This window comes from Watersipora subatra, chromosome 2 (assembly GCF_963576615.1).
Source record: "Watersipora subatra chromosome 2, tzWatSuba1.1, whole genome shotgun sequence".
Lineage (NCBI taxonomy): Eukaryota > Metazoa > Bryozoa > Gymnolaemata > Cheilostomatida > Watersiporidae > Watersipora > Watersipora subatra.
Window position 1 is genome coordinate 76,319,438 of NC_088709.1, and position 242,917 is coordinate 76,562,354.

Genomic DNA, 242,917 nt, shown 5'->3' on the forward strand with positions numbered 1-242,917 from the left:
CCTCCAGCCAATGTAGATGCGTATCAAAATCCGTTGCAATGACGAAAATATCATCCAGATATAGCAGCAGCGTTCTCCAGTGGAGGCCATGTAGGACGCATTCCATGAGTCTTTGGAAGGTGGCGGGGGCGGACGTCAATCCGAAAGGCAACATCTTCTACTTCAACAGCCCGGACCGTGTCGAGAAGGCTGACTTTTCCCGCGCCTCTGCATCCAGGAGCACCTGCCAGTACCCGCTCACCAGATCGAGCGTGCTAAAATAGCGACTGCCAGACAGGGCGTCCAGGCTGTCGTCGAACTTGGATAGCGGGTAGGCACCCTGCTCCATGACGGCGTTGAGACGCCGGTACTTAAAACAGAAGCGCAATTTCCCTTCCTTCTTCAAGACCAACACTACGGGGAGCTTCAAGCTCCTCCGGCGAGCTCGATGAGTCCTCTGCTGATCAGGTCCTTGGCCTGCCTCTCGGCCTCTGCCTCTTTTTCTGGTCCAAGTCTGTGAGAGGGTTGTCGGATTGGCCGAGTACCCTCCTTAAGTGGAATAGAATGTTCCACCTCCGAGGTCTTTTCCACGTCGTCATCACCTGTACTAAATACGGTGGCATACCGATGCAGCAAGGTTGCCAACCTGAACGTTTGTCCCCAGTCCTCACAGTTCAGCCGGGCCGACTTGAACAATTCCTCAAGGTGAGCCGGCACTTCACTGATTGAAGTCGAACCGCTTTCACACAGTAAGGAATCATCCTCTTCGACCTGTGGGGCCTCCACTCCCGTGTACGTGCCGATTGTGGTTCTGGACCGGAAAGTCAGCGGCCGCTCCATAGTTTTCATGCAGCGGGTGATGACTTGTCCCTTGGGTCTTGGCTGGTTCATGCTACTGGCCATGGGAGGTTCGTCGGGAAATCCCTCGATTAGTCCCATGGGGCAATAATTCCGTGTGGTGATGCGACAGTGTATCGCCATCTCTGTCCGGGCGGGAACCACTAACCCGCTTATCACCTGCACTTTGCTCTGTAGCAACTGCCCATGCCGGTCTGTGCAGACCAGCTGTCTGCAATCTACCCGAACCACCGGTTGTTCAAACTCGAGAGCGCATTGATGAGTCACGAAGAACGGCATTCCGAGGATGGCATCCTCGCTCAGTCGGCTCACTACAAAAAACCTCCTCCGTCTTCACATCCCTCAAGCGGATAGTTAGATGGATTATTCCGTAGAAGGGAAGCCGTGTTCCGTCAGCCAATAGTTCGTGGCTGTCACTCTCCTCGAGTCGGTCCTGCACGGTTCCTGGCAATCGATCAAATACCTGTTTATTGATCAGATTGGTGGTGCATCCGGTGTCCAGAAGGAACTGGATGGGCCACCCCTCCACTTTTCCTGAGAGGAAATGGCTGGTGGAGTGCGATTGGCTGAGGGCTTGCGCCCTAGTTGTGTCCTCTAGGACATCCTCCGTGAGGCCTGGAAGGCTTCCTTTCCGTGGTGGGGCGAGGTCAGTACCTCGGGCCATACCACGCCCGGAGCAATTCTGCTGCTCCCGTGATTGCCACCACCAAGGCGAAGAAGGGGTCGGCCCTGCTGCTTTTAAGGCAGGCTTCCGACTGTCTGGTCCAGTGGGGATGGTTTTCAGTGTGTGGGGCGGAGGGGATTTGGGGGTCACCCTCCGACGCTTCGAGTTACATCCCTGCCGTAGGGGCGTAGACAATATCCGGGACAAGGGGCTGTCCAGACTAATCTCACCCAAGGACTGGTAGTAATTCCGTGTCACCACAGGTCCTTCCTGTACACGATTTCTCCTTGGCCTATTCCTTGCTGGTTGAGACCAGCCATCAGCCGTCGTCAAGTCCTGCAAAATCCTAGTATATTTCCGTGTTTGCTTGGCCTTGGCACAGCCAGTAATCGGAGATACTGCTGTGGTTGTCTTTCGTTTCTCAAAGTTGCTTTGGTGTGACGAGGGCAGTTCTTTCCTACATGCCCCGATTGGCCACATTCCCAGAAAAGAGTAGCTGGCTGGCTCCTTTTCTCAGCTGGGGCATGCACCTGCTCCTGGAGCCGCTCCACCTCGTCCATAAGAGTTTGGACCAGCCGGGCTAGTCGTCCTATGACATCGGTCTCGGCCGAGTTCACCTGGTCAGAGGTTCCTCCCTCCAGGACTCGCACCGAAGATCCGGTGGGCCTACGCTCGCCTCCCTGAATTTGGAAATGGTCTTTTCCGGCTCGTACAGCATCTGCCAGCCTGGGCGTAGATACGGCCAACAGATGTCTCTGCAGGGCAGGGTCCCTTAGCGAGCTGCAGAAAGTCTCCATAGCCATGCTATTTCGGTGGCGATTCGGCAGGTCCCTGTACGCAATTCGCACCAGCCTCTCCACCTCCATAGCATGCTCCTGCAGTGTCGTCCCTTCCTCTCGCCTAAGGGCATTGAATTGGCTCAGCGCTTGCTTAGCGAATAGTCCGAACCTTGCCTGGAGAGCATTAAAAATCGCCTCCTGGTCCTCGGCTCGTCCACAGTTTTCAGCCTGGTCACCCAACGCTTCCCGGAGGTGCAATAGAGTTGCTCCTTCCGTTCACTGGTTGGCGTCAGCTACTTCTGTGAAGCGAGCAATAAAGTATTTCACATCTCTTTTCTCAGTATACTGGGAAGTCCTGAAGCGCGGCGCTGGTTCCTGAGCTCTCAGCATCAGCAACACCAGTACCTTGACTAGTCGGTCAGATCCTGGGTCAGCGCTCCTGGATCTCTTGTTAGCCATGTCTGGCTCCTAGTAGGTTTCTGCTCCTCTCCTAAAGCAGTGCCTCTACTGTGTCCGCGGCTGCTGGCTCCTTTCTGGGTTTCTTCCTGTAGAAAGTTCTTCCAGTAGAAGTACATCACTTTTAAGCAAGTCCCACCGGATCTCTTAGTAGGTTTCTGCTCCTGGAGCAGTGCATCTATCGGATCCGATTGGCAGGCTGTCCGCAGCTCTTCCTGGGTTTCTTCCAGTAGGAGGTTCTTCCAGTAGGCGATTGCTGCCTCCTCAGATAAGTCTCTTTAGTAAGTTTCTGCTCCCGGAGCAGTGCATCTACTAATCCTGTAGGGCTTTCCACAGCTCTCTCACTCTCTGGGTTTCTTCCAGTAGGAAGTTCTTCCAGTAGGAGTAGTGTTGCCATTTTTTAGGCAGCCCTAGTTTATCCAAAGTCCAGTAATCCAATGCAAGTCCTGTAATAGAGTTCTTGGGATCGTTACCCATCCCACTTCTGACACCAGTGTAAAAGTTTTGTGTGACCTTCACTTTCCTCCACTAGTGCAAGACTCGTGCATGAGTACAATACATATATTTTTGCGTAGTTCATCAAGGTGTACAAGAATCAAATAACAGGCAATGAACAGGCCCAGAACAGCTCTGCTCTCTACTGCAAATGTTTGTGCTTATTTATCTGCTAAACCCGCCCTTGTTCTGCTTGGTTAGACCTGGCACGGCTCGGCTCAGTCCAGCTTGGTTCGGTACCCAGTTGGTACGGCTTTGGCTTGGCTGTGGCTTGACTCAGCTTGGCTTGTCTGTACATCGGCTTGGCTTGGCTAAATGTAAGGGGACGCCATCCACCACAATATTCTACTATCTCTACATCTCTACAATATATAAACTCAGCCATGATTGTTATGGGACAATAGGAAAATTCAATGTTTCATAAACGGGATGTTGCTAACCGCTAGAATATATTACAGTTTATTTACACTTTTGCCCTTATTCATTGCTGACTACAAAATATTCAATATTTTGTTCCGAGTCAGCATTCCTGAATTCTTTGTATTTACAGTCCCATGATGATTTAATGTCTAAGCACAAAATCATCAGTATTGCTGAGTTTAGTCTACGAAGCAAACAGGAAGAGAAGAGAACATGTTCAGTACACAAAGGACAAGTCTTATCCTTTGGCTGTCGAAAGTGTTCAGATATTCTCTGTGAAGACTGCATTGATGAAGAAGGTGCCTGTTCAGGTGAGTGACCATCATATGTGTCTCATAATATTCACAGCTGTCAATCATTAAATGATTGACAGCTGTGAAGCACTGCGCATCATGGAAACATAGTGTATATTTATGATGACAAAGGAATCAGTGTCATTAGCTCTCCATGTACAGATTATTTTTATGATTACTCAGATTCTAAGCACCATACTATATTTTCCCGATGATATTATGCACTAGCCCTCTCTTTTTATTGGTATGTTGAGGGGCACGACTGAGGCTAATTAACTTCAAGCATTGCGTGATCTCGCAAGAGTGCAATCTATATATAGTCCTAGGGCCATGCCACTGCTGGCCACGCCACTGTCTTTACCGCCATGGGTGGTTAACAACCAGGTATGTTGTTAGTCATTTCTGTTTTGTTTAATTTTGTTGTAGAAATCAATTGAATTAAATCAATCGTTGGGGTTGACTCACTGTGTTATGATAGGATTTGGGCGTTTTTAGATACTCGAGTTAACAAGAGGGAATGAGAGGATTAATAACACGAGCTAACTAGCCACACAATCCCGTATAACAAAGATTATTATTTGCACTCGCTTGGAGCAAGATTTTTATACGTTTAATTATCTTATTTCCTAAAACATTATTAATATTAGTTTTTAATAGCAGAGGCACGTAATTGTATGATTGTTACATGCTTGAAGTTATTATTAAAAGCTTAGTAAAACGAAAGTATACAGGGATTCAGCATACCTGTTTTGAAGAAAGTGCGCGGCGAGTTGGTCACTCCTTTTTGGATGTCCACAACCCGCCACCACAAGCATGGGTTTTTGTTTGTTGATTCAATCAGCAGCAGGATCCACGTCTGCTCACCAGGAATCCAAGAGAGAAGAAGCACGCCACGTGGAATCTGATCTCCCTAAGCTCCAGAAAGAGTAGACGGGATCACTTCTGTTTACAGTCAAAGGAGGGACGGTTATCAGGAATTTATCCCACTAAAAGAGAACTTGGGCTATAGTTCATGACGCAGACTTGCTGGCATGACTCGATTGGCTAAGGAAAAATCGTGCCACCCTTAGGCTAATTCAAACGGCAATTGCTATGCAATACGATAGGCGCCTTTACCGCAGTACAGCGCAAGCCATGAGAATCAATCCGGCGCCAGACGTCGAGAGTTATCCAAAGTAAGATGACAACTCCAAAGTCTCAATTGGTAAATAAAAACTACCGAAACTGGATATAACAACTGCACTCTGGGATTGTTCAAAATAGAAAAGCCTCTTGTAAATAACTTAATTTGCCTATAAGCTACTATCACACACAAAGTGATTAATTGAAGTTTCATGAGCAAGAAATATTTTTTCCTGCTCTTTCGCAATTTTCTATTGCTCCATGTCTCTTCGCCAATCTATGTCCCTCTTTCACTTAATTTTTCTCTGTAACTTCACATTTCTCCATTTTTGGGTCTTCTGATCACTTCATGTCTCTCTTTTACTCTCTACCTTTCTCTCTGTTACTGTACACTTCACTTTCACTCCATGTCGCTCTCTCTCTCTCTTACCACACCTTTCTCTATTACCCAAATTATCTCATATTTACTTTTATAGGCTCCCGACATACATCTGCTCCACTTAAGAAACTTTATAGTGAAGCAAAGGAAAGGATAGAATTACTGAAAGACAAAGTTGAAGAGAAGAAAAGCACTCTATTATTTCTCAGCAAAGAGAGTGATCGTGTTCTGACTGATTATGGTGAGGAAACAGAACGGATGAGGAAATTGATACATAAAACTAGGGATGAGCAGGTGATGAAATGTATGAGTTATTATTTAGAGCTAGAGATGAGCAGGTGATGAAATGTATGAGTTATTAGTTAGAGCTAGGGATGAGCAGGTGATAAAATGTGTGAGTTATAACTTAGAGCTAGAGATGAGCAGGTGATGAAATGTATGAGTTATAACTTAGAGCTAGAGATGAGCAGGTGATGAAATGTCTGAGCTATTACATAGAGCTAGAGATGAACAGGTGATGAAATGTATGAGCTATTAGTTAAAGCTAGGGATGAGCAGTTGATGAAATGTATGAGCTATTACTTAGAGCTAGAGATGCGCAGGTGATAAAATGTATGAGTTATTACTTAGAGCTAGAGATGAGGAAGTGATGAAATGTATGAGTTATTACTTAGAGCTAGAGATGAGCAGGCGATGAAATGCATGAGTTATTACTTAGAGCTAGGGATGAGCAGGTGATTAAATGTATGAGTTATAACTTAGAGCTAGGGATGAGCAGTTGATGAAATGTCTGAGTTATTACTTAGAACTAGATATGAGCAGGTGATGAAATGTATGAGTTAGAACTTAGAGCTAGGGATGAGCAGGTGATGAAATGTATGAGCTATTGCTTAGAGCTAGAGATGAGGAGGTGATGAAATAAATGAATGAAGAAAGCTGTATAAGTAGCATTCGGTAGGTTTTTTTCTGTAATTTTATTTTTTATTGTTTTGCTTTGTTATTATGGACGTGCGCCAATGCATAAGTGTCTATGCTCAAGGAATGGAACTAGCACATACTAGAAGTCAATCAGCTGCCTTACAATCACAACATTTCAGTCACCAACATAAGATTTGTGTTACCGAAATGGTTTTTTGATCACTTTGTTCATTATTCAGGTCTACTTATGATTTGACAACTGAGAGATTAAAGCCAGAAATATCAGTATAATTACCTAAAAAACTAATGTCCGCTTTACGAGCACTCTGTAAAAAAGCAGGAGTAGGTAACTCTGAAAACGTGTACATAGTTAATTACAACAATTTCTACGTTACTTTCAACTCGTATAGCCTCTCTTTCCAGTTTCCTGCTCAATTAGTGATCATGAAATATTCTTATCATAGTAAGGAAAAACAACTCTAGTCAGATGAAACTGGATTATTTTCAGTTAGTCTTGACACCCCTTACCAGTAAATAAGGATACAACTATTAAATGTATGAACTAACCTCCATGCATCGTACTGAATCAAAGGTCATTTAATGAAGGTGATGAAATTAAACAAGACTCCAGTTGGTTTTATGTGCATCTAGTGATGAACATGTTGACAAAATTGAAAGTAAAAGACTTGTGTTGCTGAAATGGGTTTTGTTTTGATGAGCTTACTCATTATTCAGTTCTACGCATGATTTGATACCAAAGATTAAAGCCGGAAATATCAATATAATTGTCTAAAATAACAAATGGTCTAGCCACTCCTTACCAGTAAATAAAAATAAATGTATTAAATGTATGAATTAACTTCCATGCATCGTCCTGAATCATATGTCATTTAATGAAGGTGATAAATTTGAACAAGACCCTAGTTGGTCTTATGTGCATCAAGTGATGAAAATGTCGATAAAATTGCTTATAAATGGTTGCTTTCAAATGCTAAATTTTAGTCTTTCAGTGCACAGAACACTTTTTATTTTGAAGAGAAAAATAATAAACTGAACTTATTACAAATAATATTATAGCAATTTGATTCTAATGTACAGGCTACTGCTGGTTTGCATGCACATTACAAAAATGTAAATTTAGTCTCTGCTGGCAGTAAAAATAGAATCTCAAAAACACAACTCAACAACAACAGCAACAACCTACCTAACAAAATTTGTAAGTGATGTTCATAACAGCTAAAAATTTGGCCTTTTTGGACTAAATCTAAGCATTAGGTTGTCATCTAACATCTCTTCAAGTGTCCTTCACAAGTTTTATGAGCTTTATGCAACATTAGAAAATATAGATATAAAATAAAAATATGTTTTCAAATTTATAAAAAAATGAAATAAAGATTTTCAACGAATTGCAAATCAGGACACAGGCTATAATATCATTGTAGGTTAATTGCAAGCAATAGAAATCAACTGGTAGAAATATTTCTTGGTTTCTCAATGCATATTTATTAAAATTCCTTCACAAGTAAGGTAGTATTTGCTGATGTTTTGAGGAGGGAGCAGGTAACAAACGCTGTTAACTCAAGTACAACAGATGGAGTTGTCTCTACATGTCTATCCTTTTAACCAGTTAAATATTTTAATGGTTTTTTTAGTTAAAAGAGATCAATACTCTGTATGAAAACTTAGAAGAAGAGTTCAATGAAAAAAGACAAGAGACGGAGGGTATAATTGTTAATTTTAAAGACAATGTTGTCGAGTCGGAGTTGTCCCACTTGAACACTATATCACAGAGAATACTTGTCAGTCTGAAACAAGATCATCTGGTATGTATTGAAGAAATCAAGGCTTTTCTGGTATTGTGAGTAGTTAGTATGGTTCAGAGAGCATTCAGTTATTTTCTTGTACACAGGTTGATGTCATACGGAATAATATGCAGGCAGAGTTGGAGTTAAACAATAGGCTTGCAAAGGAGTTACCTACTCTACGCATAACTGAAGCTACTGGACTGACTATTAATGGTTAGTTAATAGAGGTTCTCTGTTGGCCAGTCTGTATTGGTTAGTTTGTATTGGTACGTCTGTATTTGTAGATCTGTAGTTAAAGACAGGTTTACATCAGTTGCTATAGAGAAAACATGTCATGTGTGCCATTTACATCTGCAGAAATGATTCACTAACTTTGTCTGGTCTGTTATTCATATTACTCCTGACAGCAAGTTTAAATACCAATCAGTGTTATATTTCTTAAATTTGTAGTGTAAGGTTTTTCGTAGTCTGGAAGTTTGGATAATGTGATAGCTATGTTGATATCGGGTAGTGTCATAGTAATAGTTATGTTAATATAGAGTTACTGTCATAGTAATAGTTATGTTAATATAGAGTTACTGTCATAGTAATAGTTATGTTAATATAGAGTTACTGTCATAGTAATAGTTATGTTGATATAGAGGTACTGTCATAGTAATAGTTATGTTGATATAGAGGTACTGTCATAGTAATAGTTATGTTGGTATAGAGGTACTGTCATAGTAATAGTTATGTTGATATAGAGATACTGTCATAGTAATTATTATGTTGATATAGAGGTGCTGTTATAGTAATAGTTATGTTGATATAGAAATACTGTCATAGTAATAGTTATGTTGGTATAGAGGTACTGTCATAGTAATAGCTATGTTAATATAGAGTTACTGTCATAGTAATAGCTGTGTTGGTATAGAAGTACTATTATAGTAACAGTTATGTTAGTATAGAGGTACTGTAATAGTAATAGTTATGTTGTTATAGAGATACTGTCTTAGTAATAGCTATGTTGGTGTAGAGGTACTGTCACAGTAATAGCTATTTTGGTGTAGAGGTACTATTATAGTAATAGTTATGTTGGTATAGAGGTACTGTCACAGTAATAGTTATGCTGATATAGAGGTACTGTAATAGTCCCACGGCCAAACACGAGCAAAGCGATTGTTTAGGAGATTTATGATAAATGCACATGTGCACACAACTCCTGAAAATTTATCTATTAACGGCCGTGACCAAACCCTTGTCCTGAAATCTCTTCAACAAATTTAACTATTTTTGTGTAGAGTCGTTCAAGTATAATAATGGTACAAAACACATGTAAACCTATTAAAATAATTATGTTACCAAGTCTTTGAAAGGTTACCGCAATATCCTAAAACCAACCCATCTGATCGGATGATACATAAATAGATAGATTAATTTGGCCTAAAATCGAAATAGAAACTTGAGAGGCATTTTTTAATCAAAATTAAGACCGGCCAACGAAACGCCAATAAGGCCGTGCGACAGATGATATAACCATTAAGTCGCCCAAATTTCACGAGAAAAACGTACACATTTCACCAGTCTATGGCATTGTTCAATTGCCGAAGGTTTCTGTAATTAACTTAGAAGTACTGAAAAGTGATCGTTTCTTCTTTGCCGATTTTGTTATTCGAATTAATTATTTGATTTTATAAAATAATTTTTATAATATTTAATTATAAGAATAATCATTAGAATTTACAACATGGAAGTATATAATTATTGCATTGTCTAATTTCCGAAGATTTCTTTAATTAACGTAGACTGTTTAAGGCATAGACCGATTTACAGGTACGAAAATGTGGTACACAGTTTATCAGCCTGTTTTTTGTTTAATTACCGAAGGTTTCATTAAATTATCTAGAACGTTAGCCAGATTTCTATACATCTTATCTACAAGCTAGGGTCAAACTACAATGCCCCTTTGTGACAAAAATATTTCTTTATTTTACTCCAGTTTGCAGAAAACTTCCAGACGCGTTAATGCTAATGCTTGCTTTCTGTTACAGATTGCTGTCAAAACCATTCTACATTCAACACACCCAACTTTCAACTTTCCAACACAACTTTCAAACTGTGTATATTACATGGCAGCTTGCCGTTTTACTTTTAATATTGCATTTCAGAAATTTAATAAACATATTTCAGTATTGCTGTTGTTAGTTAAATTACGTACAGTAGGTTAGGCCTACAGCTTGAATAAATATTTATTTTATTGCTGTAAAACAATAGAGGCTAAGGCTAAATGATAATTATGACATCACATTGTGGGAACCACAACCAAGTGTTTTTGTATTGCAGGACATACTTTTGACACACTGTTTTTCATATTCTATTATTCTTTGTGTATTGAATATAGGCTCATTCGAAAGCCAAGACTCTGATGTACTGAAATATATGGTAAAAGTACTTATGTTATTGATGTGCTCTAAGGGATCTTTTATAATGTATGTCTCTCATATTCCATGCGTTTGATGGCAAACATTAGAGAAGGTTAATATCAAGCATTTTCAGGCGATTGTTGACACAAAACTTCTTCTCCTTCCTGTTTTCGAAATCAATTGGCGTAAAGTTGGCTTTGCGAGCTTGAGCTGTCACTCCCTCAGTTACGAGTTGATTGTTTGTTTTAGAGAGAAAAAAGTTTATTGACGCAGAGACAAGTAAAATAGACTGCAATACGCAAATCAGTAAATCAAAAACCATAGAAAAAGATGGTGATAAAAGGCCAGGTATGATGTCATATCCTTCATCCAGCATTACCAACATATACCATCATAAATTTCATTCTGATAGCCAGCATGCTGCCGGTACACTTGTGCCTATGTCCTTCCACAGGTAAGGAGGACCTCTCCTTCCTGTTTTCGAAATCAATTAGCGTAAAGTTGGCTTTGCGAGCTTGAGCTGTTACTTCCTCAGTTACGAGTTGATTGTTTGTTTTAGAGAGAAAAAAGGTGATTGACGCAGCGACAAGTAAAATTGATTGCAATACGCAAATCAGTAAATCAAAAACCATAGAAAAAGATGGTGATAAAAGGCCAGGTATGATGTCATATCCTTCATCCAGCATTACCAACATATACCATCATAAATTTCATTCTGATAGCCAGCATGCTGCCGGTACACTTGTGCCTATGTCCTTCCACAGGTAAGGAGGACCAGGATGGTCTTTCCAAATCTCATCAAAAGTTTTACAATATAATAAGCCCTGTGCAAAAAAAAACCTACAATTTGGCATACACTCAACCTGCTCATGCCGTTGGAACTGCTGGTGTTGCTGAAGACATTGATGCTGTTTCTCCGACTGCTACACCGACGACTAGCAAGATTGCGTGCTCTTGCTGTGGGTCTATGATGGAGATTTCCTCAAGACATTGTATAGAGTGTGGAGGACTGCTCAAACCATTACATGGAGACCAGCCTGAAGGTGGGACCATGATCAGTCGTAAAACCCGTTTCAGGCTCCCAGGCTACGGAGACTGTGGAACAATCGAAATAAGATATGTGATTCCTGGAGGAGTACAAGGGGTACGTAGGCTAACATATGTAATCTATAGAGGAGAAATTATAGTAGTACATAGACTAAGATATGTAATCCATAGAGGAGTATAGTAGTACATAGACTAACATATGTAATCCATAGAGGAGTATAGTAGTACATAGACTAAGATATGTAATCCATAGAAGAGTATAGTAGTACATAGACTAAGATATGTAATCCATAGAAGATTAAAGTAGTACATAGACTAAGATATGTATTCCATAGAGTAGTATAGTAGTACATAGACTAAGATATGTAATCCATAGAGTAGTATAGTAGTACATAGACTAAGATATGTAATCCATAGAGGAGTATAGTAGTACATAGACTAAGATATGTATTCCATAGAGGAGTATAGTAGTACATAGACTAAGATATGTAATCCATAGAGGAGTATAGTAGTACATAGACTAAGATATGTAAGATATGGGATTCGTTTCATGCCGGTTATAAAAAGCATCTCTACTATTTATCGGTGGTTGTTGTGATTGTAGCAATATAACATTGAAAAGCAATATAACATTTGCTTTACAGAAAAAAGTACTTTGCAGTGCTTTATAATGTTGCATAACATATTATAGCGTTGTGTGATCTAATGCAAGCTGAATGATAGCTTTGTTCACCATTCAGTTTGTTTGTTATTACAATTATAACAGCAAGGATCACTGTTTAATATAGAGTAATATGATATAATATAGTGGCAAATAATATAATATAACATGGCGTAAAATGATTTACTAGAACATATAAGTCAATATAATATATCAAAATTCGATATAATATAAAGTAATTTATCATAACATAATATGTTATAATATATTTTAATATAGTCCATAACAATATAACAAATTAGGATATCAGCTAATATAATGTACATGTAACATAATCTAGGACAATATAACATGTAGATAGATTCCTAATTAACATCAATTACAATACTTGCATTAATCTAGCTACTAATGCAAGTATTAGTAACTACTATGTTACACGCAAACGTGGATCGTAAACATAATGACTCGCGAAAGAAAAGAATATTGCCTTCAGGCTTACAAACAAACTTCACACACCCGTCTCATCATACGATCACACACCCGTCTCATCATACGATCACACACCCGTCTCATCATACGATCACACACCCGTCTCATCATACGATCACACACCCGTCTCATCATACGATCACACACCCATCTCATCATACGATCACACACCCGTCTCATCATACGATCACACACCCGTCTCATCATACGATCACACACCTGTCTCATCATACGATCACACACCCGTCTCATCATACGATCACACACCCGTCTCATCATACGATCACACACCCGTCTCATCATACGATCACACACCCGTCTCATCATACGATCACACACCCGTCTCATCATACGATCACACACCCGTCTCATCATACGATCACACACCCGTCTCATCATACGATCACACACCCGTCTCATCGTACGATCACACACCCGTCTCATCGTACGATCACACACCCGTCTCATCATACGATCACACACCCATCTCATCATACGATCACACACCCGTCTCATCATACGATCACACACCCGTCTCATCATACGATCACACACCCGTCTCATCATACGATCACACACCCGTCTCATCATACGATCACACACCCGTCTTATCATACGATCACACACCCGTCTCATCATACGATCACACACCCGTCTCATCATACGATCACACACCCGTCTCATCATACGATCACACACCCGTCTCATCATACGATCACACACCCGTCTCATCATACGATCACACACCCGTCTCATCATATGATCACACACCCGTCTCATCATACGATCACACACCCGTCTCATCATACGATCACACACCCGTCTCATCATACGATCAAACACCAGTTTCATCATACGATCACACACCCGTCTCATCATATGATCACTCACCCGTCTCATCATATGATCACACACCCGTCTCATCGAATGATCACACACCCGTCTCATCATATGATCACACACCCGTCTCATCATATGATCACACACCCGGCTCATCATATGATCACACACCCGTCTCATCATATGATCACACACCCGTCTCATCATATGATCACACACCCGTCTCATCATATGATCACACACCCGTCTCATCATATGATCACACACCCGTCTCATCATATGATTTTTTTCATCAGAAATGTAAAATAATTAGCTTCAATTTTTAACCACTCTTGTCTTTTTCTGAAGCATCTGAAGTGTTCAGAAGAAAACAAGATGATGAAGGAGAGTAAATTCATTGCGGATTCTGTAGGTGTCTATTAGTACGATATATATATCATATTATATATATATAATTATATATATCATATTTTATTTATATATAATTATATATATATTTTTTTTATATATAAATCTAAGTTTTTGTCATTGGTCTGTCCAGCTACAGCTGTTAAAATTTAGGGATGAAAAGTACACTTCTTTCTGGATTTGAACACAGGATTTTTGCTAAGACAAGTTAGTAGACAAATTAGTAGACAAATTAGTAGACAAGCTAGTAGACAAGCTAGTAGACAAGCTAGTAGACAAGCTAGTAGACAAGCTAGTAGACAAGCTAGTAGACAAGCTAGTAGACAAGCTAGTAGACAAGCTAGTAGACAAGCTAGTAGACAAGCTAGTAGACAAGCTAGTAGACAAGCTAGTAGACAAGCTAGTAGACAAATTAGTAGACAAGCTAGTAGACAAGCTAGTAGACAAGCTAGTAGACAAGCTAGTAGACAAGCTAGTAGACAAATTAGTAGACAAGCTAGTAGACAAATTAGTAGACAAGCTAGTAGACAAATTAGTAGACAAATTAGTGGACAAGCTAGTAGACAAGCTAGTAGACAAGCTAGTAGACAAGCTAGTAGACAAGCTAGTAGACAAGCTAGTAGACAAATTAGTAGACAAATTAGTAGACAAGCTAGTAGACAAATTAGTAGACAAGCTAGTAGACAAGCTAGTAGACAAGCTAGTAGACAAGCTAGTAGACAAGCTAGTAGACAAGCTAGTAGACAAGCTAGTAGACAAGCTAGTAGACAAGCTAGTAGACAAGCTAGTAGACAAGCTAGTAGACAAGCTAGTAGACAAGCTAGTAGACAAGCTAGTAGACAAGCTAGTAGACAAGCTAGTAGACAAGCTAGTAGACAAGCTAGTAGACAAGCTAGTAGACAAGCTAGTAGACAAGCTAGTAGACAAGCTAGTAGACAAGCTAGTAGACAAGCTAGTAGACAAGCTAGTAGACAAGCTAGTAGACAAGCTAGTAGACAAGCTAGTAGACAAGCTAGTAGACAAGCTAGTAGACAAGCTAGTAGACAAGCTAGTAGACAAGCTAGTAGACAAGCTAGTAGACAAGCTAGTAGACAAGCTAGTAGACAAGCTAGTAGACAAGCTAGTAGACAAGCTAGTAGACAAGCTAGTAGACAAGCTAGTAGACAAGCTAGTAGACAAGCTAGTAGACAAGCTAGTAGACAAGCTAGTAGACAAGCTAGTAGACAAGCTAGTAGACAAGCTAGTAGACAAGCTAGTAGACAAGCTAGTAGACAAGCTAGTAGACAAGCTAGTAGACAAGCTAGTAGACAAGCTAGTAGACAAGCTAGTAGACAAGCTAGTAGACAAGCTAGTAGACAAGCTAGTAGACAAGCTAGTAGACAAGCTAGTAGACAAGCTAGTAGACAAGCTAGTAGACAAGCTAGTAGACAAGCTAGTAGACAAGCTAGTAGACAAGCTAGTAGACAAGCTAGTAGACAAGCTAGTAGACAAGCTAGTAGACAAGCTAGTAGACAAGCTAGTAGACAAGCTAGTAGACAAGCTAGTAGACAAGCTAGTAGACAAGCTAGTAGACAAGCTAGTAGACAAGCTAGTAGACAAGCTAGTAGACAAGCTAGTAGACAAGCTAGTAGACAAGCTAGTAGACAAGCTAGTAGACAAGCTAGTAGACAAGCTAGTAGACAAGCTAGTAGACAAGCTAGTAGACAAGCTAGTAGACAAGCTAGTAGACAAGCTAGTAGACAAGCTAGTAGACAAGCTAGTAGACAAGCTAGTAGACAAGCTAGTAGACAAGCTAGTAGACAAGCTAGTAGACAAGCTAGTAGACAAGCTAGTAGACAAGCTAGTAGACAAGCTAGTAGACAAGCTAGTAGACAAGCTAGTAGACAAGCTAGTAGACAAGCTAGTAGACAAGCTAGTAGACAAGCTAGTAGACAAGCTAGTAGACAAGCTAGTAGACAAGCTAGTAGACAAGCTAGTAGACAAGCTAGTAGACAAGCTAGTAGACAAGCTAGTAGACAAGCTAGTAGACAAGCTAGTAGACAAGCTAGTAGACAAGCTAGTAGACAAGCTAGTAGACAAGCTAGTAGACAAGCTAGTAGACAAGCTAGTAGACAAGCTAGTAGACAAGCTAGTAGACAAGCTAGTAGACAAGCTAGTAGACAAGCTAGTAGACAAGCTAGTAGACAAGCTAGTAGACAAGCTAGTAGACAAGCTAGTAGACAAGCTAGTAGACAAGCTAGTAGACAAGCTAGTAGACAAGCTAGTAGACAAGCTAGTAGACAAGCTAGTAGACAAGCTAGTAGACAAGCTAGTAGACAAGCTAGTAGACAAGCTAGTAGACAAGCTAGTAGACAAGCTAGTAGACAAGCTAGTAGACAAGCTAGTAGACAAGCTAGTAGACAAGCTAGTAGACAAGCTAGTAGACAAGCTAGTAGACAAGCTAGTAGACAAGCTAGTAGACAAGCTAGTAGACAAGCTCGCCTAACAAGTTAGTAGACAAGCTCGCCTAACAAGTTAGTAGACAAGCTCGCCTAACAAGTTAGTAGACAAGCTCGCCTAACAAGTTAGTAGACAAGCTCGCCTAACAAGTTAGTAGACAAGCTCGCCTAACAAGTTAGTAGACAAGCTCGCCTAACAAGTTAGTAGACAAGCTCGCCTAACAAGTTAGTAGACAAGCTCGCCTAACAAGTTAGTAGACAAGCTCGCCTAACAAGTTAGTAGACAAGCTCGCCTAACAAGTTAGTAGACAAGCTCGCCTAACAAGTTAGTAGACAAGCTCGCCTAACACGTTAGTAGACAAGCTCGCCTAACACGTTAGTAGACAAGCTCGCCTAACACGTTAGTAGACAAGCTCGCCTAACACGTTAGTAGACAAGCTCGCCTAACACGTTAGTAGACAAGCTCGCCTAACACGTTAGTAGACAAGCTCGCCTAACACGTTAGTAGACAAGCTCGCCTAACAAGTTAGTAGACAAGCTCGCCTAACAAGTTAGTAGACAAGCTCGCCTAACAAGTTAGTAGACAAGCTCGCCTAACAAGTTAGTAGACAAGCTCGCCTAACAAGTTAGTAGACAAGCTCGCCTAACAAGTTAGTAGACAAGCTCGCCTAACAAGTTAGTAGACAAGCTCGCCTAACAAGTTAGTAGACAAGCTCGCCTAACAAGTTAGTAGACAAGCTCGCCTAACAAGTTAGTAGACAAGCTCGCCTAACAAGTTAGTAGACAAGCTCGCCTAACAAGTTAGTAGACAAGCTCGCCTAACAAGTTAGTAGACAAGCTCGCCTAACAAGTTAGTAGACAAGCTCGCCTAACAAGTTAGTAGACAAGCTCGCCTAACAAGTTAGTAGACAAGCTCGCCTAACAAGTTAGTAGACAAGCTCGCCTAACAAGTTAGTAGACAAGCTCGCCTAACAAGTTAGTAGACAAGCTCGCCTAACAAGTTAGTAGACAAGCTCGCCTAACAAGTTAGTAGACAAGCTCGCCTAACAAGTTAGTAGACAAGCTCGCCTAACAAGTTAGTAGACAAGCTCGCCTAACAAGTTAGTAGACAAGCTCGCCTAACAAGTTAGTAGACAAGCTCGCCTAACAAGTTAGTAGACAAGCTCGCCTAACAAGTTAGTAGACAAGCTCGCCTAACAAGTTAGTAGACAAGCTCGCCTAACAAGTTAGTAGACAAGCTCGCCTAACAAGTTAGTAGACAAGCTCGCCTAACAAGTTAGTAGACAAGCTCGCCTAACAAGTTAGTAGACAAGCTCGCCTAACAAGTTAGTAGACAAGCTCGCCTAACAAGTTAGTAGACAAGCTCGCCTAACAAGTTAGTAGACAAGCTCGCCTAACAAGTTAGTAGACAAGCTCGCCTAACAAGTTAGTAGACAAGCTCGCCTAACAAGTTAGTAGACAAGCTCGCCTAACAAGTTAGTAGACAAGCTCGCCTAACAAGTTAGTAGACAAGCTCGCCTAACAAGTTAGTAGACAAGCTCGCCTAACAAGTTAGTAGACAAGCTCGCCTAACAAGTTAGTAGACAAGCTCGCCTAACAAGTTAGTAGACAAGCTCGCCTAACAAGTTAGTAGACAAGCTCGCCTAACAAGTTAGTAGACAAGCTCGCCTAACAAGTTAGTAGACAAGCTCGCCTAACAAGTTAGTAGACAAGCTCGCCTAACAAGTTAGTAGACAAGCTCGCCTAACAAGTTAGTAGACAAGCTCGCCTAACAAGTTAGTAGACAAGCTCGCCTAACAAGTTAGTAGACAAGCTCGCCTAACAAGTTAGTAGACAAGCTCGCCTAACAAGTTAGTAGACAAGCTCGCCTAACAAGTTAGTAGACAAGCTCGCCTAACAAGTTAGTAGACAAGCTCGCCTAACAAGTTAGTAGACAAGCTCGCCTAACAAGTTAGTAGACAAGCTCGCCTAACAAGTTAGTAGACAAGCTCGCCTAACAAGTTAGTAGACAAGCTCGCCTAACAAGTTAGTAGACAAGCTCGCCTAACAAGTTAGTAGACAAGCTCGCCTAACAAGTTAGTAGACAAGCTCGCCTAACAAGTTAGTAGACAAGCTCGCCTAACAAGTTAGTAGACAAGCTCGCCTAACAAGTTAGTAGACAAGCTCGCCTAACAAGTTAGTAGACAAGCTCGCCTAACAAGTTAGTAGACAAGCTAGTAGACAATTTGATCGATGTAATCGTAGCAAAACAGACTTTATTTAGCCGTTACTTGCTAATTATCTCACATTTACTTTTAAACACCTTTAAAGCTTAGTTTTTTCCTAATTTATTTTTTAAAAACACTTATTTTATGACATAAAACTTAAAAGTTACAGTGGTTTAAAAAGCTTGAAAACCTTCACTCATTTTATTTTTTCTTACAATTTATTTGAACTGCACAAAACACTTTTCTCACGATATGATATTTAGAAGTTAGAATGGTAAATGTTGTATATGTTCAATAAACGTAAGTTTTCTGTGAAAAGACTTTTGTATTACTCGAGCAACGCCAGTCATTCAGCAGTATATATAATATTATATATATATGAACTGCTCAATATATATACTAGCTGTGCTACCGGCGTTGCCCAGGTGTTAAAAATCAGCTTATATACAATGAGAGGTAATGATAGTTGCCTGCCATTTGCTATTAGCCTGGCACAATGCCAATGTATAATTTGAGTAAGCTTACTAATAAGAGCTATGGCTTCTACTGACGCTACGTCATGACTTTGTGTCGTGACCGAAAGTGTAGCATATTTGCTCCCATATACCGACATATATTGCCTAGCAAATCTGTCAAGTTCGTGCGGCCTAATTAGTAAGGCGTCAGACTGATGAACAAGAGGTTCTGCGGTCAAATCTTCTGCGATACAGAGTCTTTATTTCAAGGTTTCAATAGCTATAGCTGAAATGACACACACACACACACACACCAACTTTTAGAAATATAGCATATTGAAAAGTTTAATGGTAGGAAAGTTAGTTTAAAAGTATAGTGTTGCGCAGGGCTGAGAAGTCGTTGGAGTGTGTATTAACATATTGATCTGGCTGTCTGCCCATCTAACCTATAGCCACTACCAGTAATATGACATAAATGGTGTTGATTTGGTCATTTGTAGCCCGAGCACTATCATCCTGGTCAGGCTTATCAAGGAACACGTCGCAATGCTTTCCTGCCTGACAATAGACAAGGACAAAGAGCTGAACGACTTCTAAGAAAGGCTTTCGAGAGACGGCTGGTCTTTACTATAGGCAGATCAGTCACCACAGGGCAAGAAAACTCTCTAGTTTGGAATGGAATTCACCATAAGACTCGACCAAGTGGAGGTCCATCCAATTATGGGTACCCCGACCCTGAATACATGGATAGACTCATAGAGGAGTTGCGAGCTAAGGGTATTACTGACTGATTACTTACTGTACTTTTTAATAAAACAGTAATACTGATACACAAAACAATACTTACTGAAAACCAACCATCCACTAATTTTATGTGATTTTCATGTCATTCCAACAATTCTATCTATACGCAGGCACAACTCGGGGTGTAGATTTGAAGACCAAGAGGAAATGCACTCATTTATACAAATCTTTTTAGGAATGTTTCATACTTCATATAACATACAGTGAAAAAACAATTTTTGATAAGATTGGTAGCAGATTTTAAACTGTAGCAATAAAACAAGTGAATTAAATTTAATTTTCACATGTATACAGCATGTTTGCGGCTAGCCGACACATAGTTGGCTGCAGCCAGGGCTATTACGAATCCCATGAGTGACTCAGCAAAACTGGCAAGCCCAGTTACCTTGCAAGTCTTCTTGATAACAACTGTGAAGTAATCCACAACTATGATTAAATATATATATATATGATTAAATATATATATATGATTAAATATTTATATATGATTAAATATATATATATATGCTTCAATATAGTTTTAAGAAGAAACTGAGGCTACCTTGTATAAAGCATACATGGCTGGCGCTGCCATAAGACTTAACTTATTGCAACATTTGGATGGGGTGTAAATAGTTGGGGACAATTTATTAGGTATTATCTAGCCTGTCTTGACAAACTGTTGTTTTGCTCGCCCCTCAACGGGGACAACTCCACAAAAACAAGTTTGTCAAGGCAGGCTAGTTATTATCATACGCATCGCTTGCTGTTCACATTAGGGTCACCGACCTAACACGTGGAGCATACAAACAAGGTTTAGTCTTGCCTCTGATTGGACATCCAAGATACTTTGTTTGGGATTGGTCAATATTTCTGTATCGGTCGTGTGATGCAAGTACATGTATTGTCAAACTGATAAGCAAAGTCTGTTCGCTCCACCCCTTTTGTAAGTTTGTTCGGGTAGTTTCAAACAATAGGCAGGAATCGATTGACTTCCGTGTCTCGAGTAATGAAAAGGGGCATATCAGCAGCTTTCTCCATAGATTACTTAACCTGCCAGGTCATGGCATCTTCTGTCTTCTGTCCTATCTGTATGGACTGCCTAAACAATCCAAGGACGCTGCCGTGCTCTCACCAGTTCTGTGAGGAGTGTGTGAATCAGTTGGTGTCTAGGTGCAAGTCACATCTCTGTCCCACGTGTAGAGTTCCTTTTAGAGAGGCAGAAGGCAAGCAGCCTCGAGGTGGGACAATGACTACAACAAGATCACACAACTCCCTGCCAGGGTATGAAGGATACGGCTGCATCACCATACAGTATAATATACCACCTGGTATACAAGGGGTAAGTAATCCTATGCACGAATATGGCAAGAATAATGGACGTATCGCATTCGTATTCATGAAAGCTGTTTTCAGATCAATTGAAGGTACATTGCTGTGGGGTTGTAGCTAAATATAGCTCTCTAACTGTATATGTAAGTTGTAGCTCCATATAACGATATGATTTTAGTTGATTCAGTGCATTAAACTAATTACATAACACAATTTACAATGGCAAAACTAGAATGGGTACAATGTTAACACAGAGCGATAATGTGTCCAAGGTTAGCAATGAGTCAAACTTGTCTATTGCTGCGCTACGGCTCATTCCGCACTGGCTATCCAATGGTAGTCATATGGTCTAGAACTCCTGACCTGGAAACAACAAGTCGGGTTTAATTCTTATAAAAGACCAATAGTGGTAACATGAATGGTATCCTCTCTGAAACTGAGCATGTCAACAGTCGTCGAGGATACCTTGCGACTGGTATGCAACACGCTCCACCAAAATCACAGGGCTAATGCTTGTACAAAGTCGGGAAGCCTCTGCTTGTAGTAAGCTAAGCCGACACTCAATCCTCAAGGGATTGCCCATACGCAAACGACAGCCGCGTCAGGCAGCTAGTCTCACAGGACAGGTGGCCATTAGGAATATTGTACAGTACATTGATTGTCTGGGGATTTCCCTTCGGCTGACAAACGCTTAGCCAATCAGAGGACTATCATTGCCGCACTTGCAGTCAGTGGCGGATGCAAACGTTGAAGAGGTATTTTAGTCGCTAGTCCGGTATTTCTGTAGCTTGTAGACTGGCTGTTTGTTTACAGTCAACCGGCCAGTCCTTTATAGATAGCTGATGATTAACATTATGATAATCCTAGTAAGGGAAGGCCAAACTACCAACCCCTTACAGGTAGGAATTTAACCTGTGGAAGACTTTAAAGGTTGACTTGCAACAAAATTCACATTACAGTTATTTGGTATCAAAAGGTTCACCAAGTCTTACTCTGTTGTGTTGTAGGAGCAAAATATGTGGGAATGTGATTACAAGTTCTTAAAAGCTAAAAACGAACAGTTAATCGCCGATATCACAAAACCGCCATAGATTGGAATCTCTTTCCAAAACAGCTCAAATGGGACGTAGTTGTACAAGATGGCTTCTGTTTACACTTTCATGCAACCTCATTCGTCGAAATAAATTCACAAATATACTTCACGCATTCAATAAAACCATGTCTATTGTTCTTACGCGTCTATTTTATCGTCATTGTAATGCTGTCACTTTCAGCACTAATTCGTTTAAATTTTTAACCTTAGCTCGCAGGAGTACATATCATTGTCTCATAAACATGGCGAGCCTGCTGGTCACCTGTAATAATCGAAAAATGCTGCAGAAATTATTCGCGAAGTATGGGTCACATGATCAGATTACGACTAGATGATTAGACCAAGCCGAAACAAAACTGTAAAATAGCGAACATCTATGTTTGATACGTGTCTCCGGTAAAACCCGAAGTGCTTGTCATAAACTAGTGCTACGAGAAGTTTTATATTGAGCCTTTTATTGGCCTTTCAATTTACGTGAGAACATCACGTGACAACAATAACCAAATCTCATGACTACGTCAGAAAAATGAACTGATTCCAATCTATGGCGGCTTTTCGTTTTGATTACAAGCTCTTTTAAGAGCTTGTAATCACATTTCCACATATTTTGCACCACAACACAACAGAGTAAAACAGTGAATCTTTTGATACCAAATAACTGTAATGTGAATTTTGTTGCAAGTCAACCTTTAACTGTAGCTCCAAGATCTGATTGTTTAACTTTTCAACTTGCACTTATTTATTCTTGACCTTGGACCCAAGGTCAATACGTATAACCTCCTTCTATAACCTATAACCTCCTTCTCCCTATAACTTTAACCCGTCTAATTAAGACCTTTTTTAACCTAATTCGACAAGCAAGCCTAAACGTTGCTGTTCTCGTAATAGCAGATTAATTAGCAGATTAAGGGAAGTTGTCTCATCCCTCACCCTCTGTTCGAAGGGGTTGCAACTTTAATTTTGCTTCTAGTATGAAGGGAACCACACATACCACTTTTTTCACACATGGAATGCCGAACTGAGAGAAATCGATCACCGTATCTTTTTCATGCCTGAAAGAGAAGTTGTCTTCTCTTGTGTGAAGGTTTTCGGAAAACAAAATAACGGCATTTTTGTTATTTTAACGTAATAAGCACACCGACAACCAAATTTGAATATCGAGCGATTTTTTTGTTGAACTCGAATGGCGAAATAGGAATCGTATGGCGAGGACGAAAAGTCGTCATGTTCACTTGGAAAGCAACAAGTGGTGTAACACTGTTATTGTAACCTGAGGGTGTACTGTATAACAAGTGGTGTAACACTGTTATTGTAACCTGAGGGTGCACTGTATAACAAGTGGTGTAACACTGTTATCGTAACCTGAGGGTGCACTGTATAACAAGTGGTGTAACACTGTTATCGTAACCTGAGGGTGCACTGTATAACAAGTGGTGTAACACTGTTATTGTAACCTGAGGGTGCACTGTATAACAAGTGGTGTAACACTGTTATTGTAACCTGAGGGTGCACTGTATAACAAGTGGTGTAACACTGTTATTGTAACCTGAGGGTGCACTGTATAACAAGTGGTGTAACACTGTTATTGTAACCTGAGGGTGCACTGTATAACAAGTGGTGTAACACTGTTATTGTAACCTGAGGGTGCACTGTATAACAAGTGGTGTAACACTGTTATTGTAACCTGAGGGTGCACTGTATAACAAGTGGTGTAACACTGTTATTGTAACCTGAGGGTGCACTGTATAACAAGTGGTGTAACACTGTTATTGTAACCTGAGGGTGCACTGTATAACAAGTGGTGTAACACTGTTATTGTAACCTGAGGGTGCACTGTATAACAAGTGGTGTAACACTGTTATCGTAACCTGAGGGTGCACTGTATAACAAGTGGTGTAACACTGTTATTGTAACCTGAGGGTGCACTGTATAACAAGTGGTGTAACACTGTTATTGTAACCTGAGGGTGCACTGTATAACAAGTGGTGTAACACTGTTATCGTAACCTGAGGGTGCACTGTATAACAAGTGGTGTAACACTGTTATTGTAACCTGAGGGTGCACTGTATAACAAGTGGTGTAACACTGTTATCGTAACCTGAGGGTGCACTGTATAACAAGTGGTGTAACACTGTTATCGTAACCTGAGGGTGCACTGTATAACAAGTGGTGTAACACTGTTATTGTAACCTGAGGGTGCACTGTATAACAAGTGGTGTAACACTGTTATTGTAACCTGAGGGTGCACTGTATAACAAGTGGTGTAACACTGTTATTGTAACCTGAGGGTGCACTGTATAACAAGTGGTGTAACACTGTTATCGTAACCTGAGGGTGCACTGTATAACAAGTGGTGTAACACTGTTATTGTAACCTGAGGGTGCACTGTATAACAAGTGGTGTAACACTGTTATTGTAACCTGAGGGTGCACTGTATAACAAGTGGTGTAACACTGTTATTGTAACCTGAGGGTGCACTGTATAACAAGTGGTGTAACACTGTTATTGTAACCTGAGGGTGCACTGTATAACAAGTGGTGTAACACTGTTATCGTAACCTGAGGGTGCACTGTATAACAAAAGGGTTTGAAAGTAGATCGGCATGGCATCTGTGCCATTGTTATAATCATTGTTATATTCCAAGTTGTGCAGAACTGTACGATAGTGTTAGTCAGATGGATTTTGTTATATTTAGCTGAAGTTGTATTATGTTTTATGTATTATATTTTGTGTGTCATATATTATGGCATTCAACATTCCAGCATTCCTAAGATGCACTTTACGATTGGGATGATGTGTCGAGAAGCACACAATCCTCTTATACCCTGATTGATTAAGGAAACTATCTCCCTCTCTCCTACCTTCTGTTGAATAGAGTCAACCGTGTTCATTAGAATGCATTGCTACTGGAGACAAATATTGCTAGAAACAAGATCAGCACATAATGGTCATCCACTCTGGCAAGCCTTGCAGGTGCTAGATTAACTGGCTATCCCGACGACAATGCAACATAGCATCTGCAAGAATTAAGAATGAGCGTTGCTACAGAATACATACTTTGATGGCTGTAACATGGGACACACTCATCTCGCTTTTCTCAAACTTTCACCATTTCTGAGTAGCATTACAACCTGCCCAAGCACTCGCTGTTACGTGTCAAATCCTGAATAACTCACTGAAAATGATAAGCTTGGAGATAAAGCCTTCCCAGAACTGATTTCATCATTAGTGTTGTACACTCGGTATAAGGTTGGTCCGAAGGACTTTGCACAGCAATTGTAATAGTTTCTTCGAGAGTACGGTTGACGAGAAAACGTGAAATGAGGACAGTTTCGCAGTTTCTTGTTGTCACTTTTTCAAGTTTTAGCTTGTATTTTTGTGTGAAACTTCCTGGTAATGAAGAAGCTTTAAAATACCCAACATATAGCAGTCAAGGACTACTGCTCATTACACATCTTCTGACTAAAAACTATTGGTCAAGGGCTATTTTGATATCTATTCCACTATAGCTTCCTTCACACCCAGTCCCAGAAGCATCAGGCATCAAAGTTTAGTTGGTAGATGCTAATTATACTGCATCACTCCGTCATGCAAACCTGACCAGTACAAGTAGAGTAGGCAGGTTCCCGTGACCAAAGGGAACCAGTACAAGAAGAGTAGGCAGGTTCCCATGACCAAAGTGAACTAGTACAAGAAGAGTAGGCTGGTTTCCATGGCCAAAGTGAACCAGTACCAGAAGAGTAGGCAGGTTTCCATGGCCAAAGTGAACCAGTACAAGAAGAGTAGGCAGGTTCCCATGGCCAAAGTGAACCAGTACAAGAAGAGTAGGCAGGTTTCCATGGCCATAGTGAACCAGTACAAGAAGAGTAGGCAGGTTCCTATGACCAAAGTGAACCAGTACAAGAAGAGTAGGCAGATTCCCATGGCCAAAGTGAACCAGTACAAGAAGAGTAAGTAGCTTCCCAGGGCTAAAGTGAACCAGTACAAGTAGAGTAAGCAGGTTCCCATGACCAAAGTGAACCAGTACAAGAAGAGTGGGCAGGTTCCCATAGCCAAAGTGAACCAGTACAAGAAGAGTAGGCAGGTTACCATGGCCAAAGTGAACCAGTACAAGTAGAGTAGGCAGGTTCCCATGTCCAAAGTGAACCAGTACAAGAAGAGTAGGCAGGTTACTATGGCCAAAGTGAACCAGTACAAGAAGAGTAGGCAGGTTCTCATGGCCAAAGTGAACCAGTACAAGAAGAGTAAGTAGGTTCCCAGGGCTAAAGTGAACCAGTACAAGTAGAGTAAGCAGGTTCCCATGACCAAAGTGAACCAGTACAAGAAGAGTGGGCAGGTTCCCATAGCCAAAGTGAACCAGTACAAGAAGAGTAGGCAGGTTACCATGGCCAAAGTGAACCAGTACAAGAAGAGTAAGTAGGTTCCCAGGGCTAAAGTGAACCAGTACAAGTAGAGTAAGCAGGTTCCCATGACCAAAGTGAACCAGTACAAGAAGAGTGGGCAGGTTCCCATAGCCAAAGTGAACCAGTACAAGAAGAGTAGGCAGGTTACCATGGCCAAAGTGAACCAGTACAAGTAGAGTAGGCAGGTTCCCATGTCCAAAGTGAACCAGTACAAGAAGAGTAGGCAGGTTACTATGGCCAAAGTGAACCAGTACAAGAAGAGTAGGCAGGTTCCCATGACCAAAGTGAACTAGTACAAGAAGAGTAAGCAGGTTCCCATGACCAAAGTGAACCAGTACAAGATGAGTAGGCAGGTTCCCATGACCAAAGTGAACCAGTACAAAATGAGTAGGCAGGTTCCCATGACCAAAGTGAACCAGTACAAGAAGAGTAGGCAGGTTCCCATGGCCAAAGTGAACCTGTACAAGAAGAGTTGGCAGGTTCCCATGACCAAAGTGAACCAGTACAAGAAGAGTAGGCAGGTTCCCATGGCCAAAGTGAACCTGTACAAGAAGAGTTGGCAGGTTCCCATGACCAAAGTGTACCAGTACAAGTAGAGTAGGCAGGTTACCATGACCAAAGTGAACCAGTACAAGTAGAGTAAGCAGGTTCCCATGACCAAAGTGAACCAGTACAAGTAGAGTAAGCAGGTTCCCATGACCAAAGTGAACTAGTACAAGTAGAGTAGGCAGGTTCCCATAGCCAAAGTGAACCAGTACAAAATGAGTAGGCAGGTTCCCATGACCAAAGTGAACCAGTACAAGAAGAGTAGGCAGGTTCCCATGGCCAAAGTGAACCTGTACAAGAAGAGTTGGCAGGTTCCCATGACCAAAGTGTACCAGTACAAGTAGAGTAGGCAGGTTACCATGACCAAAGTGAACCAGTACAAGTAGAGTAAGCAGGTTCCCATGACCAAAGTGAACCAGTACAAGTAGAGTAAGCAGGTTCCCATGACCAAAGTGAACTAGTACAAGTAGAGTAGGCAGGTTCCCATAGCCAAAGTGAACCAGTACAAGAAGAGTAGGCAGGTTTCCATAGCCAAAGTGAACCAGCACCAAAATTGTCTCTCACCGCTCCTGCTCAAGTCACAACAGCCTCCATTCCCCTTATTATTGTCTTCTTGCTCAACAGTATATGTCAGCATATGACTGTACTGAGAGTATTTGGATTACAGTAATCTCTCCCCTCTTGTATGTCGGGTTTTTTCTGGCCTTCATTTGACCTTCACACTGTCAGTCTCATCAATAAGACAAGAATGGAAAGCACACAGTCTATTGAAACAAAATTCTTCTAGCAATGAGCTGGTTGATAAAGTGATAAAAATATAATTTCTAGTAAGAATAGTTCAAGCTTTCTAACTATTGAATGGAATGAGACCCCTACTCCTTCATAGCCAATCTTTAGTAATCATAGACCCTAAATCAAGTGAAAGCGATAAGAAGAAAGTTGTCTATACAAATCAATAATACCACAGTTACTGTACAGTCGTTAGATTATAAAGCTAAACTTAGTCTTTCCTTTTTCAAGGGCCAAAAGGGTGTGTGGCACAATTAGGCTATTATCATGTATTTTACTGTTGGTACAACGTAAAATCTCTATAACGTAAACGTTCTCATAACGGACTATTTACATTGTACGAGTGTCCACTAACTGTATACCTATTGTATCATGTAGTATGTAACAAACATTCACTTAGGCTTACTTATAAACTATGAGTTATCCTCTATATGCCTCGGCAACAATATGTAACCAGAACGATAGTTATATTTGTCTCTTTAGTGATATTTACTCTATCAAAAACTTTTGCTATAATGCAAGCATTTGAATATCTTAGCCTATAAACCTTGACTTATAAACCACTGAGCCACAGTTCTTAACTGACGTACCGACATGCGCACTTATCCACTGTCAATAGACCTCGGCTCAGCTAACATACACCCTTGTGTAGCCTAATAGTGACTACTAGAGACTACCATGATTCCCCTGAAACTGTGAGTGGTGTATGGATTGAGGCGTTCAGATTCCAGCTGCGTAGAGAAACCCGGGGCATTCAGCTACTTACCTTACTCCTAGTGACTCTGCTATGAGGGTTGGTTTCAATGACTTCCTATCGATTTGACCATTGATGGGTTTGACTAAATCATCTGCAGGTCTTCAGTGTTTGTGTGAGGTGATTTCTCATCACTCACTATCCATCGGCATATTCTATCACAACAAGTAAAAATTATACGATCTGCTTTCAAATTATTTTTTTTGAGAAATCTTTTTTCATTTGTATCTTTAAGAGATCTTTGTATCTTTGATGTATACTAAGTATATATCTGTAATTTATGAAAATATTTCCCATTGTCTCTGAAACTTTGGCTCCATGCCACATACATTAAAGAGGTTGTCTGCTCTTTGAGAATATTTTTTCTGATTTACCTAAAGATTCTCCTTTCACATCCTCCTGTAAAGGCTCTTCCCTCAATTTGTTTAAAGGTTGGCTTGCAACAAAATTCACATTACAGTTATTTGATATGAAAGGATTCACCATGTCTTACTCTGTTGTGTTGTAGGTGCAAAATATGTGGAAATGTGATTACAAGCTCTTAAAAGCTCAAAAACGAACGGAAAATCGCAGCAACAAGAGACCGCCGTAGTTTGGATTCTCTTTCCAAAACGGCTCAAATGTGACGTAGATGTGAGAGATGGTTTCTGTTTACACTGTCATGCAACCATAATCGTCGAAATGTTTTCACAAGTATACTTCACGCATTCAATAAAACCATGTCTATTGTTCTTACGCGTCTGTTTTATCGTCATCGTAATGCTGTCACTTTCAGCAGTGATATCCTATAACTTACCGTAAAAATTTGTTCAATTTTTTAGCCTTAGTTTGAAGGAGTACATATCATTGTGTGATAATCATGACGAGCCTGTTGGTCGCTTGTGATAATCGAAAAGTGCTGCAGAAATTATTTGCGAAGTATTGGGTCACATGATTAGATTACGACTTGACGATTGAATAATGCCGAAACAAAACTGTAAAGTAGCGAGCATCTATATTTGATACAGGGTCTCCAGTAAAACCTGAAGTGTTTGTCATAAACTAGTGCTACGATAAGTTTTATATTGCGCTTTTTATTGGCCTTTCAATTCATGTGAGAACATCACGTGACAAGACAATAACTAAATTTCATGGTTCTGTCATCGAAATAAAGAGATTCCAATCTACGGCGGCTTTTCGTTTTTGAGCTTTTAACAGCTTGTAATCACATATCCACATACAGTGAAACTCGGATAACTTGCCCTCGGATAGCTCGAACACATGGTTAACTCGAACGGGTTTGTTTGTTCCGTTCCCACGCAATGATAACTTGCTTTAAATAATTCGACCATAACTTGGTTAACTCGAACAGTTTTTTTGCCCAACGGCTACGAGACGGTTGTTATCACTTTAGAATATCACTTTATTGCAAGCCATAGAAATAAACAACAACTTTTAGTAGTTCTTAGGCGTCATTATTACCACTATCGGCAAAATGTTTTCGTTAACGACTTTTCTATAGGTTTGCAAAAAATCAAATTTTACCAAACTTTCGCTTGGGGATTGCCCTCCGCAAGCAAGGAGAAGCGAGGTAACCTTCAGATAAGCTTTAAGAAAAATCGGCAAAGCTGGTTTTTGTTCAAATGCTCAAAAGAAAAATATGTCTTTTTTTCTGAGAGTTTCAACCGCGATCAGGTTTTGCCTATTTTAATCTGAAAACATCCTGGCAGTTACATCACCTAAAACAAACAAACGAATCTCAAGTAATAAAAGGAAAATATTTATAATTTCTAATAAAAATTGTTAAAACATTACATGAGAGGTCCCTTAACTTGCAACAAGCAATCAATGCTTTTGATTTATATATAGTTTGTATATGTACTGATAAATACAATAATACACGCACTTGTGACAGCGTTCTCATAACTTGAACGCTCTGATAACTCGAGCACTTCCTCTCGGTCCCGTGAAGGTCGAGTTAGCCGAGTTTCACTGTATTTGGCACCTACAACACAACAGAGTAAGACATGGTGAATCTTTTGATACCAAATAACTGCAATGTGAATTTTATTGCAAGTCAACCTTTAAGACTTACACCACAATCGCAAAAGCCTTGTAGTTCATAGATGTAACCTGTAACCATAGTACATAATTTCAATAGTTCTAGCTCTATGCAGTTGCAGGATAAAATAACATACATTGCGTGACAACTCCGCATTGATACACAAATGGCATTCTATAGCTATAATACTGCTAAGAATTGGTATGTTGAAATGTCTTGCAAAAGACAGTCTGTCATGTAACCTCTACATATGATATATGTTGATATCTAGTAACCCTTTACATATGATATATGTTGATATCTAGCAACCCTTTACATATGATATATGTTGATATCTAGTAACACTTTACATATGATATATGTTGATATCTAGTAACCCTTTACATATGATATATATTGATATCTAGTAACACTTTACATATGATTTATGTTGATAACTAGTAACACTTTACATTTTGTACATATGATATATGTTGATAGCTAGTAACACTTTACATATGATACATGTTGATATCTAGTAACACTTCACATATGATACATGTTGATATCTAGTAACCCTTCACATATGATACATGTTGATATCTAGTAACACTTTACATATGATATATGTTGATATCTAGTAACCCTTTACATATGATATATGTTGATATCTAGTAACCCTTCACATATGATACATGTTGATATCTAGTAACACTTTACATATGATATATGTTGATATCTAGTAACACTTTACATATGATATATGTTGATATCTAGTAACACTTCACATATGATATATGTTGATATCTAGTAACCCTTTACATATGATATATGTTGATATCTAGTAACCCTTTACATATGATATATGTTGATAACTAGTAACACTTTACATATGATATATGTTGATATCTAGTAACCCTTTACATATGATATATGTTGATATCTAGTAACCCTTTACATATGATATATGTTGATATCTAGTAACTCTTTACATAATTATGATATATGTTGATATCTAGTAACACTTTACATATGATATATGTTGATAACTAGTAACCCTTTACATATGATATATGTTGATATCTAGTAACCCTTTACTTATGATATATGTTGATAACTATTAACCCTTTACATATGATATATGTCGATATCTAGTAACCCTTTACATATGATATATGTCGATATCTAGCAACCTTTCACTTATGATATATGTTGATATCTAGTAACCCTTTACATATGATATATGTTGATATCTAGTAACCCTTTACATATAATATATGTTGATATCTAGTAACCCTTTACATATGATATATGTTGATAACTATTTCATGAAAGCGCATTCTTCCTGCTTTAGCATTCTTGTAAAATATTGTAAAGCTTCATGTCTATATGATATACTAAAACTAAACAAGCAGATGAAATGAGAGAGAAATTCTCTCCTTTATAACAGTTTCTGTTTTGCAGCCTGAACACCCACATCCAGGGATACACTTCGCTGGTACGAGTCGAGTGGCTTACCTTCCCGATACTGACAAAGGACGAAAGGTTGAAAACCTTTTGCGCAAAGCTTTTGACAGGCGACTAATATTCTGCGTGGGACAATCAATTACAACTGGCATAGACAACAGTGTAGTCTGGAATGATATCCACCATAAGACAAACACTCATGGTGGGTCCTCAAGCTATGGATATCCTGATGCCGAGTACTTGGACAGAGTGATTGATGACTTGAAAGCTAAGGGAATAAGCTATTGATAAATAGAGTTCACTTATGCATGTCAGATGTCATTCTTACTGCTTTTATCTCAACATAAAACCTTTGATTAGTTTTTTAATTATTATTATACACTTCAGATTTTTAATAATATACATGTATGTTAAATGTTTCAAAGATATTTCATCTTTTAAATGACTATTTTCTCTGTCATTGGTTCAACGGCCATTGGCCATGAATATTGACTTTAACCGCCAAGTCACAAGATCACTACAATGTCCGTAATGCTGACCGATGCAGTGCCTCTGACAGGCCATCATAGTTTTCCAATGTGCTGACATTCATGTGCATTTTACACCCTAATCAATGTTTACCCTATACCTCTACCACCATTTCTCTTACAATTTAGATATCCAGTATGCTTGTAGACCTCAAGCAACTGATAGAAATAATCCTAACTCCTTGTGTGATGATCATTACTCCATTGATGACTAGTGTAAATGTACTATAGTACGTATTTGTTACCAAACCAATGTCACATGAAATTACCGTATGCTACAGAACCTAAATTGGTAACTTTCCTTGTAATACTAAAAGTGCATTAATTCACTAGTAAACGCAAGGCACCAAAACTACAATATAATCCTTCTGTAAGGCTATGAAACAGATTTTGAAATATTTAAATGAAAAACTTCATGAGAAATGCCAGCACCTTTTATTTCTTGAGCAACTCAGAGAATCATTGAAAAACCATTGACATGAAATATTTTACATTTAGTAACAGTTTATATGACAAATCATCAAATAATTCCAAGCTACAACATGAGTGTAGAAAACTAAGGAAATTTTGGTCTAAAAAAGTAATCGAATGAAGTTGCTTTCTCATGTTATCATCAGTCCTGAGTAGACATAACTGTGTGAAAGAGCCACGGGCTAATTACCCGGATATAGACAAACATCCTGTGAAGCCATGGACCTATCAGGTAGTCTGTTTCATATGTCCTGATGGCAGCAATTATTTCCGATGCACAATATTCAGGGGTCATTCCTGCCTGCAGGGTGGATTTCAGCTCTGCAATTCAAACAATAACAATAGTTCCAACATTGCAAGAGTAGACCTTCACCTGACTGAGCAGGCAAGCTGCCTGACAAGCATTACCAAACTTTATGGGTCAACGATGCTCCCCTGACAGCTCATTTATATTTCTATGTGATTTACATCACATAAACTTGAAGTTGTCTCCTCTACTTCATTTAAAACAACCGCTGCATGTCAATGCTAATTTGCTTCACTACGACCAACTTATGACTACCAAATGTTTTTGTAAAAAAGGGGTGAATCCTTTAAACCATAAATGATGCATTGACAGCAAAAAAAAGCGAGTTTACTTAGTGAGTGTACATAAATCTACAACGTGTTATATTCTTATATTCAACAAGCCATTGTAGAATGAGATAGAAAGGAAAGAACGATCAGATACTAAAACCTTGCGCCGATGTCTACGGTTGGGAATTTGACCCATAGACATCGGCCTTTATTTTAACTACTCAGAGATTGTAAGCAGCAGCTCTAGTAGTTTGTCTCTCGGCTCAAGTTTGGTCTTTCAGGTGTTTGCATATTATTTAGAAGTTACAACCAGAAATTGGCTATGTGCTGACTAGTAGAACAACTAAAGGGTGACAGATCACTCGAGTGATCATTTTATGGTATTTGGCTATGTGCTGACTAGTAGAACTAAAGGGTGACAGATCACTCAAGTGATCATTCTATGGTATCTGTAGGAAGTAGACTCTCTAGTGGCTATTTCCATTTAATTTGATACCTTTGCTGCCCTCCGAGTCAGCAGCCTACCATATAGAATTAATAACTCCTATAGCGTACAAATTATAACATATAAATTATGAACAATTAAAAATAAGCTTCTTCAGGCATGAGGTAGCCAACCTACAGTTTGTTCAACCTTTCTTCCAAAGTCATTGATACTACAGTAATATACATTTGCAACTGCTAACTGGAGGAGCCATTCAGAGCAGGACTTGCATCACCAATGGTAGGAATGAATATTTAATCGCATGAACTACTTGTGTTTTCAAAGCAAGGAACGACAACTATTGTACCAAGGTCAGACAACGAACAGTTTTTAAATACAAAAGAAGGGCTATTGTGGAACATTCTGTACATGCTCCATAACAAATATGCTTGCAATATGCAATATTTAGGCTAGGAAAATACAATAGAAACTCTTTGTCTACCAGACAGCATCACGAGAAAGATGCTGACTAACCAAAAGTGTTATATGTCTGTATATCTAGAGGTCAGCTAAAGAATAACTATACAGGTGAATAACATAACAAACGTTTTACCTCAGCTAATCACAAATTAAAAGTACATAGAGATAAAAAACAAACCAGTGCATGCTAATCTCACAGCCACCAAAAAAGGCTCTGTGAACTCCCCTATATTACATGTATATTCCAGATTAGTACTTCTGAAAAGCCTTAGTTCACTCACCCTGTAGACGCTGTCCGCTGAGGGGGCTACCCTCTCCACTGAGTGTGGCCTGCGCGAAGGGGGTTGTTACATAGCTTGGGCTCACCACCAGCACGTCTATATCGTGCCTCTTATTTTCACTCCTCAGGCTATCACAGAATGCTTGGAGAGCGTGCTTTGATGCTCCATCTATTAGGAAAAAAATGTCTGGTTCCATCTTTCTAAGGCCACACAAAGCTTTCCACTGGAGTACATATAATATATTACTTCTCCAGAATAGAACTGCATTAAATTGTTTCAAGTGTAAAAAGGAACGCGTAACTCTTGAGTATATGTAGGACAGCACAACTCCAAAGAACTGAAAAGTCCCTGAGTATATGTAGGACAGCACAACTCCAAAGAACTGAAAAGTCCCCGAGTATATGTAGGACAGCACAACTCCAAAGAACTGAAAAGTCCCTGAGTATATGTAAGACAACAGAACTTTCGAACTCCTCAACATACAACGTTTATCCGATCTACAGGCTCTTTCACAAGCTAAACCCATTGTAAGTTAGAGCAAATATTCCTATAAAATTATATAGTATTCTGCTCCATCTATTTAATAATAATTACTTCAATTTATATATAGTCATGCCCTGACATACAAGTGCCTCAACATATAAGTGCCCCGACATACAAGTGCCTCAACATTCAAGTGCCTCAACATTCAAGTGCCTCAACATACAAGAAAGTCAAAATAGAAACAGACTTTTAAGCAAGTTTCTTCCTTGAGATACGAGTACCCTTTGATATATGAGCACATGAGCTGATTCTCGATGGTCACTACATGGTCATGTGTGCGAGAAGCTGTTTTCAAAAACAGCATCACTGGGTCTTTCTCCTCGAATAAAATTGAAAAAAGCTGTTAAAAAGTTGGCTAAAAGTTATAGTGAATGTGATACAAAAAGAGCCAAATCGACAAATAACAAAAAATTAAGACGACAAAATTGAAGTAAGTTGAGTAAAAGATTAAAACTTAACTTTATGTGTGTGTTTAATAAGCAAAATTCATTTAAGTTAAACTAAAATTTTCTGCTATGTAGCATCACGAAAGTATATTGTACCGAATGAGTTGCCGTCAAGTCTCTAACAAGCCATCCTTAGCCACTATGTCTGTCTCAAAAGTAAAAACTCCATAGAGCGGCGTACATAAAACATTACATTTTGTTGCATATTTTAACAAATAGGTATGTGTTATTTTGTTAGCGTACTGAATTAGAAAAAGTAAAAACACATTTTTCAACCGTAATATAATATAATGGTTTAAGTGATTTTCATAGTATGGTGATGGATCAGCTTGTATTTAGTTATTTTATAGTAGTAATAGTGCCTTGAGACACGAGTAAATTGACATACGAGATCAATCTCAGATCACACTTAGCTCATATGTTGAAATATGACTGCGTTAAAACAAATGATTAAATAAAATTATGCGAAATGCAAAAAACTAAATCAAATGAAGTAAACTAAACTAAAAATCAATTAATAAAGTGATTTTGTTATTCCATCATTAAATTAGAAACAGATGTGTAGTGGAAGGTAGATGATGAAGGAGATGGAAAGGATGAGGGTAGAGATAATGACAGATATTCAGAGCTTAGGTTAGCTGACCATTAAATCATCATATCATATTTATTAGTTTTATATTCAAGATATTCACAATTTATATTTCATTATCAAGGTCAGCCATTCTGCTTGAACTGGTTCTAGTCTTCCTTTTCCTTGCACTACGTTTGCATCAAATGATAATTACTTAATGAAGTTGTCTGCTCATGTCTTTCTACAATTCCGGCTTTAATTCCAGAGAAAACGATGCCTTCTCCCTACTAGCACTCGTGCTAGTCTACCTTAAATCTATGATTTTACAACTAAAAAGGAGAATGAAAAAGACTGCTTTATATCAAATCTCAGCACACGAAGCTAATTTATCCTAAAATTTATGTCATATACCAAGGAGAGTATGTTGGAGCTAAAATCTTTATAAAAATATAATGTACATGTATTTTGGTTAACGTTTCAAAGGCTCAAAGTGCTTCAGGTAATTGTGTACAACTAACCATACACATAGCATGAACTATTAACCATACACATAGCATGAACTACTAACCATACACATAGCATGAACTACTAACCATACACATAGCACGAACTAATAACCATACACATAGCATGAACAACTAACCATACACATAGCATGAACAACTAACCATACACATAGCATGAACTAATAACCATACACATAGCACGAACTAATAACCATACACATAGCATGGACTAATAACCATACACATAGCACGAACTAATAACCATACACATAGCATGGACTGATAACCATACACATAGCATGAACTACTAACCATACACATAGCATGAACTACTAACCATACACATAGCATGAACTAATAACCATACACATAGCATGAACTACTAACCATACACATAGCATGAACTACTAACCATACACATAGCATGAACTACTAACCATACACATAGCATGAACTACTAACCATACACATAGCATGAAAATAGATAAAATAAAGCCTGTGAATAAAGAAAGCTTTCACTGTTACTCCACCTTAGAGTATCACACATACCTAGACCTTAGTGCACCCTAAAGACACGCAGACCAGTCTAGGCTTGCCTATGCATCTAGAGGAAGTTATATATAATATGCTGCATTAGTTATTCTAACCATGACTAGTCAAAATTTAATCAGCTTAATTTACCTATTTTTATTGCTTTTGATTTTTAGGTTTCTCCAATTTGTTCATTTCTAACTACGAGCTATGTTGTTTTGAAAAAAGTCGGACAAGGTGTATCGAATCAAAGATTTGTCCAAATTAAACTTGATATGTTGTAAAGCTCATATGCTTAGATGACTGTCAGTAGGTGGTCGACTATGAACAGCAGGTAAAAGACAGTTTAGACAGCAGGTAAGACAGTCTAGACAGCAGGTAGAAGACAGTCTAGACAGCAGGTAGAAGACAGTCTAGACAGCAGGTAAAATACAGTCTAGACAGCAGGTAGAACACAGTCTAGACAGCAGGTAGAACACGGTCTATACAGAAGGTAGATGACTGACTAGACAGCAGGTAGAACACGGTCTAGACAGCAGGTAAAACAACGGTCTAGACAGCAGGTAAAACACAGTCTAAACAGCAGGTAGAACACAGTCTAAACAGCAGGTAGAACACAGTCTAGACAGCAAGTAAAACACAGTCTAGACTACAGGTAGAAAACAGTCTAGACAGCAGGTAGAACACAGTCTAAACAGCAGGTAGAACAACCTGACAGTTTTAGAATAAGAACTTGTACATGGAGACTACATTTTTCTACAAGATGAAAAGGCAAACACAGAGATGCATCAGCTAATCAGTGAGATTCCTTTAAACAAACTTGTGGCCCAAAGTCTAATAGAATAGTTAGAATGACCTCTTGAACTTGGCAGCAGGAGGACAGAGATGAGTTACAGTCAAACATGGATAACTCAAACTTCACGGGACCGAGCAAAAGTGTTTGAGTTATCAGAGTGTTCAAGTTATCAGAGCACTGTCACAAGTGCATGTATTTAACAGAAGATAAACGTACATATACAAAATATGTATAAAGCGAAATCATAGATTGCTTGTTGCAAGTTATAGGGCCTCTCATGTAAAGTTTCAAAAGTATTTATCAGGAAGTATAAATATTTTTCTATCACTTGAGATTTGTTTGTTGTTTTAGGTGATGTACTGCCATGACGTTTTCAGATTAAAATTGGCAAAACTTGATCGCCGTTAAAACACTCAGAAAAAAGACCCATCATTTTCCTCTGAGTGTTTTAACAGAGATCAATTTTGCCAATTTTAATTTTAAAACATCCTGGCAGTCACATCACCTAAAACTACAAACAAATCTCAGCTGATAGAAAAATATTTAAATTTTCAGATAATTTTTAAAACTTCACACGAGTACACATTTACGACCAATGCAAAAACGCATGCTTTACATCTGATCAGTTGTTTCATTTAAAAAACTTATCAAGTGTAGTCTGTGAAAAGATGTTTTGTTGAGAAAAATCAACAGTGTAACTGAGTGTAGATATAGCTTTTAAGCAGTTATTATAGTCCTTGACCTCTCTCGTATCTATAAAACGTCTGAGGACATCTAAAGCGTTGTTTGCATCAGCCATGGTAGGTGGATTAGGTTCAACAATCTCAGCCTCATCTTCTCCATCAGAATCATCCAGAGTACCCCAAGATGTCACAGACTGCACAATTTCCGCATCACTCAAATGCTCAGCAACAGTGACGTCTGCATCAACCGCTAAAAGCTCATCTGCAAAACTAAACTCTATTTTAAGGGAAAGTAACACTACGTTTAAAACATTTGTTAGGCACTATTGACGGTCATAAATGTAGCCCTTTATTGGGTCGAATTCATGATAATTTAACAGCATAGGCTATTTCAAGATTACCTACTTGATGTCACATTTGATGTAGGATCTATGGTATGTAGTAGCAGATTTAGATTTCTCACAGTGTCACCTTCTTCATTATCATCAACAGTTGAAGTCACATCTGTTTGATCAAGGTTGGTATGACCAAGCCCGTGGTGAAAACAGCGAGCTATGGTTTCTTTCGTGACACAGTGCCATGCTTTGTGCACCCAGCGTATAGCTTGTAAAACATTAATAGATGCATCTGGCTTCTTTCCATGAGTGTCAATGTAATCAACGGTAAATTGCAAAACTTGCTGACGATAGTAAGATTTGAAATTTCGAATAATTCCTTGGTCCATAGGTTGCAGCACACTTGCGGTATTGGGTGGTGTGAATAAAAGCCTGATTGACATAAGCCTATTCATAGTTGGGTGTGATGGACAGTTGTCAATGATGAGAAGCACTTTTCTGTTTTTTCTGGTCATCCGCCGATCAAAATCTCTTAACCATGCTTGAAAGATGTCACTCACCATCCAAGCCTTCTTGTTGTGGTAATACTGACATGGAAGGTTAGTAACATTTTTGAAACAGCTGGGCTTCCCAAACTTTCCTATTACAATAGGAACTTCCTTCTCGGTGCTCGACATGTTAGCACAAAGTGCCACAGTCAGTCTTTTTTTTGACAGCTTCCCTCCACTACACTTCTCCCCTTTAAAGTGCAACGTTTTGTCAACCATGAGCTTGTAAAACAACCCGGTTTCGTCCATATTGAATATGTCATCATAAGTATACGTTTGAAGTAATGGAGTTAGCACCTCTTCCTTCCATTTTTCCACCTCTCCAACATTAACTGCAGCTGACTCTCCAACAACTCTCTGACCGCCAATAGAATGCCTTTTCTTCCACCTGTCGATCCAACCGCGAGAAACAATAGTATCTTTCCCTAAATCCTGTAAAAACTTATTAGCCTTTTCTAATAAAATTGGCCCATCGATTGGTACGCCTTTACCACGCATTTGTCTAAACCAAGTCAATAACACACCATCCAAATCATCGTGCGACGTTGAACGATCTCTTAACCTTGATGAACTTTGGTCACATAACGATCTTATTCTTTCTTTCTGTTTAATCCATGTTGACACTGTACTTCTTGGAAGATTTTCTCTTTTTGATATTGCAGATGACTTTTGTCCTGCTTCAATTTGCTCGATTATTTTAAGTTTTTCAAAAGGTTTCCACGCTTTTCCTTGTTTTCGTGAGGCCATTGCAAAGCGGATGTTTGGTATAGCGGACGCCGGGCCACGAATATATTTTTGACATTTTTTCTTTATATATCCACGTAATTATAATCACTCTTACAATATGCATTTTGCTTGTTGTGTCGATCTTTATTAAATTTTTATCGCTAATACTTTTTAACGTTTTTAGTTTGGCCGTAACTTAGCCGACGCGTTAGCGACCCCATTAATCAGGTTTTATACGGTTTCTTAATCAGTTCCATTATGCGGTACGGGGGAAATATATATACACTATACACATATAGAGAGCGCTTTCCTCGCTAGGAAGGCAGAGTAGTCGTAGCTCCATGACTAATGTAAATTCCTTCGGATTAAAACCAACTTCGGTTTGTTTTAAGTTGGTTCCTTTGGCACAAAAACTGTTCGAATTATCAATGTTAAGTTCGAGTTATCTATAGCAATTTACCATTACGTGGGAACGGACCAAAGAAACCGTTCAAATTAACCATGTTTTCGAGCTATCCGTGGCCGAGTTATCCATGTTTGACTGTATTAGGCGTCCTACTGGGAAAAGAATGGCCGTTAGACTTACATGATGAATACCCTGGCACAGCCATTCTTCCCTGCACAGAGCTGACAGCGACTATAGTACCACCTCCTTTCTCAATCATGTTGGGAAGAATTCCTTAAAATTATATGATAATATTTGTATCAACGTATAATCATGAGGAAGACTGAAATCTAGTCTTGTTTTTCCAGTCTATATAGAGGTGAGAAGAGATTATAGTGTTTCTCCTTATCTGTATAGCCCACAGTTAAAGGAGGTGGGATGAGATAATATTTACAACTAGTTATGGTAATAGCTTCATTATGTTTAAACTTATACTGAAACCAGTTATGGAAATGCCTCCCATGGTATGTAGAATTGCCTCCCATGGTATGCCCATCTTGCAGTAGACTGTTGAAATGCTGATGACTAGGAATTTTATTTGCTGACTACGCAATACTTATATATGGGCAGAAAGAGAAAATAAAAAAAACTTGGACATGCTTCAATATTTTAGTGCAGCTAAAAATAAGTGGCTGTGCATTCATTGTTTCTGTATTATTTATATATTCATTGTTTCTGTATTATTTATATATTCATTGTTTCTGTATTATTTATATATTCATTGTTTCTGTATTATTTATATATTCATTGTTTCTGTATTATTTATATATTCATTGTTTCTGTATTATTTATATATTCATTGCTTCTGTATTATTTATATATTCATTGTTTCTGTAATATTTATATATTCATTGTTTCTGTAATATTTTTACATATTTAACAAATACGAGAGCACGTTGATTTTACAGCTATAGCAGTAGAACATACCTAGCCTTGAAATCTTTAACAGTAAAAAAACGATTTAAAATGGATTACAAAGACTCCACAATCATAGGGGCCTATATATATTAGATGTAAAAGCTCTGATCAAAGTAACAAGGATATGATAATCTGTTTTTATTCATGTAATGAGTGAGACTACTCAGATAAACCATGCTTCCAACCTGACAAGGTGACAGTTCATGTGTGTCATTGACCTGTGCAACAGTTCAATGACACATGTGCCAAATACAAATTATTTTACATTATTTTACAAAAAAATTACTGAGAATTTATAGTCAAGATATCTGTCTAACATATCCTTAGTAATAGCTATCTGTCTAACATACCCTTTGTAATAGCTATCTGACTAACATACCCTTAGTAATAGCTATCTGTCCAACATACCATTAGTAATAGCTATCTGTCCGACATACCCTTAGTAATAGCTATCTGTCTAACATACCCTTAGTAATTGCTATCTGTCTAACATATCCTTAGTAATAGCTATCTGTCTAACATACCCTTAGTAATAGCTATCTGTCCAATATACCCTTAGTAATAGCTATCTGTCCAATATACCCTTAGTAATAGCTATCTGTCTAAGATACCCTTAGTAATAGCTATCTGTCCAACATACCCTTAGTAATAGCTATCTGTCTAACATACCCTTAGTAATAGCTATCTGTCCAACATACCCTTAGTAATAGCTATCTGTCTAACATACCCTTAGTACTCGCTATCTGTCCAATATACCCTTAGTAATAGCTATCTGTCTAACATACCCTTAGTAATAGCTATCTGTCTAACATACCATTAGTAATTGCTATCTGTCTAACATATCCTTAGTAATTGTTATCTGTCCAATATACCCTTAGTAATAGCTATCTGTCTAACATACCCTTAGTAATTGCTATCTGTCTAACATACCCTTAGTAATAGCTATCTGTCCAACATATCCTTAGTAATTGCTATCTGTCTAACATACCCTTAGTAATAGCTATCTGTCCAACATATCCTTAGTAATAGCTATCTGTCCAATATACCCTTAGTAATAGCTATCTCTCCAACTTACCCTTAGTCACAGCTATCTGTCCAAAGTAGTTAATGTTCATAACTTTCTTAAAGGTGTCGAGCTCAAGATCTGCAACCTTGGCCTTGCATCCGATTCCAGCATTGTTGATAAGAATGTCCACCCTTCCGAATAAGGAAATAATGCGCTGACATGCCTTTGGGATAGAATCATGGTCTTCTAGGTCAAGGAAAACTGGAGTTACGCTGTTAGCCGCAGCCTGTCAATAATATTATATGATGATTGAACCCTAGAGGAGATCAGAAGTGAGGTGCATGGATTACTTATTACTGCTATATGTAATGGAGCCAGATGAACAGAGTAGTGTACAAAGGAGGTGTACGGAGTAGGTGTACAGAGTAGGTGTTCAGAGTAGGTGTACAGAGTAGGTGTACAGAGTAGGTGTACAGAGTAGGTGTACAGAGTAGGTGTACAGAGTAGGTGTACAGAGTAGGTGTACAGAGTAGGTGTACAGAGAAGGTGTACCAAGAAAGTACCATAAAACTAGCCAGCAGATTGAACAGAAACTAAGGGTATGATGACTTGGCACAGGAATAAGACTGGGATAGCTCTCACTAATCAAAACTTGTCACTAAATGTAGCCTTGGAGGCTAAATACAGCAATCATCTTTGTTGATATGATCCACTCACCATCACTCTATTACGTTCTCATTTGCAACTGTAAACCAATACATATGTATCCAATGATTGCCTCCAAGGCTATGGTATGCCAAACTTACTTTATAAGTCCTAATTAGCTCCAATTTCAGATTATCAAGTTTTTCCATATTTCTGGCAACCAGTATAACTCTGCAGCCACGCTCCACACACTTGTGAGCTAGTGCTAAAACAGAAGAGCCACCGTAAACAATATCAATAATTACATGTAAACCTTCGTGGGAGGCCAGTGAAAGAATCTGCCAGCGGCTCTTTGGCTCATTTAATCATCTAAGCCAGGGGTGTCAAACTCAATTGTAAAAGGGGCCAAAATTCAAAACATACTTTAGGTCGCAGGCCGAACAGGATAAACATTTATTTAACACACTAAAACTAAATGTTTTTGGAACATAAATACGAATAAAAACAGACAGGAATATTATTCTGAAACAAACTTAAACCTTGAAGGTTGACTTGCAACAAAATTCACATTACAGTTATATGGTATCTTAAGATTCACCATGTCTTACTCTGCTGTGTTGTAGGTGCAAAATATGTGGAAATGTGATTTCAAGCTCTTAAAAGCTCAAAAATGAACAATTAAAGTGGTTGTAGGCTGGAATCCCATATTTTGATGACATATTCAACTCGACAGGGTTATTTTTTTAACACGTAATGTTATCACGTGAAATCAAATGCCAATTAAAAGCTCAATATAAAACATCTCGTAGCACTAGTTTATGACAAACACTTCGGGCTCTACCAGAAAGCCCCTATTAAATATAGATGCTCACTACTTGAAAGTTTCGTTTCAGCTCGATCTAATCATCTTGTCGTAATCTGATCATGTGACCCATATTCCCCGCTATATGGTGCGAACAATTTCTGCAGCATCTGTAGACTATCACAGGTGACCAACAGACTCCTCGTGTTTATCAGAGGATGATATGCACCCACTCGAGCTAAGGTTAAAAAATTAAACTGATTTTTAGGTTATGTTTTGAGATATCAGTGCTCAAATCGACAGCATTACAATGATAATGAAATAGACTTATAAGGACAATAAACATGGTTTCATTGAATACGTGAAGTATATTTGTGAAAATATTTCGACGAATGAGGTTGCATTAACGTGTAAACAGAAACACATTGTGTTCAACTACGTCACATTTGAGCCGTTTTGAGAGGGATTCCAACCTATGGCCGTTTTCATGATGGCTGCGATCAGCTGTTCGTTTTCGAGCTTGTAATAGCTTTTGAGAGCTTGTAATCACATTTCTACATATTTTGGACCTACAACACAGCAGACTAAAACAAGGTGAATCTTTTGATACCAAATAACTGTAATAAGAATTTTGTTGAAAAGTCAACCTTTAACCCTTTGACAGGGGAAACGACCGGAATGTCGTTTATCGGTTGCGTGGGGAAACGACATTTATGTCTATTTCGGTAGACATTTATAAAGCTGTCGCCTAGTAACGTTAAATAAAGGATATGAACACTAGCAATTCTTAAATATTATCGGCAAGATATTAATCTATGAACTTCTATTTGAAACGATTATCTGAGAGGCGTCGTTTTGTGCTATAAGCTAAAGAAATACGAATTCGTGGCACTTTCGAAAAAATAGATGTTGGAAAATCCAGTCAAATCGCAGCACGGCGTTCCAAACGAAAAAGTAAAGATTTATTTGATCCTGCGATCGTTATTGATCTTTTGTCAGAGCAATATGATGATTTAAACAATGGAAGTGATGTTAACTCTGAAGATTTTGAATATACCGAGAAAAGTGATGGTTACGGCAGCTCGGACGATGATGATATTATATCCACTCAAGCCGTTGTAAATAGGAGTACAGTGTGTGGTAGAAGCAGCTCCATATCAAGGAATAACCGTGCTAATAGCTCTAATATACAGGATTCTAATATTGAGAGACTAGAAGATGAAGTAACTGCAACCACATCGACTTCAAGTCAATGGAAAACGGTTACTGACTTGGATAATGACAAGCCTCCATCACTCCACGATTTCTCTGCTCACACTGGGCCAAACTTCATACCACCTGCTGATACTTTACCGATGGAATATTTTGATTATTTTTTTCTTCCTGTCAATCAAGGTGGAAGTAGTTTGTGGGACCGGCGAGAAGACGCTTTGGAATGGTCAGGTCAAAACATTACCAACTGTAGTGGTGGAATACAATGATGGGATGGGTGGTGTTGACGTATAGCTGATCAAATGACCAACGTTTATGCTGCTGAGCAAAGAACAATGAAATGCTGGAAGAAAATATTTTTCCATCTCCCGGACAGAACAATGACAAATGCATATATTATGTATAAGCTAAATCCCAACATCGCAAAGCCAATGGGGCATTATAACTTTATTGTAGAGGTAATTGAAGGCCTGCTCGGTGGTTACCAAGAGAGTCGACAGCATGTTGGTAGGCCAAGCCTGGGTGCCATGCAGTCAAGATTTACAGCTAGACATTTTTGTGAGACAATTCCAGATAAGAAACGTGAAGCCTGTGCTGTTTGTAGCAAGAGCAGGGTTAGCGGCTACAAAGGAACACGAATAACTACATGGTGTAAAAGCTGTGGCGTTAGACGCTGCCGTAAGGAATGCTTTCAAACATTCCACGCATAGACAATTGTACTTTGTTGTATTTTTTTGGTAGCAGTACATTAGTAAATAGATGTTATGCAAATTTTAGGTACATATGTAAATACATTTCAGTTCGAGCTATGTATATTCATAAAATACAAGATTTCTTGAATTTTCGAAAATAAATTACACGAGTTTCGGTTGTTTTTGGGGGGCTTATACCCGGTCAAAAGGTTAAACTACTTCTATTTATTTTTTGCTCTTCAGAAAAATGTATTGTTAAAAAAATTCAAATTTCTTTGCTCCTATGTCAATGTATATAAAAAATAAACTTAAATATCCCAAAAAGATTTGACTCTCCTTAAGAATATCTCCTATCAAAATTATACAAGTTAGAAATATGAACACGCTAAAAAACATGGAAATATACATAAAATGTGTGCTGTTCAGCAATAACAATTTAAATCATTCAGTTTTCTTTGCTCATATGACTTTGATCTGATTATATAATCTGACCGAAACAACAAATTCATTTACGTTCAGTGTAATGTCCTGTGTTGTGGAGACTCCCAAAATAGACAGCAGCGCTCACCAGTTTAACTGCTATAGACCTTTCAAGCATCAACAACCCTCAAAGTATGAGTAAATGCAATCAATTGTAAGCATCAAAATCTACATAAATATATTGTTTATGGTTCATGGTAGGCAAAACTTTGTCTTTATTCAACGAACGATATAATACTCATGACACTACAAATTTCTGTAAGGGACATAGACAGAACAAGCGCTATCACTTCTTTATTGCAATAGCTCTTGTTCTGTCAATGTGTCCATGGCAGAAATCTTCCACAACTGATTCTGTATCTATTTCAACATCTTTATATTCGTGTAATATTAGAAGATTATTTAGACAGCTGCCCCATGGTGCTCCTCATCAATGTTTTCATTCGCTTCAATGCAGAAAAGGATCACTCACTCACTGCATTAGTGGCAGGTGAAACTAATACTAGATTAGTGAGCCTCTCTACTTCGTCGCTAGTTGGGGAAATGGAGCGATGAAGCAAGCAATGAACTAATTTACTAGCAGCTAGCGCTGTAGCGTTAGTTGCTAGTTGTTGGAAATTCCAAATGAATGCGCTTAGTCTGCAATTCTTAGTACTTAACCGCCAAAAATCATTGAAAAGTTGGGGCGGCTCAGCCGCCCAGTCACTCCAGAGAACCCGGGCCTGTCAGCGCCTCATATCAATGGGCCATGGATAGCAATAATGTAAAATGATTTTGCAAACCAGATAAGATTACAAGGCGGGCCGGATGTGGCCCGCGGACCGTGAGTTTGACACCTGTGATCTAAGCTATGACATAGATGGCTAGCAGGTGAATCAGAACAATTCTCTTGTTACATCATGAATCTCTGCCAGAGCTGCACAACATGTGGCCTGAGGGCTGCATGTGGCCCTTGGGGTCACCTGAGGGCTGCATGTGGCCCTTAGGGCCACCTGAGGGCTGCCCGCCTGAGGGCAGCCCACCTGAGGGCCCGCATGTGGCCCTGAGGGCCACATGCGGCCCACAGGCTCACATGCGGTCCACGGCTCACATGTGGCCTTAAGGGCCACATGCGGCCCTTGACCACCTTCAGAAAATTTTTTGTAATATGTGAAATATGTACTGCTCGATTAAAGAGGACCCCTTTAACAAGATGTCAACAGAGTACATGTACCCTTTAAATCAATATTGAGACTAACATTTTATACAAGCAATAACAGTTTTAGCAATGAGCACTTTTTGATGGATAGAGGCACATCAAATTGGAGGTTTCCCCATATTATAATTTCTCTGTCATCAGTATTCAGGTTTTAGATAGGTAAAAGGGGAAGTATTGGTCCAAAACTCATACGGAATGCCGAGTAAATTCTGTTTTATATCAGTGTCACGCATGGTTGAAGCACGTAGGAAAGTTGATCGAAAAGATCAGATATTTAACAATGAATGGAAATACAAATATTTTGTGAAGCGAAATGCAGAAAAAGCCATTTGTGTGATCTATAGCGACACAATATATATTATCAAAGGGTATAACATACGCCGTACACGTATACGCCATACACCACAAAAAATTGGAGTGAGACAGTTACCATTTCAGCATGACGAATTTGCAAAGGAGGTGCATACAGTGGATGTCAAAGTATTATGCATATCATACATGCCTAGTAAAAGGAATATTTGTTAATTTGTTGTCATGTAACGAAAGTATTTGTTATAACTGCTAATTGGGGAATATAGGAACATACAGTAGAATAGGCTGGGCTACAAATATACATAATTTCATTCGAAGGTATCCGGAATTACTTTCAATTTCCAAACCGTGCGATATAACTTGAACCTTTCTCTTGTAGGTTCTTACAGCATTTGTGGAAGAATTTTGGGCAGAAAGAAAATAAGCACTTGAAAGTATATTTCTCTCAAGATATACGGTAACTAGAAGGATTGAGTCATTGAGTGATGACATTGAACACAGTCAAATGGTTGCATCTAATTTTGTTTACTTTAGCATCGGCCTGGATGAAAGTACAGATAACTCCGACATGTCTCATCTTGTTATTATGGTGAGAGGGGCTGATGAAAATTTCAATGTAACAGAGAATTATTTTACACTGGCAAGCCTCTATGCCACGACAACCAGCAGATATGTGTTTGAGAGTCTGTTGAAACGTCTAGCCAAGGTTAATTTATAGATGTGTGTACAGATGGAATGCCTCCAATGACTGGCACACAGAGTGACCTGATCGGTCTTTACTTGAAACCAATGTTAGGAGAGATTCCACCATTTATTCATCTTTGCATATCATACCAAGACAATCTGGCAACTCAAACTTTGACGATGGACCATGTAATGAATCTAGTTGTGTCAACTTGACATTGATTTGCTAGTCTTCTAAATGAGATCGACTCATTCACCAAAATTAAAGTGCGGGAACATAGAGAGTTTTTTGATGTGAAATGGATAAACGACTTATTTTTCCTAGCAGACATCATTGAGCAGGTGTCAACATTAAACAAGCAGCTTCAGGGAAAACAGCAGCACATTTCTTTACTCTGGCAGCATGTCACCACACTCAAAAGTAAACACCAGCTGTAGAGGAGACAACTCAAAAATGGACCCTGTCTAAAATTTTATAAGCCTTCAAGAGCGAATGCAGAAAACAATCTTGTTGATCTTGCTCCGTATCTTTAAATAGTCAAAGGTCTTTATGATGAGGTTGTTAGACGGCTTCCTCAATTCAACAATTCAAGGAACTCAATACAACTCTTCTCTGATACCTTCAATGGTGACCCAGAACATGCACCAGTTGACTTACAGCTTCAACTTATAGAACTCCACTGAGATGACCCTCTCAAGCAACACCATGAATGTCACAAACTTATCGAGTTTTGCCATGATTTCTTGCCTCAGGCCACATATTCCAGTATATGTAAACATGTTTTTAGAATGGTTAGTCTATTTTGCTCAACATATCTCTGTGAGCAGTTTTTCGGTGAAATGAAACACACAAGAACAAATATCGCACTTGCCTTACAGATAGGCCCCTGATGCAACAACGCAGAGTTGCATCAGGGGCCTATCAGCAACAAAACCTGACATTGAACGAGTTGTGAGAAAAAAGAAGTATGTAGTAGGTTTCTCACTGAAATCTGTAAATAGCCCCAGATACAGATTTCTAGTGCAAGAATATGGCACTTCTCCAAATAAAACAGGCCATTTTATTTTTTGTTGAATATTTTTTGTTTGCTATTTTTTGTATACACATGGTGATGTGTATATTGTATGCCCACTTGTTTCTTTGACACAGTATCTCATACATACATCCATGCATACATACATAATATAAATACTAACCCCAAACAAACATGCTATCTTTAGTGGTATATTTCTCTTATTTACTTGCTCTGAAATTATTCTGCAGCTAATTCACAACGCTTGGGCCTTTAGAATCAACTCAATGTTTCATGTGGGCATCATTCTGAAAATGTTGAACACTCCCGTCCTAAGCTGTGACAGGACTTGCAGGTGAATTAGAACAACACTGTATTTACATAAAGCATCTCCTAATATGCACTTCTGATTCTTTTTGCTGCTGAGTCTGTCCTATGATGGTTATTTCTCAAAGAACAAGCCTAATAGAGATTTTTCATGAGTTAGAAGGGTTCATAGTTAGAACTATGAAGACTTCAAACCTGCGAGAATTATTCAATTTGCTGTGAAGTTTGCATGTCGTAATTTCTAAACTCGCCATTAATATCAGTTTGTTCACAAATAACTGAATTTAACAAAAAATTAAATTGAAACCAAAATTATAAAAATGCAGTATTCTGTGGCTTTCAAATATGAGTAAACTCAAAGTGAGTCAACCGATAGCAAAAGAAACTATCAGAATAGTGATTTGTTAGTTTGCAATCCTACTCTGGCTGTAGTCAAGCAATTAACAAAAAATTGAAAAAAATTGTCTTTGTCCGGCTAAAATCTTCTCTGAATGTTTAAAAAAATGACTCCTACAAAAGATGCGTTCCACGTATTGAAACGCAGAGAATATTTTCCACTATAAATATATTACTATTATCATCGATAAAGTGTAAGGGCTGTTTCAAAAGAGAGAGTTAACACTGTCCCATAATCTATTCATTAATGTCAGTTTTTTCATATTTAAATTGTCAGCGAAGATATGAAAATCCAGATTGAAGGTATAACATTGAGCATCACTCAATGGATAGAGGTAAAAAGAGAGTGCATGCATGGCTATGTATGTTCAACTTAAAGAACTGCAATGGTCACGAGCATGTAAAAGGTTGAATTTAGCCTACGATGAGCACCACCTAGGATTGGGCACCCGTTTCTCATGTGGTGGTACAGGAAATGCATGAAAGCCAGGCTTCCAAGCCAGTATCACACAAGAACATCTGCTGATTCAGCATGGTTAAAAAACTAAAACCTGGCATATTTAGTGTTATTTACTATTATGCAGCAGCGGAGATAAACCAACACTACCGAATGTCTGCTGCTTTGACCATAGCATCCAGCGAAAACTACCAAAGGTTAAACTCCTGAGAATAGGTTGACTCCTATCCTCCTGGAAAAAGGTACCTGTTGCCAACCTAATTGTTTCTATCTGAACGTTAGCCATTATTGTTTATTAGGCTAAATTTGTTATCGCCCACCAAGTTGAATCTTAATGATCGACTAGAGCTGGGTAGAAGCGTATTTAAGACAAGATCCAAACTTGGAAATGCAACAGACAGTTACAGATCTAAATATTGAGTTGTCTATCGATGTAGTACAGTGCGACTGAATACACCGCAATCACAGCTGCATAGATCTTACCGAGACCTCACCTCATGATGAGAAAGAAAAACATTACTAACATACCCTCTCCAATTCCAGAGCTAGCACCAGTAATCACCACGACCTTTCCTCCTATCAATCGTTTCTTCCTGAGAAGGCGTCTGAGGATTACTATTCCAGTGAAAGCAACAAGAATGACAGTCAATCTGACCTGGTTAAGAGTTTTTGGAATGTAGGCTTCCAGGTAGTCCTGTCAGATGAAAATACAATGTAACCCGGTATATCTTTGTGTAAAAGCTAATGGCAAAAGAGCAAAACATTCGCATGTGTGTTTCTTTGATCACCTCCAGAAGTGACAGACAAAACTTGTGTACTCTGGCAGTCCGAGGAAACCAGTGTACTCTGACAGTCCAAGGAAACCTGTGCACTTTGACAGTCAGAAGAAACCTGTGTACTCTGACAGTCAGAGGAAACCTGTGCACCCAGACAGTCAGAAGAAACTTGAGTACTCTGACAGTCAGACGAAACTTGTGTACTCTGACAGTCAGAGGAAACCTGTGCACCCAGACAGTCAGACGAAACTTGTGTACTCTGGCAGTCCGAGGAAACCTATGTACTCTGACAGTCCAAGCAAACCTGTGCACTCTGACAGTCAGAAGAAACCTATGTACCCTGACAGTCAGGGGAAACCTGTGTACTCTGACAGTTCCCTTAGTTTTTTTAAAGGTGGTTTAACATCAATATTGTAAATTGTTATATGCAAACTACATAAGCATGTTGTTTTACTTACCATCATGCGATCTCCTTCACCTGGGCTAGTATATAGATATCACTTAGCGAGGCCAGAAGTACAGCCTGAAACAATATATCTTTCCGAAATAACGTAGGATGCTTGTAACAACATTGCGCATAACGCTCAATATAGTTTACAATAGAAAAGACAACTGATATGAAGAAAAATATAAAGCTGCTTTGTTATTAATGTAACAACATCTGTCATAAGTTCTTCTGTAATTGATTTTGCAACAACTGTCATAGGCTAATCTGCTACTGGTTTGGTAGTGTAACAATCTCGGCACAATTGTGATAGCAATTATTAGTTCTTTGTCAGCAATGAACAAACAGTAGTGAGTTATGGACTGCATCTACATTAGTAAAGCTATAATGAAGGTAAAAAGAAACTTACAAGATGTGGTCCAAAGTTATGAGTCCGTCTCATTTTAATGTATATTTAGTCATCAAGTTAAACTTTTTTTAAACTAATGAACCATGAATTGAACCAGGCCAATGCATAAGGTGCACAGCGATTAGACTGGAAAGAGTATTATATAGAATTTGAAAAGCAGTGAAAAGAACATCAGGTAAATGACACAGCATGGATAATGCTTTAGTGGTTATAGCATACATTTAAAATCAGATTTTTGAACTTTTTCAGTTATAATCAGATATTGTTTTCTCTTCACATGTTTTTATTATTATTATTATTTGAACGATTGAAGTTATTTTGCTCAATTTTAACTTATTGTTTTGCATCAGAATCAATAATAATAGTGGCAGCTTTCGTCAATGAAAGCTGGGTTTGCCAGCTTGGGTCAATTGGGTCTGCCATTTTTGATAAATAATAAATTTAACTGTGCCATCTAAGACATCTAAAAGCGGTAACAGTTCCCAGTTGTTCATCTTCTCTTTTGATCATCTGACGCTAGCAGATCTAAAAAGAGCTGGGCAAAGAGTTTGAACCGCTGTTTACGCAAGCGTGTAACTTTCATTAGCCATTTGCAACCTTTTTCACAATTATTATTGTTTTAGAATTTTGTTAGTTGAATATGTAAGGTGTTGGTTGTAGAAATAAAGATGCAATTCTAGAAGAAGCAGTTCAATCCTGTAAAACCACATGTTATAATGTTAAAGATTACCACTTGTGCGGTCAATACTTGTGCTATGCGAAAACTATAAAATATTCAAGTGTGAATATCAGTAGGGATATTACCTAGGATGAACATATTGAAACAGTGAGTAAAAAAGCATCTAGGATACTTGGATTGATAAAATATTTCCTCTTTCAAGCTGCCTCCAAATTAAAGTATGTATCATATCTCTCCTTAAGTAGACTGTTACTGGAATATGCGATGGCAGTTTGGGATCCATACAGAGTAAAGCACATAGATATGCATGAAAGAATTCAGCTGAAGGATATCAGGTTGATTGAAAATGCCAAAGAGAGATGTTTCAGTAACGGCAGCAAGAGAAGGGTTAAATCTAAATTTGCTAAAACACCAAAGATTTAGTGACCGTAGAAAGATGCTTTTCAAAATTCTTAAAGACAATGATAAGTTCCCAAGTCTAAATTATTCATATGACCAAGTTATTGAGACCGTTACCACTAAACAAACAAGATCTGGTACAAAAGCTTTTGCATGTAACACTGATTATTATCTTTTCAGTTTCTTACCACGCACTGCTAGGGAGTTTAGACTAAATTAACGCCTCATTTGGAAATTTTGCATACAGCTTGTTCATGCCTTTTATATTCCTACTAAACTGAACTAATGTACTGTTTTATTGTAAGACATTTTAGCAAAGACCATCAAGAAGATAATCTCCTCCCCATCAAAGGGGGTCTGGAGGATAAACAAAGAAAAGGAGATGAGAAATTATCTGATTGGAAATGATGATAAACTCTAGTTATTTTGGTCGTGTCGGAAAAAGGTTGGCTGAGATGTACGCTTGTAATCATTTCTAAGTTCTTTTGGTGGCTTTCTGGTGGGCAAATTGACATCTTTTCTTATGAATTACTTCCACCAAAGGTTTCTAATCTGATTGTGGATGGGCCAATGACGATTGCTCTCCTTGGTGGTCCTTCAATGTACCAGGCGTTTTTGTTGCAGTATTGCGTATATCACCTGTAGTTTATGCATTGCTTCCAACCTGCATTTGCAAATATTTTTATGCTGCGCAGTTTTCTTTGAGAATACACAAGAGATGTAGCAGAATTGTGTAAAAATTATGAAAAAGAATTTTGACCACTAAAGAAAATGGACAAGTCCTGATTAGATGTAGGTGGCGCTGAGAAGGGCCGAAGAGAGGATGAGAGTACGGGCCAAAACTACATTAACGAATCAATTTGGGTTCATGTACACAACTAAAGGATTCAAACTATGATATAATTCAACGATTAACAGAGACTAAGGTGCTTGCTAGAATTAGGGTTGAGTGTAACATTACTCATTTTAAGCCGTATATACTACCACCTGTGGTTTCTGTTGTAGACGATGAAGAAAGAGAGAATCAAATGATAACCAGCTAGAACGGGCCGATGATGATAACATACCAACCAATAGTGAAAGTCCAGTAAACACCGAGACGTAACATACCCGGAAATCAGACGGCCTGAATGAGAGCGTAAAACTCCACAGAAATTTAAAGACTATGATATGAAAAGATAAACGACCGCATTAAGACCACGGAAAGAAACCGGACAGAAACAACATCACGCATGGACCATTATACATGTGTTAACAATCGACTACTGACAATAAACTAATTCAGAAATAGCAACACAATATTATAGTTTACCACATGACATATTCACAGCGAATTAAGAAAGATGGGAAGGGATGTTGCGTAGTGATACTATTACATTTTACACTGCACATTAACATGTTATGTAACCAGGTTGCTGACCTGGATTAATACTTCATTCCTTTTACCTCGTGGACATCGCAGAGTACAAACCTGCATTTCTTATGTAATAATAAACTAAACTAGCAGAAACCTAATCTGTCTGATCCTATTAGTAAATGATAATTACTAACTGACGGACACAACATAACACATCTTCTTTAGTAACTTGGACAGCTTAGACCAGAAGGTTGCGATGGTATATACTGTTGTATTATGGTGTAAACTTTCTCGAGAGTCTTTCTGTTTTTGCTCTCTTTGTACAGAGTAATAAACTTGACCATTTATTGTTTTGCTATTTTATCAGCTTTAATCTAACGTATTCTGCCTTAATATAAAACGGTGGCCCGAGCAGAGCAGCTAAAAACTTCAGAAACTTGTTGTTCGATAAAGATAAAACAATTTTATCTTTATTTGACTATTTCATAGCTCATATTGCTCAAATTTGAAATGGCTAGAATATTCAAGCCAGCTAGGGAGTTCGATTTTGACCCAGCTAGCTGGCTCAAGTAGTTTGGCCAGTGGAATAGATAAAGATCCATATCAATGTTAAAAGTTGACTTGCAACAAAATTCACATTACTGTTATTTGATATGAAAAGATTCACCATGTCTTACTCTGTTGTGTTGTAGGTGCAAAATATGTGAAAATGTGATTACAAGGTCTTAAAAGCTCAAAAACGAATTGAAAATCGCAGCCACACGAGACCGCCATAGTTTGGATTCTCTTTCTAAAACGGCTCAAACGCGACATAGTTGTGGGAGATGGTTTCTGTTTACACTTTCATGCAACCTTATTCGTCAAAATATTTTCACAAATATACTTTACACATTCAATAAAACCATGTCTATTGTTCTTACGCGTCTGTTTTATCGTCATTGTAATGCTGTCACTTTTAGCAGTAATATCTTATCGTAAAGATTTGTTTAACTTTTTAGCCCTAGCTTGAAGGAATACATATCATTGTCTGATAAACATGACAAGCCAGTTGGTCACTTGGGATATCGAAAAGTTCTGCAAAAACTATTTGCGAAGGATTGGGTCACATGATCAGATTACAACTTGCCAATTAGACCAAATTGAAACAAAACTGTAAAGTAGCAAGCATCTATATTTGATACGGGGTCTTCGGTAAAACCCGAAGTGTTTGTCATAAACTAGTGCTACGATAAGTTTTATATTGAGCTTTTTACTGGCCTTTCAATTCACGTGAGAACACCACGTGACAAGATAATAACCAAATTTCATAGCTACGTCAGAGAAATAAAGAGATTCCAATCTACGGCGGCTTTTCGTTTTTGAGCTTTCAAGAGCTTTTAATCACATTTCCACATATTTGGCACCTACAACACAACAGAGTAAGACATGGTGAATCTTTTGATACCAAATAATTGTAATGTGAATTTTGTTGCAAGTCAACCTTTAAAGAAAGAAGACAATGAACTACAGATCGACAGTTTTCTGCACTGTCTAGGCAGTGGAAGTGAGAGTATTTTGAATGGTTTTGGACTCTCTAGTGGCAATCTAAAAGAATACGATAAGGGAATTGATGCATTTGGCAGTTATTTTTCATCACTTCATCACGCAAAATAAGTTATATACGAGAGGGCCAGATTTTTTCAATGTCACCAAGCTAGTGGTGAACCAGTAGAACAATACATGTGGGCCTTGAATGATAGCATGAACAATTGTGACTTTTTAAAAAGGTCTGAGAAAACATGTGATTGTATTGTGGTTGGTATTACGAACATAGCCTTTTGCCGAGAAATGCAGAAGATGGATGTCCAAGATCTAACTGCTAAAGTAGTCATAAGAATTGCTAGAAAGTCCAAGCAGATAGACAAAAACATTAAGGAGTTTTCTGAAGGTGTTAGGATGACGATGACTGAGAAGACAGTTGACAGTATCCAGAAGGGGCAATAAGGAAAGCTTCACTGCAGATTTGGGATGAAATCAAGTTAGTACTAGTTCTAAAGGCAACAGTCGAAATGTAGTGGCACATGTTTTGCCAAAATTTCAAAATGTAAAAAATGCCATCAGATGATGCACTACAAGAGAATGTCCCAGAATAAAGGTGACATACATCAAGTGGAAAAAGATTTAGAAAATGTATCTTGGTCACATTGAAACAAATGAACCAGATTAAATATAGACCAAGACTGTTTCTATAGGTGAACTGGGATTATCTGTACAATTTGAATTAGATTCTGGAGCAGATGCTGCAGGCTGGCCTGTTTTCTACTATGTCAATACAAACCATTGTATGTATGTATATAACTCGTATATAACTAGCTACTCAAGATAGTTGACGCACCCACATTACCTTCTAGAATTTGCTAAAGCCCTGCTCTCTAAAGTATAAATACGCACAAAAATCTGTATGTATGGTTACATTGATTCTTGTGGACATTTCATACAAGACAAACTACAAACCTCTCTGAATCATTTTATAAGCATTAGCTAGCTAGCAAATGTCTACATTGCACCAGCATTTACAGTGCACCAGCAAACATCCTCAATAAGTGGTAGAAGTAGGCTATCTCCCACCTTGCGCCAAGTTAGCTTGTTTTCTTAGAGCCCTCTCTGCACCAGCAAAAAAGCTGTATCTTCCTGACCATTTCTGGTTTTCAGGGCTCAAAAGTGGTAAGCTTTTTCTTTGAAAACCAGTAGAAAAATCGGAGTTGCGGTTCCATCGACAAGATTAAATAACTTCTTTTAGCTTGCTAAAAAAAAATTCCATTTCATGATGTATTAAATTTATTTTCAAGTGTACAACAACATAATTAATATTGATACGCTTTTGCCTCCTCTCTGCTCTACTTGCAACGTGTAACAGCTCAAGTCACGTTACTCTAAATGTATGTACGTACTGTGTAATAGATAAAATTTTATTTCTCTTTGCAATGGCCATTAAACGTACAAGTGTGGGAGAAGGACGAGAGATGCAACAGAAGCAACAGATGCATCAGAAGTCAAAAGATTTTTAGGTAAAGCAAACCATCTTGCTAGATTCGTGCCACATTAGCTGAGAAACTAAGAGAGGCAGCAAAAGAACCTGAGGATGACAGGAATTTCACATTTGAAGAGGAAGAGCGGAAAGTGTTCAATAATCTGAACAAAGCTATAAATAAAAACATACTATGATACTATAACACAAATAAGGCTGCAGTCATAAAGTGCGACGCAAGTACCAAAAAACCCAATGCAGTACTAACCCAAGGAAGAACACCTATCAGTTTCACATCCAGGACCCTGACAGAAACATAAGAGAAGTGTCATCTATGGGAGCTGGAGTGCCTCGCGGTAATTTTTGCATGCATCAAGTTTGATCAATATAAATACATATATATAATAGAAAAAAATATTAAGAAAGTAAACTTTTGGTAATAGCGGTACAAATTTGCTTCGTGTGATGCACTCATTAGACGCGATTGGACTAAAATGAAAAGTTGTACTGAAATGCTAGAAATGGGCTCGATGTTTTAATCATGTGATTTTGTGCTGAGTGTAACCGAGAAGATGACTCCTAGCATGCCTGCAATTAAAAGACAACTCCTTTCTTTTATTCAATGCGCTTAAATATGGTTTGCATATTAAGAAGTATTTTTCTAGTAAACATAGTTGGCATCGTTTTGTTTGTATATGGTTGTGCTTGAGCTAATATTTCCATGTTTTATTGTATGCTGAACTACTGTCTTTCAACTTCCAAATGTGCTTGCTCAGTTTTGCGTGGTGCTGTTTGTTTTTGTGATTAAAGGAGGCTTAATGATTGCTATATATATATATTTATATACATATATACCATCAAACCTAGCATCCAAGTAATTGGAAGCTATATATATATTTATATATATGTAAAATGGAACGATATATATATAATATATATACATATGCGGCAGGAAGGATCTGCGAATATTCTCTGACCACAGACTATTGGAATTTATATTTCAGACTAGTGGAATGCCCGACGTTGCACAGGTATTAAAAATCAGTTAATCAGCTTATAAAAAATGAGAGGTAATGTAATTGCCGGCCACTTGCCATTAGCCTGGCACTTTACGAATAGCTAATTTGAGTAAGCTTGCTAATAAAAGCTAACTGCTTGCTCTCACGGGAGAGCAAGCATAAACTTATGTTGCGCCGTAACGAATAGCGGTAGTGTATTTTTATCCACATAGTAACATATATCGCCCAAAGAATCCATCAATTTCGCGCAGCTAAATTAAAAAGACATTTGCCTGGCAAATGGGAGGTTCCAAGATCAAATCTTCTTTCTTTTTCTTTCTAATATTTTCATAGCTATAGCTTGACAAACTGAACTACACTCAGACTTTGAGATATTATAAAAAAATGGATAAATTCCCCCTGAGATTTCAAAAGACATTACTATCATTACAGAAATAAGGGTTTGAAATACTGTACAGGATGAATTTATTCGCGGAGTTATATTTCGCGAAAATTGTCTTTTCATGCATATTCGCGGAGGAATTTATTCGCGGCTGAAAACTGCCACTCTCTAGGAAAAGTTAACTCTATTGCGGCTAGTAATAGAGTTATTCCTACGCATGCGCACACCGTGTGTTCTGGTTTATATTTAGCTTACAACTGCGAAGCGATCATGCTAAGCTATGGTAAACAATTTTTGCTGCGTTCAGAGGTCTTTACGAATATTCATCGCTTTGGAGGCATTTGATAAGCCAACAACTTGTGGTAAGTAATGAGTTTTTCACATTTACTAAATTAGTTGAATTTTACTTTAGTTCTTCGGTAAAACGCAATAATTATTTTTTCCATCCCTACCGCTTCATTATTTCTTTTAGTGTGAGAGAGATTTTTCATAATACACCGAAGAACAATGATTGCAAGGGTGGTAGATGTCATTCTTAGAAGATCACAAATCATTTGGAGAGGTCTGGAAATTGAGGTTGAAGTGACCGCAGCTACTTACGAGAAGAATATACCTGTTTTTAAAAAAAGGAACAAAAACGCCTTTACGAGCACAAATATTTGGTCAACCGGCAGAACTTTGCAATAGTAAGCCACGAGGAGAGTTCTGATGATAACTTCCTAACCAGCCATGTAGTAGCGAGAGAATCGCCTTCAACATTTACCCAAGACAGTGACGGAGCTGCTATTACCAAAATAACTAGTCAGAAAGCACTATTACACGCTAGTGTTCACATATCAAGAGTACCAGTTTATTTTTATTGCTAGACAACCGCCGTATGGACTAAACTGTTTATATTTACTCCATTCATCGTTTGTAAAACTTTATTTGTATTTGAAGTATTTTATTTGTACACTCAAGTTTGTAATAAATTTTAATATATCTATACATGAAATAAATATATAATTTAATCATGTTTGCTGCAGCGATATCAAGGAATTGTTGTCGATGAAGGGGTCTAGGTTGACTGGTTGCTTCTCTGCCAATATTCCTGCCTTGATGAATATTACTACTTGTCTCTAGTTTTCGTAATCGGAGAAGGTTGTTTCATTCGCAATCTGCAGTAAACACAAAAAAGAAAAATGTTAATGAGTGTTAAGGAAGTACAAAAACAGTAGCTGAAGTATTTAATGAAAGCGATCAGCTTTTAAACAAAAAAATTAACTAATGCAGTTGATTATGGAAAAACGTATCTGCACTGCAAATCAAATACATACCATAATGTCCAGATCAGAATCATGATCATCCTAAACTTCGGTATTCGAGATTGATGGAGTTGATTTTAATGTAAAAAGACTAGGAGTGCTTTTTTGGGATGCTGAAGCCATGCCGAATAACTTGTGAAAACCTTGAATATTTTTGTAAAGTTTGACGCAATAGCAATAAAGCTCGAAGCCTGGCGATGATTTTAAAGAATTTTTGGAATTCGGCTACGTTTCGCACTTCTGCCTAGCGGCTATTTTTGCGATGACGCCATTCTGCATATCTTGTGACAACCTTGAATAATTTTGTAAATAAATGTGATGCATTGACAATGGTGTTAGCTCAAAGCTCAGGCAAGGATTTTAAAAATGTTTTGGAACTCAATTACGTTTAGTATTTATATTAAAAACTAGGCTAGCGACTAGTTTTCAATTTGATGCAGTAGTTATTCTCTCTTGTGATTAAAAATAGAACTAACTATTCATGGAATTTAATAATTCCCGGAATTGACTGTTCGCGAAATCGCGAATATTTATGACCAACGAATATTTTCATCCTGTAGGGTAGAATACAAACCTGGGAAAGAGTAGATAGTAGCAGATATGCTATCCAAGGCCCTTGCAAAGGAGAGAATTCCTGCTCAACACAAGTCAAAGATTGAGATATCCATGGCAGACATCGATGATGGTAAGCCAACCGAGTTTACAAATATGTCAGATGAAAGATAACTTATAATCAAAACATATGGACCAGAGGATGAGGGATACTGCATGCTAAGGAAGGTGGTGAGAGGAACTAGATAGTAGAAATAGATAGTAGGACCAGATAGTAGAAAGGTCATAAATAATAAAGGTAATAAATACCATAAATTAATCAGATGCTTTCAGCTTCAGGGAACCTGGAAAGGGATAGTTCGGTCTACAAAGGCTCGTCAAACCGGAAAACATGATCAAAGAATATTCAAAGGCACTGCATGGCGCACACCAGGGCGCAGATAGTATAATGATAAGAGCTTGAGACATTATTTACTGGCTAAAGATGCTTGAAGATCTCCGGAAGATAGCTGAACAGTGCATAGCATGCCAGATGAACAAACCTGCCAACAAGAAAGAGCCTATTATGTCACATGAAAGACCCTCCCAACAGTTTATGAAAGTAGGAATAGATGTCATGTACTATAGGAGCACACCTCATTTCTTACTCGTTGACTACATGCCAAACTTCATAAAAGTTATGAAATTGTGTGTTGAAGCCGCAAGCGTGATCGTAGGAGGATGCAAAGAAGTGTTCGTTTGACATGGCATACCACAAACTTTACAAAGGGACAATGCTGCCAAATATGTCAGCACAGTGATGATGTGGTATGTTCAAACCTTCCACTCTTGAGATAAGAGTGGAGATTTGAACATACCACATCAGCACTGCGATTGAAGAATTTCTATTTCATATGACAAGAGAACAAGAGAGATGCAACAGCTCAAACGCAGACAGCCAGTTTCGCTACTTCAGGACAATGATAGAATTACAAAGAGGAGACTAGCACAGATATTGGAGCGAGTATCCAACAAGTCATGAATGGTTCAGAATGACCAAGGCAACATCGTAAAGAGGATTAGAGTAGACACAAACGTCCCACAAGAGCTGAAAAGGAGGAAGAAAGTGAATAACAAAGATAACTGGTCAGAATAAAAGACAGAATCAGATGACCCACCAGAGGAAATGGCCATCACAAGCAGGAGTGGATGTACTGTAAGACCCCCATACCTTGCAGAATTCCAATATTACTAGATGCAGAATTCAGGGGGGTAGACATACTCATATTCACCTGCTCAACAGTTCGGTATAACTGGGTTATTCTAATGAGTCAAGTAATATTGTTCCAACATAATACGTTACTTTTCCAGTTGCGATTCTGAAATAAAGATGGCCACACTATTAACTCTTATTAATCATTAATCTAAATACATAGCTCTTATTACTCATTTTCACACATGTAACATTTTCATATTTGTGAAATAGGAGATGAAGAATGTTGAATAACAATCCAAAAATATTTTATGTTTACAATATTATATTTGCGTAGAAGTAATGCGCCAATATTTTCTATTCGTGTTATTATTACACTGAAAGTTTCCTGTCTCTCTCTTCCGGTTACAAATTTAATAAAGTTCCATTTCTTCTCGCTGCGTGTTCCCCTTTTTTCGATCTGTACTTACGAGCAACCAACAATGAGCACACAAACATCAGGTTATGGGCCAAGGAGGGCAATTTTCGGCGGTAATAGTGACTCCTACAACATATGGGAGACAAGATTCATCAACTACCTATACACCATAGACAAAAAGCGGGTTAAGGCCATCGAGCCAAAAAAGAGAATGAAGAAGACGACACGGACTTCGCCAGCAGGAACCGAAGAGCATACGCCGAACTTGCTCAGGTACTAGACGAGAAATCGCTGGAACTAATAATGAATGAAAATAATAATAATGGCAGAGCTGCCCTGGCCACACTCCGACGACACTACGTAAGCACTGAAACACCACGTGTACTAACTCTATATGATGAACTGACTACACTAAGAATGACTGAGACTGAACACATTACTGACTACATTATTAGGGCCGAAAGAGCATCGACTGGACTCAAAACAGCCGGCGAGACAATCTCTGACAACTTATTAATAGCTATGATTTTAAATGGACTACCAGACTCATTCAAACCATTCGTAGTCGTACACACTCAACTGAACAAACACAAATCTCTGTCGGACTTTAAAGCAGCACTACACAACTTTGCCAATACAGACAATCTACGACCTACTACTACTGCTGCCATGAAGACAACAACATCTCATACTAGAAGACATCAACCTCATCATCCACCATGCAGACCTACATCAAACAACAACAACAAAATGTGTTTGGCCTGCGGAAACACTACTCACACAACAAAAGACTGCTACTTCAAGACTAAACTGAACTACAACTACTGCCACCAAAAAGGGCACAATGCTAAAGTTTGCTTCAAAAAGAAGCGGGACAACTCCAAACCTACTACTGAACACAAAACAGCTACTGCACAATTCCATCAACCTGACTTCACATTCATGACTAAGACCTGCACTGCTACTGACAAGACCACTCACATGACAGACAAACTACTGGTCGACTGTGGTGCAACCTCACACATTGTCAACGATCCTGACAAATTCATCACATTTGACACCAACTTTGTACCAAACAAACACTACCTCGAACTAGCCGATGGACGAAGGAGCAACCAACTGGCTACTGCACGAGGAGTGGCTGTGTTCACAGTCACTGACAACCACAGTACTGAACGACAGATCAAACTCACAGACACCCTACTTGCTCCGACATTTCCTACTAATCTCTTTTCTGTACGGACAGCAACTGACTCGGGCGCCAAGATCACATTCACATCTAAACACTCCGAACTCATTTCACACGGCGTACACTTCAACATCATCACAGAAGGACAGCTATACTACCTACATCAACCCACAACAACTACTACCCCCAGCCCTACCAAACCTCCAACTGGACATGCTACGAAGACGGGCACTTACATTACCATGACACTACAAGACTGGCATATCTGACTAGGATACATGAACTACGAGGACATACGTAAACTCGAGACTGTAACGACTGGAATGACAATTACACAGAAGGACTCTACACCACCCACATGCACGACCTGCACACAAAACAAGATAACTAGACAACCAAAATCACAAGACACACGGACAATACTAGCCACAACGCCACTAGAGAGGATTCACACTGATATATGCGGACCCATACAACCACAATCACGCGAAGGACACCGCTATGTCATCAATTACATCGACAAATATTGCAGCATGATATTTACATACTTCATAAGGAACAAAGACAACACTGCTCTAACACTACAAATATTTCTGGCTGACATTGCACCAATACGACAAGTAAAGGAGATCCACACTGACAATGGCACAGAGTACCTGAGCAAAAGTTTCTAGGACATTCTACTAGCAAGAGGAATAAAACACACTACATCTACTCCATACACACCTTACCAAAAGGTAAAGTTGAACGTTCATGGAGAACGTTTATGGAGAACACTCATGGAAATGGCCAGATGTCTCAACACTGACGCAGGATTACCAAAGAACTATTGGACTTACGCTGTTAGACACTCTCAATACCTTAGAAACAGAGCATACCAGCGCAGAACCAACAGCACAGCTTATCAACTGTTCACTGACAAGCAACCAGACATGAGAAACGTACATCGTTTCGGATCACAATGCGCATTCTACATCGAAGGTCACAAATCTAAACTGAACAATCGAGGCCAACTTGGCACCTACCTAGGTGTAAACCTGCGTAATAAAGGACTCTACGTAATGAACAATCTAAACCACAGCGTTGACACAAGAAACATTATTGTACACGACACTGCAACCAACCCTGACTATGACTATGAAACTACTGAGCCTTACTACAGTACTGAAACACAGACTGACTTAACTGAGGCCACACACGGTTCAACTGAGCCACAGACTGACTTAACTGAGGCCACACACGGTTCAACTGAGCCACAGACTAACTCAACTGAGACCACACACGGTTCAACTAAGCCACAGACTGACTCAACTGAGTCAACTCACGGTTCAACTGAATCATTTCCACTCACTACACCATCTCTGCCACAATCTATACCACAAGGCAGACCCAAGTGAGTAACTCGACCACCCAGCTACCTAGCTGATTACCACACCAAGACAGCAACTGTGGAATACGCCTACAGCACAACGCAGCAGATACCCACTACATACAATGAAGCAATAAACTCGGAGGACTCGGATGAATGGCGTACTGCTATGGACAAAGAAATATCAACACTTCTCAACAACAACACATGGGAACTCACCACCTTACCAGATGACAAGACGGCAATAGGAGGAAAATGAGTATACACACTCAAACAATCCAAGGACCAGAACAACAACCAATACAAAGCGCAACATGTAGCAAAGGGGTATTCTCAAATACATGGACTAGACTACGAAGACACCTTCTCACCAACTACTCGCTTTACCTCAATCAGAATACTTCTACAGGAAGCTAGCAACAACAGACTATTCCTGCACCAAATAGATTTCAAAGGAGCCTACCTGAATGCAGACATCGACAAAGAGATCTACATCCAACAACCCCCAGGATATGAACAGACACAACAAGACAGTAAGAAACCTGTATGCCCACTTCACAAGTCACTATATGGACTTAAACAGAGTGGTAAAACTGGCACAACACACTGACTGACTATCTGGAAACACCAAACAAACTTGACCCATGTATCTACATCTACACAAAACCAGACAAGCGACTCATTATTTTATTTTAGGTAGATGACATAATCATTGCAAGTGACAATCAGGACAAAATAGCACAGGTAAAGGAAAAGCTAAACTCACGATTCAAAATGGACGACCGAGGACCCTTACAATGGTTTCTGGGAATTGACTTCACTAGACACTCAGATGGTATTTATCAGATGAGCCAAGAAAGATATGCAAGATCTATCCTACAAAGATTCAACATGGGAGACTAAGCCAGCAGATACACCAGCTGCAATGGGACTTCAACTTACCAACCCGACCGACGAGGAACATAACGCTTTCCTAGACACAAATTCCCCTACAGACAAGCCATAGAAAGTCTGATATACTTGATGACTGCAACACGTCCCGATATAAGTTGGGTAGTATCTAAACTGTCACAATTTCTGGAACGCCCTGGACCTGCACACACTACAGCTGTTAAACGGGTTTTCAGATACATCAAAGGAACTCTCACACACAACATTCATTTCACCAAGACAACTGAAACGCTAACAGGATATACGGACTTGGACTGGGCTGGAGACATCAACGACAGACGATCAACAACCGGATATGTATTCGACCTCGGAAGCGCACCTATCAGCTGGAAGACAAGAAAACAGCACACAGTAGCACCATTTTCTTGTGAAGCAGAATACTTGGCACTAGCTGAAGCAACTAAAGAAACATGATTTCTAGGAGTTTATGTGCATCACTAGGTATCGGACAATCGGCACAGACAACACTCTACACCGACAACCAAGGAGCCATCGCACTCACAAAGGACGGTGCTAAACACTCGAGAACAAAACACAGATGTACGCTATCATTTAGTAAAGGAACAGACGAATATCACCTACAAATATATTGCGACCCAGTGTAATCCAGCGAACTCTATGACCAAACCAGTACCCCGACACAAAATACAGATGCTCAATACACCAACGCTACCCTCACCGACATAATGGCCACAATAATATATGTTGGATTGAGGGGGGGCGTTGAATAACAATCCGAAATTTTAATTGTTTACAATATTATATTTGCGTAGAAGTAATGCGCCAATATTTTCTATTCGTGTTATCATTACACTGAAAGTTTCCTGTCTCTCTCTTCCGGTTACAAATTTAATAAAGTTCCATTTCTTCTGGCTGCGTGTTCCCCTTTTTCCGATCTGTACTTACGAGCAACCAACAATGAGCACACAAACAACAAAGAAGAAGTCCAACAACTACAAACTGTTATAATACAACGTAATGCTCCTAGAATTGAGTCTCCTGTAGGATCATTCTTGATTGTGAGCATGAGCTCAGTTTTAGATGCCCTGAGAGCTGGTGTCAGTCATTTTACATTTTATCTTGAAGCTTTCAGAAGAGAAAGTAGATTGCCGGCGTGCTCTGCTCTTATATACAATCGGTGACAATGCTGCTGGAGTAGTAGAAAATAGTGATGAATATATAACAGACCAGTCACTCAACACTATATTAGATATTCTCGAACAGTATTGTATGGGTGACAGAAACATTGTGCATGAGCATTACAAATTTAATGTACGAAATCAACTACCTAATGAGCCATTTGATGCTCTCTGTGCCGACTTACGTTCATTGGCAAACAAATGTGCTTACAACTACCGTCCTGTGACATCAGGTGGGTCGAGTTGCTCCACTAGATGAAATGCTGAGAGATCGGATAGTACTACCTATCGTAGATGATGGCGTAAGAAAGAAACTGATTTCTCAGGGCAAAAGTTTAACACTAGCTGAAGCAATCAGGGTTTGCAGAAGCAATGAGGTTACGTCGGCAGTAATGCAATCGGTGGCAAAAAGCGCAAGTCCTAGGGCAATAGATGCAGCAGTAAACTTAAGCATAGTTGGTTAATACCAAAGTTAATTCAACACCAGTGGCATTTAAACTTGACACAGAAGCAGCAGTGATGGCCATCCCTGTGTCTTTAAAGCAATGTGTGGCGACAATACAGTATACTGATAAAACACTTAAAGATGCTGAGAATTGAAACCTCAAAGTTTTCGGCTGTTCAGAAGCAATCATTTTAGAGAGGTCAGTGCTGTAAAAGAGTGTATATTGTGCACAAGCTAGTGACACCACTGCTTGGCAAACCAGCCATCTCAAACTTAATACTTTTGAATTGTATAGACAGTGTTAATATGGAGACCGACTGGATATCCGAGTTTCTAAAACTGTTTCAGGGCTTCGGTATTATGGACACGGAAGCAAAAATTGTCTTACATGAATCAGTAACACCATCTGCAGAGCGTGCCTCACAGAGTTGCTGCTGCAAGGAGAGAACCTCTTTTGGAGAAACTACAAAGGATGGAGTCTTTGGGAGTCATCGAAAAGATAGAAGAACCTACAGACTGGTGCACCATGTGTATCGTAGGACCAAAGAAAAACGAAAAATTGCTTTTATGCATTAATTTTACAAGGCGGAATAAAGCAGTGAAACGGGCGTTTCATTCATTGCCTAATGCTCAAGAAACGTTGAGTGAACAGGGAAGCTCTACGATATTCAGCAAATTAGACGCAAACTGTGGTTACTGGCAGATGAAGCTACATTCTGAAGCACAGAAGTTAACTTCGTTTATCAAACCTTTTGGAAAGTTCACATGTAAATGACTGCCATTCGGCATCAGTTCAGTGCCAGAAAGTTTTCAGCGCGAGATGCAAAAGATATTGCAAGGCATAGAGGGTATAGTTTGTCAAATGGATGACATCCTAGTGCATGGTTTGGAACAGTGTCAACATGATACGAGATTGCGAGAAGTTCTACAGAGACTTCAAAAAGCAGGAATAACTATAAATGACTCCAAATGTGAGTTCAATAAGAAGAGAGTAGCATTACTAGGTCACGTCATTGATGAATCCGGCATACATGAAGATCCTGAAAAGTTTAGAGCAATTATGAACTTTTCGACGTCTGCGAGAACAAAAACACTGGAGGTTCTTTGGTATAGTCAATGATCTGGGGAATTTCTCACTTCTTCTTGCTATGAAAACCAATCACTTGCAATAGTTAATTGGCAAGAATGCAGATTGGATGTGGGGCTTTGAATATGCCAAGCAGTTTGCTGAACTCAAGGCCATTCTAGATTCAACCCCGGTTTTAACCCCATACAGTGTGACAGCGGAAACAATTATTAGCGCAGGTACCTCTGCATATGGTATAGGAGCGGCAATGTTACAGAGTGTGAAAGAGGAGTGAAAACCAGTGGCGTATGCTTCCAAAGCCTTGACAGCTGCTGAGAAGAGATACGCACAAATAGAAAAGGAAGCGCTGACGATTTGCTGGGTGTGTGACAAGTTTCACTATTATGTAGCAAGGAAAGGCATAACGATTGAGACAGATCACAGACCATTGCTAACAAGTCTTGGGAAGAGAGAATTGGCTAAACTCCCAATTAGAGTCCAGAGGTTTAGGCTGAAGATGATAAACTATACCTATAAAGTGATCTACACCCTGGGAACAAATTATTGTTAGCAGATGCCCTGTCTGTATCTCCTGTACAGGAGTTGAAGGAACCCAGTATAGAGGAGTTGAGGGACTCCGGCCTAGTCTTAGAGTTGATGGACTCTCTGGAAATTTCTTCAGGAAGGCTGGATAGAATCAAAGCAACCACGCTAGAAGATGAAATTGGTCAAATGTTGCCACACTAAAACAAAAAGTGTGGCCAAATGTAGACATAATCACAAAGCAGGGTATCAGTTTGTCCAAATAAAGCCTGCCCCAGAGAGGCTCAAAATACTGTAATGCCAAATACTATTGTAAGGAAAACCAGATCAGGTAGGATTTCTAAACCAGTTAAGAAACTTGATTCAAAAAATGTACTATGGGTATTGTGCATGTTTTAGATGAAGACTTTTGTAATCGGTAATTCTATTGTTCGACGATTGTTGGATCCTGAATGGGAGATAGTCAGCCTAAATGGAGCAGACTGGTATGATTTAATAACTTATGTATTCGAACAGAGTGGTCGATTCAAAAACTTTATTGTGTACATACATATTGGACGTGTACGTTTTTCGGAACTGGTTGAGAAATTTGGGCATACAGAGAGCCATATGAGGAGTCGTAGGATTCTATCGGCTGTGACATCAATATTTGAAGATTGGGTGCATTACTTTACACCCTAAAGGATACATCCTTTGATTTGCACAATATATCTCATGTGTTTCACACATTACAATAGACATCGGGGAGTCATCTTAAATTCTATATTGAGAAATTTTTGTCATACCTTAACAAGAAAGATTAAGGGTGTATGTTGGTGGTAGAAAACCGGGACATTGTAGACTTTAATGAGTAACACTATGGTTACTCTTTACCTACACAGAAAAGTATATATACCAGATGATGTGGAAGGTATGTGTTTAGGGATGAGTTTCTAATGGATGGTTTACATCCAAGCACTAGGATTAGAGATGATTGGAATATAGAAATACATCACCCTATTGAAATCAATCGACAAAAACTTGGTAGCCACACGCAAAATCGACGTATGTCGGCTTAATTGATGTGTAGGCATCAACAGTCTTCTGTGATTATAGTGTGTAGGCACTAATAAACTTGTATATAGGGTATATAGTTGTGTGTTACGATTCAAAAGAAAGAGAAAAAGAAAAAAGAGAGAGAAATAATGCAGGGTTGTATTTGTTTGTGTTTGTTATATGATATTGTTTGTCAGCGTGTTAATAGCAATAGCTAGTCAGTTTATAGTATATAGAACTTTTGCCTATCTGCACATAAAGACATAAGATACTGCTGCGGGTTATTTGTTTTGGTTTGTTGCAGGTGTGGTGGCACCTGTGGAGGAAGAAACAGCTTAGAAGGAGGATGTAGTATAGTCTATATGTTGCCAACTGGAAGTGGAGCCTCTTGTGACTGAGGATAGTCTCGCTCTCTTATGCGAGTGCTCATGCTGACTAGTGTTTCCTGTTTGCATAATTACTGTAAGGTGTTAATGCAGAAATAAACCACGGCAGTCTGCCGGATACACGCCCTGAAACCTGATCAAGTTTCTGAAACATGGTGGCAGCTTAGGTGATAATCCACTGCAATCGCCTTATGCGTCGTCAATATGGCAAGTTCGTTGCCTCCGCCAGCTGAGTTAGACCTCAAAGTACCCGATTTGGCCGCTACTTGGCGCCGATGGCGCCGGACATTCGAGAATTACTTGGTTGCTTTAGGGAAGGTTGGTAGCACTGAGAAAGACGAGGCTGGGAAAGTTGCTATTTTCTTGCACTGTGATGGTGAAGACGTACATGAAGTGTACACGCAGACTATGTTCTTGGAGGAAGAGGAGAGTAAGAGTAAAGTCATAAACGATGTTCTAGCAAAATTTGAAACGTATTGTAACCCTAGTAAGAACAACATACAGTCAAACATGGATAACTCGAACTTCAAGGGACCGAGCAAAAGTGTTCGAATTATCAGAGCGTTCAAGTTATCAGAGCACTGTCACAAGTACATATATTTACTTATTTATTAGTAGATACATGTACATATACAAACTATAATATAAATCAAAAGCACAAATGGCTTGTTTCAAATTAAATGCTTCTAATGTAAAGTTTAAAACGTTTTCATGAAAAAGTATAGAGATTTTTCTATCACTTGAGATTGGTTTGTTGTTTGAGGTGATGTTATTGCCAGGACGTTTTTCAGATTGACATTGGCAAAACTTGATCGTTGTTGAAATGCTCAAAAGAAAAGACATTTTTTTCTTTTGGGGTTTTACCCACGATCAATTTTGCCGTTTTTTCTTGAAGTTTATGCAGATTACCTTACTTTACCTGGGATTCGTTAAGAGCAACACTCCGAGGCAGTTCAATTAGAAGTTTTACGAGGTTTTACGGTACATTCTATATCACTCACGCTTTTTTAATAGATACTTATTGAATGTACACACGTATTCTGTGTTTAGGTCAAACGATGAATAGTTTTTTGTAGCTCAGACAACGTATACGTTTAATTACAACATTTTTTAGGACGTTTTAAACATTCAACATTCCGACGTTGATTCAACACGGAATCAGCGTCGGAAAACAATTCATCATGGGTTAGCCGAGTCACGCACTCAAGGATTTTCGCCACGCACATACAAAACAACATGCGATTTTTGTTTTGTATGTGCGTGAAATTCTTGCGCGCGTGACCCGGCTAGCCCGTGCTATTCATCGTATCGCAGTATAAATCAAATTTCACCAAACTTTTAGAAAAGTCGTTGACAAAAATATTTTGCCGATGGTGGTAATAACGACGCTTATGAGTTACGAAAAGATGAAGTTTACCTCTATGGCTTTGAATAAAGTGATTTTCTAAAGCGAAAACAACCGTTTCGGTAGCTGTTGGGCAAAAAAACAGTTCGAATTAACAGTGTTGAGTTCGAGTTATCTATAGCAATTTATCATTGCGTGGGAACGGACCAAAGGAAATGTTCGAATTAACCATGTGTTCGAGCTATCCGTGGACGAGTTATCCATGTTTGACTGTATATTATAATAGAAGACAATTTTTTGAAGCTAAACAAAATGAGGGTGAATCATTTGATATTTTTTGGTTTAGGAGATATGCAGATTTTTGTGATTTTGGTAATCAATTAGAACTGAACACGAGAGATAGAATACTTTTTGGTATGCATGATTCTAGATTAGCTAAACGTTTGATGGAAAAGCCAGACGATGAATTAACATTAGAGAATGTAGTAAAGTGGTGCAGCTCAGCTGAGTTGAGCAAAGCTAGTCGTATGTTAGAATCCACACATATTGCAGAGGCTACTGCAGCTCACCCCATTAAACCTGGTCAACCCCAACGGTTCAAACCTAAACGACAAGGTGACAAATATCAGAAATGTGGATACGCGAAGCATTCACAAGGTAAAACATGTCCAGCAAAAGAGAGTTCCTGTCACAAATGTGGTAAAGTTGGACACTTCCAAAGGTGCTGCAGGTCTAAGGCAGTTCAGGAAGTGGAAGAACCCGAGTTTGAGGCTGACGAACTCTTCTTTGCTTCTGTTGAAGATGAATCTAAATCTAGTCCGTGGTATGCAAAACTGAGAATTAACAACAGTGACATTACATTCAAAATCGACTCCGGAGCAGATATGACGCTCATGACTGATGATACATACCAAAAGCTGCAGCCAGTGCCTGAACTGACACCTACCAAAGCTGTTCTCAACAGTGTGTCTGGCACCATTGAGTGTAGAGGGACGTTCATGGCAAAAACCCTAACCAAGGGCAAACTGTATAAGTTCAAGGTTTATGTAGCAAAATGTACTAACAATTTATTATCTAGAACCTTGTCTGAGATGATGCAGTTAGTAAAGTTGAACATTCATGAGGTGCGCGGGCAAAGGGATCAACATGAAAGGTTGCATGAAAGGGTCGGCTGTGAAAATCCGGCTAAAACCAGGAGTGAAACCGTTTAAAGTGACAACTGCTCGCAGGATACCCATACCATTGATGGAGGCTGTGCATGAAGAATTGCAAAGAATGCAGCAAATTGGTGTCATTGAGCGAGTAACAGAACCCACTGATTGGTGCTCACCTATAGCGGTTGTACCAAAAGAAACCAGACAAGGTCGAGAGAAGGTCAGAATATGCGTTGATCTCAGAGAGCTTAACAGAGCCATCAAGCAGGAGCACTATACTCCCCCTACTGTAGATGACATTATAACAAAAATGGAAGGAGGTAAAGTGTTCTCTAGTTTGGATGCAGCCTCAGGCTACTATCAGATGAGACTGGATGGTGAAAGTCAGTGGCTTACTACATTTATTGGACCGAAAGGAAGATACTGTTTCACACGAGTCCCCTTTGGAATAAGCTCAGCCAGCGAGATATTCCAGGCCAAAATCAATGAATTCTTAGAAAGCATAGATGGAGTGGTTGCCTATCAGGATGACATTATTGTCACAGAACGTGACCGGGAAGAACACAATCGGCGTTTGAATATTGTCCTTCGACGGCTGAGAGACAATGGGGTGGAGCTAAATAAGGAGAAATGCATGTTTGGAGTGGAAAAATTGAAATTTCTGAGACATGTGTTCAGATCAGAGGGCATGAGCGTGGATAGTAGCAAAGTTGAAGCTATCATGAACATGAAGCCACCAGAAGATGTTACGGGGTTCAGATCGATGATTGGTATGATAAATTACTTGGGCAGATTCATCCCTAACCTTGCCAAAACCATGAGACCGATGTCAGACTTATTGAAATAGGATGTGGTATGGCAGTGGGCCCTGGAACAGCAAAGTGCCCTGAAAGAGGTATGAGAGCAACTCCTAACAGCTCCTACTCTGGCATTTTACAGCCCAGATAAAGATACTACAGTAGCCGCTGATGCTAGCAGCTATGGACTTGGTGCCGTCATTCTACAGAAAGACAATGAAGGTAATGACAAACCTATCGCATTTGCATCTAGAGTCCTTACATCAGCAGAGTGCAGATACTCGCAGATAGAGAAGGAATGCTTGGCAAGTGTATGGGCATGTGAGAAGTTTGATCGGTACCTGCGGGGCTTGGACAGTTTTCATTTGGTAACAGACCACAAGCCACTGGTGCCTCTCTTCAATGGTTGTGATCTCAATGCTGTCCCTATTAGATGCCAGAGACTGTTAATGAGGCTTATGAGATACAATCCACAGGCACAGCATGTTCCTGGAAAGCGTCTGTTAATAGCTGACTGTTTATCACGACACCCAGTTCAAAGATGTGAGGATAAGAATGATAGGGAAGTAGACCACTATGTGGATGAACTGTTAGAAACTTCACCTGTGTCAGCATTGCTCATTGATAGAATCAGAACGGCATCGGCAATTGAAGACACCATTGTACGGGCTATGAAATTTACTACTGAAGGATGGCCCAGGTATTTAAAGATGAATCTGAAGCGCTCATTGACTTTTACAGGAATAGAGCTCACCTATCTGTGGCAGACGGACTCTTACTGCATAATGCATGCATTGTAATTCCCACTGATCTGAGAGAGGAGGTATTGCATGTGATTCACCAGGGCCACATGGGCGTAAACAAACGTAAGCTCAGAGCTGGCATAGCTGTTTGGTGGCTACAAATTAACAAGGATATTGAAGGCAAGATAGCCAGATGTGAATTGTGTCAGAAAACTCAACCGGCTCAGGTAAACGAGCCTATCAAGCAAACCCCGTTGCCTGAGGGACCATGGAGAGTTGTTGGAACTGACCTGCTAGTACACAATGAAATTACATATGTCGTCGTAACAGATTACTTCTCGAGATACATAGAACTGGTGCACCTGACAGAGACCACAAGTGAAGCCCTAATTAACAGGCTTAAAGGAGTATTCTCTCGGTGGGGTGTGCCTGAAGAGATAGTCAATGACAATGGTCCACAGTATAGCAGCAAAGCCTTCCGCGAATTTGCTAACAAGTATGGTTTCGTGCACTTTACTTTGTCACCGAAATACCCTCAATCAAATGGACTAGCAGAGAGTAGTGTAAGGACTGTCAAACGCATATTAGATCAGGCGGATCCTTTACTAGCCCTCATGGTATATAGAGCCACTCCTATTGAGGCTACAGGTGTCTCGCCAGCTGAGCTCATGATTGGGCGTTCTATCAGAACTACAATGTCGTCGCTACCACAGAACATGATGCCACCCAATATGACAGAAGAGGATGTGCGTGAACGAGATGCCCAATATAAGGAAAGGACAGCCAATAGATACAATCAAGGCTCTCGTCCGTTGCTTCCGCTAAACCCAGGTGATCAAGTTAGGAGAGATGACATTGAACAAACCTGGTCGGAGCCTTTGACAGTGACAGGAGAGGCTAATGACCCTCGTTCATACATTGTAGAGCGCCAGGAGGGCCAAAAGTATAGGCACAATAGAAGGCATTTGCAGTGGATACCAAAGGCAGATACTGATGATTTGACACCAGGAATTGATAATGATACAGGCAGCCAGGTTTTAGATTCACCTAGTATGGCAACGCTTGTAGTCGGCCCAAAGCCCCCACCAGTCACCCGTTATGGCCGCAAGGTCATAGCGCCCACTAGGTTGATAGAGAAAATGTAAAGCAGCTTTTATTGGAAGGTTTTCCAAAATTTGGCACTGATCCTTGTTGTTTTTAGTTTTATGCTTTTAGTTTGTATTTTGCCATGTGCCTTATTTTCCTAATATGGACAATCAGTCTTAGGAACCTTGTTCCTTTATATCATATACTTTACAGTTATGTTTACAATATCTATATAGGTTATGGTTTTCAAAAGGGAAAGATGTTTCCTGTTTGCATAATTATTGTAAGGTGTTAATGCGGAAATAAACCACAACAGTCTGCCGGATACACGCCCTGAAACCTGATCAAGTTTCTGAAACAACTAGAAGTGTCCTCTGAACTTAGATCTATACTTATTAAGGTAGTTATAGGCATATTTTACAATTTACTTTTATAAATCATTAATCTAGATACATCACCCTTACTACTCATTTTCCTACAAACAGGTCTAACCAGACCACTGTAAATATGTTCGTAGTTGTGAAATCACACAGAATACTTTGCATACGATTTTATTCTGCAGCACCCAGAACCATTACACATAGCATGCTCCTAACCTAAACATTGTAACACTCCTAACATAAAACTTGTAAGTAGGGGATGTTGACCTGACGACCTATAGCTAACCTTTGTGATTTAGTTAACCTTCAGGCAACTGACATCCTATTCTGACCACCAGAGATAAAAGAGGCTTCCGGTAGAAATCCATGACGATAACTGAAGCCGAATCTCGATCATCGCTCTAATCCGCAGCAACTGATTAAGTAATTTTAGATCAATCAATATTAGGTTTTTAAACTACCAGCTTATTTTTATTGAAAACCTAGAGAATAATTTGATCGAGCTAAATTATTATCTTGGTATACTGAAATTGCTAAGTAATCACCAACTGATTTAATAATTATATTTCCGCTGGTTCCAAGGTTGAGACGAACATGCACCATCGGAAAGCTTTCAGTCGCTTAGCTGCTGCGACGTTGTTCGGATGCACATATTACACATGGTGCACACATTGTATAAAATGAATTCTTTTTAAAATGTCATGCAATTGACAACGTTGTTTTACACAGAAGCTCTGTATATTATACGTATCACACTATTAGCAATGAAACGCGGAGAGGCGTGTTCCCTTAGTGCATTTTGACAAAGTAAAAACGTCAGTTCCTAATCCTAGACTCTAGATGAGTAAACCAGTTAGGTATACATACGTACAGTGAAACATGGATAACTCGCCCTCGGATATAGCGAACACATGGTTAACTCGACTGGATTTGCTTGGTCCGTTCCCACGCAATGATAAATGGCTCTATATAACTCGAATTCAACACTGTTATAACGAACTGTTTTTTGCCCAACAGCTACCGAAACGGTTGCTATCGCTTTAGAAAATCACTTTATTCCAAGCCATAGAGGTAAACCTCAACATTTCGTAATTCATAAGCGTCGTTATTACCTCCATCGGCAAAATATTTTTGTCAACGACTGTTCTAAAGGTTTAGTGAAATTTGATTTATACTGCTATACGATGAATAGCGCGGACTGGCCCGGCCACGGGCGCAAGGATTTTCGCCACGCACATACAAAACAAAAATCGCATGTTGTTTTGTATGTGCGTGGCGAAAATCCTTGAGTGCGTGACCCGGCTAGCCCGTGACGAATATTTTTCCGAAGTTGATTCCGTGTTGAATCAACGTCGGAATGTTGAATGTTTAAAACGTCTTAAAATTTGTTTTTGTTAAACGTATACGTTTTCTTAGCTAAAAAACTATTCATCGTTTGACCTAAACACAGAATACGTGTGTACATTCAATAAGTATCCATTCAAAAAGCGTGAGTGATATACAATGTACTGTTAAACCTCGTAAAACTTTTAATTGAACTGCCTCGGAGTGTTGCTCTTAACGAATCCCAGGCAAAGTAAGGTAATCTTTCCATAAACTTCAAGAAAGATCGGCAAAATTGATCGTGGGTAAAACGCTCAAAAGAAAAAGATGTCTTTTCTTTGAGCATTTCAGCAACGATCAAGTTTTGCCAATGTCAATCTAAAAAACGTCCTGGCAATAACATCACCTCAAACAACAAACCAATCTCAAGTGATAGAAAAATCTCTATACTTTTTGATAAAAACGTTTTAAACTTTACATTAGAAGCATTTAATTTGAAACAAGCCATTTGTGCTTTTGATTTATATTATAGTTTGTATATGTTCATGTATCTACTAATAAATAAGTGAATACATGGACTTGTGACAGTGCTCTGATAACTTGAACACTCTGATAATTCGAACACTTTTGCTCGGTCCCTTGAAGGTTGAGTTATCCGAGTTTCACTGTATATTATCGCTGGATAACGTTCAGCTCTATGTTTACGTTTATTAAAAATGGTTGTTGGGTTTTAATCTCGAACATTGTTATCGACGTGGGGTTACCCATAGAGCTATCTTCCCTAGAGTAATAATAGTGCCTTCAACAACACGAGCGTTTTCGGTGCCAACAAGAAGCGTTTAGGCCACGCCCCTTTTTTGTGCTAGTCAATCGTAGTGATTGACTAGATTAATAAGAATGGTTAGACAAGAATCATGAATTTCCACCGTTAAGATATTAATTAATGCTCATATTAAAGAAATGATGATTATAGTTTATTACTCTAATATAATTATGCTGATTATTTAATAGCAATTCAATACCTACATGACTTGCAAAGGCACTGAATAGATAGTGTTAAGTAAGTGAGTTAATGCAATCAGTTACTCATAGATAAGATAGATAGTCATACTGGGGTGGAATTACATTGGTGTGCTGGAAAACTACTCGACTGCCATCAACTGAAAGTATTGACATTGTATGGTGATAGAGTGATTCATTGACAGTTGACACCACTGTCCACAAACAGCCCTTGCATGTAATATTAGATTTCAATACATATCAATAAAATACATAGACTAGCTTGAAGCAAAGATGTCCACTAGTTAGTGGACATCCTTGCTTGATGTAAGCAAGCAAAAAGTTTGAAAGTTAGACTAGCAAACGTCGTTATATGTTAAATAAAAATAAATTATACTTAATTATACTAAATTATAATTATATAAAAATAAAATAGACTTTTTATTACTTTATTAAATAATTTTGTATTGTAATTATAGCTAAACAGATTATATTTAGCCATTACTACTTGCTAATTATTTCACATTTAGATTTAAACACAGTTGCAGTTTCATTTTTTTTTCCTAATTTATTTCAACAAAAAACTTCATTCATGATATGAAATTTAAAAGTTGTAGTTGTTTGAAAAATCTTGAAAACTTTTACAGTTGTTTTCTTTTTCCTCTTAATTCATTTGAACTGCTTAAAAATATTTTCTCATGATATGAAGTTTAAAAGTTAGAATGGTAAATGTTATATAAAAATAAATTTTCTGTCCAAAGACTTTTTTATTACTCGGTCAACGCCGGGTAGTACAGCTCATAGTTGATTGCAGACGATTAGCTTCCCATCACACTAATGTAATACCATCCCAGTATGACTATCTATCTTATCTATGAGTAACTGATTGCATTAACTCTCTTACTCAACACTATCGATTCAGTGCCTTTGCAAGTCATGTAGGTATGAAATTGCTTTAAATAATAAGCATATATTAAAGTAATAAACTATAATCATCATTTCTTTAATATGAGCATTAATTTCTATCTTAACGGTGGAAATTCATGATCCTTGTCTCACCATTCTTATTAATCTAGTCAATCACTACGATTGACTAGCACAAAAAGGGGCGCGGCCTAAACGCTTCTTGTTGGCACCGGAAACACTAGTGTTGTTATGACTCGAAGGGGAGATAACTCTATGGGGTTACCTATATTTTTCTCTATAGCTTGCAATTTATCGTCTCTTTTAAAAAAAAACAACTCCAAATCAATTGTAAAGGTTTTCGATAATATACTACTTTTTCCGAGTTTTATAGGAAAAGATAATCAAGGTTACTGGTCAGGCAGTAAGAGCAACAAATGTTGGTATGCTAATACGATTAACGAATAGTGTAGCTGCCTGCTGGTGCAATTGCTTAGACTGTTGCTGCAACTGGCTAAATTGCTGGTGTGAAGGATTTGCTAGTGTGAGCGACTTGCTGATGCGCAATGGAATTATTGCTGACACGAGATACTTGGAGATAGTCTCTTATGAAACGCTGTTGTTTTGTTTAGGTTTATGTGTGCATTGCTGATACAAGATACAACAGTGGCTTTACATCGACTTGAATAGTTCAAGCACAATAACTAGAAGAAAAGTAAAGGTCTAGCTCACCTGATTATATATACGAAATCTAAACAGTAAGAATGTGGGTACATGTATATATATATATATATATATATATATATATATATATATATATATAAGTACAAAGATGAAAAAAGATTTTAGCAACAGTTTATTACTTAAAGTTTCATGATGCAAAATGATGTTAAGTTTGCACCAATCTTCAGATAAAAAATTGCATGACACAAACACAAAACCAAGAATACACTAAGAACAACCAAATGAAGAGTTACCTGTATAAGTACAAAGACGGAAAAAGATTTTAGCAACAGTTTATGACTAAAAGTTTCATACTGCATGCAGTAATCATCAGATGCTAATGTGAAGTGCTTGTGTATAATACTTGGTCAAATCAAGTATAAAAGCCTAACTATTAAATTGGTTAATTGGTGAGCTTAGCCTTAGATAGGTAAAATTTGGTGACGTGTCTACAGGATGTTACTATATCACTTCTCTGATTCAGAGTAGCCATGTGAGGTTGGAAAATTATAAAGTACTTCTCAGTTAAGCATAGATTGCACTTCGAAACACCATTCTGACAGGCCTTAGCTCTTGTTATTACTTTCCAATCAATACTAAAATCTTTTCCCTCGTCTTTTAATTGCCATATATATCTGCTTAATTCGGTGGTCTTTCTCTTGTCACTAATACCGAAGGATGTTTTGTGGTTGTTGAATCTGTCCTTAAATTGCCTCTCTGTCAATCCGATGTATGTTTGACTGCTTCTGCCGTCTGTGTCAACTGTTGCCTGGTAAATAATAGAACTCGTGAGACACTGACCATTTAAAGGGCATTCGTTACGATTTCGGCAATTGCATTTTCTGCTGCTTTCGTCTGTCGTAAAGTTCGCTAGCAATTTGTTGTTGTGCTTGTCTATAATTGATTTTAAATTAGGCATACAGCTGTAGCTAACTTTCACAGTATTTCGGTTAAAGATTTTGTTTAACTTATTGTTCTTAGGAAATAATCTTTTGATTAGCAGTAGGAATTGCCTTCCGATGTTAGTGGCAACATTTTCGCTATATGGAGGGTTATACCATAATACGTCACGTTTCCGACTATTCCTACTGTCAGTGGTATTAGTATTGTCCTGCTCGTATCTCAGCTGGTAGTCATAGCCGCTTCTTGATAGTGATTCCTGGAAAGGCTCAATTTCTCTATTAAAAGTGGCCTTGCCGGACGATATTGTGCACAGTCTCTTGTTAATTGATTTTGGGATGTTATGTATAATGGCTGGAGGGTGGTTAGATTTCCTATGCACATATTGCACAGCATTACTTGGCTTTCTATAAGGCGCGTGTTCTCCGTTGTTCAGGTTCAGTGTAGTATCCAAGTAGTTTACTATTTTCAAGTTGGCCTCTATTGTTACTCTAAGACCGTGACTCGTGAATATAGAGCATATATCCTTCTTAATGTTCTCGATTTTCCTTGGACTGGCCTTAATCGCTGCCAACCCGTCATCTCTGTACAACCCAAAACTGCCGCATTTAATTTTTTCTTTAATTTTGCTAAGTAAGTATAAGCCAATTAACTCACAACTTTCAGCTCCATCGAAGCTTCCCATTGTTATGTCAAATGGCTCATCTGTCTTTTTCCTCCACGGTTCATTATCGTGTGTCAGGATGGATTTCTTAGCATGAAATATAATGTTATATTATATTTCATGTTATATTTCATGCTAAGAAATCCATCCTGATACACGATAATGAACCGTGGAGGAAAAAGAGAAGTACTGAGATTGAGAATTAACTGAGAAGTACTTTATAATTTTCCAACCTCACATGGCTACTCTGAATCAGAGAAGTGATATAGTAACATCCTGTAGACACGTCACCAAATTTTACCTATCTAAGGCTAAGCTCACCAATTAACCAATTTAATAGTTAGGCTTTTATACTTGATTTGACCAAGTATTATACACAAGCACTTCACATTAGCATCTGATGATTACTGCATGCAGTATGAAACTTTTAGTCATAAACTGTTGCTAAAATCTTTTTCCGTCTTTGTACTTATACAGGTAACTCTTCATTTTGTTGTTCTTAGTGTATTCTTGGTTTTGTGTTTGTGTCATGCAATTTTTTATCTGAAGATTGGTGCAAACTTAACATCATTTTGCATCATGAAACTTTAAGTAATAAACTGTTGCTAAAATCTTTTTCCATCTTTGTACTTATACAGGCTCGGTGGACCACTTTGAGCACTATATCAGTGAAGTCTCAACCATTATCTGTATATATATATATATATATATATATATATATATATATAATTATATATAAATGAATAGATGAAGTGGAAGAAGAGAAAGTGAAGAGAAATCGGTTAGCAACTATGTAACTGTATAGAAACTATATAACTGAGTAGTTGAAGTGAATAAATGTCGTCTATATACATGTATATGACTTGGTACGTGGTAGAAACACATGAAATTTTTTACATTTACTTGTTTTGAGCAAGCGGCTCTTGTTGCAGTGTCCTTTACAACTGATTGCAAGAGACAATAAAAGACGGTTATTATCTTTTATTTAATTAGTAGTTAAAGTTTCATTAAAAATAGTTTTTCTGTTTTCTTATAATTGTTCTCAAAACGAGATTAGGTTTATATTATTTTTTGACCTCAGGATGTTTTTTATTGTTTAAGAGTGAGTACTGTTCCCTAAATATTGTAACTTTTCATGCAATTTTTCTTGGGCCTTTTTGCTAGTTTATTGCATCATGATAGTTAGTTGTTGCAAAATATTTGTTTATTGTGACGTATGGGAAAATTTCACAAAGTCAGCCATCAACAGAGCGACTTGGTTAGTCAGTTAAAACAATCACTGTCAAGATCTAGCCGACCTGCTTATGCAACAAGGATAGACGACTCCCATACTGCTACACTTGTTAGACACTTGCTTGTATTTTGCTCCTGAGAGATAGATCAATATATTCAATAAAATCATTTATCAATTGGAGAAATATTATTACTTTCTGATCAGTTATTAAATAATTGATCGTGCAATCTGTTAGTTTACGCCGAGCAAAAGTGATTTGGTTTCAGCTCCTTTCCGTTGATTTCATCAGGTTTTATCATAGAAAGCAATGAGTTCAGCGCACTCTGTTGGTTTCAGCATGTTTTATCATAGAAAGCATTGAGTTCAGCGCACTCTGTTGGTTTCAGCAGGTTTTATCATAAAAAGCAATGAGTTCAGCGCACTCTGTTGGTTTCAGCATGTTTTATCATAGAAGGCATTGAGTTCAGCGCACTCTGTTTCTGTTGGTTTCAGCAGGGCCAATTCAAGTCAAACTCAAAAATTTAACTTACTGATTCCAAACGTGAGCATTGCTTTCACCCAACTCCAAACAATTTGGCTGCCGTGGCTCTATTGTCGGGTGTCCAATATCTTTTCGTTATTGTCACTCTATTTCCTTTGCCTCCTTTTTGGCCTCTATCTCTGTAGTCTTTCCTTCACTTTCTATGTCCATTTTTGCCGCTTCCAGGTTCCGTAAGTGCTTTCAATTTCTTCTCAACAGCGTCCACATTTCCTATTTATACCTGATGTAAATCAGGAAGGTCACAACCAATTACCACCACATCCCAATACTTATGGTCCTACTTTTTAACATAACACTCGTTACATAACCATTCAAGTCACTTCTTTTTTGTGTCTCAATGTATCTGTCTCTTCTTACTGTGCCAGTCCTCACAGTATAGAAAAAACTTCTATACGTTCAACTAAAGTTTAAACATATTGAGGTGTAAGATAGACTGGGTTAGAGGCCTTCTAGTAACTTAGAGCATATTAGTTCGCGGGAATCATTATAACTTAAGTTACAGTAACTGTTGTTTGATTTAAATAAAACATTCAAACAGTAACGCATATATCTTGGACTTCCAATGTAAGAAAGTAGTCATATACAAAGCTACCCAATATTTTCACCTATAACATCCTTTTCTACACTGGATGAGGTATAGATGTATTTATTCTTCATCAAGATTATAACTCTTTATTTAGGTCTGTTTTTCGACTAAATTTAGATAATCCATGCTTAATTCTTTCAAGGTCAGTTGCGTATCAGAAGCTCAAAAGTTACAATCCCAAAGAACCTATTTATTCATTCACACACCATGAGAAAAAACAACAAATATTGTCCATAAGGAAATACTCTCTAAGATTCCCATTTTTAAATATTTTAATTGTCATGTCATTAGAAGCTATGATTTTTCAGACAGATATAATTATTAATTGTATTAAAAATTATTGTAGAATATGATGTAATTGATGAATAAAGTTGTAAAGCAAATCCCGTGTGAATTTCATTTTATATAATTGATCCAGGTAATGCAAGGCATTGCTGCTTTGTTAATGAAATAGACTTAAGCTGTAAAAGTAAGATATAGCACTGAGTGTTCAATAAGTCAGATATAACCTTCGTATATTTTAGTGCAATCAGTAAGCATATCAAAGGTTAGTGCTGTGTCACCATATATGAATCCATACATAGCTAATTATAAAATGGAGACTAAATTATTATGTTTGTGAAGTGTAAACCTCAATTATTCACCACAATGTCAGCCCTGTCTGACCTTCAAAAACCATGATGTCACCTTTTTCTGACTTTTAAAAACCATAATGTCCCTCGTTTGACCTTCAGAAACCTAGATGTCCCCTGTTTAATCTGCAGAGACCATGATGTCACACCTGTTTGTTCTAGAAAGACTGAGGCTTTGTACTGTTTGACTTACAGAGACTCCCACTCGTGCATGCATTTTAAATGGTGCTATAGTCAAATATTGTCAAGCTTTCCTGTAATATAATTTGCTTGAGATTTCTTAAATTTAGGAGATTGAAACATCTGCTATGATTTCATGCTCACATGTACTTTCGTAATCAAACCGGTGATGATGTCCTAGCAGTACTAATGTATATTTAATTTGCATTTAGTTTTGAAGGAAACCAATGCTTGATAAATAGATGACTCAATTTAGGCATTCACCCTTCTTGGACAATGGTACAGTTTAGATGATATTGTATCAATGCTAACATTACATGCTTGATCTAGAATCTAGATAATAACTATAATGTGTCACAATAACTATTATTCAGATGAAACCGACTATTATCCAGATGAAACAAGTTATTATTCTGATGTAACCAACTATTATTCAGATGAAACCAACTATTATCCAGATGAAATCATTATCCTGATGAAACTAACTATCATCCAGATAAAACCAACAATCATCCAGAAGCAACCAACTATCATCCAGAAGCAACTAACTATTATCTAGACAAGACAGCCCATTATCTAGATAAAACAGATCATTGTCCAGATGAACCCAAATATTATCCAGATAAAACCAACTATTTTCCAGGTAAAACCAGCTATTATCCAGATAAAACCAACTATTATCTAGATGAGACCAACTATTATCCAGATGAAACCAACTATTTTCCAGATGAAACCAACTATTATCCAGGTAAAACATACTATTATCTAGATGAAACCTGCATAAATAAGCCACTTTTGAGGATTTGAGTGCAATTCTCTAGTAGTGCTAAAGTTTTATACAATTATCACAGTGAATATCATATAACATAGGTTGCGACAAAAACACATGTAAAGTTGTTCCAGATTTTTTGACCATGGATGTTGTCTTCAACACAGGTCGCAATAGATGACATACTTGATTACCTGTTCTGTTTTGTGACTGGTGAATGAAGAAAACATTTCCGTACTGAGTGCTGATCATTATGAGAAGAGCAATTCTCAGAAAATTTTGAGTTTTTATGGAGTCGTTATATGATCGCAATACAGCTATTGCGTATCGTAAAGTTGTAGAAAAATGTCTATATAATTACCCAATAGTCAATAGCTTGGGCAAATATTGCAATACAAAGCATAACATTTAAAGCTACTCTGTAATGCATTGATTCTTTAGCTCAGCTAGAACTCGGTCTAGGTAATCAGGATCAGGATAGCCATAACGCTCAGGACCACCATCCATATTCGTCTTATGATGAATATCATTCCAGACTATAGTGTTGTCACGGCCAGAGCTTAGAGACCGCCCAACAGTAAATATGAGCCGTCGATCAAAAGCTTTCGCCAGGAGCTTTTCCACAAGTCGCCCTTTCTCATTGTCAGGGAGGTAAGCTACACGAGACTCACCAGAGTAAGCTTTGCCAGGGTTCGGATGCTCCTGCTACAAGTATGTACCAACTAAGAATCATTCAGCTATTGAAGGATAAAGTCAGGTGTAGGTGTTAAAACACTCCTGAGATCCAATAAGAGATAATATTGATAGAATATAAAAAGCTGTTAGTTACTAGCGATTGTTACACGGTGACGCCGTTTTTGAAATTCACTCAGTTTCAAAAAAAACAATGCCTAGTCTAGCATGTTTTTGAACACCTCAGGCCATGAACATGTCTGTATTTTGCTTTAACCAAAAGTTTTCTGGCTTTGGATGTCTTACAAAAAATTGGATCTTGAGAATCACAGGGATCAGATGAGAAAATCTTAGCACCAAACTTGCTAACCGACTCATGCGATTACCTTTACTATTTGATCAGCTGATGATAAATAAATATAATGCTTTCAATGTAACTTTTTTACACCGTCTTGGATAAGAGACGTTTGGGTGAGATGAAACACACAAGCAACTCCTCCCTCCCCACCCCCCCGCTATTGTGTTTTGCAGTAATAGAAAAGTAATGTACAGTAATGATAGAAATTGCTACAAAAACAGTAGAGTGTCCATTTCTTTATCACTAGAATGTTCATGCGAAATTTAGCGTACTTTATAGTTTTACCTACTCCCATAAGGAGTTATCTACTCCCCTAATATGCCGTGTAAAGTGTAAAGTAATGTACAAATGTTTAAAATAGTTCACTTTCAAGTTTGGAACATGAAAATTACTCACACTATTTTTTAGGACAAACATCTCTGTAAAATTCAAATAGATGGCTTTTCAAGTCAATAAATAAAGTCCAAAAAGCTTTTGAACTGAATAGGCTTATCTAAACCTGAGAACAATCAAACAACCTTGTATAGTTTGAGTCTAAAATTAAGTCTACTAGTTTTAGTAATTCTCTCATACCTAATGTTACTATTTACTAGTGCTGCACGATATCTTTGCATGTACATTCGATTATTTGGTCTCAAAATATATCGAATATCGAACGTTAGAGTTGTCTTCTTTCGATATATAGCGTTAGGCTTTAGCATGAACGATATGAGATATGATATGGTTAATATTGGTTGAAAAACAGGAGTTGTTACCTCGTTACAATAAATAGAATAGACAGCTCCATTTTTGCAACATAAAACAATCCGATATTTCAATAAAATATCGGCTTTGATATTCATATCGACTTGAAAACTGACCAATTCTAAAATCGTCCACTGAAATATATCGTCATATCAAATTATATCGTATTATCGTACAGCACTACTATTTACTACCATCCCTAATGTTACTAATTACTACCGACCTTACTGTTACTAATTACTACCATCCCTACTGTTACTACTACCATCTCTACTGTTACTAATTACTACCATCCCTACTGTTACTCACTACTACCATCTCTACTGTGACTAATTACTACCATCCCCACTGTTACTCACTACTACCATCTCTACTGTTACTAATTACTACCATCCCTACTTTTACTCACTACTACCATCTCTACTGTTACTAATTACTACCATCCCTACTTTTACTCACTACTACCATCTCTACTGTTGCTAATTACTACCATCCCTACTTTTACTCACTACTACCATCTCTACTGTTACTAATTACTACCATCCCCACTGTTACTTACTACTACCAACCTTACTGTTACTAATTACTACCATCCCTTGGGTTACTCACTACTACCATACCTACTGTTACTCACTACTACCATATCTACTCTTATTGACAACTACTGTAACATGTTCATTATGCCCACTTTTTTTACTCACCCCTTGTGTACCAGATGGTATCGTATACTGTATGGTGATGCAGCCACAATCCTCATACCCAGGTAAGGAGTTGGGCATTACTGTTGTAGTCATTGTCCCACCTCGAGGCTGTTTGCCCTCTGGTTCTCTAAAAGGAACTCTACATGTGGGACAGAGATATGACTTGCACATGGACACCAACTGCTTCACACACTCCTCACAGAACTGGTGAGAGCATGGCAGCATCTTGGGTTTGGTAAGGCGATCCATACAGATAGGACAGTCATTTCCTTGAGATTGCTCATCAACACATTTTGTGGTGACTACATGTGATGGATTTGTGATACTCGATGCTCTTGCAGGTTTTCCTGAAAATACATTGGATACAATTGGCAAACACTTTAAAGTTTGTAGCCTGTACACTACGTGTAGTTACTAGTATTATGCCATCATTCAAGTACTACAGCCTATTGTTTGAGTGACTTACTCATCTTCTATTGTTCAATCTTTGCCCAGTTATTGTCACACTTGTGAGCTAATCAGATACAGACTGAGATCTGCTGGAGCGATTTTATTCAACTAGCAGTAGACCAATGACTCACAAGTACATACTGTATATCTACCTGTACCTCAATCTCAACAATTCCTTTGTCAATACTCTAAAGATAGACAACTTCAAACATGCAAAATATGATATGAACCAATCTTTATCAAGTGTACTCTAGAAAATTACAATTTTACAGAAATACTTCAAATGATCAGTCAGTCATGGTAGTCATAATGTATACCCCGTACCTCTTCTCTGTGACTGATTATGCAAACCCAATCTAAACGTTTTTATGGACAAATATGTCTGTATCAGTATGGAGCATGCAATATATCTTCTTCAAAAACAATGCACATGTGCCTGTATACAGAACGGACAATGAACGTATAATATACAATAAACGGACAGCTAAATGGGTGATACGAGTCATTACGTATCTGGGTTAAAATCTGTATAGCGCATAGTGACTAGCAACTCTGCTATGTTGTAACGTCATAGCGCAATGTCACTGAAGCGTGCTCTCATGGCTCTATTAGTACTGTAGGTGTAGCAACACTGATGCTACCTTAATAAAATTAGCTATTGGCAATGTGCCAGGCTAATGGCAAGTGGCAAGCAACTACATTACTTGCCGCTTCTTAAAAGCTGTGGAACACAAGGGCATTTGGCGAGTGTATGTATAAATTTCAAGGGTAGTCATGTGTTGTGTGGTCTGTCGCTCATTTTTCCCGTTATTGCGATAAATCCACTTCACACAGGATTTGAACTCGAATCCTCCAGGCCTGCACAAATGCTTGTCTAACCGCAAGGCTAAGTGTCTACATTGTTATACTGTGGAATAACTGTGGTCGTACCTATTTCGACAGCCAATCTTTAATGCCAATTGATTAACATAAAATGCTTTGCGCTTCAGCTACCACACTTAAAAATCACGATTGCGTTAGAGATTATTACAAGTAAGCTTATCATTATTATTAAGCTGGCTTCAGACATGACTCTTATTATAGAAAACATTGAGACCAGTTCAAGTCAAGTTACTAGCTTAAGTTACTCAAATTCATGGGTGATTATTTTATTACTGCGCATTCATCTAGTGTATGTATATAAATGTCATAACGTATGACCCCTGTACAACAATAAAAGAAAGCATAGCCATGCATTTTTAAGTATTGAACACATGACTAGTCTTCTCTGATCAGTAAAATATACCTTGACCAGTAACATATACCTTGACCAGTAACATATACCTTGACCAGTAACATATACCTTTAGCAGTAACATATACTTTTAGCAGTAACATATACCTTTAGCAGTAAAATATACCTTTAGCAGTAACATATACCTTTAGCAGTAACATATACTTTAGCAGTAACATATACCATTAGCAGTAACATATACCTTTAGCAGTAACATATACCTTTAGCAGTAACATATACTTTTAGCAGTAACATATACTTTTAGCAGTAACATATACTTTTAGCAGTAACATATACCTTGACCCGTAACATATACCTTGACCAGTAACATATACCTTTAGCAGTAACATATACTTTTAGCAGTAACATATCCCTTTAGCAGTAACATATACCTTTAGCAGTAACATATACTTTTAGCAGTAACATATACTTTTAGCAGTAACATATACCTTTAGCAGTAACATATACCTTTAGCAGTAACATATACTTTTAGCAGTAACATATACTTTTAGCAGTAACATATACCTTGACCAGTAACATATACCTTGACCAGTAACATATACCTTTAGCAGTAACATATACTTTTAGCAGTAACATATACCTTTAGCAGTAACATATACTTTTAGCAGTAACATATACTTTTAGCAGTAACATATACCTTTAGCAGTAACATACACCTTTAGCAGTAACATATATGTACCTTATAACACAGCCTTTGTAACATGACTTAACACATATTCAAGCTTTAGCTTATTTCCTAATTCCTAACACTTTTCTTAGCCATAATTTATACTCGTTGTGTCTAATTGGATTATCTCTCTAAATTATAAAATATGTTTTTGGACCTTTAGGAATGACAGGATATAATAAAATAGCTACTAAAAAATTATACCTATGTGATTTTATTCACAAAACATAAATGGTATTAAAATTGAATGTCAGAGAATCTTTCATTATTACTGCTCTACCTTAGTAATTTGCAGATTCCTTTTTTGAGTTAAAAGGGAAAACTTTGTTTGAATTTAAAATTGAAGATTTACTGTTATTTACTATTAGTCCAGCCATGATACTTACCTTTAGTGTGTTTTTGAGTGGTCTTTGCTCTGACAGAACCCGCCATTTTTCTGGATTTCGATTCTGTACTCTTTACAGTTTTCTTCTTTGGTGTATCTGATTGGTTTGATTTAGGCGGACACGGTGGGGAAAAAATTCCTTGTACGACTTCCTGCAACATACTTTCAACTCTTCACCTGTCTGAGCAAAAATGGAAATACCATAAAACTTCAATTTGAACACCGTTGCGCTGGTTTTTCAACCCTTTCCTTAGGCGGCGCTCGATTAAAGGTGGCGTTCAAATAAAGGGGGATTAAATAGAAGTTTAATAGTATATGGATATGTTCATTCAAACACGCCACTTGCCTGCATCTGCGTGAAAATGTCACTCACTTGTTTGTTGGCATGATCTTTAAGGCTATCCAAACGACCTCTAAAACTAGCTATACGGAGCTCCTTCATTTTCTGCTGACTATCTTGCTCAGCCATTGAACTGTAAGGTAGCTTTCGTCCTATCAACAAAATGAGTTCTGTGAAGCACATCTTCACAGTTAGCAGCCGACAACAGCACTAGGTCTAGCGTATGACTCAGCACAGATGTGTACCAATTGGATTTATAGTTAGTAGCACAACTCAGATGTGTACCAGTTGAATTTATAGTTAGTAGCACAACTCAGATGTGTACCAGTTGGATTTATAGTTCGTAGTATGATTCAGATGTGTGCCAGTTAGATTAATAGTGAGTAGTATGATTCACATGTGTACCAGTTGGATTAATAGTGATTAGTATGACTCAGATGTGTACCAGTTAGATTCATAACTAGTCATATGACTCAGATGTGTACCAGTTAGATTAATAGTTAGTAGTATGACTCAGATGTGTACCAGTTAGATTAATAGTTAGTAGTATGACTCAGATGTGTGCTACTTGGATTCATAGTGAGTAGTATGATTCATATGTGTACCAGTTAGATTCATAGTTATTAGTTTGACTCAGATTTGTGCCAGTCAGATTCATAGTTAGTAGTACAACTCAGATGTGTGCCAGTTAGATTATCGGTAATTCTAATCTAGTTTCTAGATACAAGATCATTTCTAAACATAAACAAGCTTTGATTTTTTTGTGTTGTAAACTATAGATAAATGTCACCCTACATGAAAATAAAATTTGTAAAAAGATTACATTTCTTTTTAAAGGAGATGGTTTTGTGATTACAATACGAACTTGATAGAGACTTCCAAAAAGGTTTTTTTCATCCTCGCTGAAGCACTTTTAAATTTAGTTTTGACCGTTTCTGACTCAAACCCTGCCGAACTTCTAGGGTTTTGGGCTGCTACAAAGTATTGATGTATTGAATTGTATGCAAAGCTTGGAAGTATTCATGTTCAGCCAACTGACGTTTGTAAGTGTAAAACCAAAGCATGTATGTTAGTGAATTGCTATATGAAGACAGTTAGCTGTGATTTAGCTCTTGTACAACCTTTAATAATAATATGATATCTACTGGCTCTCTATGTTTACAAACTTGTAATATTCTCAGTACTGGCTGTAAATTTTAAAGACTCATTGATGTACATGTATGTACATAATTTTCTCATGGAAAGGTTTTGTTGCATATTGAAAAGATTTTTCAAGGCAGTTTTGTCTACTCAAGCACCATTAATAAAAGGGCTGTATTGCTACGTTTCAATCAAACCTTACAATTGTTTGTTTGTCTCACAAAGATTAATTATTCAACTCTGTGATTTGCTAACAAGGAGAGTGGAAATCTGAAAGTGTCACCCAAGAGCAGCTAAGAATGGATTTGTCACTCATGATGCTAAGAACAGGTTTGTCTACAAGTGTCACTCATGATGCTAAAAACAGGTTTGTATACAAGTGTCACTCATGATGCTAAAAACAGGTTTGTATACAAGTGTCACCCATGATGCTAAAAACAAGTTTGTATACAAGTGTCACTCATGATGCTAAAAACAGGTTTGTCTACAAGTGTCACTCATGATGCTACAAACAGGTTTCTCTACAAGTGACACTCATGATGCTAAGAACAGGTTTGTCTACAAGTGTCACTCATGATGCTAAAAACAGGTTTGTCTACAAGTGTCACTCATGATGCTAAAAACAGGTTTGTATACAAGTGTCACCCATGATGCTAAAAACAAGTTTGTATACAAGTGTCACTCATGATGCTAAAAACAGGTTTGTCTACAAGTGTCACTCATGATGCTACAAACAGGTTTCTCTACAAGTGACACTCATGATGCTAAGAACAGGTTTGTCTACAAGTGTCACTCATGATGCTAAAAACAGGTTTGTCTACAAGTGTCACTCATGATGCTAAAAACAGGTTTGTCTACAAGTGTCACTCATGATGCTACAAACAGGTTTCTCTACAAGTGACACTCATGATGCTAAGAACAGGTTTGTCTACAAGTGTCACTCATGATGCTAAAAACAGGTTTGTCTACAAGTGTCACTTCTGATGCTAAAAACAGGTTTGTATACAAGTGTCACTCATGATGCTAAAAACAGGTTTGTCTACAAGTGTCACTCATGATGCTACAAACAGGTTTCTCTACAAGTGACACTCATGATGCTAAGAACAGGTTTGTCTACAAGTGTCACTCATGATGCTAAAAACAGGTTTGTCTACAAGTGTCACTCCTGATGCTAAAAACAGGTTTGTATACAAGTGTCACTCATGATGCTAAAAACAGGTTTGTATACAAGTGTCACTCATGATGCTAAAAACAGGTTTGTCTACAAGTGTCACTCATGATGCTAAAAACAGGTTTGTCTACAAGTGTCACTCATGATGCTAAAAACAGGTTTGTCTACAAGTGTCACTCATGATGCTACAAACAGGTTTCTCTACAAGTGACACTCCTGATGCTAAGAACAGGTTTGTCTACAAGTGTCACTCATGATGCTAAAAACAGGTTTGTCTACAAGTGTCACTCCTGATGCTAAAAACAGGTTTGTATACAAGTGTCACTCATGATGCTAAAAACAGGTTTGTATACAAGTGTCACTCATGATGCTAAAAACAGGTTTGTTTACAAGTGTCACTCATGATTCTAAGAACAGGTTTGTCTACAAGTGTCACTCATGATGCTAAAAAAGATTTGTACACAAGTGTCACTTATGATGCTAAGAACAGGTTTGTCTACAAATGTCACTCATGATGCTACAAACACGTTTTTCTACAAGTGTCACATTTGAGAGAACAAACAGGTGGATTTAATCTTATCACTGAATATACATGGGACAGGTATGCTTACTTGAACTATTTCATGCATTGCACTAAAAAATTAAAACAGTAAAACAAGACTACAAACTCGAGAATGTCAGAGAGTTGACAGTTGTAAAAGAATTGAGGATAAATAAGCTGCCAATATTTAAGATTCAAACAAAGTAGCGACGGAACCATAAACTCAGTACGCCACAACAGCAAGTTAGCTATATGAGATATCTTACCTCCAGTTAAGAAAGCTGAAATCTGACTTACTGGCAGTCACTTCCTCGCACTCTTCTGTCAGGTCACTTTTCTTATTACAGACTAGCTTTAAGCTAGTTATTAGCGTAAAAGCTACTTTCTGAACGATTAAAAGCCGCAGGCATTAAAGAAAGAAGGTCTATAACAATGAAAAATAACAACGAGTGAACACCGTTGGAAATAATATGGTTGCTTCGGAAAAGAGTTTGTTGACAGGGCGTTGGGGCACTTTACTGCTATCTGGTTTGCTGGTATCATAGTATCTCTTTTTTGTAATAATTTTGTTTTATTTAATAAATGGCAGCCACGGTGTTAGCTTACTCAGACTCTGAGAAGAAGGCAACTTTGACTAAAACATGAAACAGTAAACTCACAATCTGTGAAAAGGGTTAATTAGGAATTATTCTATTAAACTCAATTACAAAAAACGGTTATTTGATGAGGAAAGGTAGATGTCTCATCTCAGCAATAGATGGACTCCCATTTAGTATAATTGAAGTTGTGTCCTCAGATTAATGAGAAAACCCTACAAGTAAAGACTTATAAAATACAAAATTAATGATTACTTTATAAAGATAAGTATAACAAAGAGTTTGCTCCTGTCTGTTTGCTTATGAGCTTTTCAGTTTTTCGCAAACTAAAATTTTCTGAAACTACTAAGCGTAAAGTACCGGGATAACTAATTTCTTTCTAGATATTTATTTCAAAAAACATTAAATAACTCGCTCTTTAAAATAATAATTTGTTAGATCTCCATAAAAGATTTTTAGGTGGCTCGGTCAAGAGGCATTGCTGCTATCCTATTGCTAGCAGATGCACTCCCGAATTTTTGTGGTCCAAACCTTTATAATTTTTGCCAAACTATAGCTAATTTTAATTTGTTCTTAAATTTGTAAGCATAATTTTTCAGTGTAACAATATTATAATAATATTTAATAATAGTGCAACCGAAAATTTTAAAGTTATTGTTCTACTGCATGATTTTAACAAAGATGTTTTACTTTTTTAGTTTAAATTACCTTTAAATCAATGTATCACAATGTATACATATGATTTTTTTTCTATTGTTGAAGTTTGTTGTTCTAAGACGAAAGTATTGTAGATACTTAGTCTGAGAGGTACAGATTACAAAATAGAACGCAAAACATTGATGGAAAGTCATGCAACTATAGAGTATTAACAACTCTTATGACAAAATATATATGCGTGAACAAACATTTTATAAAAATTAACATTCTGTATTTGTAGTTTACATACATAAATACCAGATCTTCGAAGGACAAAAAGCAACATTTTAGTGTCAACTATAACAACTACTAAGAAGGTTACGAGCATACAATCATTTCAATTATTACAAAACTATTTTTTTACGATGTCTATAATACAGTCAAAAAATCTTGTTTTATTCATCCACTCTGCAAACAGCTTATTCTTAAAAAACCAGCGTGACATATCAGCTAATCTATAAGAAGTCAGAGTGATATTTCAGCTAATCTACAAAGAGTCAGCATGATATATCAATTAATCTATAAGTCAGCATGATATATCAACTAAGAAGAAAGTCTGATAGCCAATAAAATGTCTCCTGATTTGCTCTACAGGTAAACCAAAAGCTGCACATACTTGGTTGAAGCTAAAATTCGAGCAAATTTCTTCCTTGTTTAAAACATCCATTTGTCCAATCAGGAAACAGCCGGTCCACATTACACCACATAGAGAAGAGAACAGTGTGCTTCTCAGGTATTTAATGGTTATCAAGGTCAAGCATGAGCAGTTGAACACGATTATAGGTTAAGCAGTCTGTGAAAGATTCTTCAATAAATTAACCTAATGTTAGTATGAATTGTTAGTTTATAGATCATCTAAAGTGATTGATCAACAGGTGATAGCATGTCTTTCATTCGAAATGTCAATCAAGTCATTGATAAATGATTATCCAAAAGTCCATAGTAGATGTAATTTGATATATCAGGTGAACATCTAAGAGTATCCATCCAGTTGAACAGTCGAGATGAAACCCGGTGATGACCAAATGCTCAAAGATGATACCATAAAGACGATTGGACCCACTCATTAATCTCCTCCATAATCTCCTCCAGCTTCTCCTCCCTAATAGCTGTTAGAAAATAAAACAAGTGGGTTCGGGTGTGCTTAGATTTCTAGAATTTCAGTTGCCCTATCAGAAGGAACAAATGCTCCCTTCTAATCGTTGAAAATGTATCTACATGTACATGTATCTCCTTCTTAGATGCCAAAATAAAGGTTGTTGCCTGACTGACACGGCAACGGCAGCAAAAAAAGGGTAGATAATTCTTTTTGTGAGATGTGTAACATCATAATGCGATAATTTAATGCAATAATTGGTGTGCCATATATATTTTACCTAGCACATTACTATTCATTAAACAACCAAACTCGGTATTTGTGAGGCTACGAGTCAGTGAAGTACTTTGACATTATTTGGGAAGGATTTTAATCACAGACATTAGTTCTGGATACCATCAGACCAATACTTGGAATGTTTTACAATTTACTTTTCAAGCCCAAGTCACTAACCCAACACCGGTTTGCCTACCGAGTCTTTGAGAACCAACAATCATTAAACTATATCTGTTACTGCTCGGTCAAGGTCAAGGTTAAATCACACCTACATGTATGTTTTTACACTTATTTTAATGTGTGTGTTAAAATGAAGCCATTATCAAATTTTTCATTTTATGTACCTATTTTATCGAACCATGTTGATTATGTTGCCAATTGTTAGCATACATCACTATATTGTACACAGCTCTGATACCTATTCTCTCATTTTATATTCAGGGTAAAAATAACATCTAACAAAGACCTGTTGCCAGCTATCATACGCATGGCTTCCATCCAAATAGATTTGTTTCCCAATTGTTACCTGAGGCTGAAGGACCTGATACTTGATGATACTTACCTCTACCAAATTTGATCTCGGTATCTATGAGAAGTCTGATGTTATGCTAATATCTTATTGCCAGCCATCGGAAGCAATTTCCAAAAGCTATTTGAGAACTAAAAATTAACTGAGTACCAGTAGCAGGTGACAACAAGTGATAGCAGGTGCGCTATCTTGTACTTCATGACAACTGCTACGAGGCTGCAAATGTGTTAAGTCTAAAGATTGAGTGTTCTCCCTTTTCCTAGTTGTAGTGGCTATGTATATGTTGTATACATGGGCAATCATAGGAGATTTACAGTTGTAGTGGCTATGTATATGTTGTATACATGGGCAATCATAGGAGATTTACAGTAGTTTTGCCTTAATTGGGTTCTTGGTAAATGAGTTGGGTTCGCCTCACTGGTCTGAGGTATCTGGATACATAATTAAAAACTTGCCTGAGGTCTTTGTAAACATCCGGTAGTTAATATTTACAGACATCTGTGGTATAATAAACATGTTCTGTTAAGGCTAAAAGTGTTTTTATTACATTCATCTCTTAGTCATCCTCGATGATTATAGCACTATTTGTGTATTGATGTCTATTGATGTACTATTGGTGTCAAGTAGTGAATAAATCCAAATGTATGGACATGCCTTTACTTTGAGCTAAATGGTAGAATTCATAAAGAAAACAATGTACGGTTATTCGTCAATTCAACTGTAAAACAATGCCTCTGAGTATACCGAAGTGAAGGACTCCAGATTAGAGGAGGCGAGGAAACGCACAGCCAATGACAGCCAGGATGTTGAGCTCACTCAAGCTATCCAGGCACGGTGTCCTTTTAACTACTTTCTATTGATAACTAAACTATAATTAAGGAAAAAGTGAAAATCTAAGTCTGTTTGGTTTTACAAACCGAAAAGCTGGCTGGAACAACAGCTTTGTTCAAGTCCCGACGCAAGATCCCTGCATACTGTGTTTGTTCATTTTGATGGCCATCATTGATGGAATTGAAAAATCATATCTTGAAATAGTGCTGAAAATACAAGCATACACTCAAGGTATATTCTGCTCTCTCAAAGGATCAGTTCAAATAGTATTAAAATCAATAGACACTGAGCAGCTATTTACTGAGTTGAAGCCATGATCTGGAATCGCATACTTCCAAACCATTTTGCACATGTAGCAATTGAGTGACTCGCTTAAGTTTATGGAGGTGAGTGTTCAAAATTGAACGGATATCGATGCATTTCATTGGTCTAAAAGTTGACCCATTTTGTATAGTTAGAGTCTGAGTTGGTATAAAGTCTTTCCAAAAACAAAAGAACATTTCCAGTTAAAAACGGACGAGAAGCCAACTCCAACACTCTTAGCAGGAACGAAACTCAGATAAGTAGTCCTGATGTAAGTGCACCTTTAGCTATCCAATTATCATAAATAAATCAATTGTCATTCATCTAGCAATGAAGGAGCTAATGCCATAATGACGATCATTGACAAAAGAGGGTCGTATTCCTGTCTACTAACTTGGTAAGCAGTATTACTACACTAATATGTATCGTTATACATGCTACGGCCATATCTGATAGTATCCACAGTCCTTATCTGATAGTATCCACAGTCCATATCTGATAGTAGCCACAGTCCATATCTGATAGTATCCACAGTCCTTAATCAATGCTATCATATTTTGCTTAAATTGATCAACCCAAACCTGGCCACACAAATATAGGGTGCTGTTTGACTCATCGATATAAATATAGGGTGCTGTTTGACTGTTCGATATAAATATAGGGTGCTGTTTGACTCATCGATATAAATATAGAGTGCTGTTTGACTCATCGATATAAATATAGGGTGCTGTTTGACTCATCGATATAAATATAAGGTGCTGTTTGACTCATCGATATAAATATAGGGTGCTGTTTGACTCATCGATATAAATATAGGGTGCTGTGTGACTCATCGATATAAATATAGGGTGCTGTTTGACTCATCGATATAAATATAGGGTGCTGTTTGACTCATCGATATAAATATAGGGTGCTGTTTAACTCATCGATATAAATATAGGGTGCTGTTTGACTCATCGATATAAATATAGAGTGCTGTTTGACTCATCGATATAAATATAGGGTGCTGTTTAACTCATCGATATAAATATAGGGTGCTGTTTGACTCATCGATATAAATATAGAGTGCTGTTTGAGTCATCGATATAAATATAGGGTGCTGTTTGACTCATCGATATAAATATAGAGTGCTGTTTGAGTCATCGATATAAATATAGGGTGCTGTTTGACTCATCGATATAAATATAGGGTGCTGTTTGACTCATCGATATAAATATAGAGTGCTGTTTGAGTCATCGATATAAATATAGGTCGCTGTGTAAAACCTTTTTAGATTCACTACCTGAATTTGGGCTTCACGTTCCCACTTTCAAATAACTGTTCAAGTTTCTAAGAATCTAAATAATTTACGCTATGGCATTTTTTGACCAACACTTGCGCAATAAATGACATTCATCTATTTAAGAGAATCAGACTTGAGCACTTATTGCCACTGGTGCTAACTTAAAACTTTCTGAGCTCATTTACAAAGTCATGCAGTAGATAAGAGAAGACGTCTACCATATCATGTGCGTTAAGCAACACATGTCTACCGAGCATGTGTTGCTTAACGCTCTTGCCTGAATGTCATTAGTTACTGCTCAATATATTAGTCATGATAGATAGAACTAACAAAGTGTTGAACGACGCCAAATAAAATACATGATCCTAATCTATCGGAACCATTCATACTGTGCTAAAAGGGCAGCAACTTTGAGCTGAAACCATATTTGCTCACCTCTACCGCATCTACATCTATATATTCGCACAATAGCCCTAAGATGCCCACCAACAACCATCGATTATTTTGCCAGTTCCTGTAACATTCTATCTAACAACAGGCCTATCTGTTAAATGACAAAAAAAGATGGTTCTAAAAAGGTTTTCTACCGCGTGTTCCGTAATGAAAAGTACATAGGTGTTTTAGTATCATTTATTTTTCACTCACAACAAACAATAGCTAAAAAAGATAAAACTACAGCTAGCCAAGCCAGACGATATCACAGCGGAATTGAGAAATAAATCTCAACTCTTTTGCACCGTATCATGGATTGTACTTGCAACAGCAATGAATAAATAGAAACAAACATTTTAAAGCAAAGTTAGCAGACTATTTAAAAGTATTCGATAAAAAAGAGCTGCCAGGTCTGAGTAGGGTGCTACATCTATCAAATGCTGAGAAAACGAAGAGTGAGCGTGTTTTCGGACTCCCTATGCATAGGGATATGCATGGGGATATGCATAGAGGTTATGTATACCCTTGGCAATTATAGAACAATTACAGTAGCACTAATTCTGATTGGTGTATATGATTGGACATGGCAAATCGAGTCATAGAGGCCTCATTGGCTTTAAATGCAACTCACTCGGTATATTATCAAAACCCTTAAAATCTTTTTAATTAATTCGTTCATAGGTCTTTTTCTAATCGATAGAGTCAAGCTGTTCATAAGCTGGAAATGGCACAACTCCGTGTGTATAGATACACCGAGGACCCAACTGTTGTTTGTAAGGGCTGATAAGAGTTTTGAAAGGGTTTGGAACGAAAGCACCCAAATCCAGCTTTCATAAAGACAGAACTTTCTCAAACTTTTCAAGCATAAAACTAGTCAGCAATACCTCTGGCTTTCAAATCATCGATAAGTCTAGTGAGGTAGTCTGAGTCGGGATACCCATAGTTGGATGGGCCTCCTCTCATGCTCGTCTTATGATGGATGTCATTCCATACTACGCAGTCGTCTTGCCCAGTTGTGACTGATTGTCCAACAGTGAAAACAAGTCTTTGATCAAAAGCTTTTTTCAAAAGCTTTGCGGCTTTGCGTCCCTTGACATTATCTGGCAGAAAGGCTTTACGATTTGTTCCCTGATACCGCTTTCCCGGATGAGGGTGCTCAGGCTGCAAAAATGAAATTAATTGGTAACCTGTCACAGCCTTAAGCAAAATGCAGGTCTTTCTAAAACTAACCATACGATGAAGCCGTCTGATATTGTGAAAAGTAACCCAATGAATATCAATTACAAAAAGTTAACTACTCACTCCTTGTACACCTCCTGGAATGTCATAAGTGATGACTATGCTTCCATGTTTTTCATACCCTGGAAGGGAAAGGGGGGATCTGGTAGTGCTCATTCGTCCTCCTTTTGGCTGTTTTCCTTCAGCCGTTCTGAATGGTTTCCTGCATGTTGGGCACTGATTAGTCTTGGTAGTTTCAATCAACTGTTTGATGCAGCCTTTACAGAACCTGTGAGTGCATGGCAGAGTCTCATAATCCTTTAGCTCATCCAGGCAAATGGGACACTCATTCCTGCTAAGCATAGACTTTGTGACAGAAGAACTGGCTCTGGTAGTCGCCTTATATTGACTGCCTCCAGTAGCACCGGCCACTGATGATCTTTTTGCCGAGATAGATGTAGAGCGATGCCTGTCAGAGCGTACTTGATGCACTGGGGAGAGTTCGTAGGACGAATCATTAGCCGACCCTGTGGTATTGCTGTACCCATAATCCCCATAGGTCTTGTCTAAGGGTGATGTCGGTGAATAACGGTGATTAGCTGTTGCAGAAGATGAGTTGATGGTAACCCTAGCAGCTGCCCCTGGGTAAGCAGCAGCACCTGAAATCTATAATAAAGAACAAAATTTAACTTAATATATTAATTTAGATTGTCATTACAGGAATTTTAATGAAAACAACACAGTGACTTTACCTCCAACGGTTGGGGCCGACTAAAGACGTTAGCTTTTCTTTCCATGAACAAGTTGTACATAGCGTTGTAGAGATCGATCACAAAACCAGCATCATTAACAACAAAGCGGATATGCTGCAGACGAGCCCTGGGGTGTAAGGATGAGAACTTTTCCAAAGCAGTCCAGTAGCATTCAGCGCAGGTACTGATGGGAACACCCATGATACCTGCAATAATATAAGACCGTAAGATATAGTCCAGTAGCAGTCACTGCAGGTACCGATATGAACACCCATGATACCTGCAATAATATAAGACCATAAGATATAGTCCAGTAGCAGTCACTGCAGGTACCGATATGAACACCCATGATAACTGTCATAATATAAGACCGTAAGATATAGTCCAGTAGCAGTCACTGCAGGTACCAATGTGAACACCCATGATATATGTAATAATATAAGACCATAAGATGTAAGGTCTAAAGTTATATTGTAAGTTATGAGCTGTAGACTCGAATACAAACGTCATTATATACACAATTGGAAAGGGAATGTTGTGGGAATGCTGTAAACTATGTTAATACGTTAACAAAAAATCCCACATAACATCGTAGAATTACTTGAAAACTTTCTGCTCCAGTTACTGCATTCAAACTGGAACTCATTTCATCTATTTAAACTATAACTGCCACGAACAATATTGGTCTCGCAAACGACACAATCGACACAACAAGCTCCGCCCATAAATATGTAAATTCTAATATAAAATTCTCTAAATTCAGCCTTTAAAATATTCTAAGGCTTTTTTGAAAGGAAGATAAGCTATTTAACAATGCTTGTAGCTTGTTACAGGGTGTTTAATAGGCTGAACTCCGAGAAAAATCAGCTCAAACAAGCGCGATAAGCTAGCTTGTGATAAAATCGCATTTTTCAACAATCACATATTTATGGGCGGAGCTTGTTGTGTCGATTGTGTCGTTTGCAAGACCGATATTGAAATGCCGTAAAAAAATCTTCATGACTTTGAAAGTTAGTGAACCAATCTTTATTTTGAGCACAAATTCGGAATCAGAGTGTCTGATTTACCTGGAAAAAACAAAAACAGCTGTTCGTGGCAGTTATGGTTTAAGTTACTCAAGTTTCCAGTTCATCCTTCCCACGCGTTAGACAAGATAGACATATTACAGCCTGTAAACCAATAAGTGCAACTAAGTGTGACCAATCATTAAAGTAATTAACATTCAAGCTCCTCGAACATGTCACAATGCTGAGCAAGACTAACATGGCCAAAATGATTTACTAACTCACCTGCACAAATAGCAGGAAAAGCCACAGTTTTGCATTTTAACTTTTCAACCTCATTGAGGGTATTGCTGATAGTCTTCACTAAAAGTGGACTGACATCTCGACCTTTCTCAGGTGATGGGGCTATCGCATGGATGACATAGGACACACCATTGCGCGCTAAATCGCCATCAGCCCTGTCAAAGTGATTTTGTTAGATTAGAAGTGACACAACTACTGTTACATCTGCCACTATATTGCATAGATGAGGAAATCTACTTTGGTAAATGAACCAATCAGCGTATCACAAGCGTGAATAACAAGTGGAACCCATTCATTTGTAATGGCAGGAGAGGGAGGGCACTCACAGCTAACCAATGTCATATTTAAAGTGTAAATATAGACCACACTACAAGTTGTCTTCCTTTCTCTATCTTTACACTAAAGAGAACTGTATCTTTACACTAAAAACTTTACACTTGCATTTGAGCCTGAACAACAATGAGAAGGTGATGCGAGAAAGCTTGTCATGAGACACTGATTGTAGAACATTTCCCTGACTAGATTAATTCTCTCAAATTTATATCGCGTTAGCAATTGATGTATTACATTTTTCAGGGTAATAAAATTCGCAGAACAATGATTCACCAAGTTCAACTTCAACCAAAAAATAGTCTATCACTGATTTTCACAAGTCTGAAACAAAAGAATAATACAAAAAACTTACAGTTGACCCCAAGTCTCTCCTTCTCTGAAAATTCCCCGTCTGTCAACAAATTCGTTTCCTTGAGTTTGAAATCTTTGACCACAGGCTAATGCTATCGCTCTACTAACACCATCTGCAAAAGAGCAACCAGATTATCAACAAGCAAAATAAAATGTCCTATGGTTTTTAGACACACTTAGAGGCAATGAAATGGTCACATATAAAACTATTTATTGTGGTTGTGGTTATTTACGCTTGATAAATTGATAGTCTTGATGTTGCTTTGCAATTGTCTTCTATTACCTAGAACAGAAATGCTCAATTGCACACGGGTACATATGACAGAAAACAAAGCAAGTCAAACAACACAAACAAAGTAAAAAAACAAGCGCATAACATTTTTTCCTCTCAAAGAAAAGTGTCATGTACGATTCTGGCAGGCCAGTCTGTGATTCATAATCTTTAAGATAAGCAGGGATCATCGTGTTCAACAAGAACATCAGACAGTTGGAGATAAGTCAGGTATCAATGCAGCTTGGGCGAGAGTTTCCGATAGGGTGTCTGGAGTGGCGGAGTTAACATCAGTCTGATACAATACTAGCGGGGTTCTGAATTGGGGTTTAGTTAGCATGGTTAGAACTGTCAATATTAGGCAATGGGTCTGTTGTGGTGTAAGGTATTGTGTTTCCCGGGCATAATTGGTGCTGGCGTCTCCCGACAAATGAGAAGTCTACCATGGTGTAAGGTGCCATGTCCCTCTAGCGTAACTGGTCCTGGTGTTTCCAGACACATAGTTGGCCTTCAGCAGCAGTTTGTACTCAATCCATATATTGTCCAATGGCTTGCACTATGGTACCTGGCAACTACCTGGTTGAGTTGGTCTGGCATGATAGGTATCACATCTGAGCCCCTAGGGTGTACCTGGTAATTTTACATTGGCTAAGATGCTAAGATGATACACTTGGCTAAAAGTTTTATCTTTTTCGGTCTTCCTGCAGACATACGTAAAGGTCACCGGTAGTGTGGAGAGATGGTCTAAGTGAAACATTTTTTATTGCTCACTGCGAGTGTAATGACAAGAATGTGGCAGGCGTGACATAGCAGTGCATTGGCATGATCTCCGGAGCACTTGTATTTGATGTCATAGTTGTAGGCAGTCAGAACAGCTACCCACCTCTGCATCCTCATGGCGGTTATTAGTGAGACCCCTGTCTTGGGTCTTAGGATGGTTTTAGGGGTTCATGGTCTGTTAAAAAGTTGGAATGTCTACCATACAAGTATATGTGAAATTTGGTGACCCATTTGCCTCCCTGTCGATCTGGGCATGATTAGTTTCATTAAAAATCAGCGTAGGGGATGCAAATGCAACTGGTCTCTCTTGACCATCAGGAAAGATATGTGAAAGAACCACTCTCGGACCATAAGCTGAAGAGTCACAAGCAAGAAGAAGAGTTTTGTTAGTGTCACAGGGTGTTAGTACTCAATCTGTAGAGAGCATCAGCTTGACTTTCTGAGATGCCTCTTCACAGGTAGGTGACCATTTTCAGGGTGTTTGTTTGACTATCAGTCGGTGCAATGATGTATGTGAGAAATCAGGTCAGGAAGAAACTTCTAATACAAGTTGACAAGTCCAATGAAGGAGCGTGGCTCTCCGATATTTGATAGTGCTTCTCGCGCTGCTGAAACCTCACCAGTGGTTAAGTGCAGGCCATCCTTATCTATGCATTGTCTCAAATAGATTACAGATGGTTGTAGGAGTGCACATTTGTCTTCGTTCAGGCAGAGGCCGTGCTCATGTAGAGCGCTTACCATCACATGCAGTATTTCAAGGTGATCATCTTGAGACATGCCTGTGATAAATATGTCATATTGATAGCACAATGCCCATGGCAAGTTCTGTAATAACCCTTCCAAGGCTCTTTATTGAATGGCATGAGTAATCCCATATGAGAGAAGATTATACTAGAATAGCCTTTTATGAGTAGTGATAGTCGCAAAATGTTTTGATTCCTCAACTAGCTTGATTTGGGAAAATGCACGTAAAAGATCCAGTTTTGAAAACAGAGTTCCCTCGTTCAAAGCCTTCTGAAAGCCTTCGATAGATACCATAGGGTATGAGTCTACTCAAGAAATTTCAATGTGACACTCAATCCCAGCTGGGAATAGAATGTCACCATGAAATCACCACAGCAACAGATGGCTCATGGGTTTTATGACAGGCACTACTGGACTCGCCCATTTCCTTTGTTTAACAGGTGAGATGACAATGTCTTTCAAAGGATTGTTTATCTCTCTTTCAACCTGTTCTGGCAAAAGGTACATCCATAGATACTTTGGACCAATGACGCCAACACGTCTTGATCAGTGCTGACATGATGGGTTGACTATTTGATGGTCCTCCAGTCCAATTGGAAGTGTTGCAGCCACTCACGGCCAAAGAAGAGGACTTCTTCCCGGTCCAACACAAAGATACATGTCATCTTCTAATGCTCGCCATATGTGACTGTCGTCTTTAGCATACCACAAAGTACAATACCGGCAGAGATTCCATAGGGCTTATATAAAGTGGGAGTTTTGTCTAAGGGTATGTTAGGACACAACTGGCGGTATGCTGAGATCGGCATTGTTGATATACTTGAGCCTGTGCTAAATTCCATCTCCAGAGGTTGGCCATTAACGTATATGGTCAGCATGATGGGAAAATATCTGGAGTGATTGCTTAAAATGAGTTATTTGTGCTATCTCTAGTCTTCATTGGTTACTGCATGCGTTTTTTTGTGCTCCCATTTTGAGTCGAGTGCGCATTTTGGTGTTTTTTCTCATACATACTGCCTGTAAATAGCCTTTGATACCATAGTTGTAGCACTAATTTTGGAGGTGAGGACAAAGTTTGCAGACATGTTCAATACTGTCACGTGACCGGCATAGCTTAGGTGCTGTGAGGCTGCCATGTGACTATATATGTTTTGCTACGTCCTCTCATTCATGTCCTTTTCAGTTTGCTCCATTCCATGTGCCAACCCGACAACACATGTCAAAGTGAGAACGGCTTCATCTAGTAGTTTCTTTAAGACCGCATCAGATCCTATGCCAGGATCAGTCACACAAGACCCGCTCCATGTAAGCTGCGCCAAAGTTACAATGCTCCGACATCAGCTTTAATTGAGCCGCATAATCGTAAACAGATTCACTGAGCTGCCATTGACATTAGAGAAATCTATAAGTTATCTCAAGGAGAGCTGGCGATAAGTATTCTGTTATTAGCATAGATATCTGTGCAAAAGTAATGCCTTTAGGTTCACTCAGAGTCATGGGGTCGTGCAATATCTTGTACATTTTCAGTCCAATCAAGCTAAGGAAAATGGCTGTCTTCATATCTCCATCAATGTTGTTTGCATCGGCGTACGTTTCAAATCTTTCAAGATAATTAGTAAATGTCTCATGTGTTTCATCAAAGGTTTTGAATGGACTAGTAGAACGCAGGTTTAAAATTTCTAAGATGATCGCAATTTGTTAAGAATGATACTTGTAAAACTCAAATTGCATCAGACATGTGAAAATAGTCAAACACACTAACCAAGATGATGAATAATGAAATATAAAACCAAACTTGATAATGAAAAAAAAAAAATCAACAATAGCGCTGTGCAAATAAATTAGACACTATTAGACTCAATATTGCAAATGCTTTTCAGAAATCTTAATAACATCCCTTGTAAAAAATATATACGCCTCTGAAGATTTTAAAACGTGGTTTGGTGCCAAAAAATAGCTGAGATGAGTAATGGCTTCGGGTTTTATCTGATTGCGCTCAAATGCACAGAGTTGGCCTAGATGAAGAAATTCAGATCCTGCCTTTCAGTTGAATAGCTCTGAGGTGATGAACCGTCAAGTACAACGGAATTTGTAAATCTGTCTAGGAACGATTAACTAGCTACTAATACTGACTTACATTGATGTGATAAGTCCATGGAAGAGGAGCTGACGACAGCATCAAACTTCATCTTGGTCAGGTCTCCTTCCACGATAGACACCAGAGTTCCATTGGAGAGTTTAATGTCTGCCTGTCGTTTCTCAGTCACAGTCTGAGCAGGGTTTGTCTTTTTATAGTCATAGATGTAGCTAAATAAGAAGCACAAATTGAGATCGGGAATAAAACTCAGCAGATTGAGCATTATTAGTGACTTTAGCATGCTCACCTTTCTAGTGTGTGGATATCTCTATCCATGTTAGCGAGTGATCCGATAATTCTGATATCTTCATTAGTAACAAGACGAGCGATAAACCCAAGACTGGGATCTTGTAAATCATCTATTAGTGCTTTAGAAAGTTTCTCTTTGTCTCCATCATATTCAAGCTGCAGAAAAAGTTCAACAGCACATTGATAAGTGCAAAGAGGAGATGTGCTCTTGATGGGAACTGTACAGAAAACGCAACATGTCATGGAAGGGGATAGTAAGCATATGCTATGAGAGGTAGTAGTGAGTACATGATATGCTATGAGAGGTAGTAGTGAGTATATGATATGTTATGAGAGGTAGTAGTAAGTATATGATATGTTATGAGAAGTAGTAGTGAGTATATGATATGTTATGAGAGGTAGTAGTGAGTATATGATATGTTATGAGAGGTAGTAGTGAGTATATGATATGTTATGAGAGGCAGTAGTAAGTATATGATATGTTATAAGAAGTAGTAGTAAGGATATGATATGTTATGAGAAGTAGTAGTGAGTATATGATATGTTATAAGAAGTAGTAGTGAGCATATGATATGTTATGAGAGGTAGTAGTAAGCATATGATATGTTATGAGAGGTAGTAGTAAGCATATGATATGTTATGAGAGGTAGTAGTGAGTATATGATGTGTAATGAGAGGTAGTAGTGAGTATATGAAATGTTATGAGAGGTAGTAATGAGTATACGATATGCTATGAGAGGTAGTAGTAAGTATATGGTGTTATGAGAGGTAGTAGTGAATATATGATATGTTATAAGAAGTAGTAGTGAGCATATGATATGTTATGAGAGGTAGTAGTAAGCATATGATATGTTATGAGAGGTAGTAGTAAGCATATGATATGTTATGAGAGGTAGTAGTGAGTATATGATGTGTTATGAGAGGTAGTAGTGAGTATATGATATGCTATGAGAGGTAGTAGTGAGTATATGATATGTTATAAGAAGTAGTAGTGAATATATGATATGTTATGAGAAGTAGTAGTGAGTATATGATATGTTATGAAAAGTAGTAGTGAGTATAAGATATGTTATAAGAAGTAGTAGTGAGCATAAGATATGTTATGGGAAATAGTAGTAAGCATATGATATGTTATGAGAGGTAGTAGTAAGCATATGGTATGTTATGAGAGGTAGTAGTGAGTATATGATGTGTTATGAGAGGTAGTAGTGAGTATATGATATGCTATGAGAGGTAGTAGTGAGTATATGATATGTTAAGAGAGGTAGTAGTGAGTATATGATATGTTATGAGAGGTAGTGGTGAGTATATGATATGTTATGAGAGGTAGTAGTGAGTATATGATATGTTATGAGAGGTAGTAGTGAGTATATGATATGTTATGAGAAGTAGTAGTAAGCATATGAAATGTTATGAGAGGTAGTAGTGAGTATATGATATGTTATGAGAGGCAGTAGTGAATATATGATGTGTTAAGAGAGGTAGTAGTGAGTATATGATATGTTATGAGAGATAGTAGTGAGTATATGATATGTTATGAGAGGTAGTAGTGAGTATATGATATGTTATGAGAGGTAGTAGTGAGTATATGATATGTTATAAGAAGTAGTAGTAAGTATATGATATGTTATGAGAGGTAGTAGAGAGTATATGATATGTTATGAGAGGTAGTAGTGAGTATGTGATATGTTATGAGAGGTAGTAGTGAGCATATGATATGTTATGAGAAGTAGTAATGACAATATGATATATTATGAGAGGTAGTAGTGAGTATATGATATGTTATGAAAAGTAGTAGTGAGTATATAATGTGTTATGAGAGGTAGTAGTAAGTATATGGTGTTATGAGAGGTAGTAGTGAGTATATGATATGTTATGAGAAGTAGTAGTGAGTATATGATATGTTATGAGAGGTAGTAGTGGGTATATGATATGCTATGAGAGATAGTAGTGAGTATATGATATGTTATGAAAAGTAGTAGTGAGTATATGATATGTTATAAGAAGTAGTAGTGAATATATGATATGTTATGAGAAGTAGTAGTGAGTATATGATATGTTATGAAAAGTAGTAGTGAGTATATGATATGTTATAAGAAGTAGTAGTGAGCATATGATATGTTATGAGAGGTAGTAGTGAGTATATGATATGTTATGAGAGGTAGTAGTAAGTATATGATATGCTATGAGAGGTAGTAGTGAGCATATGATATGTTATGAAAAGTAGTAGTGACAATATAATATATTATGAGAGGTAGTAGTGAGTATATGATATGTTATGAGAGGTAGTAGTGAGTATATGATATGTTATGAGAGATAGTAGTGAGTATATGATATGTTATGAGAGGCAGTAGTGAACATATGATGTGTTATGAGAGGTAGTAGTGAGTATATGATATGTTATGAGAAGTAGTAGTGAGTATATGATATGTTATGAGAGGCAGTGGTGAATATATGATGTGTTATGAGAGGTAGTAGTGAGTATATGATATGCTATGAGAAGTAGTAGTGAGTATATGATATGTTATAAGAAATAATAGTGAATATATGATATGTTATGAGAGGGAGTAGTAAGTATATGATATGTTATGAGAGGTAGTAGTGAGTATATGATATGTTATGAGAGGTAGTAGTGAGTATATGATATGTTATGAGAAGTAGTAGTAAGCATATGAAATGTTATGAGAGGTAGTAGTGAGTATATGATATGTTATGAGAGGCAGTAGTGAATATATGATGTGTTAAGAGAGGTAGTAGTGAGTATATGATATGTTATGAGAAGTAGTAGTGAGTATATGATATGTTATGAGAGGTAGTAGTGAGTATATGATATGTTATGAGAGGTAGTAGGGAGTATATGATATGTTATGAGAGGTAGTAGTGAGTATATGATATGTTATGAGAGGTAGTAGTGAGTATATGATATGTTATGAGAGGTAGTAGTGAGTATATGATATGCTATGAGAAGTAGTAGTGAGTATATGATATGTTATAAGAAGTAGTAGTGAATATATGATATGTTATGAGAGATAGTAGTGAGTATATAATATGTTATGAGAAGTAGTAGTAAGCATATGAAATGTTATGAGAGGTAGTAGTGAGTATATGATATGTTATGAGAGGCAGTAGTGAATATATGATGTGTTATGAGAGGTAGTAGTGAGTATATGATGTGTTAAGAGAGGTAGTAGTGAGTATATGATGTGTTAAGAGAGGTAGTAGTGAGTATATGATATGTTATGAGAGGTAGTAGTGAGTATATGATATGTTATGAGAGGTAGTAGTGAATATATGATATGTTATGAGAAGTAGTAGTAAGCATATGAAATGTTATGGGAGGTAGTAGTGAGTATATGATATGTTATGAGAGGCAGTAGTGAATATATGATGTGTTATGAGAGGTAGTAGTGAATATATGATATGTTATGAGAGGTAGTAGTGAGTATATGATATATTATGAGAAGTAGTAGTGAGTATATGATATGCTATGAGAGGTAGTAGTGAGTATATGATATCTTATGAGAAGTAGTAGTGAGTATGTGATATGTTATGAGAGGTAGTAGTGAGTATATGATATGTTATGAGAGGTAGTAGTGAGTATATGATATGTTATGAGAAGTAGTAGTGAGTATATGATATGTTATGAGAGGTAGTAGTGAGTATATGATATGTTATGAGAGGTAGTAGTGAGTATATGATATGTTATGAGAAGTAGTAGTGAGTATATGATATGTTATGAGAGGCAGTAGTGAATATATGTGTTATGAGAGGTAGTAGTGAGTATATGATATGTTATGAGAAGTAGTAGTGAGTATATGGTATGTTATGAGAAGTGGTAGTAAGCATATGAAATGTTATGAGAGGTAGTAGTGAGTATATGATATGTTATGAGAGGCAGTAGTGAATATATGATGTGTTATGAGAGGTAGTAGTGAATATATGATATGTTATGAGAGGTAGTAGTGAGTATATGATATATTATGAGAAGTAGTGGTGAGTATATGATATGCTATGAGAGGTAGTAGTGAGTATATGATATGTTATGAGAAGTAGTAGTGAGTATGTGATATGTTATGAGAGGTAGTAGTGAGTATAGGATATGTTATGAGAGGTAGTAGTGAGTATATGATATGTTATGAGAAGTAGTAATGAGTATATGATATGTTATGAGAGGTAGTAGTGAATATATGGTATGTTATGAGAAGTAGTAGTGAGTATATGGTATGTTATGAGAAGTAGTAGTAAGCATATGAAATGTTATGAGAGGTAGTAGTGAGTATATGATATGTTATGAGAGGCAGTAGTGAATATATGATGTGTTATGAGAGGTAGTAGTGAATATATGATATGCTATGAGAGGTAGTAGTGAGTATATGATATATTATGAGAAGTAGTAGTGAATATATGATATGCTATGAGAGGTAGTAGTGAGTATATGATATGTTATGAGAAGTAGTAGTGAGTATGTGATATGTTATGAGAGGTAGTAGTGAGTATATGATATGTTATGAGAGGTAGTAGTGAGTATATGATATGTTATGAGAGGTAGTAGTGAGTATATGATATGTTATTAGAAGTAGTAGTGAGTATATGATATGTTATGAGAGGCAGTAGTGAATATATGATGTGTTATGAGAGGTAGTAGTGAATATATGATATGTTATGAGAGGTAGTAGTGAGTATATGATATATTATGAGAAGTAGTAGTGAGTATATGATATGCTATGAGAGGTAGTAGTGAGTATATGATATGTTATGAGAAGTAGTAGTGAGTATGTGATATGTTATGAGAGGTAGTAGTGAGTATATGATATGTTATGAGAGGTAGTAGTGAGTATATGATATGTTATGAGAAGTAGTAGTGAGTATATGATATGTTATGAGAGGTAGTAGTGAGTATATGATATGTTATGAGAGGTAGTAGTGAGTATATGATATGTTATGAGAGGCAGTAGTGAATATATGTGTTATGAGAGGTAGTAGTGAGTATATGATATGTTATGAGAGGTAGTAGTGAGTATATGATATGTTATGAGAAGTAGTAGTAAGCATATGAAATGTTATGAGAGGTAGTAGTGAGTATATGATATGTTATGAGAGGCAGTAGTGAATATATGATGTGTTATGAGAGGTAGTAGTGAGTATATGATATGTTATGAGAAGTAGTAGTGAGTATATGATATGTTATGAGAGGCAGTAGTGAATATATGATGTGTTATGAGAGGTATTAGTAAGCATATGAAATGTTATGAGAGGTAGTAGTGAGTATATGATATGTTATGAGAGGCAGTAGTGAATATATGATGTGTTATGAGAGGTAGTAGTGAGTATATGATATGCTATGAGAAGTAGTAGTGAGTATATGATATGTTATGAGAGGTAGTAGTGAGTATATGTTATGTTATGAGAGGTAGTAGCGAATATATGATATGTTATGAGAAGTAGTAGTGAGTATATGATATGTTATGAGAAGTAGTAGTAAGCATATGAAATGTTATGAGAGGTAGTAGTGAGTATATGATATGTTATGAGAGGCAGTAGTGAATATATGATGTGTTATGAGAGGTAGTAGTGAGTATATGATATGTTATGAGAAGTAGTAGTGAGCATATGATATGTTATGAGAGGTAGTAGTGAGTATATGATATGTTATGAGAGGTAGTAGTAAGTATATTGTAAAGTTTGCAAAAGCACGAAATCTACAAAAATAAACCAGTTCTTAGGATGTATACGTACAGCACTTATTATCGCTTGCCATAAAAAATGACTGTAGAACAACTTGATTGACCTGTTTACAAAGACAATAAAACAGCTGCCTTTTCTCACGAGTCGCCAAACATTTAATGAGTTTTCCAGGCCTTTACACTCGCCATGGTGGTCGTTCAATAAACATTTTTTACTCATTTCACCTATAAACTGTCATCAGACATTATTTCGAAAGAACTACACAAAAGACTGTCTGACACCTGGCTCGATCAAGTCAGTTGCGTGTGTGCCATTGACAAAGAAACATTATTTTAACGATATTACGGACAAGAAACTTATATGTATATTCTGGAGTATGGCAGAGGTATGTTTTGTGTTTACTTGTCTTTTATCTAATATTTCTGGTTATAACATTTGATATCAAGTAATTTACGTAACATTTTCTGCTTCAGACAGCAATTTTGCTTTAAAGATTGTGAATCAATTTGTTTTTTAAAACCTTTCAGGTTTCACGGTCGGTTGGAAATAAAGTCACAGTCAACAAAAGATCTAACCACCGTTGTACTTTGGGAAGTACTCTAAATACAAATATACACACACGCATGATAAATAACTTCTAAAGTTCAAAGAACTTTATATATATGATATGCTATGAGAGGTAGTAGTGAGCATATGATATGTTATGAAAAGTAGTAGTGACAATATAATATATTATGAGAGGTAGTAGTGAGTGTATGATATGTTATGAGAGGCAGTAGTGAGTATATGATATGTTATGAGAGATAGTAGTGAGTATATGATATGTTATGAGAAGTAGTAGTAAGCATATGAAATGTTATGAGAGGTAGTAGTGAGTATATGATATGTTATGAGAGGCAGTAGTGAACATATGATGTGTTATGAGAGGTAGTAGTGAGTATATGATATGTTATGAGAGGTAGTAGTAAGTATATGATATGCTATGAGAGGTAGTAGTGAGCATATGATATGTTATGAAAAGTAGTAGTGACAATATAATATATTATGAGAGGTAGTAGTGAGTATATGATATGTTATGAGAGGTAGTAGTGAGTATATGATATGTTATGAGAGATAGTAGTGAGTATATGATATGTTATGAGAGGCAGTAGTGAACATATGATGTGTTATGAGAGGTAGTAGTGAGTATATGATATGTTATGAGAAGTAGTAGTGAGTATATGATATGTTATGAGAGGCAGTGGTGAATATATGATGTGTTATGAGAGGTAGTAGTGAGTATATGATATGCTATGAGAAGTAGTAGTGAGTATATGATATGTTATAAGAAATAATAGTGAATATATGATATGTTATGAGAGGGAGTAGTAAGTATATGATATGTTATGAGAGGTAGTAGTGAGTATATGATATGTTATGAGAGGTAGTAGTGAGTATATGATATGTTATGAGAAGTAGTAGTAAGCATATGAAATGTTATGAGAGGTAGTAGTGAGTATATGATATGTTATGAGAGGCAGTAGTGAATATATGATGTGTTAAGAGAGGTAGTAGTGAGTATATGATATGTTATGAGAAGTAGTAGTGAGTATATGATATGTTATGAGAGGTAGTAGTGAGTATATGATATGTTATGAGAGGTAGTAGGGAGTATATGATATGTTATGAGAGGTAGTAGTGAGTATATGATATGTTATGAGAGGTAGTAGTGAGTATATGATATGTTATGAGAAGTAGTAGTAAGCATATGAAATGTTATGAGAGGTAGTAGTGAGTATATGATATGTTATGAGAGTCAGTAGTGAATATATGATGTGTTAAGAGAGGTAGTAGTGAGTATATGATATGTTATGAGAAGTAGTAGTGAGTATATGATATGTTATGAGAGGTAGTAGGGAGTATATGATATGTTATGAGAGGTAGTAGTGAGTATATGATATGTTATGAGAGGTAGTAGTGAGTATATGATATGTTATGAGAGGTAGTAGTGAGTATATGATATGCTATGAGAAGTAGTAGTGAGTATATGATATGTTATAAGAAGTAGTAGTGAATATATGATATGTTATAAGAAGTAGTAGTGAATATATGATATGTTATGAGAGATAGTAGTGAGTATATAATATGTTATGAGAAGTAGTAGTAAGCATATGAAATGTTATGAGAGGTAGTAGTGAGTATATGATATGTTATGAGAGGCAGTAGTGAATATATGATGTGTTATGAGAGGTAGTAGTGAGTATATGATGTGTTAAGAGAGGTAGTAGTGAGTATATGATATGTTATGAGAGGTAGTAGTGAGTATATGATATGTTATGAGAGGTAGTAGTGAATATATGATATGTTATGAGAAGTAGTAGTGAGTATATGGTATGTTATGAGAAGTAGTAGTAAGCATATGAAATGTTATGAGAGGTAGTAGTGAGTATATGATATGTTATGAGAGGCAGTAGTGAATATATGATGTGTTATGAGAGGTAGTAGTGAATATATGATATGTTATGAGAGGTAGTAGTGAGTATATGATATATTATGAGAAGTAGTAGTGAGTATATGATATGCTATGAGAGGTAGTAGTGAGTATATGATATGTTATGAGAAGTAGTAGTGAGTATGTGATATGTTATGAGAGGTAGTAGTGAGTATATGATATGTTATGAGCGGTAGTAGTGAGTATATGATATGTTATGAGAAGTAGTAGTGAGTATATGATATGTTATGAGAGGTAGTAGTGAGTATATGATATGTTATGAGAGGTAGTATTGAGTATATGATATGTTATGAGAAGTAGTAGTGAGTATATGATATGTTATGAGAGGCAGTAGTGAATATATGTGTTATGAGAGGTAGTAGTGAGTATATGATATGTTATGAGAAGTAGTAGTGAGTATATGGTATGTTATGAGAAGTAGTAGTAAGCATATGAAATGTTATGAGAGGTAGTAGTGAGTATATGATATATTATGAGAAGTAGTAGTGAGTATATGATATGCTATGAGAGATAGTAGTGAGTATATGATATGTTATGAGAAGTAGTAGTGAGTATGTGATCTGTTATGAGAGGTAGTAGTGAGTATAGGATATGTTATGAGAGGTAGTAGTGAGTATATGATATGTTATGAGAAGTAGTAGTGAGTATATGATATGTTATGAGAGGTAGTAGTGAATATATGGTATGTTATGAGAAGTAGTAGTGAGTATATGGTATGTTATGAGAAGTAGTAGTAAGCATATGAAATGTTATGAGAGGTAGTAGTGAGTATATGATATGTTATGAGAGGCAGTAGTGAATATATGATGTGTTATGAGAGGTAGTAGTGAATATATGATATGTTATGAGAGGTAGTAGTGAGTATATGATATATTATGAGAAGTAGTAGTGAGTATATGATATGCTATGAGAGATAGTAGTGAGTATATGATATGTTATGAGAAGTAGTAGTGAGTATGTGATCTGTTATGAGAGGTAGTAGTGAGTATAGGATATGTTATGAGAGGTAGTAGTGAGTATATGATATGTTATGAGAAGTAGTAGTGAGTATATGATATGTTATGAGAGGTAGTAGTGAATATATGGTATGTTATGAGAAGTAGTAGTGAGTATATGGTATGTTATGAGAAGTAGTAGTAAGCATATGAAATGTTATGAGAGGTAGTAGTGAGTATATGATATGTTATGAGAGGCAGTAGTGAATATATGATGTGTTATGAGAGGTAGTAGTGAATATATGATATGTTATGAGAGGTAGTAGTGAGTATATGATATATTATGAGAAGTAGTAGTGAGTATATGATATGCTATGAGAGGTAGTAGTGAGTATATGATATGTTATGAGAAGTAGTAGTGAGTATGTGATATGTTATGAGAGGTAGCAGTGAGTATATGATATGTTATGAGAGGTAGTAGTGAGTATATGATATGTTATGAGAGGTAGTAGTGAGTATATGATATGTTATGAGAAGTAGTAGTGAGTATATGATATGTTATGAGAGGCAGTAGTGAATATATGATGTGTTATGAGAGGTAGTAGTGAATATATGATATGTTATGAGAGGTAGTAGTGAGTATATGATATATTATGAGAAGTAGTAGTGAGTATATGATATGCTATGAGAGGTAGTAGTGAGTATATGATATGTTATGAGAAGTAGTAGTGAGTATGTGATATGTTATGAGAGGTAGTAGTGAGTATATGATATGTTATGAGAGGTAGTAGTGAGTATATGATATGTTATGAGAAGTAGTAGTGAGTATATGATATGTTATGAGAGGTAGTAGTGAGTATATGATATGTTATGAGAGGTAGTAGTGAGTATATGATATGTTATGAGAAGTAGTAGTGAGTATATGATATGTTATGAGAGGCAGTAGTGAATATATGTGTTATGAGAGGTAGTAGTGAGTATATGATATGTTATGAGAGGTAGTAGTGAGTATATGATATGTTATGAGAAGTAGTAGTAAGCATATGAAATGTTATGAGAGGTAGTAGTGAGTATATGATATGTTATGAGAGGTAGTAGTAAGTATATGATATGCTATGAGAGGTAGTAGTGAGCATATGATATGTTATGAAAAGTAGTAGTGACAATATAATATATTATGAGAGGTAGTAGTGAGTGTATGATATGTTATGAGAGGCAGTAGTGAGTATATGATATGTTATGAGAGATAGTAGTGAGTATATGATATGTTATGAGAAGTAGTAGTAAGCATATGAAATGTTATGAGAGGTAGTAGTGAGTATATGATATGTTATGAGAGGCAGTAGTGAACATATGATGTGTTATGAGAGGTAGTAGTGAGTATATGATATGTTATGAGAGGTAGTAGTAAGTATATGATATGCTATGAGAGGTAGTAGTGAGCATATGATATGTTATGAAAAGTAGTAGTGACAATATAATATATTATGAGAGGTAGTAGTGAGTATATGATATGTTATGAGAGGTAGTAGTGAGTATATGATATGTTATGAGAGATAGTAGTGAGTATATGATATGTTATGAGAGGCAGTAGTGAACATATGATGTGTTATGAGAGGTAGTAGTGAGTATATGATATGTTATGAGAAGTAGTAGTGAGTATATGATATGTTATGAGAGGCAGTGGTGAATATATGATGTGTTATGAGAGGTAGTAGTGAGTATATGATATGCTATGAGAAGTAGTAGTGAGTATATGATATGTTATAAGAAATAATAGTGAATATATGATATGTTATGAGAGGGAGTAGTAAGTATATGATATGTTATGAGAGGTAGTAGTGAGTATATGATATGTTATGAGAGGTAGTAGTGAGTATATGATATGTTATGAGAAGTAGTAGTAAGCATATGAAATGTTATGAGAGGTAGTAGTGAGTATATGATATGTTATGAGAGGCAGTAGTGAATATATGATGTGTTAAGAGAGGTAGTAGTGAGTATATGATATGTTATGAGAAGTAGTAGTGAGTATATGATATGTTATGAGAGGTAGTAGTGAGTATATGATATGTTATGAGTGGTAGTAGGGAGTATATGATATGTTATGAGAGGTAGTAGTGAGTATATGATATGTTATGAGAGGTAGTAGTGAGTATATGATATGTTATGAGAGGTAGTAGTGAGTATATGATATGTTATGAGAGGCAGTAGTGAACATATGATGTGTTATGAGAGGTAGTAGTGAGTATATGATATGTTATGAGAGGTAGTAGTAAGTATATGATATGCTATGAGAGGTAGTAGTGAGCATATGATATGTTATGAAAAGTAGTAGTGACAATATAATATATTATGAGAGGTAGTAGTGAGTATATGATATGTTATGAGAGGTAGTAGTGAGTATATGATATGTTATGAGAGATAGTAGTGAGTATATGATATGTTATGAGAGGCAGTAGTGAACATATGATGTGTTATGAGAGGTAGTAGTGAGTATATGATATGTTATGAGAAGTAGTAGTGAGTATATGATATGTTATGAGAGGCAGTGGTGAATATATGATGTGTTATGAGAGGTAGTAGTGAGTATATGATATGCTATGAGAAGTAGTAGTGAGTATATGATATGTTATAAGAAATAATAGTGAATATATGATATGTTATGAGAGGGAGTAGTAAGTATATGATATGTTATGAGAGGTAGTAGTGAGTATATGATATGTTATGAGAGGTAGTAGTGAGTATATGATATGTTATGAGAAGTAGTAGTAAGCATATGAAATGTTATGAGAGGTAGTAGTGAGTATATGATATGTTATGAGAGGCAGTAGTGAATATATGATGTGTTAAGAGAGGTAGTAGTGAGTATATGATATGTTATGAGAAGTAGTAGTGAGTATATGATATGTTATGAGAGGTAGTAGTGAGTATATGATATGTTATGAGAGGTAGTAGGGAGTATATGATATGTTATGAGAGGTAGTAGTGAGTATATGATATGTTATGAGAGGTAGTAGTGAGTATATGATATGTTATGAGAGGTAGTAGTGAGTATATGATATGCTATGAGAAGTAGTAGTGAGTATATGATATGTTATAAGAAGTAGTAGTGAATATATGATATGTTATGAGAGATAGTAGTGAGTATATAATATGTTATGAGAAGTAGTAGTAAGCATATGAAATGTTATGAGAGGTAGTAGTGAGTATATGATATGTTATGAGAGGCAGTAGTGAATATATGATGTGTTATGAGAGGTAGTAGTGAGTATATGATGTGTTAAGAGAGGTAGTAGTGAGTATATGATGTGTTAAGAGAGGTAGTAGTGAGTATATGATATGTTATGAGAGGTAGTAGTGAGTATATGATATGTTATGAGAGGTAGTAGTGAATATATGATATGTTATGAGAAGTAGTAGTAAGCATATGAAATGTTATGGGAGGTAGTAGTGAGTATATGATATGTTATGAGAGGCAGTAGTGAATATATGATGTGTTATGAGAGGTAGTAGTGAATATATGATATGTTATGAGAGGTAGTAGTGAGTATATGATATATTATGAGAAGTAGTAGTGAGTATATGATATGCTATGAGAGGTAGTAGTGAGTATATGATATCTTATGAGAAGTAGTAGTGAGTATGTGATATGTTATGAGAGGTAGTAGTGAGTATATGATATGTTATGAGAGGTAGTAGTGAGTATATGATATGTTATGAGAAGTAGTAGTGAGTATATGATATGTTATGAGAGGTAGTAGTGAGTATATGATATGTTATGAGAGGTAGTAGTGAGTATATGATATGTTATGAGAAGTAGTAGTGAGTATATGATATGTTATGAGAGGCAGTAGTGAATATATGTGTTATGAGAGGTAGTAGTGAGTATATGATATGTTATGAGAAGTAGTAGTGAGTATATGGTATGTTATGAGAAGTGGTAGTAAGCATATGAAATGTTATGAGAGGTAGTAGTGAGTATATGATATGTTATGAGAGGCAGTAGTGAATATATGATGTGTTATGAGAGGTAGTAGTGAATATATGATATGTTATGAGAGGTAGTAGTGAGTATATGATATATTATGAGAAGTAGTGGTGAGTATATGATATGCTATGAGAGGTAGTAGTGAGTATATGATATGTTATGAGAAGTAGTAGTGAGTATGTGATATGTTATGAGAGGTAGTAGTGAGTATAGGATATGTTATGAGAGGTAGTAGTGAGTATATGATATGTTATGAGAAGTAGTAATGAGTATATGATATGTTATGAGAGGTAGTAGTGAATATATGGTATGTTATGAGAAGTAGTAGTGAGTATATGGTATGTTATGAGAAGTAGTAGTAAGCATATGAAATGTTATGAGAGGTAGTAGTGAGTATATGATATGTTATGAGAGGCAGTAGTGAATATATGATGTGTTATGAGAGGTAGTAGTGAATATATGATATGTTATGAGAGGTAGTAGTGAGTATATGATATATTATGAGAAGTAGTAGTGAGTATATGATATGCTATGAGAGGTAGTAGTGAGTATATGATATGTTATGAGAAGTAGTAGTGAGTATGTGATATGTTATGAGAGGTAGTAGTGAGTATATGATATGTTATGAGAGGTAGTAGTGAGTATATGATATGTTATGAGAGGTAGTAGTGAGTATATGATATGTTATTAGAAGTAGTAGTGAGTATATGATATGTTATGAGAGGCAGTAGTGAATATATGATGTGTTATGAGAGGTAGTAGTGAATATATGATATGTTATGAGAGGTAGTAGTGAGTATATGATATATTATGAGAAGTAGTAGTGAGTATATGATATGCTATGAGAGGTAGTAGTGAGTATATGATATGTTATGAGAAGTAGTAGTGAGTATGTGATATGTTATGAGAGGTAGTAGTGAGTATATGATATGTTATGAGAGGTAGTAGTGAGTATATGATATGTTATGAGAAGTAGTAGTGAGTATATGATATGTTATGAGAGGTAGTAGTGAGTATATGATATGTTATGAGAGGTAGTAGTGAGTATATGATATGTTATGAGAGGCAGTAGTGAATATATGTGTTATGAGAGGTAGTAGTGAGTATATGATATGTTATGAGAGGTAGTAGTGAGTATATGATATGTTATGAGAAGTAGTAGTAAGCATATGAAATGTTATGAGAGGTAGTAGTGAGTATATGATATGTTATGAGAGGCAGTAGTGAATATATGATGTGTTATGAGAGGTAGTAGTGAGTATATGATATGTTATGAGAAGTAGTAGTGAGTATATGATATGTTATGAGAGGCAGTAGTGAATATATGATGTGTTATGAGAGGTATTAGTAAGCATATGAAATGTTATGAGAGGTAGTAGTGAGTATATGATATGTTATGAGAGGCAGTAGTGAATATATGATGTGTTATGAGAGGTAGTAGTGAGTATATGATATGCTATGAGAAGTAGTAGTGAGTATATGATATGTTATGAGAGGTAGTAGTGAGTATATGTTATGTTATGAGAGGTAGTAGCGAATATATGATATGTTATGAGAAGTAGTAGTGAGTATATGATATGTTATGAGAAGTAGTAGTAAGCATATGAAATGTTATGAGAGGTAGTAGTGAGTATATGATATGTTATGAGAGGCAGTAGTGAATATATGATGTGTTATGAGAGGTAGTAGTGAGTATATGATATGTTATGAGAAGTAGTAGTGAGCATATGATATGTTATGAGAGGTAGTAGTGAGTATATGATATGTTATGAGAGGTAGTAGTAAGTATATTGTAAAGTTTGCAAAAGCACGAAATCTACAAAAATAAACCAGTTCTTAGGATGTATACGTACAGCACTTATTATCGCTTGCCATAAAAAATGACTGTAGAACAACTTGATTGACCTGTTTACAAAGACAATAAAACAGCTGCCTTTTCTCACGAGTCGCCAAACATTTAATGAGTTTTCCAGGCCTTTACACTCGCCATGGTGGTCGTTCAATAAACATTTTTTACTCATTTCACCTATAAACTGTCATCAGACATTATTTCGAAAGAACTACACAAAAGACTGTCTGACACCTGGCTCGATCAAGTCAGTTGCGTGTGTGCCATTGACAAAGAAACATTATTTTAACGATATTACGGACAAGAAACTTATATGTATATTCTGGAGTATGGCAGAGGTATGTTTTGTGTTTACTTGTCTTTTATCTAATATTTCTGGTTATAACATTTGATATCAAGTAATTTACGTAACATTTTCTGCTTCAGACAGCAATTTTGCTTTAAAGATTGTGAATCAATTTGTTTTTTAAAACCTTTCAGGTTTCACGGTCGGTTGGAAATAAAGTCACAGTCAACAAAAGATCTAACCACCGTTGTACTTTGGGAAGTACTCTAAATACAAATATACACACACGCATGATAAATAACTTCTAAAGTTCAAAGAACTTTATATATATGATATGCTATGAGAGGTAGTAGTGAGCATATGATATGTTATGAAAAGTAGTAGTGACAATATAATATATTATGAGAGGTAGTAGTGAGTGTATGATATGTTATGAGAGGCAGTAGTGAGTATATGATATGTTATGAGAGATAGTAGTGAGTATATGATATGTTATGAGAAGTAGTAGTAAGCATATGAAATGTTATGAGAGGTAGTAGTGAGTATATGATATGTTATGAGAGGCAGTAGTGAACATATGATGTGTTATGAGAGGTAGTAGTGAGTATATGATATGTTATGAGAAGTAGTAGTGAGTATATGATATGTTATGAGAGGCAGTAGTGACTATATGATGTGTTATGAGAGGTAGTAATGAGTATATGATATGCTATGAGAAGTAGTAGTGAGTATATGATATGTTATAAGAAGTAATAGTGAATATATGATATGTTATGAGAGGGAGTAGTAAGTATATGATATGTTATGAGAGGTAGTAGTGAGTATATGATATGTTATGAGAGGTAGTAGTGAGTATATGATATGTTATGAGAAGTAGTAGTAAGCATATGAAATGTTATGAGAGGTAGTAGTGAGTATATGATATGTTATGAGAGGCAGTAGTGAATATATGATGTGTTAAGAGAGGTAGTAGTGAGTATATGATATGTTATGAGAAGTAGTAGTGAGTATATGATATGTTATGAGAGGTAGTAGTGAGTATATGATATGCTATGAGAGGTAGTAGGGAGTATATGATATGTTATGAGAGGTAGTAGTGAGTATATGATATGTTATGAGAGGTAGTAGTGAGTATATGATATGTTATGAGAAGTAGTAGTGAGTATATGATATGTTATGAGAGGCAGTAGTGACTATATGATGTGTTATGAGAGGTAGTAATGAGTATATGATATGCTATGAGAAGTAGTAGTGAGTATATGATATGTTATAAGAAGTAATAGTGAATATATGATATGTTATGAGAGGGAGTAGTAAGTATATGATATGTTATGAGAGGTAGTAGTGAGTATATGATATGTTATGAGAGGTAGTAGTGAGTATATGATATGTTATGAGAAGTAGTAGTAAGCATATGAAATGTTATGAGAGGTAGTAGTGAGTATATGATATGTTATGAGAGGCAGTAGTGAATATATGATGTGTTAAGAGAGGTAGTAGTGAGTATATGATATGTTATGAGAAGTAGTAGTGAGTATATGATATGTTATGAGAGGTAGTAGTGAGTATATGATATGTTATGAGAGGTAGTAGGGAGTATATGATATGTTATGAGAGGTAGTAGTGAGTATATGATATGTTATGAGAGGTAGTAGTGAGTATATGATATGTTATGAGAGGTAGTAGTGAGTATATGATATGCTATGAGAAGTAGTAGTGAGTATATGATATGTTATAAGAAGTAGTAGTGAATATATGATATGTTATGAGAGATAGTAGTGAGTATATAATATGTTATGAGAAGTAGTAGTAAGCATATGAAATGTTATGAGAGGTAGTAGTGAGTATATGATATGTTATGAGAGGCAGTAGTGAATATATGATGTGTTATGAGAGATAGTAGTGAGTATATGATATGTTATGAGAGGCAGTAGTGAATATATGATGTGTTAAGAGAGGTAGTAGTGAGTATATGATATGTTATGAGAAGTAGTAGTGAGTATATGATATGTTATGAGAGGTAGTAGTGAGTATATGATATGTTATGAGAGGTAGTAGGGAGTATATGATATGTTATGAGAGGTAGTAGTGAGTATATGATATGTTATGAGAGGTAGTAGTGAGTATATGATATGTTATGAGAGGTAGTAGTGAGTATATGATATGCTATGAGAAGTAGTAGTGAGTATATGATATGTTATAAGAAGTAGTAGTGAATATATGATATGTTATGAGAGATAGTAGTGAGTATATAATATGTTATGAGAAGTAGTAGTAAGCATATGAAATGTTATGAGAGGTAGTAGTGAGTATATGATATGTTATGAGAGGCAGTAGTGAATATATGATGTGTTATGAGAGGTAGTAGTGAGTATATGATGTGTTAAGAGAGGTAGTAGTGAGTATATGATGTGTTAAGAGAGGTAGTAGTGAGTATATGATATGTTATGAGAGGTAGTAGTGAGTATATGATATGTTATGAGAGGTAGTAGTGAATATATGATATGTTATGAGAAGTAGTAGTAAGCATATGAAATGTTATGGGAGGTAGTAGTGAGTATATGATATGTTATGAGAGGCAGTAGTGAATATATGATGTGTTATGAGAGGTAGTAGTGAATATATGATATGTTATGAGAGGTAGTAGTGAGTATATGATATATTATGAGAAGTAGTAGTGAGTATATGATATGCTATGAGAGGTAGTAGTGAGTATATGATATCTTATGAGAAGTAGTAGTGAGTATGTGATATGTTATGAGAGGTAGTAGTGAGTATATGATATGTTATGAGAGGTAGTAGTGAGTATATGATATGTTATGAGAAGTAGTAGTGAGTATATGATATGTTATGAGAGGTAGTAGTGAGTATATGATATGTTATGAGAGGTAGTAGTGAGTATATGATATGTTATGAGAAGTAGTAGTGAGTATATGATATGTTATGAGAGGCAGTAGTGAATATATGTGTTATGAGAGGTAGTAGTGAGTATATGATATGTTATGAGAAGTAGTAGTGAGTATATGGTATGTTATGAGAAGTGGTAGTAAGCATATGAAATGTTATGAGAGGTAGTAGTGAGTATATGATATGTTATGAGAGGCAGTAGTGAATATATGATGTGTTATGAGAGGTAGTAGTGAATATATGATATGTTATGAGAGGTAGTAGTGAGTATATGATATATTATGAGAAGTAGTGGTGAGTATATGATATGCTATGAGAGGTAGTAGTGAGTATATGATATGTTATGAGAAGTAGTAGTGAGTATGTGATATGTTATGAGAGGTAGTAGTGAGTATAGGATATGTTATGAGAGGTAGTAGTGAGTATATGATATGTTATGAGAAGTAGTAATGAGTATATGATATGTTATGAGAGGTAGTAGTGAATATATGGTATGTTATGAGAAGTAGTAGTGAGTATATGGTATGTTATGAGAAGTAGTAGTAAGCATATGAAATGTTATGAGAGGTAGTAGTGAGTATATGATATGTTATGAGAGGCAGTAGTGAATATATGATGTGTTATGAGAGGTAGTAGTGAATATATGATATGTTATGAGAGGTAGTAGTGAGTATATGATATATTATGAGAAGTAGTAGTGAGTATATGATATGCTATGAGAGGTAGTAGTGAGTATATGATATGTTATGAGAAGTAGTAGTGAGTATGTGATATGTTATGAGAGGTAGTAGTGAGTATATGATATGTTATGAGAGGTAGTAGTGAGTATATGATATGTTATGAGAGGTAGTAGTGAGTATATGATATGTTATTAGAAGTAGTAGTGAGTATATGATATGTTATGAGAGGCAGTAGTGAATATATGATGTGTTATGAGAGGTAGTAGTGAATATATGATATGTTATGAGAGGTAGTAGTGAGTATATGATATATTATGAGAAGTAGTAGTGAGTATATGATATGCTATGAGAGGTAGTAGTGAGTATATGATATGTTATGAGAAGTAGTAGTGAGTATGTGATATGTTATGAGAGGTAGTAGTGAGTATATGATATGTTATGAGAGGTAGTAGTGAGTATATGATATGTTATGAGAAGTAGTAGTGAGTATATGATATGTTATGAGAGGTAGTAGTGAGTATATGATATGTTATGAGAGGTAGTAGTGAGTATATGATATGTTATGAGAGGCAGTAGTGAATATATGTGTTATGAGAGGTAGTAGTGAGTATATGATATGTTATGAGAGGTAGTAGTGAGTATATGATATGTTATGAGAAGTAGTAGTAAGCATATGAAATGTTATGAGAGGTAGTAGTGAGTATATGATATGTTATGAGAGGCAGTAGTGAATATATGATGTGTTATGAGAGGTAGTAGTGAGTATATGATATGTTATGAGAAGTAGTAGTGAGTATATGATATGTTATGAGAGGCAGTAGTGAATATATGATGTGTTATGAGAGGTATTAGTAAGCATATGAAATGTTATGAGAGGTAGTAGTGAGTATATGATATGTTATGAGAGGCAGTAGTGAATATATGATGTGTTATGAGAGGTAGTAGTGAGTATATGATATGCTATGAGAAGTAGTAGTGAGTATATGATATGTTATGAGAGGTAGTAGTGAGTATATGTTATGTTATGAGAGGTAGTAGCGAATATATGATATGTTATGAGAAGTAGTAGTGAGTATATGATATGTTATGAGAAGTAGTAGTAAGCATATGAAATGTTATGAGAGGTAGTAGTGAGTATATGATATGTTATGAGAGGCAGTAGTGAATATATGATGTGTTATGAGAGGTAGTAGTGAGTATATGATATGTTATGAGAAGTAGTAGTGAGCATATGATATGTTATGAGAGGTAGTAGTGAGTATATGATATGTTATGAGAGGTAGTAGTAAGTATATTGTAAAGTTTGCAAAAGCACGAAATCTACAAAAATAAACCAGTTCTTAGGATGTATACGTACAGCACTTATTATCGCTTGCCATAAAAAATGACTGTAGAACAACTTGATTGACCTGTTTACAAAGACAATAAAACAGCTGCCTTTTCTCACGAGTCGCCAAACATTTAATGAGTTTTCCAGGCCTTTACACTCGCCATGGTGGTCGTTCAATAAACATTTTTTACTCATTTCACCTATAAACTGTCATCAGACATTATTTCGAAAGAACTACACAAAAGACTGTCTGACACCTGGCTCGATCAAGTCAGTTGCGTGTGTGCCATTGACAAAGAAACATTATTTTAACGATATTACGGACAAGAAACTTATATGTATATTCTGGAGTATGGCAGAGGTATGTTTTGTGTTTACTTGTCTTTTATCTAATATTTCTGGTTATAACATTTGATATCAAGTAATTTACGTAACATTTTCTGCTTCAGACAGCAATTTTGCTTTAAAGATTGTGAATCAATTTGTTTTTTAAAACCTTTCAGGTTTCACGGTCGGTTGGAAATAAAGTCACAGTCAACAAAAGATCTAACCACCGTTGTACTTTGGGAAGTACTCTAAATACAAATATACACACACGCATGATAAATAACTTCTAAAGTTCAAAGAACTTTATATATATGATATGCTATGAGAGGTAGTAGTGAGCATATGATATGTTATGAAAAGTAGTAGTGACAATATAATATATTATGAGAGGTAGTAGTGAGTGTATGATATGTTATGAGAGGCAGTAGTGAGTATATGATATGTTATGAGAGATAGTAGTGAGTATATGATATGTTATGAGAAGTAGTAGTAAGCATATGAAATGTTATGAGAGGTAGTAGTGAGTATATGATATGTTATGAGAGGCAGTAGTGAACATATGATGTGTTATGAGAGGTAGTAGTGAGTATATGATATGTTATGAGAAGTAGTAGTGAGTATATGATATGTTATGAGAGGCAGTAGTGACTATATGATGTGTTATGAGAGGTAGTAATGAGTATATGATATGCTATGAGAAGTAGTAGTGAGTATATGATATGTTATAAGAAGTAATAGTGAATATATGATATGTTATGAGAGGGAGTAGTAAGTATATGATATGTTATGAGAGGTAGTAGTGAGTATATGATATGTTATGAGAGGTAGTAGTGAGTATATGATATGTTATGAGAAGTAGTAGTAAGCATATGAAATGTTATGAGAGGTAGTAGTGAGTATATGATATGTTATGAGAGGCAGTAGTGAATATATGATGTGTTAAGAGAGGTAGTAGTGAGTATATGATATGTTATGAGAAGTAGTAGTGAGTATATGATATGTTATGAGAGGTAGTAGTGAGTATATGATATGCTATGAGAGGTAGTAGGGAGTATATGATATGTTATGAGAGGTAGTAGTGAGTATATGATATGTTATGAGAGGTAGTAGTGAGTATATGATATGTTATGAGAAGTAGTAGTGAGTATATGATATGTTATGAGAGGCAGTAGTGACTATATGATGTGTTATGAGAGGTAGTAATGAGTATATGATATGCTATGAGAAGTAGTAGTGAGTATATGATATGTTATAAGAAGTAATAGTGAATATATGATATGTTATGAGAGGGAGTAGTAAGTATATGATATGTTATGAGAGGTAGTAGTGAGTATATGATATGTTATGAGAGGTAGTAGTGAGTATATGATATGTTATGAGAAGTAGTAGTAAGCATATGAAATGTTATGAGAGGTAGTAGTGAGTATATGATATGTTATGAGAGGCAGTAGTGAATATATGATGTGTTAAGAGAGGTAGTAGTGAGTATATGATATGTTATGAGAAGTAGTAGTGAGTATATGATATGTTATGAGAGGTAGTAGTGAGTATATGATATGTTATGAGAGGTAGTAGGGAGTATATGATATGTTATGAGAGGTAGTAGTGAGTATATGATATGTTATGAGAGGTAGTAGTGAGTATATGATATGTTATGAGAGGTAGTAGTGAGTATATGATATGCTATGAGAAGTAGTAGTGAGTATATGATATGTTATAAGAAGTAGTAGTGAATATATGATATGTTATGAGAGATAGTAGTGAGTATATAATATGTTATGAGAAGTAGTAGTAAGCATATGAAATGTTATGAGAGGTAGTAGTGAGTATATGATATGTTATGAGAGGCAGTAGTGAATATATGATGTGTTATGAGAGATAGTAGTGAGTATATGATGTGTTAAGAGAGGTAGTAGTGAGTATATGATATGTTATGAGAGGTAGTAGTGAGTATATGATATGTTATGAGAGGTAGTAGTGAATATATGATATGTTATGAGAAGTAGTAGTGAGTATATGGTATGTTATGAGAAGTAGTAGTAAGCATATGAAATGTTATGAGAGGTAGTAGTGAGTATATGATATGTTATGAGAGGCAGTAGTGAATATATGATGTGTTATGAGAGGTAGTAGTGAATATATGATATGTTATGAGAGGTAGTAGTGAGTATATGATATATTATGAGAAGTAGTAGTGAGTATATGATATGCTATGAGAGGTAGTAGTGAGTATATGATATGTTATGAGAAGTAGTAGTGAGTATGTGATATGTTATGAGAGGTAGTAGTGAGTATATGATATGTTATGAGCGGTAGTAGTGAGTATATGATATGTTATGAGAAGTAGTAGTGAGTATATGATATGTTATGAGAGGTAGTAGTGAGTATATGATATGTTATGAGAGGTAGTATTGAGTATATGATATGTTATGAGAAGTAGTAGTGAGTATATGATATGTTATGAGAGGCAGTAGTGAATATATGTGTTATGAGAGGTAGTAGTGAGTATATGATATGTTATGAGAAGTAGTAGTGAGTATATGGTATGTTATGAGAAGTAGTAGTAAGCATATGAAATGTTATGAGAGGTAGTAGTGAGTATATGATATATTATGAGAAGTAGTAGTGAGTATATGATATGCTATGAGAGATAGTAGTGAGTATATGATATGTTATGAGAAGTAGTAGTGAGTATGTGATCTGTTATGAGAGGTAGTAGTGAGTATAGGATATGTTATGAGAGGTAGTAGTGAGTATATGATATGTTATGAGAAGTAGTAGTGAGTATATGATATGTTATGAGAGGTAGTAGTGAATATATGGTATGTTATGAGAAGTAGTAGTGAGTATATGGTATGTTATGAGAAGTAGTAGTAAGCATATGAAATGTTATGAGAGGTAGTAGTGAGTATATGATATGTTATGAGAGGCAGTAGTGAATATATGATGTGTTATGAGAGGTAGTAGTGAATATATGATATGTTATGAGAGGTAGTAGTGAGTATATGATATATTATGAGAAGTAGTAGTGAGTATATGATATGCTATGAGAGATAGTAGTGAGTATATGATATGTTATGAGAAGTAGTAGTGAGTATGTGATCTGTTATGAGAGGTAGTAGTGAGTATAGGATATGTTATGAGAGGTAGTAGTGAGTATATGATATGTTATGAGAAGTAGTAGTGAGTATATGATATGTTATGAGAGGTAGTAGTGAATATATGGTATGTTATGAGAAGTAGTAGTGAGTATATGGTATGTTATGAGAAGTAGTAGTAAGCATATGAAATGTTATGAGAGGTAGTAGTGAGTATATGATATGTTATGAGAGGCAGTAGTGAATATATGATGTGTTATGAGAGGTAGTAGTGAATATATGATATGTTATGAGAGGTAGTAGTGAGTATATGATATATTATGAGAAGTAGTAGTGAGTATATGATATGCTATGAGAGGTAGTAGTGAGTATATGATATGTTATGAGAAGTAGTAGTGAGTATGTGATATGTTATGAGAGGTAGCAGTGAGTATATGATATGTTATGAGAGGTAGTAGTGAGTATATGATATGTTATGAGAGGTAGTAGTGAGTATATGATATGTTATGAGAAGTAGTAGTGAGTATATGATATGTTATGAGAGGCAGTAGTGAATATATGATGTGTTATGAGAGGTAGTAGTGAATATATGATATGTTATGAGAGGTAGTAGTGAGTATATGATATATTATGAGAAGTAGTAGTGAGTATATGATATGCTATGAGAGGTAGTAGTGAGTATATGATATGTTATGAGAAGTAGTAGTGAGTATGTGATATGTTATGAGAGGTAGTAGTGAGTATATGATATGTTATGAGAGGTAGTAGTGAGTATATGATATGTTATGAGAAGTAGTAGTGAGTATATGATATGTTATGAGAGGTAGTAGTGAGTATATGATATGTTATGAGAGGTAGTAGTGAGTATATGATATGTTATGAGAAGTAGTAGTGAGTATATGATATGTTATGAGAGGCAGTAGTGAATATATGTGTTATGAGAGGTAGTAGTGAGTATATGATATGTTATGAGAGGTAGTAGTGAGTATATGATATGTTATGAGAAGTAGTAGTAAGCATATGAAATGTTATGAGAGGTAGTAGTGAGTATATGATATGTTATGAGAGGCAGTAGTGAATATATGATGTGTTATGAGAGGTAGTAGTGAGTATATGATATGTTATGAGAAGTAGTAGTGAGTATATGATATGTTATGAGAGGCAGTAGTGAATATATGATGTGTTATGAGAGGTAGTAGTAAGCATATGAAATTTTATGAGAGGTAGTAGTGAGTATATGATATGTTATGAGAGGTAGTAGTGAGTATATGATGTGTTATGAGAGGTAGTAGTGAGTATATGATATGCTATGAGAGGTAGTAGTGAGTATATGATATGTTTTGAGAGGTAGTAGTGAGTATATGATATGTTATGAGAGGTAGTAGTAAGTATATATGTTATGAAAGGTAGTAGTAAGTATATGATATGCTATGAGAGGTAGTAGTGAGTATATGATATGTTTTGAGAGGTAGTAGTGAATATATGATGTGTTATGAGAAGTAGTAGTGAGTATATGATATGTTATGAGAGGCAGTAGTGAATATATGATGTGTTATGAGAGGTAGTAGTGAGTATATGATACGCTATGAGAAGTAGTAGTGAGTATATGATATGTTATGAGAGGTAGTAGTGAGTATATGATATGTTATGAGAGGTAGTAGTGAGTATATGATATGCTATGAGAGGTAGTAGTGAGTATATGATATGTTTTGAGAGGTAGTAGTGAGTATATGATATGTTATGAGAGGTAGTAGTAAGTATATATGTTATGAGAGGTAGTAGTGAATATATGATATGCTATGAGAAGTAGTAGTGAGTATATGATATGTTATGAGAGGTAGTAGTGAGTATATGATATGTTATGAGAGGTAGTAGTGAGTATATGATATGCTATGAGAGGTAGTAGTGAGTATATGATATGTTTTGAGAGGTAGTAGTGAGTATATGATATGTTATGAGAGGTAGTAGTAAGTATATATGTTATGAGAGGTAGTAGTGAGTATATGATATGCTATGAGAGGTAGTAGTGAGTATATGATATGTTTTGAGAGGTAGTAGTGAATATATGATGTGTTATGAGAAGTAGTAGTGAGTATATGATATGTTATGAGAGGCAGTAGTGAATATATGATGTGTTATAAGAAGTAGTAGTGAATATATGATATGCTATGAGAAGTAGTAGTGAGTATATGATATGTTATGAGAGGTAGTAGTGAGTATATGATATGTTATGAGAGGTAGTAGTGAGTATATGATATGCTATGAGAGGTAGTAGTGAGTATATGATATGTTTTGAGAGGTAGTAGTGAGTATATGATATGTTATGAGAGGTAGTAGTGAGTATATAATATGTTATGAGAGGCAGTAGTGAATATATGATGTGTTATAAGAAGTAGTAGTGAATATATGATATGCTATGAGAAGTAGTAGTGAGTATATGATATGTTATGAGAGGTAGTAGTGAGTATATGATATGTTATGAGAGGTAGTAGTGAGTATATGATATGCTATGAGAGGTAGTAGTGAGTATATGATATGTTTTGAGAGGTAGTAGTGAGTATATGATATGTTATGAGAGGTAGTAGTGAGTATATGATATGTTATGAGAGATAGTAGTGAGTATATGGTGTTATGAGAGGTAGTAGTGAGTATATGATATATTATGAGGAGCACAATTGTGTACATAATAAGTACCAAAAAAACTGGTGTTCACCTTGATGGTATGCGAGTGAGCTGATCTGGTCACGTCGTAGAATAGGTCAAGTAATGCATCCATCATCTTCCTTGCTTCGCCAGGTACAGATGACTTTGTTTTGACCATGAGGAACTTGGGATCACTTATCTTCTCAGATTCAACTATTTCTCCGTCATACTTACCTAGAACCAAATAATACTTATTAAGTTATGTACTGCTTTGTATAACCTGACAGTCAGTTTGCCTACAGATCCTACAGAGGAACAGAAGACCCAGTGATGTATTGCTAGACATGAGCAAACGCTGTATCAGCTTTTATGATGCCATCAATCACGATGTACATATTAGTTGAGAAAATAGGCGTTAAAGGAATACATGTCAACATCATTTGATGGGTGCCCAAATTCCTCATCAAACATGAACAAAAAGCTAGGAGTATTAGCAAACAGTCCATGACAATAGTAACATTAGCACGTGGTTCGCAGGGATGCCACGTTAGTGCAGCGAGCTTCACATTGTATGTTGATAGCGTATGTACCAAACTTTCAAATTGTAAAATAGGCTGATGTCAGTAATTGTTGATGTATCTAAGGAGAAGACGACTCTAAACTTCAACAACCTGCGACTTTCCAATCTTAGATCCTGTTAACATCTGATATAACGATAAGTTGATATATGACAAGTAAATTATCATATATTATTTACAATAATATAAATATTGTAAGTAATATCCCAGACCCTGTTAATATCAAAGGAATCAGTATGGAGAAAGTGACCGAGTACCAATATATCGAGACTATACTAACACGCTAGCTCATTGTGACTGCAAATATACCGGTAATGTACCTACAAGTAATTTATAGCCCAAGTCAAGAAATGATTACAAGAGTACATCCTGAAAAGGCTCGCACCATTCAGGGTCAAAGAAAGCCCAATCAATCTAGCATTCACGTCGTTGTAGGGGGATCATCACTTTCGACCTTGCCATTGTATATAAACCCTTATCCGCCAAATTTCAATGCTTCCTACATTGCATCATCGAGCTTGCCTACAAGCTCATCAAAGAACAGCTGGAATACCAAACAATTGATGAGCTGTACCAAAAGTGGCTCAAAGCGAAAGCTCTGCAAGTACTTACCGCACCTAGCACCTAACCCGGTAGTAGTGCTCGAATCATTACTTTCTGAAAGCTTCAGCATACCACACCGACGTGCCAATCGTAGAAAACACTGCTTTAGAACAACATGTGTAAGATTTATAAATAAGATTATTTTTAGAAAATTTTATAGATGCATTTACATATTTTACTAGCTGCATTACTCTTGTTCGGGAACAGATTTACGTAAAGCAAGTTTTATTGAGAGTTGTCTTACATACTGTAAAACAACTCCAAATATGCAATCTACTGAAATTTTTGTGCTGATCTGACTGCATACACATATGCAGTTGTACATGTCAATAATGTTGGAGAGACCACTGGAAATATACAATGTGTTTTACAGCTAGTCTACAATGCATCAGTCTCGAACTACTCAAATCGAAATTTTCCTAATTATGTACACAGAACTGATAATGAAATTGACATTGCTAGGCAAACTGACGTTCTTCAAACTGGCAGTATTGAAAAGTTTTACATATTTTAAAAATTCTAGAAAATATTTTGCTATTGCACTGCTTAGCTATCGCCAGCATTTATTGAATTGAGACTTCTGCATGCTTGAAACACTAATCATGACTCAACAGTTCTTTGTCTATAGACTGTGTTTTGACAAGGTATATACAAACTGTGCAGCAGTAATGCGGTTGTTGATAAAATTTATTATCAATAAAATCTATGATATAAACTACATACATGGCCTCTCGCCTTTCCAACGTAAGGCATTACATCTGGAGCATTTTTGGACATTCATCCCATAAAAAATTCAACCCTATACTGTTTTGCAGGACTGTAGTCAAGTGCGAAATTTTCTGTCCATACACGGCGCCTGGTAGCAGCTGCTGTAGTTAGTGCATCTCGCTGTTGTCACCGTTTCATCTGCTCTGAAAATTCAGCTCGCCGAGCAGCTGTTGTAGCTAGTGCATCATGTTCTTGTCGCTGCTGCATCTGCTCGGAGGTTTCTGCACGTCTGGCCGATGTAACGGCTGCTCTGAGCCGTTTGAGTTGCTGCTGGGGTCGGTTCAGTAGTCTCTGCACTTCTAGTGGCTGCAGCATCTATTCTGGCCTGCTTTCGATATACCTGTGTTTGTTCGGCGGTTTCTGTTCTTCTAGCAGCTGCTATTCTGTTTCGTTGTAGGCGTAGCTGTGTTTGCTCTGCAGTTTCTGCACTTCTAGCAGATGCAGTAGCTATTCTGTTTCGTTGTAGGCGTAGCTGTGTTTGCTCTGCAGTTTCTGCACTTCTAGCAGCTGCAGTAGCAGTTCCGTTTCGTTGTGGGCGTTGCTGTGTTTGCTCTGCAGTTTCTGCTTGTCTAGCTGCTGCTTTGCGAACTCGGTCTCTTTCTCTACGGGAATCAATCTGTTCTTGCGTTTGGGCAGTAGGCTTATTGGAAGGCATTGTACTGCTTCAAGCATTTCTAAAATTGAATGAGACGGTGTGCTTTTTTGTAATATACGCTGCTCGTGTTCTTCTCACCGTCGCCTATCGCCAGGCTCGAAGTGCCCGTGCAAGTTTTGTTGCAGCTGTAGTTCTGTAGTACTCGTAGCTGGAAAAAAAGTAAAAGTACCTCAGCTGTGGAAGGAAATGAACATGTTTATTATCACAAACAGTGGTAAATCCAACTTTTCAACCCTTTCACTGAAGTAGACTCACTCATGCGTTTTCTATGATCGACCGCCATAGACACATTTTTGCGACTTTCCCAACAATTGCTAGTAACTTAATTTTATTATTCGTTGATAACAAAACCAACAATCTTTAAGACTTGTATGGAGTGACAGTGTTGTCCAAAGAATTTTCTATAAAATTAGCCTAAAATTTAATTTTAAATCTTTGTTTGAGAATTTCCAACTTAACCACTTCGGGTGCATGTGCCGCTATAGCGGCTTCGAGTATATTCTTCTCAAGTTCATCAGCCAGTTTTTAGGCTTTGCATAGTTGCATTACTCATCCATACTCATCTATATTTAGAGCCTGCTTACAGTTACACTATATCTACAAAGCTAAGCATGACCTTCAGACATGTTTGCAGACATTGGACTGGTCAAACAGCTATGGTCAAATGAAAGAATTTCGAGTAATTTGCATTCAAAGTTCAACATCGCGATCAGCTAGTAACAACTAGCTGATCCACTACTAGCTACAGTGTTCCACACTGTAGCTAGTAGTGGATGCGTATAGGCTTCAATTCAGCGATAGAAATGGCAGACTTCCAGTAGAGTGGTGACGAAGATGAGTTAACAGCTATGGAAGAGACTGTAGATTGCATTGTATACACAGTATGTTTTAATTGTTTGTTATTATATATACTTTTATACATTTTCATGCTACCCTTATTAGTCAAATATGTTCGTAGAACACGAATTTTAATAAAACCGCTATTTCATGCTACTTTCAATATTGATCATTTTCAATTTTTGCAATAAAGATAATATGATCAGATACAGAATTTTCTCTGCTTTCCAAAAAGTACAGGTGTTCTATGTGAAAATGTGAGTGCTTCTATGGTTAAAATGACATTTTGTTGACCCATGTCATAATTTGTAGAGCATCATGATTTAATTGTACCTGAACGCGAAATTGGATTATGCAATTGTACCGGAAGTGGTTAAAAACAACCATTTTTGTGCAAGTTTTGAAAATGCCACCGAGTTAGAAAACAATTACTTATGTTGATGACATAGCTGATTCAGATTTGTGTGATTACACATATAATTAAAATAGCAATAGCAGTAATAGCAATAACATACTAAATAGCAATAACATACAACAATACTAACCTTTTCGATGTAGAAATTTAGTAGGTAAAATGCAGTAGCAGTACCCGTGCAAGTTCTGTAGTAGCTGTAGTACTCGTAACTGGAAAAAAATAAAAGTAACTCAGAAGGAAGTGAACATGTTTACTATCAGAAACAGTGGCAAATCCAATGTTTTCAACCCTTTCACTGAAGTAGACTCATTTATGCGTTTTTATGGTTGACGGCCGTAGACACATTTTGCAATTTTACCAGCAATTGCTAGTAACTGAATTTCATTATTCGATTATAACATAACCAACGGTCTTGAGGACTTTTATGGTAGTGACAGTGTTGTTTTAAGATTTCTCTATAAAATTAGCCTAGTTTAATATTTTAATCTTTGTTTGGGGATTTCCAATTTAAAAACGAACATTTTTGTGTAGTTGATCAAAGGCGTCCGAGTTAGAAAACAAATAACTACTTATGTTGATGACATATAGCCGATTCAGATTTTTGTGATTACACAGATAAAACAAACATTCTAGATGGAGTTTCAAATTGAAAAAAATATCATGAAGCAATATCAGCAAAATGGCTGGCAGTAGGCCGATAGCTAAATTTGTACATGGACGCAAGTGAAAGGGTTATGTATTGAAAGTGTGGCAATTCATAGACAATACAACATTGAATAAGAAACACTTACCTTTTCAATGTGAGAATTTAGGAGGTGAGAATTGCGTTTTTCCAGTGGCCGCAAGAAACAAACGTTTACGCGACCTTTTCGGTACACGTTGGCAGTAAATATTAATTACGTGTAAATTAATACACGCTAACCGGATATGACGTGTTTGTGTAGAAACGATGATTAGGTTATGTATAATAGAGGCGTGCACTAACCGGAGATTCCCGTTAATGGGCCCTAGATACCTAGTTGCGGCTAATATTCCGAAAAGTACGGTACTCTATAAGGCGGACACTCAATCAAACAGACAGACAACGATTGCCGTTTATATAGTAGATTGTAAACATCTCGAGCAGCAGAGCCTGTCATTTTATCAGTAATGATACGATACAATACAATAAACATACATACATGCGTACACATGCAGCGCAATAGGATGTACGTACACATGTACATATATATATATATATCTATATATATATATAACTAGAAATTCCACTGTCATACAGCCCACGACCAAAGAGATGGCCAGAGATATTGGCAAAAAAATAAAGGGTACTGATGGTTGAGAAATGCAATATTAGCAATCAAATGGCTCTGCAGTGCAATAGGATAACTGCAATGGTAGCTGTAATGTACTGGGTGTGGGTGTTATTATATACAACAAACAGCAATAATGAATGGAAAATATGTTTATATTTTCCCCCTGCAATAGGAGAAATGCAATATTGGCCAATATTAGAAGTAAAATGCACTGATATTCTTAGAATAATCAATTTTATTAATATAGTAATAATAGAAAACCAATACACAATTTTGTTTACATTTCAAAACGTCATAGGTAGCAATATCGAGAAGTTGTGGTATTTATATATGTTTTTAGAAAACTTATTTAAAAAGTGTTTGGTCATGACAAACAACAACAATGAAAGGAAAATATTACACGTTTATATCTCTCTCTTGCAATAGGAGAAATGCAATGTTGGCCAACATTATAAGTAAAATGCACTGATATTATTAAAATAACCAATATTGTTAATATAGTAATACAGCAATAATAGAAAACCTATGAGCGTTCACGCGTTTCGAAGATTTCTGCAAACTGCAGCAAAATAAAAGCTGTTATAAAAGTGTTATAAAGCTGTAGGCCTAATTTACTGTAATGTATGTAATTCAACAACAATAAAGAAATATGTTGATTATAACTCTGAAATGCAAAATTAGAAGTAAAATGGCGAGCTACTGTGTACTATACACAGTTTGAAAGTTGGTTGCGTTGAATGTAGAATGGTTTTGATAAGCGATCTTTAACGGAAAGCGGGTAGGAGCATTCACGCGTATAAAACTGTAGCAAAATAAAAAATGTTCTCGTCATGAAGGGGCGTTGTAGTTCGGCCCTAGCTTGTACATAAGTTGTAAAGAATTTCGGCTAACGTTTCAAATAATGAAACCTTCGGTGATTGGACAAAAAACACAGGCTGATAAACTGTGTACCACAATTTCGTACCTGTAAATCGGTCTACGCCTCAAACGGTCTACGTTTATTACAGAAACCTTCGAATAAATTCGATTACAAGTAATAAATGCCATAGACTGATGAAATGAGCACGGTTTTCTCGTGAAATGCGCACTGCTAAATAGTTCTACTATCTGTCGCACGGCTTTATTGGCGTTTCAATTTTCGGTCTTAACTTTTATTAAACCGAACTTTTCAAGCGTTTTGTAGCATTTCTCGTTCAAATTAATCTGTCTATTTGTGTATAATCCGATCAGATGGGTGAGTTTAAAGATAATACCGACGGTTTACAAAGACTTGGTAACATATTTAAATAGGTTTAAATGTGTTTTGTATCGTTATTATACTTTAACGACTTTACATTCCGATGCTTAAATTTGTTGATGAAATTTCTAGCCAAGGGTTCGTCTCATTGTTGATGAATAATTTTCGTAAGTTGTGTGCACATGCATTTATCATAAAAACTCCCACACTTCCGCTCCGCTCGTGTGGTCGTGGGATTATCTGAAATTTATGTACATGCTTGCACACAGGCCTTAACTAGTCTCAACACAATGAAACTCTAACATGACATACCGAGTACTTTTGCCTTGAATTCTCTTACACGAATGATCTTCAGAAACTCATAATAAATTTTATCAAACTCGTCTTCAACTTCTGTTTGCTCATATGTTCTTTGTTTCCATGTTTCTGACTGCTGAGGGATCTCCTCTTCATCTTCTGAAAGCGATACTGAAGCTGTCGTATGTTTCGCCTTTATGGAAGCTTCTGAAATCGAATGCAACTGGTAATAGCAATGGGTTTTATTGAGAACTTACAGTTGACGCCCCGTGTCATGGAAAAACAGCATTAAAATGAAAAACAAACTAGTGTACAACTGTAGATGAATCAATAGAGCTGAACTCGGGAAAGCATGTGTTTCATTTGCAGGAAGAGTTGTGGTGAATATAGCGAGTGATCTAGCGAGTAATGACCGATGTATAAAAAGAATATTGTCATTTCTAGACAAACAACTCTACGACTGGTAACTGGACAACAAGCTATGGATATGAAACATGGAAAATACAAATGAGTGAATATTTCCTCAAATAATTCAAAGAGAATTACTTCCGTGTGTCCATTGATTAGGTTCGCAACGACAACTTTTCCCTCTTTTTACTTCCTTTTTTACTTGGTTTATAGTTCATGACTATGATAATTTTACAATAAGTTAATGGAAACGCACACCTTCAATGGTAATTCACATTGATGTTTTTTTTTATAAAAAAAAACTAGACCTAGTTTTTTTATAAAAAAACTAGGTCTAGTTTTTTTTATAAAAAAAACATCAATGTAAATTGATGTAACCTAGTTTTTTTTTATAAAAAAACTAGGTCCATTTTGCCAAGGAAAAATAATAAAAATATTTGGTATGTCTAAAATACAGTAAAACATACAAATATCTAAAGTATACGTAAAAAGTGACGTCTGTCTGACCGTAAGTCTGTAAGCATCTGTAGGTCGCGTCTTGGTACGCTGGCTCTTTAACGTCTGAACCAATCAAACGCCTTAAAGCATTTCTGAATAATTGCGGGGCTACATATTGTCTGCGCTTTATCAACACACCTGATGACTTCTTACAGTGAACTAAATTGCCAGGGTACTCTTATATAATAGAGATAACCTTATACGTCGTTTTATCTCCCAAGTGCGGCAAAAGAGAAAGCGATATTTTTAAGGCTAACTATGACATTCTTTTTCTTTAAATAGAATGAGAATTTGCACCATCTTGAAACTTTATGTCTTATGGAAGTTTATGTGTAGTACGAAGCAAAAACTTGACATATAATTATTTGGGTTATTATGGAACTTACGTTATAAAACGTCTAGGTTTAGGAGCGTCTTCTGTATTTCAGATATTTAAAAAATGGAACCGATTCCTTCAATATCACTGGTTGATGCGGCTAGTCCTTTAATAAATCCAAACACAAATCTTCAAAGCTTGTAAAAACATATGAAAACGCTTTTGTGTTAAAGTCATTATTATAAAGACATACCATAACTTCTATATTGTGCACCTTGTCCGCTGATCAAAGCTGCTTATCTACAGGCCTACCTCAATATATCAGCTAAAGAGGGAAAAATATGGGACATGATTACATGCCCAAAAGCAGAACTACAGACAGAACTACAGACGAACTACAGACAGAACTACAGACAGAACTACAGACAGAACTACAGGCAGAACTACAGACAGAACTACAGACAGAACTACAGACAGAACTACAGACAGAACTACAGACAGAACTACACAGACGCTTTCAGAATTTTCTGTTATTTAAAAAAGTTAGCTGCGGGCAATTCGTGTTTTTGCATTCTGAAAACTAAGAAAATCAGCTGTTAGAACTTATCAGAACCATTTGCCATGACCATCTGAAAAATCTAAGTCAGCAGTTGTCCTTCCCCAAATCTGTTAATGTTAATAATTGTTCCTAATAATTGTTGATAGGTATGTGAGTGTTAATATGTATGTTTGTTAATAGGTTTGTTAGTGTTAATAGCTGTAGTTGAGACTAATAAATTTACTAACAAACTAGAAATTTACTTGTTACATTTTTATAAGTGTTTTGTTCGTAAATGTAAATCTTCTATTGAAAAAGACTTGTTCTAAAAGCGGCCTATCCAAACATTTTCAAGTGAATCTCGGAAACAGCTCTCTTCAGAAAGCAGATCTATTTTCAACTATATTCCACCACATAACATTTTGACAACTTTTTAAGATATTTTTTTAATAAAAAGCTATAGTTAAGATTTCTAGAAGATGGCTCAATTTGAACTTTTTCAAGTAAGTAGCTTTTAGTAAAGAGACATGAATGATGTGTGATGGATGTCACAGTACCGCTCTCCTTCTTTAAAATGCCATAAGAAAAAGCTGCAAATATCCTTCAAACCTGCTGAGAGCTTGCTGAGTTCAGGTTGTGCTGCAGAATTAATCTGAACAAGTATGCTCCCTTTCGACTCCTCTATAACAGCGTTTATCACACTTTGTTCTAAAAGAGAAAACAATATTTGATCAGTAAATTATATCAGAGTTGGCAAGGCTGGAGCCTCTGGTTGCACGTACAATAACATTAGGCAGACAACTGGATGTACCAGGATAATAAATACCTTGAAACTTCTAAAGTTTATAGCATCCCACACTGTGCAATATAAAAGCAACTTGATCTTGGCATAACAAAATTAGTTCAATATGGCTGCCACCATGCTAATAGGCACCAACTTAACAAAAAACCATGTGGAGTGAAGCAAGTTGAACTCTGACAACAAACTTTTTATGTCGAGTCTAACTCCGGCAGGTACTTTCAAAGATGGAAGTTTCCTGCCAACTGTTGACTCTATCTCTGCTTCAGTTTCTCTGCTGTTTCTCACCAGATCAACCTGCAACAATGACAATACAGGCATTTTTACCGGTACACTGATATGGTAACTGTCGGTAGCCCTAGCAACTGATAGCCTCACTGACTCGTAATCTGAGCAACCAGTAATTTTTGTGACTGGTAATTCCCGCAACATAAAACCCTCCTTGGTAATTTCAGTAACCCATAACACCAGCAACTGGTGGCTGAAGCAATTAGCAATCCTAGAGACTGGCAAGGGTAGTGCCAAAATTTACAACAGTGACTAGTATCTTTAACTGATTGACAGATAACCTTAGTAACTAACAGTCCAAGTGAGATAGATAGTGAGAAGATAGAGAGAGTGAGAAATAGGGAGAGCGAGAAAGAGAGAACGGTTCCAACTATTCAACAACTTCAAAAGAATTTTACATAAGGTAAAGAGTAGAAGACACGATGGTTAAGGAGATGTATTAACTTGTAGAGAGTTTGTAAAATATTATTGCAGTGTTAGGGTAACATCATCTGTATTACTAATCAATAGGATCATCTCTGTAGACTTTAGTTTTAATACACATCTATATATATATTTCTTAAAGTCCGTGTGTCTTCTTTTGGAAATCCAGCTATAGCTATTATTAGAACAGCTCAGATGGACAACAATGCAGACAACAATGCAGAATGGTAAGTCATGGCTTACCCATCATTGGAAGCCTAACCTTATTAACTAGCTTAGTGGAGTTTTCCATTGGCAGTATGCCAGGCTACTAGCTTGAAAGGTACAGTTGTTTGACAAAGTTTGAAAACCTTTACAGTTGTTTTTATTTTTCTCTTAATTTATTTCAACTACATGACACACTTCTCTCATGATATGTAGCCTACTTTGAAAGTTGTAATGGCAAATGTTGTTATACGTTAAATGCAAATCAATTTTCTGTCCAAAGACTCTTCTATTAGACGAGCAACGCCGGGTGGCACAGCTAGTTTACCTATAAACTAGTAACTATGAACATTTACCTATAAACTAGTAACTATGAACATTTACCTATAAACTAGTAACTATGAACATTTATCTATAAACTAGTAACTATGAACATTTACCTATAAACTAGTAACTATGAACATTTATCTATAAACTAGTAACTATGAACATTTACCTATAAACTAGTAACTATGAACATTTACCTGTAAACTAGTAACTATGAACATTTACATATAGACTAGTAACTATGAACATTTACCTATCAACTAGTAACTATGAACACTTATCTATAAACTAGTAACTATGAACATTTACCTATAAACTAGTAACTATGAACACTTATCTATAAACTAGTAACTATGAACATTTACCTATCAACTAGTAACTATGAACACTTATCTATAAACTAGTAACTATGAACATTTACCTATAAACTAGTAACTATGAACATTTACCTATAAACTAGTAACTATGAACATTTACCTATATACCAGTAACTATGAACATTTATCTATAAACTAGTAACTATGAACATTTACCTATAAACTAGTAACTGTGAACATTTACCCATAAACTAGTAACTATGAACATTTACCTATAAACTAGTAACTATGAACATTTACCTGTAAACCAGTAACTATGAACATTTACCTATAAACTAGTAACTATGAACATTTACCTATAAACTAGTAACTATGAACATTTACCTATAAACCAGTAACTATGAACATTTACCTATAAACTAGTAACTATGAACATTTACCTATAAACCAGTAACTATGAACATTTACCTATAAACTAGTAACTATGAACATTTACCTATAAACTAGTAACTATGAACATTTACCTATAAACTAGTAACTATGAACATTTACCTATAAACTAGTCACTATGAACATTTACCTATAAACTAGTAACTATGAACATTTATCTATAAACTAGTAACTATGAACATTTACCTATAAACTAGTAACTATGAACATTTATCTATAAACTAGTAACTATGAACATTTACCTATAAACCAGTAACTATGAACATTTACCTATAAACTAGTAACTATGAACATTTACCTATAAACTAGTAACTATGAACATTTACCTATAAACTAGTAACTATGAACATTTACCTATAAACTAGTAACTATAAACATTTATCTACAAACTAGTAACTATGAACATTTACCTATAAACCAGTAAGTATGACTTATGATACCTGTTTTAAAATATATTGAAAAAATATGTTTCACTAAAAACAAGTTCATTTGTAAAAAAAAAGAGTAAAATACGTACAAAAAAGACTACTGCAGGTTTATGAGCTCAAAAACTGTCAATTAAACTCTGATGAACTGGGCAGTGACAATGTGCGTACCAACTGGCGCGCAGACAACCGCAACTGAATAGTCTGCAAAATGGTATTTAGTCGGGACAGCTCCTCAGCAACAGCCTCCTTCTGAAATTCTTTGATCTCACCTTCAGTTGAATTTCTGCGTCGAACAACCTCTGACTTTAATGCTGAGTACATGGACGCAATTTCTTTTAGCTAAAATTATATTAATGTAGCTGTTAAAATTAGAGGTAAATCCATAGCAATTTGACTGAAATAACACTAGTAACACTTGTTATAACTACTAGCAACACTCATTATAACCACTAGTAACACTTGTTATAACCCCTAGTAACACTTGTTATAACTACTAGCAACACTCGTTATAACCACTAGTAACACTTGTTATAACTACTAGCAACACTTGTTATAACCACTAGTAACACTTGTTATAACTACTAGCAACACTTGTTATAACCACTAGTAACATTTGTTATGACTAATAGTAACACTTGTTATAACTACTAGCAACACTTGTTATAACCACTAGTTATACTTGTTATAACTACTAGCAACACTCGTTATAACAACTAGTAACACTTGTTATAACTACTAGTAACACTTGTTACAACCACTAGTAACACTTGTTATAACCACTAATAACACTTGTTATAACCACTAGTACCACTTGTTATAACTACTAGTAACACTTGTTGTAACTACTAGTAACACTTGTTATAACTACTAGTAACACTTGTTATAACTACTAGCAACACTTGTTATAACCACTAGTTACACTTGTTATAACTACTAGTAACACTCATTATAACAACTAATAACACTTGTTATAACTACTAGTAACACTTGTTACAACCCCTAGTAACACTTGTTATAACTACTAGCAACACTCGTTATAACCACTAGTAACACTCGTTATAACTACTAGTAACACTTGTTAAAACCATTAGTAACACTTGTTATAACTACTAGCAACACATGTTATAACTACTAGTAACACTTGTTATAACTACTAGCAACACTTGTTATAACCACTAGTTACACTTGTTATAACTACTAGTAACACTTGTTATAACTACTAGTAACACTTGTTATAACTACTAGTAACACTTGTTATAACCACTAGCAACACTCGTTATAACCACTAGTAACACTTGTTATAACCACTAGTAACACTTGTTATAACCACTAGTAACACTTGTTATAACCACTAGTTACACTTGTTATAACTACTAGTAACACTTGTTATAACCACTAGTAACACTTGTTATAACCACTAGTAACACTTGTTATAACTACTAGTAACACTTGTTATAACCACTAGTAACACTTGTTATAACCACTAGTAACACTTGTTATAACCACTAGTTACACTTGTTATAACCACTAGTAACACTTGTTATAACTACTAGTAACACTTGTTATAACTACTAGTAACACTTGTTATAACTACTAGTAACACTTGTTATAACCACTAGCAACACTCGTTATAACCACTAGTAACACTTGTTATAACCACTAGTAACACTTGTTATAACCACTAGTAACACTTGTTATAACCACTAGTTACACTTGTTATAACCACTAGTAACACTTGTTATAACTACTAGTAACACTTGTTATAACTACTAGTAACACTTGTTATAACTACTAGTAACACTTGTTATAACCACTAGCAACACTCGTTATAACCACTAGTAACACTTGTTATAACCACTAGTAACACTTGTTATAACTACTAGCAACACTCGTTATAACAACCAGTAACCCTTGTTATAACCACTAGTAACACTTGTTATAACCACTAGTAACACTTGAAACAACTACTAGCAACACTTGTTATAATCACTAGTAACACTTGTTATAACCACTAGTAACACTTGTTATAACTACTAGTAACACTTGTTATAACTACTAGTAACACATGTTATAACCACTAGTAACACATGTTATAACCACTAGTAACACAAGTAATCATTAATTATTTTCCATGAAGTGAGTTCATATCATCAATGTTCTCAATTAACAAAGCAAGAACAATGCAGAATTACATACTTAAAGTTAGTTTTATTTCATAAAATCAGATGATTACATGAAGTTAACCTTATTCTCCTGCACTTTTGTTTATAATCAGTTTAACTTGCATGTCAACTATATTTGTGTTTTAAGGATTATAAGCATACTAACCTAATACTTACACTGTATTGAGATATTGCTGAATGGATGTGTACAATGCGCGTCGATAACCACAGGCTATAGCGATTGGCAGCACAGTCTATGCAGAATACTGATACTAGTAAACTAGCCGTAGTAATGTCCCGTAAAACTTGAAGACGCACCTGCTCATCACGAGTCCTGTCCAACAGCATCAGCAAGTCTTCGGTTTCAGTCACATGATTGCTGAGAACACGATCTGCCTCTCTGAACAGCTCATCTAATTCACTCTTTCTTCTCTCTGCTTTTGCTTTGAGTAAGCTTATGTCATTCTTCACCTCTTTAGCCAAATCCTTCAGGCCGATTTCTTTGTGAGGATGACCTACAGAACACCTCAAATATAATCCATAAGGTTACAACCTGAAGTCAATAACCTCAAATATAATCCATAAAGTTACAACCTAAAGTCAATAACCTCAAATATAATCCATAAAGTTACAACCTAAAGTCAATAACCTCAAATATAATCCATAAAGTTACAACCTAAAGGCAATAACCTAAAGCGGCAAATGCTCTGACAGATAAACAGCATTTGCAGTGACCTTTATCAGAGCTTTGAAAACTTTTAGAGATGACCTGCTTGTCTCTAAATTCAATTTCAATTTTAAAATGACATATTACACCAAACCTGGACTACTTGGAAAAAAGCCACAAAACACAGAAACAACAGAACTCTGGGTGCCTCCAAAGGCATGCTTCACAACCGTGTAAAACAAGTTTGTGACTATTCCACGATATATTTATGCAAAAGCCACAAAGCATGACATGCTGGCTGACATCTTGGCTGCAGCTGATGTTGATGCTCTCTTGCTTCTTTCTATAGAGAAGGCTGAACCACTCTTGATAATGCACTTTTGCTTGCAAAATTTTATGAAGTGGTTTTCAAGATCTTTCCTCCTAACCAAATGTATTCTGTTAAGCAACACAAATCGTAACACTAACCTAAGACAGCGGTTCACACGTTATTCCTTCACTATTAACGAGAGTTGGGGGACAGGCATGTGCCACAATTCATATAAATGATATTCTCACAATTGCGAGCAGATAGCTCTGTCATATTATGGTTGACTACAGATTATAGGCTTGAAGCAAGCTAATTCAGCAAACAACCTCCACAACCAGATGACAAGTCACATTCCTGGCAAAAGACTTCTCGGCATCTTTTACAGCCAGAGACGACAGTTGTATCGTCATGAAGAGGACAGCTTCTTTTGCTGTGCTTCTGTGGCTGAGAGTGAAGCTCTTGCACTTGCAGAGAGACTGTGCGATGGTCTGGGTGGATGGTTCGATGAGACTAACAATAATGTAATAAGATAATAATAATATATTAGCATTGTGTTTCCAGTAAGACTTATGAGTAAAGCAATGGCAAAGCACTTCACTACTGAGTTGATTGCTACACAGACCTGCCTGTGAGTATTCACTAATAATGATATTACCTGCGCAGACTGGGCATAGGCTAAATAAGGAAGTTGTATGCTTAAAACCAATTTTAGCAATAAATTACTATTGTTTTAATAAAAGTGGCAGACTTGGCATTTTTATTAATTGTTAAAAATGCTGTACCAAGACTATTTCTCTACTGTACCAATACTAGCGCTCTACTATACCAAGACTATCACTCTACTGTACCAAAACTATTAATCTACTGTACCAAGACTACTACTCTACTGTACCAAGACTATTACTCTACTGTACCAGGACTATGACTCTACTGTACCAAGACTACTACTCTACTGTACCAGGACTATTACTCTACTGTACCAAGACTATTACTCTACTGTACCAGGACTATTGCTCTACTGTACCAAGACTACTACTCTACTGTACCAGGACTACTACTCTATTGTACCAGGACTACTACTCTATTGTACCAGGACTATGACTCTACAGTACCAAGACTATTACTCTACTGTACCAGGACTATGACTCGACTATACCAAGACTACTACTCTACTGTACCAAGACTACTGCTCTACCGTTTTAAGACTATCACGCTATTGTTCCAATTTTGGCTGTATAGACACCAATCTGTTGGCCCTTACAAAAAACATATTCACAGATGCAGAAAATAAGGGATAAACTAATTTGAACCAAGATACTGCTTTAAATTAATTATTTTTATAATCACTCTGTTTGTAAGTGGCTTGAACAAAGAACGTTAACTTGATTGATTTCATAACTGTAGTTAGTAATACCTCTTTGTGACGCCGACAAAGAAATTTCTTGCAGCTCCTATGTTCGCAATAGGAAATGGCTGGTTGGTCGTAACAATTGTCACACAGCTCATGGCGACCTTTACTAGTTCCGCGAGTGGCACTCGGAAGGTCAGATAGCCGGGAGTTCACCGTGCAGCTAAAATGTATATAGATATACAAGAAACTATGCAGTTCATTGTACAGCTCAAGTGTATATACATATAGATGTAGATATGCATAACAGTTCTTGTTACTCTTTGTATAATACTACTGATTGCCCTGTGTTGCATGGGTAATAAAAACAGATTATAAACATTACATTACCTACTACATTACTGTTGCACTACATTACCTGCAACAGTTTATTACAAACTGCTTTTATTACCAGTGCAACGCCAGGCGTTCACCTAGTGAGGACAGCTGGTAATCGTTATGTGTGATGCATTATGGGTATTTTAACCGATTTAATCAATATCTTCACCAGTACTGTTCGTCTAATGAATAGTTCGATGCCTCCAGATCTGGAGGTTCCGAGATCCAATTCATAGCAAAGTGAATTTTTCGTTACTACAATTTTATCGCTGTAACTGGACAGACACTGAGATTTATATAGATACGCGCTGTCCTACCCACACTTTGCATGTATACCAAACCACATGTAGGCTTATCTGTTAATATCTATAGCACAGCCCTACACCAGACCATATTTATGATCAGAATACCAAAATTTATATAGATGGTTATCTCATACTTGCATAGGAATAACAGGTCAACTATGTTCATTAGTTGCATGCAACTGCATTTGGTTATAATACAAGAGACAACTCCTAAAATCTTGAGACAATAATGTAACAGGTACCAGACTTAATAGAGCAAACTAGTACTTAAAGTAGTACTTAAAGTACTAGTAGTTAAACTGTACAAGAATTCATAGAAGCATGTGCCACAATGGTTTGGGGAATAAAAGCTCAAACATTGCACCAGATTCACTGCATAGAACCTAAACACATATACTGCAGTCTACAGAGAATTCCAAAATTCACAACTTTTGCCTTTAACATTATGATGCGTTTTGATATTGTGGACTCTCACACTGTATGTTGGTTCCGAATAAAAGTTGACAATAGGAAAAATCTGTATTATAAACAATTATGCAAGAACTTACAAGCACTTTGCACATTTAAACTTTCCATATATCTTCAGACTTTTATGCAAACATTTCGTGCACTCAACATGTCCACAAGGCAACAGTTTTGGTTCTTCCAAATTCTCATCTCGTTCATAGCAGCATGCACATTTAAATGTTTTAGCGGCAGCCATATTGAACTCACGCTGCCCTACAACAGCCAACACAAGTCACCTTCTCATTTTGCTAGCATTATGATAGCTTATCTGAAATGAAAAGGTAGGGAAACAACACGAGAATCGAACATAAAGATGAAGAAAATGCAAAAGGAATGGCAAATGACCCCATTTATAATCACATCGTACTCTTATCATTGTCTCTTGATCTAGAATTACTAACAATACATAATGGCAAATGACCCCATTTATAATTACATCTACTCTTATCATTGTCTCTTGATCTAGAATTACTAACAATACATAATGGCAAATGACCCCATTTATAATTACATCTACTCTTATCATTGTCTCTTGATCTAAAATTACTAACAATACATAATGGCAAATGACCCCATTTATAATTACATCGTACTCTTATCATTGTTTCTTGATCTAGAATTACTAACATAAATAACAGTAAAACAGACAAAACAACTATCCTGTAGACATCTAGATGAAGTTGAGAAAATACCACAAATACACGGTGAGTATTATATATGACATTAGGTTTCCTTGCTTAATAATACTCTTACTTTTTATCTCACAAAGAAATAGATATAATTATATCTATACATTATAATATATATGTGTATATATATATATATATGTGTATATATATATATATGTGTATATATATATATGTGTGTATATATATATGTGTGTATATATATATGTGTGTATATATATATAGATATATATATATATATATATATATATATATATATATACAGTAGATGCAGTATGAACAGTCTCTTGCATGAAAGTGCTCAATATTAAAATAGAGCGATGTAAAATTGATGATCTGATGATTATTGCATGGCAATATGAAACTATTAGTAATAAAGTTGTTTTAAACTTAACTTTAACTTTCATTTTTATCCAATTATATATATATATATATACTAATAAATTATTTAAAAGCAATACTTATCTTTTTTTCTCAGCTACTGTCAGTTTCATGATATTCTCATTCATCAGGCTGTGTTGTTTTTTTTCAACACAGCCTGATGAATGAGAATATCATGAAACTGACAGTAGCTGAGAAAAAAAGATAAGTATTGCTTTTAAATAATTTATTAGTATATAGCTGCTCCAATATATTGTTGAGCACTCTAATTTTAGTAATACTAGCCCATAACTCTTAGGAATTTATAGTATATATATATATATCTATATATATATTAAAATGTATAATTAGTTAGGTGAACATCTAACAGCACTCTATGCTCTATAAATTACGGAGTGCAATAAATAACTAGTGTTGGAATAGGTTAACTGTACTCATCTTTTTAGACAAGTTAAGAAAAAAGATAAATACACACCATCAACAGCTCAGCTGAAGATAATCAGCCAACCATTCTCAGCTGAAGACAACCATTTTCAAGAAAGAAAAACTATATGCCATCAAGAGATAAGGGTCAAAACTCTTAATAATGACTTGATAATCTACGCCACGACCATTTGCTTGATAGAGTTTAAAGGACCTGGTCACATATTTAACCTGACACTACTTGAAAGACCAATAACACTAGTCAGTTCTAATTGTCATAGTTAAGCAAGCTCTCTTCTGCTTTTGTGGTAAGATACTACAAGAGCAGGGTACTTTCTCAGATCGTGCACTAAAAGATCCCAACGACTAAACAGTAATGGCAGAATCTATAGCTAGTCGCTCCAGACTATCATAACTTGATATGCTGGCATCTTTGTTTCCCGGCATCAACAGCCTTAGCGTCTCTGCAACACTACTACTATTATATGAGGCTTGCAATGCTCTATAGTTCACTTCTCCTTGGTCTCCCGGCCATCACAGTTTTATCAGTTGTCTAGGCCATGATATCTAGCGTGCCCCATATCCATTATTGCATTGTTTCAGGTACATTGCTATGAAATAGTCCGATTATGATTTTATCTCTATTTGTTCGGATTATTTGTGCTCTTGAGTCAGATTTGTTCTGCTCGATTTGTTGTCAGATATGGTTCTACAGGCCCTTCTGAGAGCCGATTGGATTCATGAAAAACCTTGCTTTCTTAAGTAGGCCTATCACACATTTTCTAAAAGAAGTGTTTGTCAAAAACTTCCTTGACCTTTTCATATTTTAGACGGTTACCATTGAAAAAACTTTAATATACTCTCGCTATTCACTCCTATGCAATGTAAAAACTGTTCATCTGTATATTTTCATCTATTAATTAGTTAAAACAGCAGTAACCACCCATCTGGTACTTTACTCCTCCCAGTGCACTAAAACAAAGTCACTCTTTTGGTAGATTGAACCTTGGCATAACCACAAGGTACAACTGTCTACTAAAGTTATTGTCATCTAACTGCTGTAAATTGTTTATGAAATTACTTTAAAGGTTGACTTGCAACAAAATTCACATTCCAGTTATTTGGTATCAAAAGGTTCACCATGTTTGACTCTGCTTTTTTGTAGGTTCAAAATATGTGGAAATGTGATATTAAGCTCTTAAAAACTCAAAAACGAGCAGTTAATCGGAGCCATGACGAAAAAGCCGTAGGTTGCAATCCCTTTCAAGATGACTAAAATGTGACATAGTTGAACACGATGTGCTTCTGTTTACACTTTCATGCAACCTCACTCGTAAAAATATTTTCACAAATAAGCTTCACGCATTCAATAAAACCATGTCTATTGTCCTTACGCGTCTATGTCATTATCATTGAAATGCTGTCACTTTGAGCACTGATATCTCAAAACCTATCCTATAAATCAAGTTTCATTTTTAACCTTAGCTCGAAGAGGTGCATATCATCCTCTGAAAAACACGAGGAGCCTGGACAAAAAATGCTGCAGAAATTGTTCACGCCATTTGGCGGAAATTATAAGTCACATTATCAGATTATGACTAAATGATTAGACCAAGCTGAAACGAAGCTGTAAAGTAGCGAGCATCTATATTTAATAAGGGCTTTTCGGTAGAGCCCGGAGTGTTCGTCATAAACTAGTGCTACGAGACGTTTTATATTGAGCCTTTTATTGGCCTTTCATTTCATGTGATAACATCACGTGTCAAAAAAATAACCACGTCGAATTGAGTACGTCATCAAAATAAAGGGATTCCAATCTACGGCCATTTTTTAACTGTTCGTTTTTGAGCTTTCAAAAGCTTGCAATCACATTTCCACATATTTTGAACCTACAACACAGCAGAGTAAGACACGGTGAACTTTTTCATACCAAATAACTGTAAGGCAAATTTTGTTGCAAGTCAACCTTTAAAGTACCTTCAATTTAGTACTAGCTACCATGTAGTGAAATATGTGATCAGAGATACTTGTAGGTTAGGTTAAGGGAGCAGTCAAGGAAGTAATATATTTTTTATTTTATTATATTTGTTGGTTTCAAGGCTAAGTGAGATTATTTGATTTCAAAAGATGCAGCAAAGCATCCAGTATACAAAAGGTTTTGTTAAACAAGCTTACAATTGTTATATGGAAGTATTGCCAAAAGTGGATAGCCTAATGGAGAAACGCCTAAACAACTGGAGATATGCGCAATATTGCAATAAACAAAAACACCCGGTACACCAGAAAGCCATAAAAAACAGTCATCTTATACCAATATACAAGCGGATAAGAACCTCCATTAGAAGTAATCCATGAAAAAAAGGCATGAATTTGCCTGCTAGAAAAACCACCAAAAAGAAATTTCACCTCTACCAGACACTACCAAAACAATTGGAGTTAGTCCTCATTTCCAATCATTACATTCCCATGATGTACTTAATTAAAACAAGTCCACTCAATTGCTAACCCCTTGCAACATACAGAACAGAACCTGAGCTCATAAACACTTTCTCACAGGCTAAAAGATATATCTATAAAATAGAATATCCCTAATGATCAGCCTCTTTTTCGAGACTTGCTGAGACTACCACTTTCCCATCTGCTTGCTGAGGCTCTTTTCCCTGCCTGTGGAGCCTCAGCAAGGCTTTCTGAGGCTCTTTGCCTGTGGAGCCTTCCCCCAGCACCTGTTGAGCTCTCCTTCTCCTACCTTTGCAGAACCTCTTATCTCAATGCCTATGGAGCGTCCTTCTCCAGCATCAGCTGAGCCTCTTCTACTTCACTAGCTCAACTACTTAACCTTCCTATTTATGGACTGTCATGACTTTCGTTTGACTGTCAAGACTCACAGCCGTACGGGACTGAACAACAAACACGGACGACCGTTTGAGTAACGGTGTAAAATCCTTTAGCTATTTTAACCTTTTGTCATAATTAATGTTAATAATTTTGTTAGGTGTGTATTTTAATCGTTGAACTTATAGAATAAACAAGTATCTTCTAATAGTAAATATCAGTATTGCTTACAATAGCTTAACACCTTCACTATTACCTGAGCCAGTAATAATCAAATTAGTTCACACAAGCTAAGAGGAAGTGCACAAACTAAACATGGTCAAAATAGACTAATGTGATGAAGCAAACTCAACACTGATGTTGTCTGTAGATTTGGCTTAGTGATGCATTACATAATTTCTCCCTTAACACCCATGACACAACTACTATTGCATTTAAAACTTGATGTACTTGATGTTAGTTTTTACCAGTATAGGGTGAATATGTATAAATGCATCTAAAATAAGCATAAATTAATTTTGGCCTAATCATGAACATCATTATCATTAGATAAAATCACTAGCACCTTACCTATAGGTTTGTTGAGCTTTTAAACTAGTAAAAACGCTGACGATTGCATGGTTACTAGCAACACTATATTTCTTGCATTTGGTTCTACAGTGACACATCATTTCTACAATCAAGCATAGTGACGCACAACGCGGAATATTATTCGAATTTGTAAATGTTGAAACTGCTAATCGTATAATAATCGCTAGTCACACCCAGGTCATGCACGCAATAAAATGTTGCAGGTGAAAATAGCTCAAACCTTCAATTTTTATAATATTTTTGTTGCGTTATATCTCTAAAAACAGCTATCCAAAACTGAATAGTTAAAATTTATATAAAAACTTCTATATGCACTTCATCTTACATGGATTTTGGCGAAACAGGGTCGATCATCAAAAAACTTCAAACAACGCTTGTCAATCTAGCCGCCATTGCCAAGCTAGTTTGTGAACGGGGTGAACAGGGAAAACCCAAAAATTGTAACGAAACTGCAAGCAGTGCTCGGCGGCATAGCAAGATACGTTTATGAGCCTATGTCAAGAGCGCGTCAAAGAAAAACTGAATAATGCCGTGGTTTTTAATGATTACACCTATATTGTATAGCCGAAGTTATTAGCGACGTATACATGATAAGAACTCGAATTTCCCTTTTGTTTTGCCTAGCAACCAAAAAATTGCAAGGCTCAATGGAAGGAAGACTGGACGCCCCTGAACGTTATTTTTTGCTGAAGTATACAGCACCAATTATAAAGCAAAACAACTAAAATAAACATTCTATTCATCAAAACAATTACAATGAGCATAAGATCATACTTTACGACTGTTTATAGACATTTCAACGATATTATGTGTTCATCCAAACATAATGATAACGAAATCCAAGGCTAGATATGTGATGGAAGATAACTCTAGTTTACATGTTGTGGTTGTTCCACACCTTCGAAATTAGAGGTTTCGAAACCCTCCAACCATTTCACTATGCCGAGGGTCATATAGAAAAATAACGCAATCAACACGACATTAGCTTAAATAACTGTGAGAAAAACAACAAAATGTTGTTAAGTAGCACCAAATTGCAACTGTGGTATACCAACCTCCCTTTGCCATCAGCCTTTGCTACCATTGGTTGTAGCTATTGCGCTGCTAGAATGGAGAATTTATGTTATGCATAATTGATCCAAATCCACACACAATAGTGTTGAATTTGCTTTGTGAGCTTATTATATTTTGACTGTGTTGAGTTTGCACACAACTGCTTTGCTTGTGTGAACTAATTGGATTATTACTGGTTAGGGTACTAGTGGAAGTGGTAAGCTATTATAAGCAATAGTGATATTTATAAGTAAAAGTTAGACAACTTCTTTATTCCATTTTTATATCTGATATCAGCCATGCGCAGATAGATATAAAGAGAATAACAAGCTCCAACACCATTGCAAATTTTATAACAGATTACTACAGTTACAGCATCTACAAATCTCAGAGATGAGATGATCAACATTACAAGTCAACTTTAGGATTCAAGCTATCCATTGTACTATTAGGACATTGAAAACTCATCATAATCACCAAAAGATTGCAGTTATAGCCGAGACTATAACAACTTGTGTCAATATCAAGATCCACATCTGCTACCAATCTATAACAGACCTGAGATTATGATTAGAGATTATACATGTTGAAATCTCCGCTGACGTAAAATAACAAGAAGTATTCAGAAGCCCCCAAATCGACAAGATCCATAATCACAGACCTGAAACATATAGTTTCACTTTGTAGTTTCATTTTCACATATAGTTTCACTTTCACATGTAGTTTCACTTTCACATGTAGTTTCACTCCTGAACTTTAAAGCTAATGCTGAATCAGTATAAAAGGATGAACACTCATTTTTTCAGTACAGCTTCATCATGGCAGACAGATGTGTCAGCAGAGTGAGCCGAGAAGTCGATTACCGAGAGAAGAGAAAGGTGACTATATTTTAAGCCTGAGACATTTACTTTCTATTCTTATAATTTAGTCTAAAGGTGTAGCTATCATATCTGTTTCTTGTTCTTAAAATAAACATAGGGTTATGGAAAAACCTTTTTACATTATGTACTTTGAAAATCTCAATTCTTCTGAAACTGTAGTGTTAAGGTGCAGCATCTGGGAAGGTTAACAGTAAAAGTTTAATTACATTAATCAACAAGATAAATTGACTTTAACAGTCAATAAACAAGACCAGACCTTATCTAGAAGCTATTAGCAATAACTACTTGAAGTAATCTACCTGCCTTCAATAATAAACTGAGCAATTACCAATACGTTGTATAGTGATTGGTGGGATAATCTAGTTCCATCAATCATCAACACAACACTAAGTTCAACAATTAAAATACACCACTAAAGTATTTCTAAAACAACAGTAATAATGACAAAATAATGGTTAAAATAGCAAATAAAAGTTATACCGCCACTCGAACAGTCCTCCATGTTTGTTTGCTCAGTCTTGTATGACTGCGAGAGTCAGCAGTCCTTATATAAAGAGGCTCACCAATTGATATAGTGAAGGAGAAGCGCCTCAGCTGATGATGGAAAAGGAGGCTTCATGGGCAGGCAAGAGAGGCTCTGCAGACGCAAGGGAAAAAGAGTTTCAGCAAGCCTTTTGGAAAAAGAGGCTCCTCAAACAGAGTAAAGAGCCTCAGCATGCAGAGGGAAAAAGAGTCTCGGAAGGCCTTCGTAGAAGAGGCTAAATCTTTGAAACAGTTTTCTTTTATAGATGTATATCATGTGGGTAGGTTAGCCTATAGGGAGTTGGTTGAGTGTTTAGTTTTCAATGTTTTCAAATGTCAGCTGTGTGGAGATATCTTGTTTGCATAAGTTTCCAGCTGGTGTATGTGGTGTAAGGTACGGTGTGGTACGGTGTGGTACGGTGTGGTACGGTGTGGCATGTAAGGTGGAACTTGTGACTAACTACTGGTACCTAGGTCATGCCTGACGGAGGATGACAGATCTATATTAGTGTAATTATCTGATTCGTTTCCAATGTCTTTTTGGTGGTTCTCTGGCAGGATGATTGACTCATTTTCTGTGATGGGTTCCTTCCATCACATCCTTCCATCCTTGTTTTGGGCATCATTTTGTTGGTGTGAATTGTATGCATATTTTATAGTCCGTCTTTACTCCCAGCTTGAATAGATCAGTTTGGATACCTCGGTTTAAAAATATTTCCATACAGCAGTGCTACAGCCATTACTCATCTGTAGCATATTAGCTACAACCAGTTTCAAGCAAATACAGCAGTCTCTACTGTCCACACATATATGCGAGCCATCAACTCCTCAGCAGCCTTCGCTGCTACATGATACTTCTGCCTGTCTAGACCATCACACGCTGAAGGTTCCTTGTCAGCAAAAAAGGCACAGCAAATGAGTTACATAGTTCACACGCTTTGCTGTCCTTCACAAGTAGCGAGTTTCTTTAGTTGTCGTTTCGATGTAAGCCAGCTTTTGTATTTTTGGCTAATCACAGGAAACCCAGACAGATAATCACATAATATCTCACATCTCCCCTAGCTTTTTACAAAACTCCCCAGAAAGATGCAGTGGTCTCAAGTGTTTAGCTCTCAAAATCGTCCAGATACCTAAAATGTCGTAAAATTTTCTGCAACCGTCTAGGTCAGGGGTTCCCACTTAGGTTTGCTGGTTTCCCCCTTTCCAAACTACAAAAACTCTATTCCCCCTCTTCTATCAGGCTTTGTTTTGCTTTCAATCTGCATACTTCTTCATATTTTGTCATTTCTGCATTCCACAGCACCAAATATTAAGTATCACAGCATGTAGTAGTTTAACTATCTTTATAAAGGTCTAGTCAGCATCTTATTGGTGACAAGGAAGTGGAAACTCCCCAATGTTATAGAAAGTATGATGAAACTATGAATCACAAGATAGTACACAATGTAATAAACACCCAGTTTATTAACAACAAACAACAATATGCAGCATGTAACTATTATGCACAGCTTTGCAAATACAATGTATCAGCAAAAATTTATAAATCAAGGCCGGAATTACCCCCTGAAAATGAAAATTCCCTCTTTGGGGGAACCCCACCATTTGGGAACCACTGGTCTAGGTGGTTCTGACTGATTGGGCAGACTATCTGCCTGAACCACCAGCTGGTCTCCATCAACTACAGGCTCGAATTTTTCAGCTGGCAGCTGAGCTTTGTCAGCTTTCTGATTTTTTACTGCCTCAGCATCAGCCTCGCCTAGAAGCTCAACAGGCAGTGTCTGGGCAGTAACCATCACCACAGGCGGTGTATCAAAAGCATTAACTTCAAAAATGTGGCTGCCGCCTAAACCCAATGGTCTAGGTCCAACGTCATTGACAAATTTGTGGCCAGCGCGTATGGCATTGCTGCAGCGGCATGACATCTCTCACATGCTTTAAGGTTCACACTATATCGCTGTATTACGGCGTTGATGCCATAATACTTCGGTGATTGTCGATGATGACAATGTTCACACTAGCACAAACCCATCCGCGTTCGTATCAGGGAACATATATAAAACGGTCACCGAAGCGTCAGCGATGGGCGTGGCCTAATTAATAACAGACCATTGAGACGCACATAAACATACGAGTTTCGGTTTAGTAGCAGAAGCTAGTACCACGCGTATCGAGCAATCACTTTTGTTGAAGATGGATAGAAAATTAAAACTAAGAAAAGTACTTGTCTTAGCATTGCTCAGACGAAGAAACCAACTTAGATAACAACAGCAAGCAGCAGAGTTTTACACCTGAAGGAGGAATAAAAGAAGATGGTGGGTGCGTCCAGCCTGGAAGAGAAGAAATCAAAAAGGACAATTTAACACACTCTATCATACATTGCGCAATGAAGACCGTGAAATGTTTTTTCGGTGAGTAAATATACATAGGTCTAACAAGAATATTATCATTAACTTATCATAAGCAAAACGAGTCAGTATAAAAAAATTCTGGGCATGCGTCTGGCTCCTGCTAGTTCAACAAGTGGAGTATAGCAATACATCAAACAAAACAATTCAGTCGTGATTTATAATCAAATTATTTACGACAAAAACCGTCACCACCCATTATCGTTACGTTTGTGGGATCTAACTTTTAGCCCACTTGTGATATGAGCCAGTAATTGGAGTTTCATACTCAATTGCATGACAGATTTGATCCGTTGTACTATGCAAGCTTGAAACAGTTTCTTTTTATACTTATATGCTTAAAATCAGAGTAACCAGTAATCCATGTTCTTGTTGTTGTAGATACACTCGCATGTCACCTGAACGGTTTAATCATCTGCTCACCTTAGTGAGAGAAGATATTCAACCAAGGTACTGTAAGTTCCGAAAAGGTATTTCTGCTGAGGAGAAACTTCTGGTCACGCTGCGTTACCTGGCTACTGGCGATTCACAACACAGCCAGTCTTTCAATTTTCAGCTGGGCCGCTCTACTGTCTCCAAGATTTTCAGAGACACATGCGAGTCCATATGGAATAGACTTGGAGCGACTTACTTAAAGTTTCCTTCCTGTCTCGAGGAGTGGAGTCAGATTGCGAGTGAATATGAAAAACATGGAACTTTCCTCATGTGATTGGTGCGCTAGACGATAAGCATAAGTTCTTCTCAAGTAGCTTTTTAGTGTCCTGATTTACAGCAATGGCGGAATAAACCAACAAGCCTTGTTATTATCCATTCTAGTGTCTGTAGTGTCAAAAGTTATATAATCAAATTCTTTTGAAAAGCGTAATTTTTATCATTTTCATTTCTGTCTTTATGCCATATTCTTACTACTCATTGTAGCAGAGAGTATTGTATGGCTCTGCTCACTCGGAATTTGCTTTACAGTGCAAATGTTATCAACACTCACACTACTGCTTTGAGAAACTATGTCTACAAACAGACAACTTCTCCGGGTGAGGGTGTTGGTATTGATAGTTTGTCCCTTTGCACTCAACAGCAACCATAGGATTGAGTCTAGGCTGCACTAGGTAAGCCTGTTGTCAAAAATTAAAGCACAAATAAACCTGCATAACCTTCATTATATTTTGTTACAGGGAAGCATGTGAGATTGGAGTGTCCCAAGTTTGGAGGTTCCATGTATTACAATTACAAAAATTTTCACAGTGCCGTACTAATGGCCATGTGCGATGCACAGTACAAGTTCACATATGTTGACATAGGACATTATGGCAAAGACGATGATGCCAGTATCTCCAGCCAGAGTGAGCTTTATGACATGTTAGAGAATAACAGACTTCCTCTGCCAAAGATGCACCTGTTGGTGGGGTGGACACTCCGTATTATATACTGGGTGATGAGATATTCGCCTTAAAAACCTGGCTCATGAAACCATATAGTAGGCGTGGCCTGACAACTGAGCAGCAGGTATTTAACTATCGTCTATCTCGGTCTCGTCGCACAATTGAAAATGCCTTCAGCATTTTATCCGCAAGATGGAGGATATTTCATCACCCTATCAAGGCCGACTTAACTTTGGTGGAATTAATAATAAAAGCTACGACCTGCTTGCATAATTACCTACACTCAACTGAAAACACAAAATATATTCCATCAGGTTTTGTGGATTCATTCAACAATGATGGAATGCAGCCAGGAAATTGGCGATCACTGGTTCAAGACGACGCCCAACCAGCTCTCCATGCTCCTCCATGCATAGCCACACGCAATTACTGCTATGATGCTAAAGAGCAAAGAGATAACTTGTGTCAATACATAAATAGTACAGAGGGTTCTGTAGGCTGGCAGGCAACTCATGCAGCCAGTTGCGGCCAGGTAGATGCAAACCATGAATAGTAAAATCATGTCATTTGTCTCATGATCAATCGCAAATCGCTTGCATTCTTCAAGTTTTCCATATCTGTAAAATTATCCTTTACACAATTTTTTTAATTGCCATTCATAATATATGATGACTGATAGTTTTTTGCCTGCTTCTTTGCTGAATCAATTAATTCTCTAATAAACCATAGTTTAAACTGCAAAAACCTTTATTGCATAACTTTTGTGGTCTTCAATAGCAGACCTTGACTTGGTTAATTAAGTGAATAACTAATTATGCTGAATAAAAAGCAGAGTATTTGCACAATAAAAAATTGTAGTTTTGATGCGAAAAACATGTTATATTTAATTATCGTATACAGTTTATAAAATAATACACATGTAATAATATGATAAGATAATATAAAATGTAATGTATGGGCGTTTTCCATAAATAATAATTTGACATTTTGAGTTATTTGATGCCACCATACACACATGCCATCCACATGCACATTTGCTCCCAATATAAAATTCCTTGAATTAATTGATGCAGTATTTTCTTGGCTTTCAGATAATATGAAATGTAGTGCTTTCAAAATAGTAGTTCCGGAGCTATGAAGTGCAACATGCCTAAATGATGTGACATTTTGTGATGTCCCATCATTTATGCATGTTGCCTTTCATAGCTCCGGAACTATTATTTGGAAAGCACTACATTTTATATTATCTGAAAGCCAAGAAGATACTGCATCAATTAATTCAAAGAGTTTTTTATAATGGGAGCAAATGTGCATGTATGGTGGCATCAAATAACTCTAAATGTTAAATTATTATTTATGGATACGCCCATATACTATGCATATTAGCTATATATTCAGTTATGATGATAAGGAGAATTTTGGGACGAAGGTGATGACAACGAGAGTGGTGGTTGTGAGTAGGATGGTGTCGAAGGATGCTGGTAGGTGTAATATGTCTGCGGTGGTGGTGGCATATTCTGCTGTCCGAGTAATTCGGTATATCTGGTCAGCATATCTTGCTGAAACCTCAGCTGGTTTTCAACTGAGAGTTTGTTCATTTTTTTTAAATATTGACTTGAAAAAACTGGCATCACCACACTCATCATCGTCATCCTGCTCCAGACTCCGTATCGCTGATATCAGCTCTTGCATTAGTAGGTCATCGGTATCATTCTAACAATAGCAAATATAAAATAATTTCTGACTATTTCTCAAAGCAAAACTCTGACAACCAATCAAATCAATAATGGATAAACCTAAACATTCTACTATGGCATAGCGTAATTTTACCTTAGCTTTTTTAGGTTTCCTAAACTTCGTCAGAGAGGTCGATGCACAGGTCTCAATGCCGGGAGCTGTCACTTCTAAAACAGATAACTATGCCACATAAAAAGCACAATCATTCTACCATACACAAAAATAATTTTTGTTAATATTCCCACAATAAAAAACTGCTCCCACATTCACACTTTTTACATACCCATGGCGTCCTCCGTGGATGTGGAGGTAGAACAAAGAGGTGTTTCTATTAGAACGTTAGTATGATTGTCATCAGTAGTTGTTGTGCTAGATTGTTCTTCCGAGTCAAGCTTTCTTTTTGTACATGCAGATTGGTGTAGGTTATTCGACGTTCCATACTTTGTCTGGATAAATGGAGCCAGCCATCGCATATGCTCGAGTTCAGAAGTAAATGTTACAGATTCTCAGCCAGACCCTGATGCCGGTTTATTTTTATTCAAATACCGGCTCAATTTAGTCTGCAGCGTTCCATATCTGGTAATAGCTACTTCCAATTCTAATCGACTCTTTCGCTCAATATCTATCCACGCATTACCCTTTTTATGTCTATCTTTGAAATCTGAGCATCCTCTACCCTACACAGCTCTGTGGCTTCTTACAATTTCCATAAAATCCTCGTCGTTGATTTGCTGTTCCTGGTTGATATTGGTGCAACCGGTTGCTTCCATGTTTATTTGTCTAATTTATTGTCTATTTATTTACAAGTATTAATTTCGCACGGAAGAATCTCGACTGCAGACCCACGTTTTTGCCAAATACCAGTCCCACAGCTACTATCATATACAGAAACCACGCTATCCGCAATCACGAATGGTCTTCGCCGAAATGGTTCACATTACACATGCTGTCATCGATGCTGCGCGAACTATCGAGAAAGTTTGACAGCGGCAAACTTTCCCAACGTGTCCTCAATGCTTCATCGATGCCATTAATTCACGGTTCACATAATCGACGATGATTGCCGAAAGGGAAACCCCGAGATACGGCGATATAGTGTGAACCGGCCTTAAGCGTACCACTCACACAAAATGCGTGCTTAGTAACAATGCTCGTAACCTTACCTAGTAACCTTACCTAGTACCCATTGTTTTGTTCAAGGTAGTGGTTTCACCCATACCTCATCACCCGCACCAAAACAGCTCAACATTTTCCATGTATGCCTTGTGGCTTATATCAAAAGGAAACTCTATCGATTGTCCTGTGATTTCTCGTCATGATGCCATTGTCATTTGGGAGTAAGCGACCCGAAACCTCATGGAGTTCCCCCACTGGTCAGCAAACTGTTCAACGACAGTTGGCCTAAACGCCACTGAGTTGTCTATCAACGACTCATCACACAGTCCTCGCTCAATAACTTCACCACGTAGTTGAGCAACTACACTTGCCACAGATTTAGTTAGCAAATGTTCCCAAATGGTGAAATGCAATGGGCGACAGTCTACCATTGAAAGGAGTAGCCGGCCACCATAATGAGTCACGTCAATTTCAACTCTGCGCTAACTCTCCTCGACAGCCAGACTGCTAGCTGTCACAACATTTTCAACCTTTAGTACAAGGTCTATACACTAGCATCACTTACATTTAGCCAATTTATACCTCACCTAGTGGTGCGACAGGCTATTGCAAATTCGTCAAGCAAGATACAGTGTCCTGTCTACACCCGAGTGTCAAAATGAGCTGCCCATTTGGCATCTTCCACACTCTTCCCAGTAGAGAGTAGAACTCTCTCCAGTAGAGAGTAGAACTCTCCCCAGTAACGGGTAGAACTGGTATAGCCAGTTTCCTATTATAAAGAGCTTTTGGCCAGCAGGGGATAGTCCATTATCTATCGACAATGCACAAAAAGCTAGCGATGCAAGATACAGATTGGTTTTTTTCTTCACCAAAAGCTTTATCATATAAGTGGCTCTTTTGGCAGTGCTGTAGGCTTGCGAGTGCTTTAGCAAACTAGTTATCTATTTAAAACTGTATTACAAATAATTGAAACTATCAAAAAATATTGTGATCCGTAGCTTGAAACTAGTAGCTCAGAGATGCCATGGCGCCCAAAGATGATTTTTATGGGATCAATGGTCTCCAGGCTGTTGAGCTCATTCAGTGTGGCGATCTTGATGTAATAAAAAGAATAATCAACTAACAGTAGATACCAAGATTCTCAAAATAGAACAAATCTCAACCTTAATGCTTCTATACGCGAGCTGAAAGTTCCGATCTTATTAGTGGCTAAAGAAAAACTTGGGCCACTTTTCGACCCAATTCCCATGAGTGCACAATTTTAGCCATTTATTTTGATGTACTACACACCCAAATCAACTTCTTTGGTCCATCTTTGCATTTGATAATGCCTGAATGACCTTGGTGAACTTTCGTCATAAACAAGCACTCCATTAATCACAATTATCCTAGAGCGATTTGTGAAGAAGGGACATACAGACCAGTGAGTCATAGAAGGTCATATACAAAGTCTACAATGCATTAAACAAGTAGTGAACTTTTGACAACACCTCTCAATACCACCATTTTTCTGTGTTTTCATGAGTTTATTGGGTCTATCATTGGAGGCGAAGTAAAACAGGGTACTCTGACCATCTTTTTCTACTTCTTCAGTAAACGCTATATCTTCCACAGTGAGAACAGCTCATGAACAAAAAAGCACAATGGCCACAATATTTTGTTTTCTAATAATGTGCTCTATCTGGTACTGAAAGTATAGCATATACCTACGAAAACAATGAACGCAAGCAGGCATTTTGCTGAGATCAGTGTCACTATATAAAACCACAAACTGTTTGTGGTCAGTTTGGATGCTAGCAGTCATACTTACTGTAACCTCTGAACTCTTCACAAATCTACACAATGGCTAGGGCTTCCTGTTCAATGGCGCGTATGGCTGTTCTGTGTCATTGTGAGCACTTAAATCCTGTTTAAAATATGTGGCTCTAGGTGTAGTAATAGCTATATCAGTGAGTCAAAATGGTGCATGTGCTCGTATGTGGAAATGAGGCTTGATGAGGTTTATTTTGGCAAATATTCAATGTATTCATGATTTACAGAAGCTTCGACTCGTATCCAATGGCAACATGCAATGCTTGGTCAAGTTTGCGGATCAGATGGAGGAACTTTGCTACAGTCGGCTTGGTGAGGACTGATTGACAGCCTAAGAATGGCAATGGTGGAAGTCGTACTTCCTCTCTCTACACTAGAGAATTTGACGTTGCAGCATTCCACTTTCTGTTTGATTTTTTAGAAAACAAAAGAGGAGTTTCTCATAGATAAGTCGGGGGCCAGCAGGAGAAGTGAAAAACATGTAGAGATTTATACAGCTCGTGGTATGGGCTTCAAAAGTGGAAGCTGTATGAATCTTTACATATTTCTTCCTTCTGGAAACAAACCTTCTAAAATGATAATTCGCTCTGGTCAGCTCTTGAATCCAGCGATCTTTCGCAATCAGCTTGCTGCAACCAAACTGTGCCAGCCAGTGTACCAGTCAGTAGCATTAACAGAAGCACCAGTGACAAGCTTTGTATAGTTAACTCATGTGCAAGTTTCTAGTAAAGGTCTGTTAGTAAATGCATAAAGAAAGTTAAGATACTGCATGTGTGTTACAGATGTTTTAAAAGGCACCAAACAAAGCATTGTAATAATAAAACCGAACATAGAATTATTATTTGATTAGGTTCAATTGGTACCTTCATTACCTACTATGGGGTCCGGCACCTGAAATCTTGGCAGCTACGTCCTACACAGCTCTTTCTCACCACTACTAATAATGTTGAGTCTAATCATTTGAATTATCTCTGCGAAATCACACTTGTATCTATTACACAGCCTATTAATAGGTTTCATGTTTTGATCTTGAGCAGATTATAGCCAAAATATCAAAGTTGAATTTACAGGTCATCAAACCGTTGTTCCCCACCATTCTTTTATAGGTTTTGCAGAGATAGTCAGAAAGTATTGACTTTTTTTTCACTGTGTTTATAAACTGCTCTTATAAACACATAGACATCACACTCGATCTTCAAGGGATCGTGCGCACATGAATAACTTAAAACCTGTTGCAAAGGTGCATCACAGTTAGCGGAAACATACACATGGTTGTATTTATTAACAAAGAGCTGCCGGATAGGAAGTGATTGAGCTATGATTAGTAGCATAGATTGATAAAAATTTACAGAAATTTGAGGTGTATTAACATGAGTCTATTAACCATTAAGAAATAGGAGAGTAACATAGCTTTCATTAAATGGTGCACAACCTTTTCTGGTGCACAACCCTTCAAGGATACTTACAGCTGTCAAGACCTTAATGAGTCTATTGAGCTAACCAGGGTCACGGTACCCATAATCAGGAAGGTCTCCTCGCATGCTTGCGTCATGATGGATGCCATTCTAAACTATGTATGCAGTCATCTTGTCCTGCTGCGAATGATTGTCGAAAATTGAAAACAAAGCCTTTGATCCAAAGCTGTTGTTTTGCATTCTTAGACATTGGCAGTTAGGCCTTATAACCTGTTCCCCTATAGTACTTTCCGAAATGAGGGTGCTCAAGCCATACAAAATGAAAATAGCTGTCAAACTTTCGTAGGATAATATTAATGTATAACTTTTTCCTTAATAAACTGAAGGATATGAAAAGGCAACTAAATTAATATCTAAATTACAAAAGGGTGTAGATGTACTCTCTTCTTGTACACCTCATGGAAAATCATAAGTGATGGCTATGTTTCCATGTTGTTCCCTGGTAGAAGAGTGCTAGCGCTCAGTCATCTTCCATCAGGCTCCTTTCATTTCCGAATGGCTGCCTGCATGTCGGGCACTGCCTAGTTTCACTTGTTTCGATTAACTGTTTGATGCAATCTTTACAAAACTTGTGAGAACACGGTAAACTTTCAGGGTCTTTTAAATCATCCAGACAAATAGGGCAATCATATTTCTTACGCTTGACCTCTGTAACTACAGAAGTGGCTACAACAGTCGTCGTCGTTAGTCGGGCGCATCTAGTCACACCACCCACAGATGATTTATCTCCAGCGGTAGTATCAGTATTATGAATTGCATTAGTAGAAAAATGTCTATGAAGAGGCTCTTGATCTATGAGCGGCAGTGCACAGCATGGATCACTAAATGACCTTGCACGTGAGGTTTCTCCTGTAATACTGTTGTGTCCATTATCTACGTAGCTTTTGTCTACAGGTGATGTTCTTGAAGGACACTGATCGGATGTTACAATGGGTGGGTTGTTGGTAACCCTAGAGGCTGTTCCTGAGTAGACAGCAGAATCTATACTCTGTAGTAAACACAAAAATCTAGTAAAATATTTCAATTATAGTGATTATTACACGATTCCTAAACAGAAGCAAATTAATAACTCTACTTCACCTTAATATCTTTCAACTGTTGGTCTGGATCTGGAACATCAGTCCTTCTATCCAAGGACATATTAGCTATAGCTCTGTAGAGATTGTCCACAAAACTAGCATCATCCACAACAAAGTAGATCTGCTGCAAACATGTAGCAGGGTTAGTGGAAAAGAACTCCTTCATAGCAGTGGAGTAGCAGTCAGCACAGGTGCTGATGGGAACACTCCTGTCCTCTGTAATAGCAAAAGAACAAGACAATATTAGACAAATTTATACTGTTATAATTTATGAATATTATAGACTTTATTATATCTAAAAAAGCTTACAGCTATATAAATGCTTACAAAAAGTCTACATAGAAGCATATAAATGATAGAATGCTTTCTGCACCAGTTACCGCATTCAAATTTGACCTCATTTAAACTTGAGCTGAATAGAACATTTCAAATGTTTACCCGTTCGATGCAAACAATTTTAGATGCTTAAAATACATACAAAAGCTTCAAAACCTAAAATATGAGTCTGTAGAACAATACAGCGGATAATCCTCCAAATTTGTCACAATGCTGAGCCAGGCCAACATCGCTAAAATGAATTACCAACTCACCAGCACAAATAGCAGGAAAAGCCACAGTTCCACATTTTAACTTTTCAACCTCACTTAGGGCACTGCTGATAGTCTTCACTAAAAGTGGACTGACATCTCGACCTTTAACAGGTACTGGGGCTATTGCATGGATGACATGCCGTACACCATTGTACATTAACCTGCCATCAGCCCTGTTAAAGTGATTTTGTTAGATCAGAAGTGATACAACTACTGTTACATCTGCCACTATATTGCATAGATAAGGAAATCTACTCTGGTAAATGAACCAATGAGAGTATCACTAGCAGGAATAACTAGTAGAAGCCATTGATTTGTATATTTAATTCTTTATTTGGTGTTGATGATTTCAGAGAGATATCCAGTAGCCAGGTCTTGCTATTTGTATTACTACCATTACAAACTGTCACTAGAGGATACCACTAACAACTGACCAATATCATATTTGAATCTTTAATATAGATCACATTAAGAGTTGTCTTCCTTTCTCTATCATTACACTAAAGTGAACTGTATCTTTACACTAGAAACTTTACATTCACATTTGAGCCTGAACAACAATGAAAAGGTGATACAAGAAAGCTTGTCATGAAGCACTGATTTTAGAACATTTCTCTTAATATTAATTAATATTTACATATTCCGGAGTAAGGAAACATTCAAATTAATGGTTCACCAAGTTCGGCTCCAACCATAAAATAGTTTGTCATTTATTTTCTCAAACCTGAAGTGGAAGAATGCAAAAGACTTACGGCTGAACCCAAATTTCTCCTTCCTTCAACATTCCATGTTGGTCAACAAATTTTTTCCCTTGAGCTTGAAATCTTTGACCAGAGGCTAATGCTATGGCTCTGCTAATGCCATCTGCAAAATGTTCAACCAGGTTGTCAACAAGCAATACAAAGTAGTACCAAAGTTTATAAACAACCATAGAGAACTGAGTGCTAGAAAGTTCTGATAGAAAAGACTAACGCAAAACTAATATTTTTATTAAATTATCAAGTTCCTTTTCCTCGAATAAGTGAGAAAAAGGAACTTGAGGTGAGAGAGTTTTAGTTTGTCTCTATGAGTTTCCACTCTGAGCTACACTCAAGGTTAATTTATCAGATTTTAAATTTAGTAAAATCATCAATTTTCTGCTGAGTCAGTGAAGTCAGGTGTTGGCTAAGCAAAGTCCAACATCGACTTGCGATCACTTTTTGACGTAAAAGGTGAGGAAATGTTTCTGTGGACAGCTGAATTAATTTGTAACACAGGACATCCAAAACTCTCAAGACAGCTTTGCAAGTAAAAAGCTGTTGGCAAATAAAATTAAGACATAAATACAATAAAATCAATATAAACTGATTGTAATTATCCGACAAGAGTAAAATAAGACAGGTCGGCAGTTCTAATACTCAAATTTAATAAAAGTTATGAGAGTAGCGTGAAAATACTAAAAAGATAATTTTGTTGTCAGACGATTTAATCGGAATCGAACTTTTTATTACAACTCTCTATCGGTAAATAACTGAAATTGAAAAAGTGACTCAAAATGAGTTGCAACAAAATTAGAAGCATGGTATTGTGAGTAACTTAAAGCGTCGCATTGTGAGTAACTTAAAGCATGGTATTGTGAGTAACTTAAAGCATGGCATTGTGAGTAACTTAAAGCATGGTATTGTGAGTAACTTAAAGCATGGCATTGTGAGTAACTTAAAGCATGGTATTGTGAGTAACTTAAAGCATGGCATTGTGAGTAACTTAAAGCATGGTATTGTGAGTAACTTAAAGCATGGTATTGTGAGTAACTTAAAGCATGGTATTGTGAGTAACTTAAAGCATGGTATTGTGAGTAACTTAAAGCATGGTATTGTGAGTAACTTAAAGCATGGTATTGTGAGTAACTTAAAACATGGTATTGTGAGTAACTTAAAGCATGGTATTGTGAGTAACTTAAAGCATGGTATTGTGAGTAACTTAAAGCGTGGCATTGTGAGTAACTTAAAGCGTGGTATTGTGAGTAACTTAAAGCATGGTATTGTGAGTAACTTAAAGCATGGTATTGTGAGTAACTTAAAGCATGGTATTGTGAGTAACTTAAAGCATGGTATTGTTAGTAACTTAAAGCATGGTATTGTTAGTAACTTAAAGCATGGTATTGTGAGTAACTTAAAGCATGGTATTGTGAGTAACTTAAAGCATGGTATTGTGAGTAACTTAAAGCGTGGTATTGTGAGTAACTTAAAGCATGGCATTGTGAGTAACTTAAAGCATGCTGTATTTAAAGCTGAAGGAAACAGTTGATTGAGAAAGGATCCAAAATAGTACATTAATAGCATATGACTGATGCTTGATCTGCCACAGCATTACAGACTTTAAAAATGATAATATTGGAACAGCTAGAAACTGAAAGGGTCAAGTTGATAGATAGTAACGTTAAGACAGTGGCTGAGCAGCTTGCAATCAGTTTTACTAAAAGAACAGGTATAAAAACCTCGACATTAGCTATATACATGTAGCTGAGAATTGTTTGCTATGATGGTGACTGTGATAGTTGGAATTACATAGCTAACACCAATCGCTGGAGCACTGAATGTAACTGGAACAAAAAAGCTTATGTTGTTCATGAGTGAGTACAAAAATATAGAGTGGGCTTGACTGGATGAGCTCAAACTACCTATCAATTAGATACCTCTGAGGTTATGAATCCACACCTGTATTCATGTGTAGTAGAGAAATGTTTGTATGAAAGTGAACTTGTCTCAAAAACTTTTAGTAGTTACTAATCACATCTTACGTTGGTGTGACAACTCCGCTGACGAGAAAGTGACGACAGCATCTGTCTTCATCTTGGTCAGGTCTCCTTCCACAATAGACACCAAAGTTCCATTGGAGAGTTTAATGTCTGCCTGTCGTTTTTCAGTCACAGTCTGAGCAGGGTTTCTCTTTTTATAGTCATAGATGTAGCTAAATAAGAAGCATAAATTGAGATCGGGAATTAATCTCAGCAGATTGAGCATTATTACTGACTGTGGCATGCTCACCTTTCTAGTGTGTGGATATCTCTATCCATGTTAGCGAGTGATCCAATAATTCTGATATCTTCATCAGTAACAAGACGAGCGATAAACCCAAGACTGGGATCTTGTAAATCATCTATTAGTGCTTTAGAAAGTTTCTCTTTGTCTCCATCATATTCAAGCTGCAGAAAAAGTTCAACAGCACATTGATAAGTGCAAAGAGGAGATGTGCTCTTGATGAGAACTGTACGGCAAACGCAACATGTCATGGAGGGGGATAGTAAGCATATGACATGAGAGGTAGTAGTGAGTATATGATATATTATGAGAGGTAGTAGTGAGTATATGATATGTTATAAGAAGTAGAAGTGAGTATATGATATGTTATGAGAGGTAGTAGTGAGTATATATGTTATGAGAGGTAGTAGTGAGTATATGATATGTTATGAGAAGTAGTAGTGAGTATATGATATGGTATGAGAGGTAGTAGTGAGTATATGATATGTTATGAGAGGTAGTAGTGAGTATGTGATATGGTATGAGAGGTAGTAGTGAGTATGTGATATGGTATGAGAAGTAGTAGTGAGTATATGATATGGTATGAGAGGTAGTAGTGAGTATGTGATATGGTATGAGAGGTAGTAGTAAATATATGATATGTTATGAGAAGTAGTAGTGACAATATGATATGTTATGAGAGGTAGTAGTGAGTATATATGTTATGAGAGGTAGTAGTGAGTATGTGATATGGTATGAGAGGTAGTAGTAAGTATATGATATGTTATGAGAAGTAGTAGTGACAATATGATATGTTATGAGAGGTAGTAGTGAGTATATATGTTATGAGAGGTAGTAGTGAGTATATGATATATTATGAGAAGTAGTAGTGAGTATATGATATGGTATGAGAGGTAGTAGTGAGTATATGATATGTTATGAGAGGTAGTAGTGAGTATGTGATATGGTATGAGAGGTAGTAGTGAGTATGTGATATGGTATGAGAAGTAGTAGTGAGTATATGATATGGTATGAGAGGTAGTAGTGAGTATGTGATATGGTATGAGAGGTAGTAGTAAATATATGATATGTTATGAGAAGTAGTAGTGACAATATGATATGTTATGAGAGGTAGTAGTGAGTATATATGTTATGAGAGGTAGTAGTAAGCATATGACATGAGAGGTAGTAGTGAGTATATGATATGTTATGAGAGGTAGTAGTGAGTATATGATATGTTATGAAAAGTAGTAGTAAGTATATATGTTATGAGAGGTAGTAGTGAGTATATATGTTATGAGAGGTAGTAGTAAGCATATGACATGAGAGGTAGTAGTGAGTATATGATATGTTATGAGAGGTAGTAGTGAGTATATGATATGTTATGAGAGGTAGTAGTGAGTATATGAAATGTAATGAGAGGTAGTAGTGAGCATATGATATGTTATGAGAGGTAGTAGTGAGCATATGATATGTTATGAGAGGTAGTAGTGAGTATGTGATATGTTATGAGAGGTAGTAGTGAGTATATGATATGTTATGAGAGGTAGTAGTGAGTATATGATATGTTATGAGAAGTAGCAGTGAGTATATGATATGTTATGAGAGGTAGTAGTGAGTATATGATATGCTATGAGAAGTAGTGGTGAGTATATATGTTATGAGAGGTAGTAGTGAGTATATGATATGTTATGAGAGGTAGTAGTAAGTATATATGTTATGAGAGGTAGTAGTAAGCATATGATATGTTATGAGAGGCAGTAGTGAGTATATGATATGTTATGAGAGGTAGTAGTGAGTATATGATATGTTATGAGAAGTAGTGGTGAGTATATATGTTATGAGAGGTAGTAGTGAGTATATGATATGTTATGAGAGGTAGTCGTAAGTATATGATATGTTTTGAGAGGTAGTAGTGAGCATATGATATGTTATGAGAGGTAGTAGTGAGCATATGATATGTTATGAGAAGTAGTGGTGAGTATATGATATGTTATGAGAAGTAGTAGTGAGTATATATGTTATGAGAGGCAGTAGTAAGTATATAATATGCTATGAGAGATAGTAATAAGTATATGATATGTTATGAGAGGTAGTAGTGAGTATATGATATGTTATGAAAGGTAGTAGTGAGTATATATGTTATGAGAGGTAGTAGTGAGTATATGATATGTTATGAGAGGTAGTAGTGAATATGTGATATGTTATGAGAAGTAGTAGTCAATATATGATATGTTATGAGAGGTAGTAGTGAGTATATGATATGTTATGAGAGGTAGTAGTAAGTATATATGTTATGAGAGGTAGTAGTGAAATATATGATATGTTATGAGAGGTAGTAGTGAGTATATAATATGTTACGAGAAGTAGTGGTGAGTATATATGTTATGAGAGGTAGTAGTGAGTATATGATATGTTATGAGAGGTAGTAGTAAGTATATATGTTATGAGAGGTAGTAGTAAGCATATGATATGTTATGAGAGGCAGTAGTGAGTATATGATATGTTATGAGAGGTAGTAGTGAGTATATGATATGTTTTGAGAGGTAGTAGTGAGCATATGATATGTTTTGAGAGGTAGTAGTGAGCATATGATATGTTATGAGAAGTAGTGGTGAGTATATGATATGTTATGAGAAGTAGTAGTGAGTATATATGTTATGAGAGGTAGTAGTAAGTATATGGTATGTTATGAGAGGTAGTAGTGAGTATATGATATGTTATGAGAAGTAGTAGTGAGTATATGATATGTTATGAGAGGTAGTAGTGAGTATATAATATGTTATGAGAGGTAGTAGTGAGTATATGATATGTTATGAGAAGTAGTAGTGAGTATATGATATATTATGAGAGGTAGTAGTGAATATATGATATGTTATGAGAGGTAGTAGTGAGTATATGATATGTTATGAGAGGTAGTAGTGAATATATGATATGTTATGAGAGGTAGTAGTAAGTATATGATATGTTATGAGAGGCAGTAGTGAGTATGCGATACGCTATGAGAGGTAGTAGAAAGTGTATGATATGTTATGAGAGGTAGTAGTAAGTATATGATATGTTATGAGAGGTAGTAGTGAGTATATGATATGTTATGAGAAGTAGTAGTGAGTATATGATATGTTATGAGAGGTAGTAGTGAGTATATAATATGTTATGAGAGGTAGTAGTGAGTATATGATATGTTATGAGAAGTAGTAGTGAGTATATGATATATTATGAGAGGTAGTAGTGAATATATGATATGTTATGAGAGGTAGTAGTGAGTATATGATATGTTATGAGAGGTAGTAGTGAATATATGATATGTTATGAGAGGTAGTAGTAAGTATATGATATGTTATGAGAGGTAGTAGTGAGTATATGATGTGTTATGAGAAGTAGTAGTGAATATATGATGTGTTATGAGAGGTAGTAGTGAGTATATGATATGTTATGAGAGGTAGTAGTGAGTATATGATATGTTATGAGAGGTAGTAGCGAGTATATGATATGTTATGAGAGGTAGTAGTGAGTATGTATGTTATGAGAAGTAGTAGTGAGTATATATGTTATGAGAGGTAGTAGTAAGTATATGATATGTTTTGAGAGGTAGTAGTGAGTATATAATATGTTATGAGAGGTAGTAGTGAGTATATGATATGTTATGAGAGGTAGTAGTGAGTATATGATATGTTATGAGAGGTAGTAGTGAGTATATGATATGTTATGAGAGGTAGTAGTGAGTATATGATATGTTATGAAACGTAGTAGTGAGTATATGATATGTTATAAGAAGTAGTAGTGAGTATATGATATGTTATGAGAGGTAGTAGTGAGTATATGATATGTTATGAAAGGTAGTAGTGAGTATGTGATACGTTATGAGAGGTAGTAGTGAGTATATGATATGTTATGAGAGGTAGTAGTGAGTATATGATATGTTTTGAGAGGTAGTAGTGAGTGTATGATATGTTATGAGAAGTAGTAGTGAGTATATGATATGTAATGAGAGGTAGTAGTGAGTAAATGATATGTTATGAGAGGTAGTAGTGAGTATATGATATGTTATGAGAGGTAGTAGTGAGTATATGATATGTTATGAGAGGTAGTAGTGAGTATATGATATGTTATGAGAGGTAGTAGTGAGTATATGATATGTTATGAGAAGTAGTAGTGAGTATATGATATGTTATGAGAGGTAGTAGTGAGTATATGATGTGTTATGAGAAGTAGTAGTGAATATATGATGTGTTATGAGAGGTAGTAGTGAGTATATGATATGTTATGAGAGGTAGTAGTGAGTATATGATATGTTATGAGAGGTAGTAGCGAGTATATGATATGTTATGAGAGGTAGTAGTGAGTGTATGATATGTTATGAGAAGTAGTAGTGAATATATGATATGCTATGAAAGGTAGTAGTGAGTATATGATATGTTATGAAAGGTAGTAGTGAGTATGTGATACGTTATGAGAGGTAGTAGTGAGTATATGATATGTTATGAGAGGTAGTAGAGAGTGTATGATATGTTATGAGAGGTAGTAGTGAGTGTATGATATGTTATGAGAAGTAGTAGTGAGTATATGATATGTTATGAGAGGTAGTAGTGAGTATATGATATGTTTTGAGAAGTAGTACTGAGTGTATGATATGTTATGAGAAGTAGTAGTGAGTATATGATATGTAATGAGAGGTAGTAGTGAGTATATGATATGTTATGAAAGGTAGTAGTGAGTATATGATATGTTATGAGAGGTAGTAGTGAGTATATGATATGTTATGAGAGGTAGTAGTGAGTATATGATATGTTATGAGAGGTAGTAGTGAGTATATGATATGCTATGAGAGGTAGTAGTGAGTATATATGTTATGAGAGGTAGTAGTGAGTATATGATATGTTATGAGAAGTAGTAGTGAGTATATGATATGTTATGAGAGGTAGTAGTGAGTATATGATGTGTTATGAGAAGTACTAGTGAATATATGATGTGTTATGAGAGGTAGTAGTGAGTATATGATATGTTATGAGAGGTAGTAGTGAGTATATGATATGTTATGAGAGGTAGTAGTGAGTATATGATATGTTATGAGAAGTAGTAGTGAGTATATGATATGTTATGAGAGGTAGTAGTGAGTATGTGATATGTTTTGAGAAGTAGTAGTGAGTATATGATATGTTATGAAAGGTAGTAGTGAGTATGTGATACGTTATGAAAAGTAGTAGTAAGTATATATGTTATGAGAGGTAGTAGTGAGTATATATGTTATGAGAGGTAGTAGTAAGCATATGACATGAGAGGTAGTAGTGAGTATATGATATGTTATGAGAGGTAGTAGTGAGTATATGATATGTTATGAAAAGTAGTAGTAAGTATATATGTTATGAGAGGTAGTAGTAAGCATATATGTTATGAGAGGTAGTAGTGAGTATATATGTTATGAGAGGTAGTAGTAAGCATATGACATGAGAGGTAGTAGTGAGTATACGATATGTTATGAGAGGTAGTAGTGAGTATATGATATGTTATGAGAGGTAGTAGTGAGTATATGATATGTTATGAAAGGTAGTAGTAAGTATATATGTTATGAGAGGTAGTAGTGAGTATATATGTTATGAGAGGTAGTAGTGAGTATATGATATGTTATGAGAGGTAGTAGTGAGTATATATGTTATGAGAGGTAGTAGTGAGTATATGATATGTTATGAGAAGTAGTAGTGAGTATATGATATGGTATGAGAGGTAGTAGTGAATATATAATATGTTATGAGAGGTAGTAGTGAGTATATATGTTATGAGAGGTAGTAGTAAGCATATGATATGAGAGGTAGTAGTGAGTATATGATATGTTGTGAAAGGTAGTAGTGAGTATATGATATGTTATGAGAAGTAGTAGTGAGTATATGATATGGTATGAGAGGTAGTAGTGAGTATGTGATATGGTATGAGAGGTAGTAGTGACTATATGATGTGTTATGAGAGGTAGTAGTGAGTATATGATATGTTATGAAAGGTAGTAGTAAGTATATATGTTATGAGAGGTAGTAGTGAGTATATGATATGTTATGAGAAGTAGTAGTGAGTATATGATATGGTATGAGAGGTAGTAGTGAATATATAATATGTTATGAGAGGTAGTAGTGAGTATATATGTTATGAGAGGTAGTAGTAAGCATATGTTATGAGAAGTAGTAGTGAGTATATATGTTATGAAAGGTAGTAGTAAGTATATATGTTATGAGAAGTAGTAGTGAGTATATGATATGGTATGAGAGGTAGTAGTGAGTATGTGATATGGTATGAGAGGTAGTAGTGAGTATATATGTTATGAGAGGTAGTAGTGAGCATATGATATGTTATGAGAAGTAGTAGTGAGTATATGATATGGTATGAGAGGTAGTAGTGAGTATGTGATATGGTATGAGAGGTAGTAGTGAGTATATATGTTATGAGAGGTAGTAGTGAGCATATGATGTGTTATGAGAAGTAGTAGTGAATATATGATGTGTTATGAGAGGTAGTAGTGAGTATATGATATGTTATGAGAGGTAGTAGTGAGTATATGATATATTATGAGAGGTAGTAGTGAGTATATGATATGTTATGAGAAGTAGTAGTGAGTATATGATATGGTATGAGAGGTAGTAGTGAGTATGTGATATGGTATGAGAGGTAGTAGTGAGTATATATGTTATGAGAGGTAGTAGTGAGCATATGATATGTTATGAGAAGTAGTAGTGAGTATATGATATGTTGTGAGAGGTAGTAGTGAGTATATGATGTGTTATGAGAAGTAGTAGTGAATATATGATGTGTTATGAGAGGTAGTAGTGAGTATATGATATGTTATGAGAGGTAGTAGTGAGTATATGATATGTTATGAGAGGTAGTAGTGAGTATATGATATGTTATGAGAAGTAGTAGTGAGTATATGATATGTTATGAGAGGTAGTAGTGAGTATATGATATGTTATGAGAGGTAGTAGTGAGTATATGATATGTTATGAGAGGTAGTAGTGAGTATATGATATGTTATGAGAGGTAGTAGTGAGTATATGATATGTTATGAGAGGTAGTAGAAAGTGTATGATATGTTATGAGAGGTAGTAGTGAGTATATAATATGTTATGAGAGGTAGTAGTGAGTGTATGATATGTTATGAGAGGTAGTAGTGAGTATGTATGCCACAAGTGACACTAATGTATATACAATAGGTACTGAGAAAAAGAGGTGTTCACCTTAATGGTATGAGAGAGAACTGATCTGCTCACATCGCAGAACAAGTCAAGCAATGCATCCATCATCTTCCTCGCTTCCCCTGGTGTAGACGATTTCATTTTGACCAAGAGGAACATTTCATTATCCGGTTGAACCGATTCAATGATTTCACCTCGAAACCTTTCTACAACCAGATGTAATCTTAAAATTATAATATTTTATACATTTGATCTTCAGAAACACATAATGGTTTATGTACATGTTTGCATGCAAGCACTCACGCAAGCACTCATCCGAGCACTCACCGTGTCTCAATGCTGTAATACCATAATACAACATACCAAGTATTTTTAAAGTGTAATCTTTCACACATATTATCTTCAGAAACTCATAATAGATTTTATCAAACTCTTCCTCTATTTCTGTTTGTTCATCTGTTTCTTGTTTTTCTGTTTCTGACTGCGGAGAGGTTTCTTCTGCGCCTGCTGTAATCGGTAATAACAAATAGCTAACCACGCTTCGCTTTTTTGCGGAAGTCTGAATTTGAAGGCAATAGACATACTTTTCACCTTCAAGGTAACACCTTTACAAGATGACATATGAAAACCATTAAGTGAACCATCGAAAAAATCTCTATTTTGCTGAAAGTTTTGCCGGAAACCATGATAATGAACTACAATAATAATGATAATGAACTACAATAATAATGCTAATTACACTACAATAATAATGCTAATTACACTACAATAATAATGCTAATTACACTACAATAATAATGCTAATTACACTATAATAATAATGCTAATTACACTACAATAATAATGCTAATTACACTATAATAATAATGCTAATTACACTATAATAATAATGCTAATTACACTATAATAATAATGCTAACACTACTACAATAATAATGCTAATTACACTACAATAATAATGCTAATTACACTATAATAATAATGCTAATTACACTATAATAATCATGCTAATTACGCTACAATAATAATGCTAACACTACTACAATAATCATGCTAATTACACTACAATAATAATGCTAATTACACTACAATAATCATGCTAATTACACTACAATAATAATGCTAATTACGCTACAATAATAATGCTAACACTACTACAATAATAATGCTAATTACACTACAATAATAATGCTAATTACGCTACAATAATAATGCTAACACTACTACAATAATAATGCTAATTACACTACAATAATAATGCTAATTACACTATAATAATAATGCTAATTACACTATAATAATAATGCTAATTACACTATAATAATAATGCTAACACTACTACAATAATAATGCTAATTACACTACAATAATAATGCTAATTACACTATAATAATAATGCTAATTACACTATAATAATCATGCTAATTACGCTACAATAATAATGCTAACACTACTACAATAATCATGCTAATTACACTACAATAATAATGCTAATTACACTACAATAATAATGCTAACACTACTACAATAATCATGCTAATTACACTACAATAATAATGCTAATTACGCTACAATAATAATGCTAATTACACTACAATAATAATGCTAATTACACTACAATAATAATGCTAATTACACTACAATAATAATGCTAATTACACTACAATAATAATGCTAATTACACTACAATAATAATGCTAATTACACTACAATAATAATGCTAATTACACTACTATAATAATGCTAATTACACTACAATAATAATGCTAATTACACTACAATAATAATGCTAACATTACTACAATAATCATGCTAATTACACTACAATAATAATGCTAATTACACTACAATAATAATGCTAACACTACTACAATAATCATGCTAATTACACTACAATAATAATGCTAATTACGCTACAATAATAATGCTAATTACACTACAATAATAATGCTAATTACACTACAATAATAATGCTAATTACACTACAATAATAATGCTAATTACACTACTATAATAATGCTAATTACACTACAATAATAATGCTAATTACACTACAATAATAATGCTAATTACACTACAATAATAATGCTAATTACACTACTATAATAATGCTAATTACACTACAATAATAATGCTAACACTACTACAATAATAATGCTAATTACACTATAATAATAATGCTAATTACACTACAATAATAATGCTAACGATACTATAATAATAATGCTAATTACACTACAATAATAATGCTAATTACACTATAATAATAATGCTAATTACACTATAATAATAATGCTAACACTACTACAATAATAATGCTAATTACACTACAATAATAATGCTAATTACACTATAATAATAATGCTAATTACACTATAATAATCATGCTAATTACGCTACAATAATAATGCTAACACTACTACAATAATCATGCTAATTACACTACAATAATAATGCTAATTACACTACAATAATAATGCTAACACTACTACAATAATCATGCTAATTACACTACAATAATAATGCTAATTACGCTACAATAATAATGCTAATTACACTACAATAATAATGCTAATTACACTACAATAATAATGCTAATTACACTACAATAATAATGCTAATTACACTACTATAATAATGCTAATTACACTATAATAATCATGCTAATTACGCTACAATAATAATGCTAACATTACTACAATAATCATGCTAATTACACTACAATAATAATGCTAATTACACTACAATAATAATGCTAACACTACTACAATAATCATGCTAATTACACTACAATAATAATGCTAATTACGCTACAATAATAATGCTAATTACACTACAATAATAATGCTAATTACACTACAATAATAATGCTAATTACACTACAATAATAATGCTAATTACACTACAATAATAATGCTAATTACACTACAATAATAATGCTAATTACACTACAATAATAATGCTAATTACACTACTATAATAATGCTAATTACACTACAATAATAATGCTAATTACACTACAATAATAATGCTAATTACACTACAATAATAATGCTAATTACACTACTATAATAATGCTAATTACACTACAATAATAATGCTAACACTACTACAATAATAATGCTAATTACACTATAATAATAATGCTAATTACACTACAATAATAATGCTAACGATACTATAATAATAATGCTAATTACACTACAATAATAATGCTAACGATACTATAATAATAATGCTAACATTACTACAATAATAATGCTAACACTACTACAATAATAATGCTAATTACACTACAATAATAAGACTAATGATATTATAATAATACTAATGATATGATAATATAATAATAATGTTCACCATACTGTAATAGCAATAATAATGATACTATTAGAATGAATGATGTGACACGTACGTTTAGATGCTCTGCCCAATAAAGGTGAAGAGTGTAGAAAGAGAAGAAAGAGTGTGGAGTACATGAAGTGGCATCGAAACAGAGTTGATTACTGTGAGAAGATATGTAAATTAGTTCAATATATTAACTTACATGGATAGCTTGGGAATGGGCAGCAACATAAAAATGACAATGTTCACTGGTAGAACAGACAACAATAAATTAGGTCTGGTTACACAAGACTCCCGTATAGTCTTTTTACAATGGGTAAACTCAGAGGCTTAACTGTAGCATAGAATCAAAAGTTAAACCCTGGGCAACTTGGCATCTACTTGCTCCTATTTCAATGCATTTAGCTTAGTATGACTGCCACTGAATTTACAGAAAACCATTGCTTGAACAGAGAGTGATGCGGAGTAATTGGATCTGTGTAAGAAAAATGATCTCGACGACCAGACAGATACAGATGTTTTATTCAGCGCCTACAGTAAGTAATCAATAAGGATAGTGAATATGATGCAATAGTTGAATTATCATATATCTATTGCAGAAAGAGGCCCCAACCCATAGGTTAAGAATTAATGAAAGACAGAGACAGCAGAGCTGCATGTACTAGGAGAGCTCTGCTGAGAATGTTAGGTTGTTTCATAGTTGCTCCTTCTCTATTGTTATTTTAATTGGTTATAAAATGATTATTTGTTTAGAATAAATGAGGCTTGGTAATCTAAAGTCAAGAATATTCCAAATGTGCTGGCAACCAACCTTTGACCTCGACAGCAGCTGGGTCTTGTGGGAAGGGCGATTCCCCGTCAACTACTGAGACTATGTTTGTTTCTGTTTCCATGCGGCTGTATGGCGGAATTACCTGCATGCATGAGTATGTTACCCATCTTATCATTGGTTTACAACTACCAACCCTAGTAGCTGGTAACCATAGTAGCTGGTAACCATAGTAACTATTAACCCTAGCAACTATTAACCCTAGCAACTATTAACCCTAGCAACTATTAACCCTAGCAACAAATAACCCTAGCAACTATTAACCCTAGCAACTATTAACCCTAGTAACCATTAACGCTAGCAACTATTAACCCTAGCAACTATTAACCCTAGCAACTATTAACCCTAGCAACCATTAACGCTAGCAACTAGTAACCATAGCAACTAGTAACCCCAAAGACTAGCCACTCTAGTAACTAGTCAACGTAATTATCTGTACGCCCAATAACTAATGACTAACAACCCATATTGACTAGTAACCCTAGCAGACTCATTCGGAAGATACTCCTTGATTGGTTACTCTAGTCAGAAAAATATATCTTAAATTAACCAGATTATGGAATCATCACTTAGTAAAACGGAAATCTTTTTTTTCAAAATGTGAACCAAAATCTCAAGCACTGGCTACTGATGTTGGATCATTGACAGCACTAAAATCTATTGACTGTATTTAGTTGAATAAACAATAATGCTGTACTGAGCTGGAGAGATAACCGTTCATTAATAGCTGTTTGTATAGGAAAAAACCCCAAGTGAACAAACCCATTCTAGAATATCATCATGTTTTAGTAGGGATTGCGATGACAACTCCACAGCTTATAACCAGCTCCATGTAAAATTGAAAGGCAAATGACTCGTCTATCAACAAAATGCATTAAGGCAGACAGCTGTACTGTCTATTAGGAGACTCTAATATTATTTAATCTAAACTAAAAAGTAACAGAGTAAAATAAATAAATAAAATCCTGCACTGGTTTATAAAAGGCGGTATATGATTGATATTTCAGTGTTAAGGCGTATATTTCTATGTACTGTCACTAGGCCAGCTTTATGCAAGTGTAAGTCAAACACATATTATTCAGATAAATCATCTGCTTGGCAAATTCTTAGACTGCTATTGCTTCATGACATCACAAAACCGTAAGAACTTCAGAACAGAATGGGACATTAAAACAGACCAACAAATGTTGATATTTCAGAGGAAGAGTCATGGGTAAACGATATACAACTAGAACTAAATGGTTGGAAAGGTCTATTCATCAGTATACTTAAAACCAGGTGTAACTATAATACCTTTAGATAAAGCCAACTGAACAATCTGCTGCACTTCTCGCACAAACTGTCAGTAACTGCTGATCGCTCGTTGTGCACACAATATTCAAGGTTTGCATCTGGCAGGTCTGATATCTGACCATCCAGCTCACACCTAAAGCGCAAATACACTCTAAGCTTGTATAGGATCAACTGATTTGAAGTCATCCCACTTGACAAGTACTGAGACAATCAAGCTCACTTAGTTCTGGCACAAAGTCGAGACTGAATGCAGCTATCTTGTGGCAATATCACCTAACATTATAATTACATGTATTTAGTTTATCATATAGCGTAGAAAGCAACTTTTCCCAATTGCTATTAAATCATGCCTGCGAGATCATACAGAGCCCAATGAGCTAAACACACCAAGGGGTAAATACGGATTCAGTGAGTACAATGCCCAGTAACCGGCAACAGAGGCCATGTTCTTAGTCAAAGCTAATCCTATACCCTTTACCATTTTAAAAAGAGAATTGTGGACATGTTTAACGCAGGAAACTGTTACCCTGATGTTTATGATGGTATCTAAAAGAATCCCTTATTGTTTAAGCTTGTAGGAATACTTTCCACGTTTTTTGAATCCTGCAGAATCTTGAACTCTACCAAACAAAGTTTTTACAACTACATGTATATATGTAGATAGATGATAATGACCCACTTGCATTTGCAGTCTGGACACTCCACTATGTTTTGCTCATCCAACGCTTTATCTAGACAACTTGAGCAATGTATATGTCTACAAGATAAAACCTTTGGCTTCGTCAAATCCTCATTTTGCTTTGAGCAGTAACCGCATTCTATGGTTGTTGTGGAAGGAAACGGGGCAACAGCCATTTCTTACCCTGATTTAGAAAAACAATCAGCATCCTCGTTAGACTAATCATCTACAATTTGTTGTCTTCAACAAGAGTAGTAGAATTTAGGATTTATGTAAATATACTAGTTAAGATATTCACACCATTTCAGATATTAAAATATTCACTAGAATTAGTCTAGAAGGTCTCAAAGTAGTAAAAAGCTTTGTAAAAAATCTTTAATATAATTTTTGTGCATTTTGCCTAATAAAACTTTGGATAATGTTTTACTCCAACTCCTATAAATACCATAACACAATAAAAAACTAAACACTATTTTGATTATTTGTAACCTATCACTTTTTCATTAGTTTAATAGAGTCTTGGCCTAAGAAACAAGATCATTAGATTCCTAAGACTATGAAATCTTTCATTGTTTCAGGATTAAAACTAAGCAGCCTATTTTAAAATAATTTGATGTAAAACTTTTGAGTAAAAGTTCGTACTCTTAAGCAAAAAATTAAGCTTTGTTAAATTTGTAAGTTTTATAAGCAATTCATCAGTGTATGGTTGTACAACTTTCTGTAACCAAAAGTACCATATAAAAAAATCATTTTTTAACCTTTTTGACACTTGAATTTTGTTCATGAATAACACATTGTGACTATCTTGCTCATATCTACCAATGTGGGATTTCCTACTACTAAAAAGCCAAGTTAATTAAATGCACAAATACTCGGGCTGGTCAAGGTTTATGCTCAACATAAGTACACTCTCTGGCTTTAAATAAATTAAAAAAACTAAAGCGCTTATATGCATAAAACATGGCAACTGAAGAACAATAAATCAACAATTTCGAATCTTTGGCATAATAACATCATGACTGAATCAAACAAACTTCGAGCCTCTCTGTGAACTTTTCACTAAGAGCGTTATCAAAGGCCGTAGGAGGGTATTTTTTTACATAACACAATCGGGTATTTGACTACCATTCACCGCTGTCAAATAAGCAGGGTTTGCTGAAGATTAGAATTTTCAACACACCATTAGCTCCCCAGAAAACCCTGGGAAGAAGATGCCAGAAAATTGGCATTCACTATCAGAATATTGGTATTTATTACCGTCCAATAACCAGAATTTGTGGAAGATTGGGACGCCCAACACACCACAAGCTCCCCAGAAGACTCTCAATCTAATTGGAGAGCAAAAGCAGCAGAGAAAATCATCATGCAAAGATTTATGAATAGAACTAGTGATATCCTTCTGGCTCTTATAAAATACAGAAATAGGACCACTAACAACATGTCCACATTTCCCATACAGAGCGCATTAGGAAGAGCAACCAGATCGACTCTACCCTCAAGAAGCATTACATCTGGTCTCATAAATGAGATAACGCTTGAGCAGAAAGTTCACAAAGAAAGTAGTATTCCAGTACAGCTACGACCAGACAACTAAGGATGTTAAAGGTTGACTTGCAACAAAATTCAAATTACAGTTACCTATATGGTATCAAAAGGTTCACCTTTTACTCTGCTGTGTTGTAGATGCCAAATATGTGGGAATGTGATTACAAGCTCTTAAAAGCTTTAAAACGAACAGTTAATTGCAGCCATCACGAAAACGCTATAGATTAGAATCCTTTTCCAAAACGGCTCAAATGGGATGTAGCTAAACAAGATGGCTTCAGTTTACACTTTCATGCAACCTCATTTGTCGAAATATTTTCACAAATATATTTAACGCATTCAATAAAACCATGTCTATTGCCTTTCTGTGTCTATTTTATCATCATTGTAATGCTTTTACTTTGAGCACTGATCTTTCAAAACCTAGCCTAAAAAATAGTTTAATTTTGTAACCTTAGCTCGAATGAGTGCATATCACCCTGTATATCATCCTCTGATAAACATGAGGAGCATGTTGGTTACCTGTGATAGTTGAATAATGCTGCAGAAATTGTTCGTGCCATTTGGCAAGAAGTATGGGTCACATGATCAGATTACGGCTAGATGATTAGAATAAGCTGAATTGAAACTGTAAAGTAGTGAGCATCTATATTTGATAAGGGCTTTCAGTAGAAGAACCCCAAGTGTTTGTCATGAACTAGTGCTACGGGACGTTTGATATCAAGATTTTTATTGGCTTTTTAATTCTCGTGATAAAAGCAGGTGTTAAAACAATAACCACGTCGGATTAAGTACATCAAAATAAAGGGATTCCAACCTACGGCGTTGACGTGATGGCTGCAATTAACTGTTCATTTTTGAGCTATTAAGAGCTTGTAATCACACTTCCACATATTTTGCACTTACAACACAGCAGAGTAAGACATGGTGAACTTTTAGATACCAAGTAACTGTAATGTGAATTTTGTTGCAAGTCAACATTTAAACTATAAAGTATAGAATATCTGGTACTGATCAAGGCATCAGCTGGAATAGAAGAGCAGGTAAGGAGAAAAGTGTTTGAAGCTTCATCAGATTGCTCCCTCAACATTTTGGAAGTTGACACGGACAACATAATTGTATGTTGATTTAATCAGCAAACAGTGAAAGGAATCAAGTTAACTCAAGAGAGCTGGTGTCAGAACCAATGAACAGGATGAAAGAACATGGACAACCGTTTGCGTAAGGGTGTAATTTTCATTGGCTGCTTCTAGCATTTTGTCATGAGTATTATTGGTTAGAATTTTGTTAGTTGTGTATTTTAACTGTTAGACTTATAGAAATAAAGAAGTCTTTTTACGGGTAAATATTGGTATTACTCACAATAGCTTGACCCCTTCACTAGTGTCTGAACCAGTAATAATCAAACTAGTCCACACAACCTAAGCAAAAGCGCACACACTAAACATAGTCAAAAAAACAATTAAATAACGAAGCAAATTCAACACTGATGTATGCGTAGATGAAGGTTAATTGTGTATAACATAATTCCTTCCAAACCACACATAGCACTACTAATTTGGAACACAACTGATTACATGCAAAAATACTCACACCGGTCAAAGTTCATACCTAAACATAAGTGCATTCCAAGGCTTTAAACACAAAAACTGAAGCTCTGTTCCATGTGCATAAAACAATTTGTTCAAAAATACACGATTAAAAATACAACAAATTCTCAGCACATACGCTGATAAATTTTGATGATGTACAAAATAAAACAAAAACTACAGACTGCCGTTCTTGGTAAACTTTGAATTTTTGGTTATTGACTTTGTAGATATTTAAATATGTAATGAAAGCAAGTTTAATCTAAAGCATAATCGGTGTTCTCGAATGATTTGACACTAGAAATAAGGAAATATCGAGCCGTTGTCCGCTTGGGAAACCCAATTTATCAAATGTCGCAACTCTACATGCATTAGTCCGGAAACGAGGTTCTATTGCACGACCACATTATTGAAGATTCTATGATGTTTCTATGTTTCTATGATTAATCTAGACGCCACACTAAATAGCGACTCCTTCAATTTCACTAGGTGTGATTTTGAAACTACTACCGGTATAATAGGTACTTCAACCAAGTCTTCCCGTCTTCCCGCACCACCCGTCGATTTAATGTGAAATATGCTTGGCTGTGAATAATCTATTTTAGACTTTGCAAAGTAGTTTGGTTTGTTAGAAGATGTCAACAACCATGCCAGAACTGATCGCTCAAATTGCAACATCTAGACACGTGCGAGTGAGTGGAATCGTCGAGTGGTCTTCACAGAATCTCTGTCATTTGGCAACAGCTGAAGGTTAGGACTACGATTTCGTTTTGAATGAATTGTTGTAGCCATCAACATTTGGTCAAACTTTTGAAATTGATTGATTCATAGTTCACATCTGTAATGGCACTTTTGCTGTGAGGCGTGTTTTCTAAAACAAATTAGCCAAAAATCGACAAGGATTCCCCGAGTCGTGAAAGGCGCTGTCCTTGGAGTAGCTAATCACCCCAATTTGTTTGGATATGAGTGTTGCTATATAGCTTTCTGCCTACTACATTGTATTGTGTGTTATTGCAATTTGGTTTAGCAAGATATTAATGGTAATAAATGTAGGCCTAATATATATAGACATACTAGAAATGTGCAAGTTCTCTATTACTATATCCATAACTATGCTAAATTATATTCTCTTTCATTTCAATCAAATTTATTAATATGAATAGTTCTGACATAACTTTTTAGTGCACACACATGTGCCATTCATTTAAACCGACTAATAATAGCAAACATCTCATATCTGAATTCCATTCATTTTCTCCCCATTAAATTGAACACTGGTTAGGCTATGTTGTCAACAAACAAGAAAAAGAAAAAAAAGAATTGATTCCCATCAGTGGAGTATGCAGTATCTAACTGCAGAAAGTTAGTGATTACAACCTACCCTTAGACACCACCTTCGAATTGCACCACAAAATCTCGATAGTGAAGTATGTATGTTCAAGAGAAAATTATAAACCAGTGTTTGGAAAAACACAGTTCACATTTATGACTACCAAAGCCAGTATGAAAGATGGCTTGACAGTTTAGACGGCTCTCTTCTCCAAATTAGTGTGCCTAGCCTTATCCATAAAGACTGATAATAACATTGATTCACTCATTGACTCATTGATTCACTGAGCTACAATATACTAAACACACATTGTCAGATGGAAATTTACGATATCCCTATATTGATGCATAAAGACATATTCTATATCTCGTTCTTTCTCTTGTTTCATGGTTGAGAGATCCGGTGTTGAGTAAAATAACAATCTAACAATAAAACTCAGTGAGCTCCCTTTTATCATAAATATTTTTTTGTGACCGAAAAGATGGAGTTTTTGTAACTATCTAGAATGCAGTACTGTTTTTGGCATTTGAATTACAACTGACTGATACAACTACATACAACTTGTTGAATGCATCTCAATCATTGAAACAGCTCATAGATGGTTCAATGCAGTGAACTAACTAGTGGTGCTACTAACTTTCTGTTATTGATAAGGTGACTGTTTTCTTTCCAAAGAGTTACTTTGGCGTCATGCTTGGTTGCTTTTCGTCTCATGATATTTTGTTATATACTTTAGAGAAGTTATGGCAACAGTCCTCCTGGAAAATTTTGGTAGAAATAAAGAGAATCGATTCTCCTTTCAAGGAATTCTAGATACAATGTCTCAAACTGAAGATTTATTGTTTTTGCCTTTAAAACCCCTATTCTTGTTAAACTTACGTTTAGAGACTTTAATCCATTTTTGTTATAAAAATTCCACATGGTATCAATGTACTCCTATAAACATTGCTTGCCAGTAATATGCCTTCATGAAATGCTTGTCATCACCAACTATTCTTATTACCTTCAGATCTGATCATTTGAGTTCCATGCAATGTCATTAATAGAAATTGTATTCGAAACAATGTGCTAACGCAGACAGAGTATGGACACCACAAAAACTACATCAATACAGTACGCGCTCCTACAATATAAATAATCCAGGAACGTTTGTTATAGGGAATTTACATTATACCAACAGTAAAATACATACAAATTGCTTAATTTGTTCCAAGATCTTTCCAAACTCATCCCTTTGGCCATACAAAAGGAAAAACTAGACTTATCTTTTAAATTTGTGGGCTGCATACCGTAGCTGCAGTATTATTGGTTTGCATGGACAACTTTTCTCTTTTTCTGATCAGTTTCACTGGTTTTATAGACCATGATTGCGGTAATTTTACAATATAAGTTGATGGGGAACGCACATCTTCGATGTCCATTAACAATGATTTGTTTTTTTTAGACAGCAAAGTCTATTTTGTAAAGAAAAACTGATAACAAATATTTTGTAGGTCTACAATAAAGCAAAACAAAAATGTATTTTTTCTATTAAAAGAGCAGTGCCTACCCGTTTGTCATCTATCTGTATCCAGGGATCAAGGTTAAGATAAAAGAACTTTCGGCAATACTCCAACTCTGCATTCAGATTGGTAGACCAACACTGTAACAACTGCACCAATCAAGTGCCCTCAAGAATTTATGAACAGATTTATGAGCAATTGCGTAGCTACCTATTATCCGTTTTGTCGACACATCTGCCGATTGGCCAATTTATCCTGACAAACTAGAATGTCATGAAAGTTATATACAATGTACATGTATATACGGTATATAAAATGTTGAAAGTAGTGTTTTTTCTCGCAATTGAAGTGAGATAGGTTGCCATTCAAATCAAATTTGAGAACTTGCTCCGATTTGACACTTTATGTTATATAGAATTTTGTATGTAGTACGAAGCAAAAACTTGATCTGAATTCTTTACATTATCTGGAATATACGTTATAGGAGGTATACATTATAGGAGTATCTACTGTATATTTAACCTTGTCGGTTCGGCGACAAGGTTTAATAATCAGCAAAATGGTGGACAACCAGGAATTCAGATTGAGTTGGCAGATTGTGTTTTAGCATTACTTTCATATATTTAGGCCTCAACTCCCTGTAATAATGAGTAGAATTATGTTATCATTCTTAGGTTGTCAAAAGTTTTTCAGAAATTTGTATTATCAGCTTGAAGCAAAATTAACGTTGTTGTTAGGCTATTATACAAGTCTGATATCTGGTGAACTTACAAAGCTGCATTTACCACATCGTTTGCTGTCGCTTGGAAAAAATTATGGCTCCAGTTTGGAATAAATACATTTGTCAAGTTTTCATAATCCTCACAGGCCAGTCAAATGCCTATTCGAACATAGGGATTTGGTGTAGTGGTCATAAGGCACTTTTGACTGAAGAGCATCTTGACAGAACTACGAGAAAAAATTGTCAAAAGTCTTGGACTTGTTGGAGTTTTGAATTCTTTTTGTAGCCCTTAGATTGTTTAAAATTTTGTGTCAAACATATCTTGGTCACTTTTCATTGGCTAAACGGTCACTTTGTAAGTCGGGTACGCCCAGCTGCCCTTTAGGAAAGGTCGCGTACTCTGGGGTTTCTTTCTTGCCACTGCTGATAACTACTGCCTTACAACCTCTAATTGAATGCCACCTTTATTTGATTGCCACCTCTATTTGACCGTCACTTTGACATTCATTGATCTTTACGAATCCATAATAGCAAGTGATCAGTAGAAAAGCATCCATAAAATCCTTACTAATAATGACTTGATTACATCCATAACAATTAATTCTTTTGTTGTTTATGTTCTTATCAAAGTCCGTTTTTCAACTCTAAAGGTTTTCTGTTTTTCATTAAAAAAAACTTTGAAAGCATCACCACAGGAATAATTATAACTGTATCAGGCTAGTAGTAGTTCCCTGTTTAACTTGGTCTTGATACTTCAACCTGATGATGCTACTGTATATGAACTACTAGTTTTAGGCCAAAAGTTTGTCATTATTTGTACGAAATGCAACGCGTAAAAGTTTTGCTCTGCTAAAAAATTGTTTGGACGCTAATATCGACTAGTTCAGCAGTGCAGAAGAAGAGTTGAGGCCAGAAGACATAGTGGAAGGTATTGAACAGCCAGAAGAAGATAAAATCGTTCCAAACTAAAGCAACAATCAGAACGCAACTAGTCAAGCAAATGATGCCAATATTTTTGTTTTTGCATGTGTTATAATTATGGTACTTTTTTCACTTGTTCTTGATTATATATTTGTAGCATTTGATAGCTTGTTATATAACTTATAAATTTACAGATTTATAGCACATTATTTGATGGCATCCTTGCGATCATCTTAACTCCGCTTACAATGGATTGTCGCTCAAAACTCCTCTTCTATTGCAAATAAAGAGCCTGTTTTTGGGTGTGCACTGTAGCAAACATATCAGTGGGTGCAATGAGCTTATATGCAACATTGTTAAATATAGATGTAAAGTAAAAATATGCTTTCCAATTTAGAATAAAATAAATATTGAGAGCTCCAGCAAATTGCAAAGCAGGGCAGAGGCTATATCATTACATGTTAATTACAAGCAATAGATATCAACTGGTAGAGATATTTCTTGGCTTCGTAATGCCTATTTATTTACAGATCTACGACTGGTTGGTACGTTAGCTGATTTCTTGCATCTAAAATGGTTAATGTCGCTCTGCCCGATAAAGAGTGCAAATTATAGGCAACATTTGATTCGCTCGGGAAAGCGTGGAATTTATTTTCCCAAGATTCTGACCAACTATTTGAAAGATACAACGCCAGCCTCTATTTGAATGCCAGCCTCTATTTGACCGCCACTATAGGGGAAGAGTTGAAAAATAGAGCGCAAAGACGTTCAAATTGAGGTTTTATGGAATTTTATGTTTGACACGCAATATCATCTACATGATTGCTTAGTATTTCGTAATTTTTTATAAACTCTTGATAACCTCATAAAAAGACAGCACTCAAGCACTCACTCTTTGATCCCAGTTCTATGGTAAAGGCAAGATTACAATACTCAGAAGCGTTGTGAATGAGAATACTGTGTTGCTGAAGGAGCCATTGTCAAACAGCCATTGCATCAGGCGCCTGCATAAGTTACATAGCTGATAAATTCCCTGGCTCTAGCTAATTTCAAGGTTCTTAGGCTATAGAGGTTCATCTGATCTTTCATCAGTCTTCACACTCATTGGACAGACAGGATGTTCTATACACGTCTATATTATGGAATAAGACGGATTGTTGATAGTATTTTGTTAGTTCAGTCTGAGTTGGACTGCATACAGTAATTCACGTGTTGCAGGTGTAGTACTGGCTAAGTTTACACTGCCTGCGCAAAAGAATCTCAGTATCGCAATCACTTGTGACTCAATTTCCCTCCCGTCCGAGATAAATGAGCCAAAGTTCTTGGACAGGCGCGGCCTCATCTCAAAGATACAACGTGACAATGACAAGGTGCTTTCTCCTTTCTTTTGTTGATGAAAACGCATCGAAAGAGTGAATGCATTTTAGAGTGAATGCCGTGTGGTAGGGCTTGTTATAGATACTGTATATTGTTGATACATTGGTAGGACATCGTGGATCTGCATCTGTTATGGCCTGATTATCTTCACTTGTTACAGCTTTTTATTTGCTATTCTGTAGGTACAGTGCATGAAGCTGGATAGAGTTGTCTGTCCCTCTATTAAATCAATGGGAGACATACTCGCAGTGAAACAGGTTGGGTAAACCTTTGTATTCCTTGGTTTCTCTGAAAGGCTATATAATTTCTTTCATAGTTTGAGTGCCATACTGTCCATTATCTCCATACCTGTCAATTACATAGTGTAATATTGTATGTTTATGCATCTATCGCTCAGGAGTTAGAGAGGTTGTCATGCTTTCTATGGGTTAAGTTGTGGAAAATGGTCATCGGTGGTATGATAAAACGTGTTCAATTTAATTCGTTCCTAGACAACCATAGCCTCTGTTTTCATGCCTACCATATTGTCACTCCTTCCTCCCGGACCTGCCATATATTAATGACTCAGACCTATCATTTTTTTCACCCTTTCCTCCCGACCTGCCATATATTATTAATTCCAAATTACCATACTGAAACCCCCCTTTCCAAACCTGTCATATAATATATGACAATATTATTGTTAAATCAGGTTTTCATGCTGTAACTATAGATGTGTAGACTTTCACACCTTTACCAATGTTTATGACTTCACCGATCTGCCTTGCTTAATCATTGTAGAGTATTGTGTGCCTGCAGACAATACTCTACAATGATTAAGTTCTTAATCTTGTGTGCCTGCAGACAAGCGGTTGGGCTATTGTTACAGTTGTTGAATACCTGCTTCCTTACTCTTGTTATTAGTATATCTACTAGGCATGCTGGGAACCTCCTGGAGTCTCTGTCTTCCAGCGACTAGCCGTCCATGCCCAACGGTTGCTTCTCTATTCTCTGGTTGACTCTGAGTGGCAGCAGAGCCTAGACATCTCTGAGTGTATCACTGACCACCTACAGCAACAACCTGTTCAGCCTTTCAGTAATACCAGCGAGGACGTCAAGGAGCTATTTGATTTACACAGCCAACATGTCCAGCTTTTCACATGGGCTCAAACTTTCTCTGATACTTCTGGGGGAAGACACTCTCACATGGTTGTATCTAACAACTATGGTCATCTCATGACATTGAAGCTAGGCCCTGGTTCTACAAAACCTGTCATTCAACATCTTGTACTGCCTGGCATCAGCGGGTCTCACATGAGCTGCCTCTCTTGGGTCACTGCCGATGATGATACAGGATTTCTTGCCATTGGTCGTCAGAATGGAACTTGTGCGCTGGTCAGTCTCTCATCACAGTTTAATATCCTGTCAACTAAAGAACTTGACTTAGATGCAGACTACAGGGCTGTGGAGTTCCCAAAACAAAAACTGGTGAGACCCAGGACATTTCTTTTGTATGTTATTTTTTGGAGCAGCAGTCATTGATCTCTACAGGCTGTACTGATGCTCGTAGTATTCGTTGTACGAGCAGTAAATACTTGTTTCTGCGCATCACTGACAAATTATGCTGTAGCAGACAGCCACTTATCTTTATTTCTGCTTTTGGTACTTCGCTAGGGACACTCTTCAAACACTTGATGAAATGGTTGCTAGATGATTTTTGCTTCCTGTACATACAGAGGTGATTTCATTTCTATTAAATATATTTTGTGCTTTGGAGTTGTAAATGTAACGTAGAGTGATGTCACTTTATCTGCAATGAAACTACCAGCAAACGCTGTTTCATGTCGAGAGGCTCGTTGGCTACTAACAGTTTTATCTGTCTGCTGACGAGTTTATGCTTACCACTAGTGGACATGGTACTTCCTGTAGAAATAGTTCACTATTAAAGGTTCAGCTACTTCCTGTAGAGAGATTGATTAGATGTTTTTATGACACTTTCTGTGGAGAGTTAGTTGGTATGTTACTTTCTGTGGAGATGTAAATTGGTATGTCACTTTCTGTAGAGAGGTAAATACAATAGATGTTTGTACGTCACCTCCTGTGGAGAGCTGCATTGGAATGTTACCTCTGGAGGAATAACATTTTATTTTTGTAGAAAGATGAACTGTTGTTCTTCAAATACAACCAAGTCTACATCTACAATGTAAATAAAGACAAAATGCAGTCATTTCAAATACTAGAAACAAAGTACAATTTGAACCAGGTGGTCATCACAGATACTCATATATACGTAGCTACTGCTGACGCTGGACTCATTATCAAGGTTAGTCATCACATGCTTTACCTGATGACAGGTAGTTGACTAGGGAATTCATCTATCACAATGCAGTCATAGAGCAAACTCTAGATCTATTAAATATATTTTATTTAACATACATCCATAGAGCAGATGACAGATCTAATTACTACAAAGTATTTAACATCATATACAGCGCACCCTCAGGATACGATTACCCTGATAAACAAATTTTTCACCACTAAATGAAACATGATGATTTTTCACTTCACCATACAAATCGTATTTTCACCTGACGAATTTATCAAAGTTTTTACCCGAGTTCAAATTTTGCAGTTGGTGTTCTTATTACATATGCCAAAAAACAAAGACGTCAAAATGCTGGTCCCCATAAATATTTTCACAACGCTTGAATCAGACACGACGATCGATTTCTATCATCTCAGCAATTCTTGTGTTCAAAACGGTAATACTTTCCCTCTAAATGTTGACTTGCAACAAAATTTACATTACAGTTATTTGCTATCAAAAGGTTCACCACGTCTTATTCTGCTGTCTTGTAGGTGCAAAATATGTGGAAATGTGATCACAAGCTCTTGAAAGCTCAAAAACAAACAGTTAAAAACATGGCCGTAGGTGGGAATTCCTTATTTTGATGACATATTCAACTCGATGTGGTTATTGCTTTGACACGGGATATTATTACGTGAAGCGAAAGGCCAATAAAAGGCTCAATATAAAACGTCTCGTAGCATTAGTTTGTGACAAACAGTTCGGGTTCTACCGGAAGCCCTTCTCAAATATAGATGCTCACTACTTTACAGTTTTGCTTCAGCTTGTTCTAACCATCTACTCATAATCTGTCACGTGACCCATATTTTTTGCCAATGGCACGAACAATTTCTGCAGCGTTTTTGGACCATCACAGGTTACCAACAGGCTCCTCTTGTTTATCAGAGAATGAAATGCATCCCCTCGAGCTAAGATTAGAAAATTAAACTGATTTTTAGGCTAGGTTTTGAGATATCAGTGCTCAAATTGACAGCATTACAATGATAATGAAATAGACTTATAAGGACAATAAACATGGTTCTGTTGAATGCGTGAAGTATATTTGTGAAAATATTTCGACAAGTGAGGTTGCATGAAACTGTAAACAGAAGCACATCGTGTGAGAGGGATTGTTGCATTGAGAGGGATTCTAATCTACAGCCATTCTCGTGATAGCTGTGATCAACTGTTCGTTTTTGAGCTTTTAAGAGCTTGTAATCACATTTTTACACATGTTGGACCTACAACACTGCAGAGTAAGACATGGTGAATCTTTTGCTACCAAATAACTGTAATGTAAATTTTTTTGCAAGTCAACATTTAAAACCAGTAGCAAAGTTGGAGTTGCGATCTCTTTTAACAAAAGGTTGGACGACTTCTCTTTACCTGCTAATAAAAAGCTACGAAAAAGCATCGTTAGGGCTTTCTTGCCGAATTAGGTTGAAAAAGTTTTAAACCGTGCCACTAAAAATTATAGTGAAAGCAAAGACCGAAGCTGATGAGTGATAACATATTAATGATAAAAAGTTGAAATTCAGTAAAATAATTAGAAATACATACTAAAGCTTAACTTTAAGTGTGTGTGTTTAGTAAGCTAAACTTATTTAATATGAATTCAAAGTTTGTGTTATATGTGCGTCTGTCTGGAAAGCAACAACTCTCTACAGTACATTATAGTGTTACATTTTATTTCTGATCATAACCATTAAATACAAGGAAGTTCATGTAGGTAACTATAGTTACTAAAGTTAACATACTATTTTGTTACTAGTTTTGAATATGTACAGCACTTATATGAAATTATGATGTTTTTTACTAGGGGGTGTTTACATTGTATAATTACTATGGTTTCTTATACTCCTACGTACGATTTTTTCACCATATCATGGCAACCCTCAAATGATCCAAATCATATCCAGAGGGTGCACTGTAGCCTTAGAGCAAACTATAGATCTATTATATGATATCTAACATCATATAACCATAGAGCAAACTATAGATTTATTAACTGTGTCTATATTTTATTTAACATATCGCCATAGAGCAAACTAGAGTTATTACTTAAATGCTATTTGACACCATATAAGTCATAGAGAAAACTCTAAATCCACAGTATACTTCCAAAAATTTAACAATTGACTTGAAAAAAACATTTTTAAACTGATATTTCATCTACCCTAGTCCTCAATGAGAATCTTTTTGGGAGCTTATTGAAGTTTCATTATCCACGAATTAAAAGAGTTGTTGGATTTGTCGAAACATAGTGGAGTCAAATCCAACTGGTGGAGACATGGGCTCCTTATTATACTTTTGGCTCTTTCGACCCATGTATGATGTAGAGAAGAGAAACAGGAGAGACAATTCATGCAATAACTGAACAAGGTCAGTGGACGTCGCATGGAGTTAGCCTTAGTCCTAAAGGAGTGTTTCTATTCACTGTGACTGAGCCTGTCTTCTCTGATTTTTATGTACATCCGAAGCCTCTCATGGTATGTTATTCTATAACCTATTGATCACATACAAGAACAGTGTTTTTATATTCGTATTAGCATACTTGATTTCATTCATTTAAGCAAATACAGGGCGCCCTCTTATTACGATATCCCTGCTATACAGTTTTTTTGCCTTATGATGTACATACAATGCTATGCCCTCTCTGTCATTTGACTTTTTTTGGCCATACGATATCAACAAAAATTTCGCTCGCAATTCAAATTTGTCAGTCAGTTCGCTGAATACATCAGAACAAGGAAGCTGCCAATATGATGTTCGTCGAAATCCCTCTCACAATGCCTGAAAATTGTACGATGCTTTCTCTCTCCCTCTCTGTTCAGCGTTATTCGTTATAAGTTATTGTGAAATCAAAACCGGAAACAGATAGGTGATAAAATTTTAGATGATGACAAAGTTAAAGATTAGTTTAGTAAAATACATACTAAAACTTAGCTATAAGTGTGTGTTTAGTCAGCTAAATTCATTTGAGTTAAATTCAAAGTTTGTCATATGTTTGTCGGTAAGAACTCCCTACGGTACGTACTGCATATAGTACATTGTAACGTTACATTTTTTCCATATCATAACCACTAAATACACTAAAGTTATTGTAGGTAACTATAGTTACTATGGTTAATATACTATTTTGTTACTAATTTTTAATATGTGCAGTATACGTATGTAAAATTTTGATATTTTGATTAGGGCGTGTTTGTATTAGAGGTACAACGGGTTTCTATACCTTCTATATAACATTTTTGCCTTACGATGCTAACACTGGAACGAATTAGTATCGTATGGCGAGGGCCCATTGTAGTACATTATTTTGATCGCAAAGTTCAATTATGAAAAGAGCGTAACCAAAATAGTAGCAATTTTCATGCTGATTCTGTCTGACAGCTGAGGCTATATGAACTGCAAGATATTGAAAGCTATGCAAAGGAGATATGGACATCAGGCTCTATCAGCTGGGATTCCTTCCTCATGATTGGTGAGAGTGATTCTATAATTTCCTCATAAGGAGTATTATCTTCCTTTGCTCGTGTCGGTGTCGTGTCGGTATGTGATGTTTTACTTACTTCGCAGTTAGTTTGCACCAGTCAGTTACTAAGTCTCCATACAGCGATAGTGTAGCGACGGCTGGATGAGTCAATGCTGAAGTCCTACACCAAGCCGACAAGCAGATCATGTTTCAATGTTTTATTATAGTAGAGTGATGGTTATGTGGCGCCATGTATAAAGACATATGTCTGCATATAAAGCAACAGGAAAGCAAGACTTATACAATCGCACAAGTGTGATGCCATTGGTCGCTAAGGCAGTTTCCATGGCACAAAGATGGGGCATCGCACGGGTGTTTGCTTCCAAACAACGACACTGGATCGGGAGAGAATGGGAGCGACACGGCTGTTTCCACGGGGACATTGCTGTGCCATATGGGGATGTTTCGCTACACTATTACTGTATGGAAACTTAGCAATCGGCTCTGCAGCAATGAATGGGAGTTGTGCTCTCATTGCTTTTGTTTTCTGTACATCAGAGCATACTGGGAGGCCCCTATTGCCTTCCATAGTTGGTTAGTGAATGTTGTGAGGCTAAAGATCCCTATTCATTTTATTCTGTTCCATCTGCTAGTTTGATAAAACTTACTGGCATAAAAGTAGCTTCTCCATTTCATTTTAGCACTATTTACTTTTCGTTTTGTCAATTGCTTTGCCGTTTACAGGTCACCATATTAGCTCTCTTCCTGACTGGCTTATGCAGGTGGTTGATGATCCACAAAAGTGGGTTCCACTGACCCTCTCTCAGTTAAGGGTGCTCTACGTAGTACTCCATTGTCGGTTGGATAAAAAACACCCCACTGATGACCCAGAGCCGATGCAGAGGTACCAGCAGCAGAACATCATATACTTGTATATCTATTTGTTTGTTAGCATTAGCGTTGCATCTCTTTATGATAGTCATTAAAAGGTCTCTTGCTACTAACTCAATGCAATGCATGGATATATTTTACGGAAGACTAATATTGACCCTTACAAATTTCCTAAGATTTTTAATTTGAACATCGTAGTTAGCAATTGCCGACACATACTGCTACTTCCTGTTTACGGGTTTTGCATCAACGTTACTAATATGCTTACTTATATTCACTTATGTGCTGTAACCTGTCACTCACCTGTCACTAACCTGTCACTCACCTGTCACTAACCTGTCACTCACCTGTCACTAACCTGTCACTCACCTGTCACTAACCTGTCACTCACCTGTCACTAACCTGTCACTCGGTTCGTGTTGTACTATGCACAAATAAACATGATCATTTGGCAAAATATAAACGTAGCAAGAATTTTTGAAATTGATCTGGGAACTTTCGATACTGCATGATATCAGTTGTTTTAAACAATCTATTTCCTGTTGGGAAGTTGGTCTACTGTACAACGTAATTAAGCAAGAGGTGGATAGGTATAGTAACTGCTTAGGTAGGTACACTTTAGACATCAATTTAGACATCCAGATGCTGGTGTGTTCAAGTGTGATCGTATACACAAAGTCCTTTTTCAGGGTGAAAGTCTTCTCTCGTCTTAAACTGAGGCTCAGCATTGCCTGCATGAAGTTGTCTGCACCTGGTCAGTCTGACTTACTGTCCTATATAACTATGTGGGAGCAACTCCTCTCAAACCTCTCTGCTGAAGGGGCCGAGTCATCTACGCTGCAAACTATGTGTCAGATATGTGATGAGGTCCTTGAAATATCAGATAGCTTGCAGTACAGATGCCCGAACGGGCACATATTCAGTGTCTGCTCCAATACTATGGTAGCCATACAGTGTCCCGATGTGGCCAGATGCACACAATGTGAGGCTCCCACAGCTAGCCTCGATGATGTTCCCACCTTTTTGAGGAGTTTGCTAGGCCAGCACTGTAGCTACTGTGAGGGCAGATTGGCATCAGAGACTGTGCTATGATTGTTGGAGTAATCAAGATTGTCTTTTTTTAGTATGCTGCGTAACACGCTAATATGAAATATAAAAATGTCACTGAACTTTGTACCGTCTACAGAAGAGATTTGGCTATTATGTACAGTCTTGGAGTTTAATTCATTAATATATTACAGTATCATTGCACATACACCAATCTTTCCTTATTGTTTGCTAAAGTCTTAACTCTTCATGCAGATTCCCTGTTGTAGATTTTCAAATCACTTAGTTTTTGTTAGCTTATCAAGGTCTCTAATTCATTTGATTTTATCTCCAAGTGTGCAATTCAACTTGCATTTTATACAAACATTTTACTGACAGCATTACAGACGTGAATTTGAATCCTCGGCTCGTAAAACTAAACTATATCGATATTTGCCCCAAAACAAATTGACAGGATTTGATGAACACCTATCATGTTGGTGGTTGTATTTGATACTGAACTGGGATTATCATAATATAAGTAGACTATTGTGTACAGATTTTGGACAGGCGGGTAGTCTAATATGAGAGAAAGTTTTTTTTTTAATGTTCCAGGGAATTATTACTCATATTCTCAACAATATTATTAGTAAGTTTTGTACCATCGCTCATATTTAAAAATATTGATTTGCTCAGTTCCAGATTTATGATCATATTTACAAATCACATTTGAGTGGAAATTAGCTGTCATCAAAACAGTCATTTAATTTTATTTAATATCAAGTATCAAAAGTTGTAATCTGAAGACCACCTAGCTTAGGTTCCAATGATTTGCCAAAATGATAGATTCTTAGAGAAATAGATCAAAGAGTGATCAGTATTTTACTCCAGCATACTAGTCTCCAGCTGAAAGTTATCAGATCTTGACAGCATCGTAACTCCAGTCATTCTAAACCAGATTCTAAACCAAAAATATCTTGATACTAAAAATGCCCGATAGTAGGGCTTTGAATCTTTAGATAATAAATCTTTAGATAATCTGATAATTCATCAGAGATAAAAGTAATGTAACAGCTAATATCTGCCTTGACTGCTAACAGAAGGTCACATGACTTGAGTGTTAGCTTTGGTAGCGAGGCTAATCTTTGGGGTGAGCCCTTGTAGGAAGTACCAACATACGAATTTAACTATGGCAAGAGAGAGTAGTCAATAGCGTAAGAATGAATTTATATCAGATAAATAAGCTACAATATTTTGTGTTAGAAAACTGTAAAAAGTAACAAAATAATGTGCATAGAAGTGATTGTTATCAACTAGAATTGTGGAAGCATAACTTACATAGCTCTGTAAAGGTCAAGGTCACACAGAATTATCTACAAGTTGGAAAAGCTAAAAACTCCGATACCCAGAGTTTTATGAACTGTGCCATCTTTAACATCTAATAAATAAATACAAAGTAGTCGGGTTACAGAAAAACAAAAATAGAATACAATACACTCGTTAACAAATCATCAAGGTTCAAAACTTTACGCTTGAATCTGCACAGAAGCAAATCTATCAGATACAATATTTTTGTGACAGTGTCAGCGTGGCCAGTTAGAGCCCGTCCTGCTGCCAAGAGAACTTTAGCTACACACATTGAGTAGAACTTGCTGAAGTTGGTTTGAAGTTGATCCAACATCGATATCCGCTATTTTCACAGAGAGAGGCTAAAGTATAAAATACAAAAGATATATAGAAAAAATATATAAATAATATTTATATATTTTTTTATAGATATTTTATATTTTTTCTATTATATTATAATAGAAAAAATATATGTATTCATTTATATGTATAAGGGAAAAAATATATAGGTATATATAAAGATTTCTATATATGGGCGTGTCCATAAATAATAATTAGACATTTAGAGTTATTTGATGCCAACTAAACATGCACATTTGCTTCCATTATAAAATTTTTTGAACTAATTGATGCAGTATTTTCTTTACGTACAACTTGCGTAAATGATGGGACATTTTGTGATATCCAATCATTTACGCACTTCATAGCTCCAGAACTACTATTTTGAAAGCAGTAAATTTTATATTACCGGAAAGCCAAGAAAGTAGTGCATCAATTAACTCAAAAAGATTTTTATATTGGGAGCAAATGAGCATGTGTAGTTGGCATCAAATAACTTTAAGTGTCAAATTATTATTTATGAACACGCCCATATATAATATACATGTATATAGAAGTAATCTATATATAATATATATCTATATAGAATCTATATAGATATATATTATATATATAATGTATATATATATATAATCTATATATATATAATATTATATAATATATACATATATAATAATATTATATATAATATACATAATATTGTATAATATATATATAATATTATATATATAATATATATATTACATAATATATATAATCTATATATAATCTCAATCTATATATATAAATCTCAATATTTGTCTGTCTGTTCGTCTGTCGTTTGTCTGTCCAGTTACAACGATAAAGTTTTAACAATGAACAATCATTTTTGTACTAGAATTGGACATTCAAGTCCCTAGTCTACCAACAAAAGCCTGTAACCACAGGGCTAGGCCATTCTTATCGAACCCACCACTCTTACCATATACATACTGTATATCCTTCACACGCTTGAACATGATTAACTATTAATAGATAAAAGTGCGCCATTATGTTTTCTCTTAATTTATTTGAACTAGACACAACACTTTTCTCGTGATATGACATTTAAAAGTTAGAATGGTAACTGCTGTTGTATGTTAAATAATAGCATTAATAGCTTTAACAGCACAGAAATAAATTTTCTGTGCAAATACTTTTTGATTACCCGGACAATGCCGGGCATTCGTTTGTTGTACATTGTATATAAGAGGAGATATAATTTCCATAAGTTTTGTATGAAATACAACTCTTTCAAGTACTTAATTGTGATCGCAATTCATTGGCATGTCTAGTTTTTGGCACATTCTAGCAAGTGTCTAATAGCATTGGCTTCTTTGGTAAAGAAACTCTAAATGCCAGCCAAGTGTACAAGACTTGAGACTAGTAAACTGTTCATTTAGTAATAAAGTAGCCATAATTTGGTGCTATTGTTACTCACCTGAGTTGTTCGTTTTACTTAGCAGACATGTCAACCATTAAAGAGTATAGCTCTCTCCTCAATGTAGACCGATCATTGACAAAGTAAACGTGTTTCAGATGAGGAGCACTATTTTTGGAAGAGAACTCGACAAGAGCAGTCCAGTAAGAGCGAGCGCATGTCGCCAGGGGAACACCTGCGCTTCCTATAAAAGCAGCGTTGTAAGGACTAGACAACACGCTCAAGCATAGAGTGTCAGAATCAAATGGATGGAGGGACAAATAATTTAGTTACAAGTCGAAGGCTGGACTGCTAGAATGTTGATGGACAATTTGCAAAGTGACCCCATATAGTCGAAAAACCAAACTGAACTGACTAAAACCTAGCAAATATATTCCAATATGATCAAATCAATAAAGCAATATCTTACCATCACTCTGTCTGTAGTATTAATTTTCAACAGGCATAAAAGCCAAATTTTATAAAAATTCCCATAGCATTCCCATAGCATTCCCATAGCATTCCCATAGCATTCCCATAGCATTCCCATAGCATTCCCATAGCATGAACATTAAATGAAAAATGCCGGTATTATTTTATGCAGCAGCCTATATTGTCTCTTTTAGAAAAATTGGGCCAAATTTACTTCGAAGTAGAAAATACTAAAAGCAATTTCTCTACACAAGTTGTCAAGCTGCCTCCGTGAGCGTGTACTCCGACCTCAGCCTCATTCCTTGTTTGAAATTTGCGGGCTCATTATAATTACACCACAGGCCGAATTTGGCCCAGGTGCCTGCGTTTGACACCTGAGTGCGCTAGAGCCATAGCCAATAATTAATCTTCTTCGGTCTAAAAATATTTTTCTAGTTGCCGTGAATCTTTGAACACATGTTTGTGTGGCTGTTCACTTTAAAAGTTTAAAACAACTTCTTCTGCAGATATAAGCTCAAAGCATTTTATGTTGACAATGTTTAAACATACTCAGACATAGACATAAACATAGACATATTCCTTGCTCTAGCGCTGAAGTCTTAAGTTGCTTGCTGCTAGCCGTTCACTATTATATTGAAGCAATTCTATAAATTTAAGGTTCCAGCCGCATCATCACGTACATCCAGTGGTGAATGGGTGTCAGAGTTTAAGAAAAAAACATCGTTGATATGTCTAAACTCATAGTAATTGCTCTAAAATGTAACTTACTATACACTTTTGCTAGGCAGTGAAGGGAAAGTACAAGAAAACTGAGGACTGTTATAGAGATTATAGGTCTTAATTTTGAAGCATTATTGGCTTCTGTTTTGCTTCCCATGTTTACTACAGACTAGTAGCCTGGCAGTCTAGTGTGCCATGAGAGATCATCAGATGTTATAAATATGTGTACAATTATTCTAATATGTTGATAAGCCCAAGTGTAACAGTGTTGGGCTGCTAAGCCAAATGTCACGAGTTCAAATCCCAGACAATGCAATCTTTTTTACCAACCTCCAACCAAGTCTTTGGTCAGGGGGAGACGAATCTTATTATAGTAAAGACTAGCACCCTTGCACTTTCATGCAGCGTGAGAGATAATCAGGTGTAATAACTATGCTCATAATTATTCTTAGACATGAAAAGGTAGTGGAGTGGTGCAGGTGGTTAGGAGCTTGGCCTGGTATCAAAATTTCTGGGTTCAATACCCACATGGCACAATCTTTTTTCCTAACGCTCTTAGCGTGGCTTCAAATGGACATGGCTCTTATTAAAGTAAAAATTAGAGAAACAGTCTTAACTATACGGAGTAACTCGCTACTAAAATCATAGCTACTAAAATCATCACCATGATAATACCAAGTTGTTGATCACATTATCTCACTGCTTGCAGCCAGTGTAAAGCCTGGTTTCCATATGACAGCGCAAGGCGCGCAACAATATGCACGACGCCGAGCATGGGCCAGCTGTGATTTGGAAACACCAACGCACGATGATCCCGTGACGTGTATACGCTGATCGCAAGGATCCAACAGAATGGATCCTTGCGACGGGTGCGCGCTATGATGTATCCCACAATACACCGCTCCAACTTTTCAACCTATCCCACAATTCAAATGGAGGGCTGTTTTCCGGAGAAATCGGTCGCTCGTAGGAAAGAGTAAGCCTGGTTTTCATATGACAGCGCAAGGTCGCAATGGATAGCTGTTTTCCGAATAAATCGGTCTCTCGAACGAAAAAGTAAGGAAATTACCCACCCTGTCCAATGCAAGCATGGCGCCTACACGTGCTACGGGAACACTGCATCGCAGCCCAAGAAATTCATTGCGCATGATCACTGAGCCGCACACGATCATTGCGCTATCATATGGAAACCAGGCTTTACTCTTGACACTGGAAAAATATGCAGTTACTTAAGACTCACAGATCGCTAGCAGGTTCAACCATTGTCTTCACTAAGTGTTTTCATTTCGGTAGAATTCCTTTAATACTTCAACGCATGGTAAAAGTTCAATGATAATTTTAAACATGAAAATTTTGAAATATTAGACAAACTGTCACCTGCACAGATGGTAGGCAAAGCGATGGTCCTGCATTTCAAATCTTCAGCTTCCTTGAGAGCACCTTTTATTATGTTCAGTAAAATTGATTCAACATCTGCATCTTTCTTAGATACCGAGGTTGGTGCATAATTGCTGGTACCTTTCTTAGGTACTGGAGCTATTGCATGGATAACATAGCGTACACCATTATACACTAGTCTGCCATCAGCCCTGCAACAGGAACTTTGCTTGTTTATAATGTACGCTCCTACCAATAACTGCAGGGTGTGTGATAGCAGCAAAACGAGCTTGTTTTGTAAATAGTAATATCAAAAATTATATCTATTATTAGACACATGTACACGTTACCAGCTCCCTCTGATGGATAAATATTGTGACATTCTGATGTAGAGCTAAGTTACTTCATTATTTGGGACGACTGTGTTATGTTGGAGTTGCAAGACATTTCATGTTGCTGTCGTATGCTGCATTTCTATTGTGTGTTATGTAATACTGCATGACATGCTGTTACTGTACGAGTCTATGATTTTATTTTATATTCTAACAGTTTCTTTCTCTCAGAGCTATCTAAATCCCTTTTAATCAAATCAGTTAAAAACATTGATTTTATTTTAAATCGATTCAATTAAAAAACGACTTGATTAAAATAAATTCACCAGTTCATGTCAGAAAATATTTACCAAAAAAAATTGTTTTTGAAAATTGAATGTGACGAGAAAGACATAAGGCAGTCTTATAACAATATTTTGGGTTCTTTATAATAGATGTCTCAGTATTATTAGCTTTGTCAAGCTTTCAACATAGAAGTACCAAAAATCAGTGTGATGGACACCAAAGGATGCCTGGAACAAGCGTATAAAAAGAGACTAGGGGTTTCAACTTACATCAGAGTAAAAAGGTCTCCCTCCTTCAACAACCCACGAGCTTTAATAAACTCTGTTCCTTTGACTTGAAACCTTTGACCACAGGCTATAGCTATAGCTTTGCTGATTCCGCCTTCAATGATCATTAGAAAGTTATCATTCCGTGTAAGAAAGTTGAAAAAGTTTTATACAGTGTACAGAGTTTAAGAGACAACTGACTAGGATCGTCACATAAACAATATCTGTAGCAACTCCCAATCCTCTGTTGACAAAAAACCAGAAACATTAAATAGTAATGCAGCCGAGCCTCGAGTAGAAATACTTAGAGCAAGTAGCTGTCAACTAGTAAACTAGGATATCGACGAGGGTCTCGCGACTTTCCAAACCAAAGTGGAACATGAATGACATGGGAAAATAGTAATAGGAAACTATAAAGCGAAATTTGTTACTAGATTGTGTAACCAATAACAACGCTTAGCATTAGGTTTCAAAGTGAGAAACTAAACTTTACTGTAAAAATAATTCCCCATCAGTTTACAGCCCAACTTACTTTGGGGTATCAGATCCGCTCTGGAAGGGCTCACGAGAGCATCAGCCTTCATATTGGTCAAGTCACCTTCAATGACAGACACTAATGTTCCATTGGGTAAGGTTATGTCTGTTTGAATTTGCGCTGTCTTAGTCTGGCCTGTACTCCCCATATTTCGTGCAAGAAGGTAACTGTAAAATAAACAGGTTTTAAAACAATCTATATATATATATAAATCTCAAGGCCTGTCTGTCGATCGTCTGTCCAGATATAGTGATGAAATTGTGAGTACAAAAAAACCTGCTTGGCACTGGATTTGAATCCAGGTAAGCTAACCAAATAGACTACGCTGTCATTGCCATTCTATGGCAGAATAGGGCGCATACTTATTCCGCGCTGGCAAACATAATATTAATCAGCTTGATGTTACGCGTAACGTCATTATGCGTAACGTCAATCTATCACAGTTAAGATATAGACTAGCGTAAGTTACTAGCTTACCAGGTAAGTTACTCAAATTCATTTGGTAATTATTTTATGATCCCTGCAATGCCAGGCATTCAGCTAGTTCCTTCACATTTTTTTAACATAAAAGTATGTATATCTATTTGTTTGTTTTCTCATTGTTAACAGGAATAGCTTTGGGCCTACACACCCTCAATCTTAAAAACTAAGAGCTATAGGCATTCAGCCCATCGATGGCAAAAAGAAGAGCAATAGGCAGACAGTTTATAAATGTTAAAAGGAAGAGCTAGGGGTGGACAACTCATCAATGTTGAAAAGAATAGCTACGGGCAGACAACTCCTTAATTTGGATTGATGAGTAGTCCACCCCTAGTATTTATCTGGTATTTATCTTCAGCTTTAAAATACCAGAAAAGCCCGAATTTACATTTCTAATGTGCGAAGGTCTCTTTCCTTGTTAGCAGGTGATCCAATGATTCTGATTTTCTCATCCGTAACGAGACGGGCAATAAATTTAACGTTAGGATCCTGTAGATCAGTTGTTAATGCCTTTCCTAGCTCAGTTTTGCTTCCACTGTAGTCATGCTACAATAGTCAAAAAGACATTTTGTTGCCGATGATAACAAAATTTAGATAAACAATATACCATATGAGGCAAAAATTTGTGTATACAGAGAAACTGAAGCTATCATTAAAAGATGGTCAACAATATGTGAAATATATTATATGCAGCGTACAGCAGTGACTAGCAGGAAATACCATAGTAGCTAGTAAAGAGTACCATAGTAGAGAGTACCATAGTAGCTAGTAAATAGTACCATAATAGTTAGTAAAGAGTAACATAGCAGCTAGTAAAGAGTACCATAGTAGCTAGTACAGAGTACCACAGCAGCTAGTAAAGAGTACCATAGTAGCTAGTAAAGAGTACTATAGTAACTAGTAAAGAGTACCAGAGTAGCTAGTAAAGAGTACCATAGCAGCTAGTAAAGAGTACCATAGTAGCTAGTAAAGAGCACCAAAGTAGCTAGTAAAGAGTACCATAGTAGCTAGTACAAAGTACCATAGTAGTTAGTAAAGAGTACCATAGCAGCTAGTAAAGAGTACCACAGCAGCTAGTAAAGAGTACCATAGTAGTTAGTAAAGAGCACCATAGTAGTAAGTAAAGAGTACCATAGTAGCTAGTAAAGAGTACCATGGTAGTTAGTAAAGAGCACCATAGTAGTTAGTAAAGAGTACCATAGCAGCTAGTAAAGAGCACCATAGTAGCTAGTAAAGAACACCATAGTAGCTAGTACAGAGTACCATAGTAGTTAGTAAAAAGGACCATAGTAGCTAGTAAAGAGTACCATATTAGCTAGTAAAGAGTACCACAGTAGCTAGTAAAGAGCACCATAGTAGCTAGTACAGAGTACCATAGTAGTTAGTAAAGAGTATCATAATAGTTAGTAAAGAGTACCATAGAGGCTAGTAAAGAGTACCATAGTAGCTAGTAAAGAGTACCATAGTAGCTAGTAAAGAGTACCATAGTAGCTGGTCAAGAGTACCATAGTCGCTAATGAGAAGTATTATGGTGACTAACAGTGTTTTGTCAATGAGTTTTGGCGCTAGCACATTGAGAGTAAAATGCTAATGACCTTATAATTCTGTTGGCAGATATTGATTATGTATGACTCTAACGAAGTCAAAAAGTCAGCAAATTTTTTTAAAGGTCACTAAAAACTCTTGTATGAAATATAAAGAGAAAATTAAAAAAATGACGTGCATTGTAAGAAATGAGAAATACGCATTTTTACAAGTGAAGACTCGATATATACTCCAGAAAATATTGCTACTTAAGATGCTGATGATTTCTGGGAAGAAAGAGGCTAAAAGCAGTTTGGGTATGGCTAATGGAGAATACAGGTTTTTCAATGCACAGGTATTAGGTCACCATCGTGTTGGAAGACTGTAGAAGTAGAAATGATAATATTTGGATCTTAATGTAATAGACTAAATATGAACGGGTTTAGTATGAAGTCTGTTTAGTATGAGCGTTCACTACAAGGTAAACAAATATGAAATTGATTCCAATGCCTTATTCAGACCAATAGTTTTGATAAAGCGTGCAACCGTGCAGGACAATGCTCTTGAGGAATGCGTGGAGGAGTTAGTTGCGACTCCCCGCGATTTCATAGCAATTTGGTTCCCATCAAGCGCACACATGCATAAATTTTGCATAGCAGAGCACAGCGTCTCGCATGCCATACATACAGCATAAGTTGGAGCCGAGCTTTACTTGGTTTGTGATAGTTTGAAGCAGAGATATACCAGACACTGTTAGACTTTTCTAATACAGAAAAATGACTCATCGAAGTCTCAACTTTAAACACAAAATGCAGTTACTCAAAGAGTTACACTCCTATCAATTCTAGCTCTATGACTACAAGCCTCATAATTCACTAACTGATAGAAAAAGTGCAGACACTCATAGATTTTATATATAAAATGAATTGGTAAAAAAAGTTCTTCACAAATATATAGACCAGCTGTGATGAAGAATTGAAGTTTACACGCTTAAACACTAGACAACAGCAGGTGAGAGTAAATAATATGCAACTTCACCAAAGGAGAGTTGTAGTGAGTCTAGCGCCACCACATCGAGTTAAAAAAACACAGACTTGACTGTTAACTCTCTACCAATAAACTATTCGTTCTAAGAAAAGCGATGATTGAATATTGTAGTAGATGGACAGACTTAAGTTGATAACTAAGACATTTGCCTATCTAAGAGCCAACATAAAAACAAGTATTTAAGTATGTAAGTTTTGCAGCAAAGAATAAAACTAAGAGATAATGGTGGCCTGAGGCTAAAGATTGTCATTGGTTTAGTCTAATAGAGTAGTAACAATTGTAGTTCACTAGTTCTTAAGAGCGAAGGGGTAAACCAAACAAATTTCTCTTAAAATTCCCTCTATGAAATCTGTTCTCCTAAATACCGGCTGTATTATAGCTTTATGAAGTAACAAATAAATGTTTGAAAGAAAGACTGAGAACCAAAAATTTTTAGACACTGAGAATGCATAGAAACAATCAAAAATTCAAATAATTCTCTGACTCAATATCGTCCGATGATTTTAGAGCAAAGAGTTGAAGTGATAACTAAAAAAATACAGTAACTACAAAAAAAAGCTAGAAAACATGCTGTGTATAGGGAAATAATAGAAATCCTGAAACATCCAAAAGTCGTGTTTCTCTCAAGAAAAATATGTCTTCTCACGAGCATACTGGTGAAGTGGAAAATGAGAGTAACAGTATGAAGTAAGAAGATGAGAGTAACAGTATGAAGTAAGAAGATGAGAGTAACAGTATGAAGTAAGAAGATGAGAGTAACAATATGAAGTAAGAAGAAGAGAGTAACAGTATGAAGTAAGAAGATGAGAGGAACAATATGAAGTAAGAAGATGAGAGTAACAATATGAAGTAAGAATATGAGAGTAACAATATGAAGTAAGAAGATGAGAGTAACAATATGAAGTAAGAAAATGAGAGTAACAGTATAAAGTAAGAAGATGAGAGTAACAGTATGAAGTAAGAAGATGAGAGTAACAGTATGAAGTGAGAAGATGAGAGTAACAGTATGTAGTAGGAAGATGAGAGTAACAATATGAAGTAAGAAGATGAGAGTAACAGTATGAAGTGAGAAGATGAGAGTAACAGTATGAAGTAAGAAGATGAGAGTAACAGTATGAAGTAAGAAGATGAAAGTAACAGTATGAAGTAAGAAGATGAGAGTAACAATATGAAGTAAGAAGATGAGAGTAACAGTATGAAGTAAGAAGATGAGAGTAACAGTATGTAGTAGGAAGATGAGAGTAACAATATGAAGTAAGAAGATGAGAGTAACAGTATGAAGTAAGAAGATGAGAGTAACAATATGAAGTAAGAAGATGAGAGTAACAGTATGTAGTAGGAAGATGAGAGTAACAATATGAAGTAAGAAGATGAGAGTAACAGTATGAAGTAAGAAGATGAGAGTAACAATATGAAGTAAGAAGATGAGAGTAACAGTATGTAGTAAGAAGATGAGAGTAACAATATGAAGTAAGAAGATGAGAGTAACAATATGAAGTAAGAAGATGAGAGTAACAGTATGAAGTAAGAACATGAGAGTAACAATATGAAGTAAGAAGATGAGAGTAACAGTATGAAGTAAGAAGATGAGAGTAACAGTATGAAGTAAGAAGATGAGAGTAACAGTATGAAGTAAGAAGATGAGAGTAACAATATGAAGTAAGAAGATGAGAGTAACAGTATGAAGTGAGAAGATGAGAGTAACAGTATGAAGTAAGAAGATGAGAGTAACAATATGAAGTAACGAGATGAGAGTAACAGTATGAAGTGAGAAGATGAGAGTAACAATATGAAGTAAGAAGATGAGAGTAACAGTATGAAGTAAGAAGATGAGAGTAACAATATGAAGTAGGAAGATGAGAGTAACAGTATGAAGTAAGAAGATGAGAGTAACAATATGAAGTAAGAAGATGAGAGTAACAATATGAAGTAAGAAGATGAGAGTAACAGTATGAAGTAAGAACATGAGAGTAACAATATGAAGTAAGAAGATGAGAGTAACAGTATGAAGTAAGAACATGAGAGTAACAGTATGAAGTAAGAAGATGAGAGTAACAGTATGAAGTAAGAAGATGAGAGTAACAATATGAAGTAAGAAGATGAGAGTAACAGTATGAAGTGAGAAGATGAGAGTAACAGTATGAAGTAAGAAGATGAGAGTAACAGTATGAAGTGAGAAGATGAGAGTAACAGTATGAAGTAAGAAGATGAGAGTAACAGTATGAAGTAAGAAGATGAGAGTAACAGTATGAAGTAAGAAGATGACAGGAACAGTATGAAGTAAGAAGATGAGAGTAACAGTATGAAGTAAGAAGATGAGAGTAACAGTATGAAGTAAGAAGATGAGTGTAACAATATGAAGTAAGAAGATGAGAGTAACAGTATGAAGTGAGAAGATGAGAGTAACAGTATGAAGTAAGAAGATGAGAGTAACAGTATGAAGTGAGAAGATGAGAGTAACAGTATGAAGTAAGAAGATGAGAGTAACAGTATGAAGTAAGAAGATGAGAGTAACAGTATGAAGTAAGAAGATGAGAGTAACAGTATGAAGTAAGAAGATGAGAGTAACAGTATGAAGTAAGAAGATGAGAGTAACAGTATGAAGTAAGAAGATGAGAGTAACAATATGAAGTAAGAAGATGAGAGTAACAGTATGAAGTAAGAAGATGAGAGTAACAATATGAAGTAAGAAGATGAGAGTAACAGTATGAAGTAAGAAGATGAGAGTAACAGTATGAAGTAAGAAGATGAGAGTAACAGTATGAAGTAAGAAGATGAGAGTAACAGTATGAAGTAAGAAGATGAGAGTAACAATATGAAGTAAGAAGATGAGAGTAACACTATGAAGTGAGAAGATGAGAGTAACAGTATGAAGTAAGAAGATGAGAGTAACAGTATGAAGTGAGAAGATGAGAGTAACAGTATGAAGTAAGAAGATGAGAGTAACAGTATGAAGTAAGAAGATGAGAGTAACAGTATGAAGTAAGAACATGAGAGTAACAGTATGAAGTAAGAAGATGAGAGTAACAATATGAAGTAAGAAGATGAGAGTAACAGTATGAAGTAAGAAGATGAGAGTAACAATATGAAGTAAGAATATGAGAGTAACAGTATGAAGTAAGAAGATGAGAGTAACAGTATGAAGTAAGAAGATGAGAGTAACAGTATGAAGTAAGAACATGAGAGTAACAATATGAAGTAAGAAGATGAGAGTAACAGTATGAAGTAAGAAGATGAGAGTAACAGTATGAAGTAAGAAGATGAGAGTAACAGTATGAAGTAAGAAGATGAGAGTAACAGTATGAAGTAAGAAGATGAGAGTAACAGTATGAAGTAAGAAGATGAGAGTAACAGCATGAAGTAAGAACATGAGAGTAACAGTATGAAGTAAGAAGATGAGAGTAACAATATGAAGTAAGAAGATGAGAGTAACAATATGAAGTAAGAACATGAGAGTAACAGTATGAAGTAAGAAGATGAGAGTAGCTGTATGAAGTAAGAAGATGAGAGTAACAGTATGAAGTAAGAAGATGAGAGTAACAGTATGAAGTAAGAAGATGAGAGTAACAATATGAAGTAAGAACATGAGAGTAACAATATGAAGTAAGAAGATGAGAGTAACAATATGAAGTAAGAAGATGAGAGTAACAGTATGAAGTGAGAAGATGAGAGTAACAGTATGAAGTAAGAAGATGAGAGTAACAGTATGAAGTAAGAAGATGAGAGTAACAGTATGAAGTAAGAACATGAGAGTAACAGTATGAAGTAAGAAGATGAGAGTAACAATATGAAGTAAGAAGATGAGAGTAACAGTATGAAGTAAGAACATGAGAGTAACAATATGAAGTAAGAAGATGAGAGTAACAGTATGAAGTAAGAACATGAGAGTAACAATATGAAGTAAGAAGATGAGAGTAACAATATGAAGTAAGAAGATGAGAGTAACAGTATGAAGTAAGAAGATGAGAGTAACAGCATGAAGTAAGAACATGAGAGTAACAATATGAAGTAAGAAGATGAGAGTAACACTATGAAGTAAGAAGATGAGAGTAACAGCATGAAGTAAGAAGATGAGAGTAACAATATGAAGTAAGAACATGAGAGTAACAGCATGAAGTAAGAAGATGAGAGTAACAATATGAAGTAAGAAGATGAGAGTAACAGTATGAAGTAAGAAGATGAGAGTAACAGTATGAAGTAAGAAGATGAGAGTAACAGCATGAAGTAAGAAGATGAGAGTAACAACATGAAGTAAGAACATGAGAGTAACAGTATGAAGTAAGAAGATGAGAGTAACACTATGAAGTAAGAAGATGAGAGTAACAGCATGAAGTAAGAAGATGAGAGTAACAATATGAAGTAAGAACATGAGAGTAACAGCATGAAGTAAGAAGATGAGAGTAACAATATGAAGTAAGAAGATGAGAGTAACAGTATGAAGTAAGAAGATGAGAGTAACAGTATGAAGTGAGAAGATGAGAGTAACAGTATGAAGTAAGAAGATGAGAGTAACAGTATGAAGTGAGAAGATGAGAGTAACAGTATGAAGTAAGAAGATGAGAGTAACAGTATGAAGTAAGAAGATGAGAGTAACAGTATGAAGTAAGAACATGAGAGTAACAGTATGAAGTAAGAAGATGAGAGTAACAATATGAAGTAAGAAGATGAGAGTAACAATATGAAGTAAGAAGATGAGAGTAACAGTATGAAGTAAGAAGATGAGAGTAACTGTATGAAGTAAGAAGATGAGAGTAACAGTATGAAGTAAGAAGATGAGAGTAACAGTATGAAGTAAGAAGATGAGAGTAACAATATGAAGTAAGAACATGAGAGTAACAATATGAAGTAAGAAGATGAGAGTAACAATATGAAGTAAGAAGATGAGAGTAACAGTATGAAGTGAGAAGATGAGAGTAACAGTATGAAGTAAGAAGATGAGAGTAACAGTATGAAGTAAGAAGATGAGAGTAACAGTATGAAGTAAGAACATGAGAGTAACAGTATGAAGTAAGAAGATGAGAGTAACAATATGAAGTAAGAAGATGAGAGTAACAGTATGAAGTAAGAACATGAGAGTAACAATATGAAGTAAGAAGATGAGAGTAACAGTATGAAGTAAGAACATGAGGGTAACAATATGAAGTAAGAAGATGAGAGTAACAATATGAAGTAAGAAGATGAGAGTAACAGTATGAAGTAAGAAGATGAGAGTAACAGCATGAAGTAAGAACATGAGAGTAACAATATGAAGTAAGAAGATGAGAGTAACACTATGAAGTAAGAAGATGAGAGTAACAGCATGAAGTAAGAAGATGAGAGTAACAGCATGAAGTAAGAAGATGAGAGTAACAATATGAAGTAAGAACATGAGAGTAACAGCATGAAGTAAGAAGATGAGAGTAACAATATGAAGTAAGAAGATGAGAGTAACAGTATGAAGTAAGAAGATGAGAGTAACAGTATGAAGTGAGAAGATGAGAGTAACAGTATGAAGTAAGAAGATGAGAGTAACAGTATGAAGTGAGAAGATGAGAGTAACAGTATGAAGTAAGAAGATGAGAGTAACAGTATGAAGTAAGAAGATGAGAGTAACAGTATGAAGTAAGAAGATGAGAGTAACAGTATGAAGTAAGAAGATGAGAGTAACAGTATGAAGTAAGAAGATGAGAGTAACAGTATGAAGTAAGAAGATGAGAGTAACAGTATGAAGTAAGAACATGAGAGTAACCGTATGAAGTAAGAAGATGAGAGTAACAGTATGAAGTAAGAAGATGAGAGTAACAGTATGAAGTAAGAAGATGAGAGTAACAGTATGAAGTAAAAAGATGAGAGTAACAGTATGAAGTAAGAAGATGAGAGTAACAGTATGAAGTAAGAAGATGAGAGTAACAGTATGAAGTAAGAAGATGAGAGTAACTGTATGAAGTAAGAAGATGAGAGTAACAATATGAAGTAAGAAGATGAGAGTAACTGTATGTAGTAAGAATATGAGAGTAACAGTATGAAGTAAGAAGATGAGAGTAACTGTATGTAGTAAGAATATGAGAGTAACAGTATGAAGTAAGAAGATGAGAGTAACAGTATGAAGTAAGAAGATGAGAGTAACAGTATGAAGTAAGAACATGAGAGTAACAGTATGAAGTAAGAAGATGAGAGTAACAATATGAAGTAAGAAGATGAGAGTAACAGTATGAAGTAAGAAGATGAGAGTAACAATATGAAGTAAGAACATGAGAGTAACAGTATGAAGTAAGAAGATGAGAGTAACAGTATGAAGTAAGAACATGAGAGTAACAGTATGAAGTAAGAAGATGAGAGTAACAATATGAAGTAAGAAGATGAGAGTAACAGTATGAAGTAAGAAGATGAGAGTAACAATATGAAGTAAGAACATGAGAGTAACAGTATGAAGTAAGAAGATGAGAGTAACAGTATGAAGTAAGAACATGAGAGTAACCGTATGAAGTAAGAAGATGAGAGTAACAGTATGAAGTAAGAAGATGAGAGTAACAGTATGAAGTAAGAAGATGAGAGTAACAGTATGAAGTAAGAATATGAGAGTAACAGTATGAAGTAATAAGATGAGAGTAACAATATGAAGTAAGAAGATGAGAGTAACAGTATGAAGTAAGAAGATGAGAGTAACTGTATGTAGTAAGAATATGAGAGTAACAGTATGAAGTAAGAAGATGAGAGTAACAGTATGAAGTAAGAAGATGAGAGTAACAGTATGAAGTAAGAACATGAGAGTAACAGTATGAAGTAAGAAGATGAGAGTAACTGTATGTAGTAAGAATATGAGAGTAACAGTATGAAGTAAGAAGATGAGAGTAACAGTATGAAGTAAGAAGATGAGAGTAACAGCATGAAGTAAGAACATGAGAGTAACAATATGAAGTAAGAAGATGAGAGTAACAGTATGAAGTAAGAAGATGAGAGTAACAATATGAAGTAAGAACATGAGAGTAACAATATGAAGTAAGAAGATGAGAGTAACACTATGAAGTAAGAAGATGAGAGTAACAGTATGAAGTAAGAAGATGAGAGTAACAGCATGAAGTAAGAAGATGAGAGTAACAATATGAAGTAAGAAGATGAGAGTAACAATATGAAGTAAGAACATGAGAGTAACAGTATGAAGTAAGAAGATGAGAGTAACAGTATGAAGTAAGAACATGAGAGTAACAATATGAAGTAAGAAGATGAGAGTAACAGTATGAAGTAAGAAGATGAGAGTAACAATATGAAGTAAGAACATGAGAGTAACAATATGAAGTAAGAAGATGAGAGTAACACTATGAAGTAAGAAGATGAGAGTAACAGTATGAAGTAAGAACATGAGAGTAACAGTATGAAGTAAGAAGATGAGAGTAACTGTATGTAGTAAGAATATGAGAGTAACAATATGAAGTAAGAAGATGAGAGTAACAGTATGAAGTAAGAAGATGAGAGTAACTGTATGTAGTAAGAATATGAGAGTAACAGTATGAAGTAAGAAGATGAGAGTAACAGTATGAAGTAAGAAGATGAGAGTAACAGTATGAAGTAAGAACATGAGAGTAACAGTATGAAGTAAGAAGATGAGAGTAACTGTATGTAGTAAGAATATGAGAGTAACAGTATGAAGTAAGAAGATGAGAGTAACAGTATGAAGTAAGAACATGAGAGTAACAGTATGAAGTAAGAAGATGAGAGTAACTGTATGTAGTAAGAATATGAGAGTAACAGTATGAAGTAAGAAGATGAGAGTAACAGTATGAAGTAAGAAGATGAGAGTAACAGTATGAAGTAAGAAGATGAGAGTAACAATATGAAGTAAGAAGATGAGAGTAACAATATGAAGTAAGAACATGAGAGTAACAATATGAAGTAAGAAGATGAGAGTAACACTATGAAGTAAGAAGATGAGAGTAACAGTATGAAGTAAGAAGATGAGAGTAACAGCATGAAGTAAGAAGATGAGAGTAACAATATGAAGTAAGAAGATGAGAGTAACAATATGAAGTAAGAACATGAGAGTAACAGTATGAAGTAAGAAGATGAGAGTAACAGTATGAAGTAAGAAGATGAGAGTAACAGTATGAAGTAAGAAGATGAGAGTAACAGCATGAAGTAAGAACATGAGAGTAACAATATGAAGTAAGAAGATGAGAGTAACAGTATGAAGTAAGAAGATGAGAGTAACAATATGAAGTAAGAACATGAGAGTAACAATATGAAGTAAGAAGATGAGAGTAACACTATGAAGTGAGAAGATGAGAGTAACAGTATGAAGTAAGAAGATGAGAGTAACAGTATGAAGTGAGAAGATGAGAGTAACAGTATGAAGTAAGAAGATGAGAGTAACAGTATGAAGTAAGAAGATGAGAGTAACAGTATGAAGTAAGAAGATGAGAGTAACAATATGAAGTAAGAAGATGAGAGTAACAGTATGAAGTAAGAAGATGAGAGTAACAGTATGAAGTAAGAAGATGAGAGTAACAGTATGAAGTAAGAAGATGAGAGTAACAATATGAAGTAAGAAGATGAGAGTAACAGTATGAAGTAGGAAGATGAGAGTAACAGTATGAAGTAAGAAGATGAGAGTAACAATATGAAGTAAGAAGATGAGAGTAACAGTATGAAGTAGGAAGATGAGAGTAACAGTATGAAGTAGGAAGATGAGAGTAACAGCATGAAGTAAGAAGATGAGAGTAACAGTATGAAGTAAGAAGATGAGAGTAACAATATGAAGTAAGAAGATGAGAGTAACAGTATGAAGTAGGAAGATGAGAGTAACAGTAAGAAGTAGGAAGATGAGAGTAACTGTATGAAGTAAGAATGTAGAAAGGGTACAGAGACAATGTCATATGGTATAATATTAAAATAATGGAATCACTGTTTTTAGAGCCAATTTGAGTTTAATTTTTAGTAAACTTCATAAAAAGTTGAGGACTTTGTCCTGTAAAGAAAGTAGGCTTTTTTGGAGGTGGTTAGACTTACAGTCATCATCCTCGCTGCTTGGTAAAAATTATTTCATTATTAACAAAAGCTGTTTGTCTCAATGCTGGAGGCTATGGTACTAAAGCTTACCTTGATGGAATGAGAGTAAACTGATTTGGTGACATCATTGAACAGTTCAATCAATGCATCCATCATACGCTCAGCTTCACCAGGTATGTATGATTTTACTGTAACTACTATAAGCTGGTCATTATCTGGATGCTCTGACTCAGTTAGTTTCCCCTTAAACTTCTCTACAAGAGTTTAGTATGAGGTGGATAACAATATGTTTGTTATAGACGGAATAAATTTAACATTACTTATTCTATAACCTTAATACATGCGTGTCATCTGATTGTTCTAAAATTATTATAACATATATTACACTGTAACACACCTAGTATTTTTGATGTGAATTCTTTAGCATGTATAATCTTCAGAAACTCATAATGAAGTTTGTCAAACTCGTCTTTCACTTCTACTTGTCGCCTGCTTCTGGACTTAATTTCATCTTTCTTGCACTCCAACTCCAAATCCTTGTTTTGATCTGCAAGAGCAACATTTACCTTGATAATCGATACCCTGTGGTTCTTTTCATGACATGACTAAGTGAACGCCAGGCGTTGCAAGGGTATTAAAAATCAGCTTACAAGCATTAAGAGGTAATTGTTACTCGCTATTACCTGCCATTTGCTTGGCACACTGCCAATGGCTAATTTGAGTAAGCTTACTAATAAGAGCTAACTACTTGCTCTCACACTTGAGCACATATAAAACTATGCTAACGCCCTCCATGACGTTGCACCGTAATGGAAAGCGGTAGTGTATTTGCACCAACATAGCAACATATATCTCCTAATGAATCCATCAAGCTCGTGTGGCTTAATTGGTAAGAGATAAGACTGGCAAACGGGAGGGTTCGAGATAAAAAATTTTGCGATACGGACCCTTCATTCCAAGATTTTAATATCTATAGCTGGACATACACAGATACAAACTTTGAGAAATATATATACATGTATATATATATATACAAAAACTCATTTTGAAGTATTTATGAGTAACTATCGGCTGATCAGCCTATAGATATAACTTTAGAAACAACGATCCCAAACCCAAACACCAATCATCTAGGAGTTTGCACATATATATCCAATGTGAGCTGAAAGAGATTTGTCTTCTCATTAAAGTCTCAGCTTACAAGTGATTATTTACTTTAAAATACTTTTATAGCTAAAGGGATTTCGAAATCAATTTAAATGTTTTGCTATCGAAGCTTTTTAAAGACATTCACTGTGTTTCCACGCTACAATGGTGCTTTTTAAAGACATTCACTGTGTTTCCATGCTACAACGGTGCACCCTTCCAATTTGACTTTTTTAAAATAGCTTTACTTGTAAGTTTAATTTAACAACACGTGTTATAAAGAACCCTTTGACAAATAGACTCCTATAATATTCTTTGATAATCTCTGCTAACCAAAGTAATATCTGAATAGTATTTGAGACCGCAGTAATATATTTACCATTTTGGCCAATCATAGCAGCATATATGTCAACAACAGATTAATTTAAGATAATTTTTGTTTAAAGCTTATAAAAAACTGATGACTTCACAATTCTTGAATGTAAAGAGAATGTAGTCGAGACTGTGAACCAATAAACAAGCATGTAAAATGTTACTGGCGGTTTGTGACCAGTTTTGGTTTAGAGATGAGATAAATTAAAATTAATGAAATTAGGTTGCCTACAATCCTCATCCTTGCATGGAAGCCTTCAATTATTTTTACCAAAGGAATAATAAATCCTAAGAAAGATAAGATAAATCCTCAAAACATGGAACTGTATTAACTATAAATTCAACATGAGCCTATCATTAACAACTTATCACAGCTAACCAATAATCAATGACCGATAATCAATTATCAATAACCAATAGCCAGTTGGTTATTGATTAATTAATAGCCGACTGGTTGTTAACATTGTTGATGGATAATCAATGACAACCTTGTACTGTTGGCAGCCACCTGCGCTGACTCTAAGGATAAAGGAGTAGTTTTAAAGGGTGTTTCCTCAGGCTAGTGCTTTCCATCAGAGTAGACATTGAGTTGTTTGGCACCCCAGGATGGTGCTTTTCATCAGAGTAGACATTGAGTTGTTTGGCACAAACCTTTAAACCTATCAGCACCAGCTGGTGTCTGTCAGGAAAATCTTTGCATAGTCTATCTCACCGGCTAACCGCGTGAAGGCCTGCCTATGCAATAAAACTACTCGTGCCTAAAGAGTTGAAAATAGCCAAAAGGCACATAACTCCAATAATCAGAATACCATGAGCACAGACATTACTCATTGTTGGAGGTTTCACACAAGGCATTGTGTGAAAAGTACATGTAGTGGCATCAATTTGACCTCTATTTGAACTCCGTGGCGCTCTATTTTTCAACCCCTCCTCTATAGTGGAGGTTAAATACAGGCTAACGTTGTACTTTTCAAATAGCTCATGAGAATTTTAGGAAGATTAATGTAACCCTTGTACGGGTGAAGTGAATGTCGCCTGTATTTTGTACTCTCCTTCGAGCGGAGCAACGTTAATCCTTGTAGATGCAGTGACTTTGCTAACTCATCTCCAACTTGTAGATCTTTAAATAAATATGCATTAAAATCCAAGAAATATCTTTACCAGTTGATATCTATTGTTTTTAATTAATCTGCAATGACGTTATAGCCTGTGCCCTGCTTTGCAATTGGTTAAAGGTATCAATTTTTTTTAATTTGAAGGCCTATTTTTATTTTATAATTATTATATCTAACTTATATCTATTTATTTTGTACCAAGTTTGGAGGTATATTTTCATGTTATACTATATTTAACATAGTTACATAAAAGCTCATTGCATTCATCGATATGTTTGCTACAGTTTGCGGTCAAAACTGACATTTACACGCAATAGAAGAGGAGTTATGAGGGTAAGCTGAGTTGAGTTAACCCTAAGGATGCTATCAAATAATATGCTGCAAATCTACAAATTTATAAGTTATGTAATAATGATAATCTATCAAATACTACAAATATATATTTAAAGACACGTGACGAAACCAAACCATATCTATAATACAAGCGGAAACAAAAATTAACATTGTTGAAACGAAATTGTTTGCATTGCTTGCTCGGCCATTTGCATTCTGAATTTTGCCTTTGATGGAACGAACATATTCTTCTTCTGGCTGTCCAATACCTTCCACAATATCTTCTGACCTCAAATCTTCTACCGGACTCAATACTCACATTCAAACATATGTTTTAGCAGAGCGAAACTTTCACAGGTTGCATTTGTGCAAAATGCACAAATGCAACCCATAAAAGTTCTGCATAAAAGTTTTGCCACCCATATTTGTGCAAAATGCACAAATGCAACCCATAAAAGTTTTGCATAAAAGTTTTTCCACCCATATTTGTGCAGAATGCAACCCGTAAACGAGCAGAACATAAACGTTTCACTCGCTAAGCACAACTTTTCGCCTAAAACTAGTTGTTCATATACCATAATAAATGTAAGCCATTTTTCACATACGTCAATGTATCAAGGCCGCGTTGAACGAGGAACTACTATAGGTCTGATACAGTTATTAATTATTTTCTATGGTGCTGCTTTGAAAGTTTTAACGAAAAAACCAAAAAGCTTTGAAGTTGAAAAACGGACTTCGATACAAACAGAAACAACAAAAGAATTAATTGTTATTGATGTAACTAAGTTATTATTAATACCATTTTGTGAACACTTTTCTACTAACAATTTAGTATTGTAGGTTCGTAAAGGCCAAAAAATGTCAAAGTGGCGGTCAAATGGAGGTTGCGTTCAAGTAAAGGTGGCGTTCAATTAGAGGTTTTGCACTTACTGCACTAAAACTTTACCCACATAAAATAAAAAATCAACTAAAAAGGTATCTTTCCAACCTGTAGACGGAGTTTGCAGTTGGGCTAATAAAGAAGGAGTCAAGCTGATGTCTATATTTCCAGCAGAAGAGCAGATGGCAGCATTTATCGTAGTCCCATCTGTAAAAGGATGAAAAGCTAGACTAAAACAAGACAAGTACCAGCAGGTGAAGGTGACAATTAGCAGCAGGTAAAAGTGACAAGTAGCAGCAGGTGAAGGTGATAAGTAGAAGCAGGTGAAGGTGACAGGTAGCAGCAAGTGAAGGTGACAATTGCCAGCAGGTGAAGGTGACAAGTAGAAGCAGGTGAAGGTGACAAGTAGAAGCAAGTGATTTGAAGAAGGTGATTCAAAGTCGATGTTCACAACAACTATTGCCAGGTCTCACACTTATAGACAAGGCTGTGAGGTAAACAAAAATGTTGTTGCTAGCTGTGCTGCCACAGCTGTTCAAAAATTTAGTTTTAGCATTTTGTTTAAATGCTATGGTTTGATGTTTGGGTAGTATAGTATTGTATAGGCATGCCTAGGTTCACATATGATGACACTGCCATAGGACTGTGGCTGTGAAAGTCTCTGCTACTACAGCGGAGATGTACAAACTGTTGTCTTCACTACGAAGACCATTTCTAGTGCTGATGTATTTGACATTAGTAGCCCATTACCTTTGATGACGAGTGTAACTCCGGCAGGCACTTTCAAAGATGGGAGTTTTCCTTCAACTGCTGATAATATCTCCGCTTTGGTTTCCTTGCAGTTTCTCACGAGGTCAATCTACGTGCAAGAGCAGAGGTTGAATCGATTCCACATCTGACTAATAACCTGAGTAGCTTTACTGATTAGTTTAACCCTCGTAACTAGCAACTGTAGTGAGTAATAACCCTCGTGACTAGTTACCACAGTGACTAGTTACCTTAGTGAATAATAACTATATTTATATTTCCATATATATCTCAGTATTTGTCTGTTGCCTGTTGTTCGTCTGTCCAGTTATAGCGGAGAAGCTTTCGTAACGAATAATCCACTTCACTCGGAATTTAGACTCAGAACCTTCAGGTCTGCAGACAGGCGACCTGATCCACTAGACTACAGGCCATTAAGCACATAATCATTACATCGGTTAAAGTGTTCACGTTTTCACGATAAAGTATTCCTGTGAAAATACTATTGGTTATTTACTAGCACGCTTGATCATTATGCTTTATTAAGCTGGCTTCACGCATGGCCCTTATTATCTAGCGTAAGTTACTAGTTTACCAGGTAAGTTACTCAAAGCCATTGGGCAATTATTTTACAATTTTACTATTACATTCAGCTAGTTTTTCCGTATTAGGCCTTTTGGCAATATATTCCGCCTTTCCATGCATTAGGAACAATTGCCTTTAATGAACATGTTCATGGATTGCTATCGCGAAAGCAAGATAGCCCTTGTGCTCAAAATGAAATAAATCCTGAGCAGTGATAGGCTTATTGCTAGTACCTTATAACCCTAGTGACTACTAACTCTAGTCAGCAGTAACTTTTGTAACTAAGAGCCCTGGTGACAAGTAACCAGTCCTTTAGTGACCATCACTACAATAACCCTAGCTATAGGTGACTACTAACCCTAGTAACTAGAAGCCCTGGTGACCGACAACATTAGTCACTCTCTACACCAGCTACAGGTAATTTTAGAGAAAAGTCACAATTGTAACTGGTAAGCCAATTGATACTGATAACTAATAACCTGTTTTTACATAGCCTCAAGTATTCGTAACTCTAGGGAATAGTAGACTTCTAGCGACATCCACAGAAAGCACCATCAATGTACATACCATGTTGTCATCACTCAGAGACTTAAAAACCTTCTGTAGAAGAACATTGATTAAGGACAACTCCTCTTCAACAACCTCTTCCTTAAACTTTTTGATCTCTTCTGCGGTCAACTTTCTCTGACGAATAGCCTCCAGTTTCAATGATGCGTACATTGTTTTTAGTTCATTTAACTAAAAACAAAGACAGTGATTTGTCAAGTGTTGAATATGCCATGTGAACAAATGGTTTAAAGATGGGATTGTGTCAGAAATTCGATCAAATGAAACTATGACCAAGAAAAGGCTAAAACATCAGCTACAATTTGATATCATTTTTGTCTTTGTAGACTAGCCCTGTCCAGAAATATAAGAGTTTGGATGAGATCATTTTTTGCCATTGAGGTTTAGAACAAATACAGGTATGGCTTTTATAAGTTTGCTACTAGTAGGTGGGGTGATACAAAAACCTCGAAAGGATTAAAAGCTTAGGTGAAAAAGACCAGCTGATGCTGGTGCAATAACAAAGTCGTTCAGACCTTCCACCAGTGCTTCTCAAATAGTATGGCACTTTTTCCCCAACCCCAGTGTAGGAGCGAGGCTGTGTCAAAGGTTGACCTCATTTGACCTCGGGGAACATGATTTTTTAATTTTGATCTTTTTACTTTTTACTGTCCTGCAATAAAATTCAATTGCACCTCCATCACATTAGGAGTCAGTCATGCCTTCATTGTTAGAGTGTGCACAGGGAGCATTTGCTTTGCAGTGTAGAGGCTTTGTTTGCACTGAGTATGTACGCCGCACACGGAGCAATAATGCAAAGTGTTAAATCTTTTCTGTTGCAGTTTCTAAAGTTATGTTTTGGCATAAGTTCGTTCATATTCCTTTCTTCCCGTTCTTCCTTTCTTCTGTTGATAAGGATACAGCACCGTGCCGAGGCGTACATAACATATAGCAATTTTATAGATAAATGATACTACATATAGTCACAGGGGGAGGGGTGGGTGCAAGATTGGTGGGGTGGGAGGGAGGGGGTGGGGGTGCAAGAATTTTTTTTTTCTTCAGGGAATCGCATTATGATAGAATATAATTGAGAATCACTACCCTACACCAACCTGCATATCACGGGTGCTGTCCAACAGAGTCAGCAGCCTTTGAGAATCACTGCCCTACACCAACCTGCATATCACGGGTGCTGTCCAACAGAGTCAGCAGCCTTTGAGTTTCATCTTCATACTCACTGAGAGCTCGATCAGCGTCTTTAGATATCCTACATAATCCGTCCTTCCTACTCTCAGCTTTATCTCTGAGAGACTTTACCTCATTCTTAACTTCATCAGCTATGACCTTGAGAGTGGCAAGTTGATGGGCAACTCCTACAGATCACGGCAACAATAGCATTATAACATAAACATACAAAAGAACTGAGTGAGTAGAAAGAGAGATCGAGGAGTATGCACTGAGAGATGCTACCTAGGCTTGTATGAGTAATACAAACCTATAAAGACACACATATTAATATTTAGAGGTGTGAGGCAAGCTAAGAAAGTTAAAGAGAAAGTTCATACAAACACATTATAGACTTAAGGTAGAGATGTCATATAGGAATGAATTGAAGTCAATGAGTGAAGAGAATATATCATTTAGTTGAAATACTACAAGCTCATTTAACGGAGAGCAGTTAATAAACTTAGTGCCACCTCCACAGCTTGATGGACCCGCACATTCTTCACAGAAGATGCTCCGGCATTTTCTGCAACTGAAGATAAGTGGTTTATCATTGTGCTCAGTACAGGTTTGCTTTGCAAACCGCTTTGGCTGACTGATGAACTCTTTGATAGTGACTGTGTGATGGTCCAACATTACGGCTTCATGACACTGTAATTGTAGAACAGAATGGGGCCTTAGAGCAGATCACAAATTTTAAGATTCAGACACAGTTTTGAGGAGACAACTCCGATGACAAGTAGAACTGCATAGAAAGAAGCTGGGAACAGTCTTAATGGTAGAATTAAAAATAGCTGTAGCTCTGTTACCTCTTTATGTTTTTGACAGAAAAGTTTCTTGCACATCTCGTGTGTACAGTAACAAACTGCTGATTTATCCTTACACACATCACAGAAATGCTGGAGAACAGAATTCCCAAGCATGGCATCTGGCAGGTCATATATCAGGCCAGTCAGGACCTGTCTAAAATGGAAAGTATAAATACAATGAGCTCTATGCTTATGGAAGAAACACAGCCATTAGCAAATCAATACAATGAGCTCTATGCTTATGGATGAAACACAGCCATTAGCAAATCAATACAATGAGCTCTATGCTTATGGATGAAACACAGCCATTAGCAAATCAATACAATGAGCTCTATGCTTATGGATGAAACATAGCCATTAACAAATCAATACAATGAGCTCTATGCTTATGGATGAAACACAGCCATTAGCTAATTAATACAATGAGCTCTATGACTGTGTCTGAAATTCGAAAAGCCTTTATGACAAATATACCTAACAACATGCAAGAAATGTATGCAGTGATGTAGTGCTACCCTAACTTTCCCTAACTAAGTTATGGTTAGAAAATCTGTGTGTTTTTTAAGTATAACTATAGTTAGGGTTACAAAAATTTAGACTTTGCCAATTCTCAAGGTATATTACAGCTCTATTTCATTGATTCAAGTACACTAATATCATTATAGTTGACATTCAGTGGCCATTCAATATAAAAGCAGCATACAGTACAATATAGTGATGTAATGGTCATGTAACATGACAAGATTGTGGTCCTAATTGGTTGTCTACAACAAAGGCTAAGATCAGATTACAGCAAACCGATGGCAGTCAGCATTTGTACTGAAGTTCAAAGGCATTGATTTTTATTATTTTCTCAACTTATTATTACTACAGACGTGCTCATTTCTCATATCATATATATGATTGTAAAGCCCTGTAGGCATTGGCGGCGGAGCTTCCCCCGGACCCCACTGGGAAGCTTACAGTGCCCCCCAGCTGTTCCAGCTTGATGGTGAAGTCGCGTTGCGACTCTTGGTCGCTTACATCCGGTTATTTCAACTTTACAGTTATGGTTAAAAAAGGTTAGCACTACATCACTGAATGTATGAAATAGTTGTTTTCATAGCTGATAGGTGTAAAATAGATATACAGTCCAAATGAGCATGTTGATACAGTACTGACACCTTAGCTGAATGATCTCCTAAACAAGACCCTGACACTGAGTGCAAATGCCACCTAATATTAAATTTATTGAGGTTATTATTTCTTATTAACCTTAAAATTTCCTATTTGCTTCTAAACTATAGCTGCTAGGAGCATTTATGGCCCAATGTGCTATGCACACAATAAATTCATCTGTATATCTATGCGCAATGCACACATACAGTACATCTGCATACATAGCCCAATGTCTGATGCACACACAAATGTGCATGCTTATGCCTATGTTAAGATATGTTAAGCCGCAGCTAAAGTATGGCTGTAGACTTCTACTACTAGTACATGCCACTAGCCCAAAATGAGACTATTTAATGATAGCATATGTAGAGCAATCATTAGCAGGACATGTAAAACTGTATTTATAAAAAACCACTGATTGACCGTACACACGCATACTGCTTATGGTTTCTGGAGCCCAGCAATATCCTAAACTCTAACAAACTGAACCTTTACAGCTATCTGTATAGAGAAATGATAATGACCCACTTGCAGTCTGGACACTCCACTATTTTCCGTGCATCCAGAACTCCATCTAGACAACCTGAGCAGTGTATATGTCCACAGGGTAACAGTTTTGGCTTTTCTAAATTTTCGTTCTTTTTTAAGCAGTAACCACATTCAATGATTGTTGCAGAAGGATCATGGGCAGCAGCCATCTTTGACCCTAATAGCATATTCAATAGTAAACTGTTTCTTTTCTTCCTCAAGAAGAATGTGAGGACATGAACATACTTCAATAGAGTATATGAGTTCCTTAGACTTCAAGATAGCCAATACTAGGTTGTTGTTACAACTTATATGCCTACATGTAGTTAGAATACATCTAATCACATTGTTTTCGATATGTAAGAGGTCAAGAATGAACGAGCTCATTTAATAATCTGTCTTAGAGATGAAAAAATTGAGATTATAAAATAGTCCATCCCTTTAAAATGAATATTACTAATTCGCCAACCACCTAGTTTTAGGTCTATTTCAAGTTTTCAACTCATGTAACTATGAGACTTTTTGAGTGTTACAGAGACTTACAGAGAATAAAAAGTCTAACAGATATTCTGCTATCCAACCACATGCTAGTATCTCTTGTTACTTCAGTATTAAAAGTGTACCATTTTCAAACAAATTTTCTGGAATAACCAGCAAAGTGTGGTGAATATATCTGTCAGCTAATTTCCTCACTGAAGTAAAAATAGAAAGAAAATTTGCTGTAGATTTTGAAATGCGATAAAAACTACAGACTGTAATATTTTTGCCAACTTCTGGGAAACTTTTTTGCAAAGAAGACTAACCTAAAATGTAAGACTGTGTTACACAACTCTATGGCATACATAACTCTATGGCATACATAACTCTATGGCATATCCTACTGCTGAGCTACTGCACAAGATTATAATTCCATTATTTCGGGTAAATTCCCAATCAGCAATCATAGCCATATGACATCATACTCAGTATTTTATACTATGGTAGAACATACTTTACTAGTTTGAGCTGTTGTAACTAAAATCAACATGAGTTATTTTTTATCACCCAAACACTTCGCGCACATAAAAAATAACTAGAATAATAAAAAAAGTGTAGGAACATTGAAGTAAACACTCTACAGTATGAAATTATCACTAAAACAAGATGCAAACAGGGAGTAAAGCTAGACAACAAGATACACACCTAATACGCACTCAAAACATGACATTCAAAACTTCAAAAAGATCCAATGATTGAGTAAGCAACCACAAGCAAGTTACAAACTCCAGGGTGAAAGGAATCCATCACAGAAAATGAGTCAATCACTCTAACAGAAAATCACCAAAGAGACATTGGAAATGAACCTGACGTTTAAAGATCTTCCATTTTCTGCCAGACACGACCTAAATACCAGGAGTAAGTCACGAGCTCCACCCTACATGTTTACACCAGCTCAAGACTTATGCAAACAAGATGTTTTTGAATACCTGGCACAAAGCATTGAACCTTAACACTAAACCTACACCCCTCAGGCAAGCCTTCCAACATGCAAGATATTTACAGAAGAGAACAGCTCCAAAGACTCTTTTTTTTGAGGGCCTGCTTAAACATTCTCCCCTCTGTCTGCTAACGAGCTTGTTTTTCCTGCCTGTAGAGTCTCTTTCCACCACCACCTGCTGAAGCTTTTTATTTATAGGCTGCCATGACTACCGCTTGACTGTCAAGACTCGAAGCCTTACGGTACTGAGCACACAAACATGGATGACAATTCGAGTAAGGGTGTAATTTTTATTAGCTATTTTAATTTTTTGTCATTTATATTATTGTTTAAAATTTTTGTTAGCTGTGTAGTTTAATTGTTTGATAAATAGAAGAAGCAACTTTTACTAGTAAATATCAGTATTGCTTACAATAGCTCAACTTCTTCACTAATAGCTGAACCCATAATAATCAAATTAGTTCACACAAGCTAAACCAAAGTGCACAAACTAAACATAGTCAAAATGAAATAAGATGACAAAGCGAATTCAATACTGATGTTTTATGTAAGTTCGGATTAGTTGTGCATAACATAATTTCTCTACAAACACATATAGAAATCATTAGCAAAATATATGTAAAAAAATTCACCCAACCATGCACATCACATATGTACTGATGTTTGCTAGATCAGAAAACCTACAGATGTGATGGACATATACATGTAAATCGCAAACAGATTATAGCATAACACTTATTGAGGCTGTTCATTCTAGAGAAACGGACCTAGACTGTTTGGTATATGTTTATTAATAATGCTTTGCTAATTTTTGGTATTAGTTTAATAGTTACAGCTTGTGTCTATTTTGATCATTGCTTAAACGAAATGATAGATGTTTGGCATTTGATTGAGTGGACGCTTCATTTACGTACGTTATGCCACCGCAATATGTATTTAGTTTTTAATTTGTTTTAGAAATATAAGTGTTAAAGCGCAGTTTGCATTGATCATGTGCACTTCTGTCAGCTCATCAGCTCCTGTAATGATGACAAGAGCTCAGTAACCAGATAGTTAATGACCCTAAACGGCAACGGGTAGTTAATACTAGTTTTACATTACACTTTGCCATGAAATGTCTTTAATATGTTAGACGTGTTTTCTGTAAAATAAAAAGGTTCTATCTCGTTTAAGCTAATAACGTAAAGTAATAAAACAACACTAGAGGAACCAAGAAAATGACAATAATATCGTAGTCGGTCGTGTGGCATATCACGAGTGGGAAAACCCGCCCTAGCAAAACTGAGCCGTTTGTCCCACAAAGATGCGACCTTGCAGAGACCCGCTACCAAATGCATGTATTTAGGTGTCCCATGCTTACATTAGGAAATCGTGAACGTGTATTAGGCACTTTTGCTATCTAGCGACTCCATCATTTTTATTATGTTTTGGCCTTGAACAATTTTTTATATCGATCTTTTACTTCGAACGGTCAGGTATACGTACCGTTGTTTAGTTCGCATGCATTGTAGCTATGCATCGTGATCTGGTTCGGACGTGCTAAATTTGTCGCTAAAGTTGCGATAACCGATTACGCATGACTGGACTTTTGGAGTGACCATCCCAGATTCTCTGACACTTGGCAACAGCTGAAGGTCCAGACTACGATTTTGTGGTAAATAATTTATTTAAGTTAACAAACTTGACGCAGACATTGTGAGGCTGTTGAATTTATGATGCAATCAAGTAATGAGCTTAGCCGTTCTCAATATCGCGCTTTTATACGACTGACTTGTGTTGATTGTTGCCTGTATTTGTTCAGACCACATTTTATATGCAAGTGTTATTGCAGCCAATGGCCAATGCTCCACTCATGCAGGGCCGGGCCCGCTAACTCTCACGCATTGGGTGTGAGACTCACGCAATTACACAAAAAAATGAAAATTCGTGAGATTTTATGCCCCAGTTTCCACAATTTTATACCGGTATATGCTATCATTGGTACATCAATTGCCCCAAAGTCAAATCTCAAGCATTGCCCCACTCTTGGGTTTGCAGGCCTGTGCAGGGCTTTTAATATCTTCTCTAAGTAGGAGATATTTCTCCACATTTTCTTTTTGCTTTGTTTTAGTAATTTGGTACTGTTATAGTAGCCCTTTGCTTTCCTTGTCCACCACTACAACATCCGGCTGGTTTGTCAAGATATGCTGTTAGTCTGGATGTAGAAGTTCTAGAGGAGTTTGATGCGGTCGTTCTCATTGACCTTATTAGGTGCCTGTCACCAGTGTTGTGGTTCATTGAAGCCAAGTTGAAAATGGAAGTCTAAATTTGTCAAAATTGAAGACTATTGAAAAGACTTGTCTTAAAACACTATCATTTTGCTATAATTTCTAAAAAGTACACTTATAGCCATAATATCAAAATTATGCTATCTCAAAAGATTTCAGTGTATATAGCCTGTTAAACAAATAAATATGCTAATTGCATGCATATGAAAGTTATGTATGGAGGATTTTTACGGTACAGCAATTATAACAGCATATGCTCACTTGTTAAAACTGCTACAAAACTGCTAAACTACCTAAGTCAAATATTTAAATAGAGTGATAATTTAAAATAAATGCTAATTTACCCTAGCAGGTAAAAACGCAATATTAATATTATATTTAATATTTTTGTCCAATATTATTTTTGTCAACTAAATTGCTTAAGTTTGAGACTGATAGCCTCAAATATTTGACTCATTGCCTAAATTTTCAACCAAAAATTAAACTTTTTGACAAAAGTCTCAAATTTCCACAAATGGCTTTCAGCAAATGTATATTGTGGCCAACAACATTTTCACAAAATCACCCTGTGCCAATATAGGCCTTGCTCCTGCGCCGCCATAACTAGTGACTCTGTATTGGCCAAATAGGGTAACAAACCCATTGATGGCAAGATAAGCAAATTTAATCACAGTATAAGCAAATTACCAATTGATCTATTCCTATCTTGCCTATACTCTCAGTTCAGCTATTTGGCAGGTGACCTTTGACAATGGTGAAAATATTGCAACTTCTTCAATTCTTCAATTCAACTGCTGCTGAATTGCTGGGTCTGTGTGGCACCTAACAGAATACATACATGTATAGAGTAAAGTATAAATCAAGTAATAGAGCAAACTACCAATTCATCTTTTTGTAGATTTCTTGCAGATCTCACGAGAGCATGAATTTTGAGTATGAATTTCATAACAGCTTTCAATAGAAATTTTACAATAATTCGTAAAATGGATCTCGTTGGAACTTGTTGTGGGTATGATTGGAGTTATGTTTATTGTTGAGCAATGTTTATGTCTATGTTGAGTTATGTTTATTGTTGAGCAATGATTTTATGTTCAACTCAGTTAACTGATAGATAAATAGGTGTAACGACCCTTGAAGGACTTGATTCAGCTTATCTGAAAACAGTTTAGACATCTATGCGCAGGTGTGTTCAGTTGCGTAAGTATATGTCTAGCTCTATTTCAGGGTCAAAGACTTATCACGTCTTCTCCTAATACACAGCATTTCCTGCATGAAGCTGTCTGCTGCCACTCAGCCCGATGTACTCTTAACATTCTTCACTGATGGAGCAGTGCCTTCCACACCCTAAACTATGTGTCAGATTTGTGATGAGGTCCAGGAACTAACTTGCGGTACAGATGCCCGAAGCCATACAGCACCCATATTTGGCTAGGCGCATAAACTATGAGACCCGGATTTTTGAAAAGCCTGCCAGGCCAGCACTGCAACAATTGTGATTGTAGCTTTTTACTAGAGACTGCAATATGATTGATTGAGTAATCAAAGTTGCCTCCTCAGGATATGCTCATTACTATGGTTATAAGCAAATATAAATACCGTATATGAAATATACAAATGTCACTGCTTTGTTTGCACTATTTTGGGAGTTCATTTTATTGTTATATTACATCGTGATATCTACGTGTATATCGTGAATCTAGCATAGTTTTTGGAAAAATCCCTTCAATCCCTTATGCCCAGGCTCTGAAGAAAATAAATAGATAAGCAATGTTAACATTATCAGAATAATAGTAAATGGCTACATGTATTTTCAAATGTTATAAATTCAAAAGTAAACTGGTAAATTAAAACTGAAGCCTACTATTATGCATACAAAAGAACAACAGGTAAACAATTTCAGAAAGAAATGAAAAGAAAACTAATCTGTTGCAGCAATGAAACACAGCCCCCAGGGGCTGCAACCAATGATATACAGGGGGGCTGTATATCATTGGTTGCAGTAGTCCAATTCATTCTGTACAATATTAGTTAAATTTCAAAGTCATTATTTAAAGCCAACTATTTTGCAGTGATATCGAAAAAAGCCAAATGTATTGCAAAATCATTATTCGTGAGCTTTTATTGAACAACCTTTGAATGTCTTTAATATTTCAGTTTACCAAATCCCACTGTTTGGCAACTTTTACTGTCAGACGGGTACAGCAGCGTATACAGCGAAGTTGTCTCCTTAATGCTTATCACTCGTTTACGCGGAAAGAGAATGCGCGCCACTCGCAAAAACGAGAGATCGTTCTACTTGCGCAGGCGCAAAAAGAAAATTTACGTATACAAGAAGTTCGCAAATCATGGCTTTTAGCGCTACTACTCGTCGCTGACGATGATGCTGGTTAGTAATTGCGAATCAAAGTCGCAATTTTAGTCTTTTGTACTTCGTCTAAACGCGTTTGTTTAGTTTTAACAATTAATATGTTTTTCACGTTTTGTAGGATAATATTAAGATATCAATAACAGTGTATATAATTTGCTAGTGAAAATATTTACCATAAGTTATACTCTTCGCTACGCGTTTTATCGGTTTTCGGACCTTGATGTCTTTCGTTTTGGGAAATCTACGAAAAGTAGCCGTTTAATTTGTTTCAGGGTGCGGTCATAATAATGTATAAGAAAACATAGTACACAAAAAGGCGCTATACTTGGTGTAAATACGAAACGTCGAAAGGCTACTTGACTAAACTTGTTGTGACTTACGCAAACTATCTATCTATCTATCTCTGTAAAATATCTCAAGTGGCCGCTAGGCCTGTAGAAATAAAATGGTGCATTAGGCATAAAAATAAGATCACAAATAAGCATAGACTTATTTATCTAAGTCTGAAGGATAAAAGTATAAGATCGCTTGGTCTAGTTATAAGAGAATCAGATGTTAAAATTTCATCGCACGGTTAAAAAAAGAGTGTTTCATTGCACTTGTATTGATTGTGTGTCTGATATTGGAGCCTCGAGTAAAATAGGATGAGTTCTTAATTACAAATCTATTAAAATCGACCATTAGGTCTTGGCTTAAAATTTTTTGCAGTGTGCTTTCGTCCTTGATGCGTCTTCTCTCTGCAAGTGTTTGCCATCCCATTTTCACCATTTCTGATGATATACTATCAAATTTTCTTAAATTGTTGGCAAACTATTTGTAGATGATATGTGATAACATATTATGGCAAATGTTATCGTGTGCTGCCACCAATACCGTATCAATCAAGTATATGGCTAGCACCGCGTTTCCTTTTGTCGCTGTCCAATAGTTGTAAGTGCTGTTTAGTTCCTACATACATGTTGCAATAGCCAGTTGCTGCGCTAAAGCGTTTTGAGAACGAAGAAAGTTTTTAGAATGTCTGATGGGACAAGTGATATGATTGTTTAACAGATTGGACATCAGTTTTTTTAACATGCGATTAAATCTCACATTTTTACCCATTAAATTATCAGCCTTTTTATTGATTTGCATTTTTTTGTGATTAGCAAAGTAAAAAGTATCAAAGTGTACATGGCGAACTATTACAACCTCTTATTGTTCTGGTAATTCTTATCTTAATTCTCTAGGCCTACATATTTTGTAAACGAGATAAGATCTGTTGTTTTGGAGTCTTTCACTTTCATTTTTGCTATTGACGGTTCATAAAGCATTATATTGAAGTGCAGCTTTCAAGGTTTGTGGTTCTTTCATTTAGAGTTTTCGTGTCACAAATTTTAGGGAAAAAATATGTTTCAAGGGCATAGGAGTTACCTTTCAAAATTAGCTTTTTGCGTAAGCTCATTGAAGAATATTGTCCACCATTCATAGATATGAATAGCCCTAGAAATCGCTGTATCGCCAAAATACATTTCATATGCTGTACTATTTTCTGGGAAAGAGTAAGTAGGTGCATTGCAAGCTCTGGATCAGACCTGCTAACCCTGGAGTGGGGAAAGGAGTGTGAGTCTATTTTGGGGGCTATGAAAACGCGAGGATTTGACAAGTGGGGTAAATTTTCATAACGTATAAAAACACCATAGCGAAAGATAATATAACTCCATATGGAAATACATGTCGTGGAGGTTATTGATAGATGAAAATGCCACAAATATGTTTATACATACATGTAGTTGTTTATTAGTAGTAAGTATATGATAACTTCTTGTAGATTGGGGCAAAATAACAGGTTTGCTTGGGTAAAAGGGGCAATAGCGTGACACGGGCGTGAAAGGCGTGAGACATGGGGCAATTGCGTGAGTCTCATGCCCAATGCATGAGAGTTGGCAGGTATGCTCTGGATACAGTTGTCATAGATGGTTAGAGAGAAATTATGGTATGCGTAACTAATCCGGATCCTCGCACAACATCAGTGTTAAATTTGCTTTGTCGTCTTATTCTATTTTGACTCTGTTCAGTTTGTGTACTTTCTGCCTAGCTTGTGGAAACTGATTCGATTATTACTGGTTCAGGTACTAGCGGTTTTAAGCTATTGTAAGCAATACTGATATTTACCAGTAAGAGTATAAGTCAAACATTAAAAATACGCAACTAACAGAATTCTAAACAATAATATTAATGACAAAAGGTTAAAACAGCCAATTAAAGTTACACCCTTATTTCAACTGTCGTCCATGTTTGCTTGCTCGGTCTCGTACGGCTGCGAGTTGTGACAGTCAAACGAGAGTCATGGCAGTCCTTATATATAGAGGCTCGCTAATTGAGATAGGGAAGTAGAAAAGGATCAGCTGATGATGGCGGATGCTCTATAGGTAGGGAAAATATTGAGGCTCCACAGGCAGAGGGAAGAGCGAGAGAGGCTCCAGAGGCAGAGGAACACTCCTCAGCAGTTCCTTGAGAATGAGAGAGAGATAGATAGATCCTGAGTCATTGGAGCTGTTTTCTTTTATAGATGTCTCGGTTAGCCTGTGAGAAGGTCTTTAGGCACTCAAGTTCTGTTCCTTATGTTGCAGAGGGTTAGCAATTAAGTGAACTTATCATGGAAATGTAATGATTGGAAATGATGACTACTCCAATTATTTTGGTTGTGACTGGTAGAGTTCTAATTTCTTTTTTAATGGTTGTCCGGCACATCAATTGATGTCTTTTTCTCATGGGCTACTTTCACAGGAGGTTTCTAAGCTGCTGGTAGATTGGTATATGATGACTGTCTTTATTGCTGGTCCGCTAATGTATTAGGTGTTATGTTCATTGTAATATGCGTATATCTACGGTGTTTAGGCATTTCTCCATTAGGCTATCTTCTTTTGCTAATATTTCTAGACAACACCATAAAATGATTTTAGATGCCTTCAACTTCGCTTGAAGAGTCATTTTCAGTGATGAAACAAATCAACTATGAACACAGGAGTGTTTAGCTAGTCGAGTTTTTGATGCTTTAATCTTACATTTCTGCAGTCTTTCCGATTTTTTTGCAATTTTCACTCTTCCAATACAGGATAACTTATTTAGTTTTTCTCATTTTGTGATTGTTAAATAACTTTCATAAATCATGTTGAGTATAACCTGCCTCAGCATCATAGAATAATGCCGTGTCATAAGAAGAATAAATTAAAATGAAGATTTTTTAGAATATGGTTTTAGAATGTCATTTTTGTTTGCAAACATCTCATTTTGGACAGTCTTTCTAATTGATACCACTGACGGGTGAAAAGGATATTCTGAAGTATATTACATGCCCTTAGTACATTTTATCTGTAGATGCTTGTAGACATTGTAGCCTTTTTTGGGTACCTTCATAACACGACAGTCTAATGTGTAAAACAAGCTGAAGTTCTTATTACATTGCAGTTTAAAGCATTGAAGTCATCTTATAGAAGGTTTTGTTGTCGAGAATCAGCATTAGTGGTTCGCGATGGTTTACGACGAAATCGAAGCTTAGCAGACATTTTTAGAACTCTGCTTGTTCTGTAGATGGTGGGGTTTACTAGCAGTAACTACTAAGCATTTACCATTAGTGTCCTTTACCTGAGTCAGCACACCCTCAGCTGTTTAATTTAAGCATCATCTCTATGAA

General features: G+C 36.4%; 11 protein-coding genes across 12 annotated transcripts; 4 read left to right on the forward strand and 7 right to left on the reverse strand.

The window, feature by feature from the left end:
- Window positions 1–3,796: 3,796 nt before the first annotated feature.
- On the forward strand, window positions 3,797–19,906 carry LOC137388578 (uncharacterized). Its single transcript, XM_068075058.1, has 8 exons — window positions 3,797–3,962; window positions 5,543–5,739; window positions 8,016–8,186; window positions 8,273–8,381; window positions 10,820–10,918; window positions 11,130–11,228; window positions 11,335–11,714; window positions 19,616–19,906. Exons 1-8 carry the CDS (start codon window positions 3,797–3,799, stop codon window positions 19,904–19,906), a joined length of 1,512 nt encoding a protein of 503 aa, XP_067931159.1.
- A 976-nt stretch (window positions 19,907–20,882) lies between these two features.
- LOC137387740 (probable E3 ubiquitin-protein ligase DTX3) lies at window positions 20,883–32,716 on the forward strand. Its single transcript, XM_068074241.1, has 2 exons — window positions 20,883–21,240; window positions 32,300–32,716. The coding sequence occupies exons 1-2, from the start codon at window positions 20,908–20,910 to the stop codon at window positions 32,588–32,590; spliced, it is 624 nt and encodes a 207-aa protein (XP_067930342.1). The 5' UTR covers window positions 20,883–20,907; the 3' UTR covers window positions 32,591–32,716.
- Window positions 32,717–33,255: 539 nt separating this feature from the next.
- LOC137387535 (dehydrogenase/reductase SDR family protein 7-like) lies at window positions 33,256–77,492 on the reverse strand. Of its 2 annotated transcripts, none has more exons than XM_068073988.1 (8): window positions 77,446–77,492; window positions 52,568–52,632; window positions 51,862–52,027; window positions 43,922–44,025; window positions 43,185–43,401; window positions 41,333–41,425; window positions 35,062–35,229; window positions 33,256–33,621 (listed from the first exon to the last, which is right to left on the reverse strand). In XM_068073988.1, the coding sequence occupies exons 2-8, from the start codon at window positions 52,571–52,573 to the stop codon at window positions 33,443–33,445; spliced, it is 933 nt and encodes a 310-aa protein (XP_067930089.1). In that variant the 5' UTR covers window positions 52,574–52,632; window positions 77,446–77,492; the 3' UTR covers window positions 33,256–33,442. The 2 variants fall into 2 exon arrangements, with proteins under 2 accessions (XP_067930089.1, XP_067930088.1); XM_068073987.1 differs by lacking the exon at window positions 77,446–77,492 and adding an exon at window positions 77,187–77,438.
- LOC137388579 (uncharacterized) lies at window positions 63,690–64,730 on the forward strand. Its single transcript, XM_068075060.1, has one exon. The coding sequence runs from the start codon at window positions 63,690–63,692 to the stop codon at window positions 64,728–64,730; it is 1,041 nt and encodes a 346-aa protein (XP_067931161.1).
- Window positions 77,493–86,562: 9,070 nt separating the features above from the next.
- Window positions 86,563–89,096, reverse strand: LOC137387756 (E3 ubiquitin-protein ligase DTX3L-like). Its single transcript, XM_068074261.1, has 2 exons — window positions 88,830–89,096; window positions 86,563–87,059 (listed from the first exon to the last, which is right to left on the reverse strand). The coding sequence occupies exons 1-2, from the start codon at window positions 89,076–89,078 to the stop codon at window positions 86,769–86,771; spliced, it is 540 nt and encodes a 179-aa protein (XP_067930362.1). The 5' UTR covers window positions 89,079–89,096; the 3' UTR covers window positions 86,563–86,768.
- A 12,010-nt stretch (window positions 89,097–101,106) lies between these two features.
- LOC137387056 (uncharacterized) lies at window positions 101,107–149,485 on the reverse strand. Its single transcript, XM_068073344.1, has 13 exons — window positions 149,401–149,485; window positions 147,089–147,259; window positions 144,672–144,780; window positions 144,294–144,392; window positions 141,940–142,131; window positions 135,292–135,455; window positions 108,998–109,155; window positions 108,751–108,920; window positions 104,820–104,931; window positions 104,117–104,289; window positions 102,828–103,033; window positions 102,160–102,741; window positions 101,107–102,018 (listed from the first exon to the last, which is right to left on the reverse strand). Exons 1-13 carry the CDS (start codon window positions 149,428–149,430, stop codon window positions 101,728–101,730), a joined length of 2,457 nt encoding a protein of 818 aa, XP_067929445.1. The 5' UTR covers window positions 149,431–149,485; the 3' UTR covers window positions 101,107–101,727.
- On the reverse strand, window positions 149,430–157,918 carry LOC137388580 (transcription intermediary factor 1-beta-like). Its single transcript, XM_068075061.1, has 6 exons — window positions 157,836–157,918; window positions 152,639–152,810; window positions 151,474–151,630; window positions 150,386–150,569; window positions 149,470–149,597; window positions 149,430–149,438 (listed from the first exon to the last, which is right to left on the reverse strand). Exons 2-6 carry the CDS (start codon window positions 152,791–152,793, stop codon window positions 149,430–149,432), a joined length of 633 nt encoding a protein of 210 aa, XP_067931162.1. The 5' UTR covers window positions 152,794–152,810; window positions 157,836–157,918.
- Window positions 157,919–169,742: 11,824 nt separating this feature from the next.
- Window positions 169,743–171,726, reverse strand: LOC137387057 (uncharacterized). Its single transcript, XM_068073345.1, has 3 exons — window positions 171,560–171,726; window positions 170,971–171,185; window positions 169,743–170,878 (listed from the first exon to the last, which is right to left on the reverse strand). The coding sequence occupies exons 1-3, from the start codon at window positions 171,714–171,716 to the stop codon at window positions 170,351–170,353; spliced, it is 900 nt and encodes a 299-aa protein (XP_067929446.1). The 5' UTR covers window positions 171,717–171,726; the 3' UTR covers window positions 169,743–170,350.
- Window positions 171,727–172,307: 581 nt separating this feature from the next.
- On the reverse strand, window positions 172,308–187,926 carry LOC137388581 (uncharacterized). The gene is made up of 8 exons (XM_068075062.1): window positions 187,883–187,926; window positions 187,204–187,336; window positions 185,893–185,995; window positions 182,100–182,243; window positions 181,779–181,942; window positions 174,586–174,743; window positions 174,339–174,508; window positions 172,308–172,423 (listed from the first exon to the last, which is right to left on the reverse strand). The coding sequence occupies exons 3-8, from the start codon at window positions 185,972–185,974 to the stop codon at window positions 172,308–172,310; spliced, it is 834 nt and encodes a 277-aa protein (XP_067931163.1). The 5' UTR covers window positions 185,975–185,995; window positions 187,204–187,336; window positions 187,883–187,926.
- Window positions 187,927–191,549: 3,623 nt separating this feature from the next.
- Window positions 191,550–204,810, forward strand: LOC137387542 (uncharacterized). The gene is made up of 9 exons (XM_068073994.1): window positions 191,550–191,766; window positions 196,709–196,860; window positions 197,050–197,124; window positions 197,783–198,334; window positions 199,002–199,169; window positions 201,533–201,682; window positions 202,587–202,677; window positions 203,413–203,572; window positions 204,249–204,810. Exons 1-9 carry the CDS (start codon window positions 191,652–191,654, stop codon window positions 204,649–204,651), a joined length of 1,866 nt encoding a protein of 621 aa, XP_067930095.1. The 5' UTR covers window positions 191,550–191,651; the 3' UTR covers window positions 204,652–204,810.
- A 985-nt stretch (window positions 204,811–205,795) lies between these two features.
- On the reverse strand, window positions 205,796–233,302 carry LOC137388582 (uncharacterized). Its single transcript, XM_068075063.1, has 15 exons — window positions 233,133–233,302; window positions 231,504–231,600; window positions 231,111–231,288; window positions 230,590–230,786; window positions 229,435–229,605; window positions 228,286–228,394; window positions 227,644–227,742; window positions 224,087–224,236; window positions 223,780–223,943; window positions 212,525–212,682; window positions 211,654–211,823; window positions 211,125–211,236; window positions 210,239–210,450; window positions 207,731–207,914; window positions 205,796–206,294 (listed from the first exon to the last, which is right to left on the reverse strand). Exons 1-14 carry the CDS (start codon window positions 233,300–233,302, stop codon window positions 207,745–207,747), a joined length of 2,157 nt encoding a protein of 718 aa, XP_067931164.1. The 3' UTR covers window positions 205,796–206,294; window positions 207,731–207,744.
- Between the last annotated feature and the right edge of the window lie 9,615 nt (window positions 233,303–242,917).

What these genes read in the sequence shown, in the direction of transcription:
- LOC137388578 (XM_068075058.1), top strand. Translation starts at nt 3,797, where the DNA reads ATGTCTAAGCACAAAATCATCAGTATTGCTGAGTTTAGTCTACGAAGC. An exon ending in AGATGGTGATAAAAGGCCAG is followed by an intron (nt 10,919 to 11,129) that starts GTATGATGTCAT and finishes TGTTTGTTTTAG; the next exon opens with AGAGAAAAAAGGTGATTGAC. An exon ending in AGATGGTGATAAAAGGCCAG is followed by an intron (nt 11,229 to 11,334) that starts GTATGATGTCAT and finishes GTCCTTCCACAG; the next exon opens with GTAAGGAGGACCAGGATGGT.
- LOC137387740 (XM_068074241.1), top strand. Translation starts at nt 20,908, where the DNA reads ATGAAAAGGGGCATATCAGCAGCTTTCTCCATAGATTACTTAACCTGC. An exon ending in TACCACCTGGTATACAAGGG is followed by an intron (nt 21,241 to 32,299) that starts GTAAGTAATCCT and finishes TCTGTTTTGCAG; the next exon opens with CCTGAACACCCACATCCAGG.
- LOC137387535 (XM_068073988.1), bottom strand. An exon ending in ACAGATAGCTGTGACTAAGG is followed by an intron (nt 41,426 to 43,184) that starts GTAAGTTGGAGA and finishes TATAATTTTAAG; the next exon opens with GAATTCTTCCCAACATGATT. An exon ending in TGTGCCAGGGTATTCATCAT is followed by an intron (nt 35,230 to 41,332) that starts GTAAGTCTAACG and finishes TTTTCCTAATAG; the next exon opens with ATGGAGCATCAAAGCACGCT.
- LOC137388579 (XM_068075060.1), top strand. Translation starts at nt 63,690, where the DNA reads ATGACTGAGACTGAACACATTACTGACTACATTATTAGGGCCGAAAGA.
- LOC137387756 (XM_068074261.1), bottom strand. Translation starts at nt 89,078, where the DNA reads ATGGATCGCCTTACCAAACCCAAGATGCTGCCATGCTCTCACCAGTTC. An exon ending in TACCATCTGGTACACAAGGG is followed by an intron (nt 87,060 to 88,829) that starts GTGAGTAAAAAA and finishes ACATACTTGTAG; the next exon opens with CAGGAGCATCCGAACCCTGG.
- LOC137387056 (XM_068073344.1), bottom strand. Translation starts at nt 149,430, where the DNA reads ATGCTGTTGGACAGGACTCGTGATGAGCAG. An exon ending in ACAGGACTCGTGATGAGCAG is followed by an intron (nt 147,260 to 149,400) that starts GTGCGTCTTCAA and finishes ATATAATTTTAG; the next exon opens with CTAAAAGAAATTGCGTCCAT. An exon ending in AGTTAGACTCGACATAAAAA is followed by an intron (nt 144,393 to 144,671) that starts GTTTGTTGTCAG and finishes TTTCTCTTTTAG; the next exon opens with AACAAAGTGTGATAAACGCT.
- LOC137388580 (XM_068075061.1), bottom strand. Translation starts at nt 152,793, where the DNA reads ATGGCTGCCGCTAAAACATTTAAATGTGCATGCTGCTATGAACGAGAT. An exon ending in TTTAAATGTGCAAAGTGCTT is followed by an intron (nt 151,631 to 152,638) that starts GTAAGTTCTTGC and finishes TATACATTTTAG; the next exon opens with CTGCACGGTGAACTCCCGGC. An exon ending in TTTGTCGGCGTCACAAAGAG is followed by an intron (nt 150,570 to 151,473) that starts GTATTACTAACT and finishes CATTATTGTTAG; the next exon opens with TCTCATCGAACCATCCACCC.
- LOC137387057 (XM_068073345.1), bottom strand. Translation starts at nt 171,716, where the DNA reads ATGTACAATGGTGTACGGCATGTCATCCATGCAATAGCCCCAGTACCT. An exon ending in TTTTCCTGCTATTTGTGCTG is followed by an intron (nt 171,186 to 171,559) that starts GTGAGTTGGTAA and finishes TTGCTATTACAG; the next exon opens with AGGACAGGAGTGTTCCCATC. An exon ending in AACAGTTGAAAGATATTAAG is followed by an intron (nt 170,879 to 170,970) that starts GTGAAGTAGAGT and finishes TGTTTACTACAG; the next exon opens with AGTATAGATTCTGCTGTCTA.
- LOC137388581 (XM_068075062.1), bottom strand. Translation starts at nt 185,974, where the DNA reads ATGGAAACAGAAACAAACATAGTCTCAGTAGTTGACGGGGAATCGCCC. An exon ending in TTACACTTTAAAAATACTTG is followed by an intron (nt 181,943 to 182,099) that starts GTATGTTGTATT and finishes ATCTGGTTGTAG; the next exon opens with AAAGGTTTCGAGGTGAAATC. An exon ending in AGCGGAGTTGTCACACCAAC is followed by an intron (nt 172,424 to 174,338) that starts GTAAGATGTGAT and finishes AACATTTTGCAG; the next exon opens with ATGGCATTAGCAGAGCCATA.
- LOC137387542 (XM_068073994.1), top strand. Translation starts at nt 191,652, where the DNA reads ATGTCAACAACCATGCCAGAACTGATCGCTCAAATTGCAACATCTAGA. An exon ending in TACATCCGAAGCCTCTCATG is followed by an intron (nt 201,683 to 202,586) that starts GTATGTTATTCT and finishes TCTGTCTGACAG; the next exon opens with CTGAGGCTATATGAACTGCA. An exon ending in GACCCAGAGCCGATGCAGAG is followed by an intron (nt 203,573 to 204,248) that starts GTACCAGCAGCA and finishes GTCCTTTTTCAG; the next exon opens with GGTGAAAGTCTTCTCTCGTC.
- LOC137388582 (XM_068075063.1), bottom strand. Translation starts at nt 233,302, where the DNA reads ATGGCTGCTGCCCATGATCCTTCTGCAACAATCATTGAATGTGGTTAC. An exon ending in CTCTGAGTGATGACAACATG is followed by an intron (nt 228,395 to 229,434) that starts GTATGTACATTG and finishes TCTTGCACGTAG; the next exon opens with ATTGACCTCGTGAGAAACTG. An exon ending in TTTACTCTCATTCCATCAAG is followed by an intron (nt 212,683 to 223,779) that starts GTAAGCTTTAGT and finishes TGACTATTGTAG; the next exon opens with CATGACTACAGTGGAAGCAA.